The sequence below is a fragment of the Brachyhypopomus gauderio genome, chromosome 8 (assembly GCF_052324685.1).
Source record: "Brachyhypopomus gauderio isolate BG-103 chromosome 8, BGAUD_0.2, whole genome shotgun sequence".
Lineage (NCBI taxonomy): Eukaryota > Metazoa > Chordata > Actinopteri > Gymnotiformes > Hypopomidae > Brachyhypopomus > Brachyhypopomus gauderio.
In genome coordinates, this window is record NC_135218.1 from 14,940,075 (window position 1) to 15,228,432 (window position 288,358).

General features: G+C 43.6%; 12 protein-coding genes and 2 long non-coding RNA genes across 41 annotated transcripts; 9 read left to right on the plus strand and 5 right to left on the minus strand.

Annotated features, from left to right (window-relative positions):
* Positions 1–2,681: 2,681 nt before the first annotated feature.
* On the minus strand, positions 2,682–11,419 carry uhmk1 (U2AF homology motif (UHM) kinase 1). Its single transcript, XM_077014783.1, has 8 exons — positions 10,576–11,419; positions 10,010–10,302; positions 9,637–9,828; positions 9,376–9,470; positions 9,211–9,287; positions 9,017–9,115; positions 8,791–8,879; positions 2,682–8,693 (listed from the first exon to the last, which is right to left on the minus strand). The coding sequence occupies exons 1-8, from the start codon at positions 10,874–10,876 to the stop codon at positions 8,547–8,549; spliced, it is 1,293 nt and encodes a 430-aa protein (XP_076870898.1). The 5' UTR covers positions 10,877–11,419; the 3' UTR covers positions 2,682–8,546.
* Positions 11,420–12,947: 1,528 nt separating this feature from the next.
* uap1 (UDP-N-acetylglucosamine pyrophosphorylase 1) lies at positions 12,948–26,024 on the plus strand. 2 transcript variants are annotated; one of them, XM_077014784.1, is made up of 11 exons: positions 12,948–13,095; positions 14,302–14,594; positions 15,864–16,068; positions 16,627–16,802; positions 17,165–17,337; positions 22,734–22,927; positions 23,358–23,498; positions 23,786–23,974; positions 24,341–24,382; positions 25,016–25,082; positions 25,264–26,023. In XM_077014784.1, exons 2-11 carry the CDS (start codon positions 14,318–14,320, stop codon positions 25,354–25,356), a joined length of 1,557 nt encoding a protein of 518 aa, XP_076870899.1. In that variant the 5' UTR covers positions 12,948–13,095; positions 14,302–14,317; the 3' UTR covers positions 25,357–26,023. The 2 variants fall into 2 exon arrangements, with proteins under 2 accessions (XP_076870899.1, XP_076870900.1); XM_077014785.1 differs by lacking the exon at positions 24,341–24,382 and having other exon boundaries at positions 25,264–26,024.
* Positions 26,025–27,642: 1,618 nt separating this feature from the next.
* On the plus strand, positions 27,643–56,210 carry ddr2a (discoidin domain receptor tyrosine kinase 2a). 4 transcript variants are annotated; one of them, XM_077014790.1, is made up of 17 exons: positions 27,643–27,990; positions 37,634–37,741; positions 46,901–47,003; positions 47,347–47,578; positions 47,720–47,867; positions 48,734–48,836; positions 49,596–49,779; positions 50,476–50,716; positions 50,959–51,024; positions 51,212–51,324; positions 52,457–52,622; positions 52,706–52,932; positions 53,832–53,959; positions 54,177–54,374; positions 54,829–55,063; positions 55,262–55,411; positions 55,779–56,210. In XM_077014790.1, exons 2-17 carry the CDS (start codon positions 37,660–37,662, stop codon positions 55,908–55,910), a joined length of 2,508 nt encoding a protein of 835 aa, XP_076870905.1. In that variant the 5' UTR covers positions 27,643–27,990; positions 37,634–37,659; the 3' UTR covers positions 55,911–56,210. The 4 variants fall into 4 exon arrangements, with proteins under 4 accessions (XP_076870905.1, XP_076870904.1, XP_076870903.1 ...); XM_077014789.1 differs by having other exon boundaries at positions 27,644–27,990; positions 51,188–51,324; XM_077014788.1 differs by having other exon boundaries at positions 27,644–27,990; positions 52,406–52,622.
* Positions 56,211–58,972: 2,762 nt separating this feature from the next.
* Positions 58,973–62,511, plus strand: hsd17b7 (hydroxysteroid (17-beta) dehydrogenase 7). Of its 3 annotated transcripts, none has more exons than XM_077014796.1 (9): positions 58,973–59,107; positions 59,698–59,901; positions 60,086–60,184; positions 60,366–60,480; positions 61,134–61,328; positions 61,434–61,538; positions 61,715–61,771; positions 62,011–62,109; positions 62,372–62,511. In XM_077014796.1, the coding sequence occupies exons 1-9, from the start codon at positions 59,073–59,075 to the stop codon at positions 62,498–62,500; spliced, it is 1,038 nt and encodes a 345-aa protein (XP_076870911.1). In that variant the 5' UTR covers positions 58,973–59,072; the 3' UTR covers positions 62,501–62,511. The 3 variants fall into 3 exon arrangements, with proteins under 3 accessions (XP_076870911.1, XP_076870912.1, XP_076870913.1); XM_077014797.1 differs by having other exon boundaries at positions 60,086–60,178; XM_077014798.1 differs by having other exon boundaries at positions 59,021–59,107; positions 59,770–59,901.
* Positions 62,263–64,501, minus strand: LOC143521668 (uncharacterized). The gene is made up of 2 exons (XR_013132806.1): positions 63,329–64,501; positions 62,263–63,206 (listed from the first exon to the last, which is right to left on the minus strand). It is a non-coding gene; the product is annotated as an uncharacterized LOC143521668 (long non-coding RNA).
* serbp1a (SERPINE1 mRNA binding protein 1a) lies at positions 64,482–69,706 on the plus strand. Of its 3 annotated transcripts, none has more exons than XM_077014792.1 (8): positions 64,482–64,833; positions 66,148–66,385; positions 67,086–67,226; positions 67,344–67,415; positions 67,634–67,699; positions 68,016–68,208; positions 68,679–68,927; positions 69,396–69,706. In XM_077014792.1, exons 1-8 carry the CDS (start codon positions 64,578–64,580, stop codon positions 69,453–69,455), a joined length of 1,275 nt encoding a protein of 424 aa, XP_076870907.1. In that variant the 5' UTR covers positions 64,482–64,577; the 3' UTR covers positions 69,456–69,706. The 3 variants fall into 3 exon arrangements, with proteins under 3 accessions (XP_076870907.1, XP_076870909.1, XP_076870908.1); XM_077014794.1 differs by having other exon boundaries at positions 64,483–64,833; positions 68,016–68,187; XM_077014793.1 differs by having other exon boundaries at positions 64,483–64,833; positions 67,347–67,415.
* A 37-nt stretch (positions 69,707–69,743) lies between these two features.
* On the minus strand, positions 69,744–80,535 carry il12rb2 (interleukin 12 receptor, beta 2a). The gene is made up of 16 exons (XM_077014791.1): positions 80,346–80,535; positions 80,047–80,182; positions 79,669–79,911; positions 79,084–79,198; positions 78,746–78,918; positions 78,519–78,661; positions 77,231–77,363; positions 76,388–76,467; positions 75,321–75,525; positions 74,928–75,104; positions 74,350–74,448; positions 74,113–74,262; positions 73,594–73,743; positions 72,542–72,641; positions 72,368–72,455; positions 69,744–71,940 (listed from the first exon to the last, which is right to left on the minus strand). Exons 2-16 carry the CDS (start codon positions 80,114–80,116, stop codon positions 71,500–71,502), a joined length of 2,367 nt encoding a protein of 788 aa, XP_076870906.1. The 5' UTR covers positions 80,117–80,182; positions 80,346–80,535; the 3' UTR covers positions 69,744–71,499.
* Positions 80,536–83,818: 3,283 nt separating this feature from the next.
* On the minus strand, positions 83,819–95,725 carry il23r (interleukin 23 receptor). 8 transcript variants are annotated; one of them, XM_077014806.1, is made up of 14 exons: positions 95,597–95,715; positions 94,837–94,962; positions 94,452–94,542; positions 94,047–94,319; positions 92,870–93,012; positions 92,568–92,730; positions 92,299–92,381; positions 91,792–91,996; positions 91,326–91,517; positions 91,067–91,159; positions 88,061–88,126; positions 87,535–87,622; positions 87,209–87,299; positions 83,819–87,000 (listed from the first exon to the last, which is right to left on the minus strand). In XM_077014806.1, exons 3-14 carry the CDS (start codon positions 94,513–94,515, stop codon positions 86,503–86,505), a joined length of 1,959 nt encoding a protein of 652 aa, XP_076870921.1. In that variant the 5' UTR covers positions 94,516–94,542; positions 94,837–94,962; positions 95,597–95,715; the 3' UTR covers positions 83,819–86,502. The 8 variants fall into 8 exon arrangements, with proteins under 8 accessions (XP_076870921.1, XP_076870914.1, XP_076870918.1 ...); XM_077014799.1 differs by having other exon boundaries at positions 94,452–94,614; XM_077014803.1 differs by lacking the exon at positions 94,837–94,962 and having other exon boundaries at positions 95,597–95,725.
* Positions 90,935–94,673, plus strand: LOC143521670 (uncharacterized). The gene is made up of 2 exons (XR_013132807.1): positions 90,935–91,179; positions 91,381–94,673. It is a non-coding gene; the product is annotated as an uncharacterized LOC143521670 (long non-coding RNA).
* Positions 95,726–105,819: 10,094 nt separating the features above from the next.
* On the plus strand, positions 105,820–109,542 carry LOC143521672 (uncharacterized). 4 transcript variants are annotated; one of them, XM_077014820.1, is made up of 8 exons: positions 105,820–105,996; positions 106,112–106,224; positions 106,359–106,522; positions 106,687–106,887; positions 107,129–107,218; positions 107,430–107,566; positions 107,834–107,996; positions 108,544–109,542. In XM_077014820.1, exons 4-8 carry the CDS (start codon positions 106,858–106,860, stop codon positions 109,540–109,542), a joined length of 1,419 nt encoding a protein of 472 aa, XP_076870935.1. In that variant the 5' UTR covers positions 105,820–105,996; positions 106,112–106,224; positions 106,359–106,522; positions 106,687–106,857. The 4 variants fall into 4 exon arrangements, with proteins under 4 accessions (XP_076870935.1, XP_076870932.1, XP_076870934.1 ...); XM_077014817.1 differs by having other exon boundaries at positions 106,687–106,847; positions 107,127–107,218; XM_077014819.1 differs by having other exon boundaries at positions 106,112–106,203; positions 106,687–106,847; positions 107,127–107,218.
* Positions 109,543–109,743: 201 nt separating this feature from the next.
* On the plus strand, positions 109,744–118,763 carry slc35d1a (solute carrier family 35 member D1a). The gene is given in 13 exon segments (XM_077014824.1): positions 109,744–109,800; positions 109,802–109,944; positions 110,324–110,357; positions 110,459–110,545; positions 111,444–111,511; positions 111,669–111,740; positions 111,838–111,906; positions 112,269–112,371; positions 113,366–113,458; positions 115,117–115,184; positions 115,271–115,349; positions 115,439–115,521; positions 117,279–118,763. Coding segments are annotated over 13 exon segments (1,065 nt in total). The 3' UTR covers positions 117,388–118,763.
* Positions 118,764–119,478: 715 nt separating this feature from the next.
* On the plus strand, positions 119,479–125,422 carry mier1a (mesoderm induction early response 1a, transcriptional regulator). 3 transcript variants are annotated; one of them, XM_077014822.1, is made up of 13 exons: positions 119,479–119,586; positions 120,499–120,526; positions 120,860–121,008; positions 121,162–121,329; positions 121,409–121,532; positions 121,885–121,943; positions 122,038–122,110; positions 122,216–122,367; positions 122,535–122,616; positions 122,806–122,897; positions 123,091–123,137; positions 123,961–124,064; positions 124,161–125,422. In XM_077014822.1, exons 1-13 carry the CDS (start codon positions 119,578–119,580, stop codon positions 124,442–124,444), a joined length of 1,371 nt encoding a protein of 456 aa, XP_076870937.1. In that variant the 5' UTR covers positions 119,479–119,577; the 3' UTR covers positions 124,445–125,422. The 3 variants fall into 3 exon arrangements, with proteins under 3 accessions (XP_076870937.1, XP_076870936.1, XP_076870938.1); XM_077014821.1 differs by having other exon boundaries at positions 119,480–119,586; positions 122,803–122,897; XM_077014823.1 differs by lacking the exon at positions 119,479–119,586 and adding an exon at positions 119,595–119,994 and having other exon boundaries at positions 122,803–122,897.
* A 1,115-nt stretch (positions 125,423–126,537) lies between these two features.
* lrp8 (low density lipoprotein receptor-related protein 8, apolipoprotein e receptor) lies at positions 126,538–242,203 on the minus strand. Of its 8 annotated transcripts, none has more exons than XR_013132808.1 (19): positions 242,012–242,203; positions 241,326–241,445; positions 188,296–188,418; positions 176,039–176,167; positions 164,686–165,075; positions 163,258–163,383; positions 162,528–162,650; positions 160,080–160,199; positions 159,576–159,701; positions 154,281–154,452; positions 146,992–147,219; positions 146,063–146,181; positions 144,930–145,069; positions 141,634–141,775; positions 138,848–139,000; positions 137,910–138,302; positions 135,436–135,504; positions 128,411–134,337; positions 126,589–127,449 (listed from the first exon to the last, which is right to left on the minus strand). XR_013132808.1 is itself a non-coding variant. In XM_077014815.1 (19 exons), the coding sequence occupies exons 1-19, from the start codon at positions 242,076–242,078 to the stop codon at positions 132,706–132,708; spliced, it is 2,952 nt and encodes a 983-aa protein (XP_076870930.1). In that variant the 5' UTR covers positions 242,079–242,202; the 3' UTR covers positions 126,589–132,705. The 8 variants fall into 8 exon arrangements, 7 of the variants coding, with proteins under 7 accessions (XP_076870927.1, XP_076870925.1, XP_076870931.1 ...); XM_077014815.1 differs by having other exon boundaries at positions 126,589–132,744; positions 134,147–134,319; positions 242,012–242,202; XM_077014813.1 differs by having other exon boundaries at positions 126,589–132,744; positions 134,147–134,337; positions 242,012–242,202.
* A 37,996-nt stretch (positions 242,204–280,199) lies between these two features.
* Positions 280,200–283,190, plus strand: dmrt2b (doublesex and mab-3 related transcription factor 2b). Its single transcript, XM_077014825.1, has 3 exons — positions 280,200–280,921; positions 281,255–281,351; positions 282,006–283,190. Exons 1-3 carry the CDS (start codon positions 280,568–280,570, stop codon positions 282,761–282,763), a joined length of 1,209 nt encoding a protein of 402 aa, XP_076870940.1. The 5' UTR covers positions 280,200–280,567; the 3' UTR covers positions 282,764–283,190.
* The last annotated feature ends 5,168 nt before the right edge of the window (positions 283,191–288,358 follow it).

Here is a 288,358-nt window from a genome sequence, read left to right on the forward strand (position 1 = left end):
CTAAAACAAGCTCTGAGCCCTGCAGATGCAGCAGGCTGACGTCTCAGAACGTTGCCTTGTTAACACATCGAAGATGTCAGAGCAGACGCCCACTGACTCCACAGCTTCAGGTGGGATGACGGTGAAATGGGTTGAGTGTGTGTTCCAGAGTCAAGGAATCTACATGGGGCAGGGGGGAGGGAGGATATCACCTGGTATAGAAGGTAGACCAAGGAGTGTATGTATATGTATAGTTTGTCTGGATAAGAGTGTGCTAAATGCTATTAAGGCGAGTGATCAGGCGTGTGTACTTATTGTATTAGACTAGGTAAAAATGGAGTACATTACCATTTCCTAGTGGAGAGTTCTTATTAAAGCTTCCCTCTGGAGGGAGAGCGGGACCATGCAATTGTGCATCTTTCAGAGCCCAGATGATGTGTGTGGGGCCCTCAGGAAGACAGAGCAGGTCCCTATTCTATTTTCATTTTCCTTTTTATTACTATAACAGTGGAGAGGCCCAGCTACAGGAGGAAAGGAAATCCAACCAAGCATATTAATAATTTTGATACTGTTGTGATGAGTAGGTCTTCCTTCTGAAACTCCTCCCATATGTCTACTATAATCCTCTGGGTTAACCCAGATTTTGAATCTTGGTGTTGTCATAATTTATAGTGCTCATTTGCAAAACAAAAACCTGCCAAGAACTGCAGGCAGAAGGGAAAAAAAGCTTCAATCTTTTAGTCCATGAAATATGTCTGAGCTGGTCTAGTTTACTATGGTGAAATCCATAACTTGCAGCTGTGTGCTCTGTAAATCACATCCAAAAAACATTTAAAAATGCAAATGCTGGAGTAAGGAAATGCATCAAAATGTAGTATTTTCAAGTGAAACAGCGGATTCTCCACTGGACTCCAGTGGTTTTATGACACGCATTACATTCTATGTTCGAACTTGACAACAGAACATGGAGTTACCAGGTGCTTCACTTTCACACAATTACTGAAATTCAAGTCATTTTCCTTCATTTTTTATACTTCTTGCAGTGGCTCAAGTCCTTCAGCAAAGCATATAGAATTCTTTTTACACGAAAAAAAAGACAAGTTTTAAATGTGTTCAACTAATTTTCTTTTAATTGCATGGCCATGACTCATATGCATATGGTCTAAAATTGTCCATCAGTATTCAGCTGAATCTTAACCTGACAGAGCAGATGGAATTTTCAGCGTGCAGAAAAGTGACTACAGCAGACGGCTAGTTGACATGTGAAGTGTGTGGTCATGTTTTAGGATCGCACAGTAACAGGTAGCAGAAGTGAGACGTGTGATAAGCCCGAGGTGGGGCAGAGGGTCTAAGCTGGCATTATTGGCCAGGTGGAGAGAGCACGAGAGTGTGAATGGGTGCGCCACTCCTGACCCTAAACACAATCCTGCATTCCATTCTCCCCAGTCACTTTGGCTTGTACACACAATCAAGTATGTAGTCAGAGATGTGCAGTCATGCCTGAGGCTGAGCAGAGAATAGAGGGTTGCCTGGAAATACACTTCTAAACAATTTTTTTACAATTATGGCATGGCACAAAGCATTTTCCCCATCTGTTTATTTTCAGTTGACGCAACTTTCAATAGTGCAGGGACAGCAGGGCCAGTGGGGTGTGTGTGTGTGTGTGTGTGTGTGTGTACACCTATAAAGGGAAAAGACACACAGCTTCTTTTATTAGGCAGTCTGCAAACTGGAGAGTGTTCACAGGCATGTGCATCAACAGACAACCACAGGAGCTCAGCGGTATAGAGCAGTCAGGGGGAGGCGAGGACTGGCCAGCCGCTAGGTCAGGATATTCCTGGTGAGCTACATTCGTAAACAACATGACAGCAGAGGCACGGACGAGTGGGGTTACAAGAAATAAATGGGAGGATCTAAAATAAACATCTTAGCTAGCTGCAAAGGTATTTTCTTCTCCATAAAGCCTGCATGGTATACATCATGGTATACATAGTCACTTGTGTGATGTGACCTACACATATTCATCCCTTTTATGTTACCTGCATAAGAGGGTGCGCAAATATTGCCCTTGTCTCTGTGTCCATGCATGTGGTGCTGCAGTTGATCCAGCAGCAAACAAATCCTTAAGAAATAATCAAACATAAATCCTAATTCACCATTCAACCAATCTTGTATTGTCATAAATATCATTTGAAGCATCATCTATTAGCATATAACAAACAAAAAGAAACACCATTGTTCTGTGTCCTGTGTGTAGGTTTACACGTTTGAATGCTGGTGCTGCCCCCAAGTGACAAAGAGAGCACATTACAGTTTGGTGACATGTTTTCAGTTGACTAGTGTCTTTATGGTAGACTGTGTATTTAAATGTAGGCTTTTATAGATGATTAAGTTACTGAAATATTTTCAGCAGTCCGTTAACAGATTGTAACTTGAAAAAAGTACAGCTATATAAAATATTGGTTTTGGTTTGAGAGGTAGGTGATGGATGATTAATGGTAGCTCAGCTGAGAGTACATCCTAAAAATTAACTTTCCAATACTCTTTACAGGCTTAAAAAAAGCTTGTCAATTCCTGATGCCTAACACCCCCCAAAAAAGATTATTGAGGTCTTCAATAAACATGGTTCTGCTATAACAGACAGATGAAGAATGGCCACTGGATCACATGACCATTCTATTAAGGACACACAACCAGTGGGGTATGTGTTAACAATTTATTGTGATAAACAAACATAACCCATTCAGTACAGAGTCAAACCAAAAAAAAAAAACCAAAGCACAGACTCCCTCTGCCTGTAGTACATGTATGACTTAGGAGTGAGTCACAATGTCACTCCAAGCTTCACCACTATAGTTTACAATAGTTGTTCACTGTTACATTTTCTCCAATAGCAGGAGGTCGTCTGTTGGCTATTCTTTCTCCGACAGTGAAATGATCGCACACTCACATTCAGATCTACACGTTTCACTTAGCATTTCACTTAATACTCTAAATATGTAACAACCTCAAATTCAAGTTTTCCCTATCCCACACATCACTCTATGTGGGCTATAAGGCAGAACACCAGTCAGAAAGCCTTGTCCTTATTAGTTGTTCAGTCCAGTCTCATCTGCTGTGGGCTACAGTGAAGTCAAACAGGTATGATAGAAAACCAAGAAGGCATAAGTGATGACTGTGATTGTCTGAATAAACAGAAACTTCAGCCACTGCCAGAGCTCTGAATCTCGTGATTTCAGTTTTCATACCTCTTCTTGGACTTAAGCCTTAAAGAGATTATCAAAAATTATATTTTATTTCAGGAATTGGTCTCTGAAGAGTAGTCTGTGTTAGTTGTGTCATAATCAGCATTTCTTGCTGTAAATGTCACTGTTAATGCTGCATACCATACCAATCATTATCGTCTAATAAATACCAGACCATTAAAGCACAATTTAGTTTCAAGATAAAATAAATTGCAATGGTTATAAAAACATGATAAAACAACCTTCTGTACACAGTGAAATCGATAGACCATTTTTATAAACATGTGCAATTAGAAACTATGAAATGAACCAAATGAGACTAAAGACTGCTTACTGTTAATGCAAAAAAGACAAATAATAATAAAATATTGTTTAACTTCACAAAGTGTCTTCATACACAGCATTCACATCTCACCTGACCAAACATCTAAATTTGTTCAGAAAGCAAGAAACTCATATTATTTTCCATTATATATGTATCACTGTAGAAAATCTGCAGTATGTAAAATCCATTTGTGCATATTTTCAATATTGCCTAAATTCTCATTGGGCCTAAAAATCAAATGCCATGAAGCTCTTAGCTGCTGAATCCACATCACAACCATAAAACGATCTCAAAGTGTTGAGTGGAATTAAAGTACATGTTCCTGGGTATCCATACGTTTACCAAAGCCCATATATTCCATACAAGCTGCCAGAAGACAGTAAAAAAAAAAAAAAAAAAGGTCCCAATCTTCATGCACAATTAAGTTATTTAAATATTTTCAGCAGTCTGTTAATAGACTGTAACCTGAAAAATTATGACTATATAAAATGTTTGTCCTACGCTGTAGATTAGGACTGACCAAAGCTGTAGAATAATATTGTTCACTGTTATTACAATATTGCCCTTTGCAATTTATTATGGCAGGAGGCTATATTACATTTAATAGATCAAAATTGCTGGTTAAAATGATAATGGTTAATCTTTAACTATATGTAACCACATCAACAGTTGCAAAATGTGTTTTTACACATACACTGTGAGGCATATGCCAATTGCAATATACAGCGCTGGTGCAGTCCTAACACTCATCTAACAGCTCCCTCATCAGAACAAGTACACAGTTATAACCTTAGCTGGGCAATTTGACCATCATACGCAAATACAGATTCGGATATTCGGTTACATCTATGTCATTCCTACTACTCTATGTAGAGTTCAAAGATATACTGAGGCGAGTTCCTTTAGCCCATTTTAGTCCAATCTTAGAAAATCATTTCTTAGAAAATCTTAATCCTTAAGATTTTCCTGAAAACAACCTGAAGGTGGTAAAAGAAAGAAAAAAACAATCATAAAGTCTCAACACAGAGAAGTGAACACAGAAGGCATGTGGGGTGAGCGGAGACCAGACGCCAAGCGCAGGTGAGCAGGCGGCTACGCTAACTGAGTTTTCTAGAAAAGTCTAGCAGAAAAGGGCATTCTAGTGCCATGGCTGGGTGTAAGACTGCTTTGTCCCTCGAGAGGCTGCCTTCACTGCTGAATCTAAAGTGAACACCATTACAAACCAGTAAGGCTGTGTGTTCCTCCCTCAGTCACCCAGTTTTAACAGTGATGCTACCGAGCCGCATCGTCATGAAAGATTTCTCGGTCTCAGAGGAAATGGGACCCTAGTGACAAGACAAAGAAATCCATGATGCAATCTTCACACCAGAGTTCTTTGCTATTCGACTCTGAACAATCAGTCCAGCTATGATTTTTTGGCATGTTTCAGCTGAATCTTTTACACATTGTGGTGCAGTTAGCGCCAAGGTTTTCTGTTGTGCTTTTAAGAACACAATCTTGCATAAGTACAGATAAAACTGAGAAAAAAAGAAACAATCTTTGCAAGGGGACTTTTTTCAGTGCTCCCTTGGGCCAATTTATTTTTGCAATCTGTTCTGCATACTTTGTGCATCACCCTAGGCTGTGTTGTCAAACTTCTGAAGCGGTGTTCAATAGCAGATCATAAATGGCAAAAAGTAGAGCCCACCTCCCATGCTCACACTACTCTGCTGATGAGCTAAAATAAAAACATATGTACTGGCTAGCTTTCTATCACAGACTTTAAATAATCTAATGCATGAAGAATGAAGGGGGTTTAGCTAGGTGAGTGTCCAAAATGGTTTACTATGAAGTCATGTATTCCAGCCATCTCCCAATACCAGTCCTAATTTAGGAAAATGCACAGCCATTGTAAATAAAGCAGAGATGAGTTCAATTGCAGAAACTGCAGGCACAGAGGTGAGGCTCAGCGGGAGGACATCTATGCAAGAAGACATGCCAATACTGGCTTCTCTGATAGGCAGCAATGTTTACACATATTTATTTATTTATAAAGACCACTTGTAATCAGTCGAGCAGACTTAATCTAATGTACAAAACAGTGTTCACTGGAATAAAGGCACACCTTCTTCACTATGTCCTGGAGCACAAGGAACCCAGTCTGGCCACATTTATGTCAACATGCTTTCGCATCACCCACTCTGGATTGCAAAAATAGCCCAAATTTCACAGCATGTATTCACAGACACTACACAGTCCGATCTTTACAAGTCTCTGGTTTTACATGACCTCACTCTGGAAAAGGTGTTCTCTCATCATCGGCTTGCTGCGTCTTGAGGCATCATTGTCTAAGCAAACATGTTGTATTTTTAACTTTTGATTCATCGTATTGTAAATTGTAACATTCCTGGAAATCTTTCAGGAGGAATTAGGAATCCGAGAATGTTGCTCTCTTTGTATATCACAGCATTCAGGATCACTTTACATTCCAAAGGTACATGCCACAGAGAGTCTCGTTTGGTATGTTCTGATATTTGGTCTGATGTATGTTTTCTTTGCTCATAATGTTCATATTTGTATGAATGAATCTGGTGTGGGCACTCTTCAGTTACTGCAATTCTACCTATTATTGTAACCACAAAACCCTAATTGGCTTGTTAGCCTCACAGTGTAGAGATAATGCCATACCACAAGATCTCTCTCTGAGAAGCATCTCATTTGTCTTCTTAAAAATCAGGACACTAAAACAGCACACAAAAGAAACCAGCAAATCAAATGATGTTCTATCAAAAGAACCAGACATCTGGCACTCAATAAGTATACAGCTGAAACCTAATACATGATTTCCACAAAGTCTTAAAATCAAACACCCTATCAAATGTCTCTTTGAAAGATAACCTACTTTTTTTGCAGAACCCTGTCCAATTCCTCCACAGATGGCAAATAAGCAAACTAAATATGCAACAATCATAAGTTTTTAGATCAGTAGTAATGTGGAAAATCTAAACCTCAACAATTAGACCTTCATGCCAAACACCACTTAGTTCACCATGTTCCTCACACATTCGTATTCATTTATAAACATTTCTACACGGCAACACCAAAGACAGGCAGGGGGGGGGGGCCTTGCCCTCACGATGGGGCTCAAGATGGAGGAAGACCTGGAAGACTAGATGATGCGGGTTCCTCTGAAGCAGAGAGGAGGAGTAAACCAGCACCCCCGACTGCACCTCCCCCATGAGGATGGAGCGCTACAGTCACTCGTATGGCACTTCTACAATTACACACGGAAGGCATGCAGAGGATTCAGTTACACACGCACAGACCCCACCAGAAAACCCTAAAGCTTTTCTTGTCAACATGTTATATTCCTATTGATTCTCCAAACACAAATTCCCAACACCTCGACATGAACCAAGATGAACTACGTCTTTATGTTAATGTTTACAAATGAGGTAACATGATGTACAGCATTGAAAACATAAAAAGCAAGTGCTTCCACAATCCCCTCTTAGTCGTATTTGTTTGTTTGTTATTCAGTGCTGGAGATTTTTATTATTATTATTCTGAAAATCCCTGATTGTGGCTTTAAAACGTTTTTAAAAAAAGTTAGAAAATGCTAAGCTACAGTTGTACTGTTAAGTACCTTTACAATTCTAAATAAAAAAAATCCCCAACAGAATAAGGAAGGCAAAAGCCTTAGAGTGTAACAGCCAATAGTCAAACTGAGCAAAACTACAGACTTGTAGAGTATTTCCGGTTTCAGTAAGATAGATTGTAACAACTTAAAAAAATTTTGTGCTACTGAAGTGAAACAGCTGTTAATACAGCAGAATGCATGTGTCTCAGAACTGGAGTTTGCATAAAAACCACATAATGAATCCATGAGTCACGGTCTTTTTCACAGTTGTGGTGTACTAAACCTTACACGCAAGCTTAGCTATGTTGTCTAACTTTCCCAATCCCAGCTATGAGTAGAACATATAAGAGATCTCCATTAAGACAACAAAAATCAAATTCTGTATCAGGGGAGAGTTTCCCGAAACGTTCTTAGCGCTAAGTACTTCTTAACCTCATAAGTTTCATACGAGGTTACGAAGTACTTGGCGCTACGAACGTTTCGGGAAACCCACCCCAGTTCTGTAACTATCAAGTGGGTTCAAACGTGTTTCAGAATTTAAATTAGCAGAATTTAAATTAGCATTTAAAAACTGACATGACATTAAAAATTCAAGTTCCGAGAAAAAAAAAAAAAAACACAAACAAACAGACAGAAACCCAAGGAAAAGGTTGGAGGCTAAAGCAACACTACAGCGTTTGCCTTTTACAAAAACTTAAGACCCCATGTAAACCTGGAAAAAAATAATGAACATTAATAAAACTACCTTGTACTTTTTAAAACTGCTAATTGTGCTCTCTCTCTCTCGCTGTCACTCTCTGGTAGATCTGGCTGTTTTCAAATGAATGGACACAGAACTATGCCACAATGCAAGCAAGACAGTGTGTTTTGCCCACTCATTCAGAAATATGGGCATAATGGAAAGACTTGTACTTTCTAGGCAGTCGAGAGATCGGAGTAAACCAGGAATAATGCGATCAAATGGTTTTGACAGCACAAACCCAAGAAGCAACCCAACCCTGAGGACAATAAAACTATTGTCTTCATTATGATTCACGCACCTTCAAAGCTAGTATGTATGCTGGGCTGGACCCCTGCTAACAGTCCACCGCGTTACCATTTTTCTTAAAAGCTTTTCTTTCTTTTTTGTAAATGCTGTTACAAAGAACACAGGTGTGTCCTTATTGCATAATGGCAGCATGCAACCAACTAAGCTTTAAAACACAGGACACCAGTACCAGTATTCACGATGCATGTTTGAGTACCTTTCATGATGCTATATATTTAAAGGCAAACATTTAATGTGGTACAGTTATCTGGCCAGACGCAGTGTGGGCATCGTAGCTGCTGATCGAGCATCATTCTGCAATAGCCTGAACACATTCGTGTGTGGAGCCCATCACTGTACTGTCTGATAAAGATACCCTCTCTTATAGGCACTCAGTGGGTAAAAGGTGGCCACCACAAACTTGCCATCAAACGTACGGCCCGTCAGCAGCCTCTGGGCTTCTTTGGAGTCTCCAGCATTTGCATACTCTACAAAGACCTGCAGGCAGAAGGAGCAGCCATTAGAAGACCAGGTAACACGTCAGACTAAGAACTAAACACCAGCTCTGAGACGCTGGAGACAGCTCGCGCCTCACCTGGCCCTTGCCAGGATTTTCTTTTGGAATCAACAGGGATATGACTGAGCCGTACTTCTGGCATTCTTCCCTCATGTCTTCAACAATGTCTGAAATAAAATAATTTAAAAGTGTGTGTAATATGCACGTGCGCGCGCGCACGCACACACACACACACACACCACATTAGATACACACAAAAAATAATTAGGGAGGCCGCAGTTTATGGATTAGAAAAAAAACTTACCTTCGTATTCATCATCATTATATAAATGACTATCATCAATCACATTCAGCAGTCTAAGGACGGGAGTGGGCAGCAAAACCAGGTCTTCAATGTGAGGTGCTGAGAAAAAAAGCAGTTTTCTCATTCACATAACCAAAGGTCTGTGTGCCTGGGCATGACAACTGTGTTAAAAGCCTTATATGGAAGTGTCCTACCAAAAGGAATACTGAAGAATGGGCTGGTCAGTGCGGCTTCGGCTGTGCTTCTGCGACTGGGGCTGCTGTGAAGCATGCTGGGTAAGAAAAGAACAGGTGTCACTTACACAAACCAAATCCTGCCTAAGAAAATAGCCATTCGGTGACTTTGGACCCACATCATACCTTTTTATAAGATCCCTTAGATGATAGACAGGGATTGCAGGGTAAACCACAGAATTGCTTGAAAAAATGTGATCTACTATTGCAGCAGGGTTATCCTACAAAGGAAGAGCATACAGTGATGTGCACACAGCACATCCAATCTATACTCACTCCACACATGTGGGCTTCGGGTCTGCTAAATCACAGGAGAATTTGCTATAGCACAGACATTTGCTATACCTTTGTATGACCACTGTCGCAAAATTCATCGTCTTTACTGACCTTCCATTCCTGAGACTTAACGGTTTCTTTCAGTTTGATTCCTGAGAACATTTCCAGCAGAATGATGCCCAAGCTCCACAGGTCCACTGCAGATGTGCAGCCCGAGTCTCCCTCCAGCCCTGCCTGGGCCAAAGAGTTCTGCAGCTCTGCCTCAGGAGCACGGTACCCATCTGTCTGAATGTACTTCACATCCTGCAAACAACAAACATGAATCACCACACACACCAAGTCAACACCAACATTAGGCAAGCGTTACCTAAGAACAACCGTGTTCAATCCCAGACGTGACCTGGCATTTAATCCTTTTGTTCGATCAGCTGTGAACTTTCCAAGCTGGTGAGAAGCTCATCTCGTCCCTCAACCAGCCCCTCACCTGGTGACCCTCTTTGAAGCTGAGGCCAAAGTCGATGAGCTTGAAACACTCATCGTCAGGGCTCCAGAGGATGTTGCGAGGCTTGAGGTCAGCGTGCACGTAGCCGTCATGGTGCAGGAAGCAGAGGGCCTCCAGCACGTCACGAGCGCAGTGCTGGATCAGCCACATGGAGTGGCCCTGGTTACTCGCTCTCACCAGCAACTCTGACACACTCACATCCAAAAGCTCCAGCAGCAAGCAGTGTGTGGCTACACCAAGGGGGTTGTGATTGGTGAACACCCCATACAGCGTCACTACAAGTCAAGAGCAGAACACTGAGTATTAATGATTCAGTGTGCGCACCTTCGGTTGTGCAGATCACAGTTGCATTAGCAATGCACGCATACCATCTATGTTCCAGATATGCTGATTTACAGCAACATTACATAAACCGTTTACTCACTGAATTATGGTATACAAGCCTGGTCGTATGACTGCCTTATGCTTTGACGAATGCATCTTAAATTACATAAACATAATGAAGTCACCTCACTTCAGAACCAAAGCACGCTAATGCATTTCCTTACCAATATTCTTGTGCCCCTGAATGTTCTCCAGCACAGATCTCTCTTTAAGATACCCGTAATCTCCACCTTGTGCATCCACTTGAAATTCCTTCACAGCAGCCACACTTGCCCGACCAGAGCTGACACGGTAAACAGAGGCGGAGACACCCTGTCCTAAACGGACCTGAACGTCCCACAGTTCACCAAAGATCTCAAACAAAACTGGCTTCATGGTCTGATCAACGTTTCCCTGTGGCGGTGGTAGTGCCGTTGTATTGGTATTGGAAGTTGATATTTTCGCATTTCCTGAACTGCAGGCCATGTCGGAGACAGCAGGTTATTGACCAGTTAGGTGATTAACATGTTAGTGTTGCTGAGAAAATGTCAACTAGGAATTTCCTAGTACAGTTAACTACCACTAGTTAGGTTAGTTCACTAGGCCTTGTGCATTTGGTGATTAACACAGGCATCGAATTAACACAGGGTACAACTGAAATGTCCTCTTCCTAACTTGGTCTCCAAATCTAATGATCTAAAATCATATCTTACTCGACATGTTAAATAAACCTTCTGCTCTGGCCAGCTCAATGTTTCTGCAGTTAGTTGAACAATGAAACTAGTGACTAGTTCAGCTTAGCTTGCCCGCTAGGTAACTAAATCATTAAAGTAGTTGAAATGCATATCAACACGCATATGCTCGATGTTCACGGCATACCTCACGAAACACAATTTACTTTGAAAGCGAGCACTTATATTCTAGCAGCATAATTTTAAAAGTACGGCAGTTTAGCAAATTGGTTTTCGGAGATCATAAAATTAAACACGTTTGCCATTGTTTTGGCGGCCATCTTGCGGAAATGACGTCGTTTAGATGAAACCGACTTCCTTTGCGTTCGTGTTATTACCCGCCAAATGATTCATAAACATCTCCTTTTTTAAAAAGGTAATGTTATTTATTTATAACAATCCAAGTATTAAATTATGTTTTTCTATTAGATTAACAATTTTTTAATTCTTATATGTTTTCTTACAATATTCCAACCTACAACTCGACTTACAGATGTAAATTTGCTTTTTCGTTTTTTCCTAATCAAAATCAGTTAGGCTACTGTTAGCTGCTGAGATATTCCAAAATGTGTAATTTGGCATACCCCCTAGCTAGATAATTTATACAAATCAGACCATTTAGGATTTTACACCCAGCTCCACTCCATCATTAGTGTTGGGACTGAGTGTGATGTGAGGGGAAACCAAATGGGACTGTGTAAACTACAGCATGGCAGTAGTATTGTACTATAGACTAGTTTAAAGACCAGCTGTAGTGAAGCGTGTGTTAGGTGTGTGTAAACTACAGCATGGTAGTAGTATTGTACTATAGACTAGTTTAAAGACCGGCTGTAGTGAAGTGTGTGTAAACTACAGCATGGCCGTAGTATTGTACTACAGAAAAGTTTAAATACCGGCTGTAGTGAAGCGCATGTTAGGCGTGTGTAAACTACAGCATGGCCGTAGTATTGTACTACAGACTAGTTTAAAGACCAGCTGTAGTGAAGCGTGTGTAAACTACAGCATGGCAGTAGTATTGTACTACAGACTAGTTTAAAGACCAGCTGTAGTGAAGCGTGTGTAAACTACAGCATGGCAGTAGTATTGTACTACAGACTAGTTTAAAGACCGGCTGTAGTGAAGCATGTGTAAACTACAGCATGGCAGTAGTATTGTACTACAGACTAGTTTAAAGACCAGCTGTAGTGAAGCGTGTGTTAGGTGTGTGTAAACTACAGCATGGTAGTAGTATTGTACTATAGACTAGTTTAAAGACCGGCTGTAGTGAAGCGTGTGTTAGGTGTGTGTAAACTACAGCATGGTAGTAGTATTGTACTATAGACTAGTTTAAAGACCGGCTGTAGTGAAGTGTGTGTAAACTACAGCATGGCCGTAGTATTGTACTACAGACAAGTTTAAATACCGGCTGTAGTGAAGCGCATGTTAGGCGTGTGTAAACTACAGCATGGCCGTAGTATTGTACTACAGACTAGTTTAAAGACCGGCTGTAGTGAAGCGTGTGTAAACTACAGCATGGCAGTAGTATTGTACTACAGACTAGTTTAAAGACCGGCTGTAGTGAAGCATGTGTAAACTACAGCATGGCAGTAGTATTGTACTACAGACTAGTTTAAAGACCGGCTGTAGTGAAGCGTGTGTTTGGCATGTGTAAACTACAGCATGGCAGTAGTATTGTACTACAGACTAGTTTAAAGACAGGCTGTAGTGAAGCGTGTGTTAGGCGTGTGTAAACTACAGCATGTCAGTAGTATTGTACTACAGACTAGTTTAAGACCGCCTGTAGTGAAGCGTGTATAATCCAGCCTTTAGGCGTGTCCTCATACTTTCGATGCCACGTCAAATGACGGAAGCGGGAGGCGCATTGTGTCCGGGGGCGGAGATGCAGTCGGTAGTAATGTATCCGTGTATTTCATGAAAGAGGGAGAACGAGAGAGAGAGCAGTTCACGGCGTGGTCGTCGGCATCTGTGTTGAAGGTAAGAACATTAATAGGCATCTAGCGAGGGTTTGTGGAAGTGGCTGGCGGACGGGGGACGGCTGCGGTCTTCCTGCCCGTCTCAGCGTTGCTCTAACCGGCTGCACGCCGCGCACTCGAGCAGTACGGGTACGGACCAGCCGGACCAGCCCGCCCAGCGCGGTTTACCAGGAAACATCACTGCTGTGGTTGGGAGGAATGGTCAGGTTGCGGCTAGTTTTGAGAAATCCGTGGTCCGACGTAGCTTCCTTATGATGTGTGGGCCATCCTCACGTTTAGTCTCAGTGGGGCGTGTGTGGCGCGGGTCTAACCGGATCTGACCTCCATATGTGCCGATCTAACCTGGATCTGACCCATCTCGTATTCGATCTCTGCGATCTCTGTTGAGCAGGAACCATGACCAGTTTTATAAAGGTTTTCGTGTCATGGATCTGGACTTAGCTGATTATACTTTGTTAGAATCTTGCTGAATGAAATATGCCAGAACACAAGGATAGTAGTTAGGTAGCTACTATCCCTGATCCACAAGAATTTTAGGACTGAATATGAATTACATAGAGAACTCATGTATATAAATACACACAAAGATGAGATTTATTTATCCTTCCCATCTTTTCTTTGTTTTTTATCTCTTTAATTGTTGTTGTGGTGACCGGCATCGGCCAGAGTAGGATGGGTTCACCTCCTGAGTCTTGGTTCCTCTCAGGGTTTCTTCCTCATGCTCTTAGGGAGTATTTTCCTTGCCACTGTCGCCCTTGGCTTGCTCACTGGGGGCTTGGACTTGGGCACTTGTAAAGCTGCTTTGTGACAACAACTGTTGTAAAAAAGTGCTATATAAATAAATATGATTGATTGATTGATTGTCCAGCCAATTCAATGCTACATATTTCTGGTATGTGAATAAAATGACACAAAGAATGTCTACGGTTTTTATGTACTTTGACCATTCATGTTTCTAATTCTCGAAGACATAAACAATAAAAACTATTGTATTTTATGAAAATAATATTATATAGGAATAATATAACAATGATTAGCCTATATAAGAAATGGTTCTTTGTTGACTAGAATGCAACTCAGCAAATAACCCTTTATTACAACTGTGTAAAGACTGTTGTACACTCTGATTATTTTTTTCACATCATGTTAGTTTTCCTCAAAACAGTATTTGTACAATTTTTAATTGATATATCACTGATTCTCCCAGATTTGGCCCAGTGAACATGGACCATGGTAGACTGAAAGACAGGCTGGCCAAGGCGGGCCAGTCTCACCTTCTCAGGTTCTGGGACCAGCTCAGCCCAGAAGAGCAAGCAGAGTTTGCCCTCGAGCTGGAGGGCATGAACTTCACAGAGATCAATGCGTTCTTTAAAAACGCCATGGAGACCTCTGGCCAGACCAAGCAGGAGAAGGTGGACAGCAGGATGGAGCCACTGCCACGGGAGGTGCTGGGTAGTGTGACACGTGACCGAGACTCCATCAAAGAATGGGAGGAAGAAGGTGAGAAGAAATTGATCATTTATGGGTTTCTGACATGGCATTTAGACTGATAATAATCTATGTATTTCATGCCAAGTCTTAAGCAAGACATTCTTTTGTCATGAGGAACAGGTCATCATTCAGGTTCTTCTGTGGACAAATACCAAATGGCTGCTTGTAGTAATGCTTTATATTTTTTGTGTCACAAACTTCTCCAGAAAAGTGAAAAAAAGAAACAACTTTTAAATATTTTTATTAATACCAGCCTTGAATCAGTGCATGAAAGATGAAACTAAAGTGACTGGAGGAGTATCTTTCTCTGGGGTTTGTCTCAGAAGTCCACCCTTAGACTTGGGCTCGCACTGAGGGCTGGAGACATCTGTGTCTGGTTATGACTGACGCAACCAGGTTCCTCCACCCGGCTTCATGGGGTTCTTCAGCATTGTGTCAACCCTTAATCACTGCACAGTTCACGAGAACATACAAACTGTAGTTTATGCCACATTGACTCTATTCCCCATGCACATAAAATGCATATAATATCTGTGTGTGTGTGGGTGTGTGTGCGTGGGTGTGTGTGTGCGTGCAGGAATGTGTGTGTGGGTGTTACTGAAAGAAATGATAGACTAGAATTAGTGCTAGAGGTTGAGTGTGGCTGGATGATGGTAAAACTTACTGCAGTTTATGTAAGATAAGTGTGTACCATGGTATCAAGGACCGTCTTCTTATGATCATGCAATTCATATAAACACGGTTTATGATTGTAATTTCAAGGTAGTTTATGCATCTCAGTTCTTATCATGTGCACGCACAGTATGGTTCCTCCTGGCTTAATGAGTAGTCCGATTATTGTTATTAATGTGTCATTATTTTTAAGAACTAAGGAAGGCTGTACATGATGCACTATAAAGTCTGTTTATCTTTATCCTCAGGCCTCTAGCTGATAAATTACATATATGTCTGCCAGGGTTACATAAACAAATGGCAAAATTTGTCAGATTCTCTGCTGTCCTTGCAATTTTTAAGAAATACTTCTGATGTGCTGGATCCACAAAATAAATCAATAAGTAGAGGTGGCGGTAAAGCACTCCTAATATACTGTAGTTTATTTGATTCGGGACACAATTACCAATACACCACTTCTTCTACCATTAGGCAGAAATGTGTGCGTTTTGGCAATTGTGTAGTAATAATACTGTAATAACACATTGAGCATAAATGATGTGTGTCATATCCCCCCCCCCCCCCCTTGAGCATGTCTGCTAGCTGACCTCTCACCTTTCCACACAGGCCTGCGCTGCATATCTGAGAACAGGGTGGCCGTTCTGCTCCTGGCTGGAGGCCAGGGCACACGTCTGGGGGTCTCGTACCCCAAAGGCATGTACGACGTGGGCTTGCCTTCCCACAAAACCCTCTTTCAGCTCCAAGCTGAACGCATCCTGAGGCTGGAGCAGCTCGCCAGGAGGCAGCATGCGAACCCCTGCTGCATTCCATGGTGAGTTGGCCGTTCAGAGGGCACGTACTCCCGCTGCTGTCCTGATGGACCTGTTAAAATGATTGTGATTGGGGGGAGGGGGGCGCAGTGTGTAGCCTTGAAGGAAGTAGGTCATGCCTGCTGCTGCGTGAGTTTCTCTGGGCCCAGTTAGAACTTTATCAGATCTGACCTTTGGCCTTTATCATATTATGGGTGACACTACGTGTTGAATAAGGAAGTAGAAGGAATCAGGTTTCCCTTAAGTTTCCCATGCTACTAGTAATTCTTGGAACAAGGAAGAAAAATGTTTTATGTTGCTGTTGCGGGCTGCAGAGGATATGAATATTTTTTATTATATATGTATTTTGATTCACTTTTGGTTACCTGAATTTATTTATGTCTTCTTATACATTATTCAAGTTTATATTTAAGGTTACATTTTAAATATACTACATTATGCTATATTCTGTATATCCTGCTATAGTGTATGATGTATGTAGACGTACATACAAAAATATGTAAGTCAGTAGTTAATGTATTATAACTAGGAGATGGCATCACCATATGGTTTCGTATTAGGTACATTATGACGAGTGGCAGAACAATGGAATCCACCCAAGAGTTCTTCTTAAAACACAAGTACTTTGGCCTTAAACAAGAGAACGTCATATTCTTCCAGCAAGGTATGCTTCCGGCGATGGACTTCAGTGGCAAGATCATCCTGGAGAACAAAAGCACTTTGGCCATGGCACCAGGTGAGGAGTTGGTGTAGATAGGAGGCCTTCTCAGCAGGGTTTAGGGCAGGTGGTTCCATTTCCTGAACACGCATTAACAAATCTCCTCAGGTGATCACCAGTGTCATTTTCCGTGGAAATGGGCATGTCTGAACGTTAATGTCTGCAGTGTCTAGGCCCTCCCTGCACACAGCTTTGACACTCCTGGCTGATTGCCTGAAAACACAAAGGAACCAGGCAGCTCGACCGGCGGGTTTAGGAAGAAGAATTTTCAGTTTCTGAATGCTAATATTTATTCAGACAAGCATTTTAGCTCGGGGTGGGTCGTTGCCAGTGGTAACATTGTCTTCCTGCCTTTTCTTTTGTTGTTCTTGTTGAGTTAGATGGCAACGGAGGCTTGTACCGAGCCCTGGGGAAACATAAGATCGTGGAGGACATGGAAAGGAGAGGAATTGCCTATGTCCATGTCTACTGCGTGGACAATATCCTGGTGAAAGTGGCAGACCCCGCCTTCATTGGCTTTTGTTTGCGTAAAGGGGCGGACTGCGGGGCAAAGGTCAGTGCTGCCAGCATCCACATCTCACACCAAACGGAGCAGATCACTATAGAGCAGACGCTCCAAGAAGCCCTACATCTCACACCAAACGGAGCAGATCACTATAGAGCAGACGCTCCAGGAGGCCCTACATCTCACACCAAACCGAGCAGATCACTAGAGCAGACGCTCCAGGAGGCCCTATATCTCACACCAAACAGAGCAGATCACTATAGAGCAGACGCTCCAGGAGGCCCTATATCTCACACCAAACAGAGCAGATCACTATAGAGCAGACGCTCCAGGAGGCCCTACATCTCACACCAAACAGAGCAGATCACTATAGAGCAGATGCTCCAGGAGGCCCACAACAGGTGTTGCCTTATACAGGAGTCTGAGGAAGCTCTGCCCACAGTGAGCCTGATCCATCTCAGTCCTGAAAAAGCTGCTTCAGTCCGCATGTACTTCAGGATCCAGAGTACTTTTATTTTGGCAAATGGGTTTTTTACTCATGTGTCTTAGTTGTGGAAGGTTGATATTATTAAATCCATATTATATAGAGAAATCAATATTCTAGAAAGATTATGTATAATTGTAACGTTGGGTGCAGGAGGCAGACACCACGACGATTACGGTGCACAATCAACATTTATTGGACACAACACGAAATAGCTTGGTGCGGAGCGCAAGTAGCACACAAACACTCACGCTGACACGTAGCTTTAGACAAAGACGAGCACAAGACACTGCGCGAACGCACATTAAATAGGTGAATAACACAAACCCTCGTGATCTCGAGACAAGGCACAGGTGCGACTACGAACACGCTCACGAACAACCCACACCCACGGAAGTGCATACATGGGCATAACGACACGCAGACGACATAGTGGCACGCCCACAGGGAAGGGTCCGGAGCTGTGACCGTGACAGAACCCTCCACCAGGGGCTCGCTACTCCCGGAGCTTCCCGCGTAGCTGGAAAAGCCCCGAACCAATACCAACGGGCAGGTCCGGAGCCGCCGGGTTCACGAGCCTCCGAGAGCCGTCTCCCCCGATGGTGGGAACCGCCGCGAACAGCTCTAGAACACCCTCCCTGGGAAGACAGGGGAGAATACGTTAGACAATGGCACAGTCACAAACATGCACACAGGGACGCTGAACACAAAGGGCACAAACGGGAACAGTGGATTAGGGAGAAACACTGGGACTGACAAAAACACCGGTACACAAACATTCATCATCGGAGCCAAGCTCCCCGCCTTAGGCAAAGCCTGCAGCGAAGAGAAAGCTCCGGGGACTGGGGGTGCTGCAGAAGGCGGTACACCTCTCGCCTGTTCCGCCCGTTCACCGCCAGGTGCCGCACGGCTAGCGGATGCGCTGGGTGCAGCGCGACTGGCCGACCGCTTGGGGGACGCACTTCTGGTGGACGCGCGAGGTGCAGCGAGACTACTCGCCCGCTTAGGGGCAGCACGTCTGGCGGACGCGCGAGGTGCAGCGCGACTGGTCGCCCGCTTGGTGGCAGCACTATCGGTGGGCGCGCGAGGTGCAGCTCGACCTGTTTCCCGCTTGGAGGCGGTGCGACCAGCGTGTCTCGCGGCAACTGTCCTCCCTGGTCCGCGGCTACCTCCTCCGGGAGTGCCGTAGGGGCTTGCCGCCCTATAAGCCTGCTGGCGCTCCTCCACCCTCTCTGGGAACCTCCCGTAGGAAGCCCCTCCTCTGCCAGGCCAGCCTCCCCTGGTTCCGGTATCGGGGGTGGTGTCCATCGCCGGCATCACCTCCTCGGCCACGCTCCAGTCCATGGACCGTGCGGGGGTCTCACATCGGGAGTGGTCCATGGGCTCCTCCCCACAGGACTCCCCACTCTCCAACCTGGGCGGACTGTCCGGTCCGCTCCCTCCCCCTTTGTAGACTGTCGGGAGCGAACACACTGACGGAAGGCTCTCTCCCTCACTCTCCTCGCTCTCGTCCTCGCTCACAAAGGACGATGAACCAACGGACGGAGGTGGGCTGGCGCTCCCTCTCTCCCCGTAGCACACCGTTGTCTCGGAGTGCAGAGACGGAGGGGGACTAACGTTCTCCCCCTCTCCGTAGTACACCGTCGAGTCGGAGCACACAGATGGGGGAGGACTGACGTTACCCTCCGCCTTCTCGGGGTGCTCGTAGGCATCGGAGCAGACCGATGGCGTGGGGCTGGTTTCCCTCTCCTCGTCCGACGTCAGGGGAGCCGCTGACGTGGGGGAAGGGCAGCTGGCCTCACCCTCACTCTCCTCCTCTCCGGAGTCCTCACTCCCGAACTCATCCTCGGGGGGAGTGAGGGCAAAGGCACCTACCCCCACCATGAACGGTTCACTGGACTCCTCCTCTGGGAAGTCCAGGGGCGGTGCTCTCCTGTCCTCCGATCCGCTGCTGCCCACCGCTCTGGGTGGCCGCCCTAGGGACGCGGGAGGGTGCAACTCTCTCCATATGCGGACCGCGGATTGGCGGATACCGTCTGCCATCTCTTCGTCCTCCGTCTCTCGAGCCGCGCACAGCAAGTACGCACACATGGGGTGCTGCTGCATGGTCTGCTCGGTGACAGGGGATTCGCGGCGCCGAACCGGGGAAGAGCCGTGGTGACGTCGGCTTCTCCTCTTCCCCTTTGGGGCACGGGTGGCGTATCCTGGCATACTTCTTATTCGGCTCGTCTTTCTATAACGTTGGGTGCAGGAGGCAGACACCACGACGATTACGGTGCACAATCAACATTTATTGGACACAACACGAAATAGCTTGGTGCGGAGCGCAAGTAGCACACAAACACTCACGCTGACACGTAGCTTTAGACAAAGACGAGCACAAGACACTGCGCGAACGCACATTAAATAGGTGAATAACACAAACCCTCGTGATCTCGAGACAAGGCACAGGTGCGACTACGAACACGCTCACGAACAACCCACACCCACGGAAGTGCATACATGGGCATAACGACACGCAGACGACATAGTGGCACGCCCACAGGGAAGGGTCCGGAGCTGTGACCGTGACAATAATGTATATCAGTTGAATAGTGGAATACAGTGGAATGACTTAATTGATGAAAAGGTATCATATTAAAACAACCTTTAAAAGTAATTAATTATTATCTATCATTAACCACAATATGGAACTTTTCAACAGCTTTGTAACCAATATACTTGTAGACTGAAAATGACAAAACGTACCTAAAGCTATGAGATATAATATGTACTTATCAACATGTAATAATGCCTGATGTGTATACATGGTGAACCAGACTTTTAGACTTTCCTAGTCAGTGAATAAGGTGGAATAAAGTTGTTTTTTACTTTAATACTGGGCCAAGATGGCTTGGCTAGGTCAGTTACTCTATTTTAAAAGCAGACGCCTGCAGTTTTCTCAAGGTACCACTAGATGGGGACGTTTCTCTCTTTTCAAGAACTAGATGCTTCCTTTGTTCTGTCTCGCTAGCTCCGTGGTGACGCTGGGGGCACAGTTAAAATAATTAAATTAAAAATTGTTTCTTGAAAGATGTTAACTACGTGTCTTTCAACATTTTTTAACCAGTGAGAAATAAGTATTAAGCAGCGTACGTAAGCAGCACTCCCTAAAAAATGTATTTCATTTCCAAGGCCATAAAAGAAGAGTGACATGGGGTAGTGTAAGGAACTGATTTTTTTCCAGGATTTCCTGTGTAGTAAAAGCATGTGCAGTGCATCTGTAACCAACACAGATTTGCCACAGTCACATGAATTTAATCATTCGTTCTTTTTTACAGTGTATTGTTGAATAGTCCTCAGTGGCTGCGCTGCATAACTGAGGAAAACATGAAAGCATTTCTCTGAAACTCTTCAGTGTAAAACTGAACATTTAGTCCGTGCTAACAAACACGGCCCTGTCTGAATGGGCTTCACCATTACATTAGTGCTGGTGAAACTAGACGTGTTAAGAATGACCCAAGAACCAGACATCCTAGCTCTATGTGGTAAATATTTGCTGGCAAAATTGAATGTCAGCCTCAAGCCATTTATAAATTGTTGTCCCCATGTTTACATAGTAAAAGTCAAGACATGGGGGGGAAACGCTACACCATTCCACTAGTTTTGAATGTTGCGTTTAATTCACTTCTCTTAGTTCTTCTGAAAGGTCCAGAATGTTTCTGCATGTCTGACCTGACCTGATGGGATTAGCCTAACACATTCCCGTCCATCTCATCTCCCCACATCTGCCCTCAGTCCTTGTGACTCAAAGTGGAGTTTCCATGTGATTTTTAAAGAGCTTGTAGATACACGGCAAAGCTCTGGTCTGGTTAGAGACGCGTCTCTTCAGATTAGTTCTTGACGTGTTTCACTGTGGTTGACGCAGATGTTCCTGGGTCATTCTTGTCTATCGTATATTTCTCATCGACCAGGGGACAATGAGCCAAGGAGACAAGGAGAATGGCTTCACTGGTTTATTATGCATTTCGTCTTGCGAGGTGCTCAGAAAAACTCCTTCAGCAGCCGTCTGCCCAGTATGGTGGAGGAGTAAAAAACGAGGAGAAATCTGCCACTTTCTGATCACATTTGAAGAGAATGAAATCCTCTTATGTGCTGTAGTGAAAAAGTCCCTGAATGATGGGGCAGTATTATAAATAACCTGACCCCCCCCCCCCCCCCCCCCATATGGATAGTAACGCGTTCACTTAATGTGGCCCCCTAAACCAATAAGCTGAGAGCTTTATCATTGGTTATTCACAGAATTAAGTCATCTTTCTGCACTTCAGCTAATTTAATGCAGACTCCAGGCATGGCGTGTGTGGTCTTCTCTGTTCAAAAACACCCTGGGGATAGTCCCAAACTGGTCGGAATGTGTCTCAGTTGTAATAAGTTTCACTGGCAATGTTGTTTTTGATTTTATAAGAGAATGAACAAAAGATACAACGGATAGTCAAAAGCCAACAAAGAAAAAAAATATGCTTTTAATGTATTTATGAATTCAGTGAAATGCACATTAATAGCTAATAAAGTAGATGGTTTTTCTTTGTTAGGATCTTGTTAAGAATATCATTTGAATTTACTTATTGTGTAATGAGAATGCAAACTGCATATCTAAGGCTTGGAACCAGAGGGTGTAGGTTACATTTTGGGTGAAAACAGCTATATATATATATATATATATATATATATATATATATATATATATATATATATATATATATATATATATATATATATATATATATATATATATATATATATTTAAAAAATATACAATTCCAGGTGCCGCGATTAAAAGTCCTCACCAGGATTATATATATGTGTGTATATATATATATATATATCAAATGAAGACTCTTGATGAGATCTATCTAAAAGCAAAACACCAGATATTCTTATATCAAATGTAATTTGGTAAAACATTGTGTTTCATTGTCAGGTAGTGGAGAAGACCAACCCCACAGAGACAGTGGGTGTGGTCTGTAAGGTGGGCGGATGTTACCAAGTCGTTGAGTACAGTGAGATCACCCTGGCAACGGCTGAGATGCGGAGCGCTGATGGTCGCCTCATGTTCAACGCTGCCAATCTGGCCAATCATTTCTTCTCTCTTCCATTCCTCAAAGATGTCATCAAGTGAGTCATTTTGTCAGTTGCCACATTACATAATACTGTGTGTTTTAGTGACGTGCTTATAAAGCTGTGTGTGGTGGAGTAAATCAGTACATTTAAAGTACATTGGATTGGAATTAACTTGAAGTTGTGGGTGTAACATGTTGTTTGCCAGTTGTCTCATTAACATTTGGTCAGCATTTCCTGTGAGCTGTTTCCAGTCAGTTTTGCCATCATGTAAATACAGGACAGGGCTGAGCAGACTTTACTGTGCTCTGAGAATGTGAGGTAAAAGTCAAAAGACGACCATCTGCAGTTGTCATGTGTCTGGTATTTTAAATACATGATGGCTTTGCCAGATCTATCGTTTTATTGTATTTTTATGATATTTTAATAGAAAGAGCATGTTTCATTTGCGTGTGTGCCTCACTCTACTCGTCTGTCTGTCTGTCAGTACATATGAGCCGCAGTTGCTGCATCATGTGGCCCAGAAGAAAATCCCCTATGTGGACACTCGAGGACAGCTCATCAAGCCTGACAAACCCAACGGAATCAAGATGGAAAAATTTGTCTTTGACATATTCCAGTTTGCAAAGTTTGTGGTTTATTTATTTAATTTTTTCCTCACTTTTTTTTCCTTGCAGCTGTAATTGGTCTCTGGGAAACAAACTTCTGGAATACATGTTGAACAGGAAAATATAACATACTAAAATACACTGTACAAATACGTCGCATATTAAAGTGAACAAATAGGATATCTGCTTTTACGTGTCTCTATCTTTCCACATTGCGTTGAACGTCTTTGCAGGGTCTTGCAGGGTAGGTTAAAGGCGTGTTTGCGAGGAAGCCCTGGCCATGGACATGTGTTGCTGTTGGTTTCAGGACGTTTGTGGTGTACGAGGTGCTGCGTGAGGATGAGTTTGCGCCGCTGAAGAACGCAGACAGTCAGGATGGGAAGGACAACCCCACCACGGCACGCCACGCCCTCATGTCCCTACATCACCGCTGGGTCCTCAATGCAGGCGCTCACTTCATCGACGAGAACGGGACACGCCTCCCTGCTATACCCAGGTGAGTCTCACACTTCCACACTACAACTTACCATAAACATATCAATATTTATCTGTTCTTCGTTCTATAGCTTCGTCATTCTCACTCACTCTCACACACATACACACGCACACAAAAACACACACGCACGCTTTTATGTGGCACGGTGTTTGCTCAATCCATTCTTTCGCTAATGTTTTGTTTGTGCTCCTGTGCGTTAATACACCATAAAAGCAGCTTCACAGGTCACGGTCGTTCTCGGCACACAGTGCCGTAGAAGGAAATTGAAGATCACAATTCTCATTATCGCGCCTGCACCCGAACGTCCACGGCATTTACGTCCTCGTCCGTCCTGTTCACATTTTCTTTCCTGTTCAACGTTTGTAGACTTGGACCGGCAGGGGCACACGCACCCGATGGCAGCCAGAAGTAACTATACCCTCGGTTGTATGTAGTGCATGGTGATGGGGCTTTTGCTTGTCACTTTCTCAGTGTAGCAGCCAGTAATCCGTAGAGACGCCAGATCAGAGGGGGTGACCTGCAGCTCCCCTGATGCCTGGTGAAGGTTGACCTGGTTCTCTTCCAGGCATTAGGTACTAACAGTGTGGTGCATGCTGGGAAAGGCCGCTCAGCATGATTTGCAATCGGCATTGGTTCTTTCAGCCTAGTAACAGAAAGGCATTGATGGGGTTTTTTTTTTGCTCATAAATCAAGCTTTCCTTTGTCATCTCTGGCTTATTGACAGCAAATGGATGAACATTTCTTGGCGGTTGTGTGTTTTGGGCGGTGGGGGTGACTAAATGGCTGGATTGGGATGATCTGTAATCGATATTCTGCTCTTGCTCTCACTGAATACTGACACAGCCATTGATTCAGCTGTGATGGAATGATTGGAGTTTCTTATGGCTTTGGCGAATCCTTTTGTATTCAGTGTTCTCAAACTCACTTTTTTCCTGTTATGTCTTCCGTCTGTTTATCTCTTGTGAACTGGACTAATTAGACTCAGTGATGGTGATGACTAAAGACTGAATCTAAATAATTTTATCCCTCTGTGCCTTACAGTCTGAAGGATGGGACAGACCTGCCAATTAAATGTGAGATTTCTCCACTGGTGTCCTATGGAGGAGAGGTGAGACTCTTCACCAGGAAACACTTGCTTTTTGTTAGAACATTTCCTACATGAGAATTTTGCCTTATTTTCTCTTTGAATCTTTTTCACTGAAAGTGTAAAGTTGTGATCAGCTTCCCACCAACAATTCCAAGCCTGGCCAGGCGTCAGGAACCAATTCTTCCTTGTACTTGTTCCCCAGGGACTAGAGAAGCTAGTGCACGGCAGAGAATTCCAGCCTTCCCTGATCATTGACGAGAGAGGAATTCACGAGCATGTGAGAAATGGATTGTGATGGTGCAGGCAACCTGGGGAGCTCCGCCCCTGCATCTCTCTTGCCGCCAACCTGGAGAAGTTGTGCAATACCATGAAGGATAAGGGCCTCTCGAGGCTTGGGGTCATTTAAGATCAAGCTATTTATTTTGTTAAAACTTATTTTTATATAAAAGATGTTTTTTTTTTCCCCTAGAAGGCAAACATACGTGGTAGCTAGTGATTTAATATGTATACATACACAACAGAATGAATGTAAGATGACTATAAGAGCGGTACATGGGTTCATTTGTCTCTTCGTGCTGCCCCGCCCAGGGCATTCCTAGCCATTCCTAGCTGGTCTGACTACAGGCTTCCTCAATCTGTAGATTTGTTCCAGAACACTGATTGAAATTCAAGGACAGGGATTTGCTCCCTTTTTCAGCCCTTTCAAATCATGATTTCCTGCAAACTGTGCTCACACCACCGAGTTACAGGCTCCTTCTCAACATGGTGCTCCCACGGCTGATGGGAAGACCATGGGAGGAGTAAACGTGTTGATCAGTTTTGTGATCCTGAATGATTTTTTGGGTTCCGTCGTCCACTGGCAAGAATGTGCAGGACGCTTGTAATTTGGTAGCTACTGTAGAATCCAATTTAATCAATATTATCAAAATTAAATAATTTTATTGTTTACCAAAAACGAGCATTGAGAGTTTCTGTATGTGCATGTGAGTGCGTGCGTGTGTGTGTGTGAGCGCGTGCACGTGTTTGACAGGTATGTTTTTTGCATCTCATGCTTAAGCCGGCCCTCCGTTGAATCAGAGTTTCCAGCCTGTGCTTTATGAGGTAGGATAGTACTGGCCAGTGTCTGCACAAGCACCACATACTACAGCCATTTTGGAAATGTGCGATCTGAGTCTCTCTCTCATATTTACATAAGCCCCTCTCTTATATATCTATAGGTCTCATATAAGCCCCTCTCTCTTATATATCTATAGGTCTCTCATATTTATATAAGCCCCCCTTTCTTTTATGTACTCTAATATCCTCATACAGTTATATTTAATACGCAGTACAATATATCAAACTGATTAAAGTTTTGATGTGTGTTAAATTCATGTATGTCTTTTGTGGGATCGTTTTCATGATTATTTGAAGTGTGTTGTAAAACATTCATATTTAAAGCATGAAATGCATTTGAAGGCTTTTTTCAGTACATTCACACTGAATGTACGGAAGAAAATAAACATAAGAAATGGAGAAGTGAAGAAAACATACAATAAGATTTCTTTAAACATTTTTGCAAATTATTTCCTAGTCAAACATAAACGTACAGATGTGTAGATGTGGGAGTAGGGTCAGAGTTAATCAATTACACAGTTTCAAACAGTTAAACCATTGTACCAATGGTTCAATCAAATTTGTGTTTTATGATTGGTACTATTGTGTTTATTGGTAAAAATTCAGCTGGCTGTCGGTTCTTATCCAGGTATTAGGTACTAACAGACAGAGTGATGCATGCTGGGATTCTCATCTGACTGAAAATATATTTTGCTTGTATTTTCAACATGACACTATAACTTCATTGATATCTAGCATGTTCCAAAAACTTCTGGGTGGAGTGACACATCATGGATCCTTTTGGATTTTTATCCAAAAATTTTTTTTTATGTAAATTTCCTATACCCACCCTGAGAGTAACAATTCAAATGGTCTGTGGTGAGCTTGTGACTTCTAGGGAAGTCTCCGTTATCATGGGAGAAAAATGGAAACTACTGTTTATTTCTCATCACTTTCATTATTTAATCAAGTGTAATTTAAGAGTTATTCAAGTTATATACAATGGTGATGTAATTAAGTGTAATTGAAAGATAATTTTAGATTGAATTTTATACTGAATGAGGGATTTGAGATCTTTAGTGATAATAGTAAATCGTTACTGGTTTTGTTTTATACAGTGTGGAAAGATAAATTTCCCTACAGTGAGTGTTTTTGCTGGATTTTCACCCTGCTTTCTTGTAATGAATCCATCTTTTGTTTCAACACTGCAGAAGCAGTTTTCCACAGCATAGAAGCGACTCTGGTGATCATACACAACTATAGTATCCAAGACTTGGATCACAGGATTGCACTAAAATCTCAGCAGTCTCTATAAATAATTTTGCTATGAATTATGTTTTTTTTTACTTTCAGTATTCCCTTAGGCTGTCAAAATATTTCAAGAAAAAACATCTCCGATTGGTCACTGGAATCTGACTTAATTGAAACCTTGTGTATGGCATGAGGAATTCTGGGATTTTGGCATGTACCCAAGAATCCTCAGAATGTTAGCTCTCTCTCTTTCTCCCTCTCTCTCTCTTCTCTCATTTTCTCTGTATCTTGCTCTTTCTTTTATTCTATCTCTATTTCTCTCTCTACCTCACTTTTTCTGTATCTCTCTCTATCTCTCTCTCTCTCTCGCTCGCTCTCTCTCTCTCCCCCTCTCTCCCGCTCTCTTTGCGTGCCTTCTTCCCCTCTTCCACAGTTGCCTTACATCAGCCCAGTGTGCATGGATATGAAGTGTGAGATTGTATAGAGAGAACGGACCAGGTTGGATTTTACCTTTGTTCAATTTTGGCGGTTGGAATTAAGATATCACTGGACAAATGGTTTGAAAAAAAGCAAAATTCATTCAGTAAGTTTGATTTTCTTGAGAATAGTTGAATGCTTACTATGATTATATCACTTGAATATAATTGGTGATGAATGACATTTGTTTATTTTCTTTGTCTATTCAATTTTATATATTGCTTATACATTATACTTAGGCTTTTTTTCTTTGCATTGTGCTTAACAATTTCTCTGGAAGGGCTACTGTTTGCATGGCAGGCTAAAATAGTGGATAACAGAGCAAACTGATGATTGACCCACACTACACTCTGAACCGGTGCAAACCCAGCTATGTTGAACAGATTATCAAATTAGGAAGCAATTAGCCATTTCCTTACTATTCTTTATACAGTATAGTATAGTAAAATGTATGTTTCTGATTATTGGTTGTGAAGATTGTTTGCTCTAGATGGTTACTTGTTTTTACCACATAGCTCTGTCAAAACAAAGGAAATACGATGTCTCATTTTTCCTTCTTTTTTCATTCCTCTTGGAACTCTTCTTCTTAGATGTATTATTCATTACAGTAAGAATACTAAAGAACTGAAGAACTGATAAAGGTGTTCATAAGACTAATGCTGCTTGACAGTAGTTAATTGAATAAGGAGATTTTGTATTATTGCCAGTACACGTTTCTGACAAGTTTCCCAATGAAATGTTTTTATTTCAAATGTGTTATATATCCTAATGTTTAAATTAAAAGCACATTTAGTTACTCTGTTATAATAATTAATGTATAATGTACTATATATATATAGTATTTACTATATATATTTTTTAGTAAATACAGTAACTGCTTTCCACACAGTCAGACTAAGCCTAAACCTACAAAAACAAAACAAACAACATCAAGTGGTGATTAACTATTGGTGTTTCAACTGAGACTTTAGTCTCTGTAAGCATGTAAGTAATATATCTTTGTAATATTTATTATTTATAGATCTGAGAGGAAAATCAATAGATGTAGCAGATCTCTGTGTAAAGGATTTACTATAGCAATCACTGAGTTGATCACCAGCTAGAGTGTGACGGCCTGCCACCATTCAGAGTTCTTGTATCATTTTAGACCTGGTTCACCATCTTACTGACTGGGTAGCCAAAGGTGCTCTCTGTGAGGCCTATGTAAACTCCTCAGCTATTCACTGCTATGCCTAGCATGGTTAAGTTTTCCCTAAACTGCATTTTAAGATGCAGAATTTCACTTCTTCAAGTCTAGCCAAATTCTGCACGGTAAGCTAGATGAATGGCACTCATTTAATTGAAGAAGATGGCCTAAAATTGACGTCATTATTCCAACACTTTAAGTCAGTCTGGGGAGTTCCTTAGATGTACCTCTCTGGAGAGTTTGCAAACTCTTATCATCTGGGATCGTGGACGTGTCTATTGAATTAGTGCTGCAGCCCTCCTGGACCAGAATTCAGTAAGGAGTGACTGGCAGAAAGTCAGAGATAATGATATACTCTGGTTTGGTGTGTAATTTGGATTTAAGATCCAAAACTGCACAGGCACCCGGTCTTCTAGGGTTACGTTCCTGCTCACCATCTGATAAAACCATCCATCCATCCATTTACATCCGCTTATCCGGGTCTGATAAAACCATTTTGCTTTAATGCAGCTGATTGCAGTGCCACATACCATGTCTTACCAATAGCTTGTTTGGTGCATATAAATAGCAACATGTTGAATACATCACTGGAGAATAAATCACTCCACCTGCTTTGCACAAGCTTATCTTCAGTATACCAGCAGCACAGCATTATGTGCGTGCACAAATATATCTGAACGGGCCCAAATCTAGTATGTGGTTATCCTTTGACTCCGCTTTAATCTGAACTGCTGTTTACCACATGGTCTCTGAGCACCACCTCTGTCCTGCTGGGTTCTTCAACAGAGTTTTGTCTTACGCACTTGTCTTTCTGTCTGACTAATGACACTGAACACTATGAAGTTCTGGGCACCATACATGACTTTCATGTTATTGTGAAAATTACAGATACAGATATCACAGATACATTTGTACACATATTTGTAATTCAAATGCTTTAGCAACACTGATGTTTGTAAGCCATGACTGACCATACTGTTACTTGAACATATAGGCTTGTATCGGTTTATTTAAATAAAATACCTTAGGCATGTATAGTATATATAATTTCATACATTTCATCTAGGCAGCTGAAAGTTCCTGTTTAGGTTCTGACCTGTGCACTTTAAGACATTGTGTATTCAAGGTGTAATTAGTGGGCATTGACAGCTTTCACCACGTCTCAGTCACACACACGATTTAAGCAGTGCTGTGTGAAGCCAGTGTTGCTTTTATAGAAGGAAATGGGACAGAGTTTCTTGGCATGGGCCAGTTTTTCCACCAGGCAATGTTGATAGGTTTAATGCCCCTCTGAAAACTTAAAGGAGAATGGATCTTGAAGTTAGGTCTGCTTTCTGCAGGTGCAATGACACAACCACTCCCATTCCCATAGTGCATTTCATTCAAGCCACAACTCACAGATACTTAAGTATTATTTTCACCAAGATGCTGCATGGTTGTAATTAGTATTCTGTATCAATGATAGTATTGTATATAATACCATTTTTTGTATATAATATATATAATACCATTTGTATATTGTATATAATACCATTGTATATAATACCATTAAACTACAATATGAAATTCACAACTTTCAACTTACACTTCTCAGCTTCATCTGGGCCTAACCTCCAGCACACTGCTTATCTCGTCTGATCATCCAGTGACTGGCTATGAAATATAACCAGGAGACAAAGAACAATTTCCTACAAAACAATTCAACAAATGCTTCTAAAAGATAATCTATAACCCCATTATATGACTGCTATAAATTTTCAGGTTTCTCAGACTGCTTACATCAGTCATTTTATTTCATGGGCATTTGGTTTTTCTTGCCATCACCTGGATCCACTTTAGCACCACTGCCAACCGATTTGTGGATATTTTATTTTTACTCATAAAAATAAAATATCCACAATACTGTGTCCATTTCATTGGGGGGAAGAAAGAAGTTTCAAATGGAAAGCACATGTTCTTTTCACACTTAAATCTTTGGCCGTTTGAATATCTACTCAAGTATGAGACTCCAGAGCTATGTAGCAGTCCCTATAAAGCACATTGCTCAGGGATGTTCTAACTCAAGTACTACCTTATAAATAAGCTCTCATATTAGTGCACTGGAATGTGTTAAGGCCTTGTATAGCTGAGTATAAACAGAACCTCGCCGTTTCTCGAGTGAAACAGAGCCATCAGCCAGGCTTCACAATCCTAAAAGCAGGTTGACTCGTATGATCACTAGTGCTCAGTCCATTTCACCCCATCATATTCTACCAGTCGCAGCAAAGGTGACGCTGGTACTGAAAGCTGCGGCTTATTTCTCTTGCACACAGAAGAGGCTCGTTTGTCATCTGTAATGGGCTCAAATGATCTGTGAAAGTCTCCAGAGCAAACCAAAAAAATGCCTGAAGAGGTGCTGTGTGACAGGCCCTGCACTGTCATTTTCGGGTCAATTATTCCAATTACAGTGCTAAGAGCCCTCAGTCCCCAGATCTCCCCGCCAAGGCCACTAATTGCAAACAGATCTTTGACACTGAACCATGCTGGGAGTTCATTGAAGGATTTAGATAATGTCTGCCCTGAAAGTAAGTGAATATATAAATATTTGCACTCACAAAATTTTGTTTTATATGCACATTAATATTGTCAGTGATGCAACGTTTAAAGGTTTTTTCACCCAGGCTCACTTTTAAAAAACGTTTTCTTATAGTCCAAATGACAAACCACCTAAAACTGGAAAGCCACTCCTAATTTTAGGGTCAGAATGTGACTCCAGTCTAAACCTTGTACCCAGCTGGTTGTGCAGCTCCCTGTTATTACACAGACATAGTTAACTATGTATGAGACATGAGTAAGGCAGGCCAGTGGCTTGTGTAACGTTCAGGAAGTGAAGACAAACTTGGACAGCTAAGTCCTGACCCCCACCCCAACTCTAGAGTCTCTCGGCAGCACAAACAAGATGAACCCAAGGACAAACAATAAGAGGAGTTTGTGAATACCTGGCAAACACTGACAAGCTTTAACAGGAAATCAAATTTGCCTTGCCTGTTTTAAATAATAACAAATGTAAAACAGATGTTAACCCATACGCTACAAAACCAAGGAATGGCAATAATACTGCATCTGGCCCAGACCGTTTGATTACTTTATCTGTACAAATTATTAAAGTAGGATTTAACTGTTCTCTTGCATTGTTCAGCCCACTCAGCTCATGGGGAGATTTACAAATCAGACTCCCTTTACTTTGCTGTGAGATGAGTGTATGAGAATCCAGATGACACTGTGGAACTCATGCAACAGATCTATCCGTTATATGAGATCATTGCTTCCCTGTATCCTGCTTGCATATGCATGCTACCCACTTTTTTAGGACTCTGTTCAGCTGCTCATACTAAGTTTTCAATCAAGTTAGTTAAGAAAGATTTTTTTAAAGAAAGGATTTTAATTCAGATTCATTATTCTAGTACATTACAGAATTGCGTTCCTGAGAGCAGAGTTAACGGTCGCGTTCACGAAGGGACTAAACTGTGTACCAGTCTTCTTCTCGTTGCGGCTCACGGGAGCTAGTAGGCCTATAGGGTAAACCCCACTTTATTTTCATTTATTTCATTTGCAGTGTCTATGGGGGAAAGGACTTGTGTAGCAGAGGTGCACTGTTGGCAGACGTCTTGTTTTAAAGAGGCACTTCTTCGAAATGCGGGTTGTTTCCGCCCTGCACGTTTCCTGTTTGCTTTTCGGCAACGATATTTTCAGGAGCGATAACAGAAAACGCCTGTTCGTGTCGGAGGAGTTAGCCCTGCGAAGATTTATAATATATATTAAAATAAAGGTGTTGAATCCATACAGGAATATTGTTTAAGAAAAGTAAGCCGTAAATTCCACGTAGCATTATTGTTTTGATATAGGCTACTTTAAAGCAGTAGTATTACAAATAATTACATAAATCGTCATCAACCAATTCAGTCTACATGTCTATAAATATATTTAAATTGCAGTAAGGTCTAGAACTTGTCTAAAAGCTGACTAGTTTTTCATCTTGAACTAACTGTACTCATGACAACTTCATTCTACACTAACCACAAATATAGACACTTTCCCCCTCTGGTTTCGAGTGTATCTTGTTACAGCTCCTGATGTGCCCAGTTTACTGTATTCCTTAATCACTACCATCTGCCATTTTGTAAAATCACTCCATGAAACATGACGTTAGGCACGATCTTGGCAGAGTAGTAGCCTACAAATACCACCATTCCACCATTCTTTGTTTTGTGTTTTATATATAACATATAATATATATATGTAAGCTATAAAATACTTTTTAAAAAGTGTTACAGTAATAGCTTATTTTCTAAATGAATAAAATTCAAAGTGAAGTAACAAAATGGAAATCTAAATAAAATCAATATTTGGTGTTACAAATAATTGCCTTCAAAACAGCATCATTTCATCTATGTACACTTGTACAAAGTCAGGGATTTTCTAGGATTGTATGATTAACCAATTATACCAAACAGGTGTTAATGGTCATTATTTTCATATGTAGGACAAAACACAGGATCTAGGATGAAACACATCATTACAGTAACAGAAACAAAAGCAGCTATTTGGGAGGGGAACAGCCAAACCTGCTACAGAGGTGAGGCGGTGGAAGATTTATGGCAATGGCAAGACTGAGCAGAGCAACAAGACACAAGGTAGTTGTACTACATCAACAAGGTCTCTCCAAGGCAAAGCTTTGAATACAGACTGGGGTTTCAAGATGCGCTGTACAAGCTCTTTTGAAGAAGCACACAGGCCAAGTCGAGGACCTTAGACACAGTGGTCGACAAAGAAAACTTGGACACATCATGTTTACTTCCCTTTGAGATCAGAAGATATCCAGTACGGCCATCACCTCAGAATTAGCAGAAGCCAGTGGGACCCAGCTATATCCCTCTACTGTTCAGAGAAGTATGGCCAGAAATGGTTTTCATGGAAGAACTGTGGCAAAAAAAGGCACAAATTCGATGTGGAAACAAAGCCAGGTGACCCAACTACGCACAAAAACACAGGAAGTGGCGTTCAGAAAAGCAGCAGCAGGTGCTCTGGAGTGATAAGTAATTTATTTAAATATTTGGCTGTAACAGAAGGCTGAAGGACTGGAGAGTCGCCAAAGAAACTATCTTCAGTGTAAAGTAAAGCACAGAGTCCTGGAATTGATTATATGGCCCCCATCTAGCCCTGATCTCAAAATCATCGAGTCTGTCTGGGATTACATGAAGAGTAAGAAGGATCTGAGTAAGATCTGAAGATCTGTAGTTAGTTCTCCAAGGTGTTTGGAACAACCTCCTTGCCAAGTTGCTTCAAAATATCCATCCATCCATCCATCCATCCATCCATCCATTCGCATCCGCTTATCCGGGTCCTGGTTGCGGGGGCAGTAGCCTAAGCAAAGAGGCCCAGGTTTCCCTCTCCCCAGTGTGCAAATATATCTAGGCGAAATGATGCTGTTTTGAAGGCAAAAGGTAGACATGGTAAATATTGATTTGTTATAGATTTCTCTTTTGTTAATTTGCTTTGCATTTTGTTAATTGAGAAAAATATTTTTAAAAACTACTACAGTAATGTATTTCTGAAAGCATTCTTACTTGCCACCTTTTTCCATAAAGTGCACTTTGCTGGCACAGCTGATGAAGGAAACTTCGTGTACCTCACTACAAATTTGTAGTCATGACAGACAGACAGACAGATATATAGATTTTAACAGCATTTTAACAGCTGATAGGCTTGACTTGTATAACCCAAAGCAAACATATGTTTATAAAATGAACCAACCAAACAGATTTAGCTGACGTTCTTGGTCACTGTTGGTTATATCTGTAAGAATGTTAAGTAACTGGTAACTCTAAACACTTAGCGCTTTGACTTTGTTACTATAGAAACAGGTATAGCAAAGACAGATGGTTATTTGGCTTTACTGTAACAGAGGTGAATGGGAATTCCAGTCTCAGTGTTGTAGCTTTTAAGTCCTAGCTTTTAGATTATTATAAACAAATATTAAGATTAATGTATTCTGCTTGCATTTTGCACCAAAACATTTTATTCACTACATGAGACCTGAACGTTTATTTTTTACTTCGTTACTGCTGTACAAAAAGTTTGATTAACAAATATACACCTTTTTATTTATGTTCGAATTGTACATTCAGAAAGGTATTTAGTATTTTGTTACTTCAAGCATGTGTATGAAAAGAGTGAAACTTAAAATTTGAATGTTTATGATGATGAACGTAGTAATTATGTTAATAAATCATGTCTTCCTGTGGTTCTGGGAAGTGCTGTTAGAATAGCACACTGAAGAACGCTCTCCCTACTGTGTTGTAACCCCAGCATGCACTGTGCTGTGTAATTGAGGGACCCTCATAACCCAGGTCATGGCTGCCGCTCTCTCCGTGCGGTGTGGCCTCTACTGGGGAGTTCACGCGGTGGTTTTAGACTCTCACGAGCTAACTCGGCACTAACGGTGTCCTTGGAAGTACAATGCACCTTTATTATAGGATTAGTGTAAAGTGACATATATGGAGCTGTGAGATGGAGTTTGGAGTTTATTGAGACATGGTGGGTAACTTTATAGTCTGACCCTTGACCCTCCAACCAAGCGTGAGTACACGTCCACCCCACGTCTCCTTGCAAGCTGGCGCTTCCTCTCTTTAAACGCATGCATGAACAAAGTGACTTCATGCACCTTCCTTCTTTATAACCAAATCATTACACAAACATCACTTAGCTACTTTAAACCATTTTCATTGTGAAAGTCAAAAAAAGTTTGTTTTTTAAAAAAAAGTTTAAAGAGAACATGTTAAACAAAGTACGGTAGAAAGGGATTTTCTGGAAGAAAAAGCCCTTGCTAGACAGAAAGGGCAGAGAACAGTCTGATCTCAACATGTTCCTATATGGGCCACTCCTACGCAATGCTGTGAGGAGAGTAGTGCTTGGCTGATGATGAAGACTTTTGGTGGAAAAACCTCTCTTGAGCTATCCAGCAGAGATCCTCCTTTTTAGTGTTCAGCCATTCTGTTTTACACAAGAATTCTATAATCTCCATAAACATGCCACTGGGGTTTGTGCAAACATTCTGCATTTGTTATTTATAATACATTAGGGCATTATGCCAGGCAGTTAATATGGATTCTTTGTTACAAAGAATTCATTTTAGGCCATTTACTGTATTTGTATGATTCAAAAGGCCACAAATCAGACTGAGTTTTGCTTTATGATTCTGAAGTACACTACAGGAAAACTCACTGCCAACATAAATTTGATGAATACGCCTCTAAGATATACTAAACATCATAGTCTATATTTAGCTGCAGTCTTTACCTGATTATTTGGCCTTGAAGTATTACAGTCATAACTCACGATGAAAAACATGTGTTCAGACCGTGAAAACTAAGGCTGTAAAATCATAGCACACCACCCCATGTGTGTTTATGATCTTGTTTAGCATCAGTCTCTCATTCTTTCCGTTATTCTGAAAGGAATTTAGTGAGACATTGTTTCTAACGTGTTTTATTAAGACTGCACATACACAGTATGCTTCGCATAGTACAACGGCTATGACGGCCGTTGGGTTTCCTAATAATTTTTCAAGTCTCAAAATTATTAATCATATATGTTGGCCATTTGTTTTTAAACAAACTGAATGAGGCATGAGCCACTATACAAGAATTTATGTCTCATTATAAAAAGAACAAGTCTGTATAAACTGGTCATCCACCATCCATCTGCAGTTTGTGTAATGTGACAAGTCATCACATTAATGTGGTACCTGCTGCACAAAATGGCTACTCATCCTGGCCCAGCGAACGTTGGTCAGCTGAGGTAACATCTGAGTCACTATCAGACGCCTCCCTCCATATCCCCTGCTTGGTTTGCGTTTTATTATATTGCCAATGCTCTCCTTGCAGCTCTCTCTCTCTCTCTCTCTCTCTCTCTCGCTCTCTGTCACTCTCATGCAGCACAAAAATGGCATTTACAACAGCATCTTACTGTTCAGTAGTGTTCATTTTCTTTGCTGAGAATGAATTATCGTGTTGCTATTCAAAGCTATGTCTTCTTCCAATACCAGTCTACACCTTCTGCTCTCTTTTCTGTACCCATCATAATTCCATTACCCATGATAATTTTGATCTGATATATCTAGCAATAAGTAATATTATTTAGTTAGCTCAGATCCATTTGTAAGTTGAATCAAATGTCCACTCTTTGGTTTAGAGAAGTGCAACTTACTTCATTGTGGTGGGGTGAGTCAAATTCTGCTGCAAGTTTCTGCAAGCAATCACTGCATCTTTATCAAACCCGAAATGAAGTCCAGTAAAAAAAAAACTTTCAGTAAAAAGTGTTTGCCTTACTGTTCAACTTCTCTTTACTACTTTACTTTTTTTTGTCTTAATGTTATTGTGCTGAAAAAACTATCCTAATATTCTATGGAATAATAATGTATAACACTGAATTGTTCCTGATGTACCTGTGTATGTTTTCCTTCATCCATTTTGTGTGGAGTGTTACCTGAAGGTTCACTAGTTGTTCATGTTCTCTTCTCCAGGAGTGAAGGCCTGGTCTCTGCTTGAGATGAATCACTTTTGGAAGATGCTTTTTCCACTACCCCTCCTCCTCTACCTGTCAGGGACTGTGAAATCCCAAGTAAATCCAAGTAAGTTTAGCTTTTTCTCCTCAGATTAATAATTTTTACCTGTTTATGATATACGGGGAAATGAAATCAAGGTTTTTCCTGAAAAGCAAATATATGGCATGGACTAAACCTTAACTGCATTATTCTGTTTAATAACGTGAAGATAGTAAGCTTGCATGTTTTTGGAAGTTAACTAAGTTATCTTGCCGTTCAATTAATTTTCAGATAATAATTTCAATAAATCCAGCAAGGTAAGACACCTGCCTGGTTACCATATGTGGTGCCACAGCCTATATTGTTGAACTCCACATCCATGTGTGTTAGGGTCTGCTCTTTGGATTGTTTAGACCTATTGGGGGTTTTGAAGCGGTTGAATGGCCTATTCTGGATTATATGTGAAACTTTCTGTGTTTGATCTGTGCCTTTCTACCCCAGCTGCTTCTCGCCAGCTTGGGTGGTTTGCGGGGAGGAAAGTGTGATGTCAATGTAAGGTTCAATTATATTTTACAAGGAAACCAGAATCTAGCACATGTTAAGTATAGATACTATTGGGACGCAGGACAGAGACGAGAAGAATTCTCGCAGTTTAAAGAATTCACCCTGTGCTGTTAGAGTATATAAAGAAAAGTTAGTTCAGAGAGTAGATGAGGTCACTCATGCACATATGAGTAGTTTTAGAGAAAGTATGGGAGTGTAATGTGTGGGGAATGTGTAGTATGCTTAAGTGGTTTCTTTTATAGCTGAGCAGCACACTGTTTTATGGCATTTAAAACAGGATAAATGTACAGTTCTTTATACGGATCAACAGGGCAGGTTCACTATTGCCTCTTTTTACAAGATACCACAAGTTGTTCAGCATGTTTGAAGGTAAACAAAGAATGCATAAGAACGTGGAGCTACGCTCCATATGGCTTCTTTCCATGGCTTCTTAGGTTTCTGTGTTCAGAGGTGCTGTTGGGACAATTAAGTTGAACACATGAACTACCTTAAGCATTATGGGTGTTAAAGTTATTTTTTGTTTTGGAGAACATTTATGCACACACCTGCGTCTCAGCTCAAAGCACAGGTTCGTCATCTGTATCTCAGCTTGGAGTGACGCTTGCTTGGCGTTGTTTGTTTGTTTGTTTATGACTACATCCCAGATGTATCCCAGGAATAAAATCGGACACAAAAAGAAAAATATTTCACAGCTCAGTGCGGTTTTATGGTGCTGTGTCATTTCCAGTCTGTACCTTTGTAATTGTGTCCTCTAATTGTATTGCCAAACCAGGCCGTGTCTGACGGGCCCTGGCTAACGGGCCCTAACTCACGGGCCCTAACTCACCGGCCCTAGCTCACCGGCCCTGGCTCACGGGCCCTAGCTCATGGGCCCTGGCTAATATCAATCAATCAATCAATCAAATTTTATTTATATAGCGCTTTTTACAACAGTTGTTGTCACAAAGCAGCTTTACAAGTGCCGAGTCCTAGCCCCCAGTGAGCAAGCCAAGGGCGACAGTGGCAAGGAAAAACTCCCTAGTTTTTTGCACGAGGAAGAAACCTTGAGAGGAACCAAGACTCAGGGAGGGGGGGGAACCCATCCTCCTCTGGCCGACACCGGTCACCATGACAACAACAACAATTTAAACAGAAAGAAATAAAGAAAAGGAAAAGATGTAATAATGTTCATCATGGTGTAGGCTCATCCGGTCAGGCAGTAGGTGGCTGGCACTGGATGGATCGCTTGTCTCTCCTCATCTCATTTTTCCTCGAGCAGGCGGGCAGCCATGTGGAGAAAATAAAACAGGGAAAATTAGCTCTGTATGAGGACATATACAGGACAGATAGAATTAAACACATTTCTGGAGAGTGGCAGCAAATCCGGCATTAAGTTAAACTATTATAGCCTAGCTAAAAAGGCAGAACCAGAAGGTAACATAGGCTTGGGGGCATTCTGAGACAATGGCATCCATCCACTGCCCTGTCAACAAACTTGAGTGACCACGAGCAGTGACAGGACGACAGCACCAGCGCCCCAGTCTACCATAAAACCCTTCGTCTATGAACCCCTGGATCTGTACCTTTATCTAAGGGGGGATATTAATTATCAAACGCTAAACCAAATAGGTGGGTTTTCAACCTAGACTTAAAGATTGTAACTGTGTCAGAGTCTCGTATGCATTTTGGAAGGTTGTTCCAAAGCTGGGGGGCCTTATAAGAAAAGGCTCTTCCCCCTGCTGTTACCTTATTAATTTGTGGAACTAATAAAAGACCAGCACCCTGTGATCTTAGTGGACGCGGGGGTTCATAGTAGGTAATAAGTTCCTGGAGGTATTCAGGAGCAAGCCCGTGCAGTGCTTTATATGTTAATAATAGAATTTTAAAATCAATACGGAATTTAACTGGGAGCCAATGCAGAGCTGATAGGACTGGTGTAATATGTTGAAATTTTCTAGTTCTGGTCAGAACTCTGGCTGTGGCATTTTGAACTATTTGAAGTTTATTTAGATTCCTATTTGAACATCCTGACAGTAGTGCATTGCAGTAGTCTAATCTAGAGCTAACAAAGGCGTGCACCAATTTTTCTGCATCATCCTGTGATAATGCATTTCTTAATTTGGCAATGTTGCGGAGATGTAGAAAAGCTATCCTAGTAGTATTATCTAGGTATATATCAAATGATAGGTCGGAGTTGAGTATGACACCTAGGTTTTTGGCTACTGTGCCAGGTGTAATGGTATAGTCTGCAAGATTAAGCATTAGATCTGGAATTTTTTGTCTTGCGGCCTTAGGGCCCACAAGGAGAACTTCTGTTTTGTCCTCATTTAGTTAGGAAGTTTAGAGACTTCCAGCATTTTATATCTCTTACACAGGCCTCAATTTTTCCTAAACTGAGTTTGTCATCAGGCTTGGCTGATATGTAAAGTTGAGTGTCATCTGCATAGCAGTGAAAATTGACACCATGTTTGTTTATAACTGTGCCCAGTGGTAGCATATATAATGTAAATAATAGTGGTCCTAAGATGGAGCCTTGCGGGACCCCATATTTAACTATTGTATGTTTGGATGGAATATTATTGAGCTCTACAAACTGATGGCAATTTGTCAAGTAAGAGTTAAACCATGAAAGGGCTGTGCCTGAGACTCCAACCCAGCGTTCTAACCTTTCTAGCAAGATCCTATGATCAATTGTGTCAAAAGCTGCACTAAGATCGAGAAGCACTAGCAGTGATACATAGCCTTGATCAGAAGCAAGGAGGAGATCATTTGTTACTTTGACTAATGCTGTTTCAGTACTGTGATGGGGCCTAAAGCCAGATTGGAACTTTTCAAATATGTGATTCCTATGCAGATATAGGCATAATTGCTGGGCAACAGCTTTTTCTATGATCTTAGATATAAATGATGTGTTCAAAATGGGTCTATAATTAGATAGGACAGTCGGATCAAGATTTGGTTTCTTGATCAGAGGTTTAATAACTGCTAATTTACATGATTTGGGCATGTGACCTATTGTAATGGATGAGTTAACTATAGTTAGAAGAGGTTCAGTTACAGCTGGTAATACCTCTTTTAATAACTTTGAGGGAACTGAGTCTAGTGTGCAGGTAGTACAATTTAAGGAAGAAATTATTTTCTCTAATTCTGATTGTGGGAGTGGATGAAAAGCATCAAGTTTTTCTCCCGGTATGTAATTTTAATCAATTTCAACCAAACCAGATGACATACCAGTTGTATTGCTAATAAAAGGTTTTATATTTTGTCTAATATTCTCAATTTTATTATCAAAGAAATCTATAAATACATTACTAGTGAGGTTTACTGGAATCTGAGGTTCTGCGCCTGCTTGGTTTTTTGTAAATTTAGAAATAGTATTAAAAAGAAATCTAGGATTGTTTTTATTTTTCTCAATCAGTGAGGCTAAGTATGCTGAGCGTGCTTTAGTGAGTGCCCGTTTGTAGTCAATGATGCTATCCTTCCAGGCACAGTGGAATACTTCCAACTTAGTAGATCGCCATTTCCGCTCTAATTTACGTGCTATTTGTTTTAAGTTTCTAGTTTGGTCAGTGTACCACGGGGCGAGCTTTTTGGATCTAGCCTTTTTATATTTTAGTGGAGCTACTATATCTAGAGCTGATCTGCAGGTATTCTCTAAGCAGTCGGTTAGACTATCTAACTCTCCTGGATCGGATGACGAGTGGGCTAGAGCAGTTAAATCAAGGAGGGTTTCAATAAACTGTGTTGCTGTTGATGAATTTATCGAGCGCTTTATAACTACACTGCCGATGAGACGGGCGGGTATTTATGTTAAGGTGAAGATCGAATTGGACTAAATAGTGATCAGAGATTGCTACGGTTTGCGGAAGTATATATTATCTACGTCGATACCCAGCGTTAAGATTAGATCTAGGGTATGATTTCGATAATGTGTAGGTCCTACTACGTTTTGTATAATGCCGACAGAGTTCAATATAGAAGTAAAAGCCCTTGTCAGTATGTTAAAGTCTCCTACCATTATTATTTTGTCACTACATACTGCTAAATTTGCTGCAAAATCAGTGAAATCGTTTAAGAAATCTGAGTAAGGCCCTGGTGGTCTGTATACATTAGTTAGGGAAAATATATTAATTACATTAATAGACTGCATCTCAAATGAGTTTGAGATATCTAGGTATTTCTGATGAATTTCTAAACAATCACGATAGATTATACATATTCCTCCTCCTCTGCCTGACAATCTAGGTCTACTATGTATATAACTATATCCCACAGGAGTGGCTTCGTTTAAAGTTAAATAATCACCAGATTGAATCCACGTTTCAGTTAGACATAGAATATCAATATTCTGGTGAGTTATAAGTTCATTTACAAAAACTGCTTTTGAGTTGAGTGATCGAATATTGATTAATCCGATTTTCAGATCGGTCATATAGGTAATAATTGGATGTGAAGTCTGAATATTAGTTAAAAACTTAGGACGGACTATTCTCTTATGATTTAGTTTAACCCGGGGCACAGACACAGTCTCAATCCTATGGGAACTTGGTGACGCCTCTAAGCAGCTCGCAGACAGACGGTTTAGCCCGTTAGTCTGCGGCCTGGTCGTGACTCTGGTTAGTCAGCAGCTCCTAGTACTACACTGCCCACTAACTAACAGACTACGGGCTATGCTGCAGGATAACAAGGCGGCGCCATCCCGGGTGGGGTGGACACCGTCCCTGCCTAAAAGACCAGGCTTGCCCTCGAACTCTTTCCAATTATTAATAAAGCCCACTTGATTTTCGGAGCACCACTTTGACATCCAGCGGTTTAGCGACGTGATGTAATAGGCCCTGGCTAATGGGCCCTGGCTCACTGGACCTGGCTGACGGGCCCTGGCTCGCGGGCCCTGGCTCACGGGCCCTGACTGATGGGCCCTAGCTCACGGACCCTAGCTCACGGGCCCTGGCTCATGGGGCAGTCCTGGGGGCTGTTGCAGCTGCTGACAGAGCCCTCAGTGCAGGGTCGGCCACACAGCCCTATCGCTCTCCTCAGCCCTGCATCTGCACATGGGCTTAAGGCTGCATCGTTCACTGCAGTTTGCATTAGATATAAAATTTTGATATTATTGTTACTTTCTTCTTATTTATATGATGTATTATCTTTATATAATTTATCCTCGTTATTTTGGATTCAGGGCCAAGAGTTCTAGAGTCAGAGCCCAGACTTAAATTAAAAGAATAAAATTCTAACTGAATTCAAGCTGAATTTTTTTAGCTAAATCCAGAAAACTGTAAAAGAAATTCTGTTTTAGATGCATCATTTGTATTTCAAAACTGTTGCGTCCACATGCCAAAACAGGTTTTTCACCATTGTTGGCAAACAGCATATTCTTGACCTATACTTAATTTTTCAAGCTTGTAAAAATATGCAAATATTGTGGCCTGGTTTGTAGCTCTAAATTTCCTGATCTTATGTATGAATAATTGTCCACTGGTAAAATTTTCTTCTTGCTAGAAATGGGTAAATGATATTACACAAAAACTGCAGTGAACAGGGAATCATTATAGTCGAGGTTACAGTTGACCCAGAATGGAGACAGAGTTAGTGTTGGGTGCTCATGGCAGCACAGAGGTGGGAGTGTCCAGGCTTCATTGGTCAGCCTGTCAAACACATGGCAGGCGTTTCCTAGGTTTCCTGGGGTCTATGAGAGGCTGTGACCTTGCTTTGAGTTTATTACTGAGCATAGCCAAAGGTCAGGCATGACTGTTTGCAGTGAATTTAGCCATCAGGCTGGAGTCTGTGGCTGGTGCATACCAGACATTTTGACAACAGGAAAGTACACTGAATTGGATTCTCTTTCTCTCATTTCTCCAGAGGCTCTGTGCGATTTCCAGATTCTTGTTGTCCAACTTGTAAGCCACTTGTTCCTCACACTCAGGGCAGTAGAGTTGCAGAGGGTAAATGAGGAATAGTGAGAAAGCCACAGGGCCACTGACACAGGGCCAATGTCACAGGGCCACTGACACAGGGCCACTGACACAGGGCCGGCAACCGTCTGTATGTTACAATAAAGAGTTTTGAGTTTTTATCGGATGCTCTCCATGAGGATGGTAACCGTTCATAATTTTTCCATTGTTTTTAAACATACTTTTGATATGAGGCAGATCCCAATATGCTGTAATCTCAAGTTGCTGCACCATATTTCCGCTGAAATTAAACTGAAAGGTTTTTTTCCAGCAGCAGGAAAAGTGCACTCCAGAATTTAGCAGCGCTGAGATACACTCTGGTGCCAACTTTCCCCTGTTTAAAATTCCCAAGCACTGTACTTATACCATACTACTCTTTTTCCCCTTGGAATGATAGAAAAGTTTGTCTTTTTATACTCAGGCCTTGTATTCTGTAAAGAGAAACAATATATAATCACTTACATAATCACCCACCTTTTCATTTTTATTGTTATTGTTTATTTTATGTGCTGGTTACAGGTGACGATTACAATGACAGTACATGTGTATATGTTTCTGTCTGTATGAACATGCTTGTGCATACATGTCTATTATTGTGTCTGTATCTGTGCTAATGTGTGTGCAATGCAATGGAGCCAGTGGTTAGACAGCAAACACAGTAAAACAAATGAGCCTTTCACCAGGCCAGTGCATGGAAAAAAGCTGGCTTAGTGAGGGGGGGACACCTCCGTATCCACACACACACACACACACATAGGGAGAGAGATAGAAAGAGAGGGTGAGGTAGAGGGAGAGGTAGGGCTAAGTCCACCTTCTCTCCTGACAATATTCGTATTTTTCCACCTTTCTGAAGTTTGTGATATTTTTAGCTTTGGTAGCTAAATGCTAGCACTGCCCCTCTCTATTCCCTTGGGTCAGAGAGAGAGGGCAAGAAAACACATACTGTGTAAACACAGATCCAAGCATGCAAGCTGTAGCACAGAGCCAAGTATAAGCCTTTTACACACCTCTTATCAGTCATAGTGTGGACATTCTTCCTTTATTATACTTCCTCTCGTTATTTAAAGCGTTAGTTCAAGCTTTTGGTAAGACATGGTTCTTTCTTGTGAGAGTGATTAAACTCTGTGGTGAGTCTGATTACTTTAGGTGTGCGGGAACATTATCACTGCAAGGACATGTTGCAACACCGGCTTCAGAATCATGCTGTCCTGGTCTCTGTTTCTGTGGTTACTTTAATAAGTGTGGGATGCATGTGATTTCTCTCTCTCTCTCTCTCTCTCTCTCTCTCTCTCTCTCTCTCTCTCTCTCTCTCTCTCTCTCTCTCTCTCTCTCTCTCTCTCTCTGTGGCGCTGTTATTAAAATAAGCAACAGACTGACACCAATCCGTTTCCATCCATGGAGCAAGGAAAGTCAGGCAGGGCTGTGCAGACCCAGCTCACACTGCTGACTGTGTGCGCGGCCACTGAGTTCGTCGAAGAGGAGGGGGGTGTGGTGGAGCAGGGCGGGGCGCGCCAGGCGGCTCCCTCACATCTGGAAGAGGTTTTTGTTGGGGGGATTCAGCCCGTTTTGGACCATATCGGCCCGTCGCTGCCAAGGCCGAGAGCCTCTGAGGTTTCCCCCATCTTGACTTTTCAGCAAACATTTGGAGGAGTGCCGGAAAAAAAGAGAAAAGGAAGATAAAAAGGGCCTTCTGCACCCGCTCTGCTGATGCTGGCATGAACACAGAGGCTTTGCTGTGGAGATGGAGGGGCCACTCAGAGCAGCAGAGGCCAAACGCACTTCCGATTGCACTTTTAATGTCCAGCCCATGACACGCACACAGACACACACACACGCACGTACGTACGTACATACATAAACATACATATCACAGATTTTAATTTTCAGCTCCTAATAACCTTCCCATCAATGACATTTACTTCAGTGACTAATTAATCATTTGTTTTCATCGGTACTCCAAGCATTCATGATGCTGTCCTATGGTGTCCAAGCATGACAGTGCAGGGCAATATCAGTGGAGGGCTTCGTGCCTCCCAACACAGCACGTGGGGTGAGTCTGAACGGGACATGTGGCACTGCTGCCTCTAGAAACCCTCCTGCTCTTTCTGTGCACCGTACTGTAATAATGCCGATCAAAGAATCGCCATCCTTTGTTTTTACAGCAAGTAGCATCCACGTGTAATGAAACCTTATTTCCAGCTCATAAAAGTTAACCATTAGCACACCCTGGAATCTCAGTGCTAGGACAGTTAACTACATGACAGAACAACCCAACAAACGGTGGAGGAAAAGGCAAGAGAGCTCGTTTTCATCACGTCCTTGTAAAGAAAATAAAAGGCCCGAGACCACACGGGAGCCGCGCAAAGCTCTGGCCAGGACCTCCAGACGAGCTTCGACGGTCTTTGGGCTAATTGTCTGTGCCAAAGTGTATGATCTATTTCCCCGCTACATTTGTGTAGCATAACCACATAGTTAGAGATGGGAGAAAAGGGTGTTGTTCAGTTTCACCTCCATCTACACCTACGCCTTTCCCTCAGTGCCGTGTCCTGCCTTACATGTTTGTTATTACTGCAGTTGTGATTTTGATTTCTGAACTCCGCTTCAGCTGGTTCGGAATATTTATTTAAAGACACCATATTTTCTACATTATAGGAAGTGATGAATGATGCTTTGTAAGGACTGCCCTGGAGACTACACAGGGCTAATGTACTGGTTTGAAGAGGAGATTACAGGGCTCGTGTGTTTCCTATAGGCATGTGTCGATCGCCTCTGGGCATGTCTGGAGGACAGATTTTGGATGAAGACATTTCAGCCTCAAGTCAGTGGTCTGATTCAACAGCAGCAAAATATGGCAGGTAAAAATCTGGCATATGTATATGAGTGTGTGTGTCTGTGAGTGTGTGTCTGCCCATACATGCATGTGTGCTTGAACGTATGTATACACATGTGTGTATACATGTGTATACATGTGTGTGCATATGTGGATCTCTTAGTATGAGGAAGACTACATCAGGCTAAATGTGGATAACCTCAGCAGAATGGTATAATTATGTCCACCCTCCCCCCTATAATGACTAAACGGTCCCATCGATGTTTCCTCCTCATCCCAAAATTAACATGTCCGCGCACATTTATGATACTGAGAATGGTGAAGGAAGCAGTTCCCCCCGTATGAGAGCAGCGTTCGGTGTTCTGCAGGCTGGACTGCGAGGAGGGTGATGGTGCATGGTGTCCCGAGATCACCGGAGAGCCGGAGAACATCAAGGAGTTCCTGCAGATCGACCTGCGCTCCCTGCACTTCATCACGCTGGTGGGCACGCAGGGGCGGCACGCCGGCGGCATCGGCAACGAGTTCGCCCAGACCTACAAGATCAAGTACAGCCGCGACGGCAGCCGCTGGATCTCGTGGCGCAGCCGGCAGGGCAAGCAGGCACGTGCCAACGACTGCGCCCCCTGCTGTGCTCTTTGAGCAAGTGCATGCTTGAGTACAGTCCCTCGTGGTTCGTTGTGCACGCGCTGCATGGCGTGTTTAAACGGAGCCGTCGTGACTGAGATGGTTTCTGTGTTGTAGGTGATTGAGGGGAACAGGAACGCCTACGACATCAAGCTGAAGGACCTGGAGCCGCCCATCGTGGCCCGTTTCGTGCGCTTCATGCCCGTCATGGACCACTCCATGAACGTGTGCATGCGTGTGGAGCTGTACGGCTGCGAGTGGCTCGGTACGCCGCCATCCAGACACGCCTTCTCGCACACTTTTCCTTTCCCTTCGCTTTGTTTGCTTTACCAGTCTGTTAGGACTTGATCGTCGCCGTGTCAGTCACGCGGATGCAGTTTTATACTTTGCTTCGGTTGTTATGCAATAACAAAGATGTCCCAATTGCATTTACGCAATAAAAGAGACGGACCATCAGCCTTTAAACAATAAGAAAGGTGTAGCAACAGAATTTTGTATGCTGACCATGGACTGTGATTTCACTGTTTCTGCTGAGAGTCAATGGACACATGCCTCAAACAGCTTAATCATTATGCTCGTAAAAGGCAGGGCTGTTTATTTGACTTGACAGCCATGTCTTAGTCACACCCATGACCCTGCGCGTGTGGGGCCTCGTAAAGGCCCATGCTGGGCTAACAGAGCTCATTAAGACTCACACCTGTTAAAGATCTCAAACATCTTTACAGGGGTTGAAACAGTGGCATTTAGTTGCTTATGCATGCGGTTTGTACCTTCAGCTCAGGGCTATATCTTTGAGTCTGTGAGACAGTGATACAGAGTTCACTATAACCCCCCCCCCCCCCCCCCCCAACATTTATCTTAGTGTTTTGCTATAAATTAAGTGGACCTTCATACCAAGCAATAATCGTTCAGATTCCCTTAAACCAGTCTCTTATCATGGTAGGTGTGGCTATCTGGTTCCCTCTCAGACACTCTTAGGTATATAGCTCCCAAAGCTGTCAGCCATGGAGTAATTTCTTCTCTCCCTTTTCTGGATTGCCTCTGACTGTCAAGTGCAGTTCACCTATCATTCTTAACCATGCACCTGTTCAAATCATTCTTAATAGGTTTACAGTATTGCTCTGTTTCCAGATGGACTGGTATCATACAACGCCCCACTAGGCCAAAAAATGATCCTTTATGGCCAGCAGGTTTACCTCAACGACTCTGTGTATGATGGTGCCATGAGTAACAGGTCAGTCATCTCTGTACGTGTCTGAAAAGAAACTACAGAGCAAAGAAGGGATTATAGAATTTGTGTTTCTGCTCAGTCCAGTTCAAACTAAGCCACAAACCATTGCGTTTGAGTTTAGTGGCTCTTTACAGTGGTTGTCTGTTTTCAGATCCTATATTATATTATTAATACCAAAAAATTACTTAACATGCCTGTGTATGTTCTTAGTTCTAAGTTCTTCATTGATCCCGTGGATTATAGATCTGCATAGTTTACTAAAACCCTGGGACATAGTAAACTGATCAGTTACATGAAAATAAACAGAATCAATGTTATTGTACACGGTTGTCATGGTAAAACACTTGAGATGAGATGGTGGTTTCAGTGTTCATGGAAGGATTTGACTCATGCCTTCCTGAACATTGCCTTATATGACACTGTGTGTGTGGGTGTGTGTGTTTTGTGTTTGTGTGTGTGTGTGTTTATGTGTGTCCAAAATACCACCATGAACAACCCACACTCTCACAGTCATTAAACTACTAAACAAAGCCTCAGTTTGCTAAGTTCTTAGTCAAAAAAAATAAAAAACATCGCTACCACCTAGTGGTGAAGTTGATAGTGGCATTGTGTTTTATGTAACTCTTATGCTTATTGTGTGGTTGGCAAAAGTTGATAAATGTATTTAAAAGTGTTGGTTAAACATGGGGATAATTAGAGTAGAGATAATTAGTTATTGTATATCCTAATGTTAAATCTCTTGCCATCTCTCTCTCTCTTCAGTATGACAGAAGGTCTGGGCCAATTGACAGACGGTATGTGTGGTCTGGACGATTTCACTCTCAGCCATGTCTACAACGCGTTGCCTGGCTATGACTATGTGGGATGGACCAACGAGAGCTTCCCCAATGGCTACGTGGAAATCATGTTCGAGTTTGACCGCACCCGCAATTTCACCACCATGAAGGTAGTGTTTCACAGCAGGGCTCTGTCTCATCTTCCGTGTTTCAGTGCTGCCAACATGACAGGCTCCTGCTAGCTGTGTGCTGAACAGCTCTCTTTTCCATCACAGGAAATTTCAGCTTGTGTTGCCTGTTTATGGCCATGCCTAACAGTTTTTGATCTTTTTCTTCTTCATGTTGAGTAAGAAGGCAGTCTCCCTGTATTGTGCTGCCAGCCTTAGTTTAGATTTTTCCACCCACTCACCTTATTTAACTCCCTTTTTCCACATGGACAGGCTGGTTGCACTACATGGCACTACTTATTCTGGCATTACTGTTACCAGGAAGACAAAGGTGGTGACATCCAATCCTGACCATTTATAAACTTTGACCTTTCTTTTCTCATGTGTAGCAGTATGATTTCTCACTCTATTCTCATACATACTACATCATACATGCCTTATACAGTTCTCATAAATATGTAAACTCTGTCTGTATAAAATCTGTATCAAATGCAGTTATGAATTTATGAAGAGCATATGTACTGCAAGTGAAAGGGATCATAAAAATGTAAGATCATTAGATTAATTTTATGTAAATAGGCAATGTTGTGGCCTTTCAGAATAGGAAGACACATCCTTGAGATGTTTTAATATTACATGTCTCACATACCCTTCCTGCATCCCTCTTTCTCTCTTTCTGCCCTTGGCTGGATACTTTAGGTTCACTGCAACAACATGTTCTCCCAGAGGGTGAAAGTCTTCCAGAAGGTCGTGTGCTACTTCCGCTCTGAGTCAGACTGGGAAGCCACACCCGTGTCTTTCAGCCCCGTGATGGACGACGTGAATCCCAGTGCCCGCTTCATCACGGTCGCCCTCCACAACCACATGGCCAGTGCCATCAAGTGCCAGTATCACTTTTCAGACATCTGGATGTTGTTCAGTGAGATCACCTTCCAGTCAGGTGGGCTTAATAATGAGCAACTCTACCACACAGAAATTCAGCTGTTTGCACTGGAAGATAAGAGTTAAATTCATTACTTTGTCACTTAAATAACTCAGAGACGTCATATTGTAATCACAGAAGTCAAATCTAAAGGGGAATACTTTTTTTTTATTTCACTGAAAAGAAATACCTGAACATTGCTAGAAAGAACTTTGATTATCTTGAGTTCCCACTCTAATCTGCTCTACCTGCTGTTTTAGATACTGCAATGTACAACACAACTCTTGCTTCTCCAAAGACTGGAACGTCAATGGGCACCCAGCCAGGTCAGGCCTCATTCCTTTCTCCTCCACTGAGGTGGAGGTGACTTTGTTCTAAGAGCCTAATAGATACTACATGAACTATCAACAGATATCTAACACACTATCTCGTGTAAGCTTAGTGCTTAGTCACTCTCACTCTTACTTTCCTTCTGCATCCCCTCCTTAGGGGATAACCCTATTCACAAAGTAGATGACAGCAACACCCGAATTCTGATTGCTTGTTTGGTAGCCATTATCTTTATCCTGGTGGCTATTATTGTCATCATACTTTGGAGACAAGTCTGGCAGAAAATGTTGGAAAAGGTAAGATTTCTGCATTGCAATGTTTCATGTTTTATATAATGTAGTTCATCGAATTGCAAGATCTCATCTGTATAGTCAATCAGACTCCTCTGCTAAATTACATTTACATTTTCATTCACATTTTCATTCACATTTTCACCATTTAACTCGTGCTCTTATCCAGAGTGGCTTCCACATATATTTAAGAGTGTGACAGTATGTGTGCTCCCTGGAAATCGAAAAATGTTTGATCTCTTCTGTGTACTCCAGCTATGTCCTCAAAACCCAGGAGGACGGAGCCCATTATGCTGAGTCAGAGATTGTCAGCTTGCAAGTCCTTGAGGCACTTATTAGAACTGATGTAATGATTTATTTTAGGAACAGTTAGCTGAACTGTTGTTACACCCTGATAGATCTTACTAAAGTATCTGCCTCAGGAACAGTCCAGGGTTTAAACAGCAACTATACATCTCAACAAGGTCATATAAACCAACCTAGAAACGTGTCTTTATGTGTCTCTGTACACATGGGAGGGAGAGATCTGGAGAATGTTTGTATGGTGAGGGTACTGATCAATAAGCTCTGAGTAGGTGAATGTTACATGTTCTGTGTGCGCTATTTGTGCATTAATAAAAGTGACGTCCTGTCGCAAGCCGAGGATCACGTCTCATCCTTCGCCGCTCAGCCAAACGTCACAATTAGGAACTTTTATTTTATTGCATAATTAGATGGAATACCATTGATGAAAAAAAAAAAAAAAACTCCTATTTCCCCTCGGGGATCAATAAAGTATTCTGATTCTCATTCTGATATTTTGCCCAGATTATAAAAATGATTACAAAGGGTACATAAGGGTGAAACATCTCTTTAACTTCCTAAAACTGTCAGAAAGAAATTCCTGTACTGCAGCTTCAGTATGTCAAGACAATAATGACACAGTACTGTACATTATGAAGGGTCTGAATACACACTACATACATTCTTGATGTTTATATCTTTGACATCTGTGTTGTCATGGCTGAATGTCAGGGACTGAGCAAGTGTGCTTTTGCACACGTTTCCTGTCCTGTGGGATTCCTTCACTCAGACTCCTTTATTCCAGGTATCTCGGCGGATGCTGGACGATGAATTAACTGCTAGTCTGTCAATACAGAGCGAGACCTTCACCTATAACAACAACAACCACCCCTCCTCAGCGCCAAGTGAGCAAGAGTCCAACTCCACATACGAGCGCATATTTCCCCTGGGCCCGGACTACCAGGAGCCATCCCGCCTGGTCCGCAAGCTGCCCGAATTCTCCCAGCTCTCCGAGGACACTGGTGAGTCCTGATGTTCTTCATGACGTTGACATGATGTTCTTCAATAGTTGTCTTAGAAAATAATGAAGTACTTCCTTCTGCAGCGTCGACCAGTACAGCCTCTAAGTCCCCTCAAGCCAGCGTCCAGGAGGGCGTGCCCCATTACGCCGAGGCCGACATTGTCAACTTGCAAGGAGTGACTGGGGGCAACACGTATGCTGTACCAGCCCTCACAATGGACCTGCTGTCAGGCAAGGACGTCACAGTAGAGGAGTTTCCACGAAAATTGCTGACCTTCAAAGAGAAGTTGGGTGAAGGGCAATTTGGAGAGGTCAGTACTATGAAATGAATTTATTAGAGATATTTATGCTGCCAATGTCTCATCCATTATGGTTTGTAACATATCTCAGGAGCATCATCTTTTGAACATTTTGCCAGCAGATACATTTACATTTGTCAGTAAATACAAACAATATGAAATTGCTTCTGTAAAATAAGAAGCTACACTGCTTTAGATGGCCCCTTTTAGCACATGCTTTTCGTGGAATGAGGACAAAATGTCATTCAGATTAAATTAATTGTTGTGGAAATTTTCTGGAAATGGATGAGGACTCAGACGTGGTTAAATTATTAATTTATTACAAAAATATAAATATATATAAATAGGACAAAGACAGATACAAGACACAAGATACAGACACAAGACAGACACAGACATGAGAGTCTCATTCAAGCATGACAACTCTGAAGGCAGGGGGGCAGTCCCCCTGCTTATATACAATCTTAAACACAATTCAGCAGTTCTAACAGCAGGTTATCTTTAGCACAGCATGTTCCAAAACATAGGCGCCCAGCAGGCTACTTTGCCTCACGTGTGTATCTCCTAATGTGGACTTCCCTAGAGTTAGCGGAAGCAACTGATGTATCAGTTGAACACAGAGAAAGCTAAATAACCCAAGTATAGTAGCCTAGTGACTACCGGTTAACAGAGTGCTCTTACCCTGAGCACTCTCCCTGACCTGGGTCACGTATAGCACACATGCATAATATGAACTAAACATGGTTACACTGAATCACACTACTTCATTATTGTAGTCCTTCTGCTTAGTCAAAATGGACATCATAAATCCTAAATCATAAAGTTCATAATGATCTCTTATAATAACTAAACATAATCTAATCAATGATAATTAATCAATAATCAATCATTTCTGTCACACTGTACCCCAGGTCCACCTTTGTGAGGCAGGAGACATGGAAGACTTCATGGACGAGGACTTCTCTTTTGACATCAGTGATAAACAGACGGTTCTCGTGGCTGTGAAAATGCTGCGTGCTGATGCTAATAAAAATGCGAGGTACAGAGGTCTAAAATTTTATACTCTCAGCATCAAGAATTAATAACGACATTTAAAGAAACTGTTCTTTACCTTGATATTGTCCGTTACATTTACCATCTTACATTTACTACTCAATACTATTTTTGATTCATTCAACAAACAATAAGGTTTTCTTCCAAAATTACTGTTATTTTTATTAATTCTATCTCTCACTGCCCTTCAATTCTTTCCCAAGGAATGACTTCTTGAAAGAGATAAAGATTATGTCACGATTAAAAGATCCCAACATTATTCGGTTACTGGGAGTGTGCATGAGTTCAGATCCCCTTTGTATGATCACCGAATACATGGAAAATGGAGACCTCAACCAGTTCCTGTCTCGCCATGAGCCCGAGGGCATGATCGCCCTGCTCAGCAATGCACCGACAGTCAGGTAGCCATCTGGTCATCTTCTGGCCTTCCTCTTGTGAGCAGTACAGACATTGGCCCTATTTATCACACTTCTCAAAGTGTATCGCATATCTCAGAGTACAAATGCTGATCTGAGATGAATGCATGCCTTTCAGATATTGCAGTAATTAGAACAAAACTTGTGATCAGCATTCCAGCTCAGAGAGACTTTGTGAATTCAGGCACTGATCTGAGATCAGTGCTCTTACAATTGTTCACTGTGTCCATCAGATACTTTAGACACTTGGAGGTGCTGGAGGGAAAAAAAACGACCAGTGTTCTTACTCTGACATGTTTGATAAATATGGGCCATTAATTGTACCACATCAGTACTCATACGAAGCTATTCTCTACCCTTCCACATCTACTCGTAACATCTCATAATATGATGTTTTTGATGTTCCTTGAGCTGATGCTGGATCCCTGTCACTCTTTAGCTACAGCAACCTGCAGCACATGGCCACCCAGATCGCCTCCGGCATGAAGTACCTCTCCTCGCTCAACTTTGTGCATCGAGACCTCGCCACTCGCAACTGCCTGGTGGGCAAGAACTATACCATCAAGATTGCAGACTTTGGTATGAGCAGGAACTTGTACAGTGGAGATTACTACCGCATTCAGGGCCGGGCTGTGCTGCCTATCCGCTGGATGTCCTGGGAAAGCATCCTGCTGGTGAGACACCATCATGCACACGTTTAGTACGGTTCTCTCTGTCAGACGCACACGCATAGATGCACAAATGCAGTCATACTTGTAGCAGCATATTGTGATATTGGTTAAACGACCTTCTTCTTGGGAGCAGGTCTGAATAGTCTGTGACTGCTGATATGTGTTGACATGGGACCCTACACATGTATGTGGGTTTGGCAGGGTAAATTCACAACAGCCAGTGATGTGTGGGCATTCGGTGTGACTCTCTGGGAGACACTGACGTTCTGCAAGGAGCAGCCATACTCACAGCTGTCTGACGAGCAGGTCATCGAGAACACCGGGGAGTTCTTCCGTGACCAGAGGAGACAGGTAGACAAGCTAAACTTTAAATATTCATTCTGCCACGTATTATGTATTAACAACATTTGTTACACTTGTTATTAATCTTTTCTCAGTTAAAATCAGTGCACAATTATTTTACATTTCTCATCGTTGTGTTTATACAGCCATACTACACTTTGTACACTCTGTAAATATAAATTTATTATTATTAAATAAGAAATTATTTCTTACTATCATTCTACTACAGCTGTTGCTATAACCAATGAATTTCCATTTGGTAATTAAATGTAATGCATATACATCCATCCATTCATATATTCATACATATGATTTGTGGAGATTCAGACATCAATTCATACAGTTCATCAACTCATGAGCAAACTCTCATCTCCAGATCTACCTGCCACAGCCGGCCTTGTGTCCTGACCCCATCTACAAGCTCATGTTGAGTTGCTGGCACAGGAATGCCAAAGAGAGACCATCTTTCCAGGAGATACATGGAATACTGCTGGAGAACAAGCCTTAATACCCTGCTCCTCTAAGCCCAGCACTGGCAGAGACATTTCAGTGTGCGCACAGGACTCCCGACACCCGGCCCCGTACAGTCCCACTGAAGGCTACCCAGAATTGCTATGCATTTCCCTTTTATACAGAATGGAACCTGGAAAAAGTAAAGCAAAAGTAAAGTGAAATTTATTATATACATGAACTGCATCTATAATTTAGTGCCTTTGGCGGGCACATGGTAGAAGATCAGCAGGCTAAAGATACAGTGATTGCGAAAGTATTCATACCCCTTGAATGTTTCCACATTTATCCATTTATCCCCCCCCCCCCCCCCCCCCCCCCCCCCCCCCCTTGTGGTGTGTCTCTACCAGCTTTGCACATCTGGAGACTGACATTTTTGCCCATTCTTTTGCTAAAAAGCTTAAGCTGAGTCTGATTGGATGGAGAACTTTGGTGAACAATTTTCAAGCCTTTTCAAGTGCTCTCCTTGCCTGGGCTGTCATTTCAGTTGGACGGTCACGTCTTGGTAGATTTGCGGTTGTGCTTTATGCCTTCCATCGTCGGATGATGGATTGAACAGTAGTCCATAGATGATCATAGTTTGGGATGTTTCTTTATAACCTACCCTGCTTTATATCTCTACATTTCTTCTCTGGGTTTCATTTAGGGCTGTCAGAATACAGAGTGCTGAATACAAACACAGGCCGCATTTTTGAGATTTTTATTTATTAACAATTTTGAACACTATGTATCGATTTCTTTTCACTTCATAATTGATTGCTACTTTGTGTTAGTCCTTCACATAAAATCACAACAAAATAAGTACTGTAGGTTTGTGAGTGTGACGTGGAAAAATGTGGAAAAGTTCAAGGGGTATGTATATTTTTGCAAGGCACTATATATGTATGAGTGAGTTCAGCCACTTTTGGAAAGGAAACCTGACTTGTATTTCTAAATAGTTTATGCTGATGACATTTGAGGAGATTCGAACAACAAATAGGATAAGAAGCGTAATGAATTTTGACACAGTTTAAAATTATATGTCTTTTCTGATACATTATTAGAGGACGGCTTGAATGTAAATAAAACAAACTCTTTTTTAAATATCCAGATATTCACATATGTTAATAAGTGTGCCTCTTATTACTGTTACTATTGCTAATCAAAAGACTACATTATGGTGATTAAAGGAAATGTTTTTATTTAATTTGAACCAAAGAAACACTCTAGCAAATGGTGGAAGCACGCGCAGGCCTGTGACTAATGCCATAATTTCAAAGAAAATTAATTATTATTTCAGAATTTAAAACACATTTTATTGACTGTTAAATCCATGTGACTTTAAAATTAGTTTAATTATGAAAATTATTCTGTTAATACAATTAGTACAATATGTTTTTGGATTTACTTTTTACTTTTTTTTTTACTTTTTAATTTTCTTCTGACTTCAACTTAACAATGACATCATATGCCAATTAATTCTTCTCATTGCTGCATTTCAAACACTTTACTTTTACAAACAGTATATGATTTTAACATTAAGACACATTAAGACAGGTGAACACTGGTGTATTCAGTTCTAAGTATTTTTTCACTGAGCATTCACATTTGATCAGTGCATAGTTTATTCATTTTCTGTCCTCTCTGATGTATGTGTTATTTGTGTTTTATGTGTTATTTTTATAATGCAGTAAAAACTAGGCATAGAAAATAATACATGAGTAATGTTATGTAAAAACAAAGGGTCAAGAAAAGGTCAAAATAAGCTATATTTGCTATAATGTATGTTTCTGAGCTAATTAGAAACAGTACATTGTTCTCATTACAAGCCCTGATGTAGGTTTAGCTAATGGATGTGTAAAAATAAGCTGAAGACTCTGAGTAGGTTGTTAATTGGGATGCGAATAGTGCTGCACAGGTGAAAGTTCAGTTTGCTACTTACATAGACTTGAGTGCATTAATCCAAGTCTATGTAAAACTCTAGATTCATCTAGAGTCCAGTGTTTATACACCATGTCAATTGGTCTGTTGCTCATTGTAAGATATTGGTCTTTTTGTAGGTTGAAATATTTTGATGGTCACTGCTCTGCTATGTGGGATGATATGACTATTGATGGTACTCTAGAGATACATTGCGTGTGTTATTTTTTAAGTAACATAAACCAGTTCACTTTTTATACCCTGGTACAGTGACCTTTCATGTGGCAATTTGCCATTTAACTTTGTTAATATATTGTAGCTGGTCCCTCTTAATGCTGAGAGTAAAGCAGTAGTTATTTAACTAAATAAAGCATGCCATTGTATCTTTGCCTACATGTTAGGAACTTGATTTTTACTTTATTGCATAATAGATGGAATACCATTGATAAAATCTCCTATTTCCCCTCGGGGATCAATAAAGTATTCTGATTCTCATTTTGATATTTTGCCCAGATTATAAAAATGATTACAAAAAGATTACAACGTTGCAGAGATCACAACATACCTCAATAAAGTAAATAGCCCTTTTTAAATTCCAATGTGTTTTTGCTCGTTTAAATTCCTGCACTGTTTTGAAATATACTTTAAATCCACTATTTTTCTTTCTGGAACTTTCCTTCTTTTCCTTCTGGAATTTTTTTTACCATAGTTGTAGTAAATTGACAAACCTTTTTTGTTGTTGTTTTATCCTAAAAGCATGGGTTTTACACCAGGATCATTCCTTCACAACTGTTGTATTATTATGTATGCAATAAACGTGCAGATATAGAGATTTGTATGTATAATAACTTTAGTTTGGTCTCTGTAATCGTTCTTTTGTATTCCTTCACCTGATGCAAAATCAATTGCTTGGGGTATATTTGGTTTAAATAACTATAAGTTTAAATAAAATTGAAATTAATTTCGAATGTGTTAATATGTCCATTCCTTCCATGTCCTCGGCGTGTTGTGTCGCTGTATCACTGTTGCACTGGCAGCTATCAAATTACAAACTCGTCCTCGCTCTGGGCTGACTGAAGTGAGACATCATTGGCCAATGCGAATATTACGTCAAATGAGGGTACATTTTGATTGGCAGATGTCGTCATGTCATCCAATCACGCCATAGAGGTGGTACAATGTACAAACAAGATAGCGAAATTCAGTTATAATTCACTTGTGTAACGTGACGTTATGAATTGGGTTAGCGGGGACAGATAGAATGGGGAAAGTTGTATTGGTGACCGGTGCTAACAGGTAAAGACCGGCGTCTCTTTAACTTCTCTCTGAATATACCGTGCTGATTTAATTCATGTAAAGGCTTTCGAGAAACTGCATAACAGGTTAATCTCACGAAACAGCCTAACTTTTATCTTGTTGCTAGTAGTCAAATATACAATTGTAATATACATACATACAGAGATTTACGTTACGCAGTGTTAATTACCCATTTTCATATGGCGAAAGAAATCTAAAAATGTAACCAGCGTATTGCTGATTATGATGAGCGACCCCGATATTGTGTAATTGTGTATCTCACAGAGAGCTTAACGTTTTAAATTTTAAAACATTTTTTGCCATTTAATAAAAAGCAAGTTTGGAAAGAAAAAAACTAAGAAAGGAAAGGGCTTTGGGCCGTATGTGTTTTAAAATTGGCATACAGTATCCCAGATCAGGCTCATATCCATACCATTATTAATACAGTGTGTGTGTGTGTGTGTGTGTGTGTGCGCGCGCGTCCGTGGGTGTGTGTGCGTGTGTGTGTGTGCATGTGTGTGTGCATGTGTGTGTGCGTGTGTGTGTGTGTGTGTGTGTGTGTGTGTGTGTGTGTGTATGTGTGTGTGTAGTGGCATCGGCCTTGCCCTCTGTGAGCGCCTCCTGAGCCATGACGCTCTGCTGCAGTTGTGCTTGGCCTGCAGGAACATGGCGAGGGCTGAAGCAGCCAGGCATGCCTTGCTGACCTCTCACCCCCAGGCACACGTGTCCCTCATCCAGCTGGATGTTGGTTGTGTGCGCTCAGTCCTCAGAGCGGCCCAGGAGATCAGGCACAGGTAAAGATGATCCACGTTGTGCCATTTCCACACTGTACCTATCAACATTTGTTTTGTGTTAGCAATGTATATCATGGTGATCTTGAATGTATATTGAGATATTCTGACAAAAGATAATGGTAAAGTGAAATTTTATCATTTGGGCACCTCCCTGCTATTTGAAGTCTTAAATCAATTCCTTCAGATACAACAGGCTGGACTATCTCTTCCTCAATGCTGGAATCATGCCTAATCCACAGCTGGATCCCAAAGCTTTGTATAAAGGCTTGTTTTCTGGGTACAGGTCATATATATTTTTTCTGCATATGTATAAGTTCTATGTGATGTGTAGTACTGTATCATATAGGCCTACAGCTGTTGCTCATAGTCATAACCCTATTCTCTATGCATATCTATACCATCATAAACTATTGCATTTCTAATTGCTAATGTAGTGCTGACTTATGATTATGATTTGGCCACAGTCGTGCAATCCACATGTTTTCGACGGGGGAGGGTCTCCTGACTCAAAAAGACACACTCACCTCTGATGGTCTACAAGAAGTGTTTGCTACTAATCTCTTTGGCCACTTCCTACTGGTAAGCCGTTATCTGGGCAAGCTATTTAAATTCACCGCTTTAAATATCAATTCCAGGTCAAATTGTTCTTTACATCTATTTTATTGTATATCTGAAAACAATGTTTGAATGTTATGTGATATGTGCCAGGAAAATTTTGCACGACTAATCCATGTACTCATGTAAATTCAAAAGAACATTACACTGAAATGCACAGTGTCTCCTGATAGGCTACCTTATTAGTTAATAATGTGTAACAAGGTTTAGCATATTTCTAACTCTTCAGATGGCAGCTAACCTTTGAGCGCTCCTGGTGAATGCCTTAAAACATTAATTATGATGCTCACCTGGGACCTTTGCTCATCAAATTAAAAAACTCTAAATGGGACAGTGGTACAGGTAATGCTTCACCCCTTGGCTCTTTGTGCAGGGAAAGCTGAGGTGGGCATTAAAGTTGCAGTAGTGTCGTCTTGCAGGACCAAGGGATTCGTTTTCTGCTGGTGTAGCAGCAGAGCACAAGGACCATGATGGTTCACGTTTCTGCCTATGCATTCTGCTGCCCTGTTGAAGTTCTCTGAAGGAGCTGAAGGAGGCCTGCATTTCTGTGTGAGGTGCCTCTCCACTGTGGCCATGAATCAAGCCCCTAGGGGGGTCTTCGGTCCCCTTTTTCGTAGGTGCGGGAGTTAGAGCCCTTGCTGTGCAGGCCAGGCTGCAGCTCTCAAGTGATCTGGACGTCCTCCAACAATGCCCGCCGATCAGCCTTCCGCCTGGACGACATGCAGCACAAGGGAGGTGTTGAACCCTACAGCTCCTCTAAGTACGCCTCCGACCTTCTGAGTCTAGCCCTGAACCGCCGCTACAACAACCAGGTAAGAGCAGCTCAGTGAGCCCGTGAAGGGCAGTGTTGATGACGTGCATGTAACATATGATGAGCACACGTTAAGCATTCCCAAAGTTGCTACTCTGTCCTCCAGGGTCTGTACTCGTCAGTGATCTGCCCTGGACTGGTGATGACTAACCTCACATACGGCATCCTACCCTCTTTCTTTTGGACCCTTATCTTGCCTTTAATGTGGCTTGTGAGTTTTCAGTGCGTGTGTGTACGTGTGTGTGTGTGTGTGTGTGTGTGTGTGTCTATATATAGTCTATATATATATATAGTATATAATATTTATATACATACATATGTTTATACATTATATTTAATGATTATCTTTCAAAAAAATTGTGTTTTCTTCTTTTACTTTCTGATCAGATCAGAATATTCACCAACACTTTCACCCTCACACCATACAATGGAGCTGAGGCTTTGGTATGTGCAACCTTTCAGTAGGCCTAGCTTAATTTTGTTTCACATTTGTAATGCAAAAATAGGGATGAAGGTGGATGTAATTGTACAATATCTTATATTTCTATGAATTAGGTCTAATCTAATTCTATCTGAATCTAAATGTTATGTTCTTAATCCATAGGTGAAAGTACTTACTCTATCCTCAGTTTGATATCTGAAGTTCAGTCTCTGCATCAAGGTCATTACTTTTTTTATTCCAGTTTTGGCTGTTCATGCAGAAACCTGAGTCACTGGATCCAATGGTGAAATACCACAGTTTAACCTCTGGGCTGGGGAACAATTACACCCAGCCTCGCAAGGTCAGCACTGACAGCCACGATGTATCAACTTCACGCTTGCAGCACCTCAGCTTATTTCTATACATTTCAAATCAGTTGAGATATGATATACATGTAACCATTCAATTTTAATAGCTTATCATGAGGAAAATAATGACTGACATACTGGGCAGATCCTCTCAGTGTGATATTTTATTGCTATTCATTAGGCTCCATTTGCCAATGTGAAGGATGCTAATATATACAGGTTCAACTTGAATTTTGTTTTTGCCCCTGTTTGCAGATGGATATTGATGACAACGTGTCATCAGCCCTCTATGAGAAATTAATAGAGCTGGAATGTACTGTGCGGAAGAAACTGAAAGATGTGGACCTTGAACATTCAGCAGAAATCACTCAAACAGAGGGGTGACCCTAGAAAACACCTCTAACTAACCATTTTAAAAGTGGGCTCATACAAAGGCTCATACAGAAATTAATTTACACTGGTAATTTTATATGGTTTCGTAGTAAAAAGCATCAAGCTATTTGGGGTCTGAGATGTAATATGCATGTGGTACCAGGTTTTGTGTCTTGTACATAGTGAAAATGGTTGTTCAAAACTTTGAAATCTTAGATACATCCTATCACAGATGTCCCTACCTCCATATGTACTTGTTATTTACATCCCAACAATTATGGCATTATAGTATTCAATGATTGTGCACACATTTACAATTGTAAATTTACATTTAAACAATTATTTAAACATTCCATCTATAAAATTATTTTACTCAATGTTTTCACAATTGCTTCAAATGTTTTTGGTGTACATTAAATACCTATTTGACTGTAATTGTCAAGCATTTAATATGATTCACATCATATTCAGTGGTTCTTGTACCAGCATGTTCTTTCTGTAATGCACAAGCACTAATGTAAAGAAAAAGGGTCAAAATGAGATGGTCCTAAGAGATGGACTTACTACTCTTACATTCGTTTCTAAGTATAGGCTAATAGCACAGTATAGTAGGAAGCATTATACTGGAGGCAAACGAGATCCACTTATCAGCTCTTGGGTTGATTAACGTTTTTCAGGCAAAACCAGGTTGATCGATGAAAATCGAAGTTAAGGTCACCTGAATAATATAATAGAAAGGTCTAATTATTTACACATTTACAATATACAGCGTACAGAAACATGTAATACCAGTGCTCTGTATTGCTTAAGATATAAAAAGTGATTGAGCATGACTCTTACCTTACAGACCTTTCCTAGATTACTTAAAATTCACAAATTGCTGCAGCGTAAAAAGTCAAAGAATTGCCTCTCTCGGTTCATCCAGGTCATAAAACGAATTTATGTAACATCTGTAAAGCGACTCATCCGGTAACATTTGGTCATCAAAAGTTTGCGCATACGTGAAGTTATTTGCGTGTGCTATCCAGTCTCGAGTCAGCCGCATCTCTCCAGGGGTTATCAATAAATGATCCATCGACACATCGCTGCTCCTCAAAATGTCATTTTCACATCCTGATGTTATTTCGTCCTCTATTCCACTAAGTTTAGGATTGCAGAATGCCCACACCATGCCACAGAAGTAAACAAAAAACGCTGACATCACCAAGAACATCAGAGCATAGGATTCAATCATTGCTTCTGTAACGACATTCGACATTCTGGAAATGTAGCAAATCCGGTTTTTGCAAAAGTGCCTTTTTGTTTAAATTGCAAACCGACGTTAAGAACAATTGGGGGACGACTGTAAAAACGTGCTTGGCTCAGAGATCTCTGTGCTGCACAAGGGTATGAGCTGACGTGCTTATCTGAAGTAGCTCTGATAGGCTATGATAAGTTCAAATATATGTACCAAAAACATCATTGACAGAATGTTCCACGTTATGTTCGTGTGTCTTTCACAAGAACATTAACCTGCACACCACTGCACTTCCTTTTTATTTTCCGTTTGAAATATTTTTGAAATCCACTTGTAAGATGAAAGACACATGACATAAAGAAACTGTTCATAGCAAATAATTAAAGATTCTAGCTTATATAAGAGAATGTGTTCCTTAACATCTGGCAATCAGAGGACCGTAGAAATGTTTCACTCAAGAAGTTAATATAAAATGCCTAAACAGTTAACTAAGCATGCATAAACTTGAACTTGGTTTATTATCTACACACATTTATACTGTATTTAACACCTACATGTTTGAAGAGAGCTTAGAATAAAGAAGAATGGTTGCGATGACTTCATTCAATAGATCCTTTCAGTTTATCAAAGAAATGCAAACTTTTTTTTTGAACAATGGAAATACACAGTACACAAGTATTTTACGGTGCCAATCAAGATGACTACATGTCCCATGAGTCTCTTCGGGTGAGGTCCCGGATGTTTATCACGCCGGAAGAGAAGCGAAATTCTTTTCCAGCCATCTTGTGGCCGCGAGAACTTCGCACCGAGCCTCGTAGAATCGGAGGAAAATCCTGCTGAAGGGGCGCCATCATGCCCGGACATCTGCAAGAAGGTTTCGGCTGCGTCGTAACCAATCGGTTCGACCAGCTATTTGATGATGAAGAAGATCCGTTTGAGCTATTAAAGCTGGCAGAAACCAAGAAGAAGGACCCGGCCGCCCCTGGTGCCGCCAAGACCGCCGCTCAAGCTGCAAAGCAGTCCAAAAAGGAGTCCCAGAAAGACAGAAAAATTCCTCTTCCCGACAAAAAGGAAGAGACACAGGCGCCAGTTCCCCTCAAGAAGGAGGGTGAGTTCTTGTTTGACTTGGCTTCTGGTACTATATTTCATCAGCTTCTTCTCAAAAGCCTGCAAGCTGCGAGTTTAAACGCCCCGGTCCCTCACCATGAGGTCCCGCACCTCTGTGTTCCTAACGTGACCACACGAAACACGGGTTGCACCTGTGCGTCCGTCGCCTATGTGGACCGCACCACGTTTTTTTCTGACGGTGCACGTTTTTCTGGACCTGTTGCACCTCCCGTCCTGGAGTATCTACCGCGAACAAGGCTGAAGGCCCTTTTTTTTTTTAACCATGTTGTCAAGCTGGCCCCAAGTAACACCTTTCAGGTCCCACTGGGTGCGGTGGACCGCGGGGCCGGGCTGCTGGGCCGGAGGGGTTCGCCGTGTCCACTCGGACACACACACACTCGTGTGGTTTGGACGGCCGTGTTGGACCAGCGTGGCTGGGACCTCGTGTGTCCTGCGCGTCAGGACAAAAGCCCGTGTCGGCGGCGTCGCGGCTACTTTCGCGTCTAAACCGCCGCGTTAGCAGAATTAAGGCGAGTTGTCGGTCAGTTATCGGACCTCGCGGATAAACGGAGTAACGGACAGACCGACCGTCAATTACGACGACAACAAAATACATAACGCCTCGCTAGCTAGCCGCGTTAGCTAACCGGAGGAGTTAGCGGTAGCTGAGCTAGCGGGTTTCTCATCTTCCCCGTTTCGAGTGGCGTATGTCTGGAGATGTGCTGTTTTGGATTTGTTTTTGTAATTATGTGATTTTAGTCAGGATATGTGGCCCGTGTTTAGTTTCTGATGAAGATGCCGCCAAAACGACCAACCGCCACCACAGAGATAACGCTCCAGCCTCGGCCAAGTCGCCTCAACTTTTAAACCTACATCACGTTAGTCGAGCTTCGTGAGTTCGTTTAAACGGCGTTGAGGTTATGATCCTCCACTAAATAACGTCCCTAGACTTCTCTTCTGAGCTTTTCAAGTGGCGGTAATAATAATTTTTTTACTTCAGATTTGGTCAGGCGAGGCAGGGCTGAACAGGTGCACGCGCAAACGTGCTGTCAGCTGCCAGCGCGCGAGCTTTCATGCTGGTGTCTATTTTGGTAGGTGGAGGCATGGGGATCAGCCAGTCTTTAGAAGTGGTTGGTTTCCAGGTTTTAGTGAGCACTGTGCTATTGCTTTGGTTATTGTGTTTCGATTTGCACAGTTTGCAGATCTAAACTTTTAATTTGTCGTTTGATAATTTTGAGCAGTGCTTCTCTTAATTAAAAAAAAAGCTCTTGATTTTGGTTAAATATGTGATTTTTTTTTTTTGCTGTTGTTTCAGGCATGAGGAGAATGGGCCGCCGGCCCGAGCAGCAGGGTCAGCAGAACCAGCAAGGTCAGCAGAACCAGCAAAACCAGCAGGGCTCCCAACAGCCGTCGCAGCAGCAGCAGCATGGGGGGCAGGGCGAAGGTCGGCCTCAGGGAGAGAGACGGCCTGACAGGAGGCCACCACGCGAGCGGCGGCCAGACAAACCTGCCGAAGACAAGCCAGCTGAAGGCGGAGAGTTCTCAGTGGAAAAGTGAGGGATGCAGAACACCATTAATTTTTTTTATTCATACTGTAAATGCTTTTCAGGCAATCAAGGAAGCCACACACTTTTTAGATGCAAATCTGTATTTATTTATTAGTAAATTAGTAACAAAGAATGACCATGTGCAATGGTTAATTAATGTGGAGATCACAAAACGCAGTACGATGGCGTAGTGGTCTTCAAGTCTTTGGAAACATTGAAATTTGACAAGTGAAATTGAGCCTTTTCATTTTTTCAAGGTGATTTGTGGTGGCTATTGGACTTTCCTTCCAGGAAATTACCCCAGATTGCTTAGATGAAAAACCTTTTATCATGTAAATGATGTAACGCTTTTATCATGTTGACTGGCTAATGTTGATTACTTTCATTTTCTCTCTCTCTCTCAAACTGCACTGTAGAGAAAGTTTTTATGGCATATTTTTATTGCTTAATGAATTTAAGGTGTCTCTAGCAAGTGAAATGGCTCATTACTCTGTTGATGTGAGCTGGCTAGCACAGAATTGGCACTTAAGTTTTTTATAGACAGTGCTAGAGATGTAACCTCCCCAGCCATGTTCCAAGTAATATATACTTCATAGATTCTGCAGTTTAACCCCTCTCCCCTCTCTGTGGGAATAACCACAAATCTGGTAGGACTGTAAAACAATCTGAACGTTCTTTTTAACGGAGTCTAACTTGACCCCTCCAGGTCAGGCGGGGAGAGGCCATTCCGGGGCCGTGGAGGTGGCCGGGGTGGCCGCGGAGGTCGTGGCAGAGGCATCGGCCGCAGCGACGGATTTGATTCACGTGGCAAGCGTGAGTTTGACAGGCACAGTGGCAGCGATCGATCGTAAGTGATTCCAGGGCCGCCTTGCTCTCTGACACGTGCAGCCGTGCTCTAGCAGAGTCTGGTGCAGCATTAGGTGGGTCTCGTCATCTCAAAGCTAAGTGGGAGTTTTTGTTTCAGCAGCCTGAAAGCTGAGGAAAAGCGAGGAGGGAGTGGATCTCACAACTGGGGCACCGTCAAGGATGAACTGAGGTCAGTGCAGCAGCATGCTCACACACACACCCACGCCCATTAGTCATCAACCTGTAAAACACGTTAAGCCCTTCATTGTATGAGGACAGATCTTTGAATCTGTCCTCTTGTGCACTGATGGCAGAAGCTTCCGTTAGCTTGATATTTCAGAACACGTGAGTGTAAAATGTCAGTTTATGAAAATTCATTTAATTGACTAAATTCTTCTCCTCTTAAAGCGAGCTTGACCAGTCAAACGTAACGGAGGAAGGAGAGGAACACCCGCCCGCTGACTCGGAGAACAAGTGTGTATATGTTGTATTTGGTTGATCTAAATGGATTCGGAGTCTATGACTATCATTGCCATACCCTCAAGTTTCTTGTAAAATCTTTTAAAGGGAGGTTAAAGCTTGGTGCTGGTCATGTCTGTTCCTGAATCGGGCGTGGCTATTAATGAGCTGCTTCTTTGCTTGTGTGAAGCACTTTGAATTGCCTTTTGATCCAGGGTATAAATTACACCAGAGATGTGGTTGCTCTAAAGCCTCTTGATGTTGGACTATGTAGTAGGTGATTAAGTTGTGGGCCGCACACCTTGACCTGCTGGTTTTGGTTCTGCGTCAGGGAAAACGAGGCTGAGGAGGGGAAAGAGGAAAGCCCGAAGGAGATGACTCTGGACGAGTGGAAAGCTCAGCAGGACAAGGACCGAGCTAAGGTGGACTTCAACATTCGCAAGGCCAACGAGGGTGCTGACTGGAAGAAAGGCTACGTGCTGCACAAGTCCAAGGCCAAGGAGGCGAGTGCTCAAATGTGTCATGTGAGATTTTTTTCTTCTTTGTGCTGCCGCCGTTTCTTCATCGCCACATTAGAGCAAAACCCTGGTGGCAAATAACTGAAAGAATCAAAAGATTGATTAATGTCTGAATCTGGTTTGGTCTGGGCAGATGGAAAGCCTTAGATGGCATGTAGCAGACCCTCTTATCCAAAGCATCTTACAGAAGTGCTTTATCTTTTTTTCTTTCTTTTTTTTTTTTTTGCCTTAATCTGACTAATCTAATCATGACTGATTCCTAGTGCTTCTCTGTAAAAGCTATACAGGAAAAGACTGCTGTTGAATTGAAGTAGCTGCTAAATGCATATCCTCCTGCAGGCACGCACACCCACGATCATCTGCTTCTGGTGGCCTTCTGTCCTTTTATTGGACAAGGCAGGCCTTCTGGACGCAGAGCTCAGGGCTGCGCTGAATTAGAAAAATGAGGCTGTGTTTTCCGACGCTCTGTTCTATAGACTGCTGCTGATGGCGATGACCCTGCCGGCGACCATCACTTCCGCAAGCCAGCCAATGACATCACATCCCAGCTGGAGATTAACTTTGGGGACCTGGGCCGTCCTGGACGCGGCCGCGGCGGTGCCCGGGGCGGACGAGGGGGCCGTGGTGGTGGTGGTGGTGGTGGTGGTGGTAGTGGTGGCAGCAGCAGTGGTGGTGGTGGTGGTCCCGCTGTCACCCGGCCGCCCCGTGAACGTAGGTCTGATAAGGTAAGCGCTTTGTCTTTTTGTCAGTCAGACACACACACTGGCTGTTGCTCTACACATCTGCATGAATGAGAACTACAGTGCTGTATGTTCACCAGGGGCAAAATCTCCAAATGCACAGTACTTTCTGGTTTCTGATAATGATAAAAAAAAAAAAATCTTTAATCGATCGGTCTTAGCCAGTCCATACAAAATGTTGCATTGTTCATTACTTTGACTTTGTTAGGGGTTATTGTAATCGCTGAATAACTAAACCTGTCATGACTGCCAGTATCATTACTTTATAGTTATATACCTAATAACACATTTGTTCTGCATTGATTAACCAGGGATGTTGATAGCTGTGTCAAGGGACTTAACATTTTTGTATAAGTGTAGACCAAAAGCGTTTGTCGACAGCACCCCTTGTGGAGTGCCTGTAGTGTGCTATACGTGGCAGTGACTTCACTTTTCTCTTCCCCCCCGTCTTAGGCAAGTGGAGCTTCTGCCCCTGATGTGGATGACCCAGAGGCCTTCCCGGCCCTGGCCTAAGCCACCCAGAGCCTGGCTGTGGTCAGCCTTCCGCTGAGCCCTCCCGCCAGAGTCGCACGCTACGAGGCTTGCATGGTAGTGGATCCTTCAGCAGATGAAATGATGGAAGACTGTCATCCATCCCATTCACCCCTGAGGACTGAATTTTACTTGTTTTAGAAAAAAGGAAGAAAATCTTACAAAAAAAAAAGGAAAGGACTTCTTGCTACTTGGAAGCAAATTATTGGTAGAGGTTTTGTATTCAAATGTAAGAGCAGGGATGTTTTCATACAGTATTTTTTTCAGAGGTTATTGCATTCTCCATGAATACTTTTTGTACTGCTGCTTGAAAATATGCGTTTCCAAATATAGGTGTGGAGAGTGTCAGGTAGCTTGTGGTGACCCATGGTTTGCTTTCTATGCATTACACTTGTAAGAAACATCTGTGTTATCCACAAGCGTATCTGTAAGTTGCGTCAATTTGAGGATTTTGTTTTGAAAATGTTACTGCATTGAAGATCTGGATTTGTTGAAGGCGTTAATCCTTTTGGCCTTTAACAGTTTCAATCTGCAGTCTTAAAATGAAGCAACATTTGTAGCTGATGCCAAAATCTTACAACCTTCAGCATAGTTCAGGATGATCCTTTGAGAAGCATTTTCAAATATCCCAAATGTGACTCTTAATCCTTGTAAAATTTAGATCAATTTATTGACATCATTGACTTGGGATGCATTCAGGATGGTAATGTACACATCAAAGCCTTTAGGTTAAAATAAATAATCTAGTTTGTTTTGCACTCCTGTGTACCAGTACAAGGATGAATTATTTAGCTTTTTATGACTGCAGTCCTGTTTTAAATTTACATTTCACTTCTGCCTTGGTGCTTGTCTACAGCTGCACTGCTCCGTAGATGTTCTGAAAGAAATGCCAGTTGTTCAGTGTGGAATGACTGAGTGCTGTGAAAATGTGTGAATTCTAACCCTGCTATTATTCAGACCTCTGTCCATAATTAAAAAGATGGTCTATTCATATCAAGTTGTTGTGTGGACTTCTGACACTTTAAATTTGGATATAGGAACTTGTACCGATCTGAAGTTGGGTTCACTGTGCCAGTTTGAACTGGTAGGTTAAACTGTTACATGGCAGTTTAAAAAATGTAAAACTGAATTTCCAAATTTGCAGCAAGGATCTTTGCAGATCTTTGTTGATACGAACATGGCAATGATACATGATCCACTTATGAGCCATTTTATTATAATTTCTTCTGCAGCTGGAATCCATATGCCATGTGTTCCCTTGTACAATTTGTTACTCCTCCTCTAGCTGTTTCAACAGCCTGTTTTTGGATGGGTTTGCCATGACATCCAATAGCATGTAATCGGTAATGCTGTCTTGGGAAGGGGCCCCAACCTTGGCAGGGGCCTTGTGTGTGAGTTGTGTTCTGGCTGAATGCTCTACAAATGAGTGAGCTGCAGTAGTGTGGCTTATGAGGTGGTATCGTTTGGAGCAGTTTTATTCAACTGACCATTTATGAACATTGACAGTTTAGTTACCGTTTCATGAAACAGCAAGCACATGTGTTCTGGAAATTTCTTAAGCTCTTTTCACTTCAATAGTGACACTACCAATGAAAGTGATGTCTGATTTCACAAAAAAATCTATGGAAATTAAGTACAAAATCCTTAACAAATATGTACAATATCTACAGAAAAATAAATAAGGTGTCTTTCTAAGCCTGATAAAATGACACGTTAAAGCTCTGAAAAATTGTAAGAGGTCTTCACCACAGATTACATTGGTGTAATAATGTTTTTTTGTGTTGATTATACTGTAATCTTTATAGTCTCATTCCCCTAATGATGTAATTGCTTACTGAACAGGTTTGTATTGACATGTTCTGTTAGTGTTAGAGTTGAATAACAAAAGGTCTAAAGCATAAAGTCTATAGTTGCCCAAACTGGTCCCCTTGATATACCATTTTTGTTCCTGTAAAGGCTGTTCAGTTCAGGAGTGATTGTAAGCGGGTCATATTACCACAGTAAAAAATTTCCTGCCCTCAGAGGGTCATGTACAGTCTAAGAAATCACTGCAGTCAATTTTCACTGCATCAAGTCTCAATTTTCCTCCGAAGGAGATCAGAGGCTCCAGGAAGGGGCTTTGGGGGCAGGGAAAAAAGCCCATGGCTTCCACTTCTTCATCGTTGTCATCATCTTCACTCATCACCTCATGAGTGGAAATGTAGTCCACAGTAATATCTGTGCTCCGGGTGGTGTTTGAGAAGCTGGACTCCTGGGAATAGCTTTTGAGGTAGGAGCTGATGATGTTGGACTGATGTGGTGCCGGTGAGGCACAAAGTTCCTGCTCCTGAAGGTTGAGGTCTCCAGTGGCTGGGAGAGTCTCACCTTGGAGCAGCTTTTCCTGAGGAACCTCTTGTACCTCAATAGTATCTGGCTCCTCTTCACTCACGCTGGAGTCACTGAGGTGCAACTGCAGTTTATTTTCACCCTGTGTAGAGAATCAGTGTTGAAGTTCTAGGCCAGACTCAATATCTTTACACTGACATGAAACCAATCAAACTTATTGTATTAATACACTTTCTGGCTACCATGTTCTAATTTCTTTTGACCTTGGACCTGGCCTGCCTGCCACCACAACCAGAGGTGATCAAGATTTAGCCCTGCTGGAACAAGATGTGCTAGGAATAGAATCTGCTCTGATCACCTTTATTCAATTAATAAAAGATGTTGGGTATAAAGAACGGTTTATTAGGTAATTTACATTTATATCTCAATGCTGTTTGATGAGGTTATGTAGTAGCTAGAATGACTGTGGATAGGCTACCTTCCTGTAATTGTAATAAAACATTGAGAATGGACCTGTAAAGTGATCTTAACGTCATGGGGTGGAGAGTGATTGTACTGTTCAGCCGTACCTTCTCACTCGCACATTCCTTTGCCCATTTGCTGTTTGCAGGATCAGGGACAATACTGGGCATTAGGCAGTGACAGCAGCGTGATAATCTGCAACACGACACAACAGCGCAGTGCTTAGAGGGCTGTCCAAACATGAGGGTTGGGCGGGCGGTTTGGTCTTCTTGTCTACTCACCTTCGGTGCACTGAGGAGAACTGACAGGCACACAGCAAAATCAGGCACGTCAGGAAGAAGGCGAATCCGACAGACAGGACCAGGAACAGAGATGCCTCAGCTGAAAGATGGGAACATGGACGCTTCTTTAAAATCAGCGCCAGATGACCAACACAATGAAGCAGATTGTGGAACGTTTAATAGCAAAATGTGCATTTTTGAGTAGATATGAGGTTTTGGCCCTTAAGCCACCGTGCTAGTGGCTTTCAAACCAACAACCTACTTAAATACTGTGAGAAAAGGAGAAAAATCTTGAGCACATCAGCCTATGACATCAGCAATCACATGACAAGCTCATGTCTATAATGCAGTCAGACAAATAATGAAAATTAAATATATTTTTTCCCCCTTATTTCCCCGTTTTATAAGAATACCAGTACAATTTCTGTATTTGGCACATTACAAGTTTTTAATTGGGAGTGTAGTTTTTATCATATTTCACATACAACATTGACTGGTGGCCTTATGATTTTTTTTATTTGAATTTAATCTTTTTAAACACAAAATAATTATTAAAAAATCCAGTGCAGCATAACCTACCAGGCTAATCATCCTTATCTAGGCAATGTTTCAGTACGGTGAAGATAGGTCACTTTTGTTTACAGACTAGTGAACAAATGTTATAAATAGACCTCTAGATTTCACTGATAACATAGTCAAAAGAACGACTTGTCTTTTCTTCCTGCTGTTCAAAATGTGACAGTTCCCAGTACGCTGGGTTCTCATTACAAGTAAAGCACTGATACCAAAAACCATTATTTCAAATGTTACAAACTGGCTTTACAAAGCACTAATAAATGGAGCAATATACAAGGGCAAAGAGAAGTCTAGCAAATCCCATGAGCCCATGCATGTATGGAGAACATAATGGCTGTTGTAGAGATGTCATTGTTATCCAGCTGATTATCATGACTTCTTTGCAGCTGTATACCACTTTTGTGTAGAACTCTGTGATCACAAACAGCATTAATTTGGCATTTTTATATCTGTGGGAGGATCTACTTGTGACATACCTAGCAGGCTTTGTGAGTCTTTAGTAATGAACAGGACCTCACTGCCTTTGGGGCCTTCGCCCGCTTCCGTCCAGGCTGAGACCCAAAGCTTGTAGCGCTGTCCAGGAGTCAGGCCACTGATGGTGAAATGTGTCTGTGGGTGTAGCACACCTACAACACAGTCATCACCCACCAGATCAGAACAGCTTGAAAATGCAGACCTTTTGGCTCCAAAAATGCATCATAAATGTAGTTGTATGTAGCAAACACAGTCAGGACTGAGATCAAACATTTGCCTTATACACTCCCATTAACTGGAGGCTTGCTGTTACAAGAATAATATACTTAACAGAGAAGTCTCAAATTTGAAAAACAAAATCATTACAATGCGGATTTCTCACTGATGCTGAACTCAATCACCCAAAATCCACTCCATCAGATTATATATTATAGGATAATTGTTACGCTAGTCATGTAATGAGATCACACAGTGTTTGTTCACTCATGGCCCATCTGAAATATGACATGAGAGCTGCTTACTGTAACTTTGAATTTGTCCTTTAACATCCCCCAGGTAGATGGTGTACTTTTTCAGACAACCCCCTCTCTTCTCCACTGGCACTTCATGCCACTTCACTTGCACATTCTCACTGGTAACACTGGGAAAACAGTCCGGGCCGTGCTGTGGCACTGCGGGTTCAGAGACACGGTTCACATCACAGCAGGGTATTTATCTTGTTGACAAAACCGTACAGAGCAGATTAGCAACTCTCTTACCTGACTGCCATGTGGAGATCCCGCTGAAGACGGCTTTTCCCGCCCCCGATGAATGCAGATAAACAACTGCTCCCTTGTAGCATCTGGCAGGCTTCAAACCTACACATTCAGAGAGAAAGAGAGGGAGAGAGGGAGATAGAGTAAGAACGGAAGAGAGAAGGAGGACATATTATTAACAATATGTTTTCACATATTAAAAACAAAAACATTTTACTCCTACAGTGTCAAAATAAAATGCATAGATTTTTGCTGTTGATCATATATAGGTTAGAAACCGGGTTTAAAAGAATCCTTGAATAGGTCTGGCTCTCCTGGTACTTAAAAAATGATTTTCAAAATGCCCCACGTATCCTCGTTAAATTATTCATCCCGCTGTAATCTAACTCCCCTTCTCTCTCAAATCTAGCTGACTAAATAGAATCACCTGCAGGCGGTTGATCAGCAAGACTCCAACATGATCTGGGTCTCTAAGCTACATTACACTATTACGAGAATCTCAACAAATCCATTTTAAATTGCAAGATAAATGTAGAGATACATTTACATTTACATTACATTTACATAGTTTTTAAACTAACCAGTAATGTTGACAGTGTTCAGCTGCTGTTTCACTCTGATCCACTGAAGCTGCTGTTTACGTCCAACGGGATACCACTCCACAAGGTACTCCGTCACGGTGTTTACAGTGGCCGGCCAGGAGAGGGCGACACTGTGATTACTCACACGCACGTATGACACTTCTACCTGAAGCAGACCTGTGAAGACATAAAACATAATCAAGCTTTGAAAAATAAACAAATTAATCAGTCTTAAATGTTATTAAAGATACCAATGATGGCTAACTTTTTAAAGTGATAATTCATAGATACTCAGGCACATATACAAATATGCTTGTGCTCGTCATTGCGGTACGTTTATGTCAGGAAGTTTTAAATAAAGCATAGGCAACAGGTCTCATGTCAGTCACGTACTCATTGGCTGCAGCTGAATCACTCTGGGAGGAGACTGGCCCTTTGAGTTGATGGCAGAAATGGATACATTACAGAGAGAACATGGCACACTGTGACTTCTCTTTGGGGGTGTAATGTTAGTCCTGATGTTAACTGCCTCCCACTTGTCCACCACGCTCACACTGTAGGACAAAATGTCTCCTCTGGCTTCCGATTGGCTCAGCTCCTAAACAAACACAGAATTACTTTACAGGACTATTTTACCACTAACATGCTGGATAAAGCCAGTCTTCTCATGACATTTTCAATTTACTCTTTAAAAGCCATAGAAAATCTGTGCCATCTACAAAAACAAGGTTAAAAAGGATTCCTTTCGGTGCTTAATTTTTAAGGGGCACGATGCTTCAATAAGCTAAATGTAAATGCATTCTGAATGCATTCTATACAAGTAATATATTGCTTACGAACATTATACGAATGTTATAAAAAAAAAATTATAAAAATGTGGGCTGCATTGAATTTTATTATCTAGTTACAAGGAAAAACTAGATTACTGTAATGTTTGACTTTGTACTACAATGTCCCCCATTCTGTTTGGACTTGAATTATTTCTGCACTGCATCTGGGCATTAGACCAGTTTTGTGCACCTTAACCACACTAAATAGAGTAATATCTGAGTCTGTCAGACATGACACATGATGTTCATAAAGGTGTCATCTTTGAAAATGATATCTGTCAGTTCCATCATTTCCTCTAAGCCTTTGCTTGATTTTTCATAAACAGAAACTTCAAAGCTTTCTGGCTTTTGCTTTAACAAAGTGGTTGGAAGGATGCACATCACACAAGTCATCAGTGACTAGTGGTTTGACCTTTACAAGGTTCCAGGGTGGGGGGTATGGTCTGAAGGAACATACTGACTATAGCATACATAGCCACAGTTACTACAAACAGGGAAATGACGGTGTTGGAGACACTCATGTCTTCCAACTGTGAAAATATGATTTAAAATTTGTCTGTCCATATCAGTGTAATTACTCAAACAGGAATGACTTTTACATAAGGACAAATCTCCTGTAGTGATACTTGCCTTCCATAATACCTCTGACGATTTAATGTCTGCTTTAGTGGCCTTATCGATGTACCAAGCATCAAGCATCGATAGGGGAACTGGAAAAACAGGCTGTGTTTAAGTTCTTTGCTGTCCTTTTTGCAACATAAACCCAATGAAATGGTGAAATTGCCTCATATAGAAGAAAATGTAAAAGGGTTAATATGCACTTAACTGCTAAGAAATTACTTCACAGAAGCAAAATCATATGAATGGTTAGGCGAGTGTCAAAACAGTGTCCAACTAACAACTACCATATCTGGAGCACTTCTGAGAAAGAAAACTTATGAAATTTAATTTTACTTGTGAAATTACATTTAGATGTATTTTAGCGATCTTTGGAAATCCAGGCCAACTGGAAACCGTCATGCTGGATTACAGAGAGACCTGCATCCTGGCTACTTGTAGTTGGCTAGTTGGCCATGAACGGATAACCATGTGGCTGAATTTACGGCATCAGAACTGACTGACCAATTCCTGCTCATTTGAAGAACTATTTGTATGTAGCAAAACAATGACAAACACGTTGGTTTGAAGAAGAGAAAAATCATAATGTGGCAAAATATTGGAAACCTTGAGTCTTATCTAACATCATCATGTGCTTCAGACATCATTTCCCCTACACTCGTCTGGCCCCAATTCACTTTGTACTCTGTACTCAGAGCAGCCATGAAAACATCATGAACTCTACCTAAACAGAATGAAGTTACTACCATAGAGGTAAACATTTCCAGAGGTTTAAAATAGTATATTTCCAAAGGAAATTGAATCCCTCTGTTTCGCTAAAGCGATTAGTGCTGGTAGTCAGTTTTAATGAGTCACCTTCTTCATCAGTCTTATGCCTAGTCATGCTCCACTCACTCCACAGGCCAGTTGTGAGGTTTCGTCTCCATCTGATTTTGAAGATGTACTGGGTGTATGGACTCAATGAAGTTATGGTCCATGAACCTGTATGCTGACGGGGGGCAAACACAACTTCAATAACACAAAACAACAGTATTGAGGATAATCAAACCTCCCTTGATCCTGCTGTATATTCCCATGTGGAAATAAAAAGGTCTTTGACAGAAGTACCAAAAATGCGGAACTATTGCTTTTTTTCTCTCACTAATCACTACACTGAACTTGAACACTGAACTGAGAAACTAGACTTTGTATCCAGGTCTGGTGAATTCAGGCCTTGGCTTAGACAGGTCTTGAGATGAGACTAAAAAGGCATATGATGCTTTAAAAAAGGCAGAATACATATATCCATCTAATCATTTCCAACCGTTTAATTGATGCATTTTTTATTATATGCCTATTATATGCTTACAGACACCATCTTTTGAACTACGGGTAGGTGTGAATGTTTTCATCACAGGGTGAACTCAGTGTTTGTTCAGTTTTGAGTCTCTTAGTCACATTTCCTCTTTGCAGTGCCACAGCTACATGCTGCAACAACATTTTTACAGACACTGGTCTGCAAGTTCACTCTGTTCAATCTGGCATCAGTTTTGTTATATCTTGAACAGTATGAGATCAATGGAAATCAAGGAGTCAGTTCAGATGCTTTTTTTTACCCCCAATGGTAAAAGCAGAGGACTAATTCCGATTGGGGTGAAAATCACAATTGGTAATCTGTCAATTTATCATGCAGTCACATCACCTTCTAGCAGATAATAATGGCATTAACTTCACTTACATATGTACATGTGTAAGTACATGTACATGTACCAGTGCAACATTTTCAGATATATGAGATTACAATATCACTGTCAAAGCACACCGATTTGAAAAAAACTCACATTATTTTTGACAGTGAAAATATCAGAATTTGTCACTTCATGATGGCAAAATCCCCAGACGTTTATCTTGGCTAGTTTTGAAACAGCCTACAAGGGGTATACGTTGTAACCTAATTTAATCAGTTAGGGTTTGTGGGCAGCCAGAGTCTTCACAACTCACTGATATTCTACCCTGCATTTGGCAAAAGTCACCACAGGGTTTGGAGGGTTTGAAGAAAGATATTGAGGTAGATATAAGGTACAATTCTGTAGATCATCTCACCTATCTGATTACATACATTATAGTGGCTTGAAGTTGTGGTCTTAGCTCCAAGCGTACTTACATTGAAGAAGGTGGTGTTCTGCATCTCCAGACCTGTTCCATATTGGATCTCCACAAGCTGAATGTTTTTTGCTTTGTCTGTGTGTAGCTGGCACTGCCGTGAGGAGCACTCCACTTTTGTGATATTTGGACCCAAGGGCTTCACTGCACACAGAGAGATCACCTGAGAGATAAGTTCCATGAACTGCTTTGAGATGCTATGGTGACCTCGTTCTAGATCTACTGCACCTATGTCATTGCGTGTGAAGTTGAGGACTGATGACTTTGTTGAACCCAGACTGTTGTTGGCAGTGACCCACACAGAGAACTGGGTCTGCTTGTCCAAGATGGAAAAGGAACCTGATCTGGTTTTGCCATGGGGTGGAACACTAAGGTACCAATTAGGTGGAGTTCCTTGCACCCTGTAAAACAGTACAACTCACAATATGTAAAACTGCACAACAAGAAAGTGTGTGTGTTCTGTGTGATTATAATTAAACTTGTAGACATATACGGACATATAAGATGGTGATAAGAATAGTTACAGAGCATTTAAAAAATGCAATCTGTTTTCTCTCTTAACTAACCATAGATATGATGTGGTCCGAAAGAACATTTCCAAACCCATTGTCCAGGTGCACTTCACTTTATTAGACTCTCCTTCTTGCACACAGGTTAGGTTTTGCGGAACCTCAGGAGGATCTGAAAATGGAGGTCACAAGATTCCATACCGAATCTACTCAGACAAAGAACTCTTAGAGGTCAACATTACCAATATGCACTTTATAATGACCATATGAGTCATTCCTTTACATAGCTGTGATAATATGTCACGATAATATGTCAAAAAGATAATTGCTTAAGCAATGCGTGTACACATCTGCGCTTGCTTGGGTGTGTGAAGGCGTGCATACACCATCCTGCATGCATCACAGTTGGTGTTCACAGCCCATCCTGCCACAATACTTGTCCATTCACAGTTTTCAGGTTTCAGTTTAACACTGAGCATTTAGAGCGTCAGCATTTTTCACTAAGAAATTAACAGGCTACTTAAGAGACAGTTCTCAAATCGTACAAATATACATTACAAATGACCAAAACAGTGGTATTGTTCTAAAAATCACAGTGAATGCATTTTGAGTCCTATATTAAGTTCTATGATGGATACATACACCCAGGAGTGATGTCCATTCCGCAGGGTTCTAGATGATTACCACACTTGCAGGTGAAGGTTGTAGATTGTGTCAGATTCACAACATTTATAACTGCCACTGTTGAGTTGAAGTTGATGGCGTTATTTTTTTCCACCCCATCTTGGTAAATCGACTTCTTGCAAACCTTTTTGGAGATACAGGAGACTTGGAAGCTTGAGCCCATATGAACCTCCTTGCTCGAATGAACAATGCAGATTTGCTCTAGAAAACATTTAAGCAGAAAGCAAACAAAAACGTCACTCATTCTGGCCAAATTTTCTGTGATGGACTCTTGTGATGGAACAGTAAAAAAACTTCTGTGTACACCATAATAGCACGAATCTTTGGATATTTTACCTGCTAGTGTTCCAGGAGTCAAAAGCAATTCGAAAACGAGGAAGAACCAAATCAAGTGTTTAGTAAGCATTGCCACTTGCACCAATAGCTATACACTCCAAGGATCTTTGCACAGCCACTTCTACCGTACCGCGCGCTGAAAAGACAACATCAACAACCGTTAACTCTTGTATCAGTGTTCACGGCGACATAGTGGCTGAGGCACAGTTCTACTAAAACGCTAACCTACCATCATAACCTACCATCATAACCTACCATCATCCATACTATCGATAACGCAGGACCACTATTTGACTTACCCGCTTCATCTGAACAGTTTCCGACCCCATCCAGTATTTTCAATCAAATGTTTTTTGATTAACTGAAAATCGGGAATGTATTTTTCGATCACCTCGAAAGAAAACCCTTAAGTTTAAGTCGAGCAGATCTTTCATACACATCGTTCTGAAGCGTGTTCCCTTCCTTCTGACGCTCGGAACATGCTGTGGCGCAGCAAAGCGCACGCGCAACTCGCCCCAGGAATATTACGCGTACAGGTGACTGAATATTTCAGTTCCTTCTATTGAGATATTGCGTAGACACTTGCAAAGTCCGGTCCAAATTTCGAAGCTCGGTACTTGTTGTAAGGCGTGTTGGGTGAACTCGTTAAAGGCTCTAGAGCAGGCTTGTACACTTTTGCACTTTTGTACACGTTTAAAATGTTTTCTGCAAAGTCAGTATCGGGTGATTCCCTTATCGTTTGATTAACTGTTATGTCCCCAGGTTATAAATTCTTATTAGAAATAAGGTATCAGTAAAAAAATGTAATTCAAATAGGCCCATAACTTATTAAACTATCAGGAAAAAACGTATGCACTAAAACACTAACGTCTTAAACAAAGATATTTTGCTACATTGGCCTCGTCCCCAGACAAGATTTTGTATGGAAGCAAATCCGTCTCACTATATTTTGAAATTTAAACGCCTTTGAATTTCTAGCGCTGTAATGTTTTGCATTGAAATTATGTATTAGATTTTTTTTTATTTCTGATTTCAACCCTGGAATTTTTCAGTGACTAATTTTTACTTGTATTTCTCAGTGTTGCTGAAATTTAGATGCTAAAATTTGCTGCAGTGTTGCCAACTGCTCAGTAAGGAAAGTTGCTATTGGATGTCCTAAAACTCTAGAAGTCGCTAAATGACGTAATTGCCTAATTTGCACAATACATGTTTTTTAAATAATGTTGTGGGAAAGAAAAAAAGTGAGTAAAATCGCCCTAAATATGTTAGAACTACAAATGAACTTAGCAGGAACTGCTATTCTACGTTCAACCCTCCTCATTTATCCTGGTTTGATGTTTAGCTTGTGCACTGTGCACTGTGGATGAGGTGAGTGACTGAGACTGTGTGAGTTAAATACAGTGATTTATCATGTCACACTGAAGACGCATTTATATTTACATCCCGCTGTAAATACGGGACGGGGACAGTCAGCGGCGGCTTTGGGCATGCGCAGTTCATTTGCAGTGTGGACGTGGAGCGGTGTGGGTCTGCTCTGACTGTGAGACTGCACTGTGAGGGTTATGGGACGGGGCTCACGGCAGTACCCGCTGCTCGCTGAGGACAGTAACTGAAGAGCATGAGGGTTCATCTCAGAGTCTCCAAAAGTTTCCAATAACACCACAAAAAGTCGATAGATTTGTTGCTAGTCTCTTAAAAATATACATATAAGTCACTGTACAAAATTCAGATAACACATCCGGGACACTAAGGATGAGCAATCGCACCTGTCTCAAATCTATGATGGCCGATAGCTAAGGTTTAATATCCTTCTAAGACCTAATTATCTAGCTAGCTAGTTACATTTAAAGAGCTTTTCTAATTCATTCCCGTTATATGTAAAGAGATACTGTATAATACAACACTTGTTTCTAGTTAAAAACATGCAGTGTTATTCCCGTTGTCTCTTACGAGGCTGTTTAGTCTATTTTGTGGAATCATTTTTGAGACATACTGCATCATTTAGCTTACCCCATGATAAAATTGCTTACTTTTCAGTTGCTTATATCATGGGAAAGCTAAATGCTTTTTAAATGTAGCTAGCTATGTATTTAGACAGTAACTAAGGCTTAAAAACCCTGATAAAATTAATGAAAATGACAACATGTACACTACATTTCAGAAACGCACTGCAAAGTCAGTCACAACAGAACACAATGGAACACAATGGAACACAGCCCACCACTCATAACTCATTATGTTGAACTGGACTTAAGTAATAAAGCTCTTTGAATGTAGCTAGCTCGCTATTTAGACAGAAAATAAGTTGTATTAAGTGGGATTTTTATCAGAGAGTTCTGGTCTCTGTGTCTGTGACCATGCACGAAGAGTCCCCTACATCCAAGAGAGACGCACAAACGGAATGCAGTCATCCATGCTGGTCTGCTATGACAAAGATTTGTATTCAGTAATAATTCAAAATGTTGATGCAGAGGACTGCACTCTCGTTAAAACTATGAGCCGTGCAGGCCATAACTGCTTCTGGCCAATGAGAGATGATCTGCTGTGCACTGTAAAACATTACAGCCACATTATGTTATGTGAACTCACTTCTTCTTTTCAGTTCCAATTGCCATGGTAAGTTTAGGATATTCAACTCAAGTTCCTTCGTCTTAAATAAAAATAACTTAAAATACCACGTTGTCTTAACTTCTGGTGAGTTTTTCAGAATTGCCCAAGTTTATTTAACTTATGTTTGTAAGTTATTGGTTAAAAAAAGGAAAGTGGGAAGATTTGAATATGCAGAGATGTAGGCACCATTTTAGAATTTAGAAAATATTGGAATACTTTTTACAACTTTAAAACCATGGGAGCATTGGGCTAACCACTTTTTTACAGCGGCATAGCAATTAATATTAACAAGGAGCGACAAATCATCAACTATAGGGAAGTACTTTCAGCGGCGGAGGGACACGCCTGACTCCGGATGGCAATCTGAATGCAGCGTGATTCATCAAGTGGAGTTTGGCAAGCTGGAGTAGCATTTACAACGGAAAACACAGCAGCGACAGCGGGTTTTCATTGTTCAAAACCTGCAAAATTGCTCCTAACATATGTCGTGCATTGTAACACTCTATTTATTTGTTGGTGTTGAAGAATTTGTCTTTACTCTTTAGACTCTTTTAAATAATTAAACTATCGTGGCGTTGGCACTGGTGTTAAGGGGTGGAGCATGGAGTACGCTACCTCCCATGAGCACTTGTGGCACGAAGCGGTACACTAAAAGAGTAAATGTTTGGTTAAATTTGATGGATTATGTTATGTGGTTTGTTTTGGTCATACGTGTTTGTTCCGTACAGTCACTTGTATTTATTTTAGCACTGTTAGGCTCACCGTGTTCATGTCATGTTGGAAGAGTGATGACCTGGTTTGAACAGCGTATGTAAAAGAACAACAAAAATGTTGAGTGACTGTGTGACCCTCTCCTTATTGTCTAAGAAGGAGTTAATAAACAATTGAAGTAAACATGCAAAATCTGTCACATTTTCCCTTCAGTTTTTTTGGGTCCTTTTTAATTTATTTATTTTAAAGAAAGATGTACCAACAGCCAAGGTGAAAGCTTAAGTATCATTAAGTAACAACAATGTTAGAAATAACTTTAAAACATAAGCATGGTTAACTTAAAATAATAAGTTATGTGAATATTGCTGAAGTTTTAATAACTTGAAAGTATGTGTTAAACCAGTCAGGAATTGCAAGTTTATTTAACTAAATAGATCATTTTTAAAATGGATAAATTAAACACAGTAAGTTTTTTAATTCAGTGCATCAAGTTGAAACAATGAATAATCAGTATTTGAACTTGTTTAACTTAATATCTTGAGTTGTAACAAAGGTTTCCTTCAAGTTGAGTTTACTCAGCTTTTTAAGGCAGCAGGGGAACTTATGTTGCTGAGTTTAACCAACTTGAAATATTTTACAGTGTGGGATCAGTCACATGATCTTTACCTTCACCTCAGCCAATGCAAGATTTAACCAAACAGTTAAACACAAATTTAAACCAAACAGTACCCTGTAGCAAACAATGAATTAAAGAAACATACATGTAGTCAGACAATGACTGACAAGGACACTAGACAAGATGCACACTTAAAAACACACACAACAATGAAGAACAAGAGTGGCACATCACATCAATGAGACAAGGAACATGTATAATGTGAGACGAACACACATTAATATAGGCACACATGACTACAGACAAACATCAACACAGACACACACTTTAGAGCAAATGTTTAAAAATAATAATACAAAATGTACTTTATCTTCAATGTTGTGCTGCTGCAAGAATAAACAGACCACCCCCCCCCCCCCCAAAAAAAAAGATGTACACCATTGAACACAGACAATATGCATTTTGGTAGTGAAAACAGGAAAACATGTGATATGTTGATTGTTAACAAATCATAAAACAATATAAAGTTAGATTTATGGCTAACAATGTTTCATAAATTAGTTCAAATTATCTGTGTTATCTCCCTTAATGTTAAAGATGTTGTCTTTTTGATGTTGCATTGGGAATTATATTTTGTCTATATTAGATCAGTTTTGGCCATCATTGGGTCTGGAAAGGAAACCAACATGACAGACCTATCAATATTTTTCTCCCAAAGCCTTTTATGTAATTGCTTGTCTTTGACTTATATGTCCCTCACATCATACATGTAATCACTGTGCAGTGACATTCCAATAAATTATTAATGAAATTAATCTCACTCTGATGGTGCTTGGAATTGGTTATTGCATCGTAAATAGACTTTTTTGTATTTCAAGTATTTTGTGAATGGATATTTCATGGATGTCATCTTATTGGACATTCCTCAAACTATTGTGCTCTCACTGGCAGAGAGTACAAATAATTTCTGTTACATAATGATACATAATTATAAATCTGGACTATGTTGTTATTTAATTTTTGCTGGTAAAGTCACTGAGCTTAAAGCTAAAGAAACTCAGCATGCACACACTAAATGTAACTTGCACCTCCTTACTTCATTACAGAGTGGTAACTTTCTCAGGAAGTCTAAAAACAGCCTTGTGAGGTCACATGGTTCAGCAAAGTGAGAACATGAGGACAAAACAGCACTGAAATGATCGCCTGAGCAAACAGCCAGTGAAAACATGCAAAGAGTATAACAGAGTCAACAAAGTCACATGATCACATTTTCATAAACCGACCTTCTATGTTGTATGAATGTCAATAAACATTTTGTTTGCACATGAATATATACATATATGACTACATGTAGAGTAGTCATAGTTTGGTGGTTAGGGAACTGGTCTTGCGAGTGGAGGATTATGGGTTTGATTCCCAGGTCTCAGTCCATGACTGAAGTGTCCTTGAGCAAAGTACTTAAACTGCTCCCCAGGTGCTGGGCTAGGGCTACCTGCTGCTCTGGGCATGTGTGCACCACAGCCCCCTAGTGATCATGTGTGTGTGTGTGTTCTCACTGCACAGATGGAGGACAAATTTTGATTGGGGTGAAAAACACAATTGATAAATATGGCACGTTTACATAACTTCCACATAATGTCCATTTAGCAAAGTAAACTCACAGTCATGACAACTGTAAAATATAGAATATATTCAGAATTTGGTGGGGTGGTGAGACAGAGCATTTGAAATGATTAATCTTTTAAATCTATATATATTATTTAGCTAATAAGTCTTAAGACAGCATTTAAATATTTTTTCTAGGTGTGCTGAAGCTGAACTCAACCCTTGTGTTCCTGATGTCAAGGTTTTGTATGTTACTAAGGCTTTCTGTGCTCTTTGCAGCAAATGTTTTAATGCCTTATTCTAAGAAGAAAAAAACAGAGGAGAAGCAGAGGAAATGTTATTTCAATGTAGGATAAACTGAGGTTTTTCCCAAAGTCTGTCAGTATTACTGATAATAGAAACGAAATGCCAAGATAACAAATTGTCCATCTTGTTTGTGCAGTTCTGTTTTGTTCTGGTTTAGAACCAAAACTGCTGTCACACTGAAACTGAATTTAAATGTGAAAGTTTGTTGAACTCTTACATGGTTGTGATCTAGTAATCTTAAGAACCCTCAACTTATGTCATTTGTCTTGGGCTACACTTATAGATATACAACATTTGTGTGATGCTGCAGTTCTGTCACACAGAGATTAATGCTAAGTCGCAGTGTTACTGTAGTTATACACTCAAACTGGTGATGCTAGTGATTACAGAGATCCATAAACACTTTCCAGCCTTAAAACAGTTTGTTTAGGTGGTAATGCAGTAGATTTCCCTAAGTCCATTTTAGTTTTCTTCACATGTCAAGATCTAACATATGACTATAATATGACTATAATTATATACTTAGATCTTTTAATTTTATTAAGATATTTTCAGAGCTGTTTGGGTTATGCAGCATTGTCTAGGGTCTGGCGTAAAGGTTGGCTATCTCAGACACCTATCAAGTCATTGGGCAGTACTACTTGACTTTGGTCTGGGTTCTCATCACCAAATGTTTCATCTCCTTGCACTCTCCATGTGTTTTCTTCTAGGGATGTTTGGTGAAAAAAGAAAAACCCTTTAGCATCCAGAGAAACGGGGGCTCCATCCACAGTCAAGCAGCTATTAAGAGGTCTGCATATTCCCTGATTTGGAGAAAACATTTCATCAAATTTAGTGATGGCAGGTGAGGAGAAGACCCAGGGATGGTCATTCTCTTCTTTCTCGACTGGCTCAGGCTCCAGTTTTTGAGAGGGAAATATTACTTGAGGTTTATAAGGACACACTGCAAAATTCTGTACAGCCTTCATCTCCTCCAATGGGCCTTCTGTGTGGGTTGTAGGATAAGAGTCCTTCCTTTCCACAGCAGGACTGAAGCGCTCAATAGGAGACAAGGGAGGGTCGCAGTCCACGTGGTGCCAGCACACATCAGAACCACATGACTCATCCTAACACCAAGAACATAAACCTGATCATGTTACCATATTGAAATTCCAACTTATAAGAACTGTACACAAAAAATAAATAAATAACTCATAAATCTAGCAACATCATCTAACAACATGTAATGACTAAATACTGAGATTTAGATTAAAATAACAAGATTACTAGGAGGATTCCCCAAGGTTTGATATTGTATGGAGTTTATGTAGGTACCTTCAGTAGTTTAATGGCATTACTGTCTTCAAGTTTAGGTAATTGCCCAAACAGCCAAGAGGGTCCCATTGATATGCACTCTTTCCTTATTCTACACATTTTTTAAAGAAAAGTCATATTAAGTAACTCATTAATTATAAAGACACAATTCTCATAAACTTCACATTTGAACATTCAGAAGTTACACCAATTCACTGAGATATTAGAAATATCTCTTCACTTTAGAGATATTTTTCAAAACTTTGCATGGATGTTGGATGTCTGTGTGGATCTTATCAAGTGAATTTGTAAACAATTAGCTTCTGTAAGAGCATAATCTACATCACCTTTGTTTTGTACATTTCAGGTATATGAGATTGACTATGATGATTAGAGGAACAGCAGTCATTAGGCTGATCCCAATTACCATTCCATCTGAAAATGAGCACAGCAGTTTGGTCAGTAAGGATTAAAAAATTGTATATGTTTATGTATGTAAAGCCATGCAAGTTTTATCCATAGTTCCTCTGCTTCAACATATGACTGCAGCTTGATTTCTGAATTTTTTGCTTTACTAATATGCTTTGCCTTCCAACCTATCAATTAAAGATGCCTATACATCACTGATTTAGATGCATAGGTACCTTAACAGGTAGTTTCTGCTTGGTTAACCTGTGAATTTCGTGCTTATTTTACAATTTACAAGTATGATGGTTCTAGAACATCACAGAACCATATTGGGGAAATATGTAAAGAGTGTTACTAATTTTCAACTGCTTTTGTCCACTGGAGGTAAAAAATATCTGTCCAATGAATAGCTAATTATTGCCAGATTCCCATATACCCTTCCCTAGAGACAAGGGGCACGTTTACCTGTGTGTCCTTTGTGTTCTGTTGAAGCAAACCTTGATGTAGACATCATCTCAGGAAGTGTGGTCCCTGAAACCATAACACAAAAGGACTAATTTGATCTACTTATCTCCACCATCACAGTTATATATAATTTTACAAAGTATGCAATTAAACAGCTGACACACCTACACAAAATAGCTCAAAACAACTTAAAATCATACTTTACCCTATATTTTTGCTTCCTATTGTCTACTTGATACAACTGCTGACGGCTCAGATACATGGAACTAAACAGTCCATCTGTCATCCCCACATGTTTTTTGAAGTAAATCACTAAATGACCAGCAGCACTGACCACCATAGTCATGAAGTGCTTTAAGTGAAGGGTCCCACATGCCTCTTCCTACTGACAAAAAAACCCTGCAATGTGCAAGCTGGATAGGGAGGTTCACTAATGATGCTGTTGCCTTAAATCTGCATGCCACCCTGAGCCATCTGGAGAGGAAAAATGGCTCCATGAGAACGACGTTTTTTGACAGCAGTTGAGTGCCACCATCCCAGTCAAACTTGTCACGAAACTACAGGATCTGGGCCTGAATGAATACAGTCTGGAGTTCCTCACAAATGGTCAGAGCAGGCAGCTTTCTATTCTCCACCCTCATCGACAGCACGGGTGTCGCAGGGATCAGTTGGATTCTGTGTTCACACATGATTGCACTGGGCAGCCCACTGCCAACATCATTTTGAAGTTGCCACATTTGACACATTTTGAATTTTACATCGACATTTCCCCATCCTCCAGGAGCTGAACAGGTTTGGCATGGCATGAGATGTCAGCTTTCACAGATACACCACTGAGAGCATCCTGTGTGGCTTCATCACAGCCTGGCACAGCGGTTATTCTGCTCACGTGTGCAAGAACATAGAGTGTGTTGAGATCAGCTGAGGTTCTCATAAGCACAGAACTTCTATTTCTGTGAACAAGCAGACTTAAGAACAAGCTATTTGCCCCAGTCGGTCAGACAACTGATCCGTCAATGAGAAAATTGTTATCAGTTACATAAACTGCCATGTTTCTTTGGCACCTAGCACTTGTTATTTGTATAGTATTTGTGCTCCATATATAGCACAGTTCTACTGCACATGTGGACTTGGAGGTTTAAACTCCAGTTAACACAGTGTGAGCTGTACAAATGACAAATAGGCTTTGCCTCTTATTTACAAAAACTAAGAAGACTGAGCTGAGTGATACTAATCCTCTGTATGAACTACTCTGCAAATACAGGAGTATATACAGGAACTGAAAACAGTGATCTATTTATGAGTGAGGTAATGCAGTAGCCAGTAGAAGTCTGCGCACAGCAAGCCTCGGGGGACAGAAAGCCTGACATTACTGGTCTAAGGCATGAAACCAACGTCTTTTAAAACTACTCAAGCATAGGATTGAAGGAAAATGAGAAATGACATTTTTACTTGTCTTGTATATTAAAATGAAAAAGCCCATTTGCAGAAACTTTCTTATGAAGGTACGTTGAAAAAGATTTAAACAGCTTCTGTGCTGAGTCTATATTTGTACATTTTATATAGTCACACATCTTCCGCTGCTGCCCTGACTTCCTGTCGCACATCGAACCACATGTTTTTTTTTTAAATAGCAGTTTACTGACTTAGCCATGGTTAGTTCTCTATGACCCCCACAAGCTGTAAAAAATAGTGTAAGATTGTGACATGCATCTCAAACCCAAAAAGGTCAACTCAGAATGCCTAGAAAATACTCTTGAAGGCCATAACCAATCGCAGAAGGAAGACATTTCCACATTATCATTGAGTTAACCCGTATGCCCTCTGTGTCATCAGGGAAGGCTTGTCCACAGATTTAAAGGCACCATTTCAAGGAAAACTGAATTTACTCAATTAATCTTCAAGTAATATATAAATATTATTGCAGTTTGAAAACACACTTTTCACAAACCCAGTCCATTGCAGTCCATTTATAGAATCTGCAAAAACAGCTTGTTTTGAAATCACATAGATGTCATAAGAACAAATTCATTTGCAAATCTCTGTCTATACAGTGGTTTCAGTGCTGCCCACTTACATAGCACAAAAAAAATCATTATTTTGAACATAAAGCCACACATCATTATAAGTAGACACGAAGGACAAATATAAAGAAAGAAAGATGTACAATATGAGCCCTTTACAAACTGAAAATGATCACATTTGCTACATTCCTGTGCATGAAAGGCCTATCAATGAATAGCTTTCAGTTTCAGGCCAGGATGACATCTGGGCCTTTCCCACTGACTATGAGGTGTTTTTTCCCATCAAACATGTAACCATATTCCTGCTTACAATAACCAAACCCTACCTTAATAAATACAATTTTTATTTTTTTATCCTCATTTTGGTCCACCTGCAATAGAGCTACGATAGTCAAACTCTACGATAGAGTTTTTAGTTGGTTCTACATCTGTGGTTCTCCTCCCACAATGAAGCTGAAACAAGCCCAATCTGCTGAGCGCTGCCTTCAGGAGGGTAATTCACAGGTGAAGGTTACTGGAAGTAGATGTGATGCTTTCAGTAAATGATGGCAAAAGCTACTCTCACACTGTGGGTTAGATTCTGTTGTGTCTCAAATCATAGGCGAGCAAAGGTTATTCAGTATCCATATTAGAGTATAGCAATTCCGGTCTTCTAGGGGCAGGATTCAGGCAATGGCATTGGCATGCAATACAACAAATATCCAGTTAGTGTCAAAACTGTGTGGGAATAAAGATGCAGTCTGGTGCTTGGTCAGACCATACACCACATCACACTTCCTCCCCATCCTCCCGCCCCTCACTCCTTGCATGCTCACATGCACACGAAGGCACGTAACCTCATAACAACACAGAATGGTTCATGCATTGAAGCTTCACTGCTCAAGAACCATACTAGGTCAGCATCAGAGCACTGCGTTTTCATAGCACTGAGTAACACTGAGATATACATCTCTATAAATGCAAAGAAGCTTGATGAACATACCTTCCTGTCCAAAGGTAGGGTCTGATACTCCTTCAGAGCTCTCAACATAGAGGGAGATATTATAATGAGTACAAGATGGTGGTCCTGAAATAACTGAAGCAAAAACATAAAAGGTATGTTGGTGAAGAATCCAAGAATCCTTACTATAGACTACATATCTGTATAAAAAAAAAACAACCTTGTCTGGTCAGGAATTTATTCACATTTTATGATGCTTTGAAAATGAAATGTATATTTGCCTTGATGCACTGTCTCTTACCCTCAATGAATGTGGAATTTTGGTCTCTTCTAATTTTCTTCCACTGCACTTTTAGTGGGCTGCACTGCCACTGAACTACAAAACCCAGCATTTCCTCTGAGGTATTAGTGTGTGACGGAGGAGACGCACTCCAGGCCAGGGGTATCCTGCCCTCTGCTGGTTTACTTAAGTATATCATCGGAGCTGGTCTGCCTGCAATATTTTCACAGATTGATTTAATATCCCACTGCCTATATTTTATGTCATCATATAGATGATCAGTCACTGTAAATGCATAAATTTATGCTCACTGTATTTAACAGAAAATTATTGTGGTTAATCATAGTAATAACAAATACACAGCACAAGCTTAATTATAGGTTATCCTGCACTTTTTAAAATAAACCCAACAAACCTACAGCTAGTATCATCTTCTAAGTCTCAAGAAGTGCATACAGCACAGGGGTTGAGTTAACCTGAGTCTCACCTGTGTAGGTCAGACTCAGAGAGGCTGGTGGGGAACTGCCTGCTGATGTAACAGCACTGACATTCAGCTCGGTCACCTCCAGGGACAGCTGCAGTGAGTGCTGTGTGACCGCTCGTGACAGGTTCAAAGTGTTTATGGTACCATTCTGACGATAAACCAGCTCGTACCACCAAAGTTCTCCTTCATGAGCTTTTGAGATAAAGGCCTAGGAAGGAATACTTTTTTAATAACTACTGGAGGGAAGTGGTTATTCTAAAGAGCATTAACCAAAAAATACTTTAATCACTCATTAATATGTAATGAATAATGTGCATTTGCATTTCTGGGGAAAATTGTTCTAAGTACTGGTTTTATTCAGCAGAGGGAGCAGCTGAACTTTCATTTGGCTTATTTGTTTGGGTGTTATGCTTTGTAATTGTTTTGCATGATGCATCTACTGGTTTCACTCTTACTGCTTGGGTTCTGTAGTTACATCTCCCTGCCACTGGGTGAGGTGATAATACCAACCTTCCACATGACTGTCACATTCTGTGTAGGATTCTCCTCATGTCTCTTGATGATTCTCCAAACATCGAGCTTACTTGAGGGTGCTGGGGAATTGCATCAAGCTGAAACACTTAGTGTGGCTAATTGCTCATAATGACAAAGGAAATGTAGAAATTTCAGCACATCACAGATATAGTATATATGCACGATTCTGAGGGATATTCTTGCAACGGCATTCTATTACACGGGTTTCTAATGGTGCTGTAATGTGCTAGAGCAGCTGCCCTTACCTTTTCTAGGGGTGGTCTTACTGACTGGTTGACTCCACAAGCTACAGTTATGCTTCAGTGTGATTGTGCACACTCTAAGCTTAAACTCATAGGAGGTCCAAGGCTCCAAGGTTTCCAGCATGAGCAGTTTTCCTCTTTGAGGCTGAGTCACATTTGCCTTCATCTTATCAAATATATCAAAGAAACACTCAGACTCAAATGAGTGATCTGCTTTGATATGTTATCGTTTGTAGCAATAATGCAACTGTGACAGAGTGACAGCAACTGACATCCCAATGATGATGGAAATGACCAGTTCTTACCCAGTCTAAAGCAGCATGGGTTATTCGGAACCTCAGGTCGGGTTGCAGAAGCTCCATGTGATCTGAGGTCTGCCAGTCAATGCTGAGAGCTGGACTGTCTTTTGTGAATGCAATCTCCATGATTTGTGGGGGGTTCGGAATGACTGCAAATAAAGGAGAGAAAGAAAATGATCCTGTAATGTCTACATTCAAGTCAAAGTCAATTTTATTATCATTCCTTCTCACTGCAGATATATTGGGTAAGGAACAAAATATGGTTTCTCCAAGAAACAGTGCTACATTTGACCCAAGACTGCTGCAGATAAAAGTGTGAATCAGTGATAAATACAGACAACAGTGCAACTTTCCATTATACATAAAATATGCAATTATGCAACAAACCATACAGATAACTATACAATAGATTTCAATAATCACTATACACATGTTAAAAGACTAGACGAAATGCACAAAATGCACCTTCTTGAGACCTGTGGTCTACTGAACATTAGTTTAACCATTGGGACAAAATGACACATGCATTGAGTTTTTTGTCTAAAATAGATCAGATGGGTCAAAAAATGTGAACATTATCAATTAAAAAAACCTACAACCTGCAGTTTGATCAGCAACTGCACAATGTTCTCAAATGTCTTAAAACTGGTCATCTAAAACTGTGGTGATCAAGGCTTTTGCTACTTATCTGCTTATCTGGACTGTCCCACATTCAAATCATCTACACTACTCAAGATACATCTCTGTCTTGGCCCCTGGCTGTTTGTATCTCTGAGACACTGGTTGTCTTCATAGGAAGACTGAAGACTCATCTCTTCACTGTGCATGAAGCACTTATAGAGGTGCTTATTAAAAGAACAATTTCTTTTCCACTTGATCCAGGGCTTTAGGTTGATAGCTTTCATGACACTAACCTAATCTAAGCTCAGATGAGGATGGTGTTTCGAGGGATACTATTAAAGCACTTATGTAAATTTCCCTGGACAATAGCATCTGGAAAATGCTATAAATGTAAATGTCAATGTATAGTCTTCTAGGTAAGACATTGGGGAATAAGCACAGCCCTTTTGGATATATCTTTTTTTTAAGTCTTACCCAAATCTGAAAATCAAATACTGTGTCCCCTATACATTGTCATACTGCTAAATGTGATGCAGAGAAATAAATGAAAAGAGGAACATACATTCAGCTTCAATGTCTCGTCCACACACAACATAAAACTTCCCATTGAGTTGCACTTTGCATTTCAGACTCGATCTGGGTTGGCTGACCATGAACTGTGCTGTCACTGTGGAGCAGCTGATCTTATGGAGAACCTCATGCTTGTCCAGCTCAATGACAAAGAGTCTGCCACATTCACTGGTGTCCGATCGGCAGTGCACAGTCACGTTGGAGCCCACGACGATGACCTCCTGATCTAGTGTCAGCTCCCCTGAACATCTAATGCTATAGCAGTCTGTGAGAAGTCACAGTCAGTCAGATTATTCACAGTGTGGCAGAATTCTCCAAAGGCAGTCATTGATGGAATGGAGTAATTGTTAAATCTGAAATTTGTAATCTTGTAGTCATTTGTGGCAAATGCACTCACCTCCTGGCCTGCAAATGAGTAGTATAAGAGAGCCAAGTTGTAGAGCTACACAGAGGCGATCCATGTCATTCTGGTCCTGTGCTGACTCTCTCTGGCAAATTACATCAGTACAGTTCACCAACATGCTTCAATTCCTCTTCTGATCAAGCAAATATCTCACACTCTGTAGGTGTCAAGTAATCCATTAGAACCGTATATGAACTCAAAAGTTTCTTATGTCTTGGATTTGAACAAAAAACAAAATCTTTACAAGACATCTTTAAGTGATGCCGTCAGACGGCTTGTACTGTTACCAGTTGATTTATACTTCTGACTCTATTCTGCTTTGCAGCAAAAAGCTTTGCTTGTCAGCGGCATATTGGGGATTTTGAGGGCTGTGACCTACATTTGTGGCTTGTTATATGCCTGTACTGGAACATCAACCGTCTGCCTGAGCATGTGAATGTCCCACTTAATCTTCCTCTTTTTAGTCATCACACTTCTGTTACTTCAAGATAAAATATTTAAGGTACTGCAAAGGTAAACAGTATAATTATATTCCATTATTAGGGACCTGATCAATTTTTATCATCCCAACAATGGGATTGTTTCATTCTCCAATGTTTCTCAAATGTCTGACTACTGTAACGGTTACACTACGTTAATGTAAATGAGGCATAAACCTCCATAGAGGTTCCAATCTGCTTTCCACAGTCATGGCCACGCAGTCCTTCTCTTTCCTCTTTTCCTTAGCTTTCTTTAATTTCTCCTCCCTTATTCCTATGGTAATGTGCTCATGAAAGCACTGTGAGCAACACTAACTATGATCAAGAACTTGCTGACAGATTCCTGCTGCTTTGAACATTAAACAAATCCTGAATAAAGAGATCTTTGTTAAACAGTCAAGATATGCAGACAACATACTGAATATTCTCATAAGATTTTGACCTTTTTGTTGTTACTGAGAAATACCCTAGACATGTACAGAGGCAAGCATTAGTAACAAAATAATTATGCATAGACTAACAGTCTGATCTGAGAATATCAGGCTACTGAATGTGTTTTTAACAATGAAAACATAAAAAACAGCATAATTAAAAGAAACTAGACAAACATTTACATGAACAGTCAAAACATTCGAGTATATTAAATATTTAAGTGTTTACCATTTTGTGTCCTTATGAAACAAACAAAACAAAATGTCTAAAATGCTAAAATCTGAATGAAAATGAAAAAGAAGCACTGTAACAAATCCTCACATGTTCCCAGTGACACGTGTGTGAACATAACAGCACATGAACTGGGCACCTCAAGATGATTGATGTTTTTGTAGTCATTTCCATTTTTTTATCTTCAAGAGCTTCTGGAAAGCCCCTCTCGACTAATAAAATTACTTCCTACATATAAAAAAAATGTTTATTAGGTATGTCAAAAAATGCTATTATCGACTATCCACTGGCACTTTGATGTACAAAACGGAGCTTAGTGCTATCTATGCTAACCTATTTGCTTTCCGAGGTAAGATGTAAAATGTAAGATGTGTAAACCTTGCACCTCTACCAAAATTCTTTATTCATAATAAAGGTAGAAAACCTATTTGTTCTCCTCACTAGCTGCGAATTTCTAACTCACCATTTTCTCTTAAGAATCAGCTTAATTTGGAGGTAATTTTGACTATATCAGAGATGTCTGACAACTATAATTCCAGTTTGAGCAATGAAATCCTATCTCACCATATAAAATCATTTTCATAATACTATTGCTAGAGAAGATAGCCTTTTAGGTAATTTGCAGTAGAAGATGTACTCTTTATTTCACTCAGATCTGTTAACAGATACGTTATCATAGACCCGTGTACATTGTGCTTTATCAGTACTTGATGCATGATCACACTGTAGCATTTAGTTAATCTTAACTGACTTCTCAGTTCTTTCCTTCTGACGAAAACTTCTGATGTGTAAAGTATGATGATACTATATATATATATAGTACTATGTATGTAGTAATAAGTATATAGTAATAAGAATCTGTTATTATATAGTATTATATAGTATTATTATTCATTACTATTTGCTAATTTATTACTAATTGCTAATTACTAATTGCTACTGAACAACCAAATAATACTATTCAGGAGTGCACAAGTTGTATTATGAAACAAATTATCATTCTGCATATACGTATTTGGTTGCTATGCACAAATTTATCAGTACAAATCTTTAAGCAAATTCTAAAATGATCTTTAAAAAATATCTATGCTTTATTTTGCATGAATACAAACTTAATAAAATACTCTTCTACTCTACTATATTTTAAGCTACTTCATTCTATATAATTTTCACCTGATCAACTGATCAACTGTTTTCACCAATTGAGCATTACTCTATAGTTCTGTGTGAAAATGAAAGCTGGTGACTTTCTAAGTTTGTAGTCTTTCATTATTGTCCTTAGTAAAAACTTAGCATGATGGTAAGATGGTCCTAATGCCTACATGCAGGTTTATTAGATATCCATTAGACTAGTAAGGTGTTTTTTAATATACCAGTTATATGTACTCAGAAATTAACTAAATTATGGTATATTTGTTCTCTGCACCATTGTCTCGTGTTTCTATTGGCTCATTTCATGTTAATAAATGGAAACGGTCAGTGTGTGAATATGCATGATTTGTGCGTACATAAATACCGATTGCAATTACGATATTAAAAGTATTAAAAGTAACCAAATCAGGTCACTCATAAACGTGTGCAACAAAGATTGATGCAATATTGACAGGTACACAACTCCAGCACAGTCAGACAACTGACGTCAGAGTACAATTGTGGTACCTGAAGTGGTAGATTACAGGTTACATATGAGTGTAAAGCTATTGGCAATCTATAAAGCAAAGATGTACAGATGTGTACCTAATAATGATCTAAGGCACTCAAAATTAACATATATGCAACAATGCCACGTCTTCTTTCAGTGCATAAAAACATGCTCTTTATAACAGAATCATATAGGTTATGTGGTGTACTGACCTCAATTAACTAACGGAAAAAACGAAACTAGCACATGCTTTGAATATGCTTTGAACTCACGCTCGGGTGCTGTTTTCAAAGAAGCCGCTCCAGGTAAACACACTTTCGGGCTTCTGCAGCATGCTCTTGTGTGAGAGTATCCCACACTCCTAATTGTTCTTGTGTGAGAGTATTCCACACTCCTAATTGTTCTTGTGAGAGTATTCCACATTCCTAATTGTTCTTGTGTAAGAGTATCCCACAATTTTAATTGTTCTTGTGTGAGACTATCTCACAATCCTAATTGTTCTTGTGTAAGAGTATCCCACAGTTTTAATTGTTCTTGGGTGAGAGTATCCCAGACTCCTAATTTTTCTTGAGTATCCCACACTTCATGTAGTGTTCTAACTGAGATCTGAACACAACTATAAGCAAACGTGTCAACTAGTGTCAAGACAGGGCTGGCTTCATTCTGGGCCAGACTATTACATTCAGTGCAGAGACTAAAGTGCTAACATAATCTATGCCCTACTTTAAATACAAGTAATCTCATGAAGTGTGTCTAATCTTTTAAAATGTGACTAATCTTCAGTAGACAATATTCAGTAGAGGCAGATGGACGGATGTGAGGATCTGAAATCATATAGCCAGCAAATGCTTGTGTGGTCTGTCAGACTGAAAGCACTGTTCATGTACAAATAATGTTCTATATCACTGCACATTCTCTCTATAATGTATTTGTTAAAATATTTTTGCAGATCTAATATAGATTTTCCTTTAATTTGGAATGAAATAATAGGGAACTGAAATCGTCTTTGTATAAATTGAGAGGAAAAAAAACATTATATTACATTGCATTACATTGCAAACACTTTAAAAAAGTAAAAATAGTTAAAAAGTTAAGTTTAGAAAAACAAAAATAAAAAAAAGATTTAATCAGTTAACAAAACTGGATAACATAAACAAACATTCAGTATCCTATTGTCATAAAAACCTGAGCAATTTTATAGCTTCCCACAGAGTACCCACATGCTTTGCTTATGTAGTTTTATCCAGACAGAATCAAATTTGCCTTGTCAAGTTGGAAAATGCAAGAATGTCCCAGTTAACTCCAAAATTTGTACATATCTGCAATTACACAATTGTTTGGGGTCTTTGTTGGCGTACCATCGCAATATGTCACATTCTCAACTGGAGGCAGGGCAGGACTGCACGCAGGCCAGTGCAGGACCGACATGCTCTGCTCATGCACTCATGCCCTTGCCCCTAAAATGTAGTTTGGCTGGGTGCCTTGTCAATATGCAAGATAACATTTTAACATTTGTTATAGCCATTCTGTTTATCTGGTTAAAATGAATGAGAAGAGAAATATGTTGAATTGAAAGCCTTCTGAATGCAACATCTGTGGGATGTGCCATTTTGATTTGGAATGCATAGTAGTACTTGATAATCTTATGATAAACTTAAACATGAAACTTGTCAGCAAGAAAACAACTCCAATGCATATTTTTTTTCTAGCACATCAACACACCATCCCATACACTACATGCAAACAAGTTCATTTTTTTTCACTTTATAGAATGTAAAACACCACTCACTTCCGAGCAAATGCAATTTATGTGTGAATCACGTGTTAACTGAGGAATTTCCACACTTACAAAAAAATCTTAAAAGCCTTAGATACATGTAAATTGCGTGATTAGACATATGTGAATTATGCAATTAGACATATGTGAATGATGTAATTAGATATATGTAAATCTGCAGATGGCACCAGTAGACAGTGAACCTTGGACTTGCACAAGACCAGTGATGCAAGGATAGAAATCAACTCGCCTGTAGTGTTAATCTACTTTTAGCACTCGTTTTATCACTTTCTGTAGTAAGACCTTTATATCCCTATCCATAGATGGTATTCTCCAGTATAAAATAATTTTATTACTGCTTTAACTACATTACCAATATTAATGAATATTAATAAATAATATTATTATACCTTTAAGATAATAATAATAATTCATTGTACTTATAAAGTGATTTTAAAGGATCCAAAGTCACTGACAATAGTACAATACAGGGGTGAGTTTCCCGAAACATTCTTAGCGCTAAGTAAGTACTTCTTAACCTCATACGTTTCATACGAGTGTGACGGGCAGGGTGTGCGAACCAAAAGGAAGCGATCACGCCAAGTCTCAGGGAAAAAGGATGGTTTAATAGAAAGTGTGCAAACCTAAAACCCGTGCAATAGATCCAAATTAAGGATATAATGACCAGCGGTCAACTGGTACAAAGACAAGACATATATAGACAGACAAACGACCATCAGGTGGGAACGGATCACGGGCTCCGCCCACCTGAGGGGCGTACACGACGTCACAAAACAACAACAACACAGCCGCTGTGGACAGAGGCGGCCGGTAGGGGGCCGCCTCACCGTGACAACGAGGTTACAAAGTACTTAGCGCTATGAACGTTTCGGGAAACCCACCCCAGTATAGTATACAGAACATTTATAAACAGCACTTACAAAATATGTGCAAGAACTAATGAAAGGGCCATTTATGTCTGAGAAATACAGGCAAGAAAAAATATATATTTTTGAGGTTAAATTTGAAGAGTTGCAGAGTGTTGGACCAGAGGGGGAAATAGGTGCCAGAGTCAAGGAACACATGTAGAAAAAGCAAAGCCAGAAGACTGGAGGGAGGAACAGTGAGACGTCTGGCTGAGGAAGACCTGAGAGTGCAGGTAGGTTTCTAATGGTGCAGGACATCAGACAGATAGAAGGAGTGAGGTTATTTAGAGCACTGTAGGTGAGTTGGAGTATTTTAATTTGAATCTAGTATTTTGTAGGGAGCCAGTGAAGATGTTGAAGAACAGGTGTAATGTGATGGAGGAGAAGGTGTGGATGAGAAGGCTAGCAGCAGAGTCCTGAACTGTCTGAAGTCTGTGAGAAGAGGAAGAGTTAATGCCAAATAGAGAGTTGGAATAATCCAAGCAGCTAGAGATGAAGGCGTGGATGAGAATTTCACCAGCAGACTAAGAGAGATGGCCCAATTTTGGCAATGTTGCACAGATGGAAAAAGGACATTTTAAATTCAGAGTTGATATGGGCACTGAATGAGAGCCGATGACACCCAGATGGAAGGAGAAACAATCTTGTCATCGATAGAGAGAGTGGGAACCAGCTTTATTTGAGAAATTTTGAACCAGTGAGAATGAATATTTAACATGAGAAAATTGCATACATTTCTGGATTTCTGATTTCTAATAGATTCCCTATAGATTTGTAAATAGATTTTAAAAATCTGGATTCCATTTGCATAGCAGTGGACGTTAAGTGACGCAAGATGTGTCCTATGGAATGCATGTATACAATGAATAGGAGAGGCCCAAGGACTTGAAGAACGTCATGAGTGACAGCGGAAGTAGAAGTGTAGCCAGAGAGGGTACTAAACTGTTTTCTGTCAGTTAAATAGGATGTGAACCAGTCTATGGCGGTGATAATATTGCCCAGCTCACACAGCCTAGACATAAGGATGGAATGGCTTACTGTGTCTGCACTTAGCAGTAAAAGGACACAAAGAGCACTAGAATCCACACATCTTTACTTATCTTTAATAAGTAGGTTCTTGCTCGAAATCCAGATTGGAACTGCTCAAAGAGATCAAAGAATCAGCAGAATGAAAAGTGTAAAGAGTAAAGAAAGGGAAGAATAAAAAAGAGAATGCCTGGGGAATGAAAAGCTGGAAAATAAACTCTAGTAAACTGCTGATTTCTGCAACTTTAGAAATGCAGGTATGAACCACAGAGAGCAGGAGTAATGGCGGCTATAAGGGGGATGAAAGCGTAAAAAAAGTAGACTTCCTACAAAGTATTTTTAACCGATGACCAGTTTCATAGTGCGTAGTATACCATTAGTATCATTAATATACAGTGTATTAGTATAATTAATATAGGCCTACAGTATATTTCACACAATACTTATTTGCAGCAGTAACACACAAGATGAAAATTTCAGACCCCTCCATGATTTCTAAGTGGGAGAACTTGCAGTCGAAAGTCGCAGGGTGTTCAAATACTTATTTTCCTCACTGTACCAGGGAGAGTGTATTAAGAGACTCAAAGAGAAAAGCATTAAACAGTGCAGCATGCTCAGTGTCATCAAGATAAGGGGGAGCTGAATCAACAGGAAAAGCTGTGGAAATACAAAATGTGTCTTTGATTAGAGTGACATGGTAACTGTGAACAGTGTACGCCTGTGATCAAAGCACGGAAACAGTAGAAGAGAGAGATTCAAAACAGATAATGAAAAGCAGTAGAGAGTGCGAATTTATCATCAGGGAAATCTACATGTTGTATAAACTGGAAACACCAGAGAAAGTGATTAGTAGGGTTAGGACTAGGGTTCATTAATATGAATATTGAAGTCTCCAAGCAGCAACATGCAGGTCAAAATCGAATATGTACATGTAAGGCGTTTAGATCATTCAGAGAGTAATGATACATTAGGTTTTGGTGGACGGTGGGTCATTACAGAGCTAGGTATTCATGTAAGCCTGAGATCTACAATAGCCTATTTGAAAATCGTCGTTGAAAATAGTCTCTGGTCTCAACTCCGGAATGGGATGTACTAGACACGATTGGGGCTTGGGTAGGCCAACTTGTCATGCATAAGATGGATGGCTGAAAATAAAGTTCACTGTTAATGTAAATAAAACAGCCACTTGCATTTCTAGCATAAATAATTTCCATAAACAAGCAGAAAGAAATGCTGTGTTAGTGCATAACTATCATGTGTGATGGGCAGGGTGAGCGAAATAAAACGGGATCAGGGAAAATGGATGGTGTAATGAAGAAATTGCGCAAACCAAAAGCCCGTGAGTCGATCCGAATTAAGGATATTGTAACGGGGCTTGCGCCCCGGAGCGAGAAGACGGACACAATCGCTGAGAAGAGCGAGATTTATTACAGGATATTCCATAGCCATCATCAGAGAAACAGTCCGGGGTCATAACGGGAGGGCAGTCAGAGTAACAAAGGTAAACAGGCATGACGAACACACGACGGGGAAACACAGAGCAACTCACGATCAAGACGAAACAACCAAGCACCAAACAACAGCATGCACAAAAGAACGATAGAACAAAATGAACAAAATAACCGATAGCCAGACTGGGGAAGTGCAGGGATTATAAGGACATGAACTAAACAAGGCACAGGTGATGGCAATGACACCGGGGCGTGGTAACTAACGAGGAATTAATCAAAACCAACGAGCAGGGCGGGACAAACGGGCAAGAACACAGACACGAGGGAACCCAGGGTGACAGCTAGGAGAGGGGGCGTAGCCCCACGTGACAGAACCCCCCCTCAAAGTGTGCCACCCCGGGGCACGCAAGGGCAGACAGGACAGGGAACCACGAAACACGGCGAGGGACAGCGGACACAGGACAGACCGGAGGAACAGACCAGGGGAAAGCAGGGCACGGAGAACAGGGCACGGCAGGGACAGAGAAACCAGAGACTGGCCCGGAGCTGGGCGGGGACGGGGCATCACAGGCAGGGACAGGGCCAGGCATGGGAGCAGGACTGGACGGGACCGGACAGGGAGTAGACACAGGAGCGGGGCCAGGGAACAGGGCAGAGGCAAACACAGAGGCAAAGACAGCATCGACAACAGAGACAGGGACAGGAACAAGGTGAGTGACAACTTGGGGAACAGACATGGGGACTGGGACAGAGACGACACCACTGGAAACAGACACTGGAACAGGAACCTGGAGTCGAACAGACACAACAACGGGGACAGGAACCAAAACAAAGCTGGGGACGGAACATGGGTGCAAGGGGAACACGGGCATAGAAACAGGTGTACAGGGCAGAGCAGAGGGCACATAAAGTCCATGCCCAACAGAGGGCAGCAGAGTCACTGGAGGAACAGGCGCGGTCCGCTGGCGGGCAGCGGGAACAGGCGCGGTCCGCTGGCGGGCAGCGGGAACAGGCGCGGTCCGCTGGCGGGCAGCGGGAACAGGCGGCAACCCCTCCTGGGTCGCGGAGACAGGAACCGGCGAGGACGACCCCTCCTGGGTCGCGGGGACAGGAACCGGCGAGGACGACCCCTCCTGGGTCGCGGGAACAGGAACTGGCGTGGACGACCCCTCCTGGGTCGCGGGGACAGGAACCGGCGTGGTCTGCCTACGGGCAGCGGGGACAGGAACCGGCGTGGTCTGCCTACGGGCAGCGGGAACGGGAACCGGCGTGGTCTGCCTACGGGCAGCGGGAACGGGAACCGGCGTGGTCTGCCTACGGGCAGCGGGAACGGGAACCGGCGTGGTCTGCCTACGGGCAGCCGGAACGGGAACCGGCGTGGTCTGCCTACGGGCAGCGGGAACGGGAACCGGCGTGGACTGCCGACGGGCAGCGGGAACGGGAACCGGCGTGGACTGCCGACGGGCAGCGGGAACGGGAACTGGCGTGGGTGACCTCCTCAGGATCGCGGGAACAGGCTGCAGAGGTGACATGACGTCCTCGGGGGGCGGAGTCGCCGCACTGACGTCCTCGGGGGGCGGAGTCGCCGCACTGACGTCCTCGGGGGGCGGAGTCGCCGCTCTGACGTCCTCGGGGGGCGGAGCCGCCGCTCTGACGTCCTCGGGGGGCGGAGCCGCCGCTCTGACGTCCTCGGGGGGCGGAGTCGCCGCTCTGACGTCCTCGGGGGGCGGAGTCGCCGCTCTGACATCCTCGGGGGGCGGAGCCGCCGCTCTGACGTCCTCGGGGGGCGGGACCGCCAAGCCGACGTCATCCCGGGTCTGAGCCGGCCACTCTTGCCATGAGTGGCTAGTACTCCCCCCCAAAAAACACTTTGGGAGCCTTTGGGGAGTGGCTTCCGGGAGTAGCGGAGGGAGGTCCTCTTCCACAGGGTCCTGGGCGAGCCTGGAAGAACACACAGACACAGAAGCTCCTCGGTTGCTCTCTCTGCGATGGCTCCGCCTCCCTTGAGGTGTCGGGAGCTCGCAGACGCCATTGAGAGACAACCGAGGGTTAAGCCAACGCTCGTCTGTGCGCTCTGTCCGTCTGCCCGCGACTTGTACTACAGGTTTCTCCTCCCTATAGTGATCACCAAGCCGGGCAGACTCATAGCGCTCAACAGGAGTCTCGTCGCGAAAGCCAGTCGAAGTTGTAAGTGACTGCGCTTTCTTCTGAGTGCGACGAGACTTCCGTGTTCCCACAGCGCCAGGGGAATTTCTGTCTCTGGTTCGTTCGTGCTGTAATATCGGAGAGTCGAACCGAATTAAACCAGCCAACATCTCATTACAGCGATCGAACTTACCAGAGTCTCGCTCTCTCGCTGTGTCCTTCGGAGATCGGTTATTATGTAACGGGGCTCGCGCCCCGGAGCGAGAAGACGGACACAATCGCTGAGAAGAGCGAGATTTATTACAGGATATTCCATAGCCATCATCAGAGAAACAGTCCGGGGTCATAACGGGAGGGCAGTCAGAGTAACAAAGGTAAACAGGCATGACGAACACACGACGGGGAAACACAGAGCAACTCACGATCAAGACGAAACAACCAAGCACCAAACAACAGCATGCACAAAAGAACGATAGAACAAAATGAACAAAATAACCGATAGCCAGACTGGGGAAGTGCAGGGATTATAAGGACATGAACTAAACAAGGCACAGGTGATGGCAATGACACCGGGGCGTGGTAACTAACGAGGAATTAATCAAAACCAACGAGCAGGGCGGGACAAACGGGCAAGAACACAGACACGAGGGAACCCAGGGTGACAGCTAGGAGAGGGGGCGTAGCCCCACGCGACAGATATAATGACCAGCGGTCAACTGGTACAAAGACAAGACATATATAGACGAACAAATGACTCTCAGGTGAGACGGATCGCGGGCCCCGCACACCTGAGGGACGAACACCACATGACCACAACAGGTGCCGCTGTGGACGGGGCCGACCGGCAGGGGGCCCTCCGCAACGTGACATCATGCTGTTTAGCTTTCTTTAGCTCATTACTTAGTGATTTTAATTCTATATATATATATATATATATATATATATATATATATATATATATATATATATATATATATATATATATATATATATATATATATATATTGAAATATGTATAATTATATATCAATATATTATATATTAATATATTATATATATTAATAATATATATATATATATATATATATATATATATATATATATATATATATATATATATATATATATTAATATATTAATAATAATATATATATAATATATTAATATATTATATATTAATATAATCATTCCTGTCCGGGAAGAAATCTCAGGGATGAAAGTTTCGTTTTATGAATGAACGTTTTATACACGCGCGTTGTGCTCGCGGGCGGATGAATTTAGTTGCTATGGCTACGTCTTGGTGTAATGCGTCATGGTTTTCTGTTGTACGCTGAGTTTGGCATCTGATCGCTTGTTCTTATAGTCCAAATAAACATGGACGAATGTGGTTTTGAGAGTAACCCTGACAAAAGAGCAGTTATTGGGGTGTGGTGAGTAGGCTGGATGAGCAACTAGCCGAATGCTGTTTTAGGATAGGATAGCTAACCAGCTAACTGACGGCTAAACTTGGGAATTGTGTTTAATTTAATATTTAATATTTTTTAGTTTTTCCACTAGGTAGCTTGATGAAGGAGAGTTAAAACATGGCAACAAGATTACTTGCGGCCTTCGATGTCTTGGACATCTACTCCAAGAAGGTGTTGGATAGACATACAAAAGTGAATCAACCTCTTAAAAAACACGTCTATTTTTTTATTAAATAAGTGTGTTGCGCAAGGAGTCAAATTTGGAGTCAAGTTATTTACGGTCTAAATTATTCAAGTGATATTCTGAACCAGAATCGCTTTTCCAGGTAAATGAGCAGGTACATGGTGCGAGAGGGCAGCACGTTGTGTATCGTAATCCTGACACTCCGCAAGTGACTGAAAACCTTGAACGTTTCGGTGTTGAAAGAACGAACAAGCTCAAACACAACAGTGAAATTATCAGCGAGGAGGACGTTTTAAAAAGGCTAAGGTAAAGTGGACGGATTACACTCATTAACTCATTAGCTGCATGTTACACATACAGGGTTACATTTGTAATGAAGACACGGACAGGTTTAGTTAATACTGTAATGGTTCCACACACTTCACTGATCTACGAACCAGACTTTGTTCACGATGATGTGTCATGTTTAGGGTGCCAGTGGCAACAAGTCTGAACAACGTTTTCTGCACCGGATCAGTTGAGCTTGTTAGTAACAGAATCAACATAAGACCTTTCATAAACCCCAAAACAATGACTGGGTGGACATCTGCAACTAATATTGAGTCCTCAACAGGAACCTCCACTTATGGAGGTTAGATAATATGCCATTATCTAAAGTTGAACATACTAAGGTAATATTGAAATGATTACAAATAAATACCAATTTTTTGGGAGTAAACATGTTTGCAGTTAAATGTGTTATGGAATTGGATGTGTATGTGAAACAGAATATTAAATGTTTTGTTCATTTCTCATTCGTTAGTAGTTCATCCCACCTCATAAAATCTGGTCTCACTGGTTTCTTCATTTGTGTATGTAATGCATTTACTTATGCAGCTTCAGCAACTGTATAATGCTCTTTTATTCCTAGAGGACGAGGGAGTGAGTATGATGCCCCCGAAGAAGCCACGGACTTTGCAGTCCAGCAGGCAGTCACCACACAGAATGAAGTGGTCAAAAGAGGTGTCGTATTACCTGCCTGGACATTAAATACTGCAGCCTTTGCTCATTCATTCATCATTCACCTGTGATAACATTAACCTGTGATTCTATTTCATGCCCAATTTTTTGCCTGATAAATGTCTTTGCATTTTACATTCAGCTTTGGTGGGCTATACTTTCACCCTACAAGCCTTTGTCCATGTGCTGGCTGATAGAATTTTTTGCCTTTCAGGTGGAGAAGATACCCTGTTTATATGCACTAAACAAGGACACCAGCAAGGCACTGGTAGGCAGGTGCCTTGGAAACATTAACAGCTCTCACTGGTGTACCAGTTTGGTTAATAATGATATGACACATGGCATTGTGAGGTGAGGTCTAATACAGTTGCTTCAAGTTAGCTCAAATTCCAAAACAGATAACCTGTGTATGTACATACATGTTTTTGTCTGAAAATTGAATGGACTATTTAAAATATCTGAGCCAGTTGGAATCATAGTTTCCCAGCAAGTTACCCAAAGGGAATAACATTAAGATTGGTGCCAATTTACCTCACAAAAGTATGTTTACTTCAGTAAGTGTCAAAAGAGCTATTAGTTTAATGTTAGAATATCAAAGTTCATATCTTCTTTCAATAGGACTGGAAAGAATTGTGTAAAACAGCTGTCCCATGAACAGTCATCTGACTCTGAAGAAGGTGTCCACTTTGAGCCTGCTCCTCTTAGCTTTGATGATGAGCTGGAGAGGAAGGATGTGAAAGTTCTCACAGCTCGTCCTGTCAATGCTTATGAAGCTTTACCGGTAAGCACCTTCATCCTAAATGAGATCTATTAGTAAGGTTTTCTCCTAATGTGTTTGTTCTTAAAGGAAACCAAACAAGTATGCCTTCTGACATAAAATCTCTACTACCTTGTGCATTTGTTTGGTCTGTTCAGTATGTTACATGTTGTACATGTGTGCTCTCACCACAAGAAAATCTTTGTATGTGTAACATACTTGGCAAATAAAGTGATTCTGGTTTTGTCCTTGGAAGAAATTACTGGCCAAAGTATTATCAAGTACTTCACATCCACACTTAGGTGTGTACTCTAGCTCTTTTGGCTGAACGGATGCACTTAGGGAAATCAAGCTAATCTTTATCTCCCTCCCAGTGAGAACCTGTCTGTGTTCTTCCCTCTGGCCACAGATAGCATGTGGCACATTGCAGTGAACCAGCCCTTTAAAAGTAATCATTTATATTACAGAACAAGGCCTCAACACACAGAGTTTCAAAGGGAACATGTACATATATTCTCAAGTGTTTCATATGACATCAGTCTCTAGTTTCAAATTGTCCATGTCTCCACAGATAGTCAGTGAAACATATCCTGTGGTTTACAGTACAGCGCAGCACCGCTGTGAGCCCTTCAGTAGCCCAGGCTTCCACTGCCTGGTTCCTCCTGAGCCTTCGGTGCTGGCGCCCACAGTCAGACAGCGCACGGTCTGTTCAGCCATCGTCCACATCACAGAGTCCATGCAAGCGCACCATATTCTGCAGAGTCAGAGGAGGAGACAGAGAGGTGAAGTCATCCTCAGTCCTGTGCCTTATCCAGCTTCTGGACCCAAAGGGAAAAGGATGGGTGGAAATCACACGAACCTGTGTGTGTTGTCAGCAGATGGAAATGTGAACAGGTCTCTGGACCTGGGCAGACTTCCTCTCCATAATCATGGCCATGTGTGTTCAGCGGAGGTGTCTCTCTGCACAAAGAAAGTGCCGCAAATTGCTCGACCCATGCCTGGTGTGAGGGGCCTTTCCTCCACTTGTGTTGGTCCTGTGATTAATGGCATGAATCCCAGTCAAAACTGTGACCCTGAAAAAATACCCCACTTTTTTTCAAATCCGCTACAAGGCACCCCATGGAGAAGGTTAAACAGCAGTTGCCACACCTCAGCCCTGAAAAGCCAGCATAATGTAACCGCAACTCCAAAGAACAGGAATTTCCTGTTATTCTCTAAATCCAAGTACAGACAAAATGGTGTGAAGAGGCTTACACCAAAGCTACAGACTCGTAAGGAGTGGGGCAAGGAAGAAACAGAACCACAGAACTTGCACAGAAGCTGTGAGTCACAAATTTCTGACTGTGAGAGTTTCTATGTGCACAGGATAAGTATTTCCAGACCACAAAACAGTTTAAACTGTGACTTCCAGAACACTACACCTTCAGGAATGAAAACATTGGTCACTGATCACATCAGTGCCTCCTCAGACAGAGCACCCATCACTGATGACACAGAGTGTATTAGCGTGAACGACTCTTCCAGTGCTTACTTGCACCGTCCACAGCCAATAAAGATTCCATACTGTTGAGAGTCTGAATTAAAGGAGCATTGAACAAAAAAAATTGCATTTTTGTTATGTAACACCCAACTTGTATTTATAACCAACCTAAACCATGCAAGGTTTCGGAGTTACTGCTGTCGCAGTTGCACATCTATCCGCAAGGTGGTGACAGAGAGTAGTTTATTTGGCCTTGTGTATGACGTCACCGTGTACGTAGGCATCGCAAACATGGCGGAAGTTCAGAGACGTCAGCATGGAGAGAATGAACGCTATTTCAAAGTAAGGGAATGTAGCTAAGCCGAAGAAGGGACCCTCCGGGATGGCGGACGAAACATTAACGGTTTTAATCAAGCTGCTTGCTGCCGCTTTCTATGGCGTCAGTTCCTTTCTCATAGTTGTTATAAACAAAAGCGTCCTGACAAACTACAGGTAAGGAGACTTTTGTGCAGAAACGCGCTGCACTCGCGACCAAATCGCCCAGCAATGTTTAGGGAGCAAGTTTGAGCTGTGATTGGCATCAGTGGCAGAAGCGTTGAGCCGTTCCCGTTTGACATGATGGGAAGATTGCGATTAGTATCGAGGTTCTCGGAGTTGAAATATGAGTGGGTCCACGGAGTGGAGGTCTACAGACTCCCAAGGGGCGCTTGTGAAGTGGACACGTCCCTAATTTGAGAAAAACCTCACCAGCGCATTCATCAGTTTGCAACTTGTAGCCTGGTGTGCATGAAAACCATCATCTCGCACCGAGCCGCCCCACGCTACATTATTCCGGTAATGCTGTGTTTTAAAGCACTCTTATGATTTGCAGGTTTCCCTCATCAATGTGTCTCGGCATTGGCCAGGTAAGGGATGGCCGGTCGGTTGTCCAACTAGTTCGCTGCATATGAAACTTTGCCCAGTTGAGTTCAGTGCCTATTTTTAGGCTTTGTGGTGTCGCCGACAGATGCTGGCCACGGTGGTGGTGTTGAGGGGGGGAAAGGCGCTCCGGGTGATCACTTTCCCGGAGTGTGACCTCAGCATCCCTAGAAAGGTGAGTGTCCCGCCTGCAGCTGAACCTGCAATCACAGCTGTCCACATTCACATGCAGTTACGTTTTATTAATAAATGTATAAAACGTTTGTGAATCCACGTACTTTGAATACTTCAACTAAAGGGTGCTCCTCTAAACCATTAGAAAATACATGGGTCATTTTGGTAGGGTAGATGTAAAGACAAAATAGACTTGGCACTAAGAATGCTTTCAGACTCAACCATGTATCTTTACAAGAAAATTTAAATGTGGCCTTAGTCCGCTGACAGATGTCCCTGTAGGATGTTTGGGGTATCCTATTTACTGTGAATGTACATTCTTATTCAGGATGATAAACCTAGAGATGATGCAAAACCTTTTTCATAGTTAAACCATGTTAACCATAGTTAAACAATTGATGGCACACTTTTAAACAAATTTTAGATTAGGTTAACTTGTAGTTACAGTTTATATGTATGCCTGTCACAGAACCATTTGAAATAGTCGCAGTTAACGTTTTTGCACATGTTGAACATCAAAGCCATTTTACTGCTCATGCTTGTTAATGTGTGTTTGTGTGTGTGGTGGGGGGATTGAGTATAGCATAGCAGCAAGGCTACATTGTAGTTCTGTTGGTAAACTGTTCTGATGGTTGTCAGTTTGGCCAAAGGAATCCTCTCAAACCACTTAACTTTCACACTGGAAATGATGACACAGCTGTGTCCTAACCCCATGTCCTCATTGTGGGCCATTGTGAGAAGAGCATTTCTTGACTCAAAGTTCTGGCCTGGGCCAGTGTAGGAGATGTTGTTTTAATAAGAAGATTAATTAATAAGTTAATAAATTAATTTAATAAGTGTTAATAAGAAGACCTTGTAACAGGTTAATCAACCAGTCTGGATCTCCCCTTTCGTTTCAGACATTTCCTCTACCTCTACTTTATGTGGGAAATCAAGTCACTGGACTGTTTGGAACAAAACGGTTAAAGTATGATGCAAAAGACAAACATAAATTTTTCAGTCTTTTGCTGTTATTGCACATTGCTGTGAAAGTCTAGGCTTATTTATTTGTACTGGCAGGAATTTGGAGCCTCTTAAGTAGCATTTTGAAAAAGAATTTTCATATGATTTCTTTCCCTGTCTAGTCTGCCGATGTTTACGGTCTTGAGAAGATTTTCCATTCTCTTCACAATGCTTGCAGAGAGCATCCTTTTAAAGTGAGCTATCTACACAGCAGTGAATGCTCATTCAAGAAATATGTCCTGATGACTTCCCTACCATGATAATCACCATGTTTTGTTTTCTTGTTCACAGAAAGAAGTTTTCCCGGTCTGTTCAACTTACTGTGTTCACAATGATCCTTGGGGCTTTCGTGGCTGCAAGGTAATGTCACATCCCATGTGTAAATGAACCCATGCTGTTATTGAACTTTTTAGAACACTTCTTAGAACATGTTGCCTCTGTCACTGAAAAAATACTTATTTAAAAAAGCCTAATTGAGTCTAAACACAGAACCTTCTTGTGAAATACTTAAATGGTCAATTAAATAAAATTATGTCACTCAACAACTAACCACACCACCAACTAGGATTTTTAAATTCAGAGCTCTTCCTTGCTAAATGACAGTGAGCGCCATGTTTTTTCTGCATTCCATAACCACACACAGCCACAATTTTCCTTTTCTCAAACCACAAATGTAGCTGTAAGCTTTGTACATTTTTGTGTCTTGTGCATCTCTTGACCAGTGCTGACCTGTCCTTTGACCTGCAAGGGTATGTGTTCATCTTGCTGAATGATGTCTTAACTGCTGCTAATGGGGCCTTTGTTAAGCAGAAACTAGACTCCAAGGTAAGCTCTCTGAATGTGTTCAGTGCTCAGGATTCATAAATACAGCCAGAGGCAGTGGTGTGTCATAGTTCAGTTTTTTTTTTTTTTTTTTTTTTTTTTTTTTAAACTACTTTCAAGTTTCACTTTAATTGTATGGGGTTTTTTAATGACTGATAATTTGAGGATTATTTTGTAATTTGATAATATAATAATTATGAAGATTACTATGGGTTATTGAGCAGCAAGTTTATTTATTTGAAGATTCTGAAATGTATTAATAGTTCAATAGACTTGAGGTAAGGAAAGTACAGGGAGTGTGGAAACACGTCATCAGTCTCCTCAATTTTCATTTTTAAAAGAACTGTTGAGGCAGTTATAAACCTACAGAACAAGATCATAAAAAATGTAATTTCACTTGTAACTCTACTGTAACGCACCTTTTACTGGGGCTGATGGGACTTCACTTGAACTATTGTTACATTTCTGTTTAAGTGTGAATGTATTGCAACCCAGTCAGGTAAATACAGCATTATTGGTATATTACTTTACTGTAATAATAAAATTGTTCATTTTATTATATATATTTTTGTACTTTTTGTATTTTTGTAAAACTACCAGGAAAACAGAAGTTGTTCAGCAGATTTGTTCATTTATCTTGTTCTGTGTCAGGGCAGGAAGGCAGATGACTAAATTTACTGTACTGCATGGGTAATTTTTTAGTTGTGAGCATGTTTGCTTCATTCCTGTGAATGTCTGAAACATTTGATTCCTACCAACTGCAATCCATTTCATGTCTGTCAGTTGCCTGTAGGGTAGCCAGTGAAGCGCTAAGCGTGTGTGCGTGAGTGTATCCCTGCGCGTGTGACAAAAAAAGATGCAGAAGGCATTTGTGACATCTGTTTGTAGGAATGTTCCAGTGCAATATGACAACTAACCCAGTCTCTCTCTCTCTCTCTCTCTCTCTCTATCTATCTCTTTCTTTCTAACCCCCCCCCCCCCCCCCCCCCCCCTTCAGGAACTGGGAAAGTATGGCCTACTATATTACAACGCTTTATTTATGATCCTGCCAACACTACTTTTGGCACATGTCACTGGAGAGATGGACAGGGTAAGAACGCTGTTATAGTGAAGGCAGTTTTCAGGCACGTAGCTCAACATTTAGAATGTCTTAGAACAGAATATCAGAACAGTTAGTTGAGTGGACAAGTAGTGGACTTTTGTTTAAACCTGAAGTGACTCTCCTGTTCGTGGTGTCTGTCCAACAGAAGGCTCTGATCCCCAGGATCTAGCAGCTTTAGACAGGCCATCTGGTTGGAGAGGTTACTTCCACATTTAGTTGGTGCACTTTACTGCTGGCCATAAATTCTCTTGAGGATTCTTGGCTTAGACGTTGTGAATTGCCTTAATGACTAGTTTAAAAAATAGATTTCCTATTTGTTGGTCTAAAGAAGAACTTATTGAATCTGAATCTTTATCTAAGGTACATATTTCACAATTGGCTTAAGTGTATTCAAACATTTTCTTAGAACTGAAATCACAACTGTGTGTGTCAGGGACTTGCCCAATGAATGCCTCATTTTATATAGCTGTGCCTGTTCACATGGAGGCCCCGGTTATTTTGGCAGGCTGCGCCTCAGAGGAGCTCCTGTGCCTCATGCACAAAGCCGCCATTATATCCATTAGTGTAAATAGTATGACTACACTGGCTCACTGAGTCATGTGTGAAATTAAGTGCCTGTAAGATATTTCGCAATACAAAAAAACTGACATAAACTGTTGCGTGTTATTAATGCATCACATTATTATTATTATTTTTTACATTTTTAATTTATTGATCTGTTGGCCACTTGACTTTTTTTTTACATTTTCATCACATTACATTTAATCCTTCTTTGCTCTGCTAATATCTTGAGTAATTTGGCCTGTTTATTTTACCTGGGGATGAGTATTTTGCACCTGCTTGCTGAGGGACAAGATAGTACTAAAGAACAGCCTGGTTAGCAGTGCCAGTGTAATCCTCGTTGATTGTCCTGATGTGCTGAAATATGTTGAGGATGGTGTAGCTTGATGACACTAGGGCACTGTAAATATGCACGGCGTGAATACAGCACATGGTTTTGAAAGGTTGCTGTGGTCGGAGTAGTGCACAGTTAACGCCAAATTGGTTCTAGAAGATGCCACTGACACTGCTCTGTAAGGATATGTGCTGCTGCCAACAGTGCTGCTTATTTTGGAAGTAAAACAAAAAGGAACATTAAAGACATAAATGATATTCAAACTCTGTGAAAGACAGGTTGCCTCCTTTTGCTTTTTAAAGCTCTTGGCGGAAGTTATTAACCATAGGTTAAAGTATATCTCACTGAATGGTCTGTGAGTAAACTGCAGTTCCTATGGTTTAGAATCAAATGTGGTCCTTTCAGAAGAGGGTGTATATGCGCAACTATGCATCAGGGGTAATGAACAACAGTGCAGCCTGTAGTTCATTGGACAGTGGACAGATTTTGTTGTTTCAGTTGTCTATTGCAGCACACAATGTTTCAAATGAAACAATAATGAATGTTTGTGTGTGGAAAGTCAGAATCAATTTAAGCATATTTATATTCATACTGGATGAATCATAAATCTTTCAGGTCTAGTAATCGATGTTTCCAAATGAGGACACTAAACCACCTGGCAATTATTTTCTTTAAAGTTGTTTTGTTTAATGCCAACTAACATCACTCATGTATGATTGATGTTTTATTTGATGTTTCCTCTTTTCTCTAGGCTCTGGATTATGAGGGCTGGTCAGATGTTTTCTTTGTAGTACAGTTCGTCATGTCTTGCATAATGGGGTAAAGCAAAATAAACAACAGCTAAACCATTTTGTAAAATGTTATGTTGAACTGTTGAATGTTATGATGTTTTCTTCTTGTTTTAGGTTTATTTTAATGTACTCCACTGTGCTTTGCACTCAGTACAACTCTGCATTAACAACTACTATTGTTGGCTGCCTAAAGGTAAATTTGAGTTAGACATCCCAATGGCTGGCGGACAAATGGTCCATTGGATTTTGTTATTCATCATCACATTTGTTCTATCTACACAGAACATATTGGTGACCTATATTGGAATGGTGTTTGGAGGGGACTATATATTCACATGGACTAACTTCATGGGTCTGAACATCAGGTATGAAGTGAAACTTTACAGATTACAGAAATACTGTTTATCGGGTGATCAGGTAATCCATCACAAAAACCATAACTTAATATTTAGCAGAATATATTTTACTGGAGAAATTCATTAATTTAAAATGAGTGGACACCTTGGGTGTCCTGGATGTCTTGGGTCTGGATGGATGAATGAACACATGAGTATTGCCTGTGAGGTTGTCCTCGAACACATTTCATACCAGATCACGCCATACACTACTCACAAAAAGTTTGTCATATTTGACTTTCGGGGGAAATGCAAAACGTAAAAAAGTTCACGCTACACTATTATATCATGAAAGTAGAGCATTCAAGTAGAAGCATTGAATCCCACTCTTCATTGAAGTTCTAGGGTACAGTTACGAGTCTCTACATGATGACTTAGCCGATCCCATAGGTTTTCTATGGGATTCAGGTCTGGAGAAAGTGCAGTCCAGTCCATTTGAGGTACCCCAGTCTCCAGCAGCCGTTCCCTATGATGCAACCTCGATGATATGGAGCATTGTTGTCCATGAACGTGAAAGTCTGCATTGTTCTTGCAGAGACACAATGATTGGATTAATGATGTTATTCAATCAATGTGGGCTTGTCACTGTACCATTCACAAAGTGTAGGGCAGTTCTGTATTAACTACACACACCTGTCCAGACTAACACCACCACTAGGCTGGCCGTGACAGCAGAGACTAATTCATAGTGCGCTCTTTGACGTCTCCAATATGGTTGGCAGCCTTCATTTCCGCTTGTTTTTGTTGATGATGATGAGGACGCCTGTGCCTGTGGTTTGGTCAGGTCATCTAGCACGCAGACCACTCAATGCAAACGGGTTTGAATGGTCTGACACGATACTTAGGTGCCTCTCAACCTCCCTTAAATGTGCCTGGAGTTGTGTGGTATTCATCATCTGGTTCTACAGGGCCAAAGGGTCTCCACTTCTATGCCTTTCTAGGACTCTTCCAGTCTCTGTATCTCTGTTGCAACCTGCTGATGATGACACTCTAAGCTCAGTGGCCACATCTGTCTGAGAACATCCTGTTTGAATGGTGTGGTACTGTTGATCAATTGTTGTCATCTTGGTCTCATGATGTCAAAATTTGAACAGCATGATGAGGAATGTTTAATTCTCACTGAACCAGGACATTTATTGGTCGATTCATGGATTAAACACCTGTTATGAATTTTGCCTTTAAGACCCTTGTTGGAGAACACCAATGTGTGCAAAAAGTACTGAAACATTAAACAGTTGGACATGTGCATTCAAATGTTTAGAGAAGATCACATTAAGTTCACCTGTAAAGTCTGGATTGCATTTTAGGTTTATCCCAAAATTTCACTTGAAAGTCGAATATCCCTAACTTTCTGAGTAGTGTATATACCCATACTCTAACATCGCTCATCTGTTGCCTTTTTATTTTTTAAAACTTGGTATGGTGAATGTGTTCAACTACCAATATCTGTCCTTTTTCTGTTTTTGTCTGTTTCTTTCTCCTCTTCCCCTTCTTCATCTTTCTGTCTGTTTCTCTGAGTTAATTTGCTTCCTTTTCTGTTGGGATGGGATAGTGTGGGTGGAAGGGGAGGAATTTCCAGTATGTGGGCCAAGGCACTTTGGGGCACCAATACATTAACAAACCGTGCTTTGTATTTAACCAAATCAAATTTAAAAGGAGCTAAGACACTTTCACGTTATTGCAATAGTCTAATTGTCTAAGCCGATGATCTATGTGTGTTGTCTCAGCATTGCAGGAAGTTTAGTGTATTCATACATAACGTTCTCTGAGGAGCAGACGGCTAAACAGGGTGAAAGTATCGATAAACTGGAAGGCAAAGGAAAGGTGGCTGTATGACCAGGCGCTTCGTCACTCCATGGCAACCTCGTCCGTGGCAACCTTGAACTTTATCTTTAGTATTTATTGCAATTTTTAGTAGCCAGTATGTAAAGGGCAGACTTTTTAAAACGCCATGTCTAGGCAGACATGGAAAGAAGCCTTCAGACTGGTGAGAAAGGTAACGCAAGTTTCACTACAATCTCAACTAGTCAAGATCAGGTTGATGTTAAATCCAATGGAACAGATAAATAACTAAATAGTATGTTTTTTTGTTGTTGTAAAACAAGCAAGCATCCCAGGCATGTTGAGGGTCTGCTGTTCAACAAAGGGGACAATGGTGTTGAAATCTAGATTCCTCCATGGCCAAATGTGCAGTGTCCACATTGAAGTTTTTGTTTGTTTGTTTCTATAAATGTTTTGGACAAGTTATCTCGGTCATTATTTATTGTCAGATTTTTTAGCAATGAAGGTTTGCTATTTTTTCTTTTTGGTATTTTTAGTAAGAAAAACGGAGATGCATACTGTATTTTGGAAAACTTTTTCGCTCTGCTTTGGGTACACTCAGCTTGAATTCTTATGTCAACCTATAAGCTTATGAGAATATTATGCCATTTGTTTGGGTGTGAATGTGTCACGTGCCTGTTACTAGATATTAATCTTCAAGAAAGAGTTCTCAATATTATAAAAGTCTCTTTGGACATTCCTTTTTGAAACTTTAAGCATTTTTTCTAATCTTTTGTACTGAAGAATGATGTTTAGTAACTTGTTTTTGTACTGATACTGTTATGGTGTGTGCTTTTGTTTTAAAGTGAACAGTGTTGTCAATGCACTTTTGAGAGTTTACAGATCCCCTTTTTTCCATTAACATTAAGGAAGCATATACTGTAGTTTCTTGAGGATTTATTCATTTGTCTTGCATACATCAAAATTGATATTACTGGTACTTTTTGACCAAGTCAAAATGTTGATATGTTCTGGGGTTTGTCAATACTGTCTAGATGTTATACATCTGGAATACCCTATGTAATTTTGAATGTATCCAGTGCATGTACTTTCACCTACATGTAGTGACTTGGTTATTATGAAACAGTTGAATTGTTTTTGATATGGATGTTATAAAAATGTGTAGGTTAGAAAGACTTTCTGTGCCTTGTGTTTCTTTTTGTTGGTCATAGTTATTTTTAAGGGTACTCGAAGACCACTGAAAACATCGTGACGTAAACACAGCATGTATTAACCATAACCGTTTTCCCCTAAAAACTATTGTTTGTTTATATATATTTTGTTGTTCAGTTTATGTAAGCAGAAGTTCAGTGATTGTATCAGTGATATACTGTACTGAGCTTGTGTCTGCATATACAATTAAAATACCTCAGTTATGATTTCCTCGGTAATCTCGATTTGTGGACATTTTTATTTTAGTATGTAAAATGTGGTTCACTTATACAGAATCCTTTGTCTGCTCTGATTTAGATAGATTAGACAATTTGTGATTTTTAATCGTTGCGATCGTTGATCTATTATCTTGGATTATGTCATGATTGGTCACCATAAACAACTGTCTAATATTAGACCATGTAAATCCTCAGCTGGACAAAGTAAAAGGGCCCATTTAATTTCTTTTCCACTTTAATAGGCCATGTGGAAAAAATGTTCCATATTTGAAGGACTCTCTCCAGAGCGGAGTTATTCTGGAGATGGTAGGTGAGGGGTGACTTGAGATGGGACATTTGTCATGGGTTGCCATAAACAGTACAGAACGTGTTTATATTAAGGAAAATGCAAGACATAATTAACACATCGATGAGACTGACAAATTTATGATGTAAAAAATCATGTAAAATTAGGGCCATTAGTGTGATGAAAAGTCTTGAACATTTTTAGTTATTGCAGACAGGTAAAAGTATCTTTATAAAAATCTTTTAACATATTGGCCTGTCGTTGCAATTTTGTTTACTTGCCAAATCCATTGCCATGTAGCTACACCAGCTATATATTGTAAAGCAAATAGTCCATTAAAAGTTTATACACGACACTTTAATACATTTACGACGATCCAAACCAGGAAATATGTTTTTATTTGGATGAGATCAAGTTTAGTCCCGAAATGTTCTTCAGTTACTGGCATGACTGCTTTGCAGACTCAAGACTTTTATATTGTGTAACGGTGCACTATCGCCGACTTCACACTTCACACAATAATCAATAATGGCGGAGGTAAGAAATAAAGCGTAGCAATAATGTCTCTAAAATGGAAAACCACGCATAAATGTAGTTCCCTCTGTAGTTTCAAGGTGATATGTTTAGAGTTTGCTAGAGAATGTACTTACACTTCAGAATTTCAGTGCTCCCAATTCGTTAGCTAGCCAGCTAGGCTAACTCTACCAATTCGGCTAGTGAAGAAAAGAAAGAAAGAATGTTTTTTCCACAATTCAAAGCCCTGAACACAGCAGCTCGCTAGTTAACCGACTAACATTGTCTTACAGCTGCATTCACGCATAACGTGTTGACTCGTGCGAATTATGTTGCGACGTGTCTGACTCTTCATCTTAAACTCGCAGCTAAAGCCCCAAGTTTCACACCACAACATCGCCCGCTCGATTAAACCCGCGGTGAAGTAATGAGGTGATGCACACGGTCTCGTCCCCCCTAGATTGCAGCTTGTCGTCCAGGATGTTGAAAAACAAACTATTGATAGATTGTTACTTCCACAATCAGATCGTTTTCGTAATTTCAGTAGTTATTATTTATTAATGTATTTAAGATCAACCTGCTTTTGAGGTAAAAGCCAGTCCCAGTTTAAACGTGTACACTGGTTTATTACCTAAGGCGACCCCCACCCCATCACAATAAAAGAAAAGAGGTTCAGTTTTGAAACCCCAAACTGTGATAGTAAGAGTATACACAGTGATCATCTGTGCTTTGAACAGTTTTCTCCTCCCAACAAAGATTTGATTACTTGATCAGTTTATTTTAAAATATCAGTCAAGTTTTGTTGATATACTTCAAGATTTATTGTAGTATTATCTAATACAATGTGTAAAGTGTTGTTACCTTTCTTTCTTACTCTGTGGAAGAGTTCCTTTTGAAAATGTTGTTTCTTGATGGTTTTGGCTTTACTTTTTCCAGCTCTCTATTACCAGTGCAAGTAGACAAGGTAATTGTGTTTTACACTGTATCTTTTAAATATTCTTACAATAGCTAATCGAATGCTATTTCACAATAATTTGTTGTGCATCCCTTTCAGCGTGCCGTCATGACTATTAACTAGCATGCACTTATCAGTTTAACATACTCTTTGATAGTACCTGAAAGGTTCTGTATTTGACTGGTTTTACAGTAGCATCCACAGAAAACCACTTGAAACCCACATCAGCATGAAATGAAAAACAAATAAGTCATAGCGAGATGTATCTTCATGTTGATCACCACCTGATGTAAAGAAATGGAAAAATGTTAGAACATACAAAGCCTCTGTTTCAAACTGTAGGAGAATCCAGCATCCGGGATGAAGATTGTGATTTTGAGCCCTCTGCAGACATGCTAGTCCATGACTTTGATGATGAACAGACCCTGGAGGAAGAGGAGATGCTGCAAGGAGAAACTAACTTTAGCGCCGAGATAGATGACCTTACTCGTGTGGGTAACAGCTACTCACCTACTTTATAACTGTGCTTATTAACCCAATACTCTCCCTTACGTTTGTGCCTACAGGAATTTAAATGGTTAATTCTGAAAGACTACATAGGGGAAATTAGTCTCCACCTTTACCTCTGCCTTGCTGTGCTACAGGAAGGAGAGATACCCATCCACGAGCTGCTGAAGATGTATGGCTACGCTGGTGCGGACTCGGCCGAAGAGGCCGACGGAGGAACGGACCAGCGGCGTGTCTCCGAGAGCAGCCGGAGTAGCGCGGCCCAAGGGGAAGTCCAGGAGGTTCATGAGAATGACAAAACAAAGGTGAAATATCTTGGGTTTGACCTTGCGGTGTAGTAGCGTTCACTCCTTCTCTTCCTCACCGTGTGCTTTGCTGTCACAGGAGGCCCCGGTGGCGCACCATCGGGGGGACGACTCTCACTCGTCTAGCGATGACTCGGCGTCCTGTGGCAGGACACTCGGTATAGCTCAGCTCATCGACTCTGAGACTGGAGGCTACTTTGACGGTATGCTTAAAATTCCTCTTGATGCACACAAATGGCATTACTCCACTTTATTAGAACGTTGTGCCTTGTACCTTTATTCAGGGGCCTCTCTGAAGGCACACCTGTCATGTAGTGGTATTTTATTGGTGAACCAATACACACAGTGGCTCATACACACTGTAGCTCCTTTGTTGCCATATGCCATTTGTTTACCCCCCATGTAGCTACTCTTTAGCTCCTTCATTACTGCTCAGTTTGTAACCACAGGACCTCTGCTAGTGGACCATTACATCTCGGGTACATCTTCCTCTTCCCCACTGTAGGGTGATAGCCCTCTAAATGATCAACCAAAACGGTCGTTTATCATTCACAGGCAACGATGCTGTTGAGTCAGATGATGAGGATTATATTCCATGTGAAGAATGGAAGAAGGTGAACTTCCAAAAGCTCATTATTTGAACTTAAGTATTCGATTAAAATATCAGTGCAGTTTTATTAATTTTCTAAACATCTTTTGGACTTCCAGGAAGTTATGGTTGGGCCAATGTACCAGGCTGAGATGCTCCCTGGTTTGTGCGAATATAAAGACAATGAAAAAGGTAAAAGTTATTTTTTGAATTGCTCTTGTTTATTGAGCCATGAAAGCCTGTGTATGTCACTGAGCTCCATTAGATATTTTTACCCTCTTTTGTTTATGAACGCAGCATATGAGAATGATGATCAGCTTCTGTGGAATCCGGAGCTGCTGCCTGAGAAGGAAGTGGTGGAGTTTTTAGCTGAGGCTTCCAAACGCAGCAGAGAGACGCCTGGCATGGAGACGGTACCAGAGAAGCCCTTAGTCAAAGACAACGAGCAGGTAACTTTAGTACATGTTTCTTTGTTATGCTAGTTTGAGTTTCTTTGTTGTGCTAATTTGAGCATGCCTTTCATTTTGTTGCACTAGTTTGAGCATGCTTTTCATTTTGTTTTCATTCAGATGTTATAAGCTCATCCTTGGGCTGGTGTTTTTTGTCAACATTCTAGGCTCTCTATGAATTAGTAAAATGCAACTTCAACAAAGAAAAAGCTTTGAAAAGTTTAAAGTTCAGCATAAAGCCTGCTAAAGGTAATCATCTTATGTTCTTATTTTGATGTCTATTTAACTACAGTTGTCTTGTTTTAAGGACAATCAGTAATCATGACAGTAAAATTTATTGGGTGGTGGATATTAAATATAGATTTTTTTCATTGATGCTCTGAAGGATTACTGGTTGATGATTGGTTTATTATGAATGCTCCGCCCTCCCTTTAGAAGAGCTGTCAATTTGGTCTGAAGAGGAACGTCAGGATTTTGAACAAGTAGATAAAGCCTGTGGAAATGATCTAACATGTGTTCAAGGCAACAAAGTGAGTTTAGAGGACTATCAGCAGTCATCTAAATGTTTTAACCTGATGGTTCTAGTTTGGAAAACATTAATGTGTTTAATACAGTTTGTTGTGCATGTTTCATTAAACCTTTGCCATGTTTTCTCTGTGGAAGAGTGTATTGTCATTTACTATTTACTGAAGGAGATGTGAGTGTTGTGATTTCTTTGTGCAGCAAATGAAACTGTGGAGAAGGAACCCCAGCCTCCCTCCCTGTGGCACGTAAGTCATCAGCACTGCAGTGACTGCAGCACCTGTTGTTTCTGACTCCAGCCAGTTTCTAATGAAACTCAACAAAACATTCGGGAAAAGAATATCAGTGCAACCCCCCGTTGTTACAAAGCAAATTATTATGGTAATAAATGTTAATGACAAAATCCAAGCACAATATTTCATAAATATTAAGTGATTTCTTTTTCTAACCAGCATACTTATTTATGCTACTGCAGTTTGCACAGTGACACTTTAACAAATGGCGCGGTGACACTCAGCTTGTCTCTACTAATACTGTTGGGACCCAAGAGACTCCATAAACCCTTAGTACACAAAACCTCACTTTCTGAATAAATGAAAGTGTACCAGATCTTCCTGGTAGAATTAGAACAGCCATTTCATTTCATTAACACAGCTCTCCAGCTCTGCATAGCTGACCGTGTCTCATCTCCCCCATGTCATTCAACTCCAAGTCTTAATGAAGACGGGTGACCCTGGGTGTGATTGCCATCACTGTGGCCCTCAGATCCCATGAGATTCTTCTGCTAACATTCTGTTTTCAGCTGTCTGCTGGAATGTGGCTCTGTGATGCTGGTCATGCAGGTTTTGGTGACGGTTCCTTCTTCCATATCAAGGTGGAACTTTGCACAAAAAAGTTCCCACGTTTTCACCTTGGTTAAATTGCCTGCATGCCAATCCTCATCCAACCATTTCAATCCTCAGTGCTTGTAGAGGTCATACAGATTCTTACCTTTGTAAATGAAGGAGGGATTTGTTATTGAACATCCTTTGAACATTGACAGTTTTTTTTGTGGCGCATGTGTGTGTGCAGGGAGCCTGCAGATCGCTTGCTAGGAGAGGCGGAGAGTGGTGAGGTCAGTGCAGCACTGGCTCCCCCTGCTGGCCCTTCCAGCTGCTGCAGCACCACGCACAGCTGTAAGATGCAGTTAGCTTTTCACACTGCATGGGCATTACCACAGTCTAGCCCCTTCCCCCACTAATTAGTCTTCTGTATTTTTGCCAATATCACAGGTGGTGATTCCCAGTCCTCTGAGCAGCTCCTCGTCTGCATTAATGACCCTCCATCTGACAATAGCCACACAAATGGCTCCTCACATGTTCCGGATCTTTCCACACCAGCTGCAGCATTCCCCCCCGGCTCGGACCCCGACACCAGCAGACGGAGTGTAGAAGCTAACAGGCTTGCTGGACAGGGGCAGGATGAGGAGGGCTTGGAGAGGCCCCCGAAAAGGCCAAAGACAGAAGTGGAGCTTCACCCTACACCACCTGTCACAGGCACCATGGAGGCTTTGTGACGGGGCAGCAGCCCCAGAAGGAACTGAAGAGCACATATTTTACCCAATCTCACAGATCCTGTGTGGAAAAACTCCTGTGCTCTCTGTGACTATGCTTATCTAAATCCCCAAAGCATCATCTCTTAGCAACCAAAAGGTTTGTGTTAGCTTTCTTTGTAACTTGTGTGCTGTGTGTAACGTCAGAAGAGCTTTAAGCACACCAGATCTCACCTTTCAGCTGTCTCCTCTAAAGAACTATTACTGTTTGTGTTAATGGAGTTGGCTTGATAAATTACATTTACATATTTATAGATTAAAAGATAACACGTAGAGACATGCTTTTGTGAGTGAAAAAGTGGCCTGGCACCTAAGAAAACCGAAAACTTAAAAATGTAACTGCATTCTTTTAATATTGATACAACACTGATCATTCGAAAAAAAACTTTATGCTTGTCTGTGAAACACTTTCATCGATGTAATTTTCTAAAAAATAATGAAGCATATTGATATTATTTTTTATCTCTACATTTTTAATGTTAGAATGTTTATTTAACCATGTACAGAGAATGTTTCAAAACTTTTCTTTTTCATTGTTACAGCGGAGAGGTTCTTTGTAAGGAAATATGTCCATATATTTTATATTTTGATAACTATATATTTTGTATACGATTGTCATGGAGTGCAGCAGGTACGAGAGGGCATTTTAAGACTGAATGGTGCTATTTATTTCTTATGTACTCTGTGTCTCTGCCTCAGTGCTATTGTTTAAACTTTGTACCATTTTCTAAGGTTTATAGGCTGATTCCACGCTGTTTTAAATGATCTGATTTGATAGATTTTTAGCTTCACAACATGAGTTATTCTAATAGTGATGGTTGTTTTAATAGTTTTTTTTTCTTGCGTAATCTTTTACAACCAAGTCAATGCTCACTAAATTGGTTTCTATTTTCCACATTTAATTTGTGGACATTTTAAGCTAAATAAACTTCAAAAATATGATTTATGCCAACACCTTGTGATTACATATATTAGCTAAATGCTGTTTTCCATCCCAATCATTTGACTGGGTGACTACTGCACTCTGTTGTTACAGTAAACGTCACTGACTAAACCAGCATCAGAACTGCTTACTAAAGCGTCACTCTGGGTCGGCCCAAAGCGTCTTGACCCGAGTCAGGCTATGTGGTATCAGCACAGAGAGCGTAGCGTAGAGCAGCATGTGTGGTGTGCATCACATGAAGGGAGAAGTCCGACAGCTCCCTTTGTATCTCCGCATTTGACTCACCTGTACTGGCTTACCACTAACCACTGGCTTTACTATGACTGACAAAAACCCTTCATAATGCTTTTAAGTAGGAAGGTGTGTGTAAAAACGACAGCACATTTGCTACACACAGGCAGTGTTATGTTCCATGAGGTAGCGATACTTCAAATGGACACACGTGATTAATTACCTGACTGCACACCCTCATAAATAATATGAAGATATGAATGTCAAACTAAAGTGCTACATTTCCTCCTTAAACCAAAATCTACTGATCCTCAGTTTTATCGTAATGAGACTAAAGTAGAAAAAGGCCATTAAAACATGATGCAAACACTACTCCATCTTTTATTACTGGGGGAACGGATGGAGTTTATCATATTGCATAATCTGGGGTACATATCTGCCTTTCCCTGGGGTCTATTTGGAATCCTCAGTCTGGTTTTACTTTGTGCATATTTCAGGAACTTTACTGTCCACATTTTAGAAAAACCTCTGGTTAAATAAGTGCACTTGTGTAACTTCAAATTATGTAAAAAGAAAAATAAAATGTTAATTTTCCGTATATATTAAAGTAATACACTATTGGTATCAGACAATGGGTTTGCTAAATAACTAACTATAAGTACTGATTGGCAATTCATTTGAATTACAAATATTAATATTGTTGATTGTATTTACTCCGTATGAGTATGACTCCGGTGTGTTACTGAACAACCCCTGCTCCTTTATAACTTTATGACTGTCATATGCATGCACAAAGTTTCACTGAGGCTAATTAGTTATTCTAAAAGTATCAGTCATCATACAAACATGAAGCAGACGCAGCAGAATAAATATGTGAACGATAAACATGAAGCGTTATCTGTGAGATTTGGTTTAAAAACATCTACCAGCAGGTGTCAGTGTTACTCTCTAAAAAGAGTAACATAAGGTTTAACAGTGTTCCTGAATGCATGATTACTTAATTCACTGAAGACCACCTTGAAGTGTTAAAGATGGATAGCATTACATTTATTCCATTTAGATTGATATTTCCCTTTCACATATTGTGTTCAACATTCTCTAAATCAGAGAAATGTAAAGGCTGATATAATTGAAGCTGGTTTGAATGTAACAGGCCCTGTGGAAGAGGTGGTGCTGGAACTGAAGTCATCCATCTCCAGTGAGCTGACGTGGTCTGAGCAGAGGTGCAGGTCTCCAAGCAGGCGTGGCACACTGGGCTTTCCTGTGCATACTGAAAACACACTGGCTTTGGCTTGCCAGCAATCTCTCCAGTTCTGCCCCGCAGACGTGTCTGTCAAAGACTCCCCCGGGGAGCTCTGGCGCTGGAGACCCCTCAACTGCTGACAGCAAGCGTGCATGCACACACACACACACACACACGCACGCGCGCAGCTCTCTCTCTAAAATGTCATGCGCGTACCTACCGCACACTTATAATGAGAACTGCTGAAGAGAAAGGGTGGGAAATACATAATAGAAATCCCTCCATTGTCTAAAATATATAAGAGAAACAGGAGGAGAGGAAATGCCACTCACTCCGTTGCACAGACTAAAGGAGGAATGAAACACCTAATGCTTATCATCCGGGACTATAAACAATGCTGGGCCGCTTCTCCACTGGGCCGTCGTCCTAGTGGATTAAAGGAGCAGAGGGGAGGTGAGCTGGTGGAGGCATCAGGAGGGAGGTGAGCAGGGAGCAGGTTGAGGCTGGGCACTGACAGCTCCTCAGCCCTGTCCATGACGGGACTTCTCCCTGCTGCTGGGGAGGATTTTTAACAGCAATTAACTCCTAATAGCTTTCCCTACCGTGCTGTATGCTCATGCTCTCTGCCACACGCACAAAGGCCATGTGATAATTGGTGAGGTACCCCCGGGGGTGGGGGCAGTTGGGTGGGGAGGTGCTAAATGTCACCCCCTCTACTGACATTAAGGAAATACAAAAGAGGAAACGCAGATCCTCACAAAATCTATTCCAGATATGGCACTGATCAGACGTTGAAGACAAAGGGAAAAGATGAATACATTGTGCCTGATATGATGGCCGTCGAGCCCCCTGGTGGCTGAAATTGGTTATGCAAAAGCAGGTTGGTCAGTGTGCAGATGGCCTTTCATATCCTATATTAACAATCAGATTGGATCATACTTTAACTTATTTTCAACTTTAAATCCTCTTGTAGAATTCGTGGATAAAATCAAATATAGGAGAGATCTGTCAAAAATATGGTTTATACTATCATTTTGCTTATGATAGGCAAAAATGGCATGTATCACAATAAAGGTCACAGTGACTGCCAAGATCAAGCCGAGTGAATTATTTCCCCTTTAAAACGACGACAGGCTACCACGGCATGCAGCTAAACGACCTTATCATGTGCTCGACACGGTGGTGTCAAACAGAAGCAAGATCCTTGACAACAATGGAGACACACCCCCTCCTAGATACCATAGCAACCTTATGATTATCATACCCCTCAAATGTCTGGGCCGCTGTCGTACAGGGAGGCCACTGGGGCTTCAGCTCACTCAGTACAGGCTGGAGCTGAACAGAAACATTACCCAAACGAGTGTGCCATGCAGGGGGGGAGGGTGAGCCTGCCAGTCCCACACAAAGAGCCACCACCATCAACGTGCGTTGCCAGACATGTAGTGGGAGAGATCCCGCCAGCGCAGAGCATAGATGACCAGCAGGGGGTGCTGATAAAGCCCCCGTTGCTTACCTATTACCCAACTATCCAAGATAATCACGGAAGCCTGGACATAAGCAGACAGAGCCGCCAGAGTGCTACTGTAATTCTGGTGAGAAAAGAAAAGAAAAATCTATCAAAAAGACAGTCTAAGAGAAAATGGCAGATATTTTTTAAACCAATTTAATATATCAATATATAGAGATATTTATCAACAGCTCAATTTTCATAGAAACGTGAGTGAGACCATTTTGGCATACAGTACAGACATTCCATGTAAGTACAGTGTTGCTAAGTTAGCCACTCCACCCAACACCCAAAACGCTCTACACAGACACAAGAGGGAAAAACCAACAAAACCAGAAAACATGATCAAATATACAAACAAGGCACCAATAAATTAAACTGATCATTCTCTCTTCAACACAGAACGGAATCTATTAAATAGAATTAAATACAACATGAATACCTATTTCTGCAATGATTTACTGTTAAAACGAATTAAAATCAGACAGAAAAAATAAAATAAAAACACTTTGGCAGATTAATTTTTAGTTACAATCAAGTAGTAAAGAAATCCAGTTCTCTTGTGTACAAATAAATTCATATATGGTCTACACTCTTTCTTCTTATCCAGCAGACTAATATAGACATCTTTTTACAGAAACGTTTAAAACATTATCAAAAGTTTTGCTGTATGAAAACATATTTACAAATCATGATTCAAACCCAGCGGACAGCTACTGTCAACCCCTCCCCCCACGGAATCATTTACACAGTGCAGAAGGCTTCTCGAAAAGTTTGTGCAACAAACAGTGTAGAAAATGTCTTCAAAAATGACTGTGGAATGAACGTGCAAGAGGACAGTTATTCTGAATGAAAATGAAAAATGCCCCCTTCTTCTGTTACTGTACATCAAACTGTACAACAAACAAATCAAAACAAACAAAAAACATCTGACCATTTCCTCAAGTAGTACACGATCTCACCAGGGAAATCTAAACGGAGGTCGTAATATTCACAGGTCACAAAGCAAACTGCCTGAGCCCATGGTGGGAGGAGCCAAGAGTACAGGCAAGCCAGTAGAATCACTCTCGCGCATTACATCAGCAGGTGGATGGGGAGGGGCTGTGCTTGGCACCGCCCCCCCCCCCCCCCCCCCCCCCAGGACAGGAGCGCGCGGGACTTTTCCAGGGAAGCTTCCAGCTCGTTCATCCAGTTCAATCCAGCGTGTTTCCCGTGTGGAGGAAAAGATAGCCCTTTCAAAAACAATGCACATCATGGGCCAACAAGGCGGATGAGGAAAGGTGAGAAGGGTTAGTGATGTTAGGGCTCTAGGGGGCAGACGGAGCCGTAGTTCTACACTGCGGCCTCAGGAAGGCAGGGGCTACTGTTAGATATGCATAGAGTAAGAATGCAGACAGGTTCACATGGACCTGGTAGTCACCTACGGAGATGTTAGTCAGACCACACACCCTCTACAAGCTTGTTCTACAACTTCACAGGACCATGCAAAAATCACGCTCAGTATATTTGCCTAAACCTCATAAGCTCAAAGCATCAAAACATCCCTTTAAAAGACGCGTTTGAAGATGAGCCATCTCTAGAGCAGCACCTGATAAAAAATGATGAAGTTATTCTCAACCCCTCTGAAAAAGATGTCTGATCTCTAAAAGCAAGACCTTTAACAATGAATAATGAATATGTGCACATACAAAACCCAGACGCACACCCAGACATAGTCTGGAGAAAGACAAATATCATTATTACCCTGTATTGCTCGTCTATGATTCTCATGAATCTGAGACCGATATGGTTCACATTTTTAGACCTGGTGTCAAAGAAGTATTTGAAGTACGAGTTATGTGCCACACAACTGTTTCTCAGACAAGGGAAGATTGTGGAGACAAAGGTTTGGAAGGGTTCAAGTGTGCAAGGAAGTTAATGGAATAAAATATCAACTAACACTACATCCCAAAGAAAATACATCCTTAAACAACAACAACAACAAAACAACAACAGCAGCAAACAACAAAATGAGAATAAAGAGTATAAGGAACTAGCTAACGGATGTCTAGTAATGGTCAGTAGAAGGTTCTGGGTTATTAAGATGCAGTTTGGTGGGAACGCTGATGAACAGGTTGTTAGAATTCAACATGAGGTAGAATTCCGGTTGTGGTGGAATTCTGGACGGGTTGGGTGACGCACGGCTGGTGCAGGCACAGCGGAGAAGTACGGAGACGACACTATTACTGTAGTGAAGAAGGAGCTCCACAAGATTCACTCACAACCTTTCGGTTACTTTCCACGTCACACTGTTAAACGGGTCCACGTAAAAATGACCATTTTGCCAAAGCACTCCATCCTACAGACAACAGTGCCGCACCACCGACACTCACAGACAGGGCGAGAGGTGGAGGAGACACTCACAGACAGGGAGAGAGGTGGAGGAGACACTCACAGACAGGGAGAGAGGTGGAGGAGACACTCACAGACAGGGAGAGAGATGGAGGCCGGGCTGCAGGTTAACAGAGATTGTAGATAGAGGACAGTTGCACATGAAGACTGAACTGTGATCCGATGCAAAGCACTTTTGTAAGTCGCTCTGGATAAGAGCGTCTGCTAAATGCCCTAAATGTAAATGTAACTCCGCCTGTCACACGAAGACTGAACTCCACCTGTACACAAGGACTAACTCCATCTGTCACAGAAATCTGATTTGTCCAAAACAGTGGTTGCACTCACCACTGCAATCGAAATTCATGTGGAAAATCTTCCTGTGCTCCTGACAGTTCTAACTGCAGGTCACAGCATGCTTCCCTATGTGTATCAGGGTGTGTGTGTGTGTGTGTGTGTGTGTTCGTCTGTGCTTAGGCTGAGTTCAGTGACAGCAAGGTCACAGCACCTCCGACCGCTACAACACGCCTGAGCAGCATGTCAGTTCTGCTCTCTCCTCTACAGGGTTCCATTACGCTGTCAGCTCAGATTTCAGCCCAAGTCTTACAGCCACGTCCACCAGCGTTCCTGGGACGGAGGGAGATGAAGATAACAGCTCACGCCTTCATCCTGCACACTGTGACCCATACATGCGCAAGCGTGTGCCTATATATTCAAATTCATTCAATCCTCATGCGGGCTGTCAGCTAGACGTCACCTTTTGCTCAGTACAGTACTATGTGGTAAACAGTGTTGTCTTCAGTAGGCCTGTTGCTACGAGGTGATTCCCAGGCGGAGGAACACCGTCAGTGTTTTGAGTTTTGAGCAGAGACAAAACCACAATCAATTATTTTCTTATTTCCTCATGCATGTTATCAGAACAGCACAGCGAGACGTGACAACCCTGCGGAGGCCAAAGGAAAAGGTCGAAGAGTAAAGTGGAGCGTAATGAACCCGGAGGTGCGCACGGGGGCGTGAGCTGGGCGAGACGCTGGGATCGGGACATGGAAGACCTAGCGTGCTGTTAGAAGACACGTATGGTCATGGGAAGATGCCTCTCGTGCTGCTCCAGAGCCCAACGCGTTACATAACCGTGAAGGGCAACGTGTGGACCTGCTCTGTGTGGAAGACATCTAAATACAGTCAGCATGGCATTGGAAGATTCCCGGAAGAGAAGACAGAAACACTTTTGACTTGCTCATCTGTTCTTGGTCCTGTTAAAAATGCCATGTAACTAGTGTTTTTTTCCATTCTTCTTCAGATCAATGTATAGACTGTCTACTAATGTGTACCCGTCTGTACACACAGCATCATTTGAGGGGTTCTGTAGACCTCAAGTCCCCTTTGGCTGGGTGAACTGGCCGTGTGAAGGGGGGGGCTAGCTCCTGTGAGCTTTCCTGTGCCATCTCAAACTGCTTCCTGTGCTAATGCCATCCCCAGGGGCCACGCCCTCACAGACGACCACGCCTGTCCCCGGGGTGCGCTCCCCACAGCCTCGGTGTGTTTACAGTGTGGGAAAACGATCCAGCATCGACCTCATGAAACAGTGCAGTCTATAGCAGATGTCTATAAGATTAGTCTTTGTTAAGCAGCATGGATTCCTACTGTTCCTATAGGGAGATGCAGCAGTAAGTACAGTGTTGTAAGGACTAGGAAATAAGTCGTTACTGTTAGTCTCTAATAGCTCATTTTAGAGAAGACTTGGGCTTACACAGACACTAAAAGACAAATCCAGTTTGCCTGGCAGCACTCAGCCATAGAGAGCAAGTGAGTGTGTGTCCTCTGTCCTCTGCGGTGGTGTAGCCTCCCCAGGAGACCACGGGTCCGAGACAAAAGGACGGATGGACATGGGATGGAGGGAGGGAGGAGAGGGGAGGGAGGAGAGAATGACCTCAGGGGGATCCGTCATCCTCCGTACTGAGCGCCACGCGCTGCAGAGGGCAAACAAAAACAAAAAAACAAAAACACACAGTTACATACACAAACATACAGGATGGAAGGAAGAGCAGAGGTGTAGAGAGAGAGAGAGAGAGAGAGAGAGAGAGAGAGAGAGAGAGAGAGAGAGAGAGAGAGAGAGAGAGAGAGAGAGTTTGTGTGTATGTGTTTTTGTGAATGTGTTTGGACAAATGAATGGGAAAACATCGAGAGACACGGACGTATCCGATGTGCAGATCCCTCTCCAGCAGATACCTGCTGTGACAGGCTGAGTGGAGTGTGGGGCAGCCTCCATCCTCCTAACTCCACCCACACCTTCACCGAGGCTCGGAGCCGTCACCTGTGACTGAACACCAGGAACAGGCCAAAGAGCCATGCAGATAAACTCTGCCTGGAATTCTCTCTCCTTGCTGGGCATTTGCACGTGTGCCCACGTGAGAGCTGCAGTGGAGGCTGAGGGGCCACCAGAGCCCTGCCCATCTCAGCCCCGTCCAAGTGGACCTTGCAGGGGTCCAGTGAGCTGAGCATCGCCCCAGAGACAAACATCCATTCGTTTGTCTTAGAATTTATACCAGCTGTGCTTGATATGAGAAAGCAGCTCGAGTGCGTGAGCAGGTAGCTCATTTGAATCCAGCTCACGCCAGCCACTCCTGTGGGTATACCAGCAACGATCCTGTGAATGTTCAGAGTGAGCTGTCACCTAGGATTAATCTTTAGGACCTACACTCCAAACGTTACCTTGGACCTCTCTGGCCGGTTTTTCTTCAGATTCATAAAGTTCAAGTTGGGCTCGTGATTACTAAGATACAAGCGAAGTATGCACGATTGAATCATAACAGCCAAATTTATATACAACAATATCTACACAAAGAATCCAACACATTTTCTCAAAATGATTGTCCAGCCATCTAAGGTGCTCGTTCCTCCCCGTACCTCAGCCATAAACACACCCACTGAAGAGCAGAGAGTTCTCAAACATCACAACATCTCAAACAGAAACCCAAAACGCACACGCCAACCAGGAACCAATATGCAGACTCCGATACACTTAACAAACGACGCATGGATGAAAATATACGCGGTGAATTGTGAAAAGAAAGTATCGTTAGCAATAAAGGATGAGAGATGGATGCAGCTTGTGCACACGCATGAATATGTGTGTGTGTGTGTGTGTGTAACATGACATGCGTGTTTGGTGCTGTGGCTTCGACAGCCCTCCTAACACCAGCGAGCGCGTGGGCGTGTCTTGTCCGGCCCTGGTCCCAGTCCACCCACAAAACTCCGCCTCCCTCACTTCGTGCTCGACATCATGGGCGCCCCCGAGTACCAGTGGGCGGCCGGGTCCGGGATGGCGCCCCCCAGTGGAAGGGTGAGGAACGGCTGTCGGGCGCCACTCACTGCTGGGTAGACGTGGCCGATCTGCTCGCTGCGGCCGATGTGGATCTCGTCGTCGTCGTCGTCCTCCGTGGTCTTGCGGTACACCGGGTTGTCGAAGTTCATGCTCTTGGTGTTTCGCCGACGCCAGTTACGCCACACCAGGTAGCCGCCGCTGCACAGCAGACCCACGACCACTGTGGCAATGATAGGAACTGCATGCGTTTAACACACAGCCGACAGGCGGCGGGGGCGTTACCACAGCGGGAGAAGAGCGCGCACTGCACTTCATGACATGCACGGACAAGCACATGGCGACCCAGGCGCCTGATTGGCAGGTCTGGCTCAGCTGACTCCAGAGAAACTGAAGATCTGGGATGGGTGCAGCTTTAGTCAGCAGTGATGTTTCAGAAAATGACATTCAAATGCAAATTCAAAGATTGTCCGGCAGCAGTTAATCTGCCAGTAAAATATGTGGAGAGTAGAATTGATGAAATATGATTAAGACGTTTGTGAACAGCATGCAAAACGGTTTTTAAGAGCCGGTCCTGCCAAACAGACCCTCACATTCACTATAGCTAGGGGTCCTGGGTGACCTGGACACACACACACACACATATATATATGGAAGTGGACTGTGTGTGTCTGTGTGTGCACCTGTGTATAAGCGTGTGTTTGTGTGACCATGTTTTTCTCCTTCTCCTTCTTTCCGCAGTCCTGCGTAACACACTCTGAATGCCCGTTTCTTCACTAAAGCGCTCTAGAAGGCAGCATCCGAGGAAACAGGGTGTGCGAGTGGCCACGCCCACATCAACGGGCTCTACAATCGCTTTATTGAAGGGTGATATTTCATTTACAGTGGCCTCAGTTACGCACATGGTAAAGACACAGCAGTGTGGCTCAGGACACACCGGAACGTTCTGTAGATACGATATAACACTGTCCAGCAGAGACTGCTGTGTCTCATACCACCCCCATAACTTGGAATCAAAACCTGATCTTGCAAAGTCTGGGCTTTGAGTCTAAAGTCTAAACTGGCGCCCCACCCTTACATAAAGGAAAATGGGGAAATGAAAGGGAAACACATTCAAAACAAGCATGCCACCACTCAGGCCCTTAAGTCATAAGTAGCCAACGGTGACAAAATAATTATATATGAGCAGTAAAGACGCACAATCCAAGTGCCCTGTGTCTGAGAGCACTGTTCTCCAGATGACTGGCTACTTAAGACCCTGCTGAGTGAACGATTACCAAAGCACGCCAAGCTGTAGGCCAAAGGCAGGGGTGAGCAGGGGTGGGGGGTGGTTACTCACCTATAGGGATGACGATGCCCAGAACGGCCACGGTGATGTTGTTACCCAGGAGGAAGCGGTCACCTGCGGCTTGAGAGAGTGAGAGAGAGAGAGAGGGGAGAGATAGAGATAGAGAGAGAGAGAGAGAGAGAGAGAGAGAGAGAGAGAGGAGAGATAGAGAGAGAGAGAGGGGAGAGGGAGAGTGAGTTTATGTGTGTTAGTGCAGTGTTAGTGCAGTAAGGGCCAGCGGTCATGTCATTATCTCCTAATTCAGCGGTGCACTCTGCTCCTGCAGATTAATTGAATAATAACTCTGACTTTATGTATAAAGTGCTGCACCGCCGATGACTGTAACACAAACATATGACTTTACATTTATCCGAGTGGAAAAAAAACATGGCGCATTATCAACGGCGGCAAGACAAAGTAGAGGAATTGAGAGGATGAGTTAAGAGCAGGGCTGTTCATGTGAACCGCTCTGTGTGAACCGCTCTGTGCAGGATTGATGGTGAAATCTGAAATCTCCTCAGAGCGTAACAGCACTTGTTTTAGGCAAGTACCAGAATCTCAATTTTATGAGCACACAAGATCCTGTTTACTCTTAAATACAAACACACCTCTATTTTCTTCATATCTCCACAAAATTTTTCTTCCCAACATTTCCAGAAAATAATATCCACTCTCAGTCTCACAATTAACACATGGAGCCACCATTAGCTAAAGCACAATTAGTGTCTGATAATGGAGTCTGAGCCCAGAGATTAAGAGAACTGGAGGGGACGACACAGGCATACAGACAGAGCCTGATAGCCCTACCAGTAAGTGCTCTGCATAATGAAAAGCTTCCTGGGTAAAAGATACCACAATATTGGAAGCACAGAAGAGCTTACGAGGACAACGCTCAGAACAACGATAGGAGAATCTTATGGAGGCTATTTGAATTATCACACGAGCCTTTCATGTAGTAATCATTTTAATATGGCTCCGAGTACATGCAGGCTCGATGGCGTGCTTTCGGCGGGCTTCTCTCTCTTCTTCTCAGTGGTGGGGTAACGGCACACTTAACGCAGCGGATGCTGTGGTGCAGGACTGCTAATGAGAGCGTGCGTGCACACGCAGCAGGCTGGGGGAGCAGAACCCCCCCCCCGTCCTCTCACCTCACCCCTCTCGGACCGGCCGCCCTCCGACGGGCACCACGCTCCGCCACGTATTCCGTTTAGAGTCGTTAGGGAGCAGGGTGACAAGAGGAGAAAGGGGACGAGCAGGTGTCCCCGGAGCCTTCATCATCCAGGCGGGTGCACAGCTCACACACACACACACACACACACACTGTGTCACAGTTCAGCTCGGAGTGGGAGGAGGATTCAGTTTCAGCCGAGCGGGGAGGAAATGACTGTCTAACGTGCCGAGTGGGACGTAACATTCCACTACACCGACAAACTGGCAAACACTCCACTGTTTCAATATGGCATCACGGTGTTTAAAACGCAGCACACCATTTTAGGAGTTCGCCATTTTGTAGTCATTTTTCCCTGAAAGGCAGAGCGGGAAATATTTAGTGCACTCAGAAAAGTGCCCAGGGTGCAGCACCAGGTCTAAAGCATGGACATCCATCAGTACACAACACCCTTCATGTTTTCAGGAGTCAGCCCAAGGTCACACAAGTGGAGAGCACTAAACAACACGCGCGTTAGCGAAGCTTACAGCCAGCACAGGCCGTGTTGAGTCTTCCTGCTGCCAGTAGAGTGGAAACACCCAGAAAAACCATTTGCACCAACAAATCTCACGTTGTGAGGGATATTCAGTATCGTGAAAAGTCACAGCCATCAGCTTCTCTTGCTCAGCTAAGAAAGGCCTCTGCTGGATCTTAAGCACAACCACTGCCTGCCTCAGTGCGATTAAGCAGTAAAACAGCCACAGCAGTGAAGCCAGGAACCACGTGGTGCCACTTACCACCGTGGGGGGAAGGGGAGGGGCCTCGAGTAGGTGGGAGGGGCTGGGGTCCAGCTCCTGCTCATCAGTCACACCTGGCTGTTCCTCTGCCTCCACTGGCCTAATTCAGCAGAGAGCAACTCCCCGCCCAGGATTGGGGCCAGTGTCTAATCTATCACTCTCAAGTGGCCGGCCGGTAACCAGCACACGGAGCCACAGCACACACAAGCTCTGGGGGGTGTGTGTGTGGTGTGGTGGGGTGTGTGTGTGTGTGGTGGGGTGTTGGGGGAGGAGGATGGCGTAGGGCAGTCAGGAGCTGGAGCTCCTGTCCGTATCGAACGCTCAGAGCAAGCAGGAGCTTTGTTCAACTTGGAGCGAGACATGCATGAAGAACAAGGAAAGGCCCCTGGGCCTAAACAGCAGACAGACTCACACGAACCAACACGCTTGCTGTCTCACTCTCTTGCACGCTCGCACGCACACACGCTCGCACGCACAGACGCTCGCAGTCGTGTTAGGGACAGATTGTCAATCTCAACACTCTGATCTGCGAGGTCACTCACCACGGTGTGAGAGGTTGGTGTTCTCCCCGAGCTCCCTGTTGCCGGGGGAGATGGCACTAGGGCCTGGCGTCTGGCTCCTGTCTGCCGTGGCCCCCCGGTTGGAGGCTGGCCGTTGCCATGGCTGCGTGGTGCTGGTGTGGGCGGTGCCCTTCGTGGAGGACGTGTCTGTGGGTGAGTAGGTGGTGGAGGGAGATGATGACGTTGATGGAGCTGTGTTTCTGTGCGTGCCTGTACGAGCAGGTGTGGCCTCAGACGTCGTCGGAGAAGCAGAGTAGAGGTAGACAGTGCTGGTGGTGGATGTAGAGGCCGGAGTGGTGGTTGGAGGTTCTGTGGTGGTAGTGGAAGGTGGGGCAGTTGTGTACGGTGGGGCAGTTGTAGTCTTGGACTTTATCACTGTAGAGAAAACATGCTTAAGCTTATTACCAATATGAAAATATGTCATTCTCAAGTGTTTATGGTCAAAGAAATGGGAGATATCCACTTTTGCAGCTTTGTACCAATATAAAGTGAAATAATGAAGCAGTTGGCCTGAGATTAAGGAATGGAGGTACAACACTGTGTGCAGACAGACTCCTGCTCTCAGTGGTCTCGTCAGGCGGCCTGGCTTGGCTTCTTATCCTTTTTCGTGTTGGATGTCAAACTCCATCGTCTTCTATCTCTACTCCAACTCACTGCACTGCTCCACTGAGCCAAAAAACCCTCTACCACTGACATGGAGCGTTTCCTCATTCAGAGGGCAGCGGCCCTGGGAGGGCTCGAAGACGCTAGCTAGCAGCTGTTAGGTCCTGTGAGCTGTAAGTCATTCTGAGGCAAGGTCACTGTGCACAATAAACAGAGCGTTGCTAGAACACGTGTGCCCACGTGAGCGTCTCCTTCCCCGGAAGAGCCCGCGGCACCCCTGACGTCTCACGTGGGGTGGCCGTGCTCGGAGCGCTTACCCGACACGCAGCGGCGCATGTCCGGGCCCAGCTCGCCGCCGTCGGGGCAGGTGCACGTGTACTTGGGCGAGTGTTCGGTGATCTGCGGCGCTTTGAGGCACAGGTACTCGCAGCCTCCGTTGGGAAGACTCCCCATGCTACAGCTGTCTGGAGCTGGGCAGGAAAACACACAAAGCCAGTTAGCAGTGTCGGCCGCTGCAAACCGCGACTGTTAGCATAAGACAGAACAGACAAGACAGCGTGCAAGGGCTGGAATGATAGCATGGGAGGTGTGTAAAATCTAAAGACCACTGCTTGTGCAATCCTCTGAACATAAAAACGTTTTTGTCCCCCCCCCCCCCCCCCCCCCCCCCCCCCACTGTTAGTGGGACACTAGAACCCAGTCATTAAACATACCCAGAGATCCGTCTAAGGTATGACAGATCCTCGTGTGGGCCCTCTGTTCTTATGAAACAGGGCAGTCAGGAGTGGGCTACATCCATAAACACTTTCATGTGCACACACAGATCTACTGGGGTCTGGGTGCTTTGAAAGTGGTTATACACACGAGGCAGAGATGTTGTGAAAAATACTCAGAGAAGGCACAGTAAGAAGGAGGAGAAGGATCCCGACTACAGCGTCACAGCATTAAGAACACGAGGACGTGAAGCATTCCTGCACTCACACAGCCACACCTTAACACCAGTCACGAGTTTATATTAGTGTTGCACTTAGGGTTGCAGCGGTAACCGGTTTCACACGCGCATGCGCAACTCCGCTCCGGTTCAGCTACTCAGCACACAGCGGTGAGAATGGCAGAAAGTGCATCAGACAACAATTTTTTTTAACCAAAAAAAAAAAGGCTAAACTAAAATCAGCGGCGAAAATGATGTAATCGCATTGGCTAGCCATGCGCGAGGGCCTCACGCGCTGTCGATGCGCGAGGTCGTGCACCTCTCGAAATTTGTAACTTCGCGCACGCCGCGCCTCAGCGCAACGAACAAAGTCATGTTTGCAGGGTTCATACACCTTTACAAGGTGGAATTCAAGCACTTGTACGTCTCTTTCAAGGTCCATTTCAATATTTCCCAGCATGTTAAACTTAATTAAGTTAAATATTTATACATATACTCGAAATAATTCGCTTTTTTATCACATTATTTAATGGTTGTTTACGCCCAATCCTAACGTCTTCACGTTCTCTCATGTTTCGTCCTGGAATTACAAGAGGCTCGTATTTGTTAACCTAATACAAGAGAACTGTTCAGTCAGACAGATTTGTTGTGAAACAAAGTAGTTACAATTTCAAGCATTTTCAAGTACTTTAGCCTAAATTTCAGCACTTTTCAAACCTGAAAAACAAAGCAACATTAAAATTTGTCAGGTAAATGTTCCTTCCTCTGTTTTGAGGGGTGTAACGCTTCCACCTTTCGCGAAGGTTCACGCGAGGTGTGCGGAGTCGCGCGCTATGGTCACTCGCGAAAGTATAAACCTAGCTTTTTAAGGTCTTTGCTTTCCCTGGATGTGAAAGATGCCATTAATTTACATGATTTCATTTTCAAATTCTGATGTGCCTGTTTTTCATATGTTAAAATCAGACTCGGTGTGAAAGCCTTAAAATAGAAAGCTCTATTGTGAGGATCATGTCAGAAATAAATCCTCTCTTTCTGCAGTATCTGGTTATATTCCAACTTGGCAGTAAAACGGACGTTTACAACAGTTGATGATCAGACATTGACCCAGGCTCAGTGCATCAGATATTAAATAATTTAAACTTAAATAATTGTAGGCCTACTGAAATCCATGATTTAGGTTTCTCTAATTTTGCAGTATTTATATAAACAGGTCTACAGCTTATTTTTTTTAAAGGAGACATTTTGTGTACAATAGTTCCAGGTTTCTACAATAAGTAGTTCATTGAACAAACAAAAACTTTTGTTGCAATTTCTTTAAGGGTCAGTGTATATTTTAATAATATATGTAACAAACTGTGATACTGTGAAAACCGTGATACCACGGTATTTCCTATATTATCTCTCTCTCTCTCTCTCTCTCACACACACACGCACGCACGCACGCACGCACGCACGCACACACGCACACACACACGCACACACACACGCACACACACACGCACACACACACGCACGCACACACACACGCACACACACACGCACACACACACGCACACACACACGCACACACACACAGAGTGGTGAGTGGTGAAAAAGAGAAACAAAGGAGATGGTGAATTTTTCAAACTGAAAGATTCAAATTTGAAACACAAAAGTAGTAAATCCTTTTTCATAAGGATGAGCTCTTCTGATGGGGAGAACGCTTCTGCACTGGACACTCTTCTCTTGTAGGGGGGAGGAGCTGTGTAGGGGGGAGGAGCTGTGTAGGGGGAGGAGCTGTGTAGGGTGGAGGAGCTGTGTAGGGGGGAGGAGCTGTGTAGGGGGGAGGAGCTGTGTAGGGGGGAGGAACTGTGTAGGGGGGAGGAACTGTGTAGGGTGGAGGACCTGTGTAGGGTGGAGGTGCTGTGTAGGGTGGAGGAGCTGTGTAGGGTGGAGGCTGAGAGGTGAAAACAAACAGCTTTCTAACAGGCTCCCACGCGTGCAGTACGTTTCCTTCAAACACAAAGTGTCTAAAGTCGAGGGAATCGATGTAAGCGATTACGTACAGGCGAGAGGAAGACAGAAAGAAAATGAGAGCTCTGCTGGTTTCCCTAGAGTCAGAGATGCAGAAGCATGCACTCCAGTCGGGGGGGGGGGCGTGGACCCGGCCCCTCCCCAGGGCGGGGCGCTCACCTTTGGGCTGCCGCAGCTCATGGAACACCACCACATCCAGCGGGTTGCTGAGGTGCTGCGCGAGCAGAACCACGTCACGGCCGGTCAGGCGGTTCACGCTGTAGATGGCCTCGTCCTCCAGGTCCGTCCAGTACACTCGGTCCTGGGAGGAGAGAGGGGGGTGGGTGAGTGGCAGACTCTTCTATGAAGACGAGAAGAGAGAAACTGGAGCTTCAGATTAGCAGCTAAGATCAAGAGCAGAAGCTGAGACGCCTCCTGGTCTGTGGAAGATGGAGAGAGAAGAATGCACCGCCCGACAAAGACAGGCGGAGAACGGGGGGGTGGGGGGGGGATTGATGGGCACAGCTGAAGAAAGAGCTGAAAATAAAAGCAGCTCATATAAGCTGTTTTTCTCCAGAAAATTCCTCTATTCACAACAAGTTCCAATAACTTGCGATTTTGACAGGTATAATTAATATAATTGTACAATCATCCTGACCAATACTACAACGGTGATCGTTAATGGCCATTTAAAAAAGTATTTGAAATGTGGTCACATGGTTGCATGGACAAAGGTCAACACTCTGTTAGAACACAGCACTCAAAGCCCTTAGCAAACCCTGAGACGGCACCCACAGCACAAACAAAGACTCCAGTCCATTGTAATGATTTGATGAACAATGGTTAATGGAAGTGAAAACGCTCGTCTGGGATCCAGCAGGTAGACTGGCCTGCAAAATGCATTAATTGTGGTCTTTTGTCACAAACTAATCACAGGTCAAAAGGACCATTACAGTTCAAATCAGATTAATGGTGATGCTCTGGTAGTAAACTCACTATGTGGGCGTAGGCGTTTTGTTGAGGAAAATGAAACAGCACAGTCAAAAACTTAAACACGCACAAGAGGAGGGAAAGTAGATAAAACTATAAGAATGCCTGGCACACAAAAACCTCGAACAAACTTCGACCCAGAGGAATACACAATATTAACAATATGAATGAATGTATGTGCATGTGTGAGGGTGTGAAAGGCGAGAGATTGTTCAAAGTCTTTTGGATGGTGCAGGTTTTCCATCAGCTTCATTAGAGCTCTGCTATCTCTTAGCCGCATCACTGCCATCTGGAACACTCAGACACTGTTCACATGCTGCTTTGAGAAACAACACCTCCTCCGCCATTCTCTCCTCTTCCCTCCCTCCCTCCCTCTCTCCCTCCCGCCCTCTCGTTTCTGAACAACCCCTATCTGCCTTTCCACCAGACGGGTCTGTTACTATGACTACCAGACATTCACACCAATTTTTTTTTTTTAAGTGGAATTTGGAAATGGAATTGGGCCGGGGTGTTGAGTGAGAGGTGCTGAGACGTGGGCCACTTCCTCTGAGCCCGTCTGGGTTAGGCGATGTTTACCCAGGGCTGCCTTCAGAAGGTCAGCTCCGTGGATCTTTTCTGAGCATCAGCAGGTCCCCGTTTTTTTTTTTTGCTGAGAGAAACTACGGTTGGACCAAAATATCATACTCCAATTATATTGCCCTGCGCAGCCCAGCTCCCGGTGGCATGCCTACAGCCTAGCTGCAGCGATGTCTCCCTGTCTCCGTCTCCGTTTCGTCCCCGCGCCAGTGCGGAGGCGGAGAAAAGCCTGCGCGGCCCAGCGGGAAGCTGTGGAAAGGCCCTGGTCCTCCTGCGCAGAGCCCGGCTGTGACAACACCAGGTCCAACCCTCCCAAACTTCAGCGCTAGTTCAGCACCAGCCTCGGGTCACACCCGCACGGCACCTCATTGCTCAAGCGCTCCAGACAGAAGTTGAAAAAATAGGCAGTAAAGCCCATCGTTCCCCCGTTGGGGGGTGGAGCCGTGCGGGCTCATCGACTGGCCTATCAGGGGGCGTGGCTGATGTAGGGCGTGGCCAAGGTCCTGCCTGGTGGCCTCCTGCGAGCTGCATGCCTGGAATAGCTTTTGCGCAGGGTTTGGTTTTAGCTGCTGCCAGAGAGGCATGGCCATTCATCTAGTAGGCAGCAGGTCTCCCGGTGAGGTGCGCAACACTGCCGGGTCATGCGTCCTGTTTCTGTGGACAGTGAGAGACAGCAGAGACTGCGCAGATGGAGACTAGCACAGTTCTGCACTGCAAGGAAAGCAAAAAGGGGCTTTTAAAAATCTGGCTGTAATAGATATACTGCTTATCTTTCATTACAGGATTCACTGATCTTTTGGGCACTCCACACTTGATGTATCATCCTCCACATAAGTATGGCAGAATAGGGACATAATAACACCGGCTGCCACTGGTCCTTGCCGGTATCAGCCAGCATTGCGTTTGCAAATGAAAGAAAAGGTCCGCCTCCTCCTCCAGTCTGCACCTGCGGAGGAGGAAGCTTATCGCTCCCAGACACAGACTGTCCTCGCTGGACTCTGTCTTCCCGAGACCTGCTGTCTCAGAAACAGCTCCGACATCTCTGCCTGGCCAAAGCCGGATCGAAGGGTCACAGGGTTGGACATCTCTGGGGGCAACAGTGGGTGACAGAACAGAAGCACCTTCCCAGCGTGGTGTCCAGGGAGCTGGCTGGCATGTGTCAACCCCGACAGGCTCCAGGCCTGGAGAAGACATCGTTACAGTGGAGCTCCATCAGGCCCAGCTCCCGGGGCTACTTCCTAATCTTCCCCAAGAAAGGAAAATTCTTCATTCCAAGTCTGAGCTCACTACAAAGAACTGCTTCTATTTCATCATTTATCACAGACGAATGCAAAATGTGTCTCAGTTATTATTCAAGAATACGTTATTTCAATCATGTTTAAATGGAAAAGAAATCCATGAATGAAATTTACTGCACATTCTTTGTTAAACATTTTGAACTGCTGTGTATTTCTTTCGAACAGTAGCATGTATATAATCCTAACACAGAGGTAACATCCTTCATTACTGATGGACTAATACCTGATACTGGCTCAGTGCCTTTAACTCTGAGCTTCTGGTAAAAACCAAATTACCCTTCTGATTTCTATCTGTTGTTCTTGATGAAACACAGCCATCAGACCCCACCTACAGAAGCGCCCCATTTACCTCAGAATATCCCCCACAAGGCCTTTTGGAGATGCACCAAGCAGGTTTCTCAATATAAGGAATCATCGTGTGCGAAATGTCCTTTAGCAGAACTGTCGGTTTTGATAGTCTGTCATACAGTGACACCAGCATTCCCACAATCTCCTACTTTTAACCTGTTCTGTGTGAATCAAAGTACCATATTTGATTGAGTTTTCTTATCTGATTCTGACAGAGTCCATAGACCTGACAGGGTACATACCCTGAAAGACCCCCAAACTTACCTCAAAGAGGGTGAGGGCAAACGGGTGCCCTAAGTGGTCTGTAGAGGAGAGCAGAACTCTCCGGTTCTGTCCATTCAGGTCCACACTGGAGATGAGGTGGAGTTTAGAGTCCACCCAGTACAGACGTCTGCTAGACAAATCTGGCAAGAGCATAGAGCCAACAAAGATTCACAATCAAAGCAGAAATACAGATATCAGTGCTGATTCAAATTTAACTGAATCAAAACCAAAGTGGTCGTTTGGTCATTGTTATAGGCTCTTGTAGCTCATCAGACAGAGCAGGCCAACCAACATGCTAGCAACACCAAGCTCACGTGTTCAGGAACCAAAGAAATGCATGCATAGTCATACGTGATCAAGATGTGATCAACCCTGGATAAGAATGCCAACATTTTGTTTGTGAATTTGATCTCTAATATAATAAAGAACTTCAATTGGGTTCAGAATCAGTGGCAAGATTGGGGGGAGAAAAAAAAAGGTATACTGGTATAGCGCACATACACTGAAAGATTATTTCATATTTATCCCTTGTGGACAAAGCAAAAACAGTTATTTGTTTTCATCCAGACAGAGCAACACTCAATTTTACACTTTTGCTGGCGCCTCTCGCCTTTTCTGTGCGTCCACCATGACTGCGTTTTCAAATAGCCTCCTGCTTTAGGGAGTCAGAGAAATGATGAAAATATTGACAGTGCTGCAAGGGCAATTCCATTTAGTATTTCCTAAACTGGCAGGTGACTGATGAAGGGGAGAGCGTGTGAATGATTTGAGAGTCCAGCTGGCCACAGGAGACTGCCCCCAGTTATTAACACACGCCTTCTCTCCAGCTTTCTCTAGCTTCAACTTCTTCCATCGCTGTTAGTCTTGTTGTTTTGGCCCTTCACGCTCAGCCCTTGTCGATCGATTCATGCTTAATTCCAGTAACAAGAACTAATCCCTTTTCAATGCATACGTCACACGTGGCGCTACATACGTCACACGTGACGCTACACCATCTTTTTTTTATAAACAGTATTTCAGATGTTTTTCTCCCCCAATCTGAATTTACATTCAGTGAAAATATACACGCCCTGTGAGGAATCGGATGATGAAACTCAACTTCAACACTTATGCCTGCACACCATTTTTTTTACCTAGTGTAATTCCGTTGGGCCACTCGATGCGCTCGGAGACCAGCACCTGTCTGTCCACACCATTCAACCCCGCCTTCTCGATCTTCGCCTGGTTGCCCCAGTCTGACCAGTACATAAACCTGAACGGCACAGAGAAGCAAGGACAAGAAATTCATTAATTAAATTGCAATTAGCTCAAAGATGTGTCACAAATTGTTATATATTGTGTTTTTTTTTTGTCAATGTAACAAGCATGACTACAAACTCTAGCAAAATGTGAATTTCTCAAAAATATTCATGCTCAGATCCATAAAGTCTGGTTAAGTCATGCATCAAATAAAAATCCCTCAAATTTTAAAAACCTCTGAAGATCTTTGAACCCATGTGCTTGAATGCATCTCATTGTACAGTGTTATTCTTTTTCATTCTAGGAAATCTCCAGTTCCTCACGTCAAGACTCCAGGGCAGTTCAGGTAACTATATGTTAATCAAACGCCGTGTAAAACTCAACTACGTCTAAGAGGAGCGGCCTCATTGCTACTGGCAGCAATTAGCTTTCATGTATCCCTGCTTTCCCGTGTTCATTTGCCTGTTTTTTAAGCTCCTCTACTTCAATAATTCACTGCAAAGAGGCTCAGGGGGTCAGAGCCTTTGTGATGAAGGGAGAGAAAGACGGAAGTTCTCAGCAGCTCGTTCAGAGGGTAGCTGCTACTGAGTGCTGAGAGTGTTAAGTGGAGAGGAAGCAACATGTTTTTTTGGGGGGCTTGAAGAACAGAAGGTCAGTGTTGTGCAATAGCTTGGAAGGAGAGGTATTATTGTGGTCATACTCTTACATGTAAATGAGGTCAAACTAACCTTGTACGGTCTACAATAATGCATTTGAATTAGGTAAATCAAAGAAAAGGTATTTAAAGTTTGAAAGTGTGTTGTGGAGCGTTCTGGAGCCTTACCCTTGTCTGGGGTCAAGTGCAATCGCACGTGGTTCGCTCAGTTCCGTGTCAATCAAGGTTTTTCTCTTCTTGCCATCACTAGTAGCGACAGATATTGTCTTATGTCCGGAATCAGTCCAGTAGATGTTTTTATGAACCCAATCCACAGCTATGCCTTCTGGAGAATGTAGTGCAGATTCAATGAGCGTGATCTGCTCAGATGCGTTAACGGCTTTGTTGATATATGCACTGTAAAAGAACAAACAAACATAAACAAGCACGCACACACACACACACACACACACACATTAGTCCAGTGGTTCCCAAAGTGGGGGGCGCGCCCCCTAGGTGGGGCGCGGAGCTATTGCAGGGGGGGCGCGGAGCTTGGAAGTAAAACGGGATGCACCGATTCCGATATTAATATCTGAAACAATTCTAGATCGGGTATCGGTGACAATGTGACCGATCCATAAAAACAGATCTATTCAGTCTAATTCTATGCTTGTATTGCTTGCTTTTCGGAGTTAGTTCAACCTTAAATATCCACTCTGTCCCGGATAGAAGTGAACCTGGACAGTTAACAGTGAACAGTTAACAGTGAAACGCGAAGCACACAGAGGAGAGGTGAATCACTGACTCGTACTCGCGCTGGTGCTATTCCACTTAGTCCGTTTATTTGCTGGTTGACCAAATTAAACCTGGGCTCCAGCACTACTTGACTGTTCATACATGAACTGGTGAGTTGCCCAAAGCTCATTGAATGCGTTACTTACAGAAATGAAATAATGATAAAATAAAGAGCAGTGGTCTGAGTCAACAATATTCCATACGCGCACTCAACTCGCTCCCTTAAAGAGACAGTACACATATTTCTGGCCGTTACATGCTTTGTGCTCTGCGTGATGTCTGCGCTTGCAAACTAGCCGCATATGAATTGCTGTTTCTCTTATTTCATCTCCTTATTTATTTTAAATTATATTTAGAATTCTTGAACCATTTAAAAGGTTTCTTGCAGTTTATTTTTTTCATGTTTGACCAAAGTTGTGAACCTATTGTTTTTGTAAGTTTCAGGTTCTTTGGTATTATTTATTTTACATTCAATGTTATATTCATAATTGCACTGACTGAACAAATGCAAGTTGTGTTGTTTTTACATGTTTTTGTGTGTGTTTAAGTGTGCTATACTGGTACAGAGTTTTCAATAAACTTCTAATTCAGTATGTCTGTGTTTAAAAAAAAAAAAATGTTTTAAGTCGATTCAGCACAGTTTTACTCTATCGCCGATACTAAGCCTCAGATATCTGAATCGGTATCGGAAGTGAAAAACGTGAATCGGTACATCCCTAATCAATATGGGGGGGGGGGCGCAAAAATATTCTCATCTACTAAAGGGGGGCACGGCAGAAAAAGTTTGGGAACCACTGCATTAGTCTATGTCTTCAGGCTGCAGGCTCATGTGGTACCAATTTGTTCATGACCAATCACAAGGCACTTGAACGCCTCTACAAGGTTACGGTGAGCGAGCAGCTCACCAGCACCTTACACAGCCAGCTGCTGTTTCCTGTTGGCACCAAACTGAAGCAACATCAGCATATTTCTTCTCCAACGGTGCTGTTAGGACAACTGTTATCTGCCCCTGCAATCCACCATTCACAAAGCCAGTGCTGATCCATTTATAGGATGACGTACGAGTGCACTTTGAGGCATGACTGCCGTCGCTGCTCGTTAGAGGGTAACTTATCATTCTGATGCCCCTTGTCGCTCTGGGGTGGTGTTGGACCTTTACAACCTGCTTCTGCCCCATCTGCAGCTGCTCAAGTGCAGGCATGGTTAACAGATGCCAAGCTGCATGTCCGGGCGGTGCCGTCTGGTCTCTTAGAGCTGCGGGATTACGAGGCTCTTTTAAAAAAGACGCGCGTCCCACGGACGGACGGACGGCTGGACGGACGCGCACTCTGTGAGGCAGCAGGACACCGGCACTCGCAGCGCTTTAGCGAAGGACTCTATTATTAGCACGAGGTTACCGGAACCTTCTCTTTTAGCCGACTCACGAGAGACACAAAATAATGAGGAAAATAAGAGCTCTGTGCACAGACACGGTTAGAGGGGAATGACGGTGAAGGTCACCTACGTAAAGATGCCTCATTCAGGTAAACACGCCGCACCTAAACAATGGTCTCATATACGCGTGTGCAACATCAAGGCTGATTTTATGAAGACGCCGTTAAATGCATTGTTTTGTCATATTCACACTGAAAACCTAATAAAACTAGAGTTAAAGCCAAATACAAACTTGGAGTACAAAGCGAACTACTACGCAATGCCATGCAAATCGTTTTTGGATTAAATTGACTCAGAATACCAAGTAAATGCAGGCACGTTGAACACAACAGATGCTGTATGTGGATGAGGATGACGAGGATGAAGAGGATGAGCTGGACGAACAGACGGGCCTCCCGACCGCCGCCTGTGTCACTGTTTGCCTTAGACATCTTGGCTATAATTTGGCGCCTCATTGAACCAAAATGATGCTAATCACAGTGAATCAGGTCAGAGACAATATCGCCACGATCTATAAATCAGCCAGACGCAACGTGGTCCTTGCACTCCCAAAACAGCAGTAGGAGACGCTCTCCACAGACCCAAAGCAAGGGCACAGAGTGAGCCAAGATCAATGAATATGCTTCACTAATTTAATTGCTACTGAAGGCAGTCTAACTCAGGTTAAACTTAATTAACTTAAATAACAGTGGGAGTTTTTACCCTCTGTTCAGCATGTTCGAACCAACACCATTCAAGGAAGCGGGCACATTCCCAGTAGTGGGCAATTATAACGTCGATCTCTTTAGATCATAGGGGTTAAAACAAACAAACAAAGCATGTGTGTGTGTGTGTAATTAGCACCTTGCCAAAACAGCACATTCTTTCTGCTCATGGTCTGCTTCTCTGAGCACACACAACAGCAGCATGTGCTGCAGTGCCATGAGGTTGTTGTGGAAAAGCGGTCCACCAGAACCAGTGGATTTCTTGGACCAAACCAGCACCATTCATGAATCTGTCTGTTCTGTGGTGGCCAGCTCCTTCAGTCCTATATGTTATAAGCTGGAGATTTTGAATTATTTTTGCACATAGCTGGCAAAGAGTTCTAGATTGACAAAATACTAGAACTAGAGCTGATTGGATTCCAAACTAGTTTGTATGGCACTGGTGATAGTGGGATATCCCATTGAACAAAAATGAATCAAAAACAAAAATCCACATTGTGTGTATGAAGGTGTGTGTGTGTCTGTGTGCGTGTGTGCGTGTGTGTTTGTGGAGCAGCTGTTCTAGCTTGATTAAATCTGCATTCTGGGTGAAGACTACTTCATGAATCTCAGTAAAGCTGGCACGGCGCTCTGAGATGTCAGGATACGCACCACACGGGGAATGTTTCGCACGGTGCACGAGGGTCAGTAATAGAGAGTTGAGGGGTGCTGACAGACCTTTGGAGGAAAATAAGGGCAGAGATGGGAAATATTGAAGTGGGAGGTTAATTAAAGGCAGCATATGGTGCAGCGGAGAAGGCTGAGCAGGGCCTGATGGGAGTCAGCGTGACTTTGGGAACAAGCAAGGCAGCGTTCACCTGTGTAGGGCACCAAGTGTTCAGGCCCCAGTGTAGCACCTACTTGTGCACAGTTTTGAATATTTTGAACAAGTTTCTACCATTTCTTATAGCGTTACTCCATTTTAAAATATAAAGCAAAAGCAATCTACCTGTTGAAGAAATTCTGATCATAATGCCAACAGTGCTTCTATGCTTATTAAATGATTTGCCAACTTATTTTAAAATTGATTTTTAGATTAAATACTGGAAACAGCACTTCAGCTGTGCTCTCAAAAACAGCTAAACTACAGAATAAGCAGGTTTGGTCTACACCGTGAACCCCCTGGTCCTTAATGCTCCAGGAGGTCTGCTCAAGGAGGTCTGCTCAAGGAGGTCTGCTCCTGAAGGTCTGTTCAAGGACAGCAGACAATGGAACTCTCTTGAGTAAAATGATCAACCAAGTGACATACCGTAATATCATCCAGTCTCCTTTTCATTTCACAATACGGTAACAAGTGCATGCATGCTCGCACGCAAACAAATTGGGGGAGGAGAGAGAGAGAGAGAGAGAGAGAGAGAGAGAGAGAGAGAGAGAGGGAGGGAGAGAGAGAGAGCTGTCAAAATTCAAAGGTGATGTAAGGATTATTCAGCAGATCTACACTAATTAGTGCTTCTCTCTGGGAGGATGAGAGATGTACGTATGAAGAGGGAGGGAAGACAGTGAGAGAGATCACTCTTTTAATCTTCCACATGTCTGCAGCTCTGAAAGCACGCTCTGGAAATCCAAACCAATTACAGCCACACACTGCATTATGCACGGAGTGAGGCAGAGAGGTGTGCTGGAGAGAGTCTCCGCGTCTGATCGAGCAGTTAGAGGGTCCTGTGTACCTCAGACAGCGAGAGCAGCCGTGCTGATGAGCAGCGTGCTCAGCGCCAGGCTATAATAAGTCTGGGCTGATAGACAATGCCGTTGTCTGTCATCCATGACTGACATAAAAGATACTGAGTGGAACTGTACTGTGATGCCCCGCCCCCTGCCCCGCCCCCAACCGACAGTGAGGCGCTCCCTGCCTGCTATAATTACAGTGTCTCGCTAGCGTAGGAAATTATATTTATTATCACACTTACCCGGAGATCAATTTGAGCCATAGAACTGATGAATATGTATTTTAAGGAGTGTCCTTCCAATGAAAAACCATAAATGAGGCATTTCCTCTTTATTGTGTAATCTTTTTTTTTGTTTCTTTTTTATTTTTAAAAGGCTGAAATTTGTGTTAGTAACATTTCACACTACTTCATTCATGTATTGGCATTTTAAATAATACTTACAATGTTGCTTTATGTTACTGTTTATATTCTGAAGAATGCATCTCTTCATTACTGATATCAATTTGTTGATAAATGGAGATAAATGATTTTTGAGCATATAGTTAAATAATATTGCACAAGAGGAGAAGCCCTGTTCCTGAAATTGAGTGTGTTTATACGAGCCCGAATCTAAGTCCTGCTCCTGAAGCAGTGTGTGTCTGTAAGTCCTGCTCCTGAAGCAGTATGTGTGTCTGTAAGTCCTGCTCCTGAAGCAGTGTGTGTGTCTGTAAGTCCTGCTCCTGAAGCAGTGTGTGTGTCTGTAAGTCCTGCTCCTGAAGCAGTGTGTGTGTCTGTAAGTCCTGCTCCTGAAGCAGTGTGTGAGTCTGTAAGTCCTGCTCCTGAAGCAGTGTGTGAGTCTGTAAGTCCTGCTCCTGAAGCAGTGTGTGAGTCTGTAAGTCCTGCTCCTGAAGCAGTGTGTGTGTCTGTAAGTCCTGCTCCTGAAGCAGTGTGTGAGTCTGTAAGTCCTGCTCCTGAAGCAGTGTATGTGTCTGTAAGTCCTGCTCCTGAAGCAGTGTGTGAGTCTGTAAGTCCTGCTCCTGAAGCAGTGTGTGAGTCTGTAAGTCCTGCTCCTGAAGCAGTGTGTGAGTCTGTAAGTCCTGCTCCTGAAGCAGTGTGTGAGTCTGTAAGTCCTGCTCCTGAAGCAGTGTGCGAGTCTGTAAGTCCTGCTCCTGAAGCAGTGTGCGAGTCTGTAAGTCCTGCTCCTGAAGCAGTGTGCGAGTCTGTAAGTCCTGCTCCTGAAGCAGTGTGTGTGTCTGTAAGTCCTGCTCCTGAAGCAGTGTGTGAGTCTGTAAGTCCTGCTCCTGAAGCAGTGTGTGTGTCTGTAAGTCCTGCTCCTGAAGCAGTGTGTGAGTCTGTAAGTCCTGCTCCTGAAGCAGTGTGTGAGTCTGTAAGTCCTGCTCCTGAAGCAGTGTGTGTCTGTAAGTCCTGCTCCTGAAGCAGTGTGTCTGTAAGTCCTGCTCCTGAAGCAGTGTGTGTGTCTGTAAGTCCTGCTCCTGAAGCAGTGTGTGAGTCTGTAAGTCCTGCTCCTGAAGCAGTGTGTGTCTGTAAGTCCTGTTCCTGAAGCAGTGTGTGCGTCTGTAAGTCCTGCTCCTGAAGCAGTGTGTGCGTCTGTAAGTCCTGCTCCTGAAGCAGTGTGTGCGTCTGTAAGTCCTGCTCCTGAAGCAGTGTGTGCGTCTGTAAGTCCTGTTCCTGAAGCAGTGTGTGCATCTGTAAGTCCTGCTCCTGAAGCAGTGTGTGTGTCTGTAAGTCCTGCTCCTGAAGCAGTGTGTGTCTGTAAGTCCTGCTCCTGAAGCAGTGTGTGTGTCTGTAAGTCCTGCTCCTGAAGCAGTGTGTGCGTCGGTAAGTCCTGCTCCTGAAGCAGTGTGTGTGTCTGTAAGTCCTGCTCCTGAAGCAGTGTGTGTCTGTAAGTCCTGCTCCTGAAGCAGTGTGTGTGTCTGTAAGTCCTGCTCCTGAAGCAGTGTGTGTCTGTAAGTCCTGCTCCTGAAGCAGTGTGTGTGTCTGTAAGTCCTGCTCCTGAAGCAGTGTGTGCGTCTGTAAGTCCTGCTCCTGAAGCAGTGTGTGAGTCTGTAAGTCCTGTTCCTGAAGCCCTATGTGTGCTCACATGTATATACTGCATGTGTGTGAAATCCTGAGCCTAGAGTGACTGGTGAATGTGTTCCGAGTGTCTGCTGTGCGTGTTCCGAGTGTCTGCTGTGCGTGTTCAGAGTGTCTGCTGTGCGTGTTCAGAGTGTCTGCTGTGCGTGTTCAGAGTGTCTGCTGTGCGTGTTCAGAGTGTCTGCTGTGCGTGTTCAGAGTGTCTGCTGTGCGTGTTCAGAGTGTCTGCTGTGCGTGTTCAGAGTGTCTGCTGTGCGTGTTCAGAGTGTCTGCTGTGCGTGTTCAGAGTGTCTGCTGTGCGTGTTCAGAGTGTCTGCTGTGCGTGTTCAGAGTGTCTGCTGTGCGTGTTCAGAGTGTCTGGTGAGCTGTTGTAAGGTATGGTTGCCCAGGCCGAGGGCTGACAGGAGGTCAGTGAGAAGGATTTAGTAGTCAGATGCAGCAGCCAAACAGCCTCGTTTGGGCCTAGTGTGGAGATGAACTCCAATTACAGACAATCTGGTCTTCATTGATACTAAACTGGCCATCTGCACACTGGTGGATATTTGTTCATAAATGTGTAGTAGCAATACATAGACGTACTTAAAGAAGTTACGTTAGTGTACGTTAAGGCCCGGGGACAGTCACAGATGACCCAGCCCTCCCCAAAACACAAATAACCTTATAGCCCTAATAGCCTGCATTTCACTCCCAGTTAGCACGTGTTGCTACAGTTCCCAGTGTAAACCCGGTGGAGCACTAGCGCGGGCTTTCTTCAGTCACCCTGTACCTGAAGATCTTGTGATGAAAGAGGTCACACCAGTACATCTTGTTGGAGGCGACATCCACGTCCAGCGCGACGGCGTTCTTCAGACTGGACACCACCTGGGTGTAGTCCCGCTGCCCCAGGTCCAGACGGCGGATCTCATGCCGGTTGGTGAACATCAGGTACGGGCTGGTACCTGCAGGGGAAGGAAACACGTTAGCCATAGAGTGGTTGTTTCTTACATCATACTAGATCCTTGGCTGACGTGCACAATATAATATTAACACAGCAGAATGGGATGATTTGATCTCAGAACACCCTCTTTTCTGACACACACATGGCACATTGTGTGTGTGGTCATGTGTTGTCCTGGTTAACGGCCCTCATGTGTTTGTTCAGGATACATACGGCTCACCTGCACCATGCTGCCAATTTACTGGCCTGCTGCAGCGTGCTAGTGGCAATTAGCCCCTGGCATGTGTGTGTGTGTGCGTGTGTGTGTGTGTGTGTCCACCACAGGAACTCAAAGTCTGCGTGGTCCAGAGAGCATGGTCCATGCCACCTCCTGTCAGGAAGTCCTCAGCTTTCACCTCCTTCATAGCACACTACCTCCCTCCTCAACATAATGATGGAGGACACACACGCACACACACACACACCACTAAGCTGAAGCTTGTGAGAAGAAGCCAAGTCTCCCAAACCATTTCCTGAATTCTCCTTCTCTTGCCCTCTATTAAACATTCATTTCGTTTGCAGCTCCAATAAACGCTCTGTGGTAAGGGCCCTTGGATAATGGAGCAGGTGGTAATCGCCACAGGTAGCAGGGTCCTTCACCAACCTTTTAGACTCCACTGCTGCTTGGAGAATGAGCCAGCAAGGGGTAACGAGAGAAAGAGCAAACGAGGCAGCGAGGGAGAAACCGAGAGAAAGAGCGAGATGGAAGGAGAGACATAAGGGAGAGAAAGTGAGACAGAAGAAGAGAGAGACTGAGAGAAAAAGAGAGACCTCCTGCAGATGCAGCACTGGGAGAGAGAGTGAGGAGCACTCCAGTTTGACAGTGATTGAGAGATGTGAGTGGAGCTCAAACATGGCCTCTCATACAGCCTCTCTCCCTCCCTCCACTCCCACCAAAGTTTTCAATATCTCGAGCTGTGATCCCAGTAAAGCCCAGTCGGTTTGGCAAGGCACTCAGACGCTGCAGTGAGCAGGCGTCGAGCGGATCGCTACACTGTGTGTGGCCCTGCTACAACAGAGGGGACTTTTCAAGAACATTTCATCACCCCTCCCGTAATTCCCTCATGGGTCACTGCACCGCGAGCAAATATTTTCATTTTCACCACAAGTCAGGATTCAATCATTTCCCCCATCTTCTGGATTTACTGCCATCAATCTCAACTGCTTCCTCCAGGATGGATGACGGGTGGAGAGAGAGAGAGAGAGAGAAAGAGCGAGAGCACAAGAGAGATAACAGCATCACTAGTGCAATGAATTAAATAAGTAGCCCTAATGTGATGTATCCCTTACGCAAGGAAAGGACACACAAAACCAATGTGCATTTATCCAGTGCCCTCCTGATGTAGCCATACACAGACAGAAAACCAGAAATGGACAGATAGAAAACCAGAGATGGACAAGTTGCCTTGATCCCAAGAAATAAGCACTAAATCAATGTGTGTTGTGATGAATTCATGCAAACAGCTGCAGAGTCTTTGCTCACCTGCTCATTAATAGGAAATTACTTTCAGCACACCACAAAGCAGAGCAGCAACACAGGTCATGCTTTTAATGAGAAGGTAGCGGGCTGGAGGGGTCTCCCGCCCAGCGACAGCAGGGAGCGTGGGGTCAGCCGTCTCCAACAAGCACAACTGATTAAAGGTAGGTGAGGAGCTGTGTGACTGCACTGTGTCACAGTGGGTGGAGACAGATACTTGAGTGACACTTAAATGCTTCATTAAAATTGAAGGCTTTTGGCAAAACAGAACTAAACAAACAACAAATAACCTGCTCTTTCAAAAAATCTGTTAGTGGTCATGTCCAAAACCACATTTTGGTGACTTTTACGTGGCAATTAAATTTACTTAAACAATGTTGTGTTATCCAAGCACATGAAGGACTGTAATGATTGTAGCAGAGGAGGAGAGAGGCATCATCTTTTGAAACATGGCGGCCCCTGAGGGACACGCATCCAGATTCAAATTTTTACATGATCTCTTACACATAAGACATGGCGTTTCTAATGTCATCAATATTCCATAATGACACAGTAATTTGGGTAATTAATTTTATGTTTAACACACCACTTTCTATTCATATGACCTTGGTCTAAAGTTTCCTCTTATATATCAGAATTATGAGCTACTAGGCTTTTAGTGGTCTGGTTAGTGGCATGCAAACACTCTAGTTAACACTGAAAGTTTAATTTCAGTATAATTTTGGTGCAATGCAAGGTCAATCTATTGAAATAGCCTTATAGTTTTAAAACAATACCCACATTTGAATGTAGCTTAAAAATGGAAAAGAAATTCCTTTAAAAACAAAGTTAGTCAAGCATCGCTGGCTTACTCCATCTATAATGAGGCACTTCCTGTTCTCACGATCCTTACCACAAGTCCTATCTGTACCCCAAGGTCATATTTGCAGTTGCTATTGTGTCACAAAAATGAGTTTTGAAGAAGCAGAGTCTGGGCCGACTGGCGTGGGCAAGCGTACGCCCCTTATCTCCACTCGCCTGAGCTGCAAATGTGCAGGAGTCCGTACGGACGCCAGAGCAGACACCTTCATTTCCCGCTCGGAAAGATAGATCTCATATAATTTCATGGAGTTTCTATGCATACCTGAAGAGTGGAGGATAGATGGATGGATGAATGAAAGGATGTATTAAAAAGATGAATGCAGCTATGCATCACAAATCACAGTGGAATCATTCCCTCTCTGAAAGCTCCCTCTAAAAAATTTCCAGTGACAAAAAGTCTTTGGACACATGATATATGAACATAACATGGGGTTTAATTCTAGCAGGTAAAAATGCACTATTAAATTTAAGAGAGACCAAAATGTTTGGTTTATCCATTTGAATTCAAAGAACAGTTTGTTACACATGGGGAAAACAAGCAAACAAGAAGCAAACTTTTAAAGCAATCATGAGAAACGCATGAAGCTTCTGAATACTGAATGTCTACTTCTGAATTACGAAGCACTCTACATGCTGTCCAGCCAAAGGCGCTGTGGCTGCCGGCCTGCGAGGCCACTGCACGTCTAACGGCACATTCACTCTGGTTGTCTGGCCCCAACGGCAGAAAGACCAGGTAACGTTCTGGAATATTTTGCAGCCCTGACAGCCAAACCGAAGACGCACAACAGCCTCGAAAAGCAACGAGCACTCCCGAGTCCTCGTTAGCCTCACGGCCATGGAGCTAGCCACCTTGTGCTCCAGCCACCCTTTTCAAATAAGCTGCTTCTTAAATCATAAGCCCTGCCGCGTGATGGCACGCGCCGAGCAACAGATTGCTTTCATCCATAAGGAGGAACTTAATGGGGGCTTGGACGGGTGACTGCACACCACTAATAAATGCCCTCCTTCTGTTTGCTTCTCTTTGATGGTTTATTTTTGCCTGAGAAGTAGTAAAGAGTCGTTTGCCTGTGACTGCAGTAATCAATGCAATTTTCACACCATTTAGAGCTAAGTGGAACCAATCCTTTAAGTCACACTTCTTCATTATCAGTTCATTCGTCGTTAAAAGTGGGGATGGAAAAGTGATGACTAGGACTCGGACATGTTTTCTCCTCTCGGCCATCTCTGTGTTATACATAAAGTCCTACGTGAAATAGAACTTGGCGTGATTGATTTATTTCGGTACGTTGGCATGGTTCCCTCTCTCCTGGTGTCGTGGTTTCCTTGGCAGCCTGACATGTGCTCCTTTTGTTTTTGTTCAGCTGCTGGTTTTGTTCCTCGTTTCTGTTCTCCGCCCTTTATTATCATCACCTGTTTCTCGTTAGCCCACACTGGGTTTCCTACTTAAGCCCGTGTTATGGGGTATGCTGGTCATTTACTTTTCACTCACCACTTCTGGATTCTGCTCTCCTGCATGCTGCTTCTAGACCCTTCTGTCTCTCTTAGTCTAGTCGTATGTCTTGATCTTTTAACTTTAGTTCTCTTTCCAGTTTGTCCGTTAGGTTCTGTCTCTTTATCGTTTGCTTGTGTTATGTAACCTGTGTGCCTGTTATCTGTAGTATGTTCCCCGTTAGTCCTGTAGTTTAAACCTTGTGTTCAGTTCCCAGTTAGCCCTAGAATCTGTGCTCTATTACGTTATCCTGTTCATCTGTCTTGTAGCCTGTGCTCTATGTCCACTTAGCCCATATTCCCGCCAGTCCAGTGCATGTTCTATTGCCTGTTAGCCTGTTAGCTTGTGCCTGTAGCCTGGTGCTTGTTAGCCTCTTTGTCACCTCTATTTCCTTAATTATGCTTTCCCTTGTTCCACTTACCCTGCTGGCTGTTCGTTTCTCTTCTACACATTTACCTGTTTAGTTCCCTGTATGTTGTTTGCCTTCTCCATGCCGACGTTCCTGGTAGTGAGACCCTGGAGGAAGATCATGACCTCTAGTATGCGTCCGCCTTTTAACTAACACTGTTCATGTCAGCGGCTCCCTGGGCCTGCCTCACGTTACACACTTTAATCAACTCATTCTTGGCGCACACGCTGGACCTGGTGCTGGTGCAGTAAAGGCTCAGTGGGTGATCACTAGCATGGCTGCCTGTAGCCGGGAGAGCACCGTGAGAATCCGCCTCAGTCTTCAGCTGGTCCATATGACACACTACAGAAGCTGCCAGCTACAACCACCACACCTAAACACTTCATTGCCAAATTCACCTCTCCTCCGATACTGTGTAGTAACACAACTGATGTAGGATACTGCAGAATGCCTTAGAATACTAAAACAATGGCACAGAATCCAACAACGTGCCACATAAAACGTGCACCATGGTATGTAATTTCCATTCATAACATCGCCATGTTGATAGATGTACGGATGTCAACTTTTTTTTTTTTTAACACAGTAAATTCACTTCCAAAATTATTTATGGAAATAAAGCAATATTAAAGACCCATGACAAAAACTCACATGACTGACTAATCCTAGTGGTGAGACCAGTGGTAAAGCAAAAAAAAAAAACCTCTCAGCTTTGAAAATGCAATGCATTTAACTTTTGTAGCTTTCACAAGACACATATGCCGAGTTCTTCATCTAAATCATGACAGAATAGTGAAAGGGCATCTGTCCTCAGTGTCCATATGCGGGCGTAAACAGAGGTCGTCTTACCCACAGCCTTGCAGGCCTTGGTGACAGGATCCATCTCGTAGCCCTCGTAGCATTCACACTTGTAGTCGCCTTTGTAGTTTATGCAGATGTGACTGCAGACGTCTGGGTCCTCACACTCGTCTATGTCTGTGGGAAGCAGTGGAAGTTCTTTAATAAGGGACAGAGCACATGCAGGACAAAGTGCTTCTGCACCGAGGTGTCCACGGATGGGACAGACCCCACAAACGTGGCTCCCTGGGAGGACGTTTTCCAATAGCCACCTCAGAGCTCCGATCACCCCGTCAGCTAAACTAACTCTGCCGCTTCCACGAGGCTATACGAGGGACCACGCCACGTTTATCCCGCACATCTCGTCCGCCCGAGATGGTAGCATGTCCTCAATGGGCCCGTGCCGGCAAATTAAAGGAGGAAGCTGCCGTTCGTGTGGTAGGATTCCTTGGAGGAACAGAATGCTATGACTAAGATAACGGAGATAAGAGAGGTGTAGCGGAGGGGAGGCATTACCTACACAAGTCTTCTTATCCAGCAGCGTGTAGCCTGAAGGGCACTCACACTCGTAGCCCATCCTGCGGTCCCTGCACGTGTGGGAACAGCCGCCATTGTTGTTGGCACATTCGTTCAGGCCTGTAACAGAGGAGAGGTGGTGGGGAGGGGGGTGTGGGAGGGGGAGGGGGCGGGGACAGGGAGAGAGAGGAGGGGCGGTGGGGTTGGGGAGTGGTGGTGGTGGGTGAGTTAAAGGTCAGGAAATCCAGCAGGGATTGGAGGGTGTGTGAAATGTGGCCATGGCAACCTGACAGCAACCGAGAGACGAGCTGTTTGGTTTTTATTTTCTCAGTGGAGTCTCGGGCGTGTGCCAGTGGCTTATGGGAAGGTGATGAGTGGAGTGAAATCGTACTGGCCCTCGCAAGGTCCTGGAGAGGTGAGAGACTTTTCTTAAATGCTAAAAAGAAAAAGAAAAAAAAAACTGGGGAGGGGATGCTATGGGTGTGGGTGTGTGTGTGTGTGTGTGTGTGTGTGTGTGTGTGTGTGTGTGAGAGAGAGAGAGAAAGCGTGTTACTCTGTGTCAGAGTGTGAGAAAAAGTAATCTGGCAAAAGTCTGTACAATCCACTCTGCAGAGGAAGCAGGGGTCTGACTATGGAGGGGATGCTGTGTGTGTGTGTGTCCACTATGCAGAGGGAGCAGGGGTCTGACGATGGAGGGGATGCTGTGTGTGTGTGTGTGTGTGTGTGTGTGTGTGTGTGTGTGTGTGTGTGTGTGTGTGTGTGTGTGTGTGGGTGTGTGTGTCCACTATGCAGAGGGAGTAGGGGTCTGACGATGGAGGGGATGCTGTGTGTGTGTGTGTGTGTGTGTGTGTGTGTGTGTGTGTGTGTGTGTGGGTGTGTGTGTCCACTATGCAGAGGGAGTAGGGGTCTGACGATGGAGGGGATGCTGTGTGTGTGTGTGTGTGTGTGTGTGTGTGTGTGTGTGTCCACTATGCAGAGGGAGCAGGGGTCTGACGATGGAGGGGATGCTGTGTGTGTGTGTGTGTGTGGGTGTGTGTGTCCACTATGCAGAGGGAGTAGGGGTCTGACGATGGAGGGGATGCTGTGTGTGTGTGTGTGTGTGTGTGTGTGTGTGTGTGTGTGTGTGTGTGGTGTGTGTGTCCACTATGCAGAGGGAGTAGGGGTCTGACGATGGAGGGGATGCTGTGTGTGTGTGTGTGTGTGTGTGTGTGTGTGTGTGTGTGTGTGTGTGGGTGTGTGTGTCCACTATGCAGAGGGAGCAGGGGTCTGACGATGGAGGGGATGCTGTGTGTGTGTGTGTGTGTGTGTGTGTGTGTCCACTATGCAGAGGGAGTAGGGGTCTGACGATGGAGGGGATGCTGTGTGTGTGTGTGTGTGTGTGTGTGTGTGTGTGTGTGTGTGTGTGGTGTGTGTGTCCACTATGCAGAGGGAGCAGGGGTCTGACGATGGCTTTTTAAAAGTCGTCCTTGATCCACAACAGAGAGGCACAGCTGTGCACTGAGGCGTCGTGCAGACGTGTTGACTTCCTCATCGCCGTGGGAACCTACTCACCACAGCACTCCCCACAGTTAGCTAGGGAGTCACACCGGCACCCGGCAACAGTGCGTTGCCACGGCCTCGACGCCGTGCTCATTATCATAGTTACCCGAAAGAGCTTCTTGCTGCTAGCTGAGGGGTGTGTAGTAATTAGCCTGCCTTCTGTGTGTGTGTGTATGTGTGTTGTATATGCTAGCACATGTTTGTGTTCATATATGGGTGTGTGTGTGTGAGATCAGTAAAATAAATAAAGAATATCTACTATGTGAGAAGACCAACTCCAGATGCGGGGAGATACATAGATAGATATTAACACACATGCATATATATCTGTACACTGGGGTGAGAGTGCTGGATACTAGAGGTCACATGACCCTCTCTAATCTCATTTACAGGGAGGACAGGAGCGAGAGACCCTGGGAAACCAACACGGCCCTCATGAGTGGTGCGGGGGGGGGACGGACATGTGTGCAGAACAATTTACAAACACAAGCTGACATTTTGGAAATGTCACATTCTCTCAATTAACATACTCCTGCATCGAGATTGAGAGTACACGGGCCACATTCCCTTACAGAGGCGGCATTATCACACGGCCCCTAAAGTCAGTGGCAGGTGGAAGATCACCACTGAAACGGATGACATCTGTTCACTTTTAGTTTGGCTTCACAAATGTCAGTGACAAGATGGAGGCCTACATGGGTCAGTAAACTATGCATAGGATGATGGGTAATGTAGTCATGATGCCTAAATCAAGTGGCCCTGGGGAAGACTTGCACTATGATTATAATGAGCTTCGTACTCAAAGTCCTTAGTTCGCAACACATGGTTACTAATGAAATTGTGGGTACTGTTTTGAGTATTTTAACATATTCTAATACAAGTGGTTTGCATGGCTGTTGCATCACGTACCGCACTCCTTCATGGGCTCGTCGGACCAGTCCTTGCAGTCACGGACGTTGTCGCACAGTTTCTTACTGTCGATACACTCCCCACTCTTACACAGAAACCTCTGTGGTCCTTCACACTTACTAGCTGTAAGTCAACACACCAAAAAAGTTCTTAGATTCTGTTCCATGTGAAATAACATAATCGAAATCTTTAATGGCCTTGTTCACACTGATATTTGTCGAGCTATCAAAGTGTCTGTCAGATAAAATAGGACTTTAAAATACTTTTGCAGCCAATGGCAGACACTCTTATCCAGAGAGATATTGTATTGTCTGAGGATTGAACCCACAACCTTGATTTTCCCAGCACGAGGATCTGTCTGGTCTCACAGGTAAGCTACACAGGGTATTACTCAAAAACAAGATGGCGTATGTCACTCTGCAATCCTTGATGACAAGGAACTGAATCACTTTGCAAATATCATAAAATAACAAGAACCTAAAGCATACTGTTAAAAGCTCCACATAACCTGTTAGTAATTAGATATGTGCTGGTGGGATGAAGGTCTTTCTGGGGGTTTTGGCTTTGTTTACTCACAAAAACATGGCTGTTTATAACTCTGATCTGTTCCATATAACTAGTATGTTTGTTCTGTATGTGTAACATTTTAAGAAGGAAGGCATGTGTGCATGTGTCTGAAGGGGGTGTGGCTGGGCAGTGGATACGCCCACAGTCATTCGGCACCACCCACTTTTGTTAAGGCAGCCGGCCTCGTCACTGAAGTCGGGGCAGTCGTGCATGCGGTTGCACTGCTTGCTGCCATGGATACAGGAGCCGTCGCCACACTGGAACTCATCCGGCCTGCAGGTCAACAGAGCTGAAACGCACAAGCGCACAGACACGAGACACCATGATTCGGACCGTTGTGAAATCACAGTCCAGCAAAAGGTCAAGCAACAAATGCATCCCAATTCCATTGCAGTCATTCACCACTACGCTAAACGCCAAACGCCACGAACCTGCTCCAATTAGTCCCTGTCTACATAAATGCCTTCGGGCAGCGGGACTAGAACACGTGTGTGTGTGTGTGTGTGTGTGTGTGTGTGTGTGTGTGTGTGTGTGTGTGTGTGATCAGCGGTGTCTGAGCACAGGCTGCGCTGTTCTTGTTCAGTCCCGCTGTGGTGGACTTTACAAGCGCAGCGTCGGGGAGAGACAGGCTGAGGGTGCACTGCAGCACAGCGGGGCCCTGTGGCGCTCGGCCACCTACTGCTCGTCTCCATGGAGCAAGATACGACACACACTCACACGTACACACACACACACACAGACGGTACATTTTACAAAGCAGGCTGGGAAATCAAAAGCATGATGGGGTTTACCCTTTCGTACGATCAGACGAGCGTGTCTGATTCGGGCTTCCAGCTTGCCCAGATTTGAACTCACCTGCATGAGCATTTAGTTCAGCTGTAAGATCCCTCAGATTCAATGGACTTCCTTTACAACCACCCCCACCCCACTACACAAACACACACGGTTACTTAGCAACTAGGTGTATACTGCTGCATGGCACCTTACTGGTATTGGTGCTCCAGCCAACAGCATGGCTGCTCATGGCTCAAACTAAGAGCTGTGTCAAAAGAGCGTTTTAGTAGCCCTGACAACCCTATAACCATGGCAATGCTTTAAATATCCTATATACCCATAAATATCCTATACCCATAAGTGCACAAGCAGCTTAGGACAACACAACAGGGACAAGCAATTATCTTCTTTCTATCTCTCTCTCACACACACACACACACACACACACACACACAATAAAAAGGGAAGTAAACAGCCTTAAAAGCTTTACACTGACTCTTAGGATCTAGACCAACTGCATCCAGAATAGGACAGAGGCCGACTCTCTGAATGATCTGAAGGCTTCTGCCTGGCCTGGCTGAATGCATATTCTGAAGAGAGTTTACGAGTATATTCGTATTGTTTTGCTTTGCTGCCACCACACAGACAAGCTGCTTCAGGACCTCGGAGAGCGTCAGCACTGAGGCAAAGGACAGCGGCCCACACCCCACAGCCTCCTCACACACACACACACACACACACACACACACACACACACACACACACACACACACAGACACACACACATACACACACTCCCCCGGGTCGTGCCACTCACGGCAGTTCGCCTCGTCCGACTTGTCTTTGCAGTCGGCGTCCCCGTCGCACTTCCAGTGTAGGTGGACGCACTCGCCGCTGGAGCACTGGAACTCCCCGGCGGGGCAGCGCGGCCGGGGCGGCTCGGCCCGGCGGCTGCAGCGCTCCGGGGCCTCGTCCGAGCCGTCGCCACAGTCGGCGTCTCCGTCGCAGGCCCACAGCGTGGGCACGCACTCTCCGCCGCCCCCGCCGCAGCGGAACTCGTGCGGGCCGCAGGTGCTGGCCACGCCCCCCCTGCACTTCTCCTCGTCGCTGCCGTCCCCGCAGTCGTCGTCTCCGTCGCACACGAAGGACGGCGCCACGCACAGACCGCTGCGGCACTGGAACTCTTTGGGCGGGCACGCCTTGGCGTCTGGGGGGGGAAGTGGCAGAGAGACAGGGATCAGGAACAAACAGTCCCACAGCTTTAAAAGAACCAGAGTAGAACATATACAGCCAAACTCAACCACGTTGCTTTTGTTATATGTTTATTTCATGGTTTTCGGTGCATTAGTTGTGATCTGACTAAATTAGAACTGACTAATGATTTGGGACGGATGGGAAATGTAGTCCTAATACAGTGTAGTGGAAGCTGCTGCACCTGCTCTTTGACCTCAATGATTTACAATTGACCTGGTGGTTAAACAGCTTCACAGTGGTGTCAGGCAATGAATAGAGTCTGTACAGGTCTGAGTATGTGTCCCCACCATAATAGGGTTACTAAAGCACTCCCACAGCCGTAAAGCTGTTGCGTTTTACATCCTGTCTGGTACTGCTCTGGTGAAAGGATTTATTTTACCACCAAATGGCTCAAGTGAGTACTGACACTGTGGGTTCTGTGCATGCACGCACACGGACACACACGGACACACACACACACACACACACACACACACACACACACACACACAAACAGGCACGCACGCACGTCCAAAGGGTGTGAGAGTGTGTTTGTGTGTGCAAAATAAAAGGGCTTTACACCAAGAGCGTTTACAATGGCTAGATGCATCTCAGTTAAAACATTTGCCTCCCTAAAAGTTTCCTCAAATTGACTCACTGGTCTCAAAATCAATGTGATTTGTGCTGTGGGCACAAGGGTCACTGGTGATCACTGATCAGTGATCTTTGCACTGGTGATCAGCCGACACAGAATTCCTTGGGTCTCCTCTCACACATTCAGTTACACCAACTACTGACCCAGTGGGTCTGTCACTAGGGTTGTATTTTTCTTCCAAAGCCGATCAGCCAACAACAGTCTAATTGGCCAAAAAAAAAAAAAAAAAAAAAAAACCCACAACAACTATCATTAGTCAAACAATAAAACTAGGAGCTGCCCTAATACCATAAGTCACTTACAGTACCTTTCAATAACTGGTGAGCATTCAAGGTGAACTGAGATAATTAACCATTAGGCTGGGATAAAGGCTCGTCATCTTCCAGCAAATGTGTCAAGGGGCTGAGCCTGGGATTAGGATGCATAGCTGATGTATGCAGTCCTGCTCATATGACTGCAAGAACAGAGGTCGAGCAGGACGCAGAGCCCCAGTACAGACGGGGCTCACAGACGGGGCTCACAGACGGGGCTACGTGGGCAGAGGGAGCAGAAAGCAGGATGGATTTGCTCGGACCGATACAGGAGGCTGGTTGAGCTAGCAGGGTATGGGGGGACAGCAGATATGAGGATTAAACTTCACTACAGCACTGGCTCAAAGCCCCCCCCCTACACACACACACACATGCTCACTCACGTATAGTCATATTATAGTAAATAATGTGAGCAGGCAGCTGTGTGTGATGCGTGTGATCTCTTGAAGAGGTCAGGCACAATGGATAGAAGGTTTAAAAACATTCGAACAGAGCAGAAAAGCAGAGGGATTAGACCTCTGACCAACTGCAATCAGAGACTGCTTCATCCAACACAACAGATGGGTAACAGGTAAAGCCTCAGATTAGCAGAATCACAGTGACCTTGAGCCATGTACACACACACACACACACACACACACACACACACACACACACACACACACACACACACACACACACACACACACACACACACACACACACGCTACAGCTTAACTGATTGTGGGTGTGAGCAGTGAATTACATTCTGCACTCTCTTTTTCTCACACACAGACACATGCACACGCACACACACCGAAACACACACACAGAGACATGCACACAGAGCCACAAGCACCGAAACACAGACACACCATGTGGGTTGAACTTTTTAGAGCATGATATTAAATAAGACATTGCATTGCCCATCAGGATAGGAGTTGCTGGCACGGAAAGATATCTGATGAGCATTATATGTGGTGGGCTCCTGAGGAGAACAGAGGCATGCTAATGTGATGTGCTCACCTCAGCTAAGACTCCAGTCTACACCTGCTTTGTGTAATGTAGCACTACCAACATTACCGTCTCCTCTCAGTGAAAACGAATGAGATTTGAGCAAAGGTTCACTTCTTTGAATAAATAATATCATCATCATCATTATTACTACTATTATTACTGTTGTTGTTATTGGTGGTGGTGGCGGCATTGATGGAACATTTATGGTCCAAGCTTAGACACTTCTAGACAAAGAGCAAATGAGTCATTCTGAGGGGAAATAACAAAGCACACCTGCTGAGTACAGAACACCTTTTTAACACAACGTGAAACAAAGTGCTTCCGTCATAAAGCGTCGGGCTCTCTCACAGCGGGCTCTCTGAGCAGGAGCAGTCAGGAGGCGTCAGGAGCGGGCCTCGGTGTAGCACCACGGGCGATGCCTTCCAGCTCTCCTGTGCCGCAGAGCCCCGGCACAGACGCAGCACGGGTGTGCTCAGGAACGCCACGCCATCAGCCCCCACGTCACACAATCTGGCGACAGACAGCGACTCCTGCGAGCTCTGGGGGTTTTGAAGGGTGGGGGGAGGGGGCGGAGCTCCGACGCAGGGCTGAGGGGAGGGGACGCCACGGGCTACATCCAGCAGCTCAACGCAGCGGAGGCCCGGGGCAGCGAGCCAAGCTGACACCTACTGCAGGATGTGCACTAAGCAGAGGAGACTGACAGCATACATAGAACGGGTCCATTCTGGCTCCATAAACAGGGAACACTCAGGTCCATTCTGGCTCAGGACACAGCAGTTTCGCTCATGAGGTGGGTCAGTTTCACTTGCATGTTATGTAAATTCTGCACCGAAATAAGCAGAGCAGAATGTCCGAAGCAAATGACTGAATAAAAATTGTCACTACCACACCACTGCTTCGCTACGTCACCTCTCTGCTCCGCTACGTCACCTCTCTGCTCCTCTACGTCACCTCTCTGCTCCGCTACGTCACCTCTCTGCTTCGCTACGTCACCTCTCTGCTCCGCTACGTCACCTCTCTGCTCTGCTACGTCACCTCTCTGCTCCTCTACGTCACCTCTCTGCTCCTCTACGTCACCTCTCTGCTCCGCTACGTCACCTCTCTGCTTTAGTTCTCAGCCGTCCATGTAATGCTGGTTCTCATAACTGCTAACATGGTCTCAGATGTGGAGGAATTCAATTGAGTTCAGTCCTATGAAAATGAATCAGCAGTTCAAGGACAGGTTTGCAGTCATAGATTCCTAAATTTTCACATGGGATTGTGTTTATATAAAATCTTGCTCTATTGCTTTATAGGTCCTCTTTAGATCTCTTTAGATCCTCTTTAGATTTCTTGTTCATTTTGGTGAGTACATTGTAATTTTTACAACAAAAGGCATTCAAGAAAACTGTTGATTGAGAGAGGTGACGTAGTGAAGCAGAGAGGTGACGTAGAGGAGCAGAGGGGTGACGTAGAGGAGCAGAGAGGTGACGTAGAGGAGCAGAGGGGTGACGTAGAGGAGCAGAGAGGTGACGTAGAGGAGCAGAGAGGTGACGTAGAGGAGCAGAGGGGTGACGTAGAGGAGCAGAGGGGTGAAGTAGAGGAGCAGAGAGGTGACGTAGTGAAGCAGAGGGGTGACGTAGAGGAGCAGAGAGGTGACGTAGTGAAGCAGAGAGGTGACGTAGTGAAGCAGAGACGTAGTGAAGCAGAGGGGTGACGTAGAGGAGCAGAGGGGTGACATAGAGGAGCAGAGGGGTGACGTAGCGAAGCAGAGAGGTGACGTAGCGAAGCAGAGAGGTGACGTAGCGAAGCAGAGAGGTGACGTAGCGAAGCAGAGAGGTGACGTAGCGAAGCAAAGGGGTGCAGGTATAGCAACTGTGACCACCAGCACCTGTCCACTGAAACTACCCCTCGGCACCCTGGGAAATGCTGCGTTTGACACATTGAGGGCCAAAGCACCTCTATATGCTGTTCAGGAAAACAAATACTCCCCTCTGTCCAGCGAGACTGCAGGACAGGACCCTTCCTCGCCACGCCACAGGATGTTTACAGAGAACCTCTGAAGTGCAGCGCCTGCCTGGCGAGGGCACAGGCCGTGCCCGCGGGACCCTGGGCAAATGGCAGCGTGTATGAGCGGGAATGTGAGTGGCATGCAGGCGGGATTCAAGAGCAGTGTGTGCCGGGTGCGTCCCTTGGCACCACAACACTCTCCCACACGAGAGCACTCAGACATCACACGCCGTCTTCACACGTGCCAGTACAAACACGCACACCCGAAACGAACATTACTGCAAAACAGTTTGATAAGAGCTATTTACAACATTTATATATACACAACACATACTTGCCAGTCATTACATAGAGTGCCAAATGTTGCTGATGTAAGTTTGAGTATCTCTGTCTAAAACAGAGCAAGTTCTTTCAAAGCAACATCTAGCGTATATTATGAGAAGGTTAGTAGACAGTTTGGCTGGACATTTACAGACTAAATGCACATATATTTTGTTTTTTTGGCTGGTTGGTTGGTTAAGTGTACACACACACCCCACACTCTTTAAGGTCAGAGTTGGGAGGTCTTTCAAAGAATGGACATCATGTGTTTCCACCTCTAAACCTCTAAGTAATCTCAACCAGGACTGCCCACTGCTAGGAGAGACAAGGCAGACTCAGCAGGACACAGTGGACTGCCTCATGGAGTGAACAGGGGTCCCATTTGGACCACATCACATTCAGCTCTTGGTACCAGGCTTCCAGCTCAACTGTCTTTCACACAGAACCAGTAACAAATAGACCAATAGAAGCACATAGAACCAGCAACAAACAGACTGGAAAATTCAGGCTTGTACTCTCTCTCTCTGCATAACATAATGTATTAAAACTACAGTGAATTTGATTGCACACACAGGTAAGTAGCATACATTAGGTGTTCATTAGACATACACATTAGATGAAGAGAAAATGTTATGCGCATTATGTTATGTGATGAAAAGCAGGTCTTTTAAATCCCTGCGTTAGCTGAGAAGAGGAAGTGCATACAGCATTAACCCTAATTGAGCTGCATTCCACAGTGATGGTCAATCGATTCCTTAATTGCCATTTTACATGGTTGTGTGAAAGCAGCTTTATGACTCGTTGCCATCTCATGCACCATCAGTGATAATCCCATCTATCCTACTGTAATCATTTGAACTTATTCCCGTGCTGGGGCGTATCTAGAGTCTGGACTGTACGCGGGTGCGTACCGTGGCGGGTGCATCTGAGCCCCCTCCTCCGACACAAAGCTCCCTCCACACACACATACAGTGTCACACCTACAAGGTCTTGGTAAAAATGTAAATTGAATATACACTATACAATTTGCTAAACTGTTGCTGTAAAGATCAGGTGTCGACAAAAGGGTACAATCTAGATTTACAATTTACACAACACACACACTTGCAACACTCTTTGGGGTTTAAAAGCATAATGAAGCTGGCAGCACAGACTCACACAAGTTCTCAGCTTAACAAACAAGCTCACACACCACTCACAGCAAATCACTAATATCATAAACCATGTCTTTAGATTAGAAATAAGTTTTTTTCTTCCATCCCTGTATGTTTGAATCAAACCTGACAAGTGTTTATATATCTTCATACATACGATGAGAGATTAAAGAGACATTCTGTGAGCTTATATACAATCACAGAATGCAAAAGATCCAAACCTGCCAATCAACTCAGCTGATTAAAATGACACTTGATGATTCTCATTTGTGTTGCTTGAAAAGTGCCTGATGTCTGCATTTTCTTGTGCACATTGCAGTCTTTTCAGTCAAGATGTTCCCACATCGTTACATTTGATCTTTGATCTACATTTGACCGATTATTTGACTAAATTTGATCTACATTTGACCGATTAAATTCTGCAAAAGATTAATAATATTATGTCTTTTTTTAATTCATATTTTGGAAAGAGAAATTTAAACTGTTTTAAAGTACTAAATGTAAGCAAGAGAAGGTGCTGGACTGTGTGGAGGACAACGGAGAACTAGGGGCGTGGCTCCCTTCATCTTCCCTCCATCTTTACACCACTCCACTTCTAAAGAACAAGTGACTCAACAACTACATGGGTTTTTTTTTCCTTAAACCACACACCATAAAATCCCCTTTAATTAATTAGGCTCCCTTGTTGCTAATTAGGGAGGAAAGTTTAAGCATTAAATCAAGTATGTGCAAGATTGAGATAAATACCAAGTGGCCCACCCACAAAGCCTCTCCCACTCCACCTGGCCATCCAATCACAGCGCACAGGCCTGGGCCTTCAATGGCCTCGATTCCATTAAGGCTCCAGTCTGCAGAACTTTATTTACATCGTTTCCAATACAGACCAAGGGAACCAGTGCTCAGGCAGTTATTCAACAGTCAATTAGCACCTATTATTGATGGTTGAAGCCCCCACTGATCCACTGAAAGGATGTGAAGGAACATTTTCCCCTCCCCCATTTCCAACTGAAAGGTCAAAGAGGCAGGTGTAGGTCATGGGATCACCTTTAGTAGACGCCATGCAAGCGTTCGAGTGAGCATGAGCAATTCATGTCTTAAATATTTATAAATATTATTTGACTTCAGACCATATGCAGTTTAGATCTTGTAGTTTGGAGGGGGTCTGCATGAATATGACTTCAGAAAAAATTTGAACTGCCAGCCCCACGGGAAGAGTCCATGTATCAGGACGTGATAATCAGCAATAGAGTCAATTAGCCCAGGACTTTATTTATGAGGCACAGACTTTATGAACCCAGAACCTGATTATCAGACTCTATGAATGCAGATTATGAGTAATGGGCTCTATGAACCCATCACATTTTCATACAAAAGCTGGTTATCTGCATCAGTGCCTCAGACTTTCATAAGCTGAAAATATAGGTAATACACACCAAGTGAAACTTGGATTCTTCATTTAACTTTTTTTATTTCCTGGCAAAGTGTGAAAAGTAAAGCTTTTAGGCTCAAAGCTCTGGAAACGGTTCAGAAAATCTCTCATTTGTAAAACTTTTGGTGCAACATGACAGCTGTATAAGCCCATTCATCCACAGGCTAACAGTAACACTGGGTGATCAGCCTGGCTTTGGACCCACTGTGATCCATATCAGTGTCAGATGACAGATTTGAGGCCCTGACTTTGCTCAAACTAGAGGGAGTAATTGCGCTAATATAACACACTCAACACAGCATGACTGAACACATTAACTATGGGCAAATCCACACACGTAGTCACCCCCTCATATAACCTGCAGCTCACTAGTCCACAGCCAGATCTCGCCGGCAGGTAGAAGTCCAATACTGGGGCTTTCAGGAGTAAACGTGTAATATGACAGACTTAGAATGAATGTTTAAATTTCCTCCGGTGTTGTAATAGAGGTTGAATGCAGGGCTCTGCTGGATGAGGTAAAGGTGGCCGACCATGAGAGAGCTACATCCCCTCACCAAACCTCCCCTCTATCTCCCCTCTACAAACCTCCCCTCACCAAACCTCTCCTCTATCTCCCCTCACCAAACCTCCCCTCTACAAACCTCCCCTCACCAAACCTCCCCTCTATCTCCCCTCACCAAACCTCCCCTCTATCTCCCCTCTACAAACCTCCCCTCACCAAACCTCCCCTCACCAAACCTCCCCTCTATCTCCCCTCACCAAACCTCCCCTCTATCTCCCCTCTACAAACCTCCCCTCACCAAACCTCTCCTCTATCTCCCCTCACCAAACCTCCCCTCTATCTCCCCTCACCAAACCTCCCCTCATCAAACCTCCCCTCACCAAACCTCCCCTCTATCTCCCCTCACCAAACCTCCCCTCTCTCTCCCCTCACCAAACCTCCCCTCTCTCTCCCCTCACCAAACCTCCCCTCTATCTCCCCTCACCAAACCTCCCCTCACCAAATCTCCCCTCTATCTCCCCTCACCAAACCTCCCCTCTATCTCCCCTCACCAAACCTCACCTCACCAAACCTCCCCTCACCAAACCTCCCCTCTATCTCCCCTCACCAAACCTCCCCTCACCAAACCTCCCCTCTATCTCCCCTCACCAAACCTCCCCTCTATCTCCCCTCTACAAACCTCCCCTCACCAAACCTCCCCTCTATCTCCCCTCACCAAACCTCCCCTCTATCTCCCCTCACCAAACCTCCCCTCTATCTCCTCTCACCAAACCTCCCCTCTATCTCCCCTCACCAAACCTCCCCTCTATCTCCCCTCACCAAACCTCCCCTCTATCTCCCCTCTACAAACCTCCCCTCACCAAACCTCCCCTCTATCTCCCCTCACCAAACCTCCCCTCACCAAACCTCCCCTCTATCTCCCCTCACCAAACCTCCCCTCTGTCTCCCCTCACCAAACCTCCCCTCTATCTCCCCTCACCAAACCTCCCCTCTATCTCCCCTCACCAAATCTCTCCTCTATCTCCCCTCACCAAACCTCCCCTCTGTCTCCCCTCACCAAATCTCTCCTCTATCTCCCCTCACCAAACCTCTCCTCTATCTCCCCTCACCAAACCTCCCCTCTACAAACCTCCCCTCACCAAACCTCCCCTCACCAAACCTCCCCTCATCAAACCTCTCCTCTATCTCCCCTCACCAAACCTCTCCTCTATCTCCCCTCACCAAACCTCCCCTCTGTCTCCCCTCACCAAACCTCCCCTCTGTCTCCCCTCACCAAACCTCCCCTCACCAAACCTCCCCTCTGTCTCCCCTCACCAAACCTCCCCTCACCAAACCTCCCCTCTATCTCCCCTCACCAAACCTCCCCTCAATATCCCCTCACCAAACCTCCTCTCTCTCTCCCCTCACCAAACCTCCCCTCTCTCTCCCCTCACCAAACCTCCCCTCTCTCTCCCCTCACCAAACCTCCCCTCTCTCTCCCCTCACCAAACCTCCCCTCTATCTCCCCTCACCAAACCTCCCCTCTCTCTCCCCTCACCAAACCTCCCCTCTCTCTCCCCTCACCAAACCTCTCCTCTCTCTCCCCTCACCAAACCTCCCCTCACCAAACCTCCCCTCTATCTCCCCTCACCAAACCTCCCCTCTATCTCCCCTCACCAAACCTCCCCTCTCTCTCCCCTCACCAAACCTCCCCTCTATCTCCCCTCACCAAACCTCCCCTCTATCTCCCCTCACCAAACCTCCCCTCTCTCTCCCCTCACCAAACCTCCCCTCTATCTCCCCTCACCAAACCTCCCCTCTATCTCCCCTCACCAAACCTCCCCTCTATCTCCCCTCACCAAACCTCACCTCACCAAACCTCCCCTCACCAAACCTCTCCTCTCTCCCCTCACCAAATCTCCCCTCTCTCTCCCCTCACCAAACCTCCCCTCTATCTCCCCTCACCAAACCTCCCCTCTATCTCCCCTCACCAAACCTCCCCTCTATCTCCCCTCACCAAACCTCCCCTCACCAAACCTCCCCTCTATCTCCCCTCACCAAACCTCCCCTCTATCTCCCCTCACCAAACCTCCCCTCTCTCTCCCCTCACCAAACCTCCCCTCTATCTCCCCTCACCAAACCTCCCCTCTATCTCCCCTCACCAAACCTCCCCTCTATCTCCCCTCACCAAACCTCCCCTCTCTCTCCCCTCACCAAACCTCCCCTCTATCTCCCCTCACCAAACCTCCCCTCTATCTCCCCTCACCAAACCTCCCCTCTATCTCCCCTCACCAAACCTCACCTCACCAAACCTCCCCTCACCAAACCTCTCCTCTCTCCCCTCACCAAATCTCCCCTCTCTCTCCCCTCACCAAACCTCCCCTCTATCTCCCCTCACCAAACCTCCCCTCTATCTCCCCTCACCAAACCTCCCCTCTATCTCCCCTCACCAAACCTCCCCTCTATCTCCCCTCACCAAACCTCCCCTCACCAAACCTCCCCTCTATCTCCCCTCACCAAACCTCCCCTCTATCTCCCCTCACCAAACCTCCCCTCTCTCTCCCCTCACCAAACCTCCCCTCTATCTCCCCTCACCAAACCTCCCCTCTATCTCCCCTCACCAAACCTCCCCTCTCTCTCCCCTCACCAAACCTCCCCTCTATCTCCCCTCACCAAACCTCCCCTCTATCTCCCCTCACCAAACCTCACCTCACCAAACCTCCCCTCACCAAACCTCTCCTCTATGTCCCCTCACCAAACCTCTCCTCTCTCCCCTCACCAAATCTCCCCTCTCTCTCCCCTCACCAAACCTCCCCTCTATCTCCCCTCACCAAACCTCTCCTCTCTCCCCTCACCAAATCTCCCCTCTCTCTCCCCTCACCAAACCTCCCCTCACCAAACCTCCCCTCTATCTCCCCTCACCAAACCTCTCCTCTCTCCCCTCACCAAACCTCCCCTCTCTTTCCCCTCACCAAACCTCCCCTCTCCAAACCTTCCCTCTACAACCTGCAGCCTAAAAACAGCTGCTGCATTAAAGATTCAAAAGGGCTCTTAAAGGTCAAATGCATCTGCAAATACTATTTGCTGAAGGAATAAATATGAGAGGAGACGCTTCTATAGGTCACAGGTTTAAGCATAAAGTAAAATCAAAATCAAAGCAATTTCCATGATTCTCCTGTAGAGTACACGATGAAGACTGCTTCCCACTGACGGACTTGGCCTGACCTACAGCTCTGTGTGCTTGTGTTCTTTAGCACCTCGGGCTGATCTGGCTTCAGCTGCAGTTCCATTTCCTTCGCAAGCTCAGCGAGGGATGCTGGTTTGTGGGAGACAGCTGGTTTGTGGGGGCCAAGCGCCAGCCTTTGAACAGCTCTGTCTTTTGAACATGTCTGCTTCTCCTCAGGCCACGGGCATTGTTGTCACCGCTATAGGCCTGCAGGGAGGACTGGTACACGCCTCCTCCTTAGCCACTGCGGGTCAGAGGTCGGCCCTGGATTGAACTCGGAGGTCTGTGGCACGTCCTATGCACTTGACTTCTCCCCCCTTCAAAACGCCCCCTGCCCAGACGCCCCCCCCCCCCCCCCCCAACCCCACACCTCACCGGCAGAGCACTCATCCTCGTCTGATCCGTTTTCACAATCCATCTCTCCGTCACAGCGCCAGGTCAGCGACACGCACTTGTTCGACGTGCCACCACAGTCAAACTTCTCAGGGGGACACGTCTGCCGACCTGAACGAGCAAGAGAGAGAAACAGCACATTACACATCTGTTCAGCTGGAGTTATAAAACCGGGACTGCTAGCGGTTCCTTTGAAAACAGTGCTGTTAACGCCCCCTTTTCTTGGGATATGTAATGCTGAATTAGGCAGGCGGCCACCGATCTAGCTCGCGCACAGATGTTTCATCATGAGATCACAGAACATTCCAGAAACCAGCTCTATCAATTTCATATCTCACTCTGACTCAAGCTACAATGACTACAGCTACACCTTGCTTTTTTAGATTTTTCAAAACCCTTTACATGTCTTTAATGAGCTTTCCTTTACAGAGCCACTGAACAAGCAAACACCGGCCTCATCATTTTCCATGTGTTCTTTTAATAAAGCTTTCTCCGAGAATAGATCTTGGAAGTAAATCATAGCTGAGACATCTCCACATCAGCAGAAAGTCACCGTGGCTCTGAGAATACGCCAGCAGCCCTAATCTCCAGGAGCCATACTGGAGATGAGAGGAACACACTATCCTACCTGCATGAGCAAAAAAGCAGGATAATGCATGAAACCTGTAAAAAAAATCACACAGTGACTGAGTTGTGCACGAGGAGGTGTCTAACTCAGCAGAATAGCCCATTGTGACTGGCCGGCTGACTGCTTAAGATAGCAAGGCCACCTGGGAAACGCAGTGTCTCATTTCATCTTTCTCTTTCCCTGCCCCTCAAACTCTGGAGGCCTGTTCAGCCCCCCCCACCCCCCCCCATTATCTGCTGCTCATACTTTAAACAGCTCTTCATTTGTGTACAGCAGGCATCCCATTATGAGCACGACTCCTCCTCTACCCGCCCTGACTACACAGCAGCGGCCGTCTCGCATTCCCTGTCCTGAAGAACCTCCAGCCAACACCTCGCCGCTCGGCCCGACCGATGGACAGTGGGGCTTAGCGCTTGTAATTGGAGAGTAGAGAGGCGTCTGGCACCCGAGGCACATGTGGGCCATGGCTCAGCAGGACAGGTAAGAGTGAAAGACTGGTACACTGTGAAAGAACCCTGAGCTTGGCTTGGTTCGGCCAAATGCCTCTGCAGCTACCATCCACGAGTCTTCGGTTGTAAAATCTCTCCGTATCAAGAGTGGGAAAATTCCACAGCGTATAGTGCCAGAGCAAAAGAAACAAAGAATTTGCCCTCAGCAAAGAAAGGAGAGATACAGATATAACTCTGAACATCTTCACAGATCATTTCACACGGGAAGCACCATGTTCGTACAAGAGTGAAGGTTTGTGGGCAGAAGCAATGAGGCTGAACTAGCTACGCACTAATGGATCACCTTCTAAAACTCAATTTTTCTTCAGGTCAATTTCTCCTCAGGGAACAAAGTTATGAGAAGGCCAGTGAAAGTGGGAGGTTATTAGATTATCATATTTATCTAATAATACAAATCACCATCATCCGCATACTGATGGAACATGGCTAATAGCGGCTAGAGAAATGAAATTTTAGACGGGCACATGAATAAGCCCACCAAAATAATCATTACTTCCCCTGCAAAAACCTAATTATATTAGAGAAACAATTTTAGGAGAAGTGTCACACAGGGCTCTACAAAGTTTATGTTATGTGCACAGCTTCTCAGCAAAGTTCCCTCGGAATTACTTGCAGCAAGTGACATCCTCGACCTGAACGCTCATCTAGCTGGTAGCTCTATTGCACAGACAGAGGACCAGGCACCAGACTTCCACAGTAAAGGTACCAGCCCAGCCAGGAAAGGGAGCTTCCCCACTGCAACAACTTAAGTTTTCAAAAGCCACCAACATGATCAATGAAACACAGCACGAAAGGCAAATGTTCCACGCTCACTGTTAGCAAAGAGCTGGCCCAGGGCCTCTGGTGCACGGTTCCTCACTACGGCTTTAAGGCAGTGTGTCTTCTTCTGCCTAAACAGAGGCGGGGCAAGCCGGGGGAGGCGGGGCAATCCACGGGAGGCGGGGCAGGCCGGGGGAGGCGAGACATGGGTAGTCATTGTGAGGAACAGCACTTGTTCACCAGCAAGCTGACAGCTGTACACACGCGTTGGGGGGCAGCGGCAGGCATATCGATGTACGTATTGGCAGCTTCCTAAAGAGCACACGCAGCTGAAGCGGATGGAGTACAGCTGACCACACATCAGCACCATAACAACGCTGTGCGAGCCCACACGTGCTTCAGCCGCCATCGTTTCGGTGAAGAGGAAGAACACCCAGCCAGATCCACCATGCAGATACAGCTAATGTTCCAGTATTTTATGAATGAATGTGTTTAACAGCATTATGGTTTACACATTAGATACGCGCTGGGGAGTTCAGCACTGGGCTGGTGGTGTCATTTAAACGTAAGGGAAATATAATGAACCTTAGCAGCAATGTGCATGATGTCAGACTTTCAATACACGTACACACATCACTCAATGCACATGAAACAAAACAGATTTGCAGTATTTTCTTCTGTTTCTTTGTATGCATCATTCTCTCTCTCTCTCTCTCTCTCACACACACACACACACACACACACACACACACACACACACACACACACACACACACACACCTTATCATTTACTTCTGTGAATTCCCATTATTACACAACAGGTATTTGGAGCCCTGTAAGGGATGAATATTTTATTTACCTTGATGCCAGCCGGAGTGGGAGTTGTAGTAAACAAACCACAAGGTGAACAGAGTGGTCATGTCAGTAGTGCTGTACACACAGACTGCAGAACAGTGTTCCGTGGGGAAGACCCATCATCCATCGCTCCACTCTATCGATTCAGACACTTGTTCCACTGACCTGAGAGTCATGGTCTATCTTCTGATCGTTGGTATGACGTTCTCCTATCAACCAGACATCATAAGACTGGATATGCAAGTGCACGCGTGTGTGTATAACGGCTGGCAGAACGCTCCTCTCTGACCATCCAGAAACATCTACCTCAGAGCCTGGCGGGGAGGATGAGGGGTTGGTGTTTCTAGCATTCCGGCCACGTATGTGCAGTGTGGCTGGCATTCTCCACGGTATAGAAAGTTCCCTGTACAATATGCTAATGCACTTTTGATTAACTACCTTCCTAATGCTGCTCAGCCTGACAGAGGGTGAGAAAGAGAGTCTAGTATTTAGCATAACACGGTCTGGCTGCACCGTGTGAGCCAGTTAGCTAACGGCTAACAGTGGTGGATTGATTCTCCCTCTACCACGGTGGGCCACGGGCATCAAAACCAGAGTGGATTCCTACACGTCTAGATAATCGCGAGGAGAGCTAATATTCTATAGTAAGTCAGAGACATATAGTTCTGGATGAAATGTGATTTCATGCGACAGCTCCTACGTACTCACACGGTGCCGCCACACAGCAGAGGACTCCAAGACCCACACAACAAGCAAGACCCGGTCATGGTTGTGTGGGTGGACAGAGAACGGTTCATCCGTGTGGACTACACTGCTCAACCGTACAAAAATTAAAGGCCTGTTTAAAGTCCAGACTAAATAAGCAGGAAATTATGATTTTGGATTTTATTCACTTGGTAGTTTTTATTTATTTAGTGGTAGACATTTTAAGCCAATCATTTCTAACACAAACAAGTTTATTAGTCAGACACTTTTGATGCAGTGTGATGAGGTAAGCGGTTTGTCCAACAATATATGAATATTGATGGGTGAATTCTAATAAATATCCAACAGCTAGGCTCAGGTAAAGACATGAATTCGTGTTGTGAATGTGTCTCTCTGGGAAACAAACTTTGATTACAGCTAACTCAGTAAAACAAGAGAGAAAAAGTCATTTATATCAATGGTATTCTATGTGTTTTCCAAGGACTCTATTAGAGAACATACCTGAAAAAGCAGCAAGATTAAGAAAGAGACGAAAAAAGATAAGATGGAGAAAGAGAGATGGAGAAAGAGAGAGTGTAGAACAAAGGGAAAGCTGAGAGGAATGGCAGGACATAAAGGTGACAAAGACAGCAAGACAAGCAGAGAGATAAAGGAAGAGAGACGCAAGACAGACGAAGGATCATTTGTTCCTTTAGTTCTTTATTTTTGCTGGACGGGGTGATGCATGTGAGGGACCATTGGTTGGAACAGCACTTTAGATTGTTCAGTTTTAGTCATTTATATTATAGTCTGAATGCAAATTGAATTGGCTGATCGTTCCGAGTCATTTTTCAAGTCTACAGTAATACAGTTGAACCTGCTAAGAATATGACAGGGGTGGCTGGTCTGTAATGTGGAATCAGGCGGTGTAATCCCAGCTAGAGGAGAGTGGCAGGTCACAGCAGAAGGGGCAGGGGCAAAAGCAGCAGAAGCAGGGGGCAGGGGCAAGAGTAGCAGGCTTCATAGAGCTGCAAGCGTGAGTGATCTATTCAGAGCAAGAGATCTGTGGTGGGCAGAATGAGAACAAAGAGGCTGGTGTAGTAGAGGGGCGTGCACGTGGAGAGGCTGGTGTAGTAGAGGGGCGTGCACGTGGAGAGGCTGGTGTAGTAGAGGGGCGTGCACGTGGAGAGGCTGGTGTAGTAGAGGGGCGTGCACGTGGAGAGGCTGGTGTAGTAGAGGGGCGTGCACGTGGAGAGGTTGGTGTAGGAGAGGGGCGTACACGTGGATAGGTTGGTGTAGGAGAGGGGCGTACACATGGATAGGCTGGTGTAGGAGAGGGGCGTACACATGGATAGGCTGGTGTAGGAGAGGGGCGTGCACATGGATAGGCTGGTGTAGGAGAGGGGCGTGCACGTGGAGAGGCTGGTGTAGGAGAGGGGCGTGCACATGGATAGGCTGGTGTAGGAGAGGGGCGTACACATGGATAGGCTGGTGTAGGAGAGGGGCGTGCACGTGGAGAGGCTGGTGTAGGAGAGGGGCGTGCACATGGATAGGCTGGTGTAGGAGAGGGGCGTACACATGGATAGGCTGGTGTAGGAGAGGGGCGTACACATGGATTGGCTGGTGTAGGAGAGGGGCGTACACATGGATTGGCTGGTGTAGGAGAGGGGCGTGCACATGGATAGGCTGGTGTAGGAGAGGGGCGTGCACATGGATTGGCTGGTGTAGGAGAGGGGCGTGCACATGGATAGGCTGGTGTAGGAGAGGGGCGTGCACATGGGGATGCAGACGACGGAGTCCATTTGGAGTGGGTCACATGTCCCACATGAGCGCAAGATGGTCTGCATGCTGATGCATTGAAAAGGCAATACTACCACACGCGTGCACTAGCTTCACTAGCCTTAGCTGAGATATAGATATATATATATATATATATATATATATATATATATATATATATATATATATATATATATATATATATATATATATATAGAGAGAGAGAGAGAGAGAGAGAGAGAGAGATGGGAGGGTCAGATTCAGGTCATGACTACAAGAGATTTCGAGGCAGATTTGAGTGGAGGAGGTATTTGCCAGCCACCATTGGGAATAAGCTACTAACACACATCACATGTGAACTGTCAGACAAATAAGCCCTTTGTGGCCATGCACAGACACTCTCACACACACACACACACACACACACACACACACACACACACACACGAGAGGAATCCTGTATGACTGAATCAATGAGCTCAGGTTTGCTTTAATTACTCATTCTCCAGCTCCCCAGCTGCCCACCGCAGGAAACCTTAACAGTGTGATGGCAAACAGTCAGGATTAGTGCAAAACACAATGAGCAGGATCTCCCCTAGGCCTCGTCAGGCCAGCCACACCACGCTCCACCCAGCCGCACCACGCTCCACCCAGGACCAGGCCCACTACGAGCACCATGCCTGGTGTAGGTGCAGCGTTTAATGCTGGCCTTCAGCTGAAGCATCCCCTGCTTTTAACTGAGGCTTTAAGAAAAACAAACACTCGAAGCTTTAAAGAAGAGGCTTTAAAAACAAGAAATGTTTTGAAACAGTGGCCTAAGGAAATACTAAATAATGCATGGATAAATATTGCTTCACAGGAAGTAAATATGTAAAATATGTAGAGCATTTGAGTTATCCGAAGATATAACATTTGCTTGCGTTTTTCCTGTAGCCATAAGCTATTTTTTCAGAAATAGTATTAGGATTCAGGACACCAGAGGAATATATTCAAACTGTGTTTAAGACTCATTATAGAAAACATTGTCTGTTAATTGTGATATTCTCCACAACATTAAAGCGATCCACCGCAATATGATAGTGACTATAGCAGGTCAGGGCATTTTCCTCTGGCAGGTTGGTGATATGCAACTTGTTAACCAATCAGGTGCGATTTGTCTCACAGCTCCTTCTGATTGGTTGTCACGTTTATAAAACTCCCTCACGACTTGCCCCCAGAGTCGGCCCTGTCGCATAACCACGTGCACGCGGGGGTGGGGGGGCAACACGGAGAGAGCTCTCTCTGTCCACCTGCTTCTCTGTGCTCTGTTCTCCATGCTACTACACTGAACTATGTGACACAATGCTGTAGCTCGGCGCTGGGGAGTTCTGGTCACTCGACACAGTGTTCTTTTCCTTGCCAAGAGCCAATTTGCAGGAGAATGAATCTCCCGTTTGGATGTCAATAAGGAAGCTGCACCAAAGGCCCAAATGGATCAACATCTCATTATAAAGCATGTAGCCTCAGGTGTGCCTGGTTTGTCCGTCTGAAACCTAATACATCATGCCACAGGTTTCTTCATTATTACACACAGATCAAAGGGCCATTGTAGTCGCCACAAAGGAGTCCTAGTCACCACAAAGTATGTTGTACCATGTTGCCGAGTTACGCACGGTTACTGGTCCATATTACTTCCACATGTGCACAGATCAGGTTATCTTGTGTGGAGTCATTAGTATGTAATTCACACACGAGTGGTTTCAGGGACTGGTTTATGGAATTTCCACATTTTTGGGGATCTGAGTGAACAGGAAGTGTGGTTCTGAACAGAAATCATTTTGAGAATGGGACATAGTTGATCATTAATATTTATTGGAAACCGCTCTTAATCACTGTTCACTGCAAAGTCAGCTTGTGTTAGTCATCCTCTAACTCTTCAATAGCTGGCATCTGGTCTGACCACACCGTGTTTGCCGATTGTTTTTGCATGGTACACAAACTCTCACTCCCACAAGAACCACTAATATTCTACTACTGTAATGTTAGGTAGTGCTAGGCAGAGTGTAATCTCCCACCTAAATACCCAGAAAGCCTGCTAATGTCAGTGTGGCTGACTATATGTGTACAGCTCCAGCTAGGCATCCTCTGTGTCTTATGAAATGGGGTGATAAAATACCAGATACAGGTCCTAAAGTGGCCAGTGAATGTGGGTGCATCACCAGAGGTTCTAATGAAGCAGCCCTGGGCATCAGTGCACGTTTAAGCATCTGTGCGTGTCTAAATATTTGAATGCAATGTTCTTCAGAGTCCCTTAGGCTCACTGGGAGGAAAAGAAGCACCTAATGGCATTACTTATATCTGGCCTTCCTCAGCCAGAGAAAGTACCTGCTTTGTAGCCTGTAATCTCCTGCAGTGTCTTTGCTGTGATATTTCACTAGCAGAGTTAAGCGGTGTGCTCTTGACTGCGGGATTCTCCAAGGGCGATGCGTCAGAAACATGCAGGCTTGTGTCACGAGCTGCACGGCCACCTGAGAACAGGCTGCTTTTCTACGTGTCTTCAACACTCTGCCCTTCAGATAAAGTGTCCAATTTGTGTGTGTGTGTGTGTGTGTGTGTGTGTGTGTGTGTGTGTGTGTGTGAAGTGAAAGGGGGAGGTGTGTTTTATATGGATATGAATTATAAATGAGAGGTTTGCATTGCCTCTTCTAATTTGGCCATGGCTCAGTGGTACCTGATGAGGGGTACGGTGGAGGGAGGTGGTGGTGTTGGAGCGGAAGGTGGTTTGGAGAACAAAAGGTTCTCACAGGTTTCGTGCGATTTGTCAGATTAACTGAAAGTTCTCCAGTCATGCATCCAAGGAGGGCACGTCGGGATGAAAGGGGATGTCTCTCAGCACAGGACATGACAGGCAGCGGATTCTGAAAGTCAAGTAGTACAGCAACATATGCTACCGCTTCATCACTGATCTTAACTTCCTTCCAATCAAAGAAGATGCAAATTATACAATAGTTGCATAATGCTAAATTTAATGTCTGTGCTACTGTATGTGTCTGATGACTGGCATAAAACCAGACAAAACAGACTCTGTGCTTCTTCTGAAAACCTGTGCTAGGTCTGGCAACAGGTCAGCTCTTACACTCTTCTCCTGTTAACATGACTATGCTTCTCCATTAGAATCCAGACATGGTGGAGAAGGTTCTTAGACCCAGATGAACTCGAAATTTGGATTCCCAGTGGTGATCCACCATTGGCACTGCAGGTTTTCCATTTCCCTACATACTTATATGAATTATAAATATTCATATAAGAAGCAGATAAGTCAGTCGTACTTTGGTTTTAAACTCGGTATGACAACAGTATGGAATGATCATGTTCAGCAAGGCTTATGTAAAGTGGAAGCCACCAGCCCGGGGTCTTGGCCTAAGGCTACTGGCAGTGAATCAATGGAAAATAGGAAAGGTCAGGGGTCACTAATTGAGCACAAAAATGGAACTGAGGGAATCATAGCAGAGGTGCTTTGAAAGCATTCCACTGACCTTCAGCTGGCATCAAACGCAATGCAAATCACAGTGTCTATACATCACTGTGACCAGCCCAAGGGTTGACGGCTGAATTTCCACCAGCGTTCCAGGTGCCAGAACACCCCAAGGCCTCGGAAAAACTTCCACTTGACCGCGTGTTCTGATGCCTTTTCTGAACTTATGACATTAAACAATGGGATCCCCATTAATTATTTATGTTCTCTAAGCACACAATTACACAAATGGGACAAACACTCACATACACACACACACAGAAAATAAATTCAAGCTCACTAACATGCATAGACAACCGCACACAGTGCGCACGTACACGCACACACATACACACACACATACAGTGGGAGAGCCTGCCGTCTCTAGGCACTGTGCCAATTAAATCAGCCTCTACAGAGCAGAGCCCTGCGACCCTCACGCTGCTTGGTGATCCAGCAGCTCGTTCCCAGTGTGCTGAGCACTTCACTGTACACCCGACCCGCACCGATGGCACTCCTCAGCTCTCCCGAGACACTGCCTCTAGGATAACAACCAAAAACACTCAGTACATCTCAGTCAGCTAAAACCAGTTACAGCCACGAAAGCATACGCTAGACACACTTGTATAAACACAGTCCGGCCACCGGAAACGCCAACACTTAGTACATAACCAGGGTAAACGGCTCTGATGGGAAGAGAATTAGAGCAGCGGACACCTGCACACTGAGTGCTGGGACAGGAGAGGACAGGAGAGGACAGGGGAGGACAGGGGAGGACAGGTCCCAGGAACCCAGGGGGCTGCAGAATGCCACCGCACAACAGCCATGTGGGAAATTACTTTAGAGAATCGCAGTCTGGAGCATGAAATTGAACCCATCCGGTGCAGCAGGCTGAAGCCTTCACTAATTATGCAGCAAAGCTGCAGTGTGAAGTCAGGAGTGGGGGGGGGGGGGGGGACTGGGGCCTTTGTCTTCCGCTTCAGTTAGGGGGCGCGGTGTGAGGTCGAGGGAGAGGCGCTTCACAACAGCATCGCCCTGTTCCAAAGCCGCACAAAGGCTCAAGGATCCGCACCGAAGCTCGTGTGTTGTGCTCAACAACAGTTCGAAAAATGATCAATAAGCAATTCAGCGCGACTACACAAATCACACTCACACACCCAGAAGAATGGAGCTGCTAGAACAAAGAACAAATCAGCGCGCGCACTTTCCAGACTTTTCCGAGAGAAAGGCCCGGCTGATGAGAGCAGCGTCACCGCGGCGAGCACATTAAAGGAGACGAGAGGGGGTGCGAGATCACAGAGGAGAATCTACCGTGTTTGAGATGCAGATCAATCTATAGCTTCCCCCTATAACTGCAGGAGTTCAAACACTCTGACACTGTTGCAGTAGGGAAAGAATCATTATACAGTAAGGCCTGTGTCATCACAACGCCTTTCACTACTATTTTATAAGGATCGTCAGTCTTGCGTAGAAATGCCCTGTCTGACCCGCCTTGTTGTTGTAGCTCTATGTAACTATAATACAGTCCTCGGACTGCACATCTGCACAAGGCCGTTACAATCCCTGAAATCTCTCTCCCTCTCCTCCTCTTTTTAAAATAAACATACTAAGGATCATCTAACATATCATTGACAAAGACAAATGTTTGGCTTTCCAAGGTCTTCCTTGGGCAGCACGACTGTGAGCTGAGCTAATACCAACCCGGGCTCATTGTTTTCCTTCTCAAAATTTGCTCAAAGCATTTCTATCAAATTTAGTAATTACTCGAGTTCCTGATTCAGTGTCTGCTGCCTCGACTCTAATCTGATAGCAGGAGTCTCTCGGGCCAGGCCATCGATTCTTTACCAAGGAAATCAATCCAATCAGATGCATTATTTAGCTGACCGGGGATTGGAGCTTGAGACAAGACACGTTTCACAGGTAGGACTGAGGAGTTGGGGGTGAGAAGGTGGGGGTGCGTTAATTGTGAAGTAAGAAAAACAGAATGAGTGGTGAAAAAGGTGGTGCTGACGAGTCCAGGGACTCCGCCGAGAGCCTCTCCCATCGACGCGACCTTGCCTGAAGGTAACGAGGTAGAGACGTGCGACGGGCCTGGGTGTGTTTTGTGGACAAACGAAGACGGCGCGGGAGCACGAGCGCTCGGGGTCACGTGACGGCTCTGTGGAACACTCATCACACACGCGCTGGGGGCCAGAGTGAGGACACCACCCGTGGAAACATCTCTTCTGTTGGCCACTGCATATATAGCGCACTGTAAGTAATGAATGGTCTTCAGTGCATTGTGTGCACAGGCAATCTCAACAAACTCTGGAGATCCCCGGGATGCTGCACTCGAGTGTTTATTCTGCTTCAACGTGCGGATTTTATTTTTACGACGAGCTTGTTAATTAGTGGGTGAAGGCGGGTGATTAGCTGGGGTGTCAGGTGTGTTATAGCTGAGAATAAAACATCAGCATGTAGAGTAATGGCCTTCAACAACTGGCCACCCTGTGTTAAACGTAAACATTTATTTGTTTCTATAAAAGCTAAAAAGGTACACAGTCCTTCAAAGGTCCGCACAGACCGTTAATGCCTTTAATGAGACATTTGAACCAGAAACGCATCTGACGTCAGCATAGCCATCAACACTCATGCAGTACAAACACCAGCACCACAAAACACCCACATGCTCACGAGGACAGAAAAGGGCCCGTGGGGGGGGGGGGGGGGGGGGGGGTCAGCGGGACAGAGCGCCTGCCCAGCACAGCCATCCAGCCGTGGGGGTTAAGGCGTGACGGAGGCGGGCCATCGGTCCGGAGCCACGTGACGCGCGTAGGGCGTTGGGTTGAGGCAGCGAGAGAACAACGGTGTTTATGACTTTTTAATGCAAGAATCATGGCTCCGCTGTCAAGGCCATTGGTCAGGCTGTGGGCGGAGCCTGCAGGCTCGGAGCCACACCCGTTCTTCAACCGTCCTCCCCTGCAGAGAGACGCTGAGCACAGCACGACAAGCTTCTGTTGCCTCTCAGCTCTCCGTTAAAACTGCACCAGACGCGTCCCTGGTGGGTTCTGTGACAAAGACTCTGGAGAGGCTTGTAGAGAGGACTGAGCCAACAGGCACCACCATCATGCCTCAACAATGCCTTAAGCAATTTTCAAACGCAATCTAATCGAATCGAAACTAATCTAATCTAATCTATGGGGCAAGGAGACTTTGAAAAATGTTTGGTAAACACCACAGAAGTGCTAACCTCAGAGTGATAACTTGGGAGATTCTGTTTCTACTGGTGTATTTGTGCATGTGTATAGCTTTTGTGTGTGTGTGTGTGTGTGTGTGTGTCTTCATTCTGCCACCATCAATGTCACCAGCCCTGAGAACAGTACAGTATAACAGTATATGTGGAGCTACCCAGATTTGTTTTTGCTATACAATTTTTTACTATTATTTTGATAATACTATATATCACCAGGGTCACCATGGATGTCTTCCACACACACTGGCAACATTCACACACACACACACACACACACACGCACACACACACAGTACTTACTGCAGATGGAGTCGTCCTCGTCAGACCCGTCAGGACACTCAGGATCTCCATCACACCTCCAACGGCCTGGCACGCACTGGCCATTCTTACAGGTGAAGTCAGTGGAAGCACACGTCTTCCTCGCTGCTCCCAAACAACACACACACACACACACACACACACACACACACACACAAGACAGGGATGTCAGAAGATGCTGGACATATCCATTAAACACAATGCAATTTCCTTGGCAAGCTCGTTGCACTAAATGTATGCATTAGGGCTGCACGATGAATCGTATTTTTATCGTTATCGCGATGTGAAGTTTCACGATAAACATATCGAAAGAGCCACGATAACTCCTTGAATAACAGCAAACTCAAATTGCATTATCCTCGTCCAGCAATAGAGGGAGCTATTCGCGCTGCAGACTATGATCACGTGACGTAAGTAGGCAAGAGGCAGAGTGAGGTGAACACGCTCATCAAACACGCGATTTGGTTTAAGCCTGGTTTACACTTGATGCAGCGTGAGGGTCCGCAGCGCGCTGTCGATTCATGAGGTCATGCACCTCTCAAATTTTGTAAGTTCGCGCGCGCGCCGCGTCTCAGCACAATGAGAACAGTCATGTTTGCCGGGTTCATACACCTATACAAGGTGGAATTAAAGCACTTGTAAGTCACTTTCAAGGTCCATTTCAATAATTCCCAGCTCGTTAAACTTAATTGAGTTAAATATTTATACATATACTCTAAATGATTCGAAATAATTCGCCTTTTTTATCACATTATTTAATGGTTGTTTATTTTCAAAACGCCCAATCTTAACGTCTTCACTTTCATGTTTCGTCCTGGAATTACAAGAGAACTGTTCAGTCAGACAGATATTTGTTGTGAAACAAAGTAGTTACAATTTCACTTTAGCCTAAATTCCAGCACTTTTCAAACCTGATACACAAAGCAACATTAAAATTGGTCAGGTAAATGTTCATTCCCCTGTATTTGAGGGGTGTTTTTTCTATACTACTAGGCCTACATATCGTTTCGGACAACACTGAAAAGAATGTGACACGGCAAGATTAAACGCTTTCGTCGTTCGCGGAGGTTTACGCGAGGTGTGCGGAGTCGCGCTACGGTCACTCGTGAAAGTATAAACCTAGATTTAATCTATTGTTGAATAAACCTGCAAAATATTTGGAATTATTCTGGATTCATTACACAGTAAAAAAAAACTAATTAACGTGCTGCTGTTCAGAGAGACACTACATCTCTGTATTTTAATCTTAATTTATCGTGGTTCACATCGATATCGGGATATCCAACAATGTTATCGCACATCGTAATTCTAGTCCATATCGTGCACCCCTAGTATGCATAATAAAAATGCACTGAAAATGGGGGAACAAAATGACAAAAACAACAACAAAACAACAACCTCAGAACAACAAGCAGGGAATTCCAGCCCACACAGTGAACGCTGTCTGCCTTCATCCGTGTAAAACTGGAACACCTCACAAACTTTCTCATGTAGGGAATTCTCCACCCTCACAATAACCGCCCAGAGGCAGAAACTCCACAAACTTATGCAGAAGGAAGCCATATCCTTGCTTCATGCTTGATTTTCGAATTACAAATGACGAACGCCGCGTGGCTAAGAGCACATTAACTGTCGATTCCCTCTTGGTAACTCCCAGTCAAACTCCACTACACAGCGAGGTCACCACCAGGCCAGGAAAGTAGGTTAGCTGGGACATGTAGTCTGAGTGGAGGCTGGGAAGAGCCTTCTCGTGTTCGCTAGCTTGTTGGTGTGTAGTTTACTTCCAGGAGAAGCTTTCGCTGCGTTGAGTAATTGCTCCTTTGGGAGCCATTATAACAGCACAGGTATACATTATCGTGGGTCTGTAAATCCTTAACCATGTGTGAGTGTGTGTGCCAGCAGGTGAGGGTGTCTGGGAATATGTGATAAAGACCATCAACCATGTGTGTCCAGAAAATTTGTGGTCACAGTTAAAAAAAAGAAAAAGACCTGACAGAGGGCAGAGTGAGCAGAGGGAAGAGCATGAGGCAGTAATGATGCTGGGATTTAGGCCCACTTCACACTATCCATCATGTGCAAGTGTATGAAGTGGAAAGACAAATGCCGTCGATTTAGTTCGTCCTGTGAATTATGCACATATATTTTAAAAAATAGTCATAAAAATCATGGGACATTAGAAAAATGCGATATGGAAATGAAAAGGTGAAAACCACAAGGGAATAAACATTGTGAATGAGAGAAAGAGAGAGAGAGACAGAGATAATTAGTTCTGGGGAAGTGATCCTCCATTGCATATGCACACAAGGCCACAGACTCCCAGTGTCCCACGCAGACATGCTGATGTCAGTGAGGTGTTGGCCGTGTTCTGCTGGTGTTCCAGGCCCTGACGCTGCTCTCACCTCCAGCCTGTGAAACTTGAGCCGCGAATTAGGGTCCGACTCCTCTACAGACCACAGAGCTGGTCGGCTGCGCCAATTACCAAAGCTCCTTCGCCGGTCTTATCTCAAGGACAAAGGCCCGCCGTGGCCTGACCAGGTGGGCGTGTCCCTCACGTCCCTCCGACCCCGCCCACCATCCGGAGATGGTGCAGGCAGCGCGGTCGCTGCTACAAGCTTTTAATTACGCGGAGCGGCAACACGTGCAGCCCCGAGCGCGGCCAGATGCTGCTGATTTGGAGAGCGTGCCGGGGCTGATGGGAGGGGTGGGAGCGCTCGCGTTCGGGCTCGTTGGAAACACCAGGCAGCACCGGTGTTGGTTTTATTCATTTATTTTCCTGCCGGCGTGGAGGTAGCGTGCGGAGGCGTCACCGGTGCTGGGCTCGGCGGTGTTGGCGGGCCCGAGAGACGTGCTGATTATGACTTATGGCATGTAGCTGGAGCCCAGACAGGGAAGCGCGGAGAGGACGCTAGAACACAGAACTCAGGGGGGCAAAACAGCATTCACACACTGGACCGCACTGCTGGCCAACACTGAGCATTAGTGTTCAATACAAAAGACAGAAGCAAATCTGGCATCAGACACGGCCAAGAAAGCCCCCACACAGACACACACAAACACGGCCACTTACACACACACACGCCCACATGCATGCTAACACACACACACACACACACACACACACACATACACACACACAAGCCCGCATATATACATACACTCACACAGACCCGTATACATGCATACAGATACACACGCCCGCACACACGCAGGGATGCTCAGTGCACCCCCCACACACAGTTTGAGCAGATGCTACACCATCTCAGTTCCAGTGGAGAGACACTTGAATTCACACGGGTCCATCCTCCGAGCACCTGAGAAACCGGCGCGTGTGCCTGCGTGTGCTGTGGCTCTCATCCACGTGTCAGTGTGATTACTGATGGACATGTCGGACGTGGCGCGCGGGCCCACTGGACCCACAGGACCCACGCTGCTCTCTCTCCGCACCGCCGCCTCTGAAGGTCAACGGCTTCCATTTCCACACGCCATTTCCTTCTGGCCTTCCACTGAAATGAAAGGCTTCAATCAAATAAGGAGCATAGTTATGGCCCCCGAGACCAACCAGCTGAGTGTCGGACGCCACACCAGAGTGTAGCAGGCTCTCAAATCACAGAGTGCAGGTGTGATGCACCTGGCAGCAGAGAGAAAAGACCTCCGTCTGGTCACAATTCACACTCTGCTTCCTTCTGCAAAACAACGACGAGAGCTTGGTCAACAGAGGCGCTACGTGACTAGCAAACTCACTCGGCTACACTGTATTCCAACGTAAAAAAGTTGACCCGGTCCGGCTCATATCCAGGATGTATTAGGAAGTGCCTAAGTGAGTCTGGGCTCAGGCGGGTCGTCAACAAGTCCATGATCCATGGGCTGGATCTCCAACTTCAGCACTGGCTCAGACTCTTCTGATGTGGAGCCATTAGGCTTGAACTCCCCTGCCGCCCTGCTGGGAAGTGCTGCTTTGCGCGGAGAGAAAGGCACATTTAAACGTGCTGCTGTGCAGTCAGTGATGTACTCTAGGAGACCACGCTGCAGCTGTGCCTGATCGACTGGAGCATATCTACTTCTGAGATCTCATTTGAGATAAGAGGAGGAGGAAGCTAGCCGCAGCAGGATAAGACAACCCCCCCCCCCCAAAAAAAAAAAATCACACATGTGGACAGCAGCCTGTCTGACCCACCACCCCCATCCACCCCAACCCCCCCAAACACCCCACCCCAACCCCACACACACCCTGCAAACGCCTAAGACTTACATTTGTGTGGAGTCGTACTTGGGAGGTAAGAAACGGAGGGGAGAAAAGAGAAGGGCAATGTGAAAATAGTGAGGGATGAGTGTATGTTTAAACTATATGTCTATGTACTATATGCTGGTGTGTGTATGTATGGTTGGTTTGGTTGAAGTCCTGCCAGTGAACTACAAAGTGTGGAGATGTGAGGATACGGGGCGCTGAGTCAGTTTGACCCCCTGGAGAGAGTGTGCCTACACACACACACACACACACACACACACACACACACACACACATGCGTATAAAGAGAATAATATATCAAAGATCTTTGCCTCCCATAAGGAAACATGAAGTCTGAAGTTATGGGCTGTAATGCCCACAGGGAGTGGGACACCATCTTGACTATGACCTATTCCAGTCTAACCCTCGTGACTGCCTAAGAAGGAAGGTGAGAGAAAGAACATTTGGGCGCGTGCGTGTGTGTGTGTGTGTGTGTGTGTGTGTGTGTGTGTGTGTGTGTGTGTGTGTGTGTGTGTGTGTGTCACGTGCCACCCTAGGAACAGTATGGGAGGAACCACAGCATGAATCAATAATGCAGCAGGTAGCAAAGTTGGCAGCCTGACTAATCTCCAAGCCCAGGTGGATCTCCCAGGCTGAGCAGACATGCGGCCCACCTGCTCACACCAACATGGCCTTACATCACACTTACACTTTCTCATGGTGACTCGTCTTCCCCTTCAAACTCAGTTTGGGGTAAACAACCACTGCTTTTTTTGATTTTTTTTTTGTTTCAAGCATGAAGTTGTGTTTGCGAGGAGCATCCACACGCTGTAGGCAGTGTGGAAACGCAGGTCATCTCATCTACGCCCTTATCCTCTTCCTGTTGAAGATTTGGCACGCACACTCTGTCCTGCTGCACACACACTCCTGGCTACCTCTGCTCCACCTGTCTCCATCACCACCCCTGCTCACCCCGTCTCCAGTCTCATGTTGTCCAATGATGGGACATTGCTTTCCGTGTCCCTGACCTGATGGTTTCCTCCTGCGTCAGGCGAGGAACACTCCACGCCAGCACACAACCAGCACCGGGGGAGCTGGACCAGACCGACCACCCACTGAGACGAACACAGAGGCCTTCTATGTCTCACCACAGCACACACAGTAATGAAGTGCCTCAAGAGGACATGCGCACACACGCACGCTCACACAAGGTCACACACAGACAGACGCACGCACGCCTGCGCGCACACACACACACACACACACACACACACACACACACACACACACACACACACACGCACAGTCTTATTACAAGACAGTGGAGTGACCTGCTGAGACACAGACAGCCTCATGTAAACAAATAAATATTTGCACTTAACCATCTACCACGTCTGCAATTTCTGACATCCAGCAATCGCAACCTCGATCGCCACCTCGGTCGCCACCTCCAAAGCCCTTCAGACGGGCCACACGAGAAAACACATCACTCAAGTCATGCGACTGACTGAAGTGCCATCCACTTTGGCTTTCTGCATGGGAAGCAGGCTGCAGATATGACTTGCAATGCTCAGAGATGATTATGAACTTGCAGTGACTGATGTGCTCAACAGGGGTTTATACAACAGCAATAAAACAACATCTCTGCTGCGAGACGGCATGCTGATAAGCTGCATACGATCTCAGTGTGAGGGCTATGTGCAGACGTGTGTGTGTGTGTGTGTGTGTGCGTATGTGAGTGTAAGTGGTGTGTGTTCTCCACTCCAAGATCTGCTTCAACTCCCAGCCAGATCCTACCAGAGTGTGTACCATCAGCTTTAATAACACAAATCCGTGTGTGTGCTCGCGCGCGCGTGTGTGTGTGTGTGCACGTGTGTGAAGAATAGATGAGGTAATTGGGAGAGCCTAGACAAAGCAGCATGGCTCCAATGGAGGTGGAGAATAAAGTCACCCCACTGACTATCGGCAGACATGACGACGTGCAGCACAGACACCTCATGGAGAGATACAGCTATGCTACATTTACAAAACCAGGGAATACAGCCACCAGCCTGCTGCTCCGAGCTGCTGGGGGATCTCACATTTCATTCTTCCCTTTCAGACAGGGGTGCCGTTGTGTCATCAGAGCATGAATCACCCACAGAACAGCTCATTTTCCTTTCATGTCCATAAACACTCCATTGGCTGTTTCCCAACAGCACATTGTTGTTCATTTTTTGGTGATCCAGTGCTAAAGGAGTACCGAAATGCTAAAAGATGTAGAGTAAACGCCCATATTAAGCTCACCTAAATCTAAAATTTGACATATTTAAAGCAAGTCATTCTGTTTAGCAGGACATGTTAAGTTAAAATGAAATATTAATATATCATGTAATAATGTTAATGTTTAATGTTAATGTTTTAATGTTAATAGTTTTACAATTTATAATAAAGTTATTAAAGTTTAAATGTCAAAAGTCTGAGGTGTACTTAGTGGGTACAGCTCACAAGAATATTTTACATTTTAAATGATAGTTAATGTAAAGAATTTCAATTATTTTTAATTTTAAACAGAATTTAGACATGGACAGTCTGTAAAAATAAGATATTGCTAATAATTTTACCTTAGACCATTAATTAACTATTCACATAGGCAGTCTATGTCAGTGAGCTTAAAGGGAGTGCCCTGAGCTTAATGGGGACAGCAATACGTTCGCATTTAAAATAAAACTTTATTTTAACATCAGTATTTTGTCACAAAAATGTTCTTTACTGTGTACTATATAATCATATACTGTTTGTAGTGAAGCTAGAAATATCGATTTGTTTATACTTAAGCTTTTCTCCAATGTGCTCAAACTGATGCACTCCAGTTTGTATGCTGCTGTACCTTAAGCTCATGTAAAAATGATACAAAATCCTTAAATCTACAAATCTTTAAAACTACAAATATTATTTCTCATCCAAGAAACACAAGAAATTATCATGTATGATTTAATATATTGGTGTCTTCAGCAATCTCATATGACTAGCATGCTAACTATGAACACGCATTAGCTAAAATGCTGTAAAACTTTTGAATTAACTGTAACTTTCTCTTGCATCAAGTTCCAACTTGTGCTAGGTTGTGTTAAAATTATTAATCTCTTAAATTTGTAGAAATTGGTGATACTCAAATTAAAAGTTGCTATATATTAAAAATTTCTAAATCTGAGGGGTCTCTCCAGATCAAAGTTTTCATGTGGCTTTCAAAATGGCCACCGGGAAGAATATGCAGCTGTATGATTGGCTTTAAAATGCATGGAATATTTAAAAAACAACATGTGTTGATTTAGTTATCAAGCCGGATAATAACTTGTTTCTGTATTAGCATAATTTGTATTCAAAGTTGCAAGTGTGCTTAATGGGTAAGTGAGTTTAATAGGGGTGTTTACCCTACATCATCAGTAAAGTTGTTTTAAATCCTGCTGATCAGACTCCTCTTCTGCTCAGTATTCTATCTGGCCTTGAACTCTCTTCCTGATTCCCTCCATTACATCTCTCATCCTCCCTCTTCCTATATTCAGCCTCTATGTTTCAGGTTTAGTGTGTGTGCAGTTGTTGTTCTCTCCAACCCATCATCCTTTACTGTTGGCCACTTTGGGCGTTTGTGTGTGTGTGTGTGTGTGTGTGTGTGTGGGGGGGGGGGGGGGGGGGGGGGGGGGGTTATATATTGGGTTGGCTTACCCCCAGCTGATGTTATCCAGAAACAGACAAACATGCACACACTAACCTAAACAGTCCAGCACACACACTCACACACACCAGTGGCTGGCAGTGAAGAATGGTGAGCCCTGATTAGGACATCCTTGCTTTTGTTCATGCAGAGGTTGAATGTGTGTGAATGTCTCCCACATAGCCCCACCCTCCCCGTATTTCCACACGCTCCTCCCAGTCGGCTCAGACTGCCTTTTAATGTGTGACATTAGGGTGACAATCAACTATATGTGGCTACAAAGACTGTGCTTTAAAGAAGCCCATAAGTCCTGTTATAATGACTTCAGTTTGTAAATGCATATTGGTATTTTAGCATTTATAGCACTTTCCATCATTGAAGACAGGTCCTCCATTAGTAGAGTTCTAGAAAAATGAGAAGGAACAAAACACACACACACACACACACACACACACACACACACACACACACACACACACACACACACACACACACACACACACACACACACACACACACACACACACACACACACACACACACACACACACACACCAGCCTCCTCACCAACTGTCAAGACAATCGTGATTCTTCTCCAATAATTCCTCTTCGAAAGATCATTAGTCTCTAGGGCAGGAAGACAATGATTTAGCGCTCTCTGTACCCCCACAAAAGCAGCCTCACTTTGAGGGCAGAGCAAACGAATATTTGGCAACGTCATGGTGGATGGCTGCGGATCAGCCGGCTTTGAGCATGTCTGCGCCGTCGGATAATCACACAGCAGGCACCTCTGAGAACGTCTCAGTCCTCAGAACAGACAAACACAGCAGTGAGTTCAGCCTTGGCGCCGACTACAGAACTCACAGCAGTGTAACAGGAGCAGCCAACAGGCCCGCCACACTGTCATTTACCTTTGGGATCATGATGAAGATAAAAAGAGACACGAGCGGGGCTGCCTTGCGGCGGGGCACCACGGCTTTGCCCAGAGCAGAAGTTTAGGATGCAGATGTGGTGGAATTTTCACACCTGAAGTCTCACACTGCACTGGAATCCCATTTCAAGATTTTGAAACTCCAAAATCAGCATGTCAGGTCTTTTCTTGGGGGGCGTTGGTAAGCTGTGTGGAAAAGGTGCAGTATCGTGCTGGGTATTACCCAACAGGACACTGTGCACAAACACCCTCTGTTGAGCCGGAGATCAGGTTCATTCCCATCAACACGGATTGATTCCCATAAAATTCAAGGTTAGAAAGCCCATGGGGAATATGTATAGGTTTATGCTCGCCTATTTAAAAAAAGAGAAGTCCAGATCATCTTTCTGTGTGCACAAAAATGACCGGGAGTTACCTCCTTTAGTGTGGGATGATTTGCCCCAGCCTGGGTATGAGCACGCTGGACGAATGCTGGTCTGTTCACTTCCTCTCCTCTGAATGTTTTCCAGTCACCTCGGTGTATCCAGGGCTACCCCCCCTATTAGAATACAAATGAACAGCCCACTACCCCATGCAGCCTCTGAGCCCATCACAGTGTTGCACTTTCCTGTGCTCACTGACTTCTTCTTCATTGCGTTTCAGAGGCGAATGACATGGGGGCAAACACGGTCCCGGGGCGCGGTGGGGCGCGGGACTGCTCCCGACAGGAAGACTTCCAAAACTCCATACGTGTGTGTCTTTCTGGGAGAACAGGGGGAGATGTGTTCAGCAGCACTTAATTGTGTAGGGAGCCCTGAAAGGACCAGCAGCAGGAAACTCCTTTGACACGGCAGGACCAGGGCACGGGACGTGATCAGGGCATGGGACATGACCCGGCAGTAGGCAGAGGGGAAAACGGGCTGGGCATTGACGGCGACAAAAGGAACTCTTGAAATGCGGAAAAGTTAGAAAGAATGAAATTGTAAAGTCACGTGCAGTCATCTTCGTTTACTAACATATCCTGAATAAAGTTAGCTGAAAGATACAGAGAAGTGCACTGAAATACAAACATACAGAATTTCAAAACAAGTACCCCCACTCTGCCCCACTCTGCCCTCCCTCATGTGTGTGGTTTTTGATGCGGCGTTCCCCAGGGGCCCAGTGTAGGTCTTGCCAAATTGGGCTGGGACTCCATCAAAGGAATTCAGCTGTGGATGCGCCTCTCTCTGATCAGCGCCTGGGCCCGTGGCAGGTGAACGAGCTCTCTTTAATATTTCAGCTGCTCGGCCTCCTGCTCTCCGCTCAGCTTAAGGCTGCACGGACCCTGTTGAGATGTGATAAACTGCTGCATGTGCCCAGCGAGCGGCTAAAATGCTCAGAGAGTAGCGTAAGTTGCCTGTGTTTTGTGACTGGAATCAATAACAAGGACAGATAGAGTTCTGAATGTTTAGGCGAGCTATTTAAACCCGAGGCTGTAGCTATCCTCGGCAAAACTCTGATTTCTCATTAATGACTACGCAGTTTTCATGGTTACGTGAAAAATAAATGGAATACCAACATAATAGGTAAACAGGTTTCACTTTCACAACCTTGCCTTTGATTATTATTAATTATTATTAATTACAACAATAACCAACACCACCACCTATATATGAATATTTTACAATTTCAGAGAAACAAATAAACAAAAACAAGTCCTCAGAAGTCATAGTCACCAGGAAGAGCGAGCTTTCTGAGAGAGGGGTACTGTTTTTTCTGCTAATAAATATTTATTCAAGTAGCCTTGTGAAAATTAACGGACATTTTAGGGCTCCACAGTCTAAAAATCACACTTAAAAATATTCTGAATGAATAATAATATCTTCACTTCTAAGATCACCAGCAGTATAGACCTGAGATTTCCAAGGAGCATTGCAAAGTGCGTTTATGTAATAGTGCAAAGTGCATGTTTTTGCATTTCACCTGCACAGAATCAAGCAAATGTCATGATTCGTACATGTTTTCAAAAATATGAGCTTGGATCATATATACGCACAGCCTATGACACCTACGTTGATCATAAAACATGAGGCATAAACACTGGCTTACAGAAAGGTCAAGACTGAGCAAACAGACCTCTAGAAACACAAACAAAACAGTGAACACAGAGTGACGTCTTTTTAAACGATATGACCTTATTATATCCAAACATATACGTTTCCATGCCAACCACTGCAGACCTTGCATCACAACAAATGCATGCAGCACGCCACCAAGACTGATAGTAGCATCTTTCCATTTTCCCCTGTGGAATTTCTATAGAATCCGTCTGGTTTCATTAGTATTCGTCTGAGCCAACACTATTCCTGCATCTGGCCCCAAAGTGCAAGGTTAGCACAAAAGCAGGCAGAGTTTCAAGGAGGGGGGGGGCAAACAAAACCTGACCCTTCTTGTATGAATGTGCACCATTCATAGCTACACGAAGCCAGACAACAGTCCATGACTTTACTTTCTGACTTTGTTCAATTCTCCGCGAGGGCTAAATGCAGAAAGACCACAGAAAGCGAGCAGATGCGTGGGGGAAGGCAGCCGGTCCAGACCCGCGCCAGGCCGCCAAAGACGAGGGGAGACTGGAGAACGGAGTGCAGTGGTGCAGAGAGGCTTTGGCCCACTGGGGAAGGACATACACCCCCCACCCCCACCTCTGCCATCCCGGAGCCACTGCAAGGCGACGTAGCACGTGAACTCTGCTCCAACACACCATGAATAAGAACGAGGCTTCTGAAGAGACATGTTAACACCTCACAAGCTGCCCCCTTGGCTACCCCCATTTCCCCATGCCTCACCTCCCCATGAAGCTGCACCAGTGTTCCCAGTGACAGACAGCTGCCGGCCAGCAGAGCCTTGATGGTAACTCAGGGTGAGGGTTTGGAAAGGATTGCCGATTTGTGACTTAAATAACTTGCACTTAGATTTCCAATAGACTAGTTTAAGGACCTCTCTGCTCTCTACATTGTCTACAGGGAAAATTACTGTGAGACAAAAACTGAAATTTTGAAATATGTGTTAAACCAGAAAGATGTCACGCCATTTGATGAGCATTGGGCATAAAAGGTAGCACTGAGAAATGGATGCACTGATGTTTGTGTGTGTCTGTGCGTGTGTGTGTGTGTGTGTATGAAGGCAGTAACATTTTGCTCCTTCGGTGCACTGAAGTGGATGACGGCTACACTAAGCCCTCTGAAGACACGCAGGCTGGTTTTTACACCTCAGCACTAGTATTGGCTGTTTGAGGCACCAGCGGGGAATCCCACATGACATCCCACTCCCGGTTATTTTCTGCCCTGTATTTTGTATCTGGCCTAATAAACCACTAACCTCTGTGGCATCCGGGCTCAAATGCATTAGGAGAAATTGTTTCAGAAAAAAAGCCAATTATTCTCAACACTGCTTAAGAGACAGCACGTCCTAAAAGCACGAGAGGAAAAGAAAAGGAAGAGCACAAAGAGTGTGAGAGCGAGAGAGAGAGAGAGAGAGAAAGAGAGATTGGGGCAGTCACAGAGAGCGAGAACTATATCATGCATTAGGCAGGCAAGAAATCAAATTGCACTGCTAATCAGAGAACTTCACTCCGTCAAGGAAGTCTAACGAGACACATTCTAACATGCTGGTACAGATAATGAGTCAGACGTGAGCTCTCTCACAGGCGTTCTGCTGCACACATCCTCTAGGTTCCTCCAAGAGGCCAGTCGCACGCAGCAGCCGGGCGGACCGCACACGCAGAACCGCCATCACTCCACTCTACTTCCACACGTCTCCCGTGGTCTCAGCCAACAGCTTCTGAAAGCCGGCGTGCAGTTATGGTGACCTCAGCAGAAGAGCGGCTGTGTTCTGTCTGCACACTCAATTAGACTCCTCCGCACCTTTAGTTTCACCATTTAGCAAATGAACACGACTTTCCTTTAAGCAAAACGTATGAACAAAAGACCCCATTAGACAGTACTGCTGGAGGCAGCCTAAACTGTAAACGCGTACTGTATGCCACACACACACACACACACACACACACACACACAGAGTCCACATGAAACTATCACTGGAGACTGTCTCCAGGGAGCAGGGCTAAATATGAACCATCTGAAAAAGAAACACATTTGGAACAGGCATAAGAAGAATTTAAGCTATTAGCATTCAGCGTTCTTTTTCTCTGTGGAAATAAAGATGTACAATTTAGCTTCAGATAGGTCATGTTTCCAGTGACCCTTAAATGAGCCAGAGTGTTGAAATACACCTTTACACTCTCTTCAGGAAAAAATCTCTCCCTCTCCCCAACTCTCTCCCTCTCTCTCCAAGTCTCTCCCTTTCTCCTACACTCTACCTCTCTCTCTCCCTTCCTGTCTAACTCTCTCCCTCTATAACTCCCCCCTAAAACTCTCTCCCTCTCTCTCTGTCTAGCTAAAATGTACATTCTCTTTTCTCTTCAATTAAACATCCCACTGCTATAAAGTGCTCATATGATTTCATTTTACATGCTTTCTTTGTGACCAAGAACTAATTTAAGATAACAAACTGGCGGCCAAATATATTACAACCCTTTCAAATACAATGTATTAAATTGGACAATGTAATACTGAACTGAAAAGTTGCATTATTGTCATCCTTTTCTAAAAGTGTGACTTTGAAACTACAAAGCAAGGTAGTTTATGGAGTGGTAGAGATAACTGAATGACCATATACAAACAGTATTACAGATATTGTCCACAATTGTCCAGTTTCTACCACAAAGTCCAGGTTGAGAGGTCAGATCAGGCTGAGAGGCCTAGCACACAGCCTCCAGAAGCTCTGAGCACCTTCTCCTGGTGGAGTCCAGGGACTTTGCGGGCGAGGGCGTCAAGCCCCCGCGATGCCACAAACAGCTGGCTCTCCCGCCCCCAGTGAGAAGGGGAACAATCCCTGCATTTCACCAAAGGCTGGAGCTTATGGGTCTTAATTGTATTAACTCTGATCCGCATGGAGTGTACATGTGTGCGTGTGCTTGCGCGCGTGCATGCGAGAGAGAGAGTGTTTGGGGGTGGGAGAAGGCAGAATGAAGCCGGAATTTTGATTTAATGAAAGGAAGCGTAATCCCACAGCACTCTGGAGATCATGTGCTTTAAGAGTGAACATTATACAAGTCCATGCCTAAGAGGATCAGGCCCGTTACCTGGAAAAAGGGTGAGAGAGAGAGAGAGAGAGAGAGAGAGAGAGAGAGAGGAAAGAAATGTGGGCGTAAAATGCATTCGTGGGGAAAAAGCAAAGAAGAAATGCTTTTAACATGTCAGCACAACAGTCTGTTCGCCATGAGGCTGTTTATACCTTGCATTAAAATTTGTTTTTGGTGATTGGACCACCTACAGATTTCATTTGACCACATGAAAAGCCAAGTGTAAACACCCCCAGGACACACTGTGATTCGATTATGATCAGATCACTCAAACCACATGAGATGGTCAGAGACGACTCTTAACCACATTTAACACAAGTAAATGTAAATGTAACACAAGTAAATGGCCGTGACACTGCTCTGCCAACGGAATGTGTTTTTCATACTCACATACAGTTGCGTGAACTGAAATCCATCTGCCAAGTGCTGACAAGAGGTAAGATGTAACCATGTTCACAGCAAGAAGTCAAACAGAAATGTGCATGTGTTGGTGGGTTTTATATCTACATCTAGTCATACTGGGAACGCTATTCAGTGGAAAGTGTAAACAGAATCAGGCCAAAGTATGTGTACATATCATACGACATTGAACACAAGTTGAGGCAAGGTGTAAACAGGCCACACAAATATTCTAATACTAGCAGCTGAATCAATGTGCTGAAACTACCAAATCATTCCGACAGCACATTACTAAGATTACTAAAATTATAGAATTTTGCAAAAGAACAAAGAAAATTAAGAGTTTCAATTTCCCAAACTGGACACTTGTGCATTCTAACAAATCCCCCAACTCCCCCAATACCTTAAACTTTAAGGCTTTAAACCTTTGTGACTGTCAAACCCGACCTGTAAAGGGTAAGTGTAAGGGGAAGAAAGGGAGACTGCCCTCATACTGCCCTTGCCTTTCCTCAGACAGGAAAGGTAATGCTTTCAGAGGCTGCTGCTTATTGAATATGCTGGGGTATCTCAAGGTCAGGTCTGCCCCAAAGGCTACGAGCGATTACTGACAGCCTCTGAGAACCAAATAGAGAACTAGAATAGACTATAAAGCAGAGAGAGAGAACAAAAGGGAGAATGCCAACAGACTGACTGAAATTCTGATATAAAAGAAGACAACCCTTTCGCCTGGCGAGAATGTTAAAGCACGTGAAGCTACACGGCTGCGCGAGGAAGAGGAACACAAAGAAATTCATATATTAGTAGAGGCTAACCTGTGGATGACAGAAGCTAAAGCAATTAATGTTGACGATTTGTGAATGCAAAAAATAATAAAAATAAACCAGCAGGATCACTGCTCAACTTGTTCAACCTAACGGAAGCTCAGTGCTTCATTGTGCAGAAGCCAGCCATGTAGGACTCTAACCCCCCCCCCCTTCCAGCCAGGGCAGACAGCTAAAGGCAGGAGCCCAGATTAATGCTCTTCCTCCAGTCCACTCCACCAGCCTCTAGCGCTGTACGGTCCTCCCCTCCGCTTAACAGCGCAGCCTAACATAGTGGGGCTTTGGCGCTCGGTGAACTTTCCGCACCATTAGCAAAGCAAAGCCAGGCTCTCTCTCTACACCACACAACACATACTCAGGCTGAAACTGCCTTCACAATAATTACCATCTTAAACAATACCGAATTAAATTTTTTTGCATTTATTCTTATTATTCCTTAATAATTCCTTATTCCTTAATATCCTTATTTTAATTATTTGATGAACATTGGAGATCAGATTTATGATATGACCAAGTAATGAGCCTAATGCATTTAATGAATGATTAATGATTCAAAGATTAAAACATCATCTCTTCTGTGGTTTGTAGGCTATGAATCTTGGGTTTGAATCTTTATTCTTTTTAATAAGCAATAAAGCACTTTTCTTTTGCCTTCCTTTGGAAATCCAAAATGGAATGTCAAGAAAGTTTCCTTCATATTACACAGAACAGTGGAAAGTTTTAAAGTAGTTCCTGCTCCTGTTCAAGTTCTAAAGGCAGCCCCCTGAGTTGGTCATCAATCTCTCCTGAGCACCGTTCATTTTGGTCCACAGAATCCATCATGGAGTGTGTACAGCCAAGCGAACAAGTAGACAACTCCCTGAGCCCAGAACCTCTCCCTCCCCCTCTGCACCCCCACCCCAACCACCCTGTCCCTTTGTTTCTACCTTACCAAGCATGACACTTGAACTAATACACTCAATCTCTCATTTAAAAAACCTCTCGCCAAGATAAAGTGAAAGCATGGAGCAGCACGTTTGCAATTTTGAAAGGTATTAATGACGATGCTTACTCCAACAGATAAGCAGCTTTGGGTAGGTAACCCTGTGAAGAACACATTCTCCACTTCTCTGCAAAACAGATCAGCTCATTATACTTCACAGAAGCAGGGAAGCATGTTAAAAGCACCAACTCACCCTCCCTGTGGGCTAAGGACACAGCCGGGCCATTTCACCACAACCAACAAGGAGTTTTGCAATACTGGTGACTATGTGAAGGGGAGAAGTACAGCCCGATACAGCGGTGCGCACAGAAAAAACAACTATAAGGCAACAGCAACGATTAAATCTCATAGACAGAATTCTAAACAAAGGGGTTTTCTGTACGTCTGTGAACATACTGAGCACGAAGAGAAGGGAGAAGAAAACATTGCAATTCAATGTTCATTTCACCGGCTGCTGAGAAACTAAAGCCTAAAGCTGAACACATGACGGGGACCAGAGTGCAGATTAATTTAATGCATGACGAGGCCGTTTCTGTATTTCACAGTTCCCGTACTCTCAAGGACAACAGGAGCTTTATTACACACATGGGTGGAGGTGTGTTCTATCAGTCATAAACCACTGAAAGACTGCATTTGCTATTTAATACAGCACAAACTAAACAGAGACACATACTTTGAGAAACATTCCTCAATACAATCTAAAATACAAGCTGGTGCATCTGTTTGCCAATGGATGCAGACACAAAACTCTAGCAGTAGCGGTCCAGACTGTGAACTGAGGCTCAGTGATGCAAACTATGCGTTCAGCACTTCAAAACAAATGCCTTGGAATGTCAATTAAGTGAATGGATCCATCAAATTTTCATGGAAAGCTCTGTATGATCTCATTTCAAACAAAGCTGCAGCATTTTCAGCTACTGAAAATTTCGTCAGTACTATATTAAGGTTTTCAGTGTGTGTTTGTTGTTCCAGCAAGTCATCACTGATTTCCCTCTTCTGGCACTGCCTGGACAACACTGGGCAGTCCCTCTGCATTTCGGCATTTAAAAACTCTGGACTTAAAATTAATCCAGTTAAAATTAGTGATCTGCATAGGAACCCATGTTGCTTAACCATCCTGCCTTTCTAAGATCTAACTTGCAGGAGGTGGAGGTGGTTGGATGGGGAGGTGCAGGTTTGGGAGGTGGAGGTTTGTGAGAGTATGTCACAGAGAGCAGAGAAAACATGTAAAAAAATTAAGGAAACTGGAGTCCACCTTCCTTCCAAATTTCATGCACTACTGGACACCTGTGTTTGCTTCCCAAACAATGTAAATATTACAAATTAATGAACAAATGAAGAATACTTCTATGAACATATGGACAATATATCACATGTCATAATGTACTTGATTACCGGAACAGATATAAAAACTAAAAATTAAACAAATAAGTACAAAATTGCCTCAGATTACAACCTTCACTGAAGATGAAAAGTGAGGCTCCTTAATAACGTGCAAATCAAGACCGCTGAAAGATTTTTATTTTACTTTGTACTTGCCCAATGAAAGTTCAAAGTCAAGGGCATATATATATATATATATATATATATATATATATATATATATATATATATATATATATATATATATATATATATATATATATATAATATGTCAGTGGTAATGATGATGACTACAGAGGAGGACAAGCAGAATCCTGAGGGTAGAGATCACCGAGCAGCCCTGGCGCCACACCGCGTCACCGTGACACCCAACACATCAGACCACGTCTGCGGAGGAAGGTCAGAGATAAAGTGAAGACTTGCTTCAGAAACCCATCCTGTGGTCTGGTTGGAACATGGCAAGATATGCCACGTTATGTAGAACATTGTTAGTATTGAGTCACATTTCACATTCTGCGGGTGATTTTTGTATATTCTATATAAGAATGCTGTGAAACGTCTTGCGCAAGTTGCCAACCCAGCACAATACTATTCAAGCATCAATGTAGAAGTGTCCAGGCGCAGGCAAAATAATCCTGAGGACACAGACTGATGCCACTGTGGTCTTGAGGGCAAACATTGACCCTGGTTCATGTGTCTGGGCCAGGAATTATTTGGCTAATTGCACTTGGAGACCAGTGCAGGCCCAGATCATAAGGGCCATATGGGGGCCGTAGGGGGCTGTATCGGAGAACAGGACGCTGTGTGTGTGGCAACAGTAACACAGCTCTAACGACCACACCATGGCCAGCTGCTCCCGCATTCATGGGTCTCGCCCCTGTTTACTCACACGATGCTGAGGTCATTAGTTCCCTAGACAAAAGTTATGCTATGCAAAATCTTAGTGCCCATAATGCATCATGACCTCATCTGGTTTTTACTGAACACAACACTTTTTACAGAATAAAGCCATGAAATGATGTTTCCAGAAACACCTGCAGAATCTTTAACAGTCTTAAAACATCTAACCTCAAGTGCTATGGTACACCAATTAGCACTGAATGGGGAAAAAAAAAAAAAACAAAGACATGCTTTGAACTTGAGTTGAAAAGTAAAAACTAGAGAAAAAGAACAAGCCTTCTACCTCAAAGCCAATTCTATATGAAAGACACAATAGCCCATGGGGCGTGTGTTTGAAGAGCTTACTTTTATAAGAAAAGAAAAAAATCTGGAGATGTTTATATTGTATAATTTATGTCAGTCCGGTTTTCATCTTTGTTGTTTTGCGTTTGATGGTGTACTCTACTTGATCAATGTCGGTTTAATATTTATTGACTGTTGGCCATCTAGCAGGCTAGCATGGAGTGTTCTGTAGGCACCTTCTCATTAGAAGTTTCATGGACTTGCCCACATCTGTCAGGCACGTATGAAGGTGCACATGGCCGGTGTGGTCCCTTAGACAAGCCTTATATTATGCACTGTTAATTATTTCAGATGATCTATTTGAGCATGCTAAACCTTTGGGAGAGCTGAACAATGAGAGGCGTGGATCTGCAATCCCAGCCAAAAGCAGCCGTGCAGTGGTTTACAGTGTGCTGCTTTACAGGGCACTGTATTACAGTGCAGTGGTTTACAGTGTGCTGCTTTACATGGCACTGTATTACTGTGCAGTGGTTTACAGTGTGCTGCTTTACAGTGCGGTGGTTTACAGCGTTTTGGTTTACAGGGCACTGTATTACAGGGCACTGTATTACAGTGCAGTGGTTTACAGTGTGCTGGTTTACAGTGTGCTGGTTTACAGCACACTGTTTTGTAGTGCAGTGGATTACAGTACAGTGGTTTACAGTGTGCGGCTTTACAGGGCACTGTATTACAGTGCAGTGGTTTAGAGTGTGCTGGTTTACAGCACACTGTTTTGTAGTGCAGTGGATTACAGTACAGTGGTTTACAGTGTGCGGCTTTACAGGGCACTGTATTACAGTGCAGTGGTTTAGAGTGCTGGTTTACAGGGCCACTCCTTTGTTATAACTCCTGTACTAAATAGGAACAGATCATCAGTCATCATGTAAATTATTCTACACATTTTATCAGAACATAAGGGGATATCAGGTATGTTTAAACATGGATATATTAAACTGAGCTTATCACAGTTTGTTGCAAAAACCATCAATTTGCTAAAGCAACATTTTGTATGACTCTAAAAGCCAACATGAGCTTTAATGATGTACAGATATTTCCATGAGGGTTGTCTTTAGTGAGGTGTTCAGAACAAAGGTGGGTTTGTGAAGGTTAAAAGAGAGAGAGGTGGGAGATTTGGCAACGCAGCCACACATACTGCATGCTGCTATCTCACTGTTGTCCTCACAGATCTCAATACTGACCAGCAATGGCAGCACGCCCAGAACAGACCCAGCAACTGAACGATCACGATACCAACCACCCCGGCCAGAACAGACCCAGCAACTGATCGATCACGATACCAACCACCCCGGCCAGCACAGACCCAGCAACTGAATGATCACGATACCAACCACCCCGGCCAGCACAGACCCAGCAACTGATCGATCACGATACCAACCACCCCAGCCAGCACAGACCCAGCAACTGAATGATCACGATTCCAACCACCCCGGCCAGCACAGACCCAGCAACTGAATGATCACGATTCCAACCACCCCGGCCAGCACAGACCCAGCAACTGAACGATCACGATAGCGACCAGCATTGCCAGCACAGATCCAGCAACTGAATGCAAATACTAGCTCAAGGGCTGAACACAGAATGCATTTCTTTTTCCATCTGTACTTCTGTGGATAAAAGAGTTGCATATGTAAATCTGCAACACCAACACCCCTACTATAGCACTTCAAAGAGGAGGAAACGTGACCCTCGCTACCATCTGCCACTCACACTGACAACAAAAACACTAAATACAGACAATAACAACTGCCAGGCCAACTGCATCCAAGGCTAATTAGATGAAAGTCACTTTTTTTTTACACTTCTTCAGGAAGACTGTTATTAACCGATTCATCTGTTGACACTAGAATCAGTGCAATGGACACTGGAATCAAAGAGATAGCAGACCGTACTACAGTACTGAATTACTGTTTGATGAAACCTAATCGATCTATAGAAGATCTAAATGAGCTTGATGCTTTAACTGAAGATGTTCCCCACATCTTGCATTAACCACCACAAAGAAATATATAGCCAATTACACTCTGCTAATCTTTAGAGCACATTACAATATCAAAAGCTTCTAAGCAAACCTTGGTAAACACCAGTTTACTAAGCTAATCACACATTGCCACACTTAGGTCAATTCTCACCCATTTTGTAGCAGTGATGGCCCATTTTTAATTGCATCATATTTCCAGCATCTGCACTTAGAAGCTCTCATACAGTTCAATCTTTTCGATGCACTTCTGACTGCTGGAAAAGGTGACAGCAGACACTGGGGAGCGGTGTCATTCTTTAGGCCAGGAAGATGGCTTGGGTTGAACAATAACAGCACTGAAATCTCATTTCACGACTCACTGCTGTGTTCGCAAAACCTAAGGCAATGATGCGTACCAGAGAGGCAGGGGTGGGTGGATTGGGTTGAGGCTTTAGTGTCCAGACAGACAACAAATGGCAATAAAACAAATAGGACAAAGATTAAGAAATGACAGACAGGGCAAAGGTCTGCACTACACTACGTTTGATCAACTTGTTGCTAATGGCTTATTGATCGATCTCTACCATGAGTACGGTATGTAGAACTAGGTGTTCAACTACAATCAGCTTAGCTGGCCAACACAGTTGTGCCTTCCGATCCACACAGTGTGAGGATCAATAGTGTTTTTAAGAGCTTTAAGCGCATCATTGTTTGGACCTAGTGCCTCTTAGAGGAGCCTGGGTTTAACAAGGCTGAACATTTTTATAAAAATATACACAGCTCATACTAGAGCATAGAACTGATATCTTTCTTTCCTCTTAAAGAAAAAAGGTGGTGTACCATGTCTTAGTGTTTCAACAATTTTGGTTCTTCTTGAGAAGGTCAAAGAGACCTGCAACTTGCAAGATCCACACGTCAGTCATGAGCAGGTAGAGAAGAGCCGTGTGCACGCATGCACGCACACACAGGAGCTCTTTATTCCAGCGTGACGTCTAGCTGCCTACGACTGCACATTTGGAGAGTATACATCAGGCTAAGGACATGATCCAAGAGTCAATAACTAGTCATGACTCCACACATCCCACTTATGGAGAACAGAAACAATCATGGATACATGGGATAACTGCATCCACTCTTATTAACACACAAATAATGTCCCGTTACATCATCAGGACAGAGGCCAAGGTGTGGAAAAATCATAGTGGCAGGAAGCCGTTCATGGTGGCATGCTGATTTAGTCCCCAGACTTCATTTTATAGCTCCTCATTCTATTATTGGCCAGGCACTGGTGCGTCTAAATGCCCTTGATACATCCATGGCTTTTATTTTATTGGGCAGGAGTGAGCTCACTGGTAATGACCTCTTTTATCCTCACTTTTATTTAATATCCAGAAATCAAAAGACATTCTTTAAGACTGCCTTTTTTTCACTCGCTGCGTGTGGACCCTGTTTCTAACTAGCCACATGGATATCAAATGCAGCCTAATAATTTGTTTGCCACCCCCATTCAAAGAAGGTAATTTGAGACAGAGTGAGAGCTGGTTGTATGGGTGTATGATCCGTCTGGCTGTGCCATGTCAACCACCTTCCAGCATTTCACACACGCAGAGAGAAGTAATATTTAAAATTAAAACAAATACCATAATCAAAACATAACCAAAATGAACACAAAAAAATCATAAACTGAAAAATAAGAAAAATAAGTGAAATAATATTAAACGTTCTAGTAAAAAGTAGATATGGGACCAGTGCTATACCATCACAACTGGGTCGATATCTGGATACGGTATATATGTATAGCTGATGAGGTTTTAACTATTAGAACTGAACTATTGTGGTAATATGCAAATATCCATGCATTCACTCACATGTGATGACTTATGTAATTTGATAACCCAGTGTTTGGTCACGGGTCATCTGCCTTCTAGTGGGAACATTTAAACAAGACACCTTGGTACCGTTCAGTGCCACAGATCCATGGCCAGCAGAGATTTATTTATTAATACCTTCTTCAAAAAAAACGTATCTATGTTTCACTTGAACGATGAAGTAATTGAGGTTCAGGGTCGGGGGGAAGGAGAAGCAGAAAGCAGAGAGAGATATTTCAGTCAAGAGAAGAGAGGAACTGAACAAGTGCAGCACTCCTCTCCTCCACATTCAGGAAGCTAATTGCTCTACGACTTTAGTATATTCCAACTGCACGAAAAAGCAGAAAACAGCTGAGTTTGCTGTTAGTCTGAAGAGTTTCGAGGTGGACCTGAACATTTGAAGAAGCAGCTCAGGAGAAAGACGAGTGAAGATAACTCCGCCCACAGATTCTTATTCAGACAGACAGAATAATCATTATTATTTTATAATTCTACTGCTTCTAAGCAGAGGTTGTGTGAAGCACAGGTTGACTTAGCTTCGTGTGCAGGGTGTGTAGGAGGTAGGACAGTGATTTACCACTGACATTCACAAGACCACCACTCATAAGGTCAAAAATGAGCTGATGCGCAATTACAGTTGGATTCAGTAATGAGAAAAATGCAGGAGTCAGTGAGTGATGAAGTCATACTAAACACAGACAGGAAAGTAAGACTGAGATGTCTATGTGAGTGAGAGTGCGTGTGTGTGTGTGTGTGTGTGTTAGAGAGCATACATGAGAGAGAGTGTATGTGAGTGTACGAGAGAGTGTATGTGCGGCAGAGTGTATGTAAATGTAAGTGAGAGTGTGATACAGAGTGTATGCGAGAGTGTGCATGACAAGGTGCGTAAGAGTGTACATGAGTGTATGTGAGAGAGTGTACATGAGAGGGTGCGTGAGAGTGTACATGAGAGAGTGTATGTGAGAGTGTACATGAGTGTATGTGAGAGTGTACATGAGAGTGTATGAGAGGGTGCGTGACAGTGTACATGAGACAGTGTACATGAGAGAGTGTATGTGAGTGTACATGAGAGAGTGTATGAGTATGCAAGAGAGTATACATGAGAGTGTACGTGAGAGTGTATGTGAGTGTACATGAGAGAGTACGTGAGTACAAGAGAGAGTACAAGAGAGAGTGTATGTGAGAGTGTACATGAGTGTATGTGAGTGTACATGAGAGTGTATGCGAGAGAGTGTATGTGAGATTGTACATGAGAGTGTATGTGAGAGTGTACATGAGAGAGTGTATATGAGAGTGTACATGAGAGAGTGTATATGAGAGTGTACGTGAGTGCATGTGAAAGAGAGCGAGTGAGTGTGATGACCAAGGCAATAAATATTATATCATCTCATTCTCTCAGGATGCTGTATGGAAATTTTATGTACATGTGTCACACTCACCAAAAAATAACTATCCATATCTATATAAACATATATGTATGTATATAATGTGCATGTGTGTACATGGTTCCTATTCATTCAGAGGTGCTTTGCATTTAGTAAATACATTTAGTAAATATGATGTGATCTACAGTATAGTGTTTTTAATGCGTGTTTGACCAGATCAACACTTTAGGAATCTTAACCACTTAATTCTTCATTTCATGGTCATTTGTGTTAATGTGACAGATCAGAATAGCACTATATATAAACTCAAATACAAAGCAATTAACTTAGCACTTTGAAAAATAACCTAGTCTTTCTGAACTTAGTCAACATAAAACATTTTTATGCAATTTTTTTATGTTTTCAAGATTACACTCCTATCCTAAAATTATGTACTCTCTAGATAAAATGAAGTATTTAAGCAATATAACAAAAGTGTCTGCCTGATTTCCATTCCATATTTAATATCTAGCCTACTTGAATGTCTAATTCCCTTGTCTAGGGTCTATTTGCCATTCAAGGTTGATGCGGCACATTCCCAAGATTGACACTGTAGAAGCTCTTAATCAGCCCCTGATTACAACCCCCAACAAGCACTTGAAGACCAGTGCAATTCTGTAATGACTCTTATAAATTCTGCTTCCCTGAGCACCTGCGTACAGTGCAGCTAGCTACAGTTAGCTAAGCCCAACCCTGAATCTGGCTGCTGGCACTCTTTATATGGTTTCACCTGTTCTAAAACTGATCAGCCCCATGCTTTATTTACAGGGCATGAGAACACACAATACAGCAGGAGGTCTGAGACCTGCTCTTCCGTGCACCTGCTGGAATGCTGCTCTTTTCTGGAGCACACATGTCCAGCAACGGACATCCAGCAGACAGCCCGGGTCTGCTGATCGTAGGAGGCTAGTCTAGCTGCACGCTCTGCTCATGTCTACGTGTGCTGCTCACAGGCTGATTTTTACAGACTCATCGGGCCTGTTTTGAGAAAGCAGGAACCCGTTTAAAGCTCAGGGGTTTCACGCTGACAGTGGGATGTCGATGCTTGCAGCAAATCGGCTACAAAGCTTCTCTCACGGACCCAGCGCTGGAATAAGAGGCAGCCGTGAAGTCTGCCATCTCACCTTAGATCCACAGAGATCCTGAGAAATGAGACAGAGGATATAGTGGAGCTTCTAGCAATCATCTGCAAGTGTGAAACCTTTTGTCCTCCTGCCTGTGTGCAGGAAATCACATCACTCTGCAGATCACTCTGGTTATGCACAACAGCTTCCAGCATGGCTGCCATACAATGGAAAAACACCTGATAAGCATAATTTAATTAACTATGAATTTTATTAATAGTGAAATATTCAACGCAATGCAGAGCAACTATACTCCTGCAATAAATGCCCAGTGACCAATAAGTTAATCTTCATAATTGATAAAAAATTATAAATAGTTTACTCGATATTCTTTTCGTGGAAGGCATGGTCTGACAGAAAACATATCCTTCATTCAGATTCAGCATACTTTCAAACTAACCTATGCTGTCAAATTTTCTGTCAGCGTTTTCACAGTGAATTTTATTTTTGGATTTAGTCATTGGTTATCTGCATAATGTTAATTTTTAAATATTTTTCCATGTGCAAGTCAAGGTTTAGTTTAGATTTCAGACAACCATTTCATATTCTTTGAATTCTGTCTGTATGCAATGTGATGAGAGATCTCTCACCATACAGTACCTTACAGCAGGCTAAGGTGTAACAGTCATGCACTCTCCGTTTTCTGAATAATTAATGCAGACATTCTTGTTATTCTAAAGATAGTGTTTTTTTTCCCCATATATACAGTATATATGTAATATAAGTAATATATTATTTAGCTTTTGTTATTGTAGCATTTAATATAAAATAAAAACAAGAGGGTTTTTTTTCCCCAAAAGAGCTTAATGTGCAGGTTATTTAATGCATTTGTCTGTTCAAACAAACACTACAGCTTTGGAAACTATGAGGCGGAAATGAATAAACAGATACGTTATCCGGAGTCTCCATCCACTAACAAATAGCCTGTATACACATTGTATTTCCTCTCCGTATTTCTGTAGAGGTGTGCGAGGGTCCCAGGGGTGGTCATGCCAGACTGGGCCTCCTGAAGGCTGCCATTTGCACAGTGACTACAGCATGGGGAGAGAGGCAGGGGTTCAGCTCTCTGGGCCCAACGCCTCTCACTGCCAACCACTGAGGACGGTGAAATGAAGCTCACCGTGTCTGCCACGCACCTTTGTCCCACCACGCAGCAGGTGAATAGAGGTGGCAGTGGTATCCCAGAATCTACAGAATAATAAAGCTTTTGTGTTAGGGACTATTGGTTCTGTCAGATTGAAATAAAAATGTACCCCTACGCTTAACTGAGTCCAAATATATCTTGGTTGGTTAAGAATTCACATGGCAGGTCTGGGTTTGTGGACTAAAGCAGAAATGGCTAAACTAAAGACAGATACCATACAATGGTTTATATATAGTTACACGCTGACATATACATCACCAATCCTAAGAAGACAATATGGCAGAAATAACAACTGCATTAATCGCATTGTAAATTTAGACAGACACCGTGAGAACAGCATTTGAATATTGTCATATAACTGTTGACTTTAATGCCTTTAATTCTTAGCCACATGGACACATCATGGTTCATTATGGCTAATGAACTGGTTCATTATGGCTAATGAACTGGTATCAGAGTTTGGCTTAGTCTCAGGGCAGATTAGGGAAAATAATCTGAAAATAATCTGAAAGATAATCTCAATCTGTCCATACTTGAAAAGTACAGAGTAGTCCTATAAAGTTGGATCAGGTGCAAAGTGAGTAGAAGAGACATGACCACTGAGGATAAGGACGTCTGCTCACGGCCTCTCCAGCTCACTTAGAGTTGCAAGATTTCTACAGGCAATCTTTCATCGTTGTTCTTTAGAACCATTAAAAAGTTTGTGGTTAAGTGTTCACAATTAGCAGCCATAAAGAATGTTTAACCATAAGAATGTCTTCCACACATACTGATTAGCTAGCAGAGATCGGAGACCAAGAGAAAACCTTCCAAATATTCTTAAATTCCTCTCAGGAGACGACCAAATATACATTTCAAATGATCAACGCGGACATCAAACCTCCATCCAGGACTTCCAGCAAGCTCCGTACCATTTTGGCTCTCTCCCTTAGACCCCTCGCTGTGCCTGGGTAAAAGCACACCTGCTCTGTGCCAAGCCTGGAAACAGATGGATGCGGAAGCAAGGGCCTCAGCCAGGTTGTGTAGCGCAGCCCGACACAGCCTATGAACTACTGAACTATGCACATGCCCCGTGGGGGTCTGGCAACACAGCCGCGGCCTGTTCACCAAATTCATGCTGTTTCCTGTCAGTTGAGGCACTTTGTGTGTGTGTGTGTGTGTGTGTGTGTGTGTGTGTGTGTGTGTGTGTGTGTGTGTGTGTGTGCGCGCGGGGGTGCATGCGTGTGCGTGTGTGTGTGTGATCATTTGCACACGCAAGCTCTTTAGAATCATCACACCCAGCTGATTACAGAAGGCGTTGTTCTAAGGTTCAGCAAGAAAAGCTCCAGTAGCCTAAATAGTGCAGGAGAACGAAAAAGACAGAATCAGTTTAGAGGAATCAGTAGGTACTTTCCACTGGCACATACAGAAATGAACGCAGGCAGCAAAGTGTACTTAGATTACTGAAATCATAGATGGTCAAAGAGAGAGTGTGTCTAAGTGAGAAAGTCAGAGAGAGAGAGAGAGAGAGAGAGAGAGAGAGAGTCACACACACAAAAAGAGAGAGAGAGAGAGAGAGAGAGAGAGAGAGAGAGAGAGAGAACGTCACACAGAAAGAGAGAGAGCAAGAGAGTCACACACACAAAAAGAGAGAGAGAGTGAAAGAGAGGGAGGGAGAGAGTGAGAAAGTCAGTATGAGAGAGTCACAAGTGAGACAAAGAAAGACTTTTAAGATTTTATTTTTAATAAAATGAGGTTCAGCTTTTCATTATATGATAAAGCCAATAACAACTTCGGGCAGGAGAAGTTTCTCTTCAGACAGCGTTAGGTCCACATTAATATATCAGCTGTGCCTAATTATTGCTCCATTCGACTACACATTCAGCAGCTACTCTTTATAGCAGCAACCTGCATTGAAGCTTATGGAGTAATTTTCTTGACATAAGGCTACATTTCTGCAGTAGTTTAATTGGGTATTTTTGTAATGTTCAGTTGCTACTACAATGCCCCTACACAGACGACTGTAGACCATCATTTGTTTTAAAATCTATAAGGCGGCCACTGCCTGACACACACCAAACGTCCTCCACACAGATCCTGAAGTGCTATTAGGTAGCGCCATTTGCTGTAATGAATACAAGTGGCGCACTGCCGTTCTCTCCGTGCACGCAGACTTAAATCTCACCCGCATCCGAATTAAGACCCTCTGACCGATCCGCGGCTAGACTGACCCACGGTGAGATCACCGTTTTTCAAATTAATTTATTTTTTTGTTCGCCATGGAGATGAAATAACGCAACAGATTCTTGGTCACCTGAGCTTGAGCATTGTGCAACATAAAACGGCCATCTGTCCACGACGGCGAAGCAGGAAGGAGCAGGACAGAGTGCTCCAGGGAGGGGACAGAGTGCTCCAGGGAGGGGACAGAGTGCTCCAGGGAGGGGACAGAGTGCTCCAGGGACGGGACAGAGTGCTCCAGGGACGGGACAGAGTGCTCCAGGGACGGGACAGAGTGCTCCAGGAAGGGGACAGAGTGCTCCAGGAAGGGGACAGCTGCTCTGGATACCCAAGGAGAGCTCCAAGAAGACGGGAGATATACAGGCTGAAGGCTGATCTGGGCAGCGAGATCTTCAACTGAGGGACTTGTTTTTTGTAGCAGGAATTCAATTAGACTTATCTGTTAGGAGCCACACTTTGCCTTTTAAAATTACATTGTTAAGCATGGTCATACAGTTAAAGAGAACCGGTATGGCTTTATGGATAAAAATGTACAGTACCTTCACGGCTGTTTGAACAGAAGCTTGTTAGCAAGGTCAGGTGACCCTGTTTGCGGAACTGCTATTACTTGTAAGACTTCTTTACATTGACACATTCGTTGTTCTCACCACTTAAAGCACTTAATGACATGTGCCAATCATAATCACGCTTTGATTATTCACCATGTTCCATATCTGGTTTTACCTACTATGCATATGCAATTACATATATCACTTCACAGTAGTCCATAGCTTCCTAAAAACGTAAAATGAAATGCTATGGGGTTTTTCATGAAGTTCAGAGACTGCTTAAATTTCATGAACGCACATCTACCCTGTTTTATCTGTGGCAATAAGCAGGATTGTGGATTTGACATTTTCTTGAAACTGAGCACCCTATACATCGCCCTGTATCACAGCAGCATACCGCACAGGCTTGCAAAGCAGCATTAGCTACTGCCCTTTAATCCGGGTTTTATTAGAAGAGGAAATAAAGAAATGGCAATTTTACACGTACCTAAGGCTCAGCGACAGCAGAGGATTTCACAGCTCAGTCCTGGGGACCTAATTCCCCCTTAGGAGTACAGAACATACAGGATCTGCCTGATCTCACTCAACACGTTCCATAGCACTGCAAGCCACCTGGGCATGGAGCATATAGAAGGGTTTCACACACACACACACACACACACACACACACACACACATACGCACACACACACATACGCACACACACACACACACACACACACACGCATAGACACACTCACACAGCCACAAAAGCCTTTAAAACCCACTTTAATCACAGTAAGCTGGGGGCCTTAGTGGTGGCCAACATCAGAAGGGAGGGCACAGGGGAACACTGCACCGTCAGTACATTGCACCAGAGTGACATCACAGAGCCCTTCCCATTAAAACCCCCAAACACACAGGCTAAATATTACACTTCCTTTTGTAAGGATATGAAGTCATCAGCACCAAGCACAAATCAGAGCGTCATCAGAGAAAAAAGAAATAGCACGACACCACGGATCAGCCGGTGGAAACAGCACCATGAATTTCAGGTACGTGCATTACCACTTAGAGCGCCAGGAGCCACGAGAAGGCTACGTGAACAGATGCAGACGGCAGGAAGAGCTCAGCTCCAGGGCCCAAAGAGAGACTTGCTCCCACACCAGCCTGGCCAAAAGCAGGTGGGCGAAAACATGGAACGTGCTAGTAAAACTAGCTCAGGGTAACGGTCCGTGGAAACGATGACTCTGCAGGTGAGAGCTTTCATATATCTGGCCACAGAGGCTGAGAGATAACAGGGCCTGTCTATCACTCCCAGAGAGGAGAGAGAGAGAGAGAAGAGAGAGAGAAAGAATGTAGAGGGCTTCAAATGAGGAGCACTGCCTCTGCTGTCTTCTCAGGTGTCACAGTTATGCAGAGGTGGTTCATGTTAAAAGAGGACGATACCTGTGTCCCCCCACACAGCGGAGTCCAATGCTTATAACACTGCTGGATAGAGAAGGAAATCCTACCACAGTGTCACACTTGTGTTTCATTATTACACACGTAACTTTGCAAGTCATTCCAATACTGGAAAAATGTCACACTTACAAAAAATAAAATCAGAGTAAGATTGAGGGCAGGTAAAGGGGTGATGGAACGCAGGGATCAAAGTGCCTAGTTGTGCTGTTTGGGCTATAATCATGAAAAGGAACATTAGCCATCAACATTGGGAAATAAAATGTCAGAAGAGGAAACATCCTGTCTGAGCCGTTCTGTGAGACTCCAGATCCACTTTCTTCCCACACTAAAGTACTGAAATAACATCATTCATTATCCTCATAAAAATAAAAAATAAGTGCATGTACAAAGAGTCCCTCCTTTAGGGAGAAATTACACAGTATAAATAAATGAATACATTTGAAATACTTACTATAATAAATTCTGCTGTATTTTGTTAAAACAGGAACAAAATTATGAGGCTACTATATACATACACATATCTATATTTATGTGCGCGCACACACACACACACACACACACACACAGTATATATACACTATATTGCCACCAAAAGTATTCTATCTCCTTCCTTGACTTACATATGAGCTTAAGTGACATCCCATTCCTAATCCATAAGGTTCAATATGATGCTGATCCCTTTGCAGATAGAACAGCTTCAACTCTTCTGGGATGGCTGTCAAGGTTTTAGGAGTTTGTTTATGGGGATTTTTGACCATTCCTCCAGAAGCGCATTTGTGACGTCACATACTGATGTTGAATGAGAAGGACTGGCTCTCAGTCTCCGCTCTAATTCATCCCAAAGGTGTTATATCGGGTTGAGGTCAGGACTCTGTGCAGGCCACTCAAGTTCATCCACACTAGACTCTGCCATCCATGTCTTTATGGACCTTGCTTTGTGCACTGATCTACAGTCATATTGGAAGAGGAAGGGGCCAGCTCCTAACTGTTGGAAAGTTGGGAGCATGGAATTGTCCAAAATGTCTTGGTATGCTGAAGCATTCAGAGTTCCTTTCACTGGAATTAAGGGGGAAAGCCCAGCTCCTGAAAAATAACCCCACACCATAATCCTCCCTCCACCAAACTTTACACTTGGCACAATGCAGTCAGACAAGTACTGTTCACCTGGTAACCGCCAAACCCAGACTCGTCCATCAGATTGCCAGATGGAGAATAGATTCGTCACTCCAGAGAACCGCTCTAGAGTCCAGTGGCGGCATACTTTACACCACTGCATCAGACGCATTGCATTGCTCTTGGTGATGTATGGCTTGGATGCAGCTGCTCAACCATGGAAACCCATTACATGAAGCTCTCTGCACACTGTTCTTGAGCTAATCTGAAGGCCACATGAAGTTTGGATGGCTGTAGTGATTGTCTCTGCAGAAAGTTGGCGACCTGTTCTCACTATGTGCTTCAGCATCCGCTGACCCCGATCCATCAGTTTATGTGGTCTACCACTTCGTGGCTGAGTTGCTGTCATTCCCAAACACTTCCATTTTCTTATAATACAGCTGACAGTTGACAGAGGAATATTTAGGAGCGAGGAAATTTCACGCCTGGATTTGTTGCACGGGTGGCATCCTATCACAGTTCCATGCTGGAATTCACTGAGCTCCTGAGAGCGACTCATTCTTTCACAAATGTTTGCAAAAAAAAAAAAAAAAAAAGTCTGCATGCCTAGGTGCTTAATTTTATACACCTGTGGCCATGGAAGTAATTAGAACACCTGATTCCGATAATTTGGATGGGTGAGTGAATACTTACTCTAATACTCTCACTCACTCACTCACTCACACACACACACACACACACACACACACGTGAGTGAGTGAGTGAGTGAGTGAGAGAGAGAGAGCACTGAAGAGCAATGTCATTCTATTCTCCAAACTCAGCTAGTAACCTAAGGCAGAAGTCAATTCTTAAGAGACACAAAGGAAAATTTCAGTTGCAATTATGACAAGTAAGGTCACCGTTGTTTGTTCAGTAGTGCGTTTTTGTTTCTTCAGTTTAGAGAATGTTGTTAACGTGGGGATTTGGCAAATGAAAGGATATTCCTGATCTTTGGAACTCTGAACACCTTTAACCCCCATGGAGAAGAAAACTCATATGAAAACTATCAGTGCATGAATGAAAAGGCTTACAGTGAAATTACATCACCAAACGCTTCAACATGACAGCTCCCGCCTACTAGATTAATTAACCCCTCCTGCCAACAGCCACGACATCTGCTGCTGTTTCACCAATTAAAAACCACCCTTCCTCCAGTGAGGCGGTGCCTTTCCACACCCAGCTGTGTCCTCATGGGGCCGGCGGCACAGGACGCTGATGTCATGCACTCAGAAACAATCGCTCTCAAGGGTAACCGGTGTGTAAGCTGATCTCTGGCTTGGGGAGCCTTCTTTCCATGGATATGCGAGTTTGCCCAAAGAAGCCGAGCAGACAGTGGTATTTCGAAGACGGTCTCCGACGCCCATTGCCGAGAGGAGGTGCAAGAAATGGGATTGGGCAGCCGAGCAGGGCAGACAGACAGGCGGGAGCCTATCGGCTCAAATCTGAGCAACAGGCTTCAGCGCCATGAGCTGCCTGGTAAATTGTGGCGACAGAGACACCCGTCACTTCCCGCTGGTGTGCCTGCCTCTTTACGCTTGGACCGTGGGAGAGGAGAAGAGGACGGCACTGTGTTTGATTTAATCCTCGCCGTGTTATTCCTTCCTGTCTCTCCTCCATATTATTAGCAACCCTTCAGTAGCCTGCGCTACCATAATTACAGCAGCAGAAAGGGCAGCGGAGAGGAATGACACAATGGCTCATCACATGACCCCCGCTGCCACCCCCCCCCCCCCCCCCACCCTCTCCCACTCAGATTGTGTTCTGAGTGCATTCATAGCACAGGATCTGATGAGCATGGTACCTGTGCAGCACGCCACGAGTGCAGAACACACGGCCTCTCATGGGCCTGGGGTGAGAGGACAGTGGTGAGTAGCCATTTGTCTCACTAACTGCACACTACAGCAGCCGCAGCACTAATAAAGCCACAGAGCCGGCATACATAACATACATCAACCTACGATCGCATGAAACCCTTACACAGGGCACAATCTCCCTGTATAAACAATCCTGACATGGAGTCATTGGCTCACAAGCAGCAGAACAGGCTCAGAAAACATGGTTTGGCGATTAATACACCGGCTTCAGTATATTAGAAAACAGATGATTCAGATTCTCTCGTGTCTAATCTGCGCGCGCACAAAATCTCGGCGGAAATTCACAGAATGAGCGACTGCGAGCACAGCAGCCCTGTGAAATGTGTGGAAAAAAAAATCAAGCCAGCGTGAGAGTGAAAAATGCAAATGCAATGATGTGTGTCTGCATGCCAAGTCGCAGAAGTAGAGGTTGGTGTGCTGGTGACACTAGGCCAACAGCAGGCTGGGGGGGGGGGGGGGGGGGGGGGCAGTGTGACAGCTGGTGAAGGCACATGAAATGCCAGTCCTCCATGGAGGGATGTCACACCGGCATCTTCCTGCCAGGCGAGAGTACGGGGAAGAGCAAGGGCCGGCTGGCCACAAGCCCACCATGGGGCCACCTTCTTCATCATCTCTCTTCTCCCACCTCGGAATAACACACCGCATATCAGATCGGCTAGGCCAAGCAGGAGCCTGGCAAAGATATCACCGTGGAGAAGGTGGCTCTGAGGTCACTGTGATGTCAGGAGTGAGGCGGAGATCGGATGAAGCTGGCTGAGCCATTGGGGCTGCCTGACCTCTCACAGCTGACGGATCAGTATTGCGTAACATCCACAGGAATGGGAGGACCAGACTGGAACACCAAACCAATACACACAACAGTACTGAGTCTCTGCCAGACCAGGTTGTACCTCCAGAACAAGGTGCTAAAGCCAGTCCAATTCATGGCGATCTCCGGCCCCGAAACGCAGGACCATGGCGCCGACCGCACGCATGGAGGAAGCACAAGCCAAATCAATTTTCATCCCTGCGATGAGAAGCAGCTCCAACCAAGTGGCATAGCTCTGCATTTGTAAATCTGCGAATTCTTAATCAAGATCACAGCAAGGCAAAACCAGTTCTCATTAAACCACAATCAAGACAGCTGAACCTCCCAAGCCAAATTACCTGACAAAGCACATTACACAGCACATTTTACCACACATCTTATTTTACCAGACAGTTTTGGCAGGCCCAGAATGATATTAACAAGGCACGTCGTTGACAAAAGCAATAGCATCGCATATGACGAGAACGCAGGAGGGCAGAAGCCTTGGTGATCCTGGGTCTGCTGTATTCTTGGCAGGTGCAGGAATCAAGGTAAGCTGCTTAGATGTTCTTCTGCTGTCGGCCTGGAACACACTCCAAAACAGGCACGGGGACCCAGAGCTTTTAATGGAGAAAAGGACAAAGCCAAGCTGTCTTAACAGCTGCTACTGACTTCATTAAAAGCAGGCCGGCCCGTGCCGCTCTGGGGGCGACTGCGGTGTGTTCCCGGCTCTCCGCCGCTGGCATTTCAGACCAACTCCCTGCAGGGAGAGAGAGTCCACTGGGATGGTCATGGCTCCTGTTTGAAACCAATTCATCGTGGCTTCTAATAATTGGTTGTCTTGTGGTCCCCAGCTAAGACCTAATGGTGTCAGAGGACTATTAGGATGCAGGGAGGACGGCTTTGAGTAATCACCTCCTGGAAAAGCTGTGCTAGCCTCCCGAAAAGTAAACCGGCTTTAAATCCAATGCTAAGGTGCACGGACACTGTACAGGTGTCCTGTGGGTGGAAAGGCACTAAACAGAAGAGGACAGAAGAAGGGAAGCATGAAATTAAGTTTTGACCTGCAGGTTGGCTGGTTTAAAATGGTCACAGATATTGGCTGACTGGACACAAATTGCTACAGTGCAGTTATCGACACCTTAAGTGGAACTTGCCTTTTCAGTCTTTGGTTCCAAAGGATTGAAAATAGGAGGCAAACGCCGTTAGCGCACACACACATGCACACATACAATTTCCCAATTGTTACATGACCTCAGCTGGGTGTTAGAGGGAACCCAGGCACAGGAAATCGAGCCTCTCTTTCCAAAGGACCCAGAGGCTATCCGATTTCTATAATGTGAAAGCTTGGTCGTAAATCTCAAGCTGCACAAGCAGAATTGCACCAGTGCAGGACCGATCGACCCAGTCTGGCCACTGGACAGAGGAGTTGTGAGATCACCCAGCGCCTTCCAGTTGCCTAGCCAAGTGGTTGGGAGCACAGACAGAGCAGAGAGAGATGGGCTCTAAACGCTTCTCTTAGTTAACGGGGAGTGCCAGGGGTTTCAGGGAGCAGAGGGCTAATCCTGCACAACCAACCCACCATGGTCCTCTTGTTAGAGCTTGGCTAATCTCGTCCATCAGCACAATCCATTTCCACTCTGCTGATAAACTAGGGAATTCAGAGGGGACAAGCGGATTTTGCCCAATCATCTTTTTCTTAAAAAAACAATATCACTGTTGCCATCATCATCATTATCATCACATCATACCAAAAGGAAATTGCCATACATTTTTATAAACAATAAATAAATAAATAACATTTAGTATGAACAAAACTGAACTTGGTCTAAAGCTAACAGCTAAACATCAGCAGACTTCTATATTTAGTTACATAAGGGCAAGCTTTACTAAGAGTGATCTATGAACAACACTCCAGAAACAGATGATGATCACATGTGGAAAAATAATGGAGGAAAGTGCCAAGAAAGAAAAAACCACCTGCACATTTCCAATGAACTGAAAAGGCTTTTTAAGTGCATTGTTAACACCTGCGCTGGAAATGATGTCATCCTTTATTAAACATTACGGCAACATCGGCCTCTGAAATGATGACATCACAACATAGCAATGATGCTATGAAAAGATCCAGTACACAAATTTTAGACCAGACCACATTTCAGTGTTGTAAGCTTACCAAACATTCTTCTTAAAGCGGGTTGATGAATCGCAATAATATTATTAGCCAACGAATGACAACCTCTCTAGGCTCCAGTCTGCCATCACACGTGACATGTGAGTCTGCCGTTTCCTTGCTGTTCGCATCTCTCAGGCACTCCTGTCCTCTTTTAACACCGGGCAAAATAAATGAGATGCATATTGGTCATTAAAGTGATGTAATGAACCCTGACAGTGCAAGAACTAATCCTGTGGATTTCAAAGGGGGCTAAGCTGTGTTAAAGACTGCCCTGTGCTGACAGGCCAGACGCTGCAGTAAGCACAATGTGCTAGCTGCCACAGTCGGCCCATCGGTGGGGCTGAGACACGGCAGTCGCTGAGATAGGTAGGGGTGTGGTCAGGTAGGGGCGTGGCCAGGTAAGGGACTTGGTCAGGTAGGGGCGTGGTCAGTCCGAGACTTGTCACTATAGAGGAGGAGTTGGACGCCTATTCCGAACACGCCTCCAGGGACAGGTGAGAGGCACGTGCTGGATCCAGAGGTGGACAGGCACCTTCCTTTACTCTTCTCTGCACGCAGAGTCAAAAATACACCCGTGTGTGGGTGAGCAGAACCAGGCTGATCATACTGGCTCTTCACACGCACACATTAATATATACTGCAGACACTGCATGGTGGTACAGCTGACCCTGAACATGCACTGTCTGCAGTAATACCATCGTTTTACTCAGCAAAGAGATGTGCTGATCTGACTCTTAACGTTTTTTACAACAGAACCAATTGATGAGTCGGATGAGTCGGATAACGGTACATGGATCAGTAAAACAGAAGAAAATAGCACTCTAAATCAAACCAGCTGCAGTTTAGAAGAGGATTTAGCCTAGACCTCGCGGCCACAAAGGACTCCCCGGCTGGGCTGAGAGGGCGGAGAGCGAATCACGTTGCTGGAGGGCTGGTGGGAGGGGCTTCCAGCTCCTTTCGATGGTGCGTGGTGAGGTGAGCCGCAAGCTCTGCTGGTGGACAGCACCCAGTGCCAGGGAAAGCAGGCGTGTGTGTGTGTGTGTGTGTGTGTGTGTGTGTGTGTGTGTGTGTGTGTGTGTGTGTGTGTGTGTGTGTGTGTGTGTGTGCGCATGAGAACGTGCACTCGACTGCTAGAGAATTAACACCGTCCTCAACATGCAGTGCCACATGTGGCAGAACTGAGATGCCCATCGCTACTGCAGCAATGGGAGCAAAGATGAACCGAGCTGGCATGGAGAACAGAACTGGTGAATCTGAAACAAGCCAGTTTAGTGTGAACCAATATGCTGCGTATGCATGCATTGTTACATATATTCACACATGCATAATTGCACCCACACACCCACACACCCACACACACACACACACACACACACACACACACACAAAATAAGCCGGAACAGCTCTCTAGCCCAGTACAATATGAGGACAGAAATTTGTGCACGGAGCAGCAACAACACAAACCCAGGCACCGACTCAAACAGGACCCCCCGCCGCTCGGCCAGACAGGAAGGATCGTGTTAATCATGCCATACTGGATTGAAGCCGGCCCATTTGCATTCTCCTCAATGATCAGTAATTAAGCCCCTGTGTCATGGCATGGCCCACCCCGGGCACACCCTCGCAGACGGAGCAGCCCAGCCAGCTTGCTAATGCTCCGCCTCCTCCAGGAGAGGAGAGATACAGAATGGAAAAAGGATCATTTCCCTCTAATCGCCACAAAACTGGGATTACAGAGCATTACATTTTGGACACAAGGCCTTTTTTTATCTGTTTGTGGCCCAGTGCACGTAGGGAGAGCACACTGCCTGTCTGAGTCGGCATGTGTGTGTATCTCAACAATGTTTGAATACATGAGTGGAGCTGTGTGTATGATCATTTATGTCTGCCACAGATTTGCTTTTAATGTACTATGTGGCCATAAGCACAGTAACTTTACGGTTACGGTGTATCTGGTACTCAAGGGCATGTAGTACTGCAGCTGTAACATTCTGCTAAAGCTCCACCAGCTAACACACAGCATCACGCCCTCTCTTCTTTGATCAGAAGCTTTGTTGATTATATTTCTAAACATCCTGTCTACCACACTCTGCTCAAAACCAAAATCCACGTCTTGCAGAACGGCGGAGAGCAGACACAGCCTGATGCAAATCTGCCCAATTAAAGCTCATCCGAATTCACATTAGCATCAGACATCGACCAACACGTAATAACAGCACATGAGTAACGGCTCAAAGAGTAACGCCAAATGAGTAACCGTGCGGAGTCCACTCTGGAGGCGTGGCCCATCATAGGGAGGCGGAGCAGGGAACAACAGTGGAATGAAGAGGAGAACACTACGCTACGTTTCTCTGCTGGGGGGGGGGGGGGGCTCAGCTGAACTCCACTGAACGAAACAAGGTTTGGCATGGATGAGTAGCTCAGACAGCCCACGCTCACTCAGCATGCCACACACACACACACACACACACACACACACACACACACACACACACACACACACACACAAACACACATTAAAGGACAGATTAAACCAATTGTGTGCGTGGATGGAGCGCCTTCTATCTCTCCCTGTGAGCGACAGATGGGTTAGCGAGCAAAGGAGGAGCGGAGCGAGGGATGAGAAGTGCAAAGGAGGACGACAAAAGAACGGGCGGCGTGTGAGAACCTGCCAAACGCAGGGCCAAAGCGCACCCAGCTCCCAGCTATCCCACACAGCGCCATGGAGACGGTGCACAACACACGCGCACACACACAATCAGGCATCAAACAGACGGCGCTACAGAAGGTGCGGATCAGAGCGCTGTGCAAGCTTTTCCAGGTTGAAGACAGCTGACTGTAAACAGGTGCCACACACACACACACACACACAGAAGCTGAAATATTTCCCTCGCCTTTCACTGTGGCTTGTGAACCGAAGCGATAAACCCTGGAAGGTTTGTGCGGCGTCTTTCTACACCCGGCTGAAATTCTCCCCGCGTGACCCTCGCCCCTGGTGTACGACACCCACCAGTGGGCTTGGCGGCCGGCGAAAGGGATGAGGAAAGAGTTGTGTATCTGGGTCACTAGGGGCCATGCATCCCAAGTCTGCCACCAACAAAGAGGGAGCAGAGCTCTCTCTCTCTCTCTCTCTCTCTCTCTCTCTCTCTCTCTCTCTCTCTCTCTCTCTCTCTCTCTCTCTCTCTCTCTCTCTCTCTCTCTCTCTCTCTCTCTCTCTCTCTCTCTCTCTCTCTCTCTCTCTCTCTCTCTCTCTCTCTCTGTGTCCTTTCTTCTTCTTTTAATCCCTCTCTTTCTCCGTGTTTGAAGAGGAGCTGCAGTGTTGGCCGCAGCGCCGTAGCCCTGCCGCGGGGCCTGCCAGGGGGGCGGGGCCTGCCAGGAGGGCGGGGCCTCGTGAGTGCACGAGCAGCAGGTGGTCGGGAGCCGCGGGACGCAGGAGGGGAGACGGAGGAGGCGGAGACGTTGCCGCACGGAGGCGGTGCGTCAGGGTCTGGGGGGAGGAGCCGGCCAGGCCCGCCTCCTCGGAGTCTGAGGCCATTGGGCGTGTGCATGAACTTAGAAGAAAAGAAGCTGTTAAAGAGAGAGGACACGGTGTCTTTGAACACGCGGACGAGGGCGGCACATGCACGTGAGAATCAAACGTTCCTCTCAGCCCCATCAGAACACTCTGTTCGCCCGCCAGACCTCTACACCTACATCACTCACCACATTTTGCACAAACCACCTGGAAGAGAAGGAAAACAGACAGAATGAAAGAGATCGAAGAGAAAGACATCAAACGCACGTGTGTGTGTGTGTGTGTGTGTGTGTGTGTGTGTGCTTTCAAATTCAGACCTTGAATACAGACACTGGAAGAATGTGCATTTAGGTGAAATCTAATTATGTTCTCATTATCCCTTCTCCTGCGTGTGCTGGTATAGCCCCAGCTCATTACGCTGCATCTAGCCGCATTCTTCTCCCGCACCCGCCACCACCGCCTACTACTGTCCACACAGCCTAATCAACACATATGTACTGAATACCGCCTCACAGTACAGTAAGACACACATGCACAACTCTTTGTAGAGGTACACCACATTTATACAGACACATGGTACACACTCAGCATATCAGCAGCAGGTCTGCTACTGAGATCTATCCATCCATCCATCCATGCATGCATCCATCCATGCATCCACTCTATATGCACCCTTGAAATCAAACTCACAACCTTAGATCTACGGACACCTTGGTCTACTGGGTCTAGGCAGTGAGCTAGGAGGCATGTGTGTTGAACAGCAGGAGATGTGTTGTGCTCTGTAAATTGTATTCTTACTCAAAGGTCTGACGTCTAGAACCCCGTCATTCCCCGGGGACTCACCTTGAACGTGCGGTGAACGCAGTGTGAACACGCTAACCTTGTAGCTTTTCGCCCAGAAAAAGACCGTCAGCATGACTGAGCTGACTGAGTCAGAGAGGGAGCCTACACTGCTCTTCCTGCCCACCACACTGCACACGTCTGTCTGCCCCGCGTGGCTTTCAGTTAAGCCACAGTCTTCCGGAAGATCAGAATACATTACACTCCAGCATCTGTGTCACTCACCAGTCAGGCTGCATGCAATCATAGCAGTAGTTGGTGGATTGTGTGTGTGTGTGTGTGTGTGTGTGTGTGTGTGTGTGTGCACCCTGCTCATAATTACCTTCAGCCCAGTGGGTCTCATTAGTGGCTGGGCCAGTGTGTGTGTGTATGCGCATACACACACACGAGCACTTGGGCCAGGTCGTGTCATCGACTCCTTGGCCCCCCAGCAGCATGGGGTCTCATAGACACCACTGAACCACAGCCCACGATCAATGGCCGTCTGCAGCTGTGTTCTGAAATAAAGTCCCGTCTGGATTAATGTCCGTAATGGACCCTGTTTTAAGGAGCCTACTGAGAGCAGCTCCGTGTTAGCTGAAGCTTGTACATAACTCTCCGGAGGACCTGTCAGGAACCATCCCATGCGTGGTCACTCTCTCACACTCTTTACAGACTCATTCACTTTCTTTTGACCTCTGAGCTCCTGGCTCCTCCCCCTGGTGATAGCTGACCACTTAGCAATCAGTGACCTGGACGCAGTAGTGACCCCGACCTACGGGTACGCTCAGCAAAACTGTTCAACTAAAAAGACTGAATAATTCTTTTTTTTTTTTTTTGGTTAAAGGAAATATGACAATGGATATAACTATTTTGAAATATGACAACATATTAAAAGATGTGCTCTCTAGGCCTTTCTGGGGATGTGTGGTATATGTTATTAGCGTGGCTGAGAAACCAACATACTCATTACAGGGCTGAAAGCACATGTGAACACGTATGACAAACAGATGAATTGCTGCCAACACAGCAAGCAGACAACAAGTGCCAAGCATGTCAACGTCAAATGAAAAGCACAATCTGGATTATCTCAGTATTTTTTAACTGTAACCCTTCAGGATTCTCCGGCCACAGTCAGTCATTCATCAGCTCTGCGTAATCTCCTCTGTAGAACACTTTCCTACAAACACGGAACTAGAAAAGAATGCAAGGTCAAAGCATGGAGTTCCTGTCAAAACCCTCAAAGTAGCATGAAGCAGAGCTCAGACGGGTCCGACCCGATGCCCTTATCTGGTGACGTCTGATCAAAGAGCCGCAGTGCAAGAGTGTAAGCCAATAACTGCACACGCCAGGACGCAAAGGCGTACTCTGACCTGCCAGACTTTACATCCCGATTTACATCTCAGCTAAATGAAGCTCCAGTTACAGCACAAACATTAAAAGTGGACAGTGTGTGTCAATAAAGCATGACACATTTGAGCCCCAGACCTTAAAGGATTGTCCATACCAACTTGTTATATCAAAGTGAAATGAAATGAGCTCAAGTATGTTTTGGACAAAGGATGTTAAAATGTTTTCCCTATCCATAGATTTTGTATTTATTAGCATAAACTCTGCTGAAGGTCTACATGTGTATATGCCTGTTTGAACAACAGTGGCTTTAGGAACAAATGTGTGTATATTGTGGATGCTAAATAAGTTGAACAGTCCTGAAGGATCTTGTGGCAGACTGGCTACACGCACACGCACACACACACGCTCACACACATGCAAGCACACAATGTATTACCTATTGATCCAAAACGTGATGCATGGATTTGTTATTGAAGACATAGCTCGGACAGGCATCACACGATGAGTCTGCAGGGGGCCCCACACACACCCTGCCCAGGGCAACCCTCACAGTGTTCATCTAGGTGTGGACAGAGTCAAACAGATTGATCTCATTATAAAAACACTGACTGCACAGATCGCCCAGTTGCTGGCGTCCCCTGGACTTGGTGCAGTGAGTAATTAAATAAGAGGTTTGTAAGCTCTTGCAATAATTTCATTCAATTATCTTCTTCTTAATATGGCCCGGTCCCCAGGGTCAAACGTCTCCTTCTGTCTGCAAACCATATTAATCTAAGGGAACCGTTGGGATACTTACACTGCTATCTTGCGGTGAAAAGATCAAAAACATCACACTTGAAGTACTATGTTTGGACGTGATCAGCTGAACAACCAGTGAACAGATGTGACTGTAACTGACAGAGACACATCAGTCAACTCATTTGTGCCAATTTGTGACTGACTGGTTTTATCTCTCATGCACTTCATCACTCTCCAAAAGTAACGTGCTGAATTTTCAGCTAAATAGAAGAATAAATTAAATAATGAATGAATGAATCAATCAATCAATCAATCGAATGTGGAAGAAAAGCACTCGGGTGGTTTTTAATGGCCTCTACTGGACAGATAAAATGACTTTCCCCGAGGGTGGTGGCCGTGAGCTCGTTTTCTTAAATGAACTTCATGTTCCAAAATGCTCGGCTGGATTCTCCTTCCCTCGTCCGCAGACAGAGGACTTGCAGCCTTAGCAGAACATGGTTCTCCAAAGCTGGGCACCCCCCCCATTAGCCCCGTCCCACACGGACGCGGGGTGAGGTGGACAGCACCACCTAGCAGTGCGGGACGAGTCGCTGGCGAAGCTAGAAGTCTGAATTACCTCCATCAGTTCCATCACCCTGGGGAAACGGAAAGCAGGCAGAAGTAGACAGAGTGGCTAAGTGACAGCACAAGTCCTCAGCAGCGGGAAGATATTTTGCTATCTTTAATATTTATGAACAGCAGAGGAGGCAGAAGGGAAAATAATTAATCAGAGTAACTGTGATGAATTTTAATTAGCGCTGAATCTCCCGCTCATTTGCTTTTGTCTACATTTGCTTTGCCTAAGGATGAAAGAAGAAAAAAAAACACACACAAAAAAAAAAACATAAATGAGTGAAAAAAAAGACAATTAGTCAGGAGTTCTGTGTTTAACCCTGAGTCTGTGTATGGTGGAAGGATCCAGGTGTGCGGGTGTGGGCCGTTCGTAGTCATACTGGGTGCTGCGTGGGGCTGGACTGGCGAATGGAGAGGAGCACGTGGGTTACAGGAGACGTGGCGGTGTGGCCGTTGGGGGAGGGGCCTGACGGAGGCGTGAGATAAAAGCACGTCCGCTGTCAGGTGCCGTCATACAGACACCCTGTTCACGTGTTATGGAACGAGCTTCTTTTCCATAACTCTGCTCATCTCCAACTGTACAAATCCGTCTCAGACGGTAATTAAGTGTATGATGACAATTTATTTTGCATGTCAGAAAATAAAAATGCCCATTAGCATTCAGTGAATCCACATGCAGAGATGAACTCCACACTAAAATGAGTGGATCCAGGCGATACTGCTACTGGGAACCAGTGGGACTGGGAAAGGAAGCCAGAAACAGCTATTACAAACACACAACAATGAACATGTCCCTCTATCTAAAGCGTCTGTGGAAATGAAGGATGTGTCGTTGTTACCATGCTGGGCCGGCACTTGGGTTAGACCACTAATGTAATTTGCATACTTAGATATAAAGACAATTTACTGCAGTAGCTTCTGCAATGATTTACGAGTTGAAGACATATGGAAAAGATATATGATTGTCTTGGTGCCCACACAACCCATAAATCACCCGTTTCAATCTAGACTATATGATAAGAAGTAAATAGCGCTTTAGATCTAGAAGTATGGGACGTTTTGTGAGATGGTCAACTTCTGACTGGTTCATTCACTTGGGTAAAGTGCAAGTGTCGATCACAAAAAAACAGGAGGAGAAAAGCAAAAGGCAGAGGGACTGAAGTGGGTCCACACACAGTGCCATTCCCACACATACTTGTTTGGTGTCGGGGCCCGGCGGCTCCTAGGAAACCTTTGTGCGTCCGTTTCTACACCTCGCTGTCGGCCTGCAGCTGTTTCAACAGAGGACACAGCCTCCAGACGCCACACAGCACAACGGGGACACGAGTGTGTCGGGGGGCACAAGAGAGTGACGGACGATGGGTGGCCCGAATCACTCTGCCACGCCCTCGCCCTACACGCCCATGTCTGACGAGGAGCTGGACTCGGCGCCAGCAGCGTTTTTGATAGGTTCTTTGGGCCACACTGGGCAAGATCCAGGACCTGAACTGTAAGCCACACTATGCCATTCAAAACGTGTCGCACAGTATGTAATTTCCATTCATAAAGTCACCATGGCGATAATCTGTGTAGCTGGGTCAACTTACCACTGAGGTAATTTGAAAACCAATCAAAATCGACATGTAAATGAGGTTATACATATTAAAAACCCACACCCTGTGACAGATGACTGACTAACGCCGAATGTGAGACCAGCGGTACACTGAAAAAAAAGAAGCCAATTGCATAAAAATGTAATAAATTTGTAACTTTCACCAAGACGGGAACAGCGTGGTTGCACAGAGTTGATGACTGCATTACATCTGAATCATGACACAGCAGTAAAGCTGTATCTATCTTCAGTCTATATCTGTTTAGAGTTTCGCTTTCTGTTAAACCTAAATTAGATTTTTATGCAGAAAGCCTGTGGTTTCCTGAGATCCTATTTCAAGCATCTCATCTTCCTGTCCCTGAAGTCCTACAATTGCAGCTGCAACATTTGACACTCATTCATTCCTTCACTCCAAACAGACCAAAAACAGGCACGTTAACTTTCAAAAGATTTCAACAGCATTTTTCAATTAGCTAAAATATTTTTGTTGGTGGCGTACATGCGTAATAGAACATTGTTAGAGAAAAGTCCTCTGTCTGCCTGGATGTTTTCCATCAGACGGCCCGTGTTGTAACGGTGTTCTGTGGTGACTCGTCAACATCTCACGTAAATAAGGTCAAATAGGACCACATATCGTGCAACAATTAAAGTCTGCTGATCAATAACATCGATGAATGAGGAAATGTGTTGTTTGCTTTTAGAAAGCACCATTTGCTGTTAATGTCACATTAAATCTGCCGCTAGGTTTTATGAGATTTGTCTGTCTCACTCTCTTTTTCTTTCAAACATACAGCTCAACTGCCTTGTAATTATGAGATTTACATCATGGTCCCATTAACAACTGAATGAGCAGGACCCACACACTGTCTAACTCCAGCAAGACCCACACACTGATTAACTCCAGCAGGACCCACAACTTCAGGACCCGCACACTGACTAACTCCAGCAGGACCCACACATTGACTAATTCCAGCAGGACCCACACACTGGCTAACTCCAGCAGGACCCACACACTGGCTAACTCCAGCAGGACCCACACACTGACTAACTCCAGCAGGACCCACACATTGACTAATTCCAGCAGGACCCACACACTGGCTAACTCCAGCAGGACCCACACACTGGCTAACTCCAGCAGGACCCACAACTCCAGCAGGACCCACACACTGGCTAACTCCAGCAGGACCCACAACTCCAGCAGGACCCACAACTGCAGCAGGACCCATTCACTGACTAACTCCAACAGGACCTCCACTAAGCTCAGCAGCTACTGCACAGCCTGTAATTCACTTAGCAAACTGATGAACGCGGTACAGCACAATACTCACATATTACTCATCTCAAAAACCAGCCTGTGGAGATGACCGTTATACGGCTCATTTTATGTGCTTTTAAGGCAAGGTGCACAATAAGGTTTCACTGTGTGAGGCTTCAACACAAGAGCACTGTAATACGTTTTGCTGCACCGCGCCTTCTAGACTGTTTATGAGACGGCCACAGAAACCATTAGTCTGCAGCCCTTAGTGCGAATGTGACTGGCTGAAGAGCCCGATGAGCAGGTGAGACGGCGGCGTCTGGGGACTGATTCACTGGGCATGATTGTGAGAGGCGCCTAGTAAACCAGGCTGTGCAGTCCCTCCCCGCGGGGCTGGAACCACCGGCAACACTTGGACTACGACAAGCCCGGGTCTCGAACAGCAGCGGGAGTCCCAGTGGGCCGTTCACAAGAGCAAGATGGAGAGAGAGAGTGAGAGACATGAAGGAGGGAGAGAGTGAGGGAAGAATGAAGAAAGGCAGGGGGTGAGAGATGAAGGCGGGGAGGGGGGGGTGATACAGTAGAGCTGAATCATGCAAGGCTGTAACATATTCTTCATTGCTTTGGCTGAGGTCCCAAAATCCGCCTCACAGTTCACACACACACACACACACACACACACACACACACACACACACACACACACACACACACACACACAGACACACACACACACACACCCGAAAAGCCCAGCGAAAGCAATCAAAGGATGCTAAATGGTGGTTACGGCTTGTGTGCAGGATCCTGTGACGCCAACAAAGACATCAGAGATGGATGAAGCAGCCTGCTTATCCAATGCAAATGTGCCTGCGCCTCTCCAACCTTCCCACCCGCACAGATACACACACACAGATACACACACACAGATACATACAACCACACACAAATAAAACCTCCTTGTTCTTGCCTTGGCTGGATCTGAGATCAAAAAGCGATGAACACCCAGCATAAATAAGGTCAGTGTTTGACAGACTGGTCAATAGACGTGTGGAAGGGAGCGTGCAGGGAGTGAGAGAGCCCTGATTTACAGCCACATTTGCATTGGTCCAGCCCCTGGCCAGCCCTCTGCTCACCACCTGATCACCATCATCTCCCACAACCTGGGAGGGTCATTTAAGGGCATCAACAGGTATCGATTCGGATCTGAATTCCGCTTCTGAAGAGACACAACTGAACAATCAGTAGCAGAACAAACAAAGCAGCACTTCGAGGACGTATTTGGGGCAACGTTAAATACGAAACAGTTGCGACGCAGTCAGGGACAGAGGTGGAGAGGCGGGCAGGAGAGGAGAGGAACGCACGGACAAACGCCACCACGTGCGCCCGAGCAGCAGCTCCCGTACGCGCCGGGCTGGGAACCCGAGGACTCGCTCTAATCATGCATGGAGACGTGGCTATTGAGGAAGTGTCAGACCGGGTCCAAACAGGAGCTACGCTTTTACACAAACATGGAAATAAAGGAGGGAGAGGAAGCAGGGGGCCCCCCAGATGACAGAGAGAGAGAGAGAGAGAGAGAGAGACACAAAGCGAGAGAGAAAGAGCACAGCAGAACATTTTAAGAAGAACCTTGGAAGGGAAAAAGTGACTGAAGGCGTGTGAGAGGAGAGGCTCCTGAAAGCAGGTCACAGGCTCCAGATAAACAGCCCTGTGTGAGGCACGACCCCCTCGCTCACAAGCAGATGCTCGGTGTCTGGATAAGCACTCATTGTTTGGGCCTTCCATTGTCTTGAGCTAATCAACAGAAGCATGAACCCCAGGGCCTCTTGGCGCGGCTCTCAGGGGCCCACGCAGTCAACACGCGGCCCCACGTCCACCTTCCTGAACCACAAATCAACCCCGCACTTTTCTCAGCATTAATTTCTGCTCGTGTCCATGCTCCCAAGAATATGTCAAACTCCCTCTCTCCTTTTCCATCTTTTTATCTTGTTTTCCATTTCTCTCTCCCTCCCTCCCTCCCTTTTGTCTCTCTCTCTATCACTCTCTCTCTCTCTGCCTTCCTTTCAGAGCAGGTGGGCATCAGTGGTGATCGTGCGTGTCTGTTCACTGGGTCATGTGTACTCAATAAAAAGGATGAAAGACGCGACATCAAAGAGAGGGATATGCGAGTGGTGTAAAACACGTGTGCGTGGTCACATGACCAGGATGAGGACACGCAGCAGGTGTGTCTGCACCCCCCACATGATCACTCCTAGCTCGGGCTCCTCCCTGAAGGAAAGCAACAATCAGTACATTCCTCATGTCTACCTGTCTATGCATCTCCAGCCCATCGGTGGAGGGCTGCACTTTGGCAGAAGGAGACTCGCAGCACTCCCACACCCAGATCCTCCCCTCAGGCACTGCTGACCAAACCCCACAGAGGGCGCGGCGACGGCTAATGAGAAGGACACTCGATGTTGTTGTGTCATTCTCTCATGCGGCCTTTGTGACGCATGCACAAACACACCAGTTCCTGTAGCATGCACAAACACACCAGTGTTCCTGTTGGGGAGGCGTTAGTCATGAATTAAATCTTCAGCTTGCATGCGGTACACAGTTCCAGGAGCTCCTTTTGGGATAAATTCAACAAAGTGAAGGACACACTTAGGGAAAATGGATTATGGGTAAATAAATAAATAGGAGAGTCACATTAAGATTTTTTTTTCTAATCTGGGGAGGGATTAGGTGCCGACACCTCACTAGGAACTGGGGCAAATCACACAGTGCTGGGATTAACTTAACTAGGGCTTTGTTATCGGGGAGGAATGAAAAAATGATGTTTCTGGTGACAGGTACAGAGCTGTGTGTGAAGAACCCGCCTCTTCTCCTGGCACGTTTAGCCCAGGCACCTGTAGCCTTCCTACGATGGGGGAAAGGTAGAAGAACGTGTGAACGAGAGCCAGGAGAGAGAGACAAGGCGCTATCTGATATTAGCTGGCTGGTGTGCATGGCTGGGCAGTGGGCTCCAGGCAGTCGGTCTGCATCTGGGAGCTCATCCTCCCACTGCAGCGCCCCAGGCCGTGCCACAAACACCCAGGCGTATAGGACCGGAGGAACCGCATTACTGCAAGAACAAACTATTAAACCTGCCAAATCATACAACCTTCACGCTCTTCCCCGTGTGCCACATCTTCCTCTCATACTCGCAACGAATATGTAAACAACAAGAGCCATAAATCACAACACCAGCCGGGTGCAAATCAATAGCTGGTCAGAGACACGGTCACATGCTGCAAGAGATGGCTGGATTTATATTAACGTTTGTATCCTGCACATGTACGTTTGTGTGTGTGTGTGTGTGTGTGTGTGTGTGTGTGTGTATTTCAGGAGAGCAGACACAACCCCTCCTGGTCATAAATGTGTCCCCATTCAAGGAAAGCATTATGTGGTCCCACCCTGAGGAAAGACCAGCTCACAGTCCTGAGTATTTGCTGGGAAAGCCGTGTAACGAAGAAGCTGCAAAACAGAGTGAGGGGCTCCTGTTTCAGAGACACGTCCCTGTGCCAAACTCACAGGCATAAACACCCAAACCCTACATTAGAGGCACAGACACTAAATAGATGATGATGATGATGAACACAGGCAGAGAAGGGGCTGGTTCACAACCCTTTCAACTCACACCAGTTAAAAACACAACCAGAACTTCAGTGAAGAACTACAGGAGGTTTTCAAAGAACGTGCTTGCACTAAGGAAGCCTTGCGGCAGGAGCTGACCTTAGCTATAATTACGACAGAACTTCAGCTCTATTCCCTTTTCCAACACAATTTACCCACCTTTGTAGAAAACATCCCCTTTCACACAAAGCAAGTCCCCCTACTCTACAGGCTACACATGATCACTGCAGTAAATAACTGTAGCTCATATGACCGTTTAAACAACGAGTTCCAGGATCCTGTGAGCGCAACTCCTGATGAAGCCAGCAGATCCTGGCTCAAGATGACATCAACATTCATCTTCTTCAGTACGATGCAGGGTTAACAATGCTACCACACAGTGTCTCGACTAGTTAAAACTTCAAAAGTTCTTGCTTGTCGCAACAGGTAACATCTGTAGTCGTGTATTTGAAACCTTTCATTCTGTCATCTATACGAAAGACTAGACGCCATGTGCTGTGACCTGTCATCAGTGTGAGGAGGTAGGGTTCACACTCGTGGCCGCGCGATCCGGTGACAGGAGATCACATTACAGTGCAAGCACCTCATCATCATGCTGGGTGTCCATGGTTTCCTTCCAGTAGCCTAATTGTTCTTATGGTGACACTGAGTAATTATCGCCATGAAGAAGGCTGTTGCCTAACAGCAAAGACAGAAGGAGTGAGGTGAGGAGAATAGGGAAATGCAGTCAGAGATCATACTGCTAGCCTTTAGGTACAACCTTTCAGTAGAATGTTGGTGTCAGATTTTTCTACATTTTACAAGTTTTAGAACATTTTTGTGTGTATGTGTGTGCGTGTGTGTGTGCGTGTGTGTGTGTGTGTGTGGGCGCACATTTGTCTGTGCAATCTTAGCCTAAATTAGGAAAATGTGATTGAAAATGTATTAGCCAGGCTCTGAGCACACAACGTCATAGCCAAATGACAATAGATAACCGAAGCACACAAGGGCAGTGGTAGCTGTGAGCTTGCATGTCCTCTTACTTTACTAGAACAATGAGATTCATCCCCTATGAATCTGCTGCTCCTTCTACAGCACACCCATCTTCCCAGAGTCTTTCTCTCAAAGGACTCAAAATATTCACCCGTAGAAAAGAAAATGGATTATTTCTCCGACCTTTGACCTTGTAGGATATATCCCATTTGACTGCAGTTTTGAGACATGGGCAGGAAAAGAAAGAGAGAGATAAAGTGAGGCAGACAGATAGAGAGACAGAGAGCGACCGAGGAGAAATGAGGAGTGGTGAGATTTGACACTTCTGTTTCCGTCTCTCATAAGACTCAGTGAAACAGAGAAGCATGAAATGTGTTGTGAAGCCTCATCGGTGAGTGCGACCTGCTCCACTTCCTCCACTCTCACACACTGGCTGGCAGGCACGCAGCCAGGGAAACATACATGCTAATAATAATCATTTCAGTGCCACCCACCTGATGACCCCTGATATATAACACACCCTCATGCCCACAGATTTCCCACCATTAAACTCAACATGGCTATTAGAGAAGTACAGTCTGAAAGATCTAATGAGCAGCATCAATAAAGCTTTATGTGAAACTAAATACGTTTCAATCAATATGCTTTGATCTTTTCCATAAGCTTTAAGCGCCGGTCTGGGCGAGATCAGGAGCCCGTTTGTCATGAAGTCACTCAGAAAGGAGAAGACAAAATCTTCATACAGTCTCTAAACACAAGCTACCCTTAACAGAGTAAGGCTGAGGAAAGAAATACAGAGGAAAAAAGGAAAAAGAGACAGGGAGAGACTGAGTGTGAGTGTGTGTGTGTGTGTGTGTGTGTGTGTGTGTGTGTGTGTGTGTGTGTGTGTGCGCGCATGTGTGCCTGTGTTCTGAAGTGTTGCTACAGCCGTCTCTATGGGCAACCAAAGAAGAATCCCTCCACCTCTCCGAGTAGTCTGTGTCTGAGAGCAAAGCACAAAACCTCCATCCTTGAGGAATTATTTTAATTCCATGTCTTTGTAAATACGGAAGAGCGTGATGCCGAGGAGACTGAGAGGGGGGCTTTCACAGAGCTGATAACCCAACACAGTGCCCCCCGAACAGGGAGCAGAGCCGCATAAGCACTGGGTGCTGGAGATACGGAGTGAAGGAAGGCAGCACGGCACCCATCGTAGATCAGTGTTAACTATCCTCACCCACGCCAGCAGGTCACTGTGGTTGCAGAGCTGAACTCAGAGGGCAAGCAAGCTGGCAATGCCACCTGATGGGAATGTCCACGCATTATGCTTCAGGGTTTTGAGAGTTTTTTGTTGGTTTTTTTCTGCTGTTGGTGCTTTAGAGCCCGGGGTGGCTTAAAAGAAGATGAGTGTTGGCAGCTGGTATGCAATGAAACGCAGGCCCGGGGGGCAACTTACTGGCAACCCATCGTGCCAGTCAGGTATTAATGGCCAGCATGATACCCTCATGCCCTCCAAGACATGTTAAAGTGAGGAGGTTTCATTTTCCTGCTTTAAAAAGCTAAGATAATTGTGAACTAAACTCACTCAACTAAACTAACTCAGAGTGAACTAAAAAGTGATATTGTTTTGTAAACAGGGCTTGAAAGATACCAGAAATTATTTAAATGTCTACCCGAGTAGTGCAATATTTAATGTTTTAATCTATTTAACATACTAATAAAAAGTGTTATGTTGAGTTAAGCTTCAATAACCTCCCCACACAAAATCCCATTGCCTGGGCCCCTCAACAAAACCCCATAATCCACGGAGTCCATGAACTTCACCTCAAGCAAGCCATAAGCAATCAAACTTCTCTGTGACACTTTTGAACCCAGCAAAGCCCGTCAGGGCTCGGACGACCGCCACGACGGCACACTGGCCCAATCTCGCTGGAACTAAAGTCCCAGCCCCCGTCGTTAGGCAGCGGGCGACTTACGACAGTTCTCCTCGTCGCTGTTGTCGGAGCAGTCGTCGTCGTCGTCGCAGCGCCACGGAGTGGGAATACACCTGCCGTTGTTGCACTCAAACTGCCCCGTTTCGCAATCCGTCTTGGTCCCTGCAACAAAAGCGAGCACTTTTAGAGGATCAGCACCGTCCACGGTACTTCTCTCCTCCACGAAGGAATAAGGAGCCTGGTGGATGTCACCCACCACCAGCGTGCAGTCCTGGATCTTATACATGACGTGTCCGACCACTGATGTTGATGTTGTTTCCTAAATAAGATGCGGTGCGGTAAAGCGATGCCGGCTCGATGGTCCACGTAACAAAAACACACGCACACTGCGACTTACGCGGATCCATCACTTAACTACATGAGTTTATCTGTCTCGTATGTGAATAACTAGCGCGCGATCACGTTAAGAGCAGGAAGCACGCACACGTGAACGCGGCACACGGTGCCCGTTGTTTCTCCGTCTCGGGCTGTCAGCCCGCCTGCGCTTTATTCCTAACCGAATTAAAATGAATCTAAATCACCACTTGACTGAGAATATTTTCACTTCCCCAACACAATTACTTATAATCGAGTTGTGAACGAGGAGTCATCCGCGCCGGTTCCGGCTCGCCTCCGCATTTCCTTGAGCGTGCGGCAATAATTCTCAAGTTCTGACAATAACGACCCACCTTCCGTATGAAGAACCTCCATGAGTAACACATGTAAGAGTAGCAGCTGTCCTATTCCCGACCTCATTCTTCAAGACGTGGACGCTGCGTTCATTCGAAGTGTGTGTATATATAAAGAAGCGCGTGGCCACAGTCTCCTCCGTCCGCTCGCGAGCCAGTGCGCTCGCTCGCGCTCGCCACGGCTTCAATACACCCGTTTGAACTGGTGACGACACCGTGGAGGGGCGGGGCCGCGCGGTAACTGTAGACGCAGCGGTGCGCGCAGCTGGAGAGGTAATCCGTATATTACAGTACTAGACAATCTGATGGAGGATGTGATGTTTGCAATAAGCCAATGAGGAAGATGGACCTCGCGCCGCAGTAATAACTTTCAGGGCTATTTGTGATATTGTTGAGATGTTTTTAATATAGTCTGTAGAAGATAGCAGTTCAAATAAAGAGGATAGTTATACAATAGTGGTCCTCGCTGTTTAGTAAGATGGGCTGCAAAATATGTATTGAGACAAGATGATGAAAAAGTATATGAAAAAAATGTATTTATGTATATACAGCATATATCTGTTGAAATCATAAAATATGACTCTATATCATAGAATGAGACTCTATGATATAATATTATTTATTTTATAATATATACATAATTATAAATAAAATATAATTATATATATAATTATATTTTATATATCATTATGTATATATTATAAAATAAATAAATATATAATTATATATTATCATATGTATTGTAATGTTCTGTGCATTGCATATATGCATATAGATAGCACAGCATATATATATATATCTGACTATATATATATATATATTGTCATATATATATATTGTTATATGACAATATATATATCTGTATATATATATATATACAAACACATATAAGGGTTTAATGAGCTGCACCAGAAGACCAGTCCTTCCTTATCCAGGTGCCAACAGTCTCCAGTGACATGTGAACTGAACTCCTGGAAAGGACTTTGCCAATGACAGCGCATGCTTGTTCTGCTGTGTCCCACGCAGCCAGACTCACGCAACCCGTCTGAAACAGTGGGGCTCTCCCTTTCAGCTTGTCAGCCCATGATCCTGCAGCACAACACGGTTGGTTTCCCTACTGCACTTTTAATTTGGTTTAGTCCTGACCACTGCACTTCTAAAGCAATTCTCATTTACATGCTGAGAAGCATCGCAACCTTTATGTGCAGTTGTAACAGCTTGTGTGAACAATTTTAAAATAAACGCGCATTGTTGCACTGAAGCGGATCGTGTAAAGCTGGATTAGCCAGGCCTTCCAATGCCAGCCTCCTGAAGACCACCACACATTACTCGTTTGGGCTATCATTCAGCTAAAGGGAGCAAGTATACAGGAGGCAGCTCATAACTATCCAAATATGATTCTGTTATGCCTTCTTCCATGCAAACTCCTACAATAAGCACAGCCACTTTCAGACACACTATGCTGCAGAGTTCTCAGCAGGCTCTCCCTTCGCCCAGGCAGGACTAGAGAAGCTGCTAGCTGCCAAGCCACTGACCCAAAAAGCAGAGAAACATTTAGTCAATACTTGGTCCATTGCCCACATCGCTTATATTGTGGTCAGGAACGAGATTTGAACATGGTTTTATCCAGTGATATAGCAGTGAAAGTGAACAACCCCCCCGCCCCCCCCCCCCCCCAGCTGAATGTTAACCAGCTGAATGCTCTAAAATACACATAGGAAACTACATATTCTTTTTACTTTACTTGCTGGGTTAAGGAACTCAATCCACCCTGAACAGGAAGCCCACATGTAGCACTTTGTAGTACAGCATTCATTCATGCTGGACTTTCATTGTGGCGTCAAGGTTATATTCCACTCACTGGTGTTTGAGTAGTCTTGTGATTACTCAATGTAATGAGGCATTTTATAAAATACTTCTTGCAGAATATGTAGCCAAATAGCCTGCAAAAGCTCCTCTCACACGTCTCCTTGAGTTCTCTTAATCTGCAATTCTACTATGTCATTCAGGCAATGACTTGCAAAGCTATGTCACAGTTTTCACTGCCAAGTTGAATAGTGGACATACATTCATTGCAAACATTGTGAACAGGTATGTAAATATTTCTTTATATAATTTAGGATTACATGCTGTAACAGTCAGATTAACGCCATGCTGTGTGAAATCATTTGTGCTGAGTGAGCCTGAATGCATTTTTACAACAAAGATAATCTCTAAAGTCCCCAACATCAAACAGGCCTGTTGTTAAAACGCATTATAGAATGTGAGATGAAACATACCTTTCTTCTGTCCTGTGAGCTCACTTTGCTAAACTTACTTGAAATACTTGAAAATGTTCTGTAACTATTATGTATTTTCAAGTCTAGTATCTTTCAAGGCATTAAGCAGTGCAGAAATGTATTTTCTTTACAAGTCTGTATGTGCTATATAATGCATATCAAATATGGTGAGTATTTTACACTGTGTAGCCTGGCCTTGTTTGCTTAAGGCACTGAAGACCCTTAAAACTAGTCTAATAAATATAAGTAAACTGAAATTGAACACTCATTGTGGTTCATAATTGTTTCTTATCCATGAAGCACCTAAATCAATCTTTTCTTAAGATCTCAGCAGTTCAAAATAAATTCCAGAATGTGTTGTCTCAGCAAAACTATTTTTCTTTGTTTGTTTTGTTCTCCCCAGGTATGGAACTTTAAAAGTCCTCACTTACCAGTTCAGCGGCAATAGTGAGAGAACATTTGTATCTGATTCCTGAGTCTATATGGACACAGAGAAAAGGATTGAAGATGGTTTTGCAACTTCCTGCATTTGATGCCACTTTGGGACAGTCATGCATCTCCATCAGCCACTGACCTTTGAAGATTATCCTGTTTGCATGTAGATCAGGTGATGTATAGAGGTGGAAAGAGCTTGTTTCGTGCAGGTGTGTCTACATAATGACAAACCCTGTAAAACTTTCTCACAGTTTACCCAGCCTTTGCAGGTTTATCTCGAGATGTATGCATTTGGTATTATCTGATATGTGCCATTATTTAGATAAGTTCAGTTCTGAAATAACAACAATGTGACATGTTTCTTAGGCCCACACACACACACACACACACACACACACACACACACACACACACACACACACATTTTAACATGTTGACTGTTTTCTCGGTTCTTATGATACCAACCCTATCATCACAATATTACAATAATGATCATCTCGTCTAAATGCAAATCATGAGAAGATTTTCTCAGCATATTGATACAATTCCTCATCATGCATGTGGATCTGTTTCCTGAAAGTTTAACTGTTTAGAGAACAAATCTCACTAATACTCTACTGAGTGACAGCACTGAGATGCATGTCATTTTTAAGATTCAGTAAATTTAAAATGCGAAATCATAGAATATCAGACTACAAAGAAAAAATTGGCCACAATGTTTAAGTTAGATTTGTCCTAGACAAATGAACGACTTGAATTAATTCAATACCATAGCTTCCAATTCAACACTGCAGTAGTTGCTACAAGGCACCTACTAACCTGAATTTGAACACTGTTAACTGCTGTGAGTGCTGTGTTCAGTTTCTTAGTGCTTTGTGGGAGTTATCTGGTGTGCAGCGTGTCTCCAATTAAATATCAAATAAACTGCTGTGAAATGGCCCAACAAAGGCAAATTCATTTTTTAATATACAGTGTGCATTAGTACTCTGTGATTTTCGCTGAAAGCACACATTTGCCCTAAGGACATCATCAGCAAACTTCACTTCTAAATAGCTTGATGATAAGAAACATAACTCCATCGGTTCACCTCAACAACTGAAGTTTTAGTCTTCTAAAAGCTAAGAACAATGGGTCAACTAGTAATTATAGTGCATTTCCAACAGGAGCATTGCAGGCCGAAATCGTTTTGCAATGTCTCAAACAAGACTGTATCTACATGTAAAAGTAGAATATGATGAAATCAGATAAATAAAAAAGTCACACAAAATGCAATATTGTTATTGATAAAAAAAAAAAAGGGTTACAACATTTGGTTTTAGAGAGCAATTTCAAGTCCTTCCTTTAGTGTGAAACTGCCCTGCAGGTTCTGTGGTATGTAAACCCAGACTACAAAGCATGAGCAATGTGGTTAAATGGAATTACAGTGGGGCTCTGAAGCAGTTGGATCTGTGATTGTGTGCAATCTGTTTGACTAAAGCCATATTACAAGACAGGCCTCCTGTGCTCAGGACACAGCCCTCTTTTGTTAGACGTGTTGGTGAAACCCTTTGTTAGAGGCCTCTGTAGCAGTCTAACTCAGATCTTTTTCATAATCAATTTCTGTTTTCAATTTTTAGCATGGCTTATTAAAGCAGTTTGCTTGAATTGAAATAAGGGTATCACGCATTTAAGAAGGCATTGTGGCAGAGAGTAATAATTCTGGCGAGCTAGGTCTGATCTCTTCCAGCTTACTGAAGGATAATGATTCATTTTACAGTGCTGAGGCACGAGACAATTTACTGTGGCACTTCAGAAGGATGGATAGACAGAGAGAGAGAGAGAGAGAGAAAGCGAAAGAGAGAGATTCTGACTCAGCAGCATAAAAAAATGAGAGATATGGAAGAATTGAATGATCTAGAGAGAGCAAAAGATTCTAGATCTGGAATGAGGAGTCCGAAACAAAATGGAAATCATTGCGAGGAACTGATGATTATAAAACAAAAGAAGGTGAAGCTGGGAAAAGGGGGTTATGAGAGGTCATGTGTGTCGCTTAATATTACGATTGCGGACTGCAGAAACCAGTGGATGTTGAGCAGTATAGAGAGATATTAAGAACTTGAGAGGAACAACATTGTGCAGGAACCAAAAATAAGAATGACAAAGTGACATCCTGCCACAGAGGAATGAACAAAAGCAGGTGGAAGAAGAAAGGTCTTTCCCTCCTGGTGAGATGGGGGGTCTATAACATGTCACTCATACAAACACAGAATACCAAGCAGCTTAGTAAAGGCGAGTCTCGTGACATATCGCTTCTCTGAGCCTTTTCTTAGCCCTGTGATAAGATGACCAACACAAGGCCCAGAACAGGGATCAGGGGATGGAAATGAGCTCAAGTTGGGCTTGACATTGATATCCATCTTCTAGACATGTACACAACAGTTAAGAGCATTAAAAGAAAGCTTTACCTTATAACGAATCCAAAAAAGGTTTAAAGAGTTACCACTTTCCACAGAAACAAGTGAGGATTGAACATGTGATGTGCAGATGCAGATATACAAGATAGTAATATTTATGCCCTTCATTAGAACATGTCTGTGCTGCTTATTGTATTCTAGAATGTTTCGGTGGTCAAATATTCAACAGTGTTTTGACCGATTAAGCCTGGGTGTTGCAATAAGCCGTGACTGGGTTTGGTGTTCAAACTAAACCATTGTCAAAGCAGCCTGAAAAAAACAACACAGCAGCAAAAACACACAGTGACAGCATTTTAATGTTGTTACTCATATTTAGTTGGATAGAAGACTAGACTAAATCTGTACAACAACATGCTGCAGTAGTTTAGAAGTGAAAAGTAAGTCTCTTTAGTGACGGATCCGTGCAGATAATGAGTTGCCATCATGATGCATCCTGCTCAGTGGAATAGCCCTAAAGACCCGGTCGGACATGCACGATTACACCTCACCCAGGGTGATCGTCCCATCCCACTTTCATTTATGAGCACGGAGCATATAGAAGTGTACCCTCACCACACGCTTCGTTAGGAGTATTTATTAGAAACAGCTCCTTTCTAATAAAAAGAGTACAGTTAGAGTCTAGCTAATCTGTTTCCATGGAAAAACTGCCTCCTTCTCAATAGTCAGTTCCTGACCACGGGATATTTTTGGTTGGATATTTTTGGGTGGTCAGAAATTCTCAGCTTGGCAGTGACATGGCACATGGGGAAAAAAAACTAAATTCAGCAGCACTGCTGTGCCTGAGATACTCATCCCAGCCTAACGCCCACTGCCATGACACTACCGTCTCTGTGTCACAGCTCTCTTCAGAACACAAACCATATGCAGTCAACAACGGTCCCGTGGTCCAGAGTAGAAGTGGGTGAGGGACGTATAATGATATATATGGCACGAGATGGGCAATTACACACCTATAATTTCCACCTATAACGCAGAACTGTGGCCAGTCACTTAAGGTGTAAGGTAGGGTTTTCTAATAAAGTGGGCGTTGTGGGTAATATGCCCTTACATTTGTCAAATGAAAGCACAGCCAGCACCGTGGTAGCAGCCAAGAGGGGAGCTGGAGCAGGAGAGAAGCAGGACTTCCGAACCCCCCTCTGGACCTGCCGCCTCTCTCTCCAGGCCCGCCCCGTCGCACGGGGTGAACGTAAAAACAGGAAGCGAACGGAGATGTGCTTTCTCCTCCATCTCGTCCTTGTGAGAGCGTCGGGTATCAGCAGCTCCTTGGCACGAAAGCTCACTGAAGAAGAACTCCCACCCCAATACCCGTCATTATGGTTGCATTTACCTTCCCAGCAGTCGGCAGACCCTCTTACCCACAGTGACACACACATAAGTGCTTTGTTGCGTGGTAATCATTAGGCCTAATACTTACCCATGTAGGCAAGAGCTCGAGATATCATCAACCTGTGTAGGATCAATACAAACTCACACATCCATCCAGAGGGCAAGTACTGGTTTAGTTTGTTTGTTTGTTTATTTTCTGATGCGCAATTTTTTTCACATGGGTGATTCTTTCAAGCGCTGTTTAAAAAGGGGATCTTCAGTGAACATTTGAAGACAGCAAAGGACCCCGTAGAGACAGGGCAGCTTTATTCCACTGCCTGGGTGCCAGTGCACACAAGAGCTTAGACTACACATCTTCCTTCAGTGTCCCTCGAGGGAGGCTAGTCTAGCTGAGCTGTACTTATGCTGTAAAGGATGTGAGGTACAGGGTGAGATTTGACCAGTGCCTTGGGAGTGGGGGGGTGTGTGATCTATTTTTGGCTATGCAGGCAAGCAGCCCCCAGGGTTTAAAGTCCTTGGTGACCGAACCCAGGAAAGCAGTGCAGAAGCACACTGGAGTGAAGTCCATTTTCTCTTATTTATTCGTTTATCATTTTTAGCAAAATTGTGCATATATTTTTGCTATACTGATGACATTTCTGTGTATGTAAGTGAGTACTGTATTTATGCATTCTTCATAGCATTCTTCATTGGGAAATTAGTTTTCAGGCTTCTCTGCAATTGCTTTTGTGTGATGGTTTGGTTTGGGCTACATTGTACATCACTGAGGTTAATTGAGCAATCAGGCTACATTGTGAACTCAAAATACTGCCCAGAAGTGATGATTAATATGAAGAGAGCGTGCTGCTGATTGTCCATTTTTATCCACTATTGCTAATAGTAATATACTGTAGTTCCTAATGCTGGGCTTCTATTGCTGTATTTAAACCTCTCATTGTTTCAAATCATCAGGTGAGCTACAGAGTGGTAATGGAGCTCATGAACCCCAGGTCACAGATTTAACTCCCAAAAGCACATACACTGTCATATGAATGAATATGCAAGTTGTTTTTGATGAAAACATGTGTCTCATGCTGTGCATGGACACAAACCCCTTGATTAAGGCTTGAGTTAAGGTTTTTATGTTCATACCTTTTCTTCTTTCATATTCATTTACATGAATGTTTGATAAGACGAAGTTCCCTGATGATTCTTGAAGTTATGAATTCAATAATTATTATTGGCAAATATTCCCTGTGGAACTTGATAAAAGGATTTGGACTGATGGGCATCTTGTAAAAAAAAGAAATCCAAAAGTGCTAAAAGATGCTCCATCTTTCCTCCGTCTGAAGGGCTGCTTCATTCGGCTGGTGCAACGTCTAGGTGAACCTGACAGTGATTCACAATCATAGTGAAATCATGGTGATTCACAATGTCAATATGAGGAAACCCAGTGAATACCAGTCCAGCAGTGCCTGGTCTTTCCATTTCCAGTGCACCCAGCGGTTTCCCGGCTTAGCTGCTGAGCACAGGTATTGCTCCACGTTTGGTAACTGTCCTTAAAGTACCTGTGTCTGGCTGAATGTCCTTCAGTTTCACCAATGTCCACCTTACTGTCGGGGTGCCCATCCGTCAAGTTTATCCGCTGATAAATGCCACATCATTTCTGAGTGATTTATTTGGCTGGCCGTGCTCTGTCGCACGGGCGCAGGGCGCTAGCTGCATGCGAATGAAGGCGTCCGTCTGCACCAGTCCTCCATGCTCTACCCAGCATGCCCCTGCACACATGCCAGCTGGCCCTTGAGCTCTGGCTGTGGGGCTCATATAAAACCTCTTTCAGCCAGGGTGCGGAACTGCTGCCATCATTACCATGACAACGTGAGTAATGTGGCGACTTCACACCCACCCTAAATGGGATTAAATCACAGCTGATTGTGAAAATAATGGTGTCAAACCCTGCATTAAAAGCAAAGTAGACATATTAAGGGCAAAGCAACATCCATTTTCAGGTCAACCATGGGCAAAAAAAAACAAAAAAAAAACCTTTCTTTTTGGGATTCATGCAGTAAAGCACAAAGGCTACGAGAGCACGTCAACACATTTCAACAATCTCAATATCCCGACGCAACCGTCAGCAGCAAAAAGATCAACGATAAAGAAAATGACCATATATAACTTATAAAAAACCGAACCAGTGAACCACACAGCAGATACATAACAAATGGCCTCATGAAAGGAGTCCCTCCCCTGCACTCACTGTGAACACTCAGCCACTCCTCCTTTATCTGTAAGCACCACCACAAGCTTCTGCACGACTGGGTATAAACTGTGTAAGTACTGGAGATCCCAACAACCTTTACGATACGGTGTGTCACTGAAACAAAGGCAGTGACTTTATGTACAGTCAGAGCAGTGGTGAGTGCAAGATCACAGGCTCTCGGCCTCTTCACCATTACCCCAGCGGCTTGTGCGCTACACTCGCAGCCCTGGGCTCCTTCTGGGAGGCAGCGAGGTGGCGGGAGGCCCCGGGGAGCCCGAGCTGCAGCCCGCACGGAGGAGGAGGCTGAGGAGAGGAGGGCGAGGGCCAATGGAGTAGCAGTGTTCGCCTCCACGGAGCTGCGACCGGAGCCAGCTCTCCGGCGAGCAGCAGCTAGCCAAGCAGGGAGCAAGGGTAGAGTGACACGATGGACGGCCCCTGGCAAGCCCAGCCGGCCTGCATTTACACATGAATTGGTTCTTGAACGGGTTATATAAAGGTTAAGTAAATTAGCAATTTATTAAGTAATTAAATTAATGTAGTGTGTGAGTGTGTGTGTGTGTGTGTGTGTGTGTGTGTGTGTGTGTGTGTGTGTGTGTGTGTGTGTGTGTGTGTGTGTGTGAGTACATGCTTGAGTTTGTGGATGTGTGTGTTACAGAATATTTGTTTGAGCTAATGTAAACTAGTTTAATTAAAAGTATGCACCCAGAAGTTATATGATCTTGTAATACAGTTAACAGTTTCTGAGCCCTTTCGATGCAGGTAACAAATTAAAATACACCACAATATGGCCTCACATTAGGAGTCATGTCCTTAATTTTTTTTTGCTGCTACCAAGCTTTTATACAAAGAATGTAGATGAAAATCAAGTGAAACTAAGTAAATTGCTGATGCAAATGATCTCACAGAGATGTACCTCCACAAAGATCTGAAGGCATTTTTTAAAAAGACCCCTCCTTCCTGAAAAATTATCACCAAAGGTGTCCACAAACACAACATGGCAGTAAATGTTTATGACAGGTGGAACCTGCTTACCTTCCTTTCTCTTTTACACTTCTGTTTGTTAATCTTTATTTGTTACTAATATTTTTTTGCTTGTTAGCTCATAGTAATGCAAGTCACCCGCATACCAAAGGACATCCCAGCAGCAGATGGCTCTACAAGTCCACCACGGCCAAGCAGTTTCACAGGGCAGATGTCTGGAGGAACACTTCTGAACCGTTGTGTGGAACAAATGGGTTGGGCCTCCAACTGGGCCACGACCTTTCCACTGAAAAACAGAAGCAACACCAAACAATAATGTTGCAGGTTAAAGTTGAATTTCTCTTTCACATGAAAAATGTCTCCTGTTGGAAACAGCAAGACGACAACAGGAGTCATAATGTGTTGAAATTACAAACCTGGCATGAAATGTAAACCTGGTGTGCAATTGTGTGAGGAGAGTGAGGAATTGGTAGTTGTTTCTGGAAGATGAATGTGTCAGCAGAAGAATATCATGTTTCTGAAGCACATTAATCACTTCCATTAGCATGCACACTGGCGATTGCGGACACGTTTTTCATGATTGTTTAGCAAGGGAGGGAATGACAATTAAAGCACCTTCAATCCTGGTGAAGATCCAGTAAGCAGTACACCTATCATACAAAAACAACATTTTGGACAGAGGTCCTTCACCTGTTGTGCAAATACAGAGGGGAAAAAAGCAAAATATTTAAAGCAGGATTATAGCTATTCCTGTGGAGCTTAATGTAGCAAACCCTGTTTGTGCATTTACAAATATTTCACAATATAAATATAAAATAAAGATTTGCTCTGTGTGGTAAGCAGGTTACCTCTGAGGGCATTAGGGAGCTCCGAATGTAAACAAAGGCTATTAGACAAAGAAGCCAGCAGCGACACGGCGAACCGGGGCACAGGTGCACAGAGGAAGGATTACATGAGGTGGCTTATCAATGATGGGCTTTATTTTTAAACCAAAATCTGCTGTAATGGAAAATGTTAAGATTCTGGTTCAAACACAGCACGAGGAGCAAACAGCAGCCTCAATCAAAAACACTTTCGCGAATCAGGTAGAGAAAGACACTGACCTACAAATGAGATATAAATGATGCTTTTCTATTTGTATTTCTTTAAGAGCGTTTCTTCGCATGAGCACCAGTCTTCCAGAAGCTTCTGCTTGAAACAATTTGAAATGCCCCATTTTAGCTGTGGACTACCTGCTCCTGCTGCTCCGCCCACCTCTCTAGAAACAGGCTTCGTCTGCTCTGGTTTACTCTCCATACACCCATGGCAATAGTATAGTTACATAAAATGGCTGCTTTGGCTGATACATAATTGGGGGGGGGGGGTGGTTCTGCTGCTGCTACACCTCTAGGGCTCACCCTCCCCACACTCGAGCATGTTGGATTCAACGTTCTCACGCACGTTTTTTTTTTCCATAGCCAGTGCTACAGTTCTTGGCCTCAGTATTTTCAACCATTATTTGTGTGTTTAGCTTTCATCTGTGAACCCAAAGCCGTTTTTTTTTTAAACTACCTTCTTCTTTAGATTCATGGCCAGTCCCTTCACGCATATGGTAAACATACAAACTCTGCCAAGACTTGGAGAGAGAGGGACAGCTTTACTGCTGTCCCCAGATTGAGTGAGGGATGAAGGGAGGAAGAGAGGGTATAGAAAAACAAACTGAGAGCTTTTTGTTCTCAGGGATCACACATCAACTTCTATTGCTCTCCTGTGACAATGTAGGCCAGCGCATTGTCACAGCATGTGTGAAGGACCTTGACACAGCAGAGACATGAAGACAGGTAAGACAAGAGGAATGAGGACACACACACACACACACACGCACACACACACACACACACACACACACACACACACACACACACACACACACACACACACACACACATCTACTCATTGGGCACAGAGGGGAATAATCCAACTGGTGCAAGATAATGACGTCAGGACAACGATAATGGCCAGGACTGGAGAACACATGCTGTAGGGGGACCGGGTGGAGAGACACTGTAGCCCAGTCCAGAAGCTTCACCCTTTGTCCCTGAACAAACATCCCACATCCTTTCACATTGTGTTTTTGTGCCTTGTCCAGCAGCGAGGTGAAGCAGTGTCCACGTCAGGCATTAAGACGCTTCTGTCCACCGCTGAATTCATCCTGCTGTCGAAGCCCAAAGATGAAACCAGGCACCACGTCCCATGGCAGTGGCAACATGCTCGGGTCTTGACAGACGGAACGCTGTATTTTGTGTCACAGAACAACTGCGTCTTGTGTCTGTATTGCAGTGTGCACTTGTTTTGATTGGTTCATACAGCACATTATTCGTCACTTGCTAGGACGAATGTCTATCATTCCCCTGTAGGTTAAAGTAGTCATGCAATGCTTGGGTTGTGTCTGCAATCTCAGATTGATTTACATATTCTTGTTTTTATGTTTGCCCATGTCCTGCTTTACTGGCATTATCTCTTTTGGTCTTCGTGTTCAGAGACAACTACCAAATGCAAATGTCAATGGTATAATCAACTGTAATCAACCATATACGTTTTTTTTTTTTAGCTCTCCTGGGACTGAGCTAACATTGCAGTGACATGCTTCAATGGGAACTCGACTGATCAAACATTTCTGCTTGCAAAAATGGGATAAATTAGGATAAAAATTGGACAGAAACTCTGAAATTCCTACACCACTCATCTCAAAGCCGACTGTACGTCGTTGTCGTTAATCCATTTCTGATACAGGTGCCTGTGCACTGTGGCAGTCTTTGTCATTGGTTTGGTAATAAGAGCACTGGCCACCTATGAACGTTTCCTCCTGTTCCTCTACTGCATGATGTTCCTCTCTCTTGTACCTCCAACACGAGTGGTGCATTTTTCACAGAGTACCAGTGAAGTTCAATCATATGAAGAACCATTTAATAGACAAATCCTTATAGGTAGCAAATGTTTTTTTATTTTTTATAACTCAATGTGGTTTAAATTTACTCACAAACATTTAATATAAGGAAGGTGGAAGAAGACTGAGACACATCCATTCATGTAATGATAAGATTTGTAACTGTACAGACATTTTTTAATATAAAGACGTTATATTTGCGGTTTCATTCCAGTATGTTTGATGATTCGTTCAAACCTGTGTTGCACCATGACCAATCGTAAATCTCAGGTATATTGAATACATCATTGTGTCTTCCATTCACAGGAACTGCTACAGTTGTATTACATTTCCTGTTCTTATAAAAGTCTAAACCAAAATAAAGGTATAAAGTACAGATGACTGTTAGGTGATTGTGTGGTTTCCATATAATAGGGTACAGTAGAAAATGATGTTGGCATCGAGACCAAGCAGAGCTATTAATTTCATTATCCAAGGAGAGATGCATTTAGCTTGCAGATGTTACACACAGACGTACTCTGGCTGAAAACTGAACCCGACAAAAGAGCACATCCATTATAATCCATCCTGTTGTAGCAGCATGGGGAAGAGGGGCTAAAACAAACAACAACATCAACAAACCCCTAAAACATCAACGATAACAACCAAAAAATAAAAATAAAAACCACCCAAAACAAAGCTGAGGGGGAAAAAAGCCATCCTGAGAAGTTCTGAATATATTTTAGAATCGTTTCTAAAGATAGAGGCGCAGATGCAGACCTGTGAATGTGCCCTTCTGCTGTTCCAGCCCGTGCTGACTGACAGCCAGACACATCTCCTCTCCTACCTTCCTGTCCCGTCCGCATCTGCAGCTCTTTCTCTTTTGGTTCGTGTCTGCCTCAGCGTAAACCTGCATTCCTGAAATATGTGGCTGAATTTCACAGCAAACATGAGATTGTGTTGTACTGTTTCAGAGATGGTGTGATATATCATTCCCATGCCTCCAAAATTTCTTTCATATCTTTCAGCTTTCAGTTTTGGGTTATAACTTTGTGTATCTCTTTCTTTGTGCATATTGAAGACCTTTTTCCATAGGTTATTCTATACTCAGCCACTTCCTGGGGTCAGTTAAGAACCAGCCATGTCACTGTTGAGTAATCCTACTTTGCAATGCTTTTATGCTGTGTAGCTTACTATGAAATGTCACTGTTCTACATTTAATTTTATAACTAACCAAAACAGGTACAGACCTCTGTGCTTTGATATCTTATTAAGGGATAATGTTTGGGTAGCTTTATGAGTCCATATATTTGAGAACAAACACTTCTGCTTACAGTGTATTGGGTCTGACAATTACAGCTGAATATTTAAGAATTTACCCCAGTTTACCTGTGTGAGTTGAACAGTTCACTACCAATCCAAAAGTACACCTGCACAAGTGTCAGATGTAGCTTAGCAACTGGGAAAGAGGACTTGACAGTAACATGCAGTACTTTGATCTGTGCATTCATACAAGACTTGTCTTGATACCATATTATTCATGAATACATAACTGTGTGCTAGCGTATTATTCATGAATACAAAACGTATGAATTAAAATGGCTCAAGGGCAGGTGATTTGATTCTTTCACATTAATATAAGAAGATATTCTTCTCAGAAAAGAACAATTTTAAAACATTGGAATTCGGTGAGGATGATCTATCATTCCATGTTTTTTTTTTTTTTTTTTTTGCAAATTTGTACATAAAACAGTCCAAACTGAATAGATGGTCATTTTTAAAAGAACATGCTATAATATTAGCATGTGGTCCACCTATGGTTAGGGTTTCAGTGAGCTAGGCCAGGCTGACAGAGTGCTAGATGTTAGCATCTTACTGTCTACCCTCATCCATATGCATTCAGTGCTGTTGTCAAGACAGAGGTAAAGAGCAACAACCTACACAGACATGCATGGGGCATGATGGGAATTATAGCAGGTTGTTTGACCAGCTCCGTCGTCTGAGTAGGGCTGTTCTCAGTGTCAGCCCTCAGAAAGACACAAGGAAGGGATTGCATTATGGGATTATAAACAGGCACTTAAAGGTCACTCTTCAAGAAGCTCCTTTACAAAAGGTGCTTATAAGGTTATGAACATAGGCATAATGTTTTCGACACAGGCAGGTCATATCTCTGCAAAATTGAAATTTGTATCACAAAACGTAGCTGTTACATCAAGTGCCCTTAAACCACGACATCCTCCGTCATGACGTTCAAGTCCTCATAAACTACCAAGCATATGTTTACAGAACTTTTCTCATTATGGTTTTTATGGCTATTTAACGTCTTTTTATTGACACAGATGTCAGACTGTTGGGAATCAAAATATCTGTGTTCTGCTACCTAGCCCAGTAAATCCCAAAACAAATGGGTATAACCATATGTCCAAAATGAATCCATAATGACAACAATAGCAACAACAACAACAATAATAAACTTTATTTGTATAACATTCATGAACACAGTTTAGAAAATGCTTTACTGAAAATACAGCATAAATAGAAGAATAAATCAAACGTGTCACTTATTTAGTTTTCTGAGTTCTATCATTTCAGGAAGGTACATGCCAAAATTACAAAGAAAAGAGAGCAAATTTAAATCATTTAAAGAATACTCATTATGTTTTTTATGGCTATTTAACATCATTTCATTGACACAGTTGTCCAGAGGTTTGGGAATCAAAATATCTGTGTTCTGCCGCCTAGCCCTGTACATCCCAAAACAAAAGAGCATATCCCATATGTCCAAAATGAGTCCATAATGACAACAATAGCAACAGCAACCATAATAATAATATACTTTATTTGCATAACTGTCACAAACACCGTTCACAAAGTGCTTTACCAAAAATACAGCATAGAAGAATAATAAAACTTGTGAGTTTCATTTCAGAAAGGTTTTTGCCAAGATAAAAAAGAATACAGTGAGAAATTACAGAGAAAGTATAATTATATAAACATTAAAAGAAAGAATAATAATATAAAAATTAAAAGAAAGTGTGACGAGCAGGGAGTACGAAATAAAATGGAAGTGATCACGTCAAGTCTCAGGGAAAAGGGAGGTTTTAATGAATAAAGTGCGCAAACCAAAAACCCGTGACAATATCCAAATGAAGGATACAATAACCAGCAGTCAACTGGTACAAAGACAAGACATATATAGACAAACAAACGACCCTCAGGTGAGGCGGATCATATGCCCCGCCCACCTGAGGGACCAACACCACGCAACAATAAGACAACTGCAGCTGTATACGGGGGCGACCAGCAGGGGTACCGTACCGTGAGAGAAATAATAATTATATAAATGTAAAAAGACTGTATAAAGATGATTAAAATTATACTTTTTAAAATGAATTTAAAGACAATGTAAAGTCACATGATGGGGTGAGGGACGTACATGTCAGAGAGAGTGTGTGTGAGGGGAATAACCCTTTGTATCTTTCAGCTGTGAGGGCTCAATAAAGGAGAAACACTCTGAAGAGGAGGAGGAAGAGGAGGATAGGAGGAGGAGAGGGGGATGGAGGGAGACAAAGAGATGATGGGATGTCCTGACGAGAAAAGATGAGTGAAGAAGACCTCTAAGGTTCACTCATGCGACTATTAAAGAGATATCATTCATCATCCCTTCCTGATATACTGCACAAGGATACAGTTAACACTCCTCTGTTCACCTGCTGAAAGAGAGGTGGAGATGGAGAGGGAAGTAGAGAGAGAGGGAGGGGGAGAGAGATAGGGAGGGGAGAGAGAGAAATACGGCAACAAACAGTTTGATGCACATTTGTTTCACATCTCTTCAGTCACCAAACTTGAAAGCCAGTTGCACCAGTTGAGAAGATTCATGACAAATCATAATTGTAATCATTACGGTCTTATGAACTAGATTCTTAGAACTGGTCTGAGAAAACTGTTTGAATATTTATCCAGTTTGATCATATTTCTCTGTGTAATACACAGTCAAACTGGATAAATATTCAAACAGTTTTCTCATCAATGTGCCATTGTCCAAAGCTAGGAGGAGCAATGATATTTCAACACACTGCAAAATCATCAGGTCCAAACTGCACTGAAAGCTTCCCGGTCCTATAACAAACAATGGCCACTCTGACAGGTCGTATATTAAAGGAGTGCCTGGAAAGCTGTCTAGGCTCTCTCTCTCTCTCTCTCTCTCTCTCTCTCTCTCTCTCAATGTTGTTTGGCTACATTTTTTAAAATCTGTATGACTTTAAATTGTATATATTCAAGTTTTATTATGGTAATTATTGTCATTATAAATATGTCTGCAGCACAAATGAACATCTCCTTTTTTTGGAGACAGTATTGCTTCTTCCAGCCATGAAGTATTGTGTGGCCCACCATGTGGTCAGCCATCAGACAGCCACGTGGCGTTCCAGTGTGGCAGAAAGGGTCAGAGAAGCTGGCTACACAGCTGCGCTCTTTCACTGGGGGCTGATGAAAAATGATTCATCTTTTCCCTTTTGTTAATGCATCCAAATATCTGCTCTCTGGGCTAATGAGGACGAGGCAGACCTGGTGCCAGTCATGCAAACCCCTCCCCTCACAGACACTGGGTTCACACCTCTCCGCACCTCTCAGAATATTTCAGGGTGTCCAACGAAGCCCCATCATTACAAATGGGAAGCCCATTTCAGAGCCCCGTCTCCCAGGCAGAAGTGTCTCCAGCGAGACAGTCGGGGAACATTCAGCACACTTTCCCAAAATGTAATCCTCTCAGTACACAGTAGCCAGGCCTCAGCTGCGGAGGATTAGACTACAGGAAACAAACTTACAACCACCCACATGATCTCATGCGTATATGGACCTGGGATGGAAAATTCTAGGTGGTCTTGTTTTAAAACAAAGACGTAAAATTACATTGCTGCTTCATGTTTATGGAGTGTGAGTATTTGCCTGTAATGTGAAGCAGACACAGACGCTGCTGTCCCCAACCCTTCCTGGAGGGATGTCCAACCGTCTAGTTCTCCCACGTCGTCTCCTCACCCTACTTTTGCATGTCTGCTCTATCTTGAGGCCAGTAAGTTACTAATGACCGTAAAACCCAGACTCCCTTCCGTGCTGGGATACAGCTCTAGGACAGTATTCGAGGACACAGTTAAAGGATGAGTGTTGTAGTAGCAGGAGAGAGGCAGAGGATTCTGGGAAGTGAATGTGGTATATGCTTTTTCTCCATGCGGGAGATGCAACTGACCTTTCTAATGCACTGACTCAGATTATGACTCAGATATTTACTTCTGTATTCTTTCTGTAGACAATTGTTCCCCCCTGCTCTATAATGCATTACATCAGAGGCTGACACTTGGCTTTTAATTGCAGATTTGACACAATCTGATAATGAGCAGCATTATACTGTAATACAATATATGTAATAACATATGATTCTTGTAATTTCAATACACTTCAAAGGCATCAGAATAAACTGTGTGTTAGGCTGCAAAAATGAAAAGAAAGCTTGATTCAGAGCCAACACCAGCAGTCTTCCTCCACCCCATAGTTCCCATTCTGAAAAGCTGGCCAGCGTGCATCCAGCAGGTGGGGTGACCTGGTGGGCCTGCAGGGCATTTTTAGAAGGCCCCTATTTCCATTTTAAAGCAGGGACTCTCACGTGGGCTTTGCCTACGCGGTTTTTAAATGGCGTGCTCGTGTGCCTGCGACGAGGCAGGTGGCGTCCGCGGCAGCGAGCAGTGCGTGAGACGGATGGATGGACGAATACCGGGGGACGCTCCGGACTCATTTGCATAACATGGGATGGCTGGCCAACAGTGCTGCCACAACCGCACCATGAATAAAGTGCAGAGGCTACGTGTCTTTTCGACCTTCGGCATAACGTGACCTTTTCCTGAAGTTACAGAGAGCAGAAAAGTGTATCTCATTTTCAGGGTCGCCTGAAATTTCATGACAGTTGCAAAGAATGCTACTTCAGATGTTGCATTACATGACTATTCAAAGGACACCTGTTTAAATGACTTCTCAAAACAAATGACATTTTAAAAGATAATAAATAATAATAATAATACATTTTATTTGATGGCGCCTTTCTGACACTCAAGGTCACCTTACATAATAACAATAATAAGAATTAAGACAGAGAAAAGATACAAATAAATTAAAATAATGGAAAAAATAGACAGAAGATCAGAATCATACATTAAAAGCAACTCTAAACAAGTACGTTTTCAGACCTGACTTAAAATATGTAATAGAGTCAGAGTTTCCAAGATTCCAAGTTTCCAACAAAAAGCAAAACTTAAGTGTGACTTTTCATCCCACTCATGACTAAATATTCCTTCACTTATCACACGGAAGGCCAGCGATCAAGATAACAAACGTGCCGAGCTGAAACAGAACACAATATGCCATTAGGCCGTGAGGGAGCACAGCAATCTCACTTTAATCACCGCACAGTAGATCCTGCAGGTGAAACAATGCTTGGGAGGGACAGAAGGATTGGACCTGAAGACCCGGGGCATTGGGAATGGTACTTTAAGTGAGAAATAGTGCTGGGTTACCTTAAATAACACAGCCATTAAATGGCACAAGATAGTGACTTCACGCTGAAGCCCAAAATGTTCTGAGGCACTGGGTTGGTGAAGTCTTGCCTTCTGCCTCTCTCTACACAAATAACCTTTGTAGGTTTAAACATGTACAAGACATTATATATATATTACATGAATTATCTATATATTCACATTAATGTAAGGTTTTCATTATCCACAAGGGCAACAAGTGAAAAGATCAATTTTACCCATCAATCAATATTTACAGTTTTTCTCTGTCGATTTGGTTCATTTCTCAGATCAGAATTGAAATTCTCAAAACTGTTCATTCAGTCTCCACATCTCCTTGTCACTTGTACACATCATAATTGAATTTCTCCTTGTGTTTAACATTTTGCAAATGCTTTTGTACATATTGCAAATGGACATGGACAGTTGTTTGTTGTTTTTTACATTATCAGTTGCCTATGACATGTTTATCAAAATGTGTTGTATGGATTATCTGTTGAATTGTCTTACCCTCCCAAACATTTAGTCTTTAGGTCATCGCCTAGGTCATTACATGCAAAAGTGCTGAACATGTTGTCATAATCTCTAAGGCATCATTTTACATTTATTTACAGTTTTTCTCAGTCGGTTTGGTTCATTTCTCAGATCAGAATTGAAATTCTCAAAACAGTTCATTCAGTCTCCACATCTCCTTGTCACTTGTGCACATCATAATTGAATTTCTCCTTGTGTTTAACATTTTCCAAATGCTTTTGTACATATTGCAAATGGACATGGGCAGTTGTCTGTTGTTTTTTACATTATGTGTTGCTTATGTCATGTTTATCAAAATGTGTTGTACGGATTGTCTGTTGAATTGTCTTACCCTCCCAAACATTTAGTCTTTAGGTCATCGCCTAGGTCATTATATGCAAAAGTGCTGAACATGTTGTCATAATCTCTACGGCATCATTTTACATTTATTTAGTCAATTTTTTTGTTACATTTTGGTAATTTATCCTAATTTGATTAAATTGTTTGCAAGTGAACATTCAGTTACAGTAAGAAAGGGAATTGGTGAAGGCTTAGATCAACCAATGGTCTCAACCACAGGTTAGAGGTGCGTCTCATGAACCTTTACTGTAATTGGCAAACATTTATAGACGCTAAACACGGCAGTATCACAAAGTCTCATAATGGAAAGACAAGGCCATGTATAGGGTGAACAGTCAATAGGAGAAGTAAGACTGTGGTGTAGAGGGGTAAGACTATATGGTGTAGATGGGTAAGACTGTGTGGTGTAGAGGGGTAAGACTGTGTGGTGTAGATGGGTAAGACTGTGTGGTGTAAGGCTGAGGGGACAAAACAGTGAAATACAGTAAGGGCAACAATTGTGGACCATGTTTTACATGTAAATCATGGTCTCACAATGGCTGAAGCTGGTCGCTGGGTGCAGCTGAATATTGGAAGAACAACTTTGTCTGCAATCGTTCAAATATTTCATAGAGAAAACATGTATGTACTGTAATTCAGAAATGTGCTCTCTGCTGTAATGCTGCACATTGACATACATTCTGACTAGGGATGCAAATGATTAATCGACTTTCGATTAATTGTCGATCAAGAGGTTAGTCGATCAAAATGTATTAATCACGATTAATCGTTAGAGCGCGCTACTGTAGTAACTTGAACAGAGCGTAAGAACGAGAAGTGAACACGTGTCGCGAAAGACCAGAGTGGAAAACAAAATGAAGCGGGCGAAAAGACGTGCGGTGTGGGACCACTTTGAAGCGGGTTCGGGAAACAAGACAGAAACTGCGTAATCCAGAAAATCCCGAGGAGGGAAACTTTATTTTCCACGCAACTCAAAACAATAGCACCGTTCTCTCTCCGCTCCCCCAGTGTCACTTAAAGGACCAAGTGCCTGTCTGTTAGGGAATTCGCTGCGAGGAGTAGTAGTCGCTACAATTTCAACATTGTTAATTTAGGCAAAGAAGTCAAATATTCTCTGTGTAATGCGGTATTGAAGTACAACAGTTCCACTAGCTCACTCAATTATCATTTGAACACCGTGCAGCTGTCCTGCATATCACCACTGCACCTGGTCAACCTAAAATCACAGCTACACTGGGAAGGCGTTTTCGAAGCTCGCTACGAAAAAAGAAGAGTGAGCTAAAAACAAAGCTAGCTACTGCTACTGCTGTAGCACTTACAACAGATTGTTGGACGGCTCTAACAACAGAAAGTTACATTACCGTGACGTGCCACTACACTGACGAGAACTGGCAGCTAAAATCTGCAGTGCTGATTACGACGAACACGTCGGATAGACACACCGCTGACAATTTAGCTGACAAGCTCAATGATGTTGTGGAGACTTGGGCACTCTCCGGTCGTGTTACAGCATGTGTTCACTACAACGCTAGAAACATTGTCCAAGCATAGGCTCAATAATATTCTGTTTGGCTCTCTATTTAATTTCTTCTTTTTTTTGTCTAATGTTTCAAATGCAAGAACGGAGCCAGTCCTTAATTTATTCCTTTTTAAATGAAAGAATGTATTTTGTTATACCATAAAAATTTCCTAATGCATAATTACTTGAGCAATATATCATATAATACAATATAATTATCATAATATAATATATACTTTTTGAACAAAGTGAACCATTTAGCTGATATTTTTAAAGGCCCTATTGAAACACTGAAATTCAGGTGAAAAACGCCGCTTATCGATTAATCGAAAGTCGATCGATAAGATCAATCAACTAACGATTAATGAATTAATCGATAATTTGCATCCCTAATTCTGACATGTTATTCTTTTTTTGTTGTTGTTGCATTTTTTGCATTCTTATACCATATAGGATATCAAGACTAGCTCATAGGGGGGGGCAAAAGTTCCATTTTCACACAGCAAGAGGAGGCTGTATGTGCTCAGGTTGTTTTGAATGTGTAGAATAAGTTTCTAATTTTGCAGTTTTTCCAGTTAGTTGTCTGTCTTTTCTGAATTTCAATCAGATTTGTTTCTGTCAACAAATTGCAGTGCGAACAATACAGTCAAACAATATTGCTGTACAAATTTGATTCCAGTCCAATTTCTTGCTATCAGTCTCCCACATACAGTCATGTGTAACTTTGTGTTCCGTGTAAGTTTGTATATGTGTACCATGTATTGGATATACCACAAAATGTGCAGTGTACTTGAAATCAAAAGCTTAGCTAGTTTCCATCAGAATATACACTGTCTACACTGACTGTGACTTATAGTTGCACTGACAACATGACTAAGTATTTTGATTGCCTTGTTCATAGGCAATGGCACACAGACTAGATATTCTGATGGCACTGACAAATTGACTGACCTAAAAATTAGCTTTTGGGGCAAAAACAAAGAATTTTGAGTGAAGTATCTGCTTTTGCAGGTATTTCGTTGAGCTTTGCTGTTTGCACTAACTGTTTTGAGAAATGCATTAGTTGTGATGCCAATGTAAAGCATGATGTGAGAAACGAACCAAATCGCCTGAGAAAAACTGTAATCACTCATAATGAAGTGAACTTTTTCTTTACTGCAATTGTCTTTGTGAAAAACAGTGTTAACTTATCTTTATCTAGAACATGAAAACATTATAAAAATAAAAAAAAACTAAATCATTAATATCTCATTCACTCATTCAACAGGTAAATTTCAATCTACCTATTGCAATTTGAATTGAACTGATATCGTTTGGAAAGGTATAAGCCTGGATGTACAAGCACCTGTAATTTATACTGCATTGTCATGACAAAAAAAGCCATGAAATCTAAGGTACTGTGGATCTCTGTGATAAAACTGCGGTAAAGTTATACAGTAAAACAACATTTAAGACTTTTAGTGTCCCCAAGAAACCAGTGGCCTCAGAAAAAAAGAGTCCCAGAACACCTGAGATACAAGAATCTTCAGTATCAACAACCCATGCCACACTTCATAAATCAGGCCTGTATAGCAGAGTAGAAATGTGGAAGCCAATGTTGATTAATATAACTTAATGTAACTACAGTAATATAGCAGCTCACTTTCAGTTTGTTAAATGGCATGTAATGGACACTGGCAACATATGGAGAAAGATTCTCTGATGTGATGAGATACCAACTGAACTCATGGCAATACAGCATGCTGATGTTTGACAACAAAAGCAGGTACTGCACGTCACCTGACAAATCTCCTTCCCTGTGGTGAAACATGGTGGTGGTACCATTATGCTCTGTGGTGCTTCTCAGTAGCTGTGACAGGGAGATAACTGAGGGAACAGCTGAGGGATGGATGATTGAGCCAAATACAGCAACGTCCTTGAAGGAAACCTCCTTGAGACATCACACAAACTCAGAATGGGGGTGACAGTTCTCAACGCAACCATAACCTGAAGCATATTGCTAGAACAACACATGGCGTGGTTTCAGAGCAAGCGTCTGAATGTCTTTGAGTGGGCCAGCCAAAGGCCAAATCCCTATCAAACATATGTGGAGAGACCTGAAGATGGCAGTAGAGAGACACTCGCCAATCTTTGAGAGGATCTTCCATGAAAAATGGAATAAACTATCCAAATATTTTATCATTGGTTTGCACTATTTGCCCTAATTTCGTGGTATTCAGCAAAAGTAAATATTACTGCAATATCTACATTGTAGTGTGATGGAAATTTGATGATTTCCATTTATGTCAGGCTTTCTTGGTATACATTAAACACATTAGATATAGGTGTTAGAGATCTTTTACATATACGTGTGTTAATCATGGCACTGAAGCCATTCTCGTGACTTCAGTAGGCCTCAGATGTGTGTGTGTGTGCTCTTTGGATGGCCTCGGCTGAGGCCTAATCTGATGTTCCTCTGATGTTCCTAAACTGACCTTGCTGGAGGCGCCTAATCTCCACTTGGAAGGGACTACGGCGACACTCAGTCTGTCATGACATCACGAGGATGCTGAGCATGGAGGGGGCATGCATCATATGCATCTGTCAAATCAGTATTAATTATTTAATGTATTGTCCAATCATACTTGGTTGATCACCTCATGTTCACCTCGTGGACACCGTGTGTATTGATGATTAAAAGTATAAAATGAGAGTTCGGAATGGGGAATTAGCTCTCTGCGACAGACACCTTGTGTGTGTGTAAATGAGATCTCTGGGTTAATCCATGCTTTGTTAAAATAAATCATTGTACTTTATTATCTAACCCAACTGCTTCTGACTTTTATTGTGCTCACCATTTAAGGGTTCCAGAATTTCTAACACAGTAGTCTAGCCGTGTTCTCAGTTGCATATATTATTGCTTGTGTTAGGCCTATACTGTGTAAAATTATTGTGGATGGACATTTGGGGCGTGTTGCTGTGTGTCAAGAGAGATGGATGATGGGAAAAGGCGAGTGGGGCAGGGACACCAGTAACTCAGGGTGTCCCTGCTGTGCTTTCGTCTGGATCTCACACCACACCTCTTGTCTCTTAGACACACATACACAAACTCGCTGATCGCATCAGCCACGGATTAAAACAAATCTGTGCTAGCGATTGAAAAGCCCCTTTTTCGTATTCCAGTCACAGAGGAGGAAATCTTTGCCCCATCTACTGGGTGGATGTAGATGGATGTAACGCCCATATTGAATATATTATTGAGAAGATGTGTAAGATGTATAAGATGTACCCTTAAAAACAGACAGCAGACGGCAGACGGCAGACACAGTTTCCCTGGCACCCTGGCGAAAATGATGAGCACAGTGATTCCGGTTCTACATTTTTGCAAAGTTTTTATTTTCAGACAGAATGCAAATGACACAAACATGTACACACACACACACACACACACACACACACACACACACACACACACAAAAGCTCTGGGTTCTGGGTGACACATCAAGATGACAGTCACAAAGGATAACATGACATTTATCATCTCTCACACACACCTTTCTGACATAGAACACACACGTACACGGTCACGCATCTCCCTCTCTCACACACACCTTTCTGACATACAGCACGCACACATACACGATCACACAACTCCCTCCCTTTCACACGCACATTCATACACATATTCTAGCCCCCCCCCCACGCCCAAAGAAAACATCATTCTGTCCCCCAGAAAACCTTGTGATCGTATTTTCTGTAGTCCTTGTACGACAGTGAATTTCCGTCTGCAAGGCCGAACCCCACTATTCCTTTGTGTGTTGACTATGACAAGTTGACTGTTTATCGTCCTCCTTGAAAGAGCTCTCCCTGTGTTTAATGCACGCTTGAAGGAAGCAAACTGCTGTTTCAGTGTGGAAAACACACCATGCCTAAAGTGTGCTCAGTTTTGCTAAAAAAAAAACATCTATTGCAAAACAAATATTTTCAGGGTCAGCGTGAGTCAAATTCTAGAGAATCTCACACAGTTCCTGTGGTATCCCCTAGCAGTTAAACTGTACTGTTTATGATTTGTATTTATCTTGTATACTCTCATCAGTCAGAACCCAAAACTACAGCACAGAAACCAGCACAGAACTCAAACAATAGAAAACGATGTAGTCTTTTTTTTGTTTCTTTTCCAGACAGGCCCATTTGCATTTAAATACAGTTGTGTTCATGCTCAGCACGTCCTCCCAATCATTAAAGCACTGTTGATCTGGATATTTTCTTTTTGATAAACGTGCAGCGAGTGTCAAAAGAAGCAAATATAAGATAAGGATGAGCTCAAATGAAAACAGAACATGATTGTCATTTTAGTGTGACTTTGATGAGTGGGTTGAAGAGATGTGTACACAGGGCTTGGCAGATTATTATTCTAATGTCCGTTAACCAGAGTCTGAGAACCTGCTCTGCTGAGCACAGCCGACATCCCCAGGAGGAGTGGCGCGACTAGCCATCCCTGTTGATTCCTGGTTTTAATGACATGTGGGAGTCGTGCCATCTCCTGTTGTAAGCGGTTGAAGCAGAATCCAGTTGCTTGTGGGAAGCCGTGTTGGCGCAGCACTAATAAATATCCCTACGCCTTCAGGATCATCCGTCACTTTGGGCTCTTGCTCTTCCGGTTGCACCGTTTGCTTGGATGCAGTAACAAATTTGATACATCCTTCCCAGACCAAAGGTGGAAGCTCCAGTGTTTTTCCAAAGTCCACTTTTTAATTTCACGAGCCCTGCTTTCCTCTGAGCAGTAGAACTGATAGGTAACAGTCAACAGTTCTTTGTAATCATGCCTGTGTGAGTGAGCATTTGTTGTTCACTGGAACAAAGCAGTACGTGGCCTCAGAATAATGTCTTTACGAGCCTGATAAGGAGAAAAAACTTGCAAGGGATTCACCTTAATACACAGTATGCAATAGTGATGAAAGAACCTCTTCCAGCACTACCAGAGCTGCGATGTGCCAGCCAATCACAACCACACGGGCACTCACTCATCTCCTTTGAGCTGACTCGGTTCAGTATAAGCAAATTTTTTTTTTAAGTGCTGCTCATAAATGCTGTGCCTGTTCTGAACCGAATTCCCTTCTGTACTCAGCATGTTGTCATTAACAGAATCACCAGCCTCACGATTGTGTCTCTGCTCATTCCACACCATCTGGTCCACCGGCAGAAACAAACGAGAATGCATCAGTTGGCAAAGAGGAGTTAAGAAGTGTACGGGAGAAGGCAGGAGCACGCTGCAAGCACAGATGCTGCTGTAAAAAGAAAAGATGGTGCAAGAGAGGCTCGTCCTCCATAGCAGGGCTCCGTAATGGGTCACTAACGACCGCCACGCATTAGAGCCTTGAAAAAAAATTGGACAAGCCCAGGGAGCCTTCTGCCCTGGTCGTCCAATCACAGAGCAGATATGATGAAGGCCTGCGGAGCACGCTGGCTCATTTTCTGCATTCACCGACAGAAAACATGCACGATGAAGGAAGAGGAATCGTTAAACTGCTAGTGTGCATGGAGAGGGGGGGATGCCATTAGTGGAGAGAGAAAGAAAGAGACAGGGAAGAAGTGTTCAAAACAAAGAGAGAGGAAGAAGGTTAACAGAAATCTTTAAAATAGACTAAATGCCGATTAAGCTGGAAAGTAGGGGAAAAAGAGAATTTTAACAAAACACACACACTCATTCATTATAACACCCACTCACTCATTTATTGAACCACTAACTTTCACAATAGATATTGTGACACCATACTGTCAAAAACTATGAATGAGTAAAAATTTGTTTATATCTGCTAACTTCCAGTATTTTGGATTGGTGAGGGGAAGTGGGAATGCTGTGAGCAAAGACAACGCTTACCCACTCTCAAAGACAAATAAAGAAAGAGTTCAATTACACATGCAGTGAGGGATGGCTTCCTTTAAAGAAATCTATTATTTCAGCACAGAGGAATAGATTGTGTTTGACTGTGATCAATGGGCAAAAGCCAATGACTTTGTCACTGTGAGATGTGATATGCCTGAGGACATTTATTATCGGCACCTGGACTGTTATTTACTTAGACGAGAAAGCACTGCAGCTTAACCCCTTCTGTACTTCCTCAGTTCAGGTTTACCAGTTGTTTAGCCAGTCGTCAGTGTAGCACACAAAAGTATATCAAATCACATTATGGGGACGTTGTCACAAGAACTACACGCATGAGAAAGTCGGAGACACTGTCAGTCTTGCTAATACCTTTGAAATGTAAATATTGGCTGTGTGTGTGTGTGTCCTGTGTAAATAATGGCTGTGTGTGTGTCCTGTTTATGTGTGATGTGAGCTACTTCTGTATGTCGTGGATGATGATTGAGGGGGGTCATCAGACGCATTGTCCTGCTCTTCTGCTTTGGCATTTACAGAGGAGAAAACAGAACTGGTAGCTGCACCTGTTGGAGCACATTCAAAGTATGATGTCCAACCATTTCACGCTAATGGAGGGAAAAGGGCCTCTAGCCAAGAGGCCAAGCCACAACACTTTATGCAACACTCCTGAAGAAGTGGGAGTGAAAGTCTCTGGAAACCCTTAGTCAAGAGGTCCTCTCCTGGGAAATGACCCGAATAAAAGGAAAAAGAGGAACTTTTACACAAGCAAAAATATAAAATAACACCTCTCTGACCAGTCATGATATGTCTGCAGATGAATACCCTATGGATGACCATGGGCAGACCTCACTCATCCCCACCGTGTGCCTCAGTCCTTCATTCATGGCGATAGGTGTGGATGGTTCTTGCTCCAGGCAGGAGCTCAGCCCTTTAAGAAGGGATTACTCCTCTGTCTGCAGGCCATTTAAGGGTCTGCTTATAGTTAACGGCCACTGATGCAACTGGTCCGTGTCTCTAAACCCCGCTGCTTGTCACTAAGCCCCTTAAGGGAGGAGCTGAGGAAGAAGGCAATATCATCGGTGCTGGGGAACTTGCTTACTGACGCTTCACAAAGGGTGGAATTTGTTCAGAGATGTTAATGCCATTCACGGCTGATTTGGCTGCAAGGGAGAGGATGAGGCTATTATCACCATAGTTTCCTCCTCCTCCTCCTCCTCTGACAGGAGCGCTCTGTCCATAGCACCTCCATTACAGGGAAACTCCCCGTGCCCCAGTACACCCGTGTTGGGGCTGATCAGCACACAGCAGGGTTAGCGGGCACTTTTCCTGCCAGGCACTGGAGGCGGGCGGGGCACGGCACTCCAGCAAAGATGCGACTGGGAGATTTTTTCTTCTTTTGCTCCTGATTGGGGTCATCTGCTTTGATTTGTGCCAGCACTGCCTTCCCCACATACCCCCCCACCACCACCACCACCACCTCCTCCCTCTCCTCCTCCTCATTTCCCTGATACCACATTAACCTCACACAACTGGCTAGCATAAGAGTTGGAGGATGTTGGTAGCCAGGTGTTACTGTATCAGAGATGGGCTCACATTTACCAACAAAGCCACACGATGCATGAGATGAACTCATTAGGCACTACTGACCACATGGTACTACTGTAAACTGTGTCATGACTTTGAACGAGTCATGTGATGTTAGGGGTAGCATTCCGATTGGCCAGGTAATCACACAGTAGCTGTATCTGACAGTCTTGCACAATTTAAATCTATTAAGTGCTTCACTGGCTGAACTACAGCAGCCTTTGCTACAGATCCATTGACTGACAGGGCTTCTAACAAGCAATTAACCCTGGTGTCTAAACTGGTTGGCTAAACTGTACTTTTGACTAGATGCCACACATTGGCTTCCAACAACCTGGACCTGTAGTCTACTCTCTCAATGAGCTTAAACTAACAAACAATCACAAGGGAGGACAGACATCAGTGTGTATCTTCTAATGACACTGGACAGCTTCTCCCTGGGGATTCAAGGGCTCCTGGAGATCTTTAGCACTATATTCATCTGAGGAATGCAGACCAACTGCTCCAGACTGACAGTACAGTTACAGCACAGGTGCTACACATGCACACTGGGAGGAATTCACTGCATAATGCATTTTCCATTTATAAAAGGTTGGCATTTTGGTGGTAAACACATGAACTAGGTCGCTCATTATTTGGTTCAAACTGTTCAAACACTCTGTTCTCTTGTCGAACTGGGAAAAAGGAAAATAGACACTGTGTGTGTCTGTGTGCATGCATGTGCATGTGTGTGTGTGTGTGTGTGTGTGTGTGTGTGTGTGTGTGTGTGTGTGTGTTTTGAGAGAAGAGACTTTTTTGACAGGAAGGTATTTTCACTGGGAAAAAAAATTGCATCATGGATTCTTCAGGTTGCAGAAGACATGCAGTGGAGCCTGGAGGGAAGTGGAGCTAAGGCATATAATCAAACCCAGAGAGATAGATAGATAGATAGATAGATAGATAGATAGATAGATAGATAGATAGATAGATAGATAGATAGATAGATAGATAGATAGATGGATGGATGGATGGATGGATGGATGGATGGAGAAAGTGGTAGAAATTCTCCAGTTCTCTTGGGAGTGAGGACAGGAATATTGCATCATATATGCCCTATTGTACAGTGCAGCCTATGGTTAATCAAAAGACATCTGCTTCTGAAAAGTGGTTTTAAGGCACGTGTCACATGTCAGGTAGACAGAAGTGACATGGCACCTCGGTGTGCGTGGTGAGCACATACATATGGGCCTAGTGTTACGCAATGCCTGTTTACCTCTGGTTCTTATTTCATCAGTGCACAATTACATGGGATTTAGGCTGCACACAAAGTACTTCAAATAAAATACATTGGACACAAATGACACTGTGATTTGATGTGATTTGAGCTCACATAGTGTGGGAACACTCCTGATGAACTGGCCATGATTGAATCCCATCATATGAGGTGTTGAGTGTGACAATTCACCTCTAATAGTAATATTACTGTAAACACTGAAACCTCCACCGATATATAAAAAACACACCCATACACATTGTATGTTTCTAATATTATACCTTAAACTCCTTAAAATAGATACTTTAAAAGGATTTTATATGATCACAAAAGTGATTGCATATTACCTGGACTGAAACTTGGAGGTGTGTGTTGTCTCTGATTGTAGGAGTGTGTAGAGGCTGTGTTGGAGGTGTGTGTTGTCTCTGATTGTAGGAGTGTGTAGAGGCTGTGATGGAGATGTGTGTTGTCTCTGATTGTAGGAGTGTGTAGAGGCTGTGTTGGAGGTGTGTGTTGTCTCTGATTGTAGGAGTGTGTAGAGGCTGTGTTGGAGGTGTGTGTTGTCTCTGATTGTAGGAGTGTGTAGAGGCTGTGATGGAGGTGTGTGTTGTCGCTGATGGCAGGAGTGTGTAGAGGCTGTGTTGGAGGTGTGTGTTGTCTCTGATTGTAGGAGTGTGTAGAGGCTGTGTTGGAGGTGTGTGTTGTCTCTGATTGTAGGAGTGTGTAGAGGCTGTGTTGGAGGTGTGTGTTGTCTCTGATTGTAGGAGTGTGTAGAGGCTGTGTTGGAGGTGTGTGTTGTCTCTGATTGTAGGAGTGTGTAGAGGCTGTGATGGAGGTGTGTGTTGTCGCTGATTGTAGGAGTGTGTAGAGGCTGTGTTGGAGGTGTGTGTTGTCTCTGATGACAGGAGTGTGTAGAGGCTGTGTTGGAGGTGTGTGTTGTCTCTGATTGTAGGAGTGTGTAGAGGCTGTGATGGAGGTGTGTGTTGTCTCTGATTGTAGGAGTGTGTAGAGGCAGTGTTGGAGATGTGTGTTGTCTCTAATTGTAGGAGTGTGTAGAGGCTGTGTTGGAGGTGTGTGTTGTCTCTGATTGTAGGTGTGTGTAGAGGCTGTGTTAGAGGTGTGTGTTGTCTCTGATGGCAGGAGTGTGTAGAGGCTGTGTTGGAGGTGTGTGTTGTCTCTGATTGTAGGAGTGTGTAGAGGCTGTGTTGGAGGTGTGTGTTGTCTCTGATGGCAGGAGTGTGTAGAGGCTGTGTTGGAGGTGTGTGTTGACAGTGTATTTCTGGAGTTACAGTACCAGGCTGTTCTGAACTGTGAAGTTACTGTATCAGAGTGGGAAGGCGTACAGTCGTGCATTGTAGAACCAGCTGAGATCATTGCTGATGTGTACTCGCAAGGAATGTGAATGTCTTCATCCACTCCACCAATGACAGACCATCTTTTTTTATTTGGTGGAGCCAATCAAGGCAGAGCCAATCAAGGTGGAGCCAATCAAGATGGAGCCAATGAAGTGCAGACATTTCAGGCCAGGTCAATGTTAGAGAGAACATGTCTTAGCCAGTTTACTATACACATCTATACGCCAAAATATATATTTAGACATGCGGTAGATAGGTTGTCACCCACATAGACATAAAAATAATTAGTTTAAATATGTTCACCTGATTTTATTCTGAGCTTTATTCTGCAGTCTCATAAATCTTTCTATTAAACTGCAATATAACAAACAGCAATATATAATGAAATTATTAGTCAACATGGAGACTTGTGATTGGTCAAGGGCCAAAATGTCAAAATTGGCAAATAAATAAAGAAGGCAAGTCAATAGCTAGCTAGTAATAATATTCTTATTAAGCTTTGTTTGTTGCCTTTTTAAATTCTTCACTGTATGAGCTTTTTATTGAACAGGTAACAGTGGACAGGGGCAGTTAGATGGGAACTAGTTAGCAATATACGAACTGTCAAAGATGCAAAAGCAAGTGTGACAGAGAGAGAAAGGACAAACTTGCGGAGGGAAGGAGGTAGCGAGCTGAGGCAGGTGAGGAAGATGAAGGATGACAGTCAAGGTGAGTGGAAAAGATGGAGCTGGAGAAAAAAGCATCGGTTAGATAAGAAACCCAGGCGAAGGGCTGGGAGCAAGTTCTCCTTCCATAGGCCAGAGGTCGCCATCATCCTCTACCACAGTCGCCACTCTGATCATTAGCTGGACTTCAATGCCAAAAGCCTTAAAAAGAATGAACTCTGCGTGTGCAGTACAGTGAACTGGCCTAACTGCTGTGCTTAATGTCAAAAAGGTGCCCCTTAAAAGCCAACCCTTAGTTACTAGTAAGTCAAAATTACAGACCTTTCAAAGCAAAAATCTCCAAAAACGTCATGCTGACACTCTAGTCCTCACCACACGATATGGACGTTTCAGAGGCTGAGCCTTTGAGTCCTACTAAACCTGACACTCCTTAAAAGCCACAGTTCTGAAAATTACAGCAGACTGGTGGGTCAGGGCCCCCTAGGGCTGTTCCACAGCTCCCGGTGCGAAAAGAGAGCATGATGGGTACTCAGGATTCCAACAGGACACAACACTGCATTAAATCAGTGAGGTCAGGAGCTAACAACATGACTCATGTTTTTTACAGCATCCCTTGGGTGGAACCATATAACATGACACATAAAAGAGCCCTTTTCTTTATGTGCCAGGCTTATAAGGAGGGAGAACAAACAAACACAAAAATGGTGTGTCAGAGATCCTGCACAAAAGGAAAACATTTGTTTTCTTTTTAATATTTAATCTTCACAGTCTTTTCTTGGCTGACTCTTACTGCTTGAACTTCACAAGTGATCTAAGCAGTTGCTAAGTAGCCTCCGTCTAAAAGCCGTTGTGAAGTGTGAAGATGTACTTAGCAGTGTTCTTGGAGGTTAGAGTGTAGATACTGCTCTCAGCATGACGCCCAGATACCTGCACCTTCTCTCTCACTCATCTGGTAACAATAAACAAGTTTTAAACTGTTAAGTAATATGGAACTCATTGACCTATTTATGTGATGATGGTATATCCCATTTTGGGGGGGATAAGGAAATCTCTCTCTCCAATCATCCCTGCTTGCTCATGCATTCTTTAATAAACACATTCTACGCTCTACAATATTTTGTGGCGAGCGTAAAGAGCTTGATATCCCACCCCTTCTATATTAACTATGTAAACGATTTTCTCTTGTGAGCAGTCCGCAAAAATTATGACTCATGTGATGCATGTGCCAAACATGCAGTCTTTTAAAATATTAAGGACAATCACTTGGAGAGAGTATTGCTTATTACTGTCTTAGGTGGTGTTATTGTGAATCGTTTGGATTAAACTTTGAAGCTATCAAACCTATCAAAAGTAATATCCCAGTTAATTTCATACCTTGCTGTTAAAACATAGGCTCAAATTTGTGATAATTGTGCACGTATATTCCATGCACATATATGGATCCACTTGTATTATAGAGCCAGTTTCATTTTCGCAGGGCATTCACTTCAGTATGGGGAGAGGGAGGGGGAAGGAATGTTAATTTGATTCGTAAGTAGATTTAATGGGAAAACACTGAAGCGTACAAGCATTTATTATGTACTTTCTATGAAGGCTTTCCATAAGTTCTGCCCTGCTGTCAAATCCAGTCAGTGCTCCTCAGTACAGAGAAATGTTCAAAACAGAGAGAGCAAAGAGAAAAAGGCAACAATTAGCATTTGTTCACCATAAGTGGTCTCCCTGGTCTATATTTAGCACTTGCCTGGATAAAATGCATAAATGTTAATTCATCTGCTAATTGTCTGCCTCGGTGTCTTAAAATGTCTACTAAATGATATCAAAAAGCTCTGAAGGAACATATTTGACATTCTGGGGAAATCACTGCAGAGTTTTTAGGCTGTGCAATGCCAATTATCTTTATCAGTTTATGTTTATGCATCTGGTTTGAATAAAATTGCATTAAAGCTGTTTAATTCTGTCACCCCATTCCAATCCTTCTGAATAATCAGGCTTGGCAATAATGTGTTTTGCAATGCAAAAACCTCACACACTGCTCAATGTCTCATTGGCTAGGAAAATAGGGAGAAAGGTTCCCACAAGGCCCTGGTGTGGAATCCAAGCAGTGGCAGACATAAGCTCCTGAAATGAAGACTCGGACCATTCTGTGTTTTATTTTCTATTATTTTTGCTATTATTATTGCTTGAGTCACAGTTCGGGCAAGGACAGGGCCTATTGAAGGACTGTTGTGAGAAAATTGAATCAGAAGTAAATGTGAAATTCCTCAATAGTTCCTTTTATTCATAAAATGAAGTCATCAGTGAGTGGAGACAAAGATCGGAAGCACAATGTTCTTATCTGAGGCACAGGGGGGGCAGTGCTGTCTCTGCATTATTTAGCAGATTTTATTAACCTGTGCAGAATTCAGCGCAAAGGAGCAACCCCCAAGTGTGCTGAAAACACACGTCATCTGTTCTCGCGTGTGAATTTTTGGGGTTTGGTCTCTGTTTCACTCTGTCTTCTCCCTTCTCTCGCTTTCTGTCACCCAAACACACACGCCCTCTAACTGTGCAGTAGGTGTGATTGTGAGAATGATGAAATGTTTCTATTGAGATGGCAAATGGATTTCCCAGGAGAGAGCTGATAATAATTACTTCCACGTGTTTCCATTTGGGTGGGTTAACCAGCACACCAGTGTTTGGGATTTTCAGTATATATGTGTATCATTGGATTAAGGGGAACTGTTAGCAGGGTGCTGTAGCTGGCAAAACATGGGCAATGCTTGAGTTTTAGTGATTCCATTATCTGCACTTCAGAGCTAGTAGTTCTGAATGAGTGGAAGCGTTAGATTTCTCCCCTATGGCACATCAGTGTCGCCAGTGTGCCAGGCTGAATGGTCATTGTGTTATATGGTCCACATCAACCACTTCCAAGTAAACGTGACCAATTTAATCTGAAATGCAGCAGCAGAGTCTTACAAACACACACCACCTCTAAGTCCATCGGTTTGAGGTTTCAAGGCTCTTGGGTCTTGCCGTGTTGAGGATCATTCCCTGTCACCTTCATGTGTGAAATCATAGGGTGACAGAAGAGAAAGAGCCCACAAACCTGAACTAAAGGTCATCAAACAACAGCAGGATACGTCACCTCAAATGGCCCATGGGGGAGGGAACCGTAGTGCAGAGAATGTGACTCAGACATTTGTAAAGCAAACAGATCTTTTGCATTCTTCACTTACACAAATTTTTTATTTTGAGGATTTATTTATTTTTATTACTCATTCTTTGTAATATTCACTCTTTATGACTTTATCATCCTCAATGCATCGTCTTTTTTAATTGTCTCTTGCAACTGTGGGTATTATGTAGTGATGTGTGCAATGCTATCCTCTTTGAGATAAATTGCCTTTTAGGATAATTATTTAAAGTGAAGTTTTACTGAAAACGTGGAGTGGAGTGTGGTGAAGGATCCTGGAATTAGCATAGTCAGTAGAACCTTGGTGCTTTAAAATTCTCATTACAATTTAACAAGAAGTTCAAAGTTGTGCAAAAGGAAACCGTATGTATGTTTCTGTAACTTAAGAAAAGACGGGCGTGACCTTTGCCCTTGCCATGTGAGAATGAGAGCATTCCAATACTGGGTGAGCAGAGCAGAGGAAAATACCCAGCAGTGATGAAAAGAGCATGGCCGGGTCCTGAAGCGGTGTGAGGGCAAACTGCAGGCTTCAGACGCAGGACCTGCTCTGCTCTGAGATCAGTTGTTTTTATTTTCCTTTTGAAGGTGTTTGACACTGCTCGCTGTCAGGCTGAGAAGTCAAACTCAGAGCACACAAACTCCAATTTTCCAGAAGTTTGACTTTTATTCCATGGTGATTGTAAACTTTTTTCTGCTTAGATTTTTTCAGACTTACTTATTTAAGGATATTTTCTTTTCTAACATAAACGGTATTAATATTGTTTTGCTGTCTGTACATAAAGAGCAATAGATAATGCAACAGCTGATATGATGTCATGGCAGAAATAATGATAGAGTAAAAAATGCACAGAAGGAAAAAGGTGATGCTCATGATGATGTCACTTTATTTATGTGTCGTTTAGTTTTTTACAGGTTACAGTGGCACATGATACACACAGTGCTTACACAATAACAATACTGTCGACAATAGAACAATACTTTAATTACACAACAATACTGTACACGATACAACAATACTGTAATTATGCAAAAATACTGTACACAATAGAACAATACTGTAATTACATAATACTGTACACGATACAACAATACTGTAATTACACAACAATACTGTTCACAATACAAAAATACTGTAATTATGCAACAATACTGTACACAATACAACAATACTGTAATTACACAACAAAACTGTACACAATACAGCAATACTGTAATTACACAACAATACTGTATACAGTACAACAATGCTGCAATCACCCAACAATACTGTACACAATGCAACAATATTGTAATACAATAATGTGTCACGTTGAGGACCCCGGCCCCTCCCTTTTGGGCGTGTGTCAACGTTGTCCACGTGCTTTGTCTGCGTCAGTGTATATACGTGGTTAGGGTTTTGTTGTGTGATTAATAAGTCTCACCTGTGAATCGTCTCGTGATCACGTGGGGCTACTGTGGTTGGTCTATTTAATGTGCGCTCGCGCAGTGTCCTGTACTCGTCGTTGTCTATAGTCTGCAAGTTGTGTGCGTGTGTTTGTTCTCTGTGCGCCGTTGCGCAATATTCAAAATAAAAACGTGTCGTTTGGACCGGAGACCTGGACTCGTGTCTCGTCCTTGCTCCAGCACCCCAGCGTCACATAATGAACACAATAGAACAATAGTGTAATTACACAACAACAATACTACAATGCAACAATATTGTAATTATACAACAATACTGTACACAATACAACAAAACTATAATCACACAACAACAGTACTTTACACAATGTAATAATACTGTAACAAAACAGAGAGGGTTAACTGAGAATACTGAGGGTAATACAAAGAAAAACATTAAAAACCAATTGAGTATGAACAGTCTTATACAAAATTACATTACAAAGACAACCTGTCTAAAAACTACACAACGTAGAACATGTGTGCTAATAGCAAATGAGGGCAACCGAGGTAACCAGGGTGTGACAGTACAAACACCATCCACATGGTGGCGACACTCACTTGGTCCTCCACCAGGGTAACTCCCCTAACGTTCATTTAATGGGTAGGCATTATATGAATTAGTTATGCATTGGCGGTTTGGCAGTCACCACTAGCACTTAAAATGTTTTCTGTCTCTGGGTAGCTTACTTGCCTAGAAAGAGCAGTGTTACATTAGTCACAGAACTCTACAGGCCAATCTGGAGTTTCCTATAACTAAGCAATTTTTGTGTGTGTGTATAATCCAGAGTGTATTCTAGGTATTTAGCATGATACACTTGTTAAATAAAAGTTCTCAGAATTACATTCAAGCGCATCCTAGATAATATATATATATTATTATGGAATATATATATATATTCCAGAGGTTATTTCACCGTAAAATAAATTCAATCATGTCTTCACACTAACATGCTGAGACCGGAAAACTCAATTAACGTCCAGTCGAACGTCAACATTAAATGGATAAAATATTTAGCTCACTGTAGATCAATTTGGCATCATTTATTCTAAATATTTTATTTCTTGAACGTAGGCTTCTCTTATTATTTTTCTGAACATGATATGTTATTTAGAATCACGTTCTCAATATTTTTTCTCTACACACCTACAATACAAACACTAACGAGACGCCACTATTACGAAAGGACAAACTTGAGTGCGACCAAATCGTTGCGCCTTTTTTCAAGAGCGCAGTAAATCAGCGGTAAGACGAGTTGAGAGGAGGAGTGTGTGGAGGAGTGTGTTTTCATCCCCCTATCTGCGTGACGTTCACATTCACTTACGATGCTACTTAAATACGAAGAGCTGGGTAAGATGAGCGCAAAACCGGGTAACTTTTAAGTTCCGCAACCTTCTCCCTCAAAGGTAAAAGTCGTAGGTAAAAGTGCACATTCCTGTAGAGGTCTCTAGCATTTCAGAAAAGCGTAGTGACACAACATTTCTCAAATCTGGTGCACTCACAGCTTCTACTGGGATCACAAGAGCATAGTGTCAACACCTGGTTTTTAGTTTAGATTACACGAACATAAACTTGACAACACACAAGTGTGCTGCGCAGCATAAAGCGGGTCGCGGTTGCGCACACGGTACAAAGCGGAACGCGTTACTTATAGATGTCCACTAAACTGGAAGTGGATTTCCAGCTGGAGTTTGCCAACCTCGATTCACTCAAAGGCGAGTACGATGAGGAGATCGACGTGGAGAGCGTTGACGGACGCGCGCCCGCGGCGCACAACAGCCGGAGCGGCAGCGCGGCGAAGGCGACGCTGGAGACGCAGCCCGCGCGCAGGCTGACCCGCAGTCCCAAGTGCGCGCGCTGTCGGAATCACGGCGTGGTCTCGCGCCTCAAAGGCCACAAGCGCTTCTGCCGCTGGCGGGACTGTCAGTGCGCCAACTGTGTCCTGGTCGTGGAGAGGCAGCGAGTGATGGCCGCACAGGTCGCCCTTCGGAGGCAGCAGGCTACCGAGGTGAGTTAGGGCACGGGGTGCAAACTTCTCTTAAGATTGTCAAAATGACACTGACATAACCTCAACCTGTTTCTTTTTTTTTTTTTTTTTGGGAATCAAATATTTTTATTGAGATTTTTTTACACACTTTAATTTATTTCTGCATCATGTCGCATAAAAAACTCAATACGCGTTTACAAAAAATGAAACACTTTTTACGAATCGTGTTCACAGTTGAAAATATTTTAAAATAGTTCAGCATTGCATAAATCAAGTAAAATAGCTCCAGCAAAATTATCACGAATTGTTCTGGAATAACACGAAGAATTCAGAATCGCCGTATTTCTTAAACAGGGTAAAAAAAATCAACGGACTGCTTCTTACCTCAGACGTACAGCCTACCAACGCCACATCAGAGCGCCTAGCCTCCTGGCCAAGAGCATCCTGGAGGGTAAGGGTTAATGAACACGCATCTCATTAACTCATCCACATCTCATTAACACATCTCAGACCACGTTGGAAGAACCGGGATTAGTTCACCCATTATGCATCTGATCCCTCTGCCGGGAATAGATTTGTTTATGTTTGTTTAAGATAATTAAAATTATGCAAATGAAGGTAGGAATTACAGCAGAGTGGATTCATGTAATTGCTTTAGATTTTAAATTTCTCAGGTGTGCTTTGTACAGTGTCAGTGTTTGAAAGATGGTTTAAACTTTTAATATAGCCTAGGTAACGGCTTTGAGTTTGTTAGACTGATCATTTAACTGCATGATAGTTTACTGCAGGATATTTGAATGCGTTCAAATGTTTCTCAGATGGTTGGATGTATTTGTAAAATGTAAAATGAACACTTTCAGTCTACACTGTTTGGTGTGAAATAAATTATAGTACTTTAAAAATCTGGTCTCAAATAGAAAATCAAAGCATTATTGAAATACTGCCTATTCATTCTGAAAATATGATGCTTCCAAATAAATAAAATAATAATAATTAATGTAGGTATTATTGCGCTGTTTAGACCCCACAAATGTTATTTCTAGTGGATTATTCACTGTCATCATATCACAAACGCGTGTTAATCGATGCTTCCTTCATGCCGTAGGCTACAAGCCGAACGCCCCAGACGACTGGCCAAAGAGGCTCCATCTCCCTACGCTCAGTGTGAGGATGAGGAAGAGGAGAGCCTTCGCTGACAAAGAGCTGGAGGGCGTGATGCTGGAGCGTGAGTTGCGGCAGAGAGAGATGGAGGAGCTACCCGGGGTCATGCTCCTTCAGGCGGCCGCAACGCCCTCCGTGGCCTCCGCCTGGCTGTGCCCGCTGTCGGACGCCGGCCTGCCCGGCTACTTGCCCGTCTACAATCCCGGCCCGCTGCTGTATGAGTGCGGCGTGCGCTGCCACCCACAGGAGTGCCCGATCAGGACTTTGGAAGCCCATCACAGGGACGCGCTCACGCAACGCTGCCTTCTTCCTGCGGTGGAAGACTGGGAGACTTGCAGTCAGAGGGACTTACGTTTGGAATCTTTCCCACTGATCTCAACTCAAAGCTCTCAGCTCTGCTGCAGCAAAAGCTCAGGCGTCAACACGGCAAAGCCAGGGTCAGAAAGCCTCAGGGCTAACCCGTCTAGCAGCACACCAAAGAGTGTCGGTGCTGACAGGCAGGACATCGCGTCCACGCTGGACGGCCCTCTTACTCCGACTGAGGGAAAGACGCCATTACAGACACGGCGGCCAGACACGTGCTGTAGGGCGCCCGGACCTGAAGTTCTGACACAGAAGGACTGGGCCCCCAGAGTGGACTACAGTAAAGAGTCCCCTGTGAAGCCCTTACCCTTCTCTGTAGATGCTTTGCTGATGCGATGACATGGCGAATTCTCTGCAGACTTCACATTTTAGAAAGTCATAGAATTGTTTTGATTTTGCAGCTGAATAAAATGGTCCTGGATATTTCAGGAGAATTTATGCTCCAGGCATTATTTTAAAACAGATATTTGGGCTTGTACTGTCTTTTGTTCATTATAATAGTATTATAGTAGTTTTTGAGTTTTTATTGTGTGCCATTTCAAACTAAATATAATTTGATTAATTTTATTTATTATTATTAAAATCTTATGTTCATATAAGAAGCCTCTAGTTTTATTTTTAGGCATTGTTTCCTAATTATGTCAGAAATGTTGATATGTTGTTTGTACAGTACTGCCTTTATTTGTAATAAACATGCATTTTTTACATATGGATAACTTACAAATGGTTATAAATTTTATGTTTATATCCAGGCAGGTACACATACACACACACACACACACACACACACACTACATCAGAAGTGGGATTAATTATTTTAAAGCTGTCTAAATAAACCTCACGAATGAAGCTAATGTCCTTTCATTTTAATTTTCCTACAATTTTACAGAAAAGAAAAGAGCTTGTAGCTAAACAAAGTACACCATTGTGTAATAAAGTGTCAATGTAGAACACAGCCCAGACCATTGTATTCACATATGGAGTAGAAGAGCTTATCAATGATGTCAAGGTGTAAAAGGCGTCATTCACATTTTCAAAAGTTTTGTTTACAATTAAGAGTACACTTTTCTAAATTAGACTACTTATGGGTAAGTAGCACCTGCAATCAGCAATTACATATCATATTAAGCACACTTAATACTGGCACACTGGCAATCCCAGTACGTCAGCTCCTAAAACAACCATTTCCACCTTTTTAACCTTTGGACAGAGAGGTGGTAGCTGCAGCTATATATCCCAGCACTTGATCATCTGATAACGTTGCCATGGCAACATTGTTCTTTTCTTTTTTCTTTTTTTTTTTCTTTTTTCCCTCTCCAGCGTGGCATTCTGGAGCCCGGACAGGGTCGTTTAGCCTGCAGCTGATCTGTATCCTTCTCCTTTTCTTCTCCCCCCTTTTTCCCCTTTCATTACAGTTTCTCTGATAGAGGAGTCAGATAGTTTTGACATCTGGGGACGGCGTGGCGTCAACATGGGCGATAGAGCCGTGGCCTCTGCTTTGTGTGTCCCTATCGGAGTGCATCGCGGCGCACACATAGGGGCTCCACCTCAGGACGCCACCACAGGCAGTGTGTTCCCTAGGGAGCGCACAACCACAGCGTCACACTGTCTCCACCACCCTCCACGCTGTGTTCACCCAAGACCTACGCAGAGCAGGGAAATATCAGCATTTTGTGTAAATACCACGAACCTATTGAGAAAAAAAAAGATTGTAGCCTAAGTATTGTAATACACTACTTGTATGAACATGTATGAACATGTATACATGTATAAATGAAATGAACAAAAAGTGAGACATGATAGAATATAGAACATTTCTATTTTGGCTTCTTATAAAAACATTAATGGTTTTTAGTGTCTCTTCAAGGTTATGGAGGACATAAAGTTCTCCTGCTTCCTGTCATTCTGTATTGCCGCGCTACACTCTGTTACTGTAACACTGTTCATTGAAATCTGCGCTGTGAGCTTTGCTGATCTGAGCTAGCGCTGACCGTGCTGAGCAGGCAGGGAAGGCCCCAGCCACATCAGAAGCTCGGGCCACACCAGAGCCCAGCTCCTCTGAAGATCAGCCAGCCCCACTGTTGAAGGCATCAGCTTCCACACCTCCACTTCTTCCTTGTTTCCATTTCAGTGGCATTTTTAACAGCAGCGCCCACCGGATTTGAGACACGGCTTCGCTAACTCGACCGCACTTGCACACTATGTAGGCCACGAGGGAGAAATAAAAAAAAATGTTAGTGCCCCTGTATGCCTTTCATGGAGGACGTATTTATCTCCATAACCTTCTCTTAACGTGAAGTCACCCAAGCTTATTTGTGTAATCTAGATATCAGCGTCTCCTCTCTCCTGACAGGATATCAGCAACGTTTAGTATCAGGGTGCACAGGGACCGCTTTGATCCCACTGCCAGCTCCAGACTCAAGCAGAATTTGTCAGATTGACTCCCTGGACTTGGCAGGCAGGTCCTCGTCCCCCCAAAAAGAGGCTCTAAGGTTACGCACAGCCGTGGGGGCGGGGTCGCCCTGGCCTTCTGCCCCTCACCTGCTGCACCCAATAAAAAATATCTCCTGTATGTGTCATTGGCTGAGAATAAATGGATCCTTATGGCACGGCAGAAAACTAAAATGGCAGAGGCACAAAGTCTTGCAGTTTCTTAAGAAAGAAAGGGCATTTGAGTTAAGAAGGAAAGTGTTTTTGAGTTAAGAAAGTTCTTGTTTGGTTGTTTTTTTTTTTTTGTTTGGAAATGTTAGGTTATATTAAATGTTCTCCACAATAATACTATGGCACGTTGATGATAAAATTGTTACTCACATAGTTTTATCACCAAGAGAAAATCAAATACAACACCAGAGTGCTCTCAGCTTAATCTACCCAGATTAGTTGACCCTAATAGTGAGTCATCTTCAAAAGTGTGTTGGGGTCAGGGAGCATAATTCATAATTTTTCTAAAGTGCTGGTGAATTTCACTGAATTTCACTCAATAGTGAAAGAGGGTGGGTAACGTTCCTCTCAGTCTCCACTCTCTTTCCCCTGAGGAGGATTTTTCCACTGCACTACGCAGTATGCTCTCTCTCTCTCTCTCTCCTTCTCTCTCTCTGTCACACACACACACACACGCACGCACGCACGCACGCATGCACACACACACACACACACACACACACACACACACACACACACACACACACCACACACACTCACTGTGGCACTCTCTGGGAGCCAACATGGAGCCTGTGCCCACAGTTGCAGCTGTGTGGCTATACTGTTACCTTCTGCTGAACCACCCAGTCCAGTATCCACTTTTACCATCCCATCAGAGTAAATCACAGACTTCCCTGATTCTAACTAAAGAGGCTAGGAGCACACAGGCCAGTCCTCTGGTATTATATGTCACATATTCCTGTACACAAAAGACAGTTTTGACAATTACCTTTTGCAGTAGATCAACTTAAGTTCAGGTAACTAAACACTAAACAACAACAATAAGTCTTAACCAACCTGAGTGCCCTGTTTGAAGGTCAGAATACCTAGATGACTTTGTTGGAGATCAATACGGTGGGCCTATTCAGGTGAAAACTGCTGTTTTTGCCCCCATCTGTACAGTATTTGCCCTGTCTGGGGGTGATTCCCCTCTTTGCGTAACCTTAACCACTGGACAGATATAACACCTCACAGTCCTGGAAAGTGAACCCACTCATGTGTGTTATGTGGTCACAGTTCCGTAAAAGTGTCATACAAACGTATTGGCACCTTCTTAGGAGTGATTGATTGCACCAGGGCCAGACCCGTGAAGAAAAAAAGAGTGCAGTTATTGACACATAAACCTTCACTGATGATGTTGAGTAAAAACTCAAGGAGCAAAGGGATGTGGGAATTTAGAATAATAACAGCTGCTTGGCCAAAAGCAATGTGTGAGAGAAATGGGGAGAGAGTGGTTTAGAGACAGGAAGAGAGAGAGAGAGCTGAGTTGAGTTGAGCTGGCAGAAACTAGGAGAGGCGAGATGGCGTGATATAGCAGAGAAAGCCAGCATGCAGCCCAGCTGCGTGGCCTGCACACCAGCCACGAACAACACCATGTTTAAGAGCTATTTATTCGAACTGGATTACCATTACAGACATGACAGTTCATGCTGTGAATTCTAAGAGAAAACAAGGAGCGTGGATTAAGGGCTGCGGCTCATTCTCGTATTTGTGACAATATATAATGCTAGTAAGAGCTGGAATCAGACCTCTGCTCCATGCGTGTCATGGGCGGTGAGCATGTAGAGCAGATGCTAGCCCACAGGGGACCACGCATCCTCTCACCACGTTCTAGTAATGCGCTCATGCCGAAACTTCATTTGTGCAATGCTACATGTTTCCAGCTATATACATTTTTTAATGATCATTATCACAGATGAAAGGTTTTATTTTTTCCGAGCATAGATTTGCAACCATTTGTGATAATGAACTGACGCCCCCGGGAAAGTTAGCGGTTCTTTGCTTCGTTCGCCAGCTTCTGTTGCACGCATCTCTCACAGAGCCGCCTGTAAAAGAATAAACGAGTCGAGTATTACAGGAACAGTAGCTGTCTGTGCGAAGCTACATGTCAATATTGTCCTTTCCTGGGTTCCTCACGCACTAGCCTCCCCTCCAGCCTGGCTTCAGTCTCTCATCCATGTTCCACACGTTCCCCACACGTTCCTAAAATGTTCTTCACCATTGCCGTGCTCTCCCTCCGAGGCCATGCACCTTCTCCCCTCCACCCTGTTCCTTGACCTGCCCCCCTTCTGTAGCGTTCCGCTCGTGAACCAACCCTTCTGTCTTGTGTTTTTACTTTAAATAAAGCTATTAATCACCTTAATCGGCCCCAATTAACCTGTGCCACGCTCGCCGCGCCTCAAACCCAGAACTGTTCCAGGCGACCAAACAGGACGTAAATCAACCAGCGCGGCAATTTGTGGCAGCAATTCCGCATAATATTTGCGGAAGCCGGATAACAAAACACTAAAGACATGGAAAGGGGCACCTGAAGCGTGAACGGATCCATGAACCTGCTCTGTTAGGAGCGACTTCTTGGTGAAGGTCCGTGTGCTAATTTAGGGTTGGAAAAATTTCTCTCTCCCTGTCCAAGAGGTGCACAAAACATTAACTGCAACCCCTGTGACCAGTGCAGCTTTACTGGGGCTCACCCACTGGTGTTTTGCCAGACGTTTGATATCTTAGACTAAAGTAGTTGCTTTGAAGGCAGACTTACATGTCTATCTTATTACAAAACTGAATCATTCTGTACATGGCCAAGTCGTTGACAGGTGGATCTTCTATGGGTAGGTGGAGTTAAAGCCATAGTGACATTTATGACACTGTGTCAGATTTCCATGGAAAAAAGAGGTTGTGAGTGTAATAGAGTAATAGAGTGTACAGTAATCTTGGATGAACAAAGCAAGCAGCGCATGAAAATATTTTGCCTCATCGTTATGCACATAGCACACATTGCCTTATACTATGGTACCCTGTAATGGAAACCCCAAGCTACTCCATGGTTAGAGAGGTGGGCATTTTCCAGGCGAGTGCACCCTAACTGTTTTCACCTGGCTTACCCTGTTGACCTGGGCATGCTGACAGAGACATGTGGGATCCAGGAGCTTTGTCTGGGTGTTAACGAAGTGCACGCAAATGGAGTCCTATTTCCCCTTTAAACAGAGATTTAACCATACAATCAGTCATTTGGCATGGCAGTGAGAGGAAAGACATTTGTGGGTGTTCTGGGGCTTCATTATGCCAGCTAGTATTATAGATATTTGCTGAAGGAAAATAGAAACATTTGATTAAAATGTAATCAAATGTTAGCAAGGGCAATGCCCCAGAACAACAGAGCGGAGAGGGCATGTGTGAAAGAGAGAGGAAGAGTGAGAGATGAAGTTAGAGAACATAAGAGTATGAAAGAAGGAAGGA

Coding starts and splice junctions, on each gene's coding strand:
- il12rb2 (XM_077014791.1), bottom strand. CDS start 80,116: ATGCTTACTAAACACTTGATTTGGTTCTTCCTCGTTTTCGAATTGCTT. Junction 75,105..75,320: donor GATTCAGCTGCAGCCAATGA/GTACGTGACTGA, acceptor ATGTCTTCACAG/GTCTGCTTCAGGTAGAAGTG. Junction 74,449..74,927: donor GAACACTGTCAACATTACTG/GTTAGTTTAAAA, acceptor CTGAATGTGTAG/GTTTGAAGCCTGCCAGATGC.
- uhmk1 (XM_077014783.1), bottom strand. CDS start 10,876: ATGGCCTGCAGTTCAGGAAATGCGAAAATATCAACTTCCAATACCAAT. Junction 10,303..10,575: donor TCAGGGGCACAAGAATATTG/GTAAGGAAATGC, acceptor CTTGACTTGTAG/TGACGCTGTATGGGGTGTTC. Junction 9,116..9,210: donor ATTCTTCAGTATTCCTTTTG/GTAGGACACTTC, acceptor TTTTTTTCTCAG/CACCTCACATTGAAGACCTG.
- mier1a (XM_077014821.1), top strand. Junction 122,111..122,215: donor ATATAAAGACAATGAAAAAG/GTAAAAGTTATT, acceptor TTATGAACGCAG/CATATGAGAATGATGATCAG. Junction 122,617..122,802: donor CAGCATAAAGCCTGCTAAAG/GTAATCATCTTA, acceptor CCCTCCCTTTAG/AAGAGCTGTCAATTTGGTCT.
- uap1 (XM_077014784.1), top strand. CDS start 14,318: ATGGACCATGGTAGACTGAAAGACAGGCTGGCCAAGGCGGGCCAGTCT. Junction 23,975..24,340: donor CGCCTCCCTGCTATACCCAG/GTGAGTCTCACA, acceptor CAACGTTTGTAG/ACTTGGACCGGCAGGGGCAC. Junction 24,383..25,015: donor GCACCCGATGGCAGCCAGAA/GTAACTATACCC, acceptor TGTGCCTTACAG/TCTGAAGGATGGGACAGACC.
- il23r (XM_077014799.1), bottom strand. CDS start 94,575: ATGTTGGTGAACTGTACTGATGTAATTTGCCAGAGAGAGTCAGCACAG. Junction 91,997..92,298: donor ATGTGACAGTCATGTGGAAG/GTTGGTATTATC, acceptor ATTCCTTCCTAG/GCCTTTATCTCAAAAGCTCA. Junction 91,160..91,325: donor AAATTCCACATTCATTGAGG/GTAAGAGACAGT, acceptor TTTTTGCTTCAG/TTATTTCAGGACCACCATCT.
- lrp8 (XM_077014809.1), bottom strand. CDS start 242,078: ATGAGGTCGGGAATAGGACAGCTGCTACTCTTACATGTGTTACTCATG. Junction 165,076..176,038: donor CGAGGATGAGTGCTCTGCCG/GTGAGGTGTGGG, acceptor TTCCCCCCCCAG/ACGCCAAGGCGTGCCCGCCC. Junction 163,384..164,685: donor GTCGGACGAGGCGAACTGCC/GTGAGTGGCACG, acceptor TGTGCGTTTCAG/CTCTGTTGACCTGCAGGCCG.
- serbp1a (XM_077014792.1), top strand. CDS start 64,578: ATGCCCGGACATCTGCAAGAAGGTTTCGGCTGCGTCGTAACCAATCGG. Junction 67,700..68,015: donor CCCGCTGACTCGGAGAACAA/GTGTGTATATGT, acceptor GTTCTGCGTCAG/GGAAAACGAGGCTGAGGAGG. Junction 68,928..69,395: donor GTGAACGTAGGTCTGATAAG/GTAAGCGCTTTG, acceptor CCCCCGTCTTAG/GCAAGTGGAGCTTCTGCCCC.
- hsd17b7 (XM_077014796.1), top strand. CDS start 59,073: ATGGGGAAAGTTGTATTGGTGACCGGTGCTAACAG. Junction 61,539..61,714: donor TCTTGCCTTTAATGTGGCTT/GTGAGTTTTCAG, acceptor CTTTCTGATCAG/ATCAGAATATTCACCAACAC. Junction 62,110..62,371: donor ATTACACCCAGCCTCGCAAG/GTCAGCACTGAC, acceptor CCCTGTTTGCAG/ATGGATATTGATGACAACGT.
- LOC143521672 (XM_077014817.1), top strand. CDS start 106,150: ATGGCAACAAGATTACTTGCGGCCTTCGATGTCTTGGACATCTACTCC. Junction 106,225..106,358: donor TGTTGGATAGACATACAAAA/GTGAATCAACCT, acceptor TCGCTTTTCCAG/GTAAATGAGCAGGTACATGG. Junction 107,219..107,429: donor GAATGAAGTGGTCAAAAGAG/GTGTCGTATTAC, acceptor TTTGCCTTTCAG/GTGGAGAAGATACCCTGTTT.
- dmrt2b (XM_077014825.1), top strand. CDS start 280,568: ATGTCCACTAAACTGGAAGTGGATTTCCAGCTGGAGTTTGCCAACCTC. Junction 280,922..281,254: donor GGAGGCAGCAGGCTACCGAG/GTGAGTTAGGGC, acceptor TTTCTTAAACAG/GGTAAAAAAAATCAACGGAC. Junction 281,352..282,005: donor GGCCAAGAGCATCCTGGAGG/GTAAGGGTTAAT, acceptor TTCATGCCGTAG/GCTACAAGCCGAACGCCCCA.
- ddr2a (XM_077014787.1), top strand. CDS start 37,660: ATGAATCACTTTTGGAAGATGCTTTTTCCACTACCCCTCCTCCTCTAC. Junction 37,742..46,900: donor GAAATCCCAAGTAAATCCAA/GTAAGTTTAGCT, acceptor TGTTTCCTATAG/GCATGTGTCGATCGCCTCTG. Junction 55,064..55,261: donor CCTGGGAAAGCATCCTGCTG/GTGAGACACCAT, acceptor TGGGTTTGGCAG/GGTAAATTCACAACAGCCAG.